The sequence below is a fragment of the Megalobrama amblycephala genome, linkage group LG14 (genome assembly GCF_018812025.1).
Source record: "Megalobrama amblycephala isolate DHTTF-2021 linkage group LG14, ASM1881202v1, whole genome shotgun sequence".
NCBI classification, from domain to species: domain Eukaryota; kingdom Metazoa; phylum Chordata; class Actinopteri; order Cypriniformes; family Xenocyprididae; genus Megalobrama; species Megalobrama amblycephala.
In genome coordinates, this window is record NC_063057.1 from 49,426,341 (window position 1) to 49,671,613 (window position 245,273).

General features: G+C 38.5%; 2 protein-coding genes and 1 long non-coding RNA gene across 5 annotated transcripts; 1 reads left to right on the forward strand and 2 right to left on the reverse strand.

Annotated features, from left to right (window-relative positions):
- Positions 1–1,205: 1,205 nt before the first annotated feature.
- iqsec3a (IQ motif and Sec7 domain ArfGEF 3a) lies at positions 1,206–206,450 on the forward strand. Of its 3 annotated transcripts, none has more exons than XM_048155563.1 (14): positions 1,206–1,843; positions 43,385–43,462; positions 92,124–92,583; positions 106,100–107,316; positions 129,032–129,193; positions 153,786–153,908; positions 157,357–157,523; positions 170,529–170,668; positions 177,577–177,702; positions 181,012–181,111; positions 184,243–184,404; positions 192,873–192,965; positions 196,013–196,059; positions 201,967–206,450. In XM_048155563.1, the coding sequence occupies exons 1-14, from the start codon at positions 1,341–1,343 to the stop codon at positions 202,432–202,434; spliced, it is 3,846 nt and encodes a 1,281-aa protein (XP_048011520.1). In that variant the 5' UTR covers positions 1,206–1,340; the 3' UTR covers positions 202,435–206,450. The 3 variants fall into 3 exon arrangements, with proteins under 3 accessions (XP_048011520.1, XP_048011521.1, XP_048011522.1); XM_048155564.1 differs by having other exon boundaries at positions 201,984–202,167; XM_048155565.1 differs by lacking the exon at positions 92,124–92,583 and having other exon boundaries at positions 1,812–1,843.
- LOC125245108 lies at positions 186,746–194,126 on the reverse strand. The gene is made up of 3 exons (XR_007179435.1): positions 193,818–194,126; positions 192,908–192,968; positions 186,746–187,341 (listed from the first exon to the last, which is right to left on the reverse strand). It is a non-coding gene; the product is annotated as an uncharacterized LOC125245108 (long non-coding RNA).
- Positions 206,451–209,457: 3,007 nt separating the features above from the next.
- slc6a1l (solute carrier family 6 member 1, like) lies at positions 209,458–236,780 on the reverse strand. Its single transcript, XM_048156404.1, has 15 exons — positions 236,315–236,780; positions 232,768–233,152; positions 230,455–230,586; positions 228,731–228,831; positions 226,461–226,570; positions 225,345–225,477; positions 224,326–224,460; positions 220,028–220,131; positions 219,776–219,900; positions 217,958–218,070; positions 216,361–216,492; positions 216,145–216,247; positions 215,362–215,462; positions 214,790–214,957; positions 209,458–211,753 (listed from the first exon to the last, which is right to left on the reverse strand). The coding sequence occupies exons 2-15, from the start codon at positions 233,003–233,005 to the stop codon at positions 211,649–211,651; spliced, it is 1,800 nt and encodes a 599-aa protein (XP_048012361.1). The 5' UTR covers positions 233,006–233,152; positions 236,315–236,780; the 3' UTR covers positions 209,458–211,648.
- Between the last annotated feature and the right edge of the window lie 8,493 nt (positions 236,781–245,273).

The window sequence follows — 245,273 nt, forward strand, 5'->3', positions numbered from 1 at the left end:
CAAGGGTTAATTAAAGGTGCAATATGTAATATTTTCTGTCCGCTACAGGTCGCTAGAGGCCTATTCAAAACAAAGGCGTAGCTTGATGATGGCAAGTTTGACATGTGGTCTTCACCTCAACGGCCGGTGGAAAAGAATTGAGATAGGACTCAGGAAGAAATCATGTTCAATGGATGTGATTATTAACGTTACTGTAGTATGAAGCAGAGCAGGAGGGAGTGTTGTAGGAGCTGAACGAGGCCGCTGGAGCGATTTCACAACACACACCTCACGAGCAGCAAAACATTTATTATGCCACAGTCGCCGGTGCCGCTTCCGTTTTTCCAGTCATGAGTATGAGGTAACACAGCTCTGTTTATCATATTAGATACATTTGAGTTTGTTGAACATGATGTTATAACGTTACTCTTTGCATTCGCTCGGTGGCTTCTGTGAGACACTGTTGCACACTGCAGTAAGATAGATCGATATTAGAATATTATATTAATAAATCCTGAATGGCTTGTGTTGATAAGCATGCAATTAATTTTAAAACGTATTGTATGATGGAGAAAATGCTGTATTACTGTTACTAAAAATAAAGATGCATCTGATTATGCTATGTTAGCTACTTCGCAAAATTGTGTTTTTCTCTGAGGCATGGTAAAGCATGGTACTCAAGAAAATTAGATTTAAACAATAAGACTAAACGTGTTGAGATATATAACAATAATACGTTTTCTGTCTATAAATATATCAAAACAGTTGTTCCCTTGCCTATTAAAACATGTAAATATTAAAGCGTCTTTGGTGTTTCCATGGTTTCTACAAAACCGGAAACCGAGGATAACGCGGGTATGACGCAACTGACAAGCGACTCCTCACACGTCCCGGAGCCTTAATTGGTTAAAATTGCAATTTTCTCACAATTTACAAATAGTTGCAAACACTTGGGATATTGTAAGTACTCAAGAGAACAAAATATATAACACTGGCCTAGTGGTTTTTGGATATTTTACTGCAAAATTCTTACATATTGCACCTTTAAGGTAAATATAATGGGGCATGAAAATGCACTGCATAAGAGGCAAGGCCCAGGTATAAAACTTTTAAGGTGGAAAAACTTTCTTAGTGAATTAATGTCACTATTGGCAAATGTGTACTGCATGCAAACACACATCTCCGTGATTGGTCGAAGCGCTGACCTCATCATCCTCCGCAGCTCCTCCCCCATTCTCTCCTGCTTCAGGACCATCACTCGCATCCTTAGAGCGTCAGCACGCCACAGCACATTCTCTGCATCCAGAAGACTCCAGCTCCATCCTGATACAGCAGAAGCTTGAAGCTTTGACATTACAGTAATGGAGAGCTTGCTGGATAACCCAATGAAAGCCGTGCTTTATCTCAAAGAACTGACCACTATTGTACAAAACCAGCAGAGTCTGATTCAAACCCAGCGGCAGCGGATCGACGAGCTGGAGAGGAAGGTTGAGGATCTGATCGGCGAGAATCGTCAGCTGAGAGATCCGCATCAATACCACCACCATCATCCGCACCACCACCACCACCCACCCCCGCGGACCAGCAGCCCTCAGCCGGCCGCTCACCCGCACCAGCATTCGGCGACTCTCGGTCAAGCCCAGCCGCAGCAGCATCCTTCCAAACAGCCGCAGCATCCTCCGGCAGCTCCCATCCATCACCCGCAGCATTTGCAGCTGGTTCCAACCTCCCCACCGACTCTCAAAGCAACCCAGTCCAGCCCGGAGTCCGCGGAGGACGAGAAGAGAAGCCCGTCCTGCAAGTCTCTTGTTCCGCAGACACCTTCGACACTGTGCCGGTCCGTTGGACTCGCCAGGAAACCTGAGTGAGTAAAAATCACACAGTACATCACACACTCTATTACCCTGTGATTATGCGGCATTTGTAAGCTTTCAGTGTCTACGCCAAAAAGGGAATGAAACGATATCCCTTTGAAAAGTAGCCTATGTGTATATAGGCTATAAAGATTAACAATGACTTATTATTAATAATAATATAACTATAACCACAGTTTCATGGATACACGCTAGAAAATGATGTTATAAATAATAATAATTTCGTTTAATTTTATCCTTTTTTAAACATCAAATGCAGCTCAAAATTTTTCAGATATTAGAAAATAAAAAGTATAAACATTAAAATTAAAAACTGTTTTAATAAAAAACTAATTACAATAGGCTACTACAGTATTAAGAATAACATCATAAATACCTTTATAAAGCATTATATACAGACTTCATGTATTGAAAAAAAGGTCAGTTGCCAGTTTAAGGAGATATTTTTTTTTTACCTGATCTGTCTTTTTGTTGAACATGCTAATTCAATAAGCAAAATGTATAGATATTACCATATGAAGCATTAGCATCAGCTATAGGCCTACCTGACAAACATTTGTAGTGTGGAAATGTTAGCAAAATGTACCGAATAGGAATAGGAATCCATCGGAACATTCTTTCAATCACTATTATGATGAATTTATAGGAATTTAACATAACGCCAGGCAAAACTAGAATTTTTAGAACTAATATGACGATTATGATGACAAACATGCTGCAGAACATCAAATGAAATTGTAATCTTAAATTATTCCATCTTAATATTTAAAACTTACATCTAAAACATACCTGTGATTTCCTGTAGCAACTTTCTAATGCTAGTAGGGTTTTAAAGATTACTCCTAAATTCCTACAGGATTTATATAGATGACATAACAGTAACAATGTGTCATTATAAAGCCTTCTACAAAATAATCACATTTTAAGTACATTGTGCTCATTATTATTCGGTATTTATGTGCAATTACACAGTCAGAGGGACACTTTAATGTACCCTAGAACAAAGACCTTGAAATCTTTCATTTGATTTGATTGCTTTATAAGCTTCTGCAGAATGATTAATATTAATGATACACAGATAATCAACTGGACGCGAGTGTACTCTATAGATTTTCTGGATCTTTGAGCACACTGACTGGCTGTTGTCAACCCAGCTCACAGAAAACCAACTCATGCTGATTGCCTCAGCAAATCCTCTTTAATATCAAAGGCTTATTTTTGGACTCTTTCTACGAAATCTGCTGAACAAATAATATCCGGCTTTATCCTGCTGTGGTGTTGTGGTGTAACTGGACTGATGACACTTAAAATCTGAAAGTGAGACAGTAAAATAATTGTCTTTAGGTATTAATGCGCAACCTGATTAAGATAAAATCTAGGACGAAAGTAAATACTGTAGAAAGTTATTAAACCAAATCAGTTGAGTAATAAAAGATATTAAAGGGAGTTCAGTATAAGCTGACAGCACTTGTTGCTGCATAATGTTAATTACCACAATAATTAATTTGAACTTGTAGCTCCTTTTCTTAAATAAGGGGTCATATCATGAAAATCTGACTTTTCCCATGTTTAAGTGCTATAATCGGGTCTCTAGTGCATCTACCAGCACGGAAAATGTGAAAAAGGACAACCTAGTAACTTTGTTTTGGTAAGCCTTTTTCTAGAAGCATGTGAAAAATCGAGCCGTTCTGATTTCACTCCCCTTGTGACGTAGGAAGGGGATCTTATTATAATATTACCGCCCCCTGAATCTGTATGTTTCCACCCACGGCGCTGCCATTGTTTTTGCAAGGGACTAGTAACACCGGTCCTGGAGTGCAACAGCAACAGTGCTACAACCCTGATCAGACACACTTAAATGTCTTCAGGATTACTAAAGCTAAGTAAAGGAAGGAGAGTTGAAAGAAAACTCTGAAGGACGACCGTCCCTGAGCTTGTGATATGTCTCAGCTATGTAAACATTATCACTGATCTGTTAACGGCTATAATAGCAAACATACGAATCTCCATAAGCTCCTGGCATCTGAGCCACTAGGACACAGTGGTGTCATTTTATTTATGAAGGGAATGTGTCCACATAAATTCATATATGAGTATGTGTAAGTCATTAACACTAGAATGCTTCACACGATCGTCAGTAAAACACAGAATTTGCACAGAAATTGATTCTCAAAGATGGATCGATACCAACTGATCCAATTTCATATATATTTATTTCATAATGTTTGCAAATGTGTTTAGTTAGCAAGTTGCTAATGTACTGTTAAATGTGGCTAAAGTTAACAATTCACAGAGACCAGAGCCATGTCATTATTTTCGTTTTTAACCAAAAAACGCATGTAGTCTGTATAATTCATAAACGCATAGTTCTTATTGAGTCTCTCCAACAGTGTGTAGCTTTAGTCACGTTAGCCATGCATCACACTATCAAATCATTCAGAATTATGATTAATTTTGCTCACACCCAAATCGGGGCAAATTTGACAAGCTATAATAAATGATCTGTGGGATATTTTGAGCTGAAACTTCACAGACACATTCTGGGGACACCAGAGAATTATATTACGTCTTGTCATAAGGGGCATAATAGGTCAGCTTTAAAAATATCCAAGCACAAATCTGGTGTGAATGAGGCCATTCCATAAACTGTAAAATACTTAGTTTCAATAGTATAGCCACAAGATTTAAACAATATGCATCGCAACGTGCAACAAAATCGCTTACTTATTTATTCCATGTTATATCCATTACAACTTTGTTGCCATGACAACATAATACTAAAAATTAAATAAAATTATCTTAAAAATGATTACGAACTACGGAGCCCTGTACATGAATTGCTAGAATAAAAATATGTTTATCCTGGCCATCCTTAATACAATTTTACTGCTTACTACTTTGCCAATACTTTTACTAATTCCTTCCCTCAATTTAAGTAAATCTTGTGAGGAAATTTGTTTCCTCAATATACTAAATCATGGCCATGTTGTACTTATTCATTCTCTTGTTTTAGTTAAATAAAAAATCGTGGAAACAAATTCTTAATTCGTGGCCACAATATCCATTTTTTTCCCGCAAATCACATGTGGGGCTTTGTAGTACGAAACATAAGAGCTTTTATAAAATTATAAGATTCACATTTTTGCTTTTTTCCTCAAAAAATTGTCCCCTTCTATTCAAAATAGGCTCATTGGACTTTTTTTTTGTTGTTTGCAAAAATACAAAGTTCTGTCATGAATCTCTAGATGGTGCAGGCTGATAGGTCCTTAACTCAATTTGAGCCCAACAGTTGATTTGTTCCTGTTGTATCAGTAACCAATGAGCTCGCTGCTCAACCTGCTGTAGCAGTTGCAGCGTGCTTTCAGAAACCCTTGACCTTCCCCAGCTCCACCTGTATAGATCCGCTACAGGTAATTCATGTATGCTAAATTGTACAGCAGCAGCATGTCTTACTTGCTCAAAGCAGTGTGTCGTCTATGTATATTGGCAGTAGCAAGTCTTGTACTTGATCTGCAGCAGCAGTGTAGCAGATTTATTCCACCAAGACCAAACATACAGTATCAACACTGTCATATCCATTACCATGCCAAACACTCCGAGAGTTGTCATGACAGAACTCTAAAAAAAGCACATAAATAAAACTCACCCCAGTTTCCAGCTAAAATGACCATTAGTGGCAATAAAACACCAACAACTTTTATTTCTTTTTACACAAATTATGTTTACAGGATGAATACAAACTTAGAGTCACAATAAAAGAGTTCAAAGACCTGTAAAAGCAAGCTTAAATGTCATGGTTGCTTCAGCAAATGCTTTTTTATCTTCACATTTACTTATTGGTAAAGTTTAGTGTAGGGGGTATGTTATTTTCAAACACAATGGAGCATTAACATTTTAGCACCGCTCACGGGCATTTTACCTTGTACATGTACCCCGACCTGTGTAATAAAACCATGACAGATTCATGTTCATCTATTTCGGATGAAATTGAACTCACTTTTAGTTCCACTCACTGGACATTCTACATCGAAAGTGTCGCAAAACGTCCAAGAAATGTCGCCACAGGCAAGTTTTTCCAATGAGGGTTGTCCATCACCGCTAACATGGTTGTTGTTGTTGTTTTTTAAGGAATATTGCTCTAAGATGGTTTGCATTTGTGTTATGTCTTTTGGAATATATCGCTTATTTGTGACTTCTGATGCAGTGTATGCTGACAAACACAATTTTGCTCTTTCAGCAGCAGGGAGAATGCAACACATACTTGCATTGCATTATGATTTGCGGTTTGACTGACACATTTGAGTTTATTTGAGTTAGGCTCTATCTCTGATTTGAGCCTTTATCTCCTTAAAAACCATCCACTTAAGAAGGATATGGAATAAATTTGCATATACCAGATGACACAGTGAGTCACCACAGCTGGGATCTGAAAGGGCACAGGTCAGATGAACCTGCGTGCTGTGGAATTAATGTGCAGGCTAAGATTAATGGCAGTCATAAATCACACTTGAAGGTTAAAATGGAAGGATTAAATAAATAATTCACTAGAATGTTGGTTAGAATATTGGTTTCCAGGGAACTGACTTTTGCACAACCTGTTTATATATACATCTTAGGCCCCGTTTACACCAGTGCGTTTTTGTTTTAAAAACCACGTTTTAAAATGAAAACGATGCTCGTCTACACTGACGTTTCCACAGTATTTCAGAAACAATCTCCATCTACGCTACACGGCCAAAAACGGGTGTCACATGACCATTCATGCACACTGGGCATGCGCGTAAAAAGTGTAAATAGTTGCTTCTTGTGCATGTAGATAGTTGCAGTATTAAAAAAAATGCAGCGTTTAACTGCACAATGGCTGCTAAAAATGACAACAGAGCCAGCAAACATTGCATTTCAATCTCCATGGTATTGTTTACACGGTCGTCAAGGATACGCAGTGCGAATGTGGGCAGCCATGGCATCGTCTCCATTTTGGTCCGTTTATACTGAAACACAACACCGCCATTTTCAAACTAAAACGGGCTCTGCAGCGTTTTCGAAAGTCTCCATTTTCAAGGTTCGAAAACGCAGGCGTAATGTAAATGGCAGGCGTAACCGTAGCAAAACGTATGCGTTTTAAAACGAAAACGCGGGGCCTTAATTGTACAGTTTCACTAATGGAAAGTACTACTGTATGGAATTGTTAATTTTATGACGTCATAATAAAGAAAAAATCTCATTAAAATAATTACATGTTTGAAATGAAAACCTTGTTGAAAAAGCGATATATATACAAAATGGTGTCAAGGTCAACAAGTCTCTTAAAACATCAGATCATTTGACCTTTTTATGACAAGTCATGGTTAGTTTAGGTAATTTTGTGCGTCTCCTCAAAAACATAATGACATATATGAATTAATCATTTATGATATTTAAAAAGAAATTATTTATTTAAATAATTCCCTGTTTAAGTAAAAATTAAGATGTGTACCCTCACATATATTTTCCTCTTGTTTGTTTTGATTAGAAAATCTTCAAAGTCTTCAAGAAACTTGCTTGTCAAGATTTACTTGCATTTTGGCATCCATCGTCAACATAAATCAGTTTTAATGAGATGGCCAAACTAATCCTCAATTTCTACCATAATTTTTGGCATCACCAGCTTTTTTCATGACAAGTTAGACCTATTGAAGGCCAAAACTGTTTAAGATCTCATTGAGAGTCTGGCGTAACTGCTGGGCAGATGTGATTTCCATGCACTACACAGTAAATGACAGATGGCATACTTCAGAAGGATGTGATTTTTCTGAATAAATGTCCAAAAAAACTAATATCCATATGTTGTTTTACATATCTTGGCCATAGTACCTTTTTATACGACAGTGTTCTTTTTATTTTTTTATCATATTGATTGTAATAGAGGTGTTTAGAGGACTTGGATTAGATGAATACTTAATTTGAATAATGCATATGTTAATTGTTAAAAAAACAAAACAATTTGAGGCCTACATATCTGTAGGCCAATATTTTCAGCTCAGCGGCTTAATGTATTTCTCAGCTGATGTCACAGACCTCGAAGCACACACACGCTCAGGTTTGAACGCCATCTGTTGTATTTGGCATCTGTGCTCGCTGAAATATCCAGAAACACAGAATGATTGGAATGCTAAGAATATGCTGCTAAGATTTTTGCCATTGAATACCATGAAATTGAACCTAAAATCAGTAACTGTTTTAAACAGACAACTTCTGTGGCTATAATGCATTTTCTTGAAACACCTGTTGTCCAAAATAAGCACCACAAATGTATCATTTATGTATCTATGCAACCAGAGAAGACACTGTAATTTCCTGTTATTAAACTGGTGATTTGAGATTGTTGTTCCAAACCCACATGGCTTTCTTTCTTCTGCGAAATAGAAAATATGTTACCCTTGGGAAAAAGATCACATAGCATATTTTTTTAAATAAACTTACTTATTATGGAAATAATATACTTTAAAAGAATTTACATAAGTGTGAACTGAATGCAATGTTTTCAGACACTTACTTGCATGTTAATTGTAATTAAATTAATATGTATTATAGTTTTAAATCGAAATTAAATGCAATTAGCTGATTCAATTATAGCTGATTCTGACATCTTAATATGTAATTTCATAATTACTTCTGTTGTCTTTGAAATATGATTAAAGTGTACTGCTGAATGTGCTGACAAGCATTTACAGTGAAATGCACTTTAAAGGGTTAGTTCACCCAAAAATGAAAATTCTGTCATTTATTACTCACCCTCTGTACCCATAAGACCTTCGTTCATATTCGGAACACAAATTAAGATATTTTTGATAAAATCCGATGGCTCAGTGAAGCCTCTATTGACAGCAAGTTAATTTACACTTTTAAACGCCCAGAAAGGTACTAAAGACATATTTAAAACAGTTCATGTGACTACAGTGGTTCAACCTTAATGTTATAAAGTGACGAGAATACTTTGTGTGCCAAAAAAAAAAAAGATTTTATTTAACAATATCTAGTAATGGGCGATTTCAAAACACTGCTTCATGAAGCTTTGAAGCTTTATGAATCTTTTGTTTCGAATCAGTGGTTCGAAGCGTATATCAAACTGCCAATGTCACATGAACCATTGGAATTTCGAAACACTCATGACATAACGAAGCCTTGTTTACTGAAATCACGTGACTTTGGGAGTTTGATACGTGCTCCGAACCACTGATTCGAAGCAAAAGATTCGTAAAGCTTCGAAGCTTAAAGAAGCAGTGTTCTATTACAAAGTGAACTTTTCAAAAGTGAATTTAAGTGTGTTAAGAAACATGTAGCCATGAAAATACACTTAAAGGTGCAATATGTAATATTTTCTAAAGGCCTATTCAAAACAAAGGCGTAGCTTAATGATGCCAAGTTTGAGCGCAGAAACTTGGGACATGTGGTCTTCACCTCAACGGCCAGTGGAAAAGAATTGGGATAGGACTCAGGAACAAAATGATGCGAATATTAACGTTACTGTAGTATGAAGCAGAGCAGGAGGGAGTTTTGTGGGAGCTGAACGAGGCCGCTGGAGCGATTGCGCAACACACGCCTCACAAGCAGCGAAACATTTATTATGCCACAGTCTCCGGTGCCGCTTCCGTTTTTCCAGTCATGAGTATGAGGTAACACAGCTCTGTTTATCATATTAGATACATTTGAGTGTGTTGAAAATGATGTTATAACGTTACTCTTTGCGTTCGCTCGGTGGCTGCTGTGAGACACTGTTGCACACTGCAGTAAGTTAGATCGATATTAATAAATGCTGGATGGTTTGTGTTGATAAGCATGCAATTAATTTTAAAATGTATTGTATGATGGAGAAAATGCTGTATTACTGTTACTAAAAATAAAGCTGCATCTGATTATGCTATGTTAGCTACTTCACAAAATAGTGTTTTTCTCTGAGGCATGGCAAAGCATGGTACTCGCAAAAAATCAAGAAAATTAGATTTAAACAATAAGACTAAACGTGTTGAGATATACTGCCAGTTCATAACATTCAGAAAACCTTTTTGTCATTCTTTCTTATACTTATGGTCTTATAGTCATTATTTTTGCCATTTTGTTTGGTGTCACTAGTGGTGCAGGAATTACTCTTCACCTAAATGTTTATATGGGTTTAAAAAAAAAAGCACATTCACTTCCAGATTCTCCTCACTGAATATTTAAAGATGTCCTCAAAGTTTGTTCCCTTCTCTTTACGAGTGGCATCGGAGAGTACAAGCTTTGAAAGCTGCATTTGAATCAACTCCAGACAGGATCTTGTCTTTGCTTTCTTCCAGGGACACAGGGTCACAAGTCCACTTTTAAGTTTGCCTCAAAGAAGGACAAGTTGTTCGTCTAATTTGGCTGCACTGCTCAGAACACATGTCCCTGCAGGGAGGGAGGAAAGGTTTCTACTTGAAATGGGATTGATGTGATGGCATGAGGGAAGGTGGAGGATGCCTGGTTTCAGAAATGTTCCTGACCAGTGATGATAGCCAGGAGATGAAAGTTTGTACTAATTTGACTTAATTTAATCATTGGTGTGGTAATTTGATTTTATGGGATTCATTTCATTTTTACCCAGTTTTTTAATGCAAAACTATTGGGAAGAAAGAATTGGATAAAAACATGGTAAAGGTCGGGATCAAACCTTCATCGTCCACATGAACAGTTACTGTTTTTTAAACATATAACATTGGTTATGAACATTTAAGGGATAAAGTACAGTTATTACATGGCTTTTCTCCACATAAATAATTATGGGGACAAGAGAAATCTTACCTGTTTATTATCTTATAATACAAAACAATCATTCTGGCAAGAAGATGAACACAGCAAAAATATTACAGTGCTATTAATACTAAAGTCATCCAATTTCATTTTCAATTTAATTAATAAATATGACTGGATAGACAGTATGTTATTCAGTGTTGCAAGTGTTGCGGGGAATAACACATCTAGTAATGTCTATCTGACCAATCAGAATCAAGCATTCCAGAGAGGAGTAATCAAATGATTTATTGTACCTGAGCCAACATGAGCTGTTGTACAACAATGAACAGCTGTATTTTTAATAACTAACATTAACAAAGATGAATAATAAATATATATATATATATATATATATATATATATATATATATTTATATGTTGTAACATAGCCTATTAAGTCAAGAAAAGAATACTGGATCTAAATGCAAATAAAAGACGTGACTCCAACACAGAACAATCCACGACTTGACAATGGTCATCATCACTTGAAACATAGTCCTTAGAAATAGTTACATAAACCATGACCCTCCGAAGAAGGAGGCAAGCAAACATACATGCAATAATCCACCCAGGCCAAGGATAGACACAAGGTTAAATAGCTAACTGAAACAAAGATAACAAGGAACACCTGGAGCTAATTACAAAGAGCAAAAGAACTACAAAGGCCATGGACAGAGCTACAAATGAATATGAACACATGAATGGCAAATTTCAAAATAAAAGACATGAAAGCATGAACAAAACCATCAACAGACATGACATATATTATTTATATCACATTTTTATTTATATCACATTATATTATTATGGAAGCTTGTTTCCACCACTGAATAAAAAATAAAAAAGGTAATTGCAACATTTTATCTCACAATTCTGACTTTTTTCTCACTATTATAAAGTTATAAAGTCAGAATTGCATGATATAAAGTTGCATATAAAGTCAGAATTGTGAGATATAAATTTGCAATTTTTAGTTTTTTTCTCAGAATTCCGAGTTTATATCTTGCAATTCAGACTTTTTTCTCAGAATTGTGAGTTTATATCTTGCAATTGTGTGAAAAAACAAGCTTATGATATAATAAAAAAATAATATGGTAATGCAAAATATCCTAATAATCCAAAAAATAAACTTGTCCTGGCCAGAGGAGAACTGGCCCCCCGACTGAACCTGGTTTCTCCCAAGGTTTTATTTCTCCTTTTTTGTCACCTGTTGGAGTTTGGGTTCCTTGCCGCTGTTGCCTTTTGGCTTGCTTAGTTGGGGACACTTGATATTCAACAAAGGTTTTGATTTGCCTGCATTGACATCATTGTATGCGAACTGAACTGACATCATGGACGATGACATCACTGTTTTCTTCAGAGCCGATGTATAGATGAAATTAATAACTATTGATTTTTACAAAGGAATGAATCAATACTGAATTTACTTAAGCTGGACAATGACACTATTTTCTTTTAGAGCTGCTGTACAGCTAAAATTATTTGCCGGTTATCACTGTAAAGCTGCTTTGACACAATCTTCATTGTAAAAAGCACTATATAAAAGGTGACTTGACTTGACTTGGGCTATTCCATTTTGTAGATATACATTTGTAGATTTGTGAATTTTGTAAATTTGTAAAGTTCAGCAGTTTTTTTTTCAATTTGCCATTTCTGTCACTGCTTCCCATTCTAATTACCGTTTGATTGTGTGTGTGTGTGTGTAGAGTTGGCTCTTGTGGGACAGCTTGCTTTTGGGCATCCCTCTGGCTCTGAGGTGAGAGTTGGTGAAGTTGTGGGCCGCACCTGAGGCAGTTCTTCAATTAGAACACGCAGGTGTTCGCCCAAGTGATCTGACTTACACTTATGAGCACACACATTGACATCTACTGCAAACACACACACATATTCACGTATTCTGCCTGGCATACACTAACTCCCTGTCTGCTCCTTGGCTCCTATGTGGCTCCCCGTTTCTCTCCATATTTGTCCGCAGCTGAGAAGCTCCAGGATAGCAGTGTGTGTCGTGGCCTGTGAGGCTAGATGGAAATGTAAAGAAAAGATGTAGCTGATTGATTCAGATTCAACTTAACAATTCCAGTAACAATTCTTTAAGTACTTTTGAGGAAACACCAGATAATTGATCCTAACCATATTCACTCTAAAAAATGCTGCGTTAAATATGGACCAACCCAAGGATTGGGATATTTTCACCCAGCCATTTTTTTAAACCAATTTTGGATTTATTTTTTTAGCCAGCAATATAGTAATATGGTAAATGGCATGTTTTTGCTCACCCCTAAATAGGGGCAAATTTGTGGGGTATTTTAAGCTGAAACTTGACCAGACCAGAGACTTATATTACATCTTGTGAAAGAGGGCATAATAGGTGCCCTTTAACCCAACCTGCTGGGTTTGTCCATATTTAACCCAACTTGGGTTGTTTTTAACCCATCATTTTTTAGAGTGTTATACCATGTACGCACTATACTGAATTAATGTTCATTATAAACAATACTACTAAACAAAAACACCATTGTTTTGTAACAAATATTTTATACAGTACATTATTATAGATTTATTAAATATCATATATATGATTACATAGTACTTTCATGGAAGCACTTATTTTAGTACTTTTGAGGAAGCATCAGATAATTGTCCCCAACTATATTTTACAATGTACTAAATTGAATTTATTACTATACAAAAAACACTTGTATTTTATATGTTATTATATATTTTTTAAATATCGTATACATTATTTATTACATTGTACTTTTGAGGAAATACCAGATAATTGATTTTAACTACATTATACTATGTACTTGTAACGAAGCGGGACTCAGGGTAGGATCCTTTTGCAAGCTTTTATTAAACAGTGTTTGTTTAATAAAGCAACAGCAGACAGGTATGGAGACCCACCCACATGTTCCCCACCCACAGGTATATGTCTCCCCCCCAGCCATCTTGTCTGTAGACACTGGCGGAGCGGCCATGTTGTCCATAGACACTGGCGATGCGGCCATCTTGTCCGTAGACACTGGCGAGGCCGCCATCTTGTCCGTAGACACTGGCGAAGCCGCCATCTTGTTCGTAGACACTAGCGAACTTTAGTACGTAGTAACCGGCGGACTGGAGTGCGTGGCAACCGGCGGGCTTGAGTGCGTGGCAACCGGCGGGCTTGAGTGCGTGGCAACCGGCGGGCTTGAGTGCGTGGCAACCGGCGGGCTTGAGTGCATAGAGGCCGGCAGAGGCTTCGGAATGCCAGCTACTCGTGCTGAAGTCAACGGTGGATCGTTCACACTGGACAACAACCCTCTCCGCTCTCTGACAGGTCCAGAGACGTGACGTAACTCTAGAAGATCTGCAGAGATGTGGCGTGGGTCTGGAAGATCAGAGGAGACATGACGTTGCTCTGGAAGATCAGCGGAGACGTGACATGGCTCTGGAGGATCAGCGGAGACGTGACGTTGTTCTGGAAGATCAGCGGGGACGTGACATGGTGTTGTTGTGGTAGCCGCCATCTTGTGAGTGTCCTCTGGCGTGGCAGCCATTACATGAATAGATGAAGTGTCGCATTCCTCCGCGACACCCACAGTAAATGGAGAGCCCACAGTCCATAATGCAAACTCCCGAAAACGACTAAGACTAAGGGAGGAACGGGGTCCCTCACAAATCAATTGTGATTCAAGTGGCTGATTAACGCCCTCACAGAAAAAGTCTATCAGCACACAGACCGGCAGATCTGAACAATATGCAACGTCCAAATATTCTCTGATATATTCCTCCAACGATCATGTGCCCTGCTTGAGCCATAATTGTCACGGTTGCACACAGAAACAAGATGGTAAGATCCAAGTGCAGCAGTTTAATAAAAGGGAAATCCAAAATCATACATCCAGCACAGGCATGGGTCAAAATCCAGAGTGACAGTCCACAGAAAACAAAAGCCAGCGGTACAAAATGTGCACATAACAGAATATAACAAACCACAACCAAGGACAGAAACAACTGAGACTAAATAGACAGACACTGATAATGAAACACAAAACAGCTGAGTGCAATGATGAATGGTGATTAGTCCAGGGAGTGTGTATGGGAAATGTAGTCCATGAAATGGGTGAACAGAGAGTCCGGGATGGAGTGCCCTCTAGTGGCTGAAAGGGCACTCTCACTGGTGATCATGACATTACCCCCCCTCAAAGGAGCGGCTACCAGACGCTCCACCAGACAAAACACAAACACACAAAAACTCAGGAGGGAGGTGGACAGGAGGAGGATCAGGGGGAGGGATGGTGGGCCAGATCCAGGGTGCCCAACTGATAGCCAGGGCGGTGCTGGAGGAACTGACCAGGCTGGTTCCAGCGGTTCTGGAGTCCTGGCTGAGTGCCAGGGCGGCGCTGGAGGAACTGACCAGGCGGGCACTGGCAGGTCTGGATTCCTGGCTGAGTGCCAGGGCGGTGCTGGAGGAACTGACCAGGCTGGTTCCAGCTGTTCTGGAGTCCTGGCTGAGTGCCAGGGCGGCGCTGGAGGAACTGACCAGGCGGGCACTGGCAGGTCTGGATTCCTGGCTGAGTGCCAGGGCGGTGCTGGAGGAACTGACCAGGCGGGCACTGGCAGGTCTGGATTCCTGGCTGAGTGCCAGGGCGGTGCTGGAGGAACAGACCAGGCGGGTCTCAACGGTTCTGGCAGCCTGGGCAGAGGCGGCAGGGCAGAAGGCTTGGACGGCGGCGGCGGCAGGGCAGAAGGCTTGGACGGCGGCGGCAGGGCAGAAGGCTTGGACGGCGGGAGCAGGACAGAAGGCTTGGACGGCGGCGGCAGGACTAGCCAAGGGTGCTTCGAGGCCATATCAGGGCGAGCGGGCAGCTCGGTAACGGCCTCCGTGGCCGTATCAGGGAGAGCGGGCAGCTCGGTGACGGCCTCCGTGGCCGTATCAGGGAGAGCGGCCAGCTCGGTGACGGCCTCCATGGCCGTATCAGGGAGCTCGGGCTGCTCTGGGACGGCAGCGGGCTCGGGCTGCTCTGAGACGGCAGCGGGCTCGGGCTGCTCTGGGACGGCAGCGGGCTCGGGCTGCTCTGGGACGGCAGCGGGCTCGGGCTGCTCTGGGACGGCAGCGGGCTCGGGCTGCCCTGAGTCCATCACAGGACTGACAGGGAGAGCATGCGGAGCTGGAGCGGACTCACTGGCTGGAATGGACTCACTGGCTGGAGCGGGCTCTGGAGTGGACTCACTGAGTGGAGCGGGCTCTGGAGCGGACTCACTGGCTGGAGCGGGCTCTGGAAGGGACTCACTGGCTGGAGCGGGTTCTGGAGCGGACTCACTGGCTGGAGCGGGCTCGGGCTGTTCTGAGTGCATCCTCCAGGCACGCAAGACAGCCAAAATATAAAAAGTGAAGACAGCCCTCCTAGCCATCACGGGACTGACAGGGAGAGCATGCAGTACTGGAGTGGACTCACTGGCTAGAGCGGGCTCTGGAGTGGACTCACTGGCTGGAGCGAGCACTGGAGTAGACTCACTGGCTGGAGCAGACTCACTGGCTGGAGCGGACTCACTGGCTGGAGCGGACTCACTGGCTGGAGCGGACTCACTGGCTGGAGCGGGCTCTGTAGTGGGCTCACTGGCTGGAGCGGACTCACTGACTGGAGCGGGCTCTGTAGTAGACTCACTGGCTGGAGCGGGCTCTGTAGTGGGCTCACTGGCTGGAGCGGACTCACTGACTGGAGCGGGCTCTGTAGTAGACTCACTGGCTGGAGCGGGCTCTGTAGTAGACTCACTGACTGGAGCGGGCTCTGTAGTAGACTCACTGGCTGGAGCGGGCTCTGTAGTAGACTCACTGACTGGAGCGGGCTCTGTAGTAGACTCACTGACTGGAGCGGACTCACTGACTGGAGCGGACTCACTGACTGGAGCGGACTCACTGGCTGGAGCGGACTCACTGGCTGGAGCGGACTCACTGGCAGGAGCGGACTCACTGGCTGGAGCGGGCTCTGAAGCGGATTCACTGGCTGGTTGTCTAGGTGAGGCCCACTCTATCCGATGGCAGAGATATGCGGCAAACTTCCAAAAGTTTAAGCTCTGTAGCCCTTCCATCTCACAATGAGACAACGGCTCGTCAAGGCAACCATTAAACAGGTCTTTCAAAGCCGCGTCATTGTAATCCAGCCCCACCGCCATCGCCCAAAAGACCTTTGCAAAGCACCCTACCTCCCATCCTTCTTGCCGTAGGGCTCTCAATGTCCGAACTTGAGCCATCCGTTCTGTAATGCGGGCCGGGAAAGGGATCCGGAAATCCATGCTGCTGGATCAATATAGTGGTGGTTTGTTCTGTCACGGTTGCACACAGAAACAAGATGGTAAGATCCAAGTGCAGCAGTTTAATAAAAGGGAAATCCAAAATCATACATCCAGCACAGGCATGGGTCAAAATCCAGAGTGACAGTCCACAGAAAACAAAAGCCAGCGGTACAAAATGTGCACATAACAGAATATAACAAACCACAACCAAGGACAGAAACAACTGAGACTAAATAGACAGACACTGATAATGAAACACAAAACAGCTGAGTGCAATGATGAATGGTGATTAGTCCAGGGAGTGTGTATGGGAAATGTAGTCCATGAAATGGGTGAACAGAGAGTCCGGGATGGAGTGCCCTCTAGTGGCTGAAAGGGCACTCTCACTGGTGATCATGACAATAATAGTATTTGTGCAATGTTCATACCGGGCCAGTGTTCTCCAGGAAAGCCACTGGATCCATGTGTTGGCGAGGTCTTCTGTAACGAAGCAGGACTCAGGGTAGGATCCATTTGCAAGCTTTTATTAAACAGTGTTCGTAGTAGACAGGCAATGGTAGAGCAACAGCAGACAGGTATGGCAGAGAGCAGGCAGAATCGTAGTCAGAGAACAGGCAATAGGTCAGGGCGGGCAGGTAACAATCATAAGTTCAAGACAGAGAAAATAATCCAAAGGGCAGGCAGCAGAGAATCGTATACGGGGAACAAACAGGGTCAACAACAGGCAGGTAAACAAGATAACAGATGCTCAGAAATGTAACCGTAGTAAACAAGACCTCACAATGTATGTGAGGATGTGAATGGCTTAAATAGTCCAGATAATGTGCTGCATCTGGGTGTGGTGATTACTGATTGGTGGAGTGAGTGCAGGTGATGGCCAGGGAGGATTATGGGAAATGAAGTCCGGGAATGACTGGAAGCATGACAGTACTATATTAAATATGTTTATTATAAACACTAATACTAAACAAAAGAACTATTATTTTTGCAACATTTAAATGTTTACATTATTAAATATTTTATACATTCAGTATGGATGCACTTTATTTTAAGGTGTCCTTTTTACAGTGTAATTATACATTTAAGTACTGAGTAATATTGATTAACTACATGTACTTAGTATAGGATTCGGGTTTGGTTTAGGGCTTGTTGCTTGTAATTATGCTAAATTTATAGTTATTACTATAGTAAATACATGCAACATGTGTAACAAGGACACTGTAAAATAAAGTGTTACCTTTAAATATTTATTTAAAGGATTAGTCCAGTTTCAAATAAAAATTTCCTGATAATTTATTCACCCCCATGTCATCCAAGATGTCCATGTCCTTCTTTCTTCAGTTGAAAGGTCAAAGTTTGAACTAATTATTATATACTTGCACTAGCATATTGTATATGACAATTTAATTCAAACTTTGACCTGTGGAGGGCAATAATACACTTAGCAGCATCTACACTGCCAGAATTCTAATAGAGAAGAAGAAGAAGAGAGCTAGTTCAAGACGAGCGTCTATGGTTAAAGCTGCAGTCCGCCATTTTTCCTCTTTGTCGCCATCTCTGTTTGAAACATGCGATTGCAGTCATATGCGGAATAGTTATTGTTGCGTGGGTTGTGCATCGGCACAGCTCAGTGTGGATGAATCTCATGTTTGCTGTCAATCACTACACCGGTGTGGAAACTGCACTTCAGAATCACAGATTCTATGTCTTGAAAGTATGACCAATATAAGAATTTTCACTTGAAAATATAAGCTGAACAAGTAAGTAACTAGTAAGTATTACTGTTATACTTTGTTATTAAATTGTTAATGTTAACAACATCAGCATTGCGTGACTATCCCTGCGTCACAGTCAGCTCCCTAGCTCCCAGGTAGTGAATCAGTATATCATGTAAATGAATGTGGCCGATTCCCTGATCAGTGCCCTAACTACTGAACTACTGCCCTAGTTCAGCTCCCTACTGAACTAGGGAGCTGATTGAGACGCACGCTATGTGTATTTAGTGTATATTAGTGTTACTTGTAGATTTCAATTCCTGTAGCCACTCCACAGTTCAAAGTTCACAGTTCACTCCACACGTCTTTTGCTTTTTGACTACGAGTGAATCTCCAGTTGTCACTGATGATTGTCAGTGTCAGACTGACATTTAATTATTTCAGCTGCTGTGAGAACAGACTATAAATGATCCGCTACAAGCAGCATCCTCACATGATAAAACCGACTTGCCTGGACTCCTTTTTTCTGTTTACGGACGTGACGTAATGACGCACAGACAAACTGCTGCATGCTCGAATTTCCCACGGAAATCCACCAGGCCGCTCTTATTTTAAAACATTATTACAAGCTTACCGTTGTGAATCGGGCTAAGATAAGGAGATAGTTTTGAACACTGGCTGGTTATGTACTTGCTCAAATATAGATTTTTTTACCAAAAAAAGTTACAGACTGCATCTTTAAAACGTATATAATTTTTTATTTTTTGTAGAAAATGACCGATCGTTTCGCTAGATAAGACCCTTATTCCTCGTCTGGTATCGTTTAAAGCCCTTTGAAACTGTACATTTTGACCTTCAACCATTTGGGGCCAACTGAAGTCCACTATAAGGAGAATAATCCTGGAATGTTTTCATCAAAAACCTTAATTTCTTTTTAAATGAAGAAAGAAGGACATGAACAGCTTGGATGACATGGGGGTGAGTAAATTATCAGGAAATTTTTATTTGAAACTGGACTATACATTATTATATATATATATATATATTTTAAATTATTACACCTAAACGTCATATGAACAACCAGACAGTTATTAAATCTCTCACAAATTTTTACAGTTTTTGGATTATTTTGACTCACATATGGTCAGAAGTAAGTCTTCATTGAGTGAGTCACATGGTAATTCAGTAACTGCTCAGACTGATTCAGTGAGTGATTAATTTGTTATTCTTATTCTTATTGACTGGTTTGTTTGTGACACATTGCAATAGGAAGATGCAGTGTTTTTTGTTTTGTTGTTGTATTGTTTCTCTCTCATCACGTGTAATTCAGACTGCAAGTTCACTAAGATAAAACATGATTCATTTTGCCGAGGTGATGAACGTAAAGTTTTCTATACCACTATAGGTGTCAGAGTGTTTTAGTATAGTGTTGTGTTCACACCAGCGAAAAAAAAAAAAAAAAAAACGCAGATGCTCAAGAACCAAATGTCATGAAAATCATTAGGTTTCAGTATTTTTACCTCAAAATGGAACTGGTTCTGAATAAGAATTGGTTCTCTAATCTCAATCCTGGCCATGGTTCTAGAATTTTCTCAGTGTGGATGCTAGGCACGTCTGTGTGGTTATGACAGGGTGACTGCCTCTGCCTTTTTGCATGGCAGAAACCCAAATCATGAATATCACATTTTCTATTGAGTGCTTTTAGATTGCTTCATTTTTCTTTTTCCTTTTTTTTCTGTGTCTGTGCAGTCAGCATCAGCAGCATCTGAAAAAAAGCCTTGCACATCATTAGTCAGAGCCGTACGTGCTCAGAGACGGGAATGTAGGGGGAAGGGTGTGAAAAGGTGACTATGCAAAGGTGACTTTCAAACATGTGCAGCACTCCCTGCTGCACCCAATGGACAGAGAGAGATGGCGATTGGGAAAGGTCGCACAGCATTGGAATTCTAAAAAGCAGTGAGGTCAGATGTTTGTACATAGTGACCACACTCTCTCACTCACACATAAGAAGGCTCATGCTACATTGTGTGCTTCTTCCATTTGATTTTTTTTTTTTTAATCAAATAATCCCACGTTAAACCTACCATGCAATATTAATAATTTACTATTTGGATGTTATTTCTTTGTTGTCAGTGGTCTTACATAGAATTATATCTTAGTGAGAAACGGCAATTTATATGACATTAACGTTACTGACAGCTACACCACTGACACCAATCAAAGACAAAATTATTATGGGAATACTGGACTCTAAACAACAAAGAAATGCCACAATTTGAATTTATCAAGACCTCAAAGCAGATAGGAGGGAGAAACACCCAGAAACACCTCATACATGGCCGCTCCCAAGTATAAGGGGCTATCCTTGCCATAAATGCTTGGAAAACATGCCTACATCTCTTTTGATTAAAAATAATGGCTAGTGCAGTGGCTGGGATATATACGTAAACCTACCAATATCCGTCTCCAGGATTTTTTGAATGACTTATCACAAGAGGAAAAAAAACGCTTTAGTCACATAATATTGGTTAATGGAAACAGCATCATTTCGCAGTAGTTTTTAATCAATATTTAGAAAATATCGCAAAGATTTGCGCAAATCTGTAATGGAAATGTGGCTACTGACAGCGGCTTCAAGCTACACTACTGAGAGTAGAATAACAGTATTGACAGCAATACTACTTAAACAGTAACCCAATACAACCGACAGCAATGCCACTGACCATAACGCTACTGACAGCTACAGCCTAAGCCCCAATGTGCATTTGCTATTTAAACAACGTGGCGCAGGACGTGAAAACGATAACTGCGTCGGGGTGAAACTAGCAAAATACACATGCGTCACACCTGATGCTGCATTGCGCCGGGTGTATGATAGGGCCCACTGCGTCAGATTATGCGATTTTGACTCCTAAATTCTTGTCGTAATGTGGACAAGAAACATGTCATACTTCCTGACCAATCATCACTTGCTGTTTTTAATGATGTGCGTGATGTCATAGAGAAGGCGGAACTAGCGAATGACATCTGGAAACAAGAGCGTAAACAAGTTACTGAAGTGGCGTGTTAGCTTAATGCTAATTCCAGTTCTCACTGGGTTGCTGAAGCACCTCTGCTATCGTTTGTCAGCATTTATCTTTTTTCACTCTGTCATGGTAGTCACTTAAGGAAATTTCATAAAGGCAGGAGTATTGTTGCCATAGAACCACAAACCTTTCCTCCATTGCATAATTCCACCCAGCAGCGCCAATACCATAGTCTCTCTCTCTTGTTTCGCCATGTTTGAAAGCTGTGTGCGCTCTTATTGGTCAACTAGATGTGACGGAACCCATCGTGGAAGACCGAAAAAAAAAGATTAAACATGCCTTCACAATGTTTTTCTGTCATGACATTGTGAAGCATCACAGATGCAGCATCGGTTGTCATCCACTATGATACACTATACGAGATCAAACGATTGATTCTTGCGAATCTGGTCAAATGGATCTTGCCAAAATCAGGCTGATATTGTGTAGTCTGAACCCGACATAGTTTATTCTTTAAGACAAGTCATTTCATTTGGCGGCCATCTTTGAAACACCTCTCGGGCATCTCTTTGAATGGGGAAACATCAAAGGTGCCCTAGAATCAAAAATTGAATTTACCATGGCGTAGTTGAATAACAAGAGTTCAGTACATGGAAATGACATACAGTGAGTCTCAAACACCATTGTTTCCTTCTTCTTGTGTAAATCTCATTTGTTTAAAAGACCTCCAAAGAACAGGCGAATCTCAACATAACACCGACTGTTACGTAACAGTCGGGATCATTAATATGTATGACCCCAATATTTGCATATGCCAGCCTATGTTCAAGGCATTAGACAAGGGCAGCCAGTATTAACGTCTGGATCTGTGCACAGCTGAATCATCAGACTAGGTAAGCAAGCAAGAACAATAGCGAAAAATGCCAGATGGAGCGATAATAACTGACATGATCCATGATTACATGATATTTTTAGTGATATTTTTAAATTGTCTTTATAAATGTTTTGTTAGCATGTTGCTAATGTACTGTTAAATGTGGTTAAAGTTACCATAGTTTCTTACTGTATTCACGAAGACAAGAGAGCCGTCGCTATTTTTATTTTTAAACACTTGCAGTCTGTATAATACATACACACAACTTCATTCTTTATAAATCTCTCCAACAGTGTGTAATGTTAGCTTTAACCATGAAGCACAGCCTCAAACTCATTCAGAATCAAATGTAAACATCCAAATAAATACTATACTCACATGATCTGACGCATGCATGCAGTATGCATGATGAACATCTTGTAAAAATCCATTTGAGGGTTATATTAGCTGTGTGAACTTTGTAAATGGGGGGGGGGGGGAAGTGCGATTTAAAGGGGCCGCAGCCTGAATCGGTGCATAGTTAATGATGCCCCAAAATATGCAGTTAAAAAAATTAATTAAAAAAAAGTCTATGGGGTATTTTGAGCTGAAACTTCACAGACACATTCAGGGGACACTTTAGACTTATATTACATCTTGTAATAGGGCACCTTCAAATTCTCCAAAGCTGTTTGCCAAGCTTTCGATTAAATTATATATTTTAAATCACCAATGAAATCTGACAACTTAAATTTTGATTCTAAACACTAAAATCATGGCAAAAAAAAATAATTTCAGGCTGGATCAAGCTAATGCGCATGTGCAGTCCTAAGTGCGCGGCTCTATAAATGTTTCAATAGGAACCGGAGCTTCTAACGCCTGCTGCAGTGACGTGATGACTTTACCAATCGGCGACTAGCTCTTATTTAGAAAGCGGGACTTATTCCGCCATATTGCGTGTTGCACTTTCTCCCATTCAAAACACTTGTGACACTTCTTGTGGTATTCTATAGTCTTTGCTTAATCATAATAAGACAGTCGACTGCCTTTCAAAAAATGTTAATGGTTGTGTTTTCTTTGAGAAAAATATAATTTCGTAACATTAACTCCTTTAATTTTATCTTATTAGAATGGAAATTAGTTTCGAGAAAAAAATCTCTTCATTAAAGCAAAACATCTCTGTTGATGTCTGAGAGCAACCGCAGCTGTGGACTGCATGCACATGTGGTCAGTGCTGCAGTGCAGTTGTGCAGTGCTAATCGCTCTCAGCGCACTGACCTTACAGAACTCTTTTTTGTTACATCATCAGTTCATGTGGTGATGACTCAGGACTTAAACTGCAACGGTGCATGTCTGAACATGTCCTTTCTGTAAAACACAAATAATTAGCTTTATTGGAATGTTGTTTTAACGAGCCTGCAGTCATTTGAAGAAATTATCACAGTTCCCAGAATCACAACTTATTAATATTATGAAGGTGCCTACTGGATCTGTTAGTTATATAATTTGACACACTCATAGGGGAAAGGCTCACCTTATATTATGGTAATTTTGGGCTCTTTATTTCAAGCCCTATAGTTCAAATTTCACGTGTGTTTTAGCTTATAACTTTTGAACTGTGTGGCGTTGAAGCAAAACATTTCCCCATTTTTTTCCTGATTCCTTTTGTTGTTTTAAATCCCTATTTATTAATATTCCCTTTAAATTTCGACATTATTCCACCTTTTTGAATTTGGTCAACTTCAGGTTCTAGATTTTTCCACCATTTTTTAAAAGTTTTTTATTTATTTTTATCTATTTTTAAAAATTATTATTATTATTTATTTATTGTCTTTTTTTTTTTTTTTTTGCTGAAACATGCTTTTTCACACTTGTCCTACAGTGTTCATCAAATCTTCTCCAAATTTTTGGCAGGTATAATCTTGAGATCATGATGGTGAAAAAGTTAACAATTTTTTATATAAATCAAATAATTTACATGTAACTTATCAGCTTGACAGTGTTGTTAATCAATTCTTTGTGCATTTTTCTTTTTCTAAAACATTGTTGGTGGAATTATTCAACTTAAAGGTTTAGTTCATCCAAAAATGAAAATTTTGTCATTAATTACTCACCCTCATGTTGTCATCTTCGGAACACAAATTAAGATATTTTTAATAAAATCCGATGGCTCAGTGAGGCCTCCATTGACAGCAAGTTAATTTACATTTTCAATGCCCAGAAAGCTACTAAAGTTATATTTAAAACAGTTCATGTGACTGCAGTGGTTCAACTTTAATGTTATGAAGCGACGAGAATACTTTTTGTCTGCCAAAAAACAAAATAACGACTATTGATGGGCGATTTCAAAATACTGCTTCATGAAGCTTTGAAGCTTTACAAATCTTTTGTTTCGAATCAGTGGTTTGAAGCGTGTATCAAACTGCCAGTCACGCCCCCCAGTGGTGAACCATTGAAATTTTGAAACACTTATGATGTAACGAAGCCTCGTTTACTGAAATTACGTGACTTTCAATACACGCTCCGAACTACTGATTCGAAACAGAAGATTCGTAAAGCTTCGAAGCTTCATGAAGCAGTGTTTTGAAATCGCCTATCACTAGATATTGTTGAATAAAGTCGGTATTTTGTTTTTGCTGCACAAAAAGTTTTCTTGTCGCTTCATAACATAAAGGTTGAACCACTGTAGTCACATGAACTGTTTTAAATATGTATTTAGTAGCTTTCTGGGCATCTGAAAGTGTTAAAGGGTTACTTCAGGATTTAGCATTAAGCTTTGTATTAGTAGAATACCACTAGTATTTTCGAATTACCGTGCTTTCCCCTTTCTTATCAGCCCGAGATGAGAGATTTATGCATTTTTATTCTGTAAAAAAGCCTCCGATGACGCAAAAATCGTCAGAGGCATAAAACTACAGCCAGTAATAGCAGGTAGTTCCGCATTTTTTCACCACGCCCATACATATGCACTTTTGAGGTTACTCATGGACATAGATCAAAGATTTTATCAAAAGTGGGTGTCAATTATATTTTTAAGCTTACCATATTTTGTTATAGTCTGCACTACATCAGTGGTTCATCTCGCAAATTTATCGGTCTCTGCAGTCATCTCAACCAATACAGCAACAGGCTTTTGTGGTAACGTTAGCATAAATAGATAAATAGACTAACTCAGTTTTACAGAACAGTGGCTTTACTTTGATAACAGTCAACTTATATGTAATTGTCTATCTAACGTTACTTTGCTAAGTTTGCAGTTTTACTGCTACCTACAACACTACATATAGGCTACTGTGTTATCAGTCTAGTATCAGCGAGTCTTACCTCTAGGCAAATACGCTTAGTACCAGATGCCCAGGCTGTTCGTCCTCTGGGAAAGTGAATATTGATCGCGGTGTCCTTCAGAATGGTTCTCTTCATTGCAAGGATATTTGGTTCGTAGTCCTCGTGCTTGAAATGGAGACTACATATTCTGCGGTTTTTTAGGTTTTCTATAATGGTGTCATCTCCAAACTTTGGGTGTTTGATGGCCCGCGGCCACTGTTTACATCGCTCCAAATCTTTAACTTAATCGGAAAATGATGGAAACTTACCTTTCCTGCTTTTGGGTGTACATCCAGGTACAAAGCAATTTAGCACCATTTCGCTGTAAATGTATGAACTAACTCACGATTTATAGAATTAATATGTAACAAAGCAAGCCTAGTTGTTTGAATTTTCCTGGTAATTCCGCCTGTAACTGATAGGCGTGGTTTGGGCGTGGCCTCGCAGGGGCAGCAAAACAAGTGCATTCTGGGAGTTGTTGTCTTTCATCCACATTAGTCAAAAATACATTTTCTGCCTTTTCTCAGTCTAGAAAGCTCCAAATTCAAAAATAATTTCACATTTCTACTACATAAATGACCAATTTTAAATACACATTCATCTTTCCAGGGGTGAAGTACCACTTTAATTATCTTTCTGGCAATGGAGGCCTCACTGAGCCATCGGATTTTATCAAAAATATCTTAATTTGTGTTCTGAAGATGAACGAAGGTCTTATGGGTGTGGAACAACATGAAGGTGAGTAATTAATGACAGAATTTTCATTGTTGGGTGAACTAACCCTTTAATATGGGTTAATTAAAAAATATATAAATTTTTCATCACAATACATCATTTTACGTTTAAAGTTGTTGATGAAATAAAAAACAAACAAACAAACAAACAAAAAACCCTTTGTCAACAACAATTTTCATTAGCGTTTATCTTGTTAACACAATGTTCCATCTCCAACCTCTCTTGGCTGAAAGTTGTTGTCATTTTGCACCAGAAAAGGTTGAATTCTGCTGTCTCACAGCTGTTAGCAGGAAAAAATAGAAGCGGCAGACAAACGTAATGAGCTGTGTGCATCCTGCATGCTTGAGAGAAGGATGAACCAGTGGCATCAATAGGAAACCCACGCATCTACAACCATAACATCATAATTTGCCTTGTGTTGATATTGCGTGTGGTTGGTCTCAGTCTATGTGGGTGTTCTGGTCTTTTGTGAATGTAGTGCTTAGAGCTTACAGTTATTTTGCCAAGTAGGACATGTGCATGGATCAACATCTTTGTGGGTCCTGGCACAACATGCCTATCAACCGATCAGCTTAGTTTTAGGGATGAAGCTCAAACAAACATTCTTAAAAAGTATTAAATATTTACAAACAATCCCAAACTTTGTCAGTCGGTGCTTATTCTTGCACAATAATCAGCAGTCAACTTTGGAGTGTGTGAGCATGTGATACTGCATTAGAAAGTTGTTTTTGCATTGTAAAGATGCCAGTAGTAGTAGATCTAGTAGTAGATCTCGAGTATGAAAGAGTTAAGATAGGGAGGGTCTCTACTCTACTTGTTGTAACACTTTATTTTATTTTATTTTATTTTATTTTATTTTATTTTATTTTATTTTTGTTAAAATTTGCATTAAAAGTCTAAATTTTTTTCCTTAAACCTCTTATTTACCTTCTGATTTTAGTGGTAGAGTTGGGTTTAGAGTTAGGGCCTATGTTTAGTCGACAGGAATGCTGTTTTAAAAGCAACAAAATATGATCTAGAAACATCCAGGAAGTGTTTATATGTTCACCTTAAGAAGATGTTTCCAAACTGTGCTTAGAAAACGTACGTCACGGCACAGTGGTGTAAAGGCGCAAACTTTTGGTTTGCTACTTAAACCATCTCCTGAATTCTTAAGGTATTAACGTCCCAACTCTTTCCGTTCCTTTCTCACTCCTGCCCTGTTTTGCTTGTGTTGTGGGGAGAATGCAGAAACTTGCGAGACTGCTCTTGCCTTCCTGCTGATGCAAACCTTTCAAGGAGGCTTAGTGCTTTAATACTGAATGAGTGTATGTATTTGTACGTTTGTGAATTTGAGAGATGGGACTAAGTCTATTTTTAAAAGCTGATCCCCACAGGACTATCCACATGCTATTCTTGTCTATTTTTAACGATTAATCCACCTTATGGACAGGGTAACATGATTTATGCATCATATTCTGTTCAACAGGACAAATTCAGCTGAGAATGTGAGCCGCGGCAGATGGTACTTTAAGAACGCTTTCATGCTAGATTCTGACGTCTATTTGTTCTAGTTTGGGTTGTTTGTTTAGTTGGGCTGTTTTTCGTGTGAAATCCAGTGGGTCACAAGTAGTATGCATCTAACAAATAGACTATACAGTATGTTATAAGAACATTTTGCATTCTCATCAAAGTCACCATGTTATTAAAACTGACTATTGTTATTTATTTTACAGAATGTTACAGAACATTAGCCAAAACTGATCTGTGCAGTGAAGCCATCTGTAATTGTATCTTTATCTGTTACAGTGAAAAATTATCTTTATCTATATTTGGATAAACCAGATGCTCACTAAAACTAACTGATAATTATAACTCTATTTTATTTATAGGTTCCATATAGCAAATTTGTCTTGTATAATTTGTTCAATTTATTCTCAGTTTTTTATTTCCGTATGTAAAAAGTAGATAAAAAAATCGAAAAAAGTATAATGTAATATATATATATAAAATAGTATAAAATATAATGACGACAGCATGACTATCACAACAAGCTGTGCTTTTTCTTTACAAGTTACTGTGTTTGCTCTGTTTTAGTAATAACTTCAGTGAGTGAGATCCCAAAACATATTATTGTATATTAGGGGTGGGACGGTTCAGATTTCTCATGATTCGGTTTGTATCACGGTTTTAGTGTCACGGTTTCGGTACAGTTTGGTATGTGCTATGGTCAGTAAAAATAGGATAATTGTGAAATAAGGGTTAGGAAATAAAAACAAACAATCTAACTACAAGAAACAGCACAAATAAATACATGAGAGCTAAGATACAAATAAAATAAATGCTTTACAGATTTTTCAGGTATGTAACAGCTTTCAGGTACAGAAACTGAATAAAGTAATCAAATATAAAAGAACACTGCAACTTCTTTGAATAGTTAAAGGTGCCCTAGAATCAAAAATTGAATTTACCTCGGCATAGTTGAATAACAAGAGTTCAGTACATGGAAAAGACATACATTGAGTTTCAAACTCCATTGCTTCCTCCTTCTTATGTAAATCTCATTTGTTTAAAAGACCTCCGGAAAACAGGCGAATCTCAACATAACACCGACTGTTACATAACAGTCGGGATCATTAATATGTACGCCCCCAATATTTGCATATGCCAGCTCATGTTCAAGGCATTAGACAAGGGCAGCCAGTATTAACGTCTGGATCTGTGCACAGCTGAATCATCAGACTAGGTAAGCAAGCAAGAACAATAGCGAAAAATGCCAGATGGAGCAATAATAACTGACATGATCCATGATTACATGATATTTTTAGTGATATTTGTAAATTGTCTTTCTAAATGTTTCGTTAGCATGTTGCTAATGTACTGTTAAATGTGGTTAAAGTTACCATAGTTTCTTACTGTATTCACGGAGACAAGAGAGCCGTCGCTATTTTCATTTTTAAACACTTGCAGTTTGTATAATTCATAAACACAACTTCATTCTTTATAAATCTCTCCAACAGTGTGTAATGTTAGCTTTAGCCATGGAGCACAGCCTCAAACTCATTCAGAATCAAATGTAAACATCCAAATAAATACTATACTCACACGATCCTGTTACAGTACGCTGTAGTTGTAGAGACAAGACGTAAACGGATATCCAAAGTTAAGGTATTTAATGTAGAAACGTGGGAGATAACACACAGGAGTATTCAAACCACAACATAACATAGCATAAACAACATCAAGATCCGACAGGGAGTGAAAGGAGTGAGTCCATAATATGGGGAGTGCTGACGAGGGAGTCCAGGTGACGATGATCTGTGATGATGGGGAGATGACGAGGGAAGTGAGTGCAGGTGTGGAGAACAGGAGGATCATGGGAATTGGAGTTCTGGAGACAAGGGATCTGTGACAGTACCTCCCCCTCCCGGTAGGCGTGACCTCACGCCGTAGATGGAACACCGGGGAGGGGGGGTGGGCGCCCTGGAGACCTCATGCCGGTGCAGGGCGGGTCCATGAGCCATGGCGGGTCAGGTGCAGTGGGCAGCCACGGCGGGTCAGGTGCAGTGGGCAGCCACGGCGGGTCAGGTGCAGCGGGCAGCCACGGCGGGTCAGGTGCAGCGGGCAGCCACGGCGGGTCAGCTGCAGCGGGCTGCCATGGCGGGTCAGGTGCAGCGGGCAGCCATGGCGGGTCAGGAACCTTGGGCGGCCATGGCAAAGCCCCACCCACATGTGTGTCCCCCACATGTCCCCCACCCACGGGTACTTGGCCCCCCCCCAAAAAATACTTGGGGAGGTTTAGGATCATCTTGAGGGGTCCCAGAAATATCGTGGAAATGTGGGTGGAGGAGCATGGAGCTGGCTTGGCGGCACATGGGGCGGCTGATTCGGCTGCGGCGCGTAGGGCGGCTGATTCGGCTGTGGCACGTGGGGTGGCTGATTCGGCTGCAGCGCGTGGAACGGTTGGCTCGGCTGGCTGAGACTGGAGCGGCTGGCTCGGCGGCTGAGACTGGAGCGGCTGGCTCGGCGGCTGAGACTGGAGGGGCTGGCTCGGCGGCTGAGACTGAAGCGGCGGGCTTGGCGGCTGAGGCTGGAGCGGAGGGCTCGGCGGCTGCGGCTGGAGCTGAGGGCTCGGCGGCGGCGGCTGGAGCTGAGTGAAGAGGGGTCCAGTCCATCCCCTCATAAACAATAAGAAGCCCCACTGGTACAGGAGCTGGCTCGGCAGAGACTGCAGCTGCTTGCTCGGAGGAGACTGGAGCCGCTTGCTCGGCGGAGCATGAGCAAGATGAGTTGGCGATGCCCGATGAGTTTCTGATGGGGCTGGACAAGGAACACGAGGATTCTCTAAATCAACTTCGAAATTGGAACCATTTAAAAGGAGAATCAAATTTATGGAATCGGCTAGGGAGAGATCACAGGCAGGTTCGCAATAGCGAATCATGTCCTTGTCCAGACCCATCAGAAAAACTGCATTGAGGCAAGCATCAGTCCAACTCACCAGAAAAGCAACATCCAGAAACTCCTCCACATACCTCTCCAACGATCCGCCATTTTGCCGCAAACAGCATAGCCTGTCCGTTGCCTGGAGAGACTGTGGAGATTCGGGGATCAGGAAAATACCCATTGTAGCACTTATGGATATCCAGCGTTGTGGTCGGATCTTCTGTTACAGTACGCTGTAGTTGTAGAGACAAGACGTAAACGGATATCCAAAGTTAAGGTATTTAATGTAGAAACGTGGGAGATAACACACAGGAGTATTCAAACCACAACATAACATAGCATAAACAACATCAAGATCCGACAGGGAGTGAAAGGAGTGAGTCCATAATATGGGGAGTGCTGACGAGGGAGTCCAGGTGACGATGATCTGTGATGATGGGGAGATGACGAGGGAAGTGAGTGCAGGTGTGGAGAACAGGAGGATCATGGGAATTGGAGTTCTGGAGACAAGGGATCTGTGACAGATCCGAAGCATGCATGCAGCATGCATGACGAACATCTTGTAAAAATCCATTTGAGGGTTAAATTAGCTGTGTGAACTTTGTTTATGCACCGTTTTATAGTCGCGAGCTCGGGGGGCCAGGGAGTGCGAGATTTAAAGGGGCCGCAGCCTGAATCGGTGCATAGTTAATGATGCCCCAAAATAGGCAGTTAAAAAATTTATTAAAAAAAATCTATGGGGTATTTTGAGCTGAAACTTCACAGACACATTCAGGGGACACTTTAGACTTATATTACATCTTGTGAAAGAACGTTCTAGGGCACCTTTAAATAAAGATGAAACATTATTGAAGTTACAAAAGCTATTCAGTCAAGAGTGATTTCTTCTTGCTTTGTCTTTCGATTAACATTAAAACACAGGAATATTAGACTGCTGTCCCTTTAAGACATAATTCAAAGACCCAGTACACTGATACTGATACACATGCATTGTCTGTCTCGTTTTTCTCTTAAGACATATCTTACTATGGATACTCATTAAGATGGGCATGTTGACATAATTTTTGTGTGAAAGAATTTGTGCGCTGTGACGTGGCTTTCCTTGTATGTGCTTCGGATGAGCACACACACACATACATACACGCAAATCTTCTCACAATGCGCGCGAGTTCTCTTTCGCGTCTTACGGATGAATGTTTAAATTGGCAAGGTTTAAATGTCTTTAGTTTAAACACAGATAGCAACGTGAGATGTTCAGGTCGCTTCGCATGCTACAGCACCCGGGTGATGACAGCGTAAATGACTGGTCATAGAGTTTTCGGCACGTCATTGAACAATCGTTTACAACGAGTGACTGTTTTGTCCAGGTTCTTTTGATCATCGCTGTTGTAACGTATTGGGAAGCTAGTATGCATATCTGTCCACTGAAACATACATTAGCCGAATCCGTCTGTTTGTTTTACACATGGTTGCAAACCATATTATAGATGCGTCGTTAGATTTGGGATGAACTGCGGTGCAAGCACGTGCCGAACCGTGGGTGGAGAACCGTACGGTTCGATTTTTTTTACAGCGAACTGTCCCACCCCTATTGTATATCTCGCTAGCATAGACATTTGAAAAATATTTAGGTTATACTGTAATATCTTTGTTTAAGGTTACACTTAACATAGTCTCAGCCTCAGACGTCACGCCCACGGACCGTTGGCTGAACGTCTGATGCAAATGGCACATTTATCTGGAAACACTACAGGATGTCCGGATGTGTCACGTAAGTTATCGGTCCACCTGGAAACAAATGCTGTGCGCCAAACCCCCTCATAGAATAAGAACGGCATCATGTTTACAACTGTGACGAGTGCTTACCAGGATCAAATTAACGCTGGATTTTCAAAGTTCGCAGCTCCATTGTTGCAGTAAACTTGCACAACTTTCTTGAATTAATAATTTGTTAGGTGCACAAATAGTGGACATAGTCTGTTATTGTAGGGACATCAACTTTACATTTTCATGCACCAAAATCTGACGCGGAACAAAACGAACTGTGATTGGTTACGTTACATGTCAGTCAAACATTCGCTTGGGTGGTCCTTGGCCAATGAAAGCTGCAATAGAGTCCGGACCTTCTGCCATAAGACTGAAGGTCTGGTTACATGAGACTACTCTTAACATTAAGACTACTCTTAATGTTAACTCTTAACATTTTCATTTGTGAAGTTCACACTTTAGTCATATTGGCTTCAGAGATTTCCCTTTGTACTGTAATTTTAGATAAGTTCATTAAAAGTATTGTTTGTTTTTAAGTATAAGTTTGTTTTGAAGTCATTATCCAAGTTTTTGTCTTCAAAATCTCATTGGTACAAAATCCTTTGTGTTCCATATCAAATATATTCTTATTGGCTTGTCAACGTGTCTAGCCGCACAGCTGTTCCGTTTTCATTGTGGAGAGACAAATTACTTGTCACATTGTGTCTGGTTAGGACACAGTTTAAATGTCATCTTGATAGGTCTGGCTTCTTTGTTGTTCTGAAGAAACTTATGGCATAGTTTAATAATTGGATTCCTATTACAGTCAAAAGTGATGCAAAGAAAGAGATTTTTCCACAACAGTGGAGCTTGATTTGATACAAGTGGCCTTTATAAGATAACTCTGTGATTTTCGATACTTGACCTGTAGTCACTATGCAAAATACTCAACCAGTTTGTAAGAGCCATGCAAATGCATAATAAACTACCAACGTTAACAGGAACAAGAGATAAAGGCCAAAGCTAATTCAACACAATCTGACTCTCTCTCTCACTTTCTTTTATTTCAAATACATTAATTACATATGATTCAATGGGGACAATCATTCCTTTCCATTTTATTTAGGTTTTGCAAACTATCTGTTAACTGCATATTGACCCATTGGTCTAGTTAACCTTTTAACAGCATTTTTCTCCATTGATAATTCATTCAAAACAGTCGGTTCCAAATAGGACATATTTAGATATAATGATATTTTATGATGCTGTTCCAATTGACAATTTTTGTCTCTACAAGGATAGCTAATGGATAGGTATTATGGACCTCTTTTTGTTTTGGCAACGTTATTCAAAATGGGCATCTATTGTAAATAAAATTGCAACAACTGGTTGTTTACTAGTACTGGAAAGACTAAATCATTGCTGCATTGGATCATTTTGAAAATTTTGTTTTAACTAGCCTAACAAAAAAAGAAAATTAGTTACACAATTATGTTATTACAAGGTTACAATTATGTTATTACAGTGTCATTACAAGACATTCTGAGACATTTCACATGTTGTTAAGATTTTTAATTATCATTTACAGAGACAAATAGCTGCCAATATAACATTGGCTAAATCATCTGTATATTAATGAATGGTTTTGGGATAATTTTGAGCTGGACGTCGAGAACCAATCTCACTGCATCAGTCTGATTTGTGAACAAAGTCCACTTTATACCCTAGTTCACCTGGTTCATTGAAAAGAACCAACTCAAAAGAATGATTCGTCAGCAAAGAATACACGAAGACATGCCATATGGAGCTGTGGAAAGATTAAGGCTCTGAAGAATTTGTACTAACCAGCTGGAGCTTTATACATTTATTATGTGAGGAATTAGATGTTTAACCTTGGAAGGTGGGGCAGATCGTTTTGGAGATCAGATATTGTGCTCTCTGTGTACTAACCTGGAATACTAATGCTTGCCTGCATGGTCATTAGGTCTGCTGTATTCTGATGAGCTCACAGGGTGATGACCTCATCACAGACATGCTTATGTCGAAAAGAAGCTTTTAGAGTGAAAGCCTTTAAAACAGATATAAGAGAATATATTATAGAAGTAATTTGGGTGCTTTTAGTGTATGACATCACCAAATGACTAATAATGAGTTGTATATTAATGCACTTTTATATTTTTAGATTGCTAGTGCAAAACTGGGTGGGTGTTGTCAGGGCATTGCAATGCAGTTGCTAAGGTGTTCAGTATTTTTAGCATGTTGCCATGTGGTTGTTTCGGTGTTCCTGGTGTTTTGGGCATTGCTTAGCATTTCCCTTACAAAAAAGAATTATACTTAAAATTCAAGGGCCAGAATTACTAACAGCTCTTTTGCGTCCCTCTTTTGCGTTAAAAACACTACTGTCAGGATTTACACGCAAGACATGCAGTGAAGAATTAGCTCTGAAAATGCGTGAATGGTTATTTTTGCGGCTGACCGTATTTCATATGCATTTGTAGGAGTTTCCCTTTCAGATGCAAAACTTATGGGAGGAGAGTATTTAAATAAACCATGCTAGGTGATTTAATAAGGTTTGCACTTGTCAATTTACTGGTATTTGCGGCATTATTTACCACCCCAAAAAAACATGTCTTAAACTAGACGCTAATTTGCGCTGCTTTTGGTAGATTGCGTTGGTCATTATGGAAATGATCCAGCTGCGTCTGTGTTCTTTCATTTGCGTGTCATCACTAGATCACCCACAGAACTTTACACTCCCATTGGTGCTTTTATGGGATTGCTCTCTCACGCTAATTTGCTCTGTTTAGCAAATCTGTCCCCAAGTATATTATCCAATACTTATACAGCAAGTATACTAAAATCAATGTACTAGTAGTATACAGGATTTAAATACTTCTTGTGACTATATTGGTCCACTTTTTTAGTTTTATAAAAGTAGGCTACTTTATAAGTGTACTTTAAGTGTACACTCAGTAGTAGACCTTGAGTATGCAACTAGTTTACTTCTATTTTTTTCTTTTCTATTGCACCTATACTGTGAACTTACAGGTATACTATTAATTTACTAGCTACAGTAGCTTAGACAAAGTTCATTTCCACCCATGTATTATTTACTTTAAGCTATTCCACCCCAAAACTGACTTTTTACTCTAACATGTAAGTTTATCAGAAAGTGTTTAAAAACATATGCAAACTCCCTTAAAGAGGCCAATATACGTGAAAAAGTATATAGTAGGCTACTCTATCACATGATACTCTCTATCAAGAGCAAACACAATTACAAGCCAAGAATACTTAGAATACTAAATTATACTTTTCTTAAGTATCTCAATCACAAGAATAAGTATAATTATAGGCCAAATATACTTGCTATCCAGTGCTGTGTGGTGAATTTCTGAAATGAGGAAGAAAAGCCTCTATTCTGTATTTGGGATTTTTAGTCCAATGTGAATTCATGGTACAGTTACATTTGATGTTTACATGGTCCACAGACCACAATGCCTTTTGTTGTGTGTATTTTTTAAAGTAATTTTTAGACATTTTGTAGTTAGTCACTCAGACCATTATTTTAATGGACATGCTATCATCAAAACAATAATAATTTAGTCTTCAAACTATTAACCCAAATGATTTACCCAAATGACCACTTTATTTAAAAGTGTGTGTGTGTGTGTGTGTGTGTGTGTGTGTGTGTGTGTGTGTGTGTGTGTGTGTGTGTGTGTGTTTTTGAAATATGAAAACATATTGCATTTTGCTCAAAAACACAATTTAAACTTTAAAGTGTGCAAACTTGGATCTAATGTTGTGTTTATGCATTTTAAAATGATACATTTCTTCCACTGCTGTCAGAAACATGACTTTCATCTTTTCAAAAGCCCTTGGGCAGCCTATGAGTAGAGGGTCTTTTGAAATATATAATTTTATTCTGAATCAGATTACAGCGCTCTTGATCAATTCAAGCATATCTTTTTTTTTTTTTTTAAACAGAATCATCCTGTCAAAAGTTAATGTTTATTTCTTTCAAGCATACCTTGGCTATCCTTTTGAATTTTAATATTTACTTTGGATTGTTAAATAACAGCCAGGTGTGTTTTTCAAGGTCATTGATTTTAATACTTGCCTAAGGGTCATTTGCATAGCTGTTAATTCACTGAGCATATTGACCAAATCCACATTTTATGTCACCTCTATTCAAAAAGTCATTATCCGTGTCAACAGCAGTAAATCTTTCTTTAGTAATCTGCTCCCTTTTGAGGCCTATAGTGCATAACCAATTAACAATCCAGTGTCACACCCGTTAACAAAAACACAATTAGTAGGACCATTAACATTAGTAATTATTTAGCTACCACATTTTCATCTCCAACGCCACTTGGTAACAATTGTGCTAAAGTTATTGTAATAATCATGCTGAATTAACAGATTAAATTGACAGCCTTTTTTACATTATGCTTTTTCTTTGTACCCATAACCTTATAATGTATCAACATGAAAGGCACTGTATAGGGGAATGTTACTTCCCAAGCTACAATCTCATAATGTTAGTGTTGGATTATGAAATTTGGTTGTTATAAACCCAGGTGGCTGGAGCAAGATGTCCTGTTTTTTTGCATTGCCATTCATAATAAAAGTTGCTCAGTTAGCATAGCAAGTAGGCCTATGTGATCTATAGTTTTCTTTAAGTCAACCCCATGAGTTGAAAATGTCATGTGACTAATTACATATACAGAAAGATTATGTTCCAACAATGCAATTGGCTTTTTGAATAGCAACGACTACTGTATGAAGATTCCTCATTTTGGGACACCAACTATCAAAATGGTGGAGAAAGAGGGATGGTCGGGGGCTTTTGTTGTATCAGAGCTTGCACAGAGTGAGTGGCACCATGTACCAGAAACACTTGCAAAGCAATTTTCAGTAACATTTCTGGCATAGTTGGTCCGGAGTTAATCTTGCAGCAAGACAATGACCCAAAACATACCTCCAGGCTATGGCAGAACTACATCAGAAGACATGAAGGCCTCAAATCATGCAATGGACAGTAGAGTCTTCAGACTTAAACCCCATGGAGCTGGATGAACTGGATAGAAGGGTAAATGCAAAGCAAGTGCAAACATTTGTGAGAACTTCTGGAATAGGAATAAGTTTGATTTAAAGAAATTGGATTACGTTTTGTTGAACAGTGATTGCCTGATTCCTTGAATTTTGCCGGTTGTTTATTTGTTCTTTGCTCTTATTTCAAAGTACATTGAGATATTAAACATAAATTTCAACAGAAACTGGAAAATTTGACTTGTTCCAAATATTTCCCTTTGGGATAATAAGGGAACACTTTATTTCTGTCACGGTTCTGTTTAGTTTGTTTCATTTTCATGGACTTTTATTTTGTTATTTTCAGTCATGTGTGTTTACTTTGTCTAGTTTCCCACCACTTATGAGTTGTCATGGTTACTGATATGACTAGACCTGTTAGTTCAGCAGTGTCTCATTAATTAGCCTTGTTTGTACCACTACTTAAATTCCTTTTGTTCCTCAGTTCATTGTCGGTTGTTATTTGTGGACAGTACACTGTTTCTGTTTGTTTATTTCTTTGTTTATTCTTGTAACCTGCCTTCGTCTCTTGTCAGCTCTGGATCAGTATTACAGAACAACCTGACCAAAGAGATGGAATATGCTGCTAAATTTGCTACTATTGCTCATGAGAGCCTGGATTTGTTTAGCTTCACCGAAGGATTCTGTTGTTTTGCAGTAACATGCCTCAATGAAGTCGAGACCCTCAAATCGCTGTTCTGGATCAGGGCAAACTACCACTACCATGTAGACCTCCCAGACACCTCAGGACTTAACTGTAGGGAAGCCATCATCAGGTGTCTGGGGAGCGTCTGGCCCCAGATCCCAGCCCACTACCACCCTCTACCACGGAGTCTTCGTGAGATGGAGAGCGACCACCTGCTGTGATGCATGATCCAGAACCCGAAGAGGAAGGGACAGTGCCGACCGTCACCCCAGAGCCGATGTCCCAGGGTGCGTCTGACCAGGGGTGTGAGCCTGCAATAGCAGCAACAGAGGGCATACTGGTGGAAGTGGACTCGGAGGACTGGCTGATGAATTTTGACATGGAGGGTCTGCCTCCCACCCTATCCCTCCCGGTATTATCTGTCTGTTCCCAGTCATCACTGTTTCAACACAACACTAAACACTGTATGGACTGTGATCTATTAGTTTATTCTGAAACATCGCTGTTTCTAGACAACACAGAGACTGTTTTACTAACCTGTTGGGAATCGGATTTACCGGCATTGATCTTGTCAAACTTACCTCAGTCACCATCATTGCAGATCTTAGTCAGTCTTCCAACTTTGCCTCTGCTGGATGCTTGCTGCCCTTCACTCTATCGAGGAATGCCTTGCTGTGACGTTGAGCCTCAGGTTGCCTCGAGCAACCACCATCAGCGCCTGAGCGACTGGATCTTGTGGCTCTGCCTCCACCCTCTGATCACCTCACTCCGTCTCAGCCTGTCGACCCGTTGGCTCCACCTTGGCTCCTCCCACCTTCAGCTCCACCAGACACCCTCGGCCTTGTGGCTCCACCAGGTTACCTCATCCCACTGGCTCCCCCTTGGTCAGTCGTCTCTCTGCTTCCACCATGGATTTTGCGAGCCGTCCGCTACGCTCCGTCTCTCCACTCCTATGGCTGCAGCGGGTTCCTTCTTCCCTTCAGCTTCACCTCTGTCCTCAGTCACACTGGCTCCGGCTCTGCCTCATTATTTGGGCTGACTCCGCCTCAGACGCTCATCGCCGCGGCATCGCCTAGGCCTCCTGTGCCAGTAATGTTGCTTAGCTCCATCAGCTCTCAATTGATCTTGTCTCCGTCAGTCATCCCCCAGATGTCATCAGCTACAATATCATCATGGCTGCTCCCTCCTTCGACTCCTTCGATGTGTGCTGCCTGCTCTTACCAGCCCTTCCCCTACCCTTCTCACTAGCCCTTTGCCAACTCCTTGTTCGCCTCCCAAGCCCCCACCATCCATCTCTTCAGTTATGGTGCGAGGTTGTGCCTTCTGGTAGGGGGCGTTATGTCACAGTTCTGTTTAGTTAGTTTCTTTTTCATGGACATTTAGTTTGTTATTTTCAGACACATGTGTTTCCTTTGTCTAGTTTCCCACCACTTATGAGTTGTCATGGTTACTGATATGATTAGTTCTCTTAGTTCAGCTGTATCTCATTAATTAAACTTGTTTGTAAAACTACTTAAGTTACATTGGCTCCTCAGTTAATTGTCAGTTGTTATTTGAGCACAGCACACTATTTCTTATTATTGGAGTTTCTTGTTAAATAAATCCTATTATTCTTGTAACCTGCCTTCATCTTCATCACGTTTGGATCAGTGTTACAATTTTACAGTATGCTTGTTACATGTTACATGTAGTTACTATAGTATTAACTATAAATTATGCAGAATTACATGCAGATAACCCTACAGCAAACCCTAATTCTAACCCTAATCCCATCCTTAATCCCACAGTAAGTACATGTAGTTAATTACTCAGTACTTAAATATATAATTACACTGTAACAAGGACACCCTGAAACAAAGTGTAACCTATAATAAAATGGAACTGAATTGATAATCACAGAGTGATTAACATGAGAAAAAAAAAAAAAAAAAAAAAAAAAGGCACTTAATTCCAAAATGGTTTTCTGGCCTCTAGTCTAGTAGGTAGTTTAATTCCCTGATGACCTCCTGCTACTATGTCCTTGAGTTGACACTAAATCCAGTAGTACTTCTCCAACAGGGACAAGAATGAATCACTCTGAATTACTCTTCAAGTAATTGCAGAGAAGAGTTAAAGGGTTGAAATAGAGGTTGAAGGAGAAAGAGAGATGATCTGTCTTAGCAAATGGGATTTCTGCTCCCTACATGTCTAAAGTCCGTACAGCTAAAATAACAGCATAACTTTTATTAACTCAGCCATATGACATCTTGAGTAATACTGCTTACCCTCTTTGTGCCAAATCCTCTTTTATCTGCTCTGACTGACTGGAAGACCAGCAGCGTTGAAGGGGGCAGTGGATGAGGTGGTGTTTATGGACATGTTGTTTATGATGGCTCCCTCTTATCTGGAGATGAAAGCAGTAAGCAGTCTGAGTGGCAGACGCTTTGTGTTTTGTATTAGGAAGAGAAAAGAGGGCATGAGGTGGTGTTTAAATTGACATGGCCAATTGTCTTTCGTGAGAGGGTCAGCTGGTCTGGTGTCCTGCTTAGACGGTTTTGAGGTGGGAGTTGCAAAGGTAACATCGCTCTTTCAGAATGACTGTGCCTAAATTCTCTCTCTCTCTCTCTCTCTCTCTCTCTCTCTCTCTCTCTCTCTAGTAGCAGATTTTCCTTATGCTGTCCATCTGCATGACTTCATGTACCATTTTGCATTGTAGGGTGAACAGCTTTTGTCCTGTGAGTGGATCATTCACAAGAAGACTTGTAAGCAAATAAAAATGTAAAAATAAAAATGATAATCTCTAATTTACACATCAAATATGACACTGTGATTTTTGCTCACATAATGGTGAAATTACATCTACATCTAATTTCAAGACCAGCCAAACTCTTACTCCTTGAATACTACTTTACTACTCATATAATAGTTTTGGCTCAGTGTTATGGTCGAGACCAGCTCACCTGAGTTCAGGCCGAGACCTGAATTGAGTCCATGGTAAGACCAAGTCCATGAAAATACTTTGACTTGAGACCTGACTTGTGTTATTAATCTCAAATTATTTCAAAATGATCTTGACAATTTTCTTTTAAAAGTCCATTTTTTGAAACATGACTTGGATAAGGACATGACGCAAGCCAGGCTCAAACACAAATTTTCAGCATAAGCACTAGGGCACAGATGTAGGCATGCAAACTTCTAAGCCAAGCCACCAACTCTTTTTTTTTTCTTACTTTTTTAAAAGCAACTTCTCTACAATGATCTCAGATATCATTTAAGAAATCAATAATCAAAATAATAAGTATAGAGTGAACACACAGTTCATAAAATACCCATATTCACCCACCATCAAAACTGTAAACTCCTATTTTAACTACAGTAATGCAACTTATACTTGTCATGGCTGCAATATTTGGTTAAATTATGACATTGCAAAATTAAAGAGTTAAAAAACTGGTAAAAAATTTTTCGTTTTGTAGAATAGTCAATTAGTTCATAGACAAGTTTAAATAGTAATTTCAGTCAGGTTTCAAAATCACCGCTTTGCTATTGTGATTTTATAGACCCTCTCCACTATTATTTTGCTGCATTATTGCATCTGTGTTTGCTCATTAAACTTCTTTGTTGCCCGTGATGTTTTATTGTAAAGATTCTCTTGTGTGAGTAATTCAGGAAGATTAGTCGAACAGTTAATACATTATCGGAGAACCAGACATAAGTTGAAGACTGTCATTTTGGGCAGAGCAACACATAATAATGATAATAATAATTACTGCACATTTACAGGTTAATTTAATATAGCACAATAAAATCTTATAAAAGACCTATTATGATGTCTTCTATGAAGCCAAATATGTTGCCTTAAACATTAGCTTTTATTTAACACTACACAGTAAACAGGATAGTCAACTGTGACAGTGTGAAGCCAGATGCACATGTATCCGTGTGTGGAAAGCTCTTCTAGGTCAGCTTCAAGCCTATTTGTGTCACAGTAGCAGACCACTATGTATAGTCTGTAATCAGATGATTGCATTGTGTTTCATTTTCTAAAACTTCAGAATATGATCATTTTGCATTAAGTATTTTACTTAAGTAGTTAAAATTATTTTAAAATTAACTAGAGCCTCCAATCATGTGTATCAGTTATGTGCATCTTAGGGACAAAGTGACACAAAATAGACAATGACATTTTAATTTTTGCAAAGCCCTGGCCTAAACATAACTTATAGTGTTAACAAAAGCAAAAGTGAGAATTGGTTGAAGCAACTATGCCATTTTAGCTTCTCTTTTATTGTGACTCATTTCCAATCTCTCTGCACCACAATTGCAATGCTGTCCCAGATGATCCATACATATGGAGCTGATCATGTGATGCAAATGTGAAAATGCATTAGTTTACACAACCACTACGATAAAAGTGTTTAAATGTCATAACATAGCATTGTGCAAGGAACAAATAAGCCAAAATAAGTCTTTAATAATTAATAATCTGCCTATGTAATCAAAATGAAATGGAATAAAAGTTGTTGGTGTTTTTCTGCCACTGGTGTTTAATTCATCTGGAAAGTGCAGCGAATTGTATGTTTTTGGAGTTTTGCAAAAAAAAAAAAAAGTATAGACATAGGAGCAAGCCTATGTTGGTTCAAACGTTATGTTGGCCCACTTGAATTAGCATAACTAGCAGCTAAAGTATGATATTTATTGCTTATAACTTTCAGCACCTTGACAATATATCACATTTTCCATGTTTGACAGGATTTTCACATTGTTTTCTTGTTGTGGATTGAGGTATTGGCAAACGTTCTGGCAGTTCAGTTCCTCACTGATTCTGTAATGACCCACTTTCATTCTACTTTATAATGAACAAGAGCTAGTTTGGGAAAAAGCCTTTACTCTTTAGCGTGACCATTTTCCTATCTCTTTTCTTTCAGGAACCAGACAGTTCTGCACCAGTTCTGCTGTCCTGCTCCGGAAGCCTCCGAGTCTGACTCTCAGGCCTGTGTACCCAGGTAGGTGGGTTTGTTGGTGCCTCCTGACCATTGCCACAGTAAAGACTGTGTTTCTGATGGTGCTAGGCAACACATCTGCCCTAGTTATACCCGTCCTGAAGTGGTTGTGAGTCTTTTCATGCCTTGTCTCCCTACAGTAAATTCAGCCCCTATCATCACAGTTAGCTGTGACCTTGACAGAGCAACACTGATATGATTTCCCTCTAAATCAGGCCAAAAGAAAAACATGTGTATCTAATATATAACTGCCATGTTTGTCAGGAGGCATAAGTTCCGCTCAGATGGCTTAGCTAGAGGCTAAAAAAAACTTGGTCAGTATAATTTCCCCATTCTGTTAGCATATCCCCGTTTACACAAGTATCACGATAAGTATCTTGCTTTGTGATGATTGCCTAAATAAATCAACTGAAGATCCCATCTCTGGCCTCTTTAGTCACTTAAAGTGTTTAAGGCAACAAACAAAACATGATATTTAGGACAAAAACAAGTATAGTAAAACAAGTATTGGTGTTGTCTAGTATGAAACATTATTATGCATTCAACATTGATTCTCTACAACAGGTTTAAGTATTAAAACCATTGTCAGATTAATCAACATTATTATCTCATTATCTTGTAATATAGCCCATTCTGTTTTTTTACATAAAATATTATACCCCCCAAATTCCTGTTGTTGTGCAGCTTTGTAAATTGTCTTGAATTGGTGGGAAGGCATTAATAGCAAAGTCCCATTTAAGACAAGTCATTTCACTCGGCGGCCATCTTTGAAACGCCTCTCGGCATCCTGGGCATCATGCAATCTCTTTGAATGGGGAAACATCAAATTCTCCCAAACTGTTCGCCAACCTTACGATAAAATTTCATATTTGAAATCACCAATGAAATCTAACAACAACTGGCTCATAAATTTAGTTTCTAAATGCTCGAATCATGACAAAAAAAATGTATTTTTCAGGCTGGATCAAGCTAATGCGCATGCGCAGACCTAAATGCGCGTCTCTTCGGAGGCGCGCGTCTGACTGTTTCTATAGAAACCGGTGATTCTAACGGCCGCTGAAGTGACGCGATGACTTTATCAGTCGGCGATTGGCTCTTATTTAAAAGGCGGGACTTATTCCACCATATTGCGCGTTACACTTTCTCCCATTCAAAACAATACGAGTGAAACGTCTTGTGTTATTCTATAGTCTTTGTTAATAGTCATTAAGGAAAGCACTCCATATTCTGTAGATCTTGAGTGTTAGGAAAGCTTCTTTAGAAAGGGAAGGATCAAAAAGGGGATGAGCACAGCAACTAAAGCAAACTGGTATTGATGACGACCTTTCTCTCCTGTAGCACTGGCCATTGTTAGTTTGGTTGGAACAGAGCAGTTGCCCACTGAGACACCTGTAAATCACACTGTAAACGCCACAGAGGGCACAAGTTATTGAATTAGAACTAGAAAGATTGCCAGAATGGAGGACAGAAGAAAAATGCAATTGCACATCTCCCTTAGGTTTGTCTTGACAGTTTGTACTGCAGAGTTAGAAATAACATAGCATTTTGAAAATAATAATAATAAAATTGTAGCTAGCCCCAATTACTGAATGTTAATATTACATTTCAAAATAATAATAATAATAAAAAAAATGTTTTTGCAATATAAGAATGCTGAATGTCCAAAAACAAGAGCTCGCAGGTATAAGCAAACCACTTCAGACAGGGCACTGACGGCAGTCCTTGAGTTGCTGGTTGCTTTGAGAGAAAATTAGTTCTTGTTTTCTGTTGTCTGTCACTTTTGACTGTTTGTCAGTGAGTCAGTGTTCATGTTTCTCTCCTCATCACACCGCTGCGTCGACAAGCACCAAATCATTCATGTCATGTTCTGCTTACTCATAGTTCACCGATTCACCATGATGTTATTACAAAGTAATAACAGCACTATTGTATGATATTAAACAGAATAACTCAGAACTCTCTCCCAAGGATCATTCTGATACAGCTTGTTAAACCTCAAGGGTGATGATAGATAGATAGATAGATAGATAGATAGATAGATAGATAGATAGATAGATAGATAGATAGATAGATAGATAGATAGATAGATAGATAGATAGATAGATAGATAGATAGATAGATCTGGAAAAACAAACAAACAAACAAAAAAACTTAATAACCTGAAATGTTAGAATAATAGCATATTGGCATAAAACATCATTCACCATTGAAGTCATTTTACACATCACAATATCATGTTTCATCATTCATAGTCAGCTTTGAGGGGAAACCAGCTATGGTGTTGCTGCATGTTAATGGTGTAGAATAGCGGCTCCTTGTTGTGTTTGTGTGTCTGCTTTTTATACACACTCTTGAAATTGTAATTTGCTACACATTCTAGCAAATAATCACGAACAAATAGGGCTGCACGATAATGGTTAAACGAATTGATAATCACGATTATTTTGCTCAAAAACTATAGGTGTGCCTGTAGGTGGCACATGGACTTTATTTAACCAACTATGATAGCTTCATCACATGGGAAATCAATACATTTTTTATTATTAATATTGATTATAATTGTATTGATAAGAGTAAACTGAACGATACTTACCATTAATATGACTTATAATGGTAATGCATGGTTTTGGTGAGTGCTTTGTAATTTGTCTTCACATTAGATATTTTATGAGAAGCAATTGAGTTGCAAATGAGACAAACCACAGATTCAGATTGCTCCACAAATGCAAATTCGTACAGAAAGACCACAATGAACGAGCAAACAGACAGTGGCTATGTAGTTTTCAACTGCTTTACATTATGAAAACTAGTAAAACCTTAAGAAACTTCTCTCAAAAGCTAAACCGTGAAAAAGTGAAATTCCTAATATTCAAATAATTCCAAATTGTTACATTTTTACTTTGTATTGTACAATAGAAGAAGCATGGACTGAATTTATTGACCAACCATGATGGCAAATAATATGGTCAAGAATCATGTTTGGATTTATGACAGTTCGCCATAGAGAAGTTTCACATGGCTTTCACTTGGAGATTTGGTAGCAGCAAATCACATGGCTTTGTAAAGGAACAGACTGGCTGTGTGACAATTTCATTCGGGCAGAATTTCACAATGAACATCGCTAAACTCCCTCCAACATACATGTTTGTCATGTTGTCAGATCATCCATGCTTTTTTACAGTGCAGAGAGAGAGAGAGCGTGTGAGCATGGTTGCCAAATTGAGAAGATTATGTAAAACACTGTGCAGAAAATGTATCCTTTTAAGAGAAAAGCTCAATTTTGGGGATTTATTTTCCTGACATCTGGCAAACCCAAAGCGGGAAAGACAGTGGAGGCTTGTTACCAATGCAAGATAACAGAAATGTCTAAAAAAAAATAAAAATAAAAAAAATTAACGTTTTTAAGACAAATAATTAGTGGGGCATTATTTTTAACTAATCGAGAGAAGCAGAAACCATGATTATCATGATTAAAATATGATTAATCGTGCAGCCCTACCAACAATTGTGCATTTTATTTAACATGAAGAAGAAAGGAATGTCTCATTAAAGTGAATTTGGGGTTTGCTTGGTGGGGAGGTTGTGTTTATACGGTAATCATAATGTTGAAAACGTGCTTCTAATTTGTCTTTAAAGACCTCATTATGGTACCTTACTTTTTTTTATTTTTATTTTTTTTAAATCTCATTGCAATCTTTATTTGGGATGTGTATTGCAACAGTGTTATTTTATCTTTAAAGTGTAAATCAAGGACGAATCATAAGTGTTACAAAATCTTCTGCTTTGCACTCTATGTAAAAATGTTTTGTTTGTGTATATAATGTTCTTCTCACTGCTGCATCTGAGATACTGTCTGCAGCTTTTCCCTTTGGCCTGGGATTGCTGGGAGAGGTATTGTTAGTTTTTTAGTTTAATGTCTGCCAGGACCAGGAAGAAGGGAATCACAAATAGAAAACTGCTTCAAGAAAATGCACCACAATAAGCAGCAGCTGCGGCCCTCCTATAAATACACAGCCATTTTATTTAGAGTCACTAGTGGCTTTTGTCTTTAAGATGACAAATCTTAAAGAGAGGGAGATGTTAACACTATTTAACTATTTGATGTATTAATACTTGAGATGCACCAATGTACCGGCCAACAATGGGTATCGGCAGATAAAAGCTATTATTATCTCTATCGACCATCGGCCGATTGTTTAAAAACTGCATATGATCAGGGCCGATTATATCCTGTCAATCACAAAGGTGCGGAAAGACGTGTTCAGACTGCAACTCATACATACTGTGTGTGAAGAAATTCACTCTTGTGCTGAATTAACGCATTAACAGTTAACAAATAGTGACGTTAAAGCCGGCTCTTTTTGACCCTATGAATCACCCGTAGTTCAAGCCAGGGTTGCCAGGTTTTTTTCCTACATCAAATATTATTTGTATCGCCTCCCATCCAATAATCGCAAAAAGCTTTGTGCTTTATTACTTCTGACAAGAATAAAAGTTGCAGTTTTCAAATTCTGTCCATTTTAAAATGAAACTCAAAGAATAAATGGAGTTTTGACGCTCTTAAATGTTCAGGCGGCAGCGCGGAGCGCGAGGCTTTTCTTTCTTTTCAATACAAGTTATATCTTGAAAAACATGAATGAACATCAAAGGTATGTTGAAAGATATAGTACAACTTACCGGAATGTATCATGCCTCATGTAATCACTTTATTTGTGTTTCAACCCCGGAAAGACTTCAATAAAACAGCTTGTGAACAAAATGTCACATCATGTCACATTTACCTCAGGAATGTTTTCCAATGTGCACAGTTCCTTAGCTATCTATCGTTATATATAAAAAACATTAGAGATGAGCTTATTTACTGTTAATTATTTGTTTGTGTAAATTTGCCAAAGTGCTTATGAAAACTATCTTATGTGATACTAAGTTTTATACATTTCAGTTTTTATTTGAGTGTAATTATTATATCTGAAAATAAACAGCAGCTAAATATAATACCTCTGTTGTTAATTGTAACCTCTAATATTGTACCGTACCAAATGAGAGGGTTCCCTGTATAGTTTGCAACATTATTTGGGAGAGATTTTTTATTTTTTTTTCTTAAGAAAAACCAAACTATCAGCGTCGGTATTGGCCGATATCATTTTGAATAATCGGCTATCAGTATCGGCAGAGAAATTTAGTATCGGTGCATCTCTAATTAAAGGGATAGTTCACCCAAAAATGAAAATTTGATGTTTATCTGCTTACCCCCAGCGCATCCAAGATGTAGGTTACTTTTATTCTTCAGTAGAACACAAATGATGATTTTTAACTCCAACCGTTGCCGTCTGTCAGCCGAATAATGGGAGTGAATGGGAACTTGGATCAATAATAAGAGTCCAAAAAATCTTGCATAGACAAATCCAAATTAAACCCTGCGGCTCGTGACGACACATTGATGTCCTAAGACATGAAACGATCGGTTTGTGTGAGAAACCAAACAGTATTTATATCATTTTTTACCTCTAAAACACCACTATGTCCAACTGTATTCAGCATTCGCTTAGTGAGGTCTGATCGCGCTCTGACAACGGCAGTGATGTCTCGCTCTCATTGAAGTATATGCGCGAGACATCACTGCCGTTGTCAGAGCGCGATCAGACCTCACTAAGCGAATGCTGAACGCAGTTGGACATAGTGGTGTTTTAGAGGTAAAAAATGATATAAATACTGTTCGGTTTCTTGCACAAACTGATCATTTCGTGTCTTAGGACATCAATGTGTCGTCACGAGCCGCAGGGTTTAATTTGGATGTGTCTTTGCAAGGTTTTTCGACACTTATTGATCCAAGTGCCCATTCACTCCCATTATTCGACTGACAGACGGCAGCGGTTGTAGTTAAAAATCATCATTTGTGTTCTACTGAAGAAACAAAGTCACCTACATCTTGGATGCGCTGGGGGTAAGCAGATAAAAATCTAATTTTCATTTTTGGGTGAACTATCCTATTAATACCCCACTTGCAAACAAAGCACACATTAACCCAAGCAGGCCTTGATCTAAAACAACAATGTGATCTCATTAACAGTCCCAGAAGGAATCTGCAGATTTTTTTTCTCTAAATTTGGGTGAAAGATTCAAACATGGTCAAATGTATATAAGTAAACCAACAGCAGTGTTCTCTTAAAGGGGACATATTATACAACATTCATTTTTGCCTGGTGTTTGGACATAAATGTGTGTTGGCAGTGTGTGTACACAGCCACCCTATAGTGATAAAAATCCACCCATTCCTTTTTTTTAATCCCCATAAATCACAAGTTCCAGATCCCTGACAGTGTAACGTCACAAAAGCCACAGGCCCCGCCCACAGTGTTGACTGACACTTAAGTTTGAACACATAGAACCGCCCTGAGCGCGTTCACAGCTAGTCTGCCATTGCTTCACTGACGAGAATGTCTCCCAAGCGTTTTAGGTGTTCTGTAGCTGGATGGATTAATCCACGTAGCTCTCTCCATTTACTCCCTAAATCTGAACTGCTGAAGACGAGGTGGATTAACTTGGTTTTCCAGGAAAATGCTCCCTCAGTTCTGTAGAAATTTGTTTATATCTGCGCGAATCATTTCACACCAGACTGCTTCATGAACGAATATCAATACAAAGAGACAATACTAAACAGAGACTGTGCTAAAAATGTGTTACTCAAGGAGGATATACAAGTAAAAACTGTTCGTGATCCAGCTTACAGTCTCCAGAATGATACTAAATACGGCAGTAATGAAGGTGAGGGCACTTTATTACAGTTCATCTGAGTTTATTTACGGGTATAAAGTTTATTAAGCACCACCCGAAAGGCATATGGTCTTTATATATTTGTTTACTGTTAGTTGTAATGAGTGTTTCTGTGTAATTCGCAATGTTTGTTGGTGATAATACAAGGGAGAGAGAGAGAGAGTTTATGGATAATATTTTAATGCACACTTGCAGTGTTTTATTAAGCTCTTAAGGTGATTTTCTGGAGTGAAAACAGATGCTTCATCTTTTGTGTGAAGTACAATAAACGTCATAAAACTCATCTGTATAGTTTTAGCCATCATTCGGACGGTATAACAGGTCTGTACGAATAAAGTAGATTAAAAACAAGAAGGCAATATAAGTTATAACCGTAAATGAACTAAACTATACCTGTTCTATCTCCATGCAGCATATATTCGCAGTTTCTGACATTACTGTGTGTCCTGACTGAATCCTGACAAGGGAGAGAATCAGTTCGTAAAGCTCCGCCCTCTTAGGCCGAGCGCAGCAGCTCATTTGCATATAAAGGGACCACACTGAAACGGCTCGTTTTTGCTAAACCACTAAAAGTAGCAATTTTAACATGCTATAAAAATGATCTGTGGGGTATTTTGAGCTAAAACTTCACATACACACTCTGGGAACATCAGAGACTAATTTTACATCTTGTTAAATAGGGCATAATAGGTCCCCTTTAAAAGTAACTAAATGCATCAGAAAATTAGCCAAACAAACTGAAGGAATGTGTAGAGAGTGAGGATCTCAGTTATGATGGAATCATTAAACCTCTGAGCAATTTACACTAAAAACAACAAATAAACCTCAAAACAGCATAATTCAAGTTTAATTTTAACAAACAACAGCATTTCACTAAATATTGTGCCATAAAGAATAAAATTATGCACAGGGACAGTTTGTGTGCTAGAATACACTTTATTTAAAGGACTGGAACTACCTATAAATATTAGGTAGGCCTATTCATAAGATCATGTTTAAAATTTAAAATGTATTGCTTTTCAATTTGTAAATTAGGTACAAGTTCTTTATGGAACTTCATTACTGTTGAAAAGCATGACTGTATTCATAGTCTTGACTTTCTCAATTGAAAACCACTTCCTCTCGGCACTTAGGCACGCTTTAATGAGATGTAGTATGCTAATTAGTTTGCACATTCTAGCATAATGATCCAAGTAACTGAACAGATAATCAGTCATTCAACTCTCACTAACATCAGTGAATATTAAGAACAGGTGACAACAATAATACAAAATAGGACTATTGAATATAGTCATTGATTATAAAAATAAAATGCAATATGTTTCAATTTTATCTAAAAATAATCTAATTTATACAAATAAATAATTGCAAAAATCATTCACAATGCAAAAAAAGTAGGAAGACACCGCTAAGCTCTTGTTTATTGTTCCCATGGATTCATCTGATTTAGTCTATTTTAAAAAATAAGCCAGAATCACGCATTTCAACAGATCTTTTCCTTTGCCAGTGTGCCTCTGTTTTAGCACCATTAATGGCAGAAGAAACTCATTAGAATTAGTGATTCACATCGTCAAATGCTCCTGGTTTTAGCACAGAGTGATTATAATCCCAAAACATTTGTTCCTGCTGTCTATGACAGTTGGTTCACTTAATGTGCTGGGTTTGCAGTGTGTTATTAATTAATGAAATTAACAACTCATTAAGTAGTATAACCATGCTGGGTGCTAAAAAATTAAACTACTTTGCACAGAATTTACACTATTTTGGTTACAAAAGTTATGTGTTTGCAACACAGATCTTTAACACCTACACTACGTAGACAAAATTATACCAGGAAGAAGTGTATTTAAGTCCCCATGAAATGCTTTGACAAGTGCTGTTTTCTTTCCTGTGTTAATGTACTTCCTGTTGAAACAGTTGAGGAGGTACATACTGTATCAAAGAGAGTATTTGTCAACATTTAGCATATAAATCAGTGGTTAATTAGTGGGTTGTGACTAAGGTCCTGTTTTCACCTAGTATTAAAGCGGAACTCAGTAAGATTTGCGAAGCTTCCCCTACAGTTTCCTTCAGTGAATCACACTGTCATAAATACTCCAAGCGCAGCTCTGGACTACAACAACTACAACGCTCACCAGCGCAGTAGTTTTGCAAATACAGTACAAGAAATCTCGACGGAGGTGGGTAATTTTCGAAATTGTCTTATAAAGTCATAATATACATCGTTTTTGAATTACCATAAAGCATTTTGTCACTCTCGCGTGAACGTGAACATGAGGCGAGATTGTTTCGGGTCGGTGCAGCTCAAGTTGCAAGTGCTGTATTCTGGCGTAGACGTGCCAGAGGGGGTTAGTGCTCGCCTCAAACACACCACTACAAGTCAATTAACCATCGTAAGGACTTAGAAAACTATTTATGAAGGTAAAAAAAGTTACTTAGTTCTGCTTTAAGATGTGTTTAGGTCGATCGGTTAGATCGATAGACGAGGTAGAAATATACCTGTTTACACCTTCTCTTTTGTCCACTTTCAACCACTTCTGTCCTGATAAGTGAGGGTCTATGGGCAGGTAAACATATGGGCTTTTTCAGATCTTTCAATCTAAAGGACAAAATAAGTTCAAACAATTGACATATTATGAATGCGACCGGAGAGACCGGAGAATGCTCTCATAGCCGCGAGACAGGACCCCTCCAAATGTGGTGAGTGCATGTTAGAAATCAGGAATGGTGTGAGAACATTGTGCTTGGTATGTTTTTTTTGTCTTTTTTTTTTTTTTTTTTGAAACTTGTGGCTTCTGCCGACACAATGTTTACGCATCAGGTTAGTAGGTGGAGAGTATACTGTCTTTTGTGGCTGTTTGAATGCATCCGACCACACGAGTGTCTACACTACAAAAGCAATTTGGTCTAATGGATTTTCGATGACCTTTTTTAAGATTAAGTGCTTGAAAAGTGGACGAGGTCAAAACTTTTTAGACCCAGTTTAAAAGATAGTTCTCCCAAAAATAAAATGTGATGTTTATCTGCTTACCCCCAGGGCATCCAAGATGTAGGTGACTTTGTTTCTTCAGTAGAATACAAATTATGCTTTTTAACTCCAACCATTGCAGTCTGTCAGTCGTATAATGCATGTCAATGGTAACAAAATCTGTGAGAGTAAAAAAGACATGCACAGACAAATCCAAATTAAACCCTCCGGCTCGTGACGACACATTGATGTCCTAAGACACGAAACGATCGGTTTGTGCGAGAAGCAGTATTTATATAATTTTTTACCTCTAATACACCACTATGTCCAACTTCCTTGAGCGCACGCATGGCATCTGGTGCGTGAGGTGCGTACGCGCTCTGGCGTAGTTTACGCAAACACCAGAAGTGATCTCTCGCATGTATACGTCACTCATTGTTTACGCAGTGCACAAACATTGTAGATATGACGGCTAATCAAAATGGTACTTACTTGCGCTTATCTGGATTGTTCAAACCGACTTGAAACTAAAAGATTACGTTCTCTCATGCGAACTCATTCGGGAGTGGTGACTTTCCACTTATTCCCAACTTCTGAGCCTGCTCGCCTGAAGTTATGGTTGATTGCTCTTCGGCTGGAGATCAACACCCATTAATGTACTAAAGTTGTTGAGGGTCTGCAGCGATCATTTTTCCCCTGATGATTTTACATACCCAGGAGAGGATAACGTACGAAACCATCAGCTGTGCCTATGGTTTTTCCACATCCAACTGAGGTATGTGAACAAGATCTTTGTATGTGTCCTTATTATTTGTAAAGCTGCCCTTATGAAAAGTAACAAAATAAAATGAAGTTTTGATGTAACAAATCCATGTTTTTTAGTGGTTTACTTCCATTTGTATAACAACTGTTGTACTACAGGCACCATGTTTAAACTGCGCCAGAGCGAGTAAACACCTCACACACCGGATGCCGTGTGCGCGCTCAAGGCAGTTGGACATAGTGGTGTATTAGTGGTAAAAATGATATAAATACTGTTTGGTTTCTCGCACAAACCGATCGTTTCGTGTCTTAGGACATCAATGTGTCGTCATGAGCCACAGGGTTTAATTTGGATTTGTCTGTGCATGTTTTTTTTACTCTCATAGATTGTGTTACAATTGACATGCATTATATGACTGACAGACTGCAATGCTAGGAGTTAAAAATCATCATTTGTGTTCTACTGAAGAAACAAAGTCACCTACATCTCGGATGCCCTGGGGGTAAGCAGATAAACATCAAATTTTCATTTCTGGGTGAACTATTCCTTTAAACCAGTATTAGCGTTGTCCACTTGTGATCCGATCGAACAAAATGCATCTTAATAAGATGTAAGCAGGGCCTATGTTTGGGAACTGAGAAATGGTTCTTATTTACAAATTTGACAAATTAATCTTTTGGAAAAAAAACAAACAAACAAAAAAAAAATATGACACTACTAGCATATATGATTCACAAACAAATAACTCTTATGAGCTGGTTAAAAGAATAAATGAATGAAATGTGTTGCCACTTTTTTTTTTAAAGCATTTTTATGTAATATACAAATATGTCCAGTTCTTATACTGTATTTATGCCGCCGGTAAAACAGTTAAGAGTTAATTGTTGTTAATTGTTACTGTTAAAGAACATTCTTGAGAATAAATTTCTTTGTAACTGCTGTTTTATTTTTTATTTTCTAACTGAATAATACTTTGTGTTTGCAAAAACATTTCTTAAGACTGTTCTTGACTTTTTTATTAAGATTGTTCTAAAGTAAAACTTAAGAAGAAACTGAGTTCCTGGTTCCTGAGAAGAATGTCATACAATCAGAAAAAGCCTGTTAAGATCTTTTTTTCTTAGGAAGAAAATAGATCTTAAGTTCTTAAGAAAATGTTTGAGAACTTCTTATAAATTTTTCAATAATTGCACTTCTTAGAATTCATATTAAGAATTTTCTTAACTTTCTTCACTTCATTAAAAAAAAAAAAATGGAACATAAAAGAAAATCCAAAAGAAACATGCAAAATTAAAACGCAAAATAAATAATGTCATGTAAATAATTGTGCAGATTGTTGGACCAATGGGCCAATGCAATCCATAGTAATAATACATTTATACAGACATCTAACCATTCAGTTGCTAATGCATTCTGACAAGACCATCTAAAATTAAAACAGTTTGTCTTTCGTAATGATATGGTCAGTTGTTCGACTGAAACAGAGCAATTACACAGAGTTAAAGGTCATCTTTCAGGTGCTGTGAAATGCCCACTCAAGACATAGAGGTTAATGAACACACAAATGCACTAGTAATTAGAACCCCACGTTAATTTTTCTTAATCACTGTTTTTTTTTAAACTTTAATTTCTCTATCGACCTTCTTTTCATTTGACACATAGTCTCAAAATGATTTCATTTCTTGCCACTACCTGTGACCTTGCTGGCTTGTCGTGCTGTTGTCATGGGAACAGAGGCCACAGCAGGAAGATGTGCAGACATGCCCGCTTTCACAGGCAGGCTTTAAAAAGAAAAGACAATCTCAGGTGTAAGTGTGGCTAAATGTGTTTAGAAAGTGAGAAAAAGACTTCCTGAGTCATGCTTCGAAATGTGAAAACATCTGCCCACTTATTCCTGGTTCAAGAGTCACCACAACCTCTTTATAAATGATTTGTCTTTCCACCTTGTTCTCGTGTATTGAAAACACACACACATACATGTTTGTTTTTGTGAATTGTAGGGACATTCCATAGGCGTAATGGTTTTTATACTGTACAAACCGTATTTTCTATCCCCCTACACCAACTCTACCCCTAAAACTACCCATCACAGAAAACTGTGCACATTTTTACTTTCTCAAAAAAACTAATTCTGTATGATTTATAAGCCTTTTGAAAAATGGGGACATGGGGTAATGTCCTCATAAGTCACCCTCTCTTTGTAATACCTATGTCATACCTATGTCATTAAATAAATTTGTGTCCTGATATGTCACAAAAACGCACGTGCACACACACACATATATATGCACAAAGATTCATAAAAATATATACAATACAGAATGATTTATTCAAGGGCGAGATTTCAGTCAAAACAGCCAGCAGCCAAAATAGAGTTATTTTGAGCTGGCTAGTGAGGAGTTTATTATCTGTTTAAAATCAGATCCGACTGAGCTTGATCCAAATTGAATTTCATTCTGATTGAAAGGTGAAAGGGGTGGTGTAGATCTTAATCTGTTAAACAGGAAATACAAATCCAAAATATAAATGTGATCTTAAAGGGCTAGTTCACCCAAAAATGAAATTTCTGTCATTAATTACTCACCCTCATGTCATTCTACACTCATAAAACCTTCGCTCATCTTCAGAACACAAATTAAGATATTTTTGATGAAATCTGATGGCTCATGAGGCCTGCATTGAGAGCAAGTTAATTTAGACTTTCAAATGCCCAGAAAACTACTAAAGACATATTTAAAACTGTTCATATGACTACAGTGGTTCAACCTTAAAGGAAACACTCCACTTTTTTTGAAAATAGGCTCATTTTCCAACTCCCCTAGAGTTAAACAGTTTTATTGTTTTCGAATCCATTCAGCCGATCTCCCGGTCTGGCGATACTACTTTTAGCATAGCTTAGCATAGTTCATTGAATCTGATGAGACCAATAGCATCTTGCTCAAAAAAATGACCAAAGAGTTTCAATAAAGAGTTTCGCAGCGCCTCTCACAAATGTCTCCATGGTTGCTAGGCACACACCCTGTGCAAACGGGGTCACAGCCGCTGCGTAATTTCATTGCGCCTGCTGCACCTATGGTACAGCAGCAAAGTTCCTTGATTATTATGCCGGAATGAGAGTATAGTTCCTAGCCATATTGGCCTAGAAAATTGCAACTTTTCATTTTCTGTCAGTCTTAGTACATGATGTAACTACAGAAGAGTCAAGATTTAAATAGGAAAAATATCGAAGTGAGATGCTTTTGGTCTCATCAGATTCAATGGACTATGCTAAGCTATGCTAAAAGTGGTACCGCCAGACCCGGAGATCAGCTGAATGGATTCGAAAACGGTAAAACTCAACTGTTTAACTCTAGGGGAGTTGGAAAATGAGCCTATTTTCAAAAAAAGTGGAGTGTTCCTTTAATGTTATGAAGTGAAGAGAATACTTTTTGTGCGCCAAAAAAACAAAATAACGACTTTATTCAACAATATATAGTGATGAGCGATTTCAAAACACTGCTTCATGAAGTTTCGAAGCTCTCAACCACAAATCAGTGGTTCAGAGCATGTATCAGACGATCTCAAAGTGCCAAAGTCACGTGATTTCAGTAAATGAGGGTTCGTTACATCATGTTTTGATATTTCAATGGTTCACGTGACTTTGGCAGTGCTCCGAACCACTAATTCGAAACAAAAGATTTGTAAAGCTTCGAAGCTTCATGAAAAGCAGTGTGTTCAGGCGCATTGTTGACATGTTACTATTTTGAAGCAACTGAAATAGATTGCGCCATTGACCAACTGAAACCTGGTCTAAAGTCAATGACGTAATATTTTTTTTGTTTTTTAAAGAGCGTGTTAGTAAAATGCGACCATGCGCTTAGATCGTTAAAATAGGGCCCAAAGAGTGTATGCAGATAAACAATTATCATCTTGAATTTGAGAACATGCTAGAACATAATCTATCTAATCTTAAAAAAAATAATGCATATGTTTGTGCAACCTCACTGACTTTCATTATATGGGCGAAAATAAAAATATAAAATATATTTATTGTATTCAGCAGAATAAATAAAGTCATACAGGTTTGGAATGACATGAGGGTAAGTACATTTCATGAGAACACACTCCCATGAAAATGCGTAACTATTTTAGGTTTTGGTGAATTGGTATAAATTGAATTGATGAATTGAATACTTGCGTTTTCTCATGACATCGGGTTGGTAAATGATGACACAGTTTTCATTTTTGGGTGAACTATCCCTTGATTCACACTTGAAATAAATAAATAATATTTAAGACAGATCATTATATACTACAAAAGTCCATAAAGACTTGACATGTTGACTTGGCAAAGCACTGAAATAACCCTAAAAATTGCCTTACAGTACTAGTGTACTATGCAAAGTTTAGTAGATGCAGCTTGAAAATGAGATCCACTCAGAAATGTTGTCTTTTGTGGTTTCTCATCATGCTATCATATTAGTTTGATGTGTTATTAGACGACTCCCTGAAACACACATATGGGCCAGGTTGTATGAAAAAGAAAGTTAGTTTACCAACATACTTGTCTGATGTGGTGAACCAATCCATATTAATGCTATTCATAAGCTTTCACTGATGGAAGAATGCACCTAGGAAGCAATAGCCATTTCTACTGAATAAATCTTTCATTCACATAGTGTCTAGAGATTTGGAAGCCAATTGAAAAGTGAATGACTTGTTAAATAGAGAGAGGGCAGATGCTCACCTGCAATGCAGTGCAGTGTTTGGAATCACTTCAACTGCCTTTTTGATGCAGATGTTGTGTACAAAAGTATAAGTGTTTATTGCAGCTAATGCGGCACATTCAAGATCACTTACTGGCACACCTCCAAATCTCGAGATCTGGCTCAAAATACAAAATAAAGACTGACCTGAAATCATAATAAAAAATGTATATAATTAAATTATGATGATATCATTATATTACGTTTTTAAATTATAGATTAATTCATAGATCCATTTTTTTTTTTTTTTTCAAAAGAAAAATTTTTGTAGTTTGGAGTAATGGTTAAATAAAGAATATATTGTTGAGCCAGACAAAGTTACAAAATAAATCAAACTAATAGTTCGAACACTGTGTAGAGAATAAAAAAAACTGGATTTACTTTTTGATGCAACTGACCTGAGTTCGAATCCATCCTTTTCCAGTCCCATTTTTTTCTCCCTTTTCTCATCACATATCAGCTCAGAGAATTGATTCTTTTAAAGCTGCAGTCTGTAAGTTTTGGCTCTTTTTCACCATCTCTGTTTGAAACCTGCAATTGCAGGCTCCTCAGCGCGGATGAATCTAATGTTTGCTGTCAGTCACGACATCGGTGTGGATACTGTATTTCAGAATCACAGATTGTACATCTTGGAAGTATGACCAAAATAAGAATTTTCACCGGAAAATGTCATTTGAAGGAGTAACAAATCTGCCACTTTTGTTCTGACCAACTGAGAAAAAAGCATAATTAGCGCTGCCAATGCTTATTAAATCTAATGATCGCTTAGCTTGGATCATGTCAAACTGTGCAAATGATTATTATATCTCAAATTGTTAATGTTAACAACATCAGCATTGCGTGACTATGTGTATTTAGTGTGTATTAGCATTACCTGTAGATTTCAATTTCAGTAGCCACTCTGCAGTCCGAAGTCTTTTGCTTTTGACTATGGGTGAATCCTGTCATTGATGATTGTCATTTGGACCTTCCTGGATTACAATCCACCATCAAAATGATATGTATAATTATTCCAGATACTGTGAGAAAATGCTATAAATGATCTGCTACCATATAACCTACTAGCTGGGACTCGTTCTTTCTGTTTACAGACATGACGTAATGACACAAAGACGAATGGCTACATGCTTGAATTTCCCGCGGAAACCCACCAGTACCAATTTTATTATAAAACATTATTTCAAGCTTACCGTTGTGAATCGGGCTAAGCTAAGGCGATAGTTTTGAACACTGGCTCAAAAATTGATTTTGGTTCATTTTTAACCAAAAAAAGTTACGGACAGCTGCTTTAAATAAAAATGAAGAATATATCCGAAAATAACAATCTCGTGGCAATTCGTAACTGGTTAGGTTTTGGTGAATTGGTGGATAATTTGTATGAATTTGTATGATCTTATTTGTACATTTCTGTTTACACTTTAGTGGCTGTTATGTTTAAGTGTGAGGATAGGGGTGGACCTTTTTGCCACCTGGTAACATTTCCCCATAAGATCGAGTTCCGATAAGCATCCATTCATGATTTTAATATATACAGTGAATTAGTTGTTATTATTGCACACTGTTTTATAATGTACTGCAACACCCTGAGGTGTAAATTGTATCTGTCAATATTTACAATAAGTAGCATGTAACCCCTCTCCATTTCTTCAGCCTGGATACTGTCTGGCTGGGCTATTTTAGCACTGAGCTATTTTTAGCTAAATTACTGTGGTATTTAAGTGGTACTTTGTAACAAGTCCAGATAGCTGATAAATAGTGGTGAGAAATGAGAAAGAATGAGGCAGACAGAAAAAGAAATATTTAAAAAAGAGAGATGTCCTAAAATCTTGCCATTTCTCTGTCTCAAATTGGGCCCCTGAGAATTCTCATGAGGGAAAGTGAAGATAATGAGCAGGGCACTTTTACCGCAGTGAAGTGTCCTCCAAATAAAGCTCAATCTCCCCAGTCACCAAGCTGCTTGATTCAACTCCAGGTTTACACTTTATCTGTTACACTTCCTTCTTTCCTACTAATGGCCTGTTGTGAGATAGCTCATGGCTAAAGGAGCAGAGAGGAAGCTGTGAGTCAATAAACCATCCCACTGCTGAGTCTAATGGTTAATGTTGAACACTGAAGAGAGCAGTGGTGGTTTCAACCCTCTGTGACCAAGCGCCTCACCAAGACTGTATCAATATGAACTTAATGAAGACTGATTTGGTCGCTGATTTGGATGAAGCTGATTTTGCAAGTGGTAGCAGGGCTGAATGTAACTGGCCAGAGGAAAAATATATTGGACAGGGGTTGTTGTTTTGCAGTTCCTTTAAAGGGTTAGTTCACCCAAAAATGAAAAATTTGTCATTAATTACTCACCCATGTCATTCCAAACCATAAGACCTTTGTTCATCTTCAGAACACAAATTAAGATATTTTTGATGATGAAATCTGAGAGGTATCTGACTCCTCCATAGACAGCAATTTAATAAATTTCTAGTCGCGTCATAGAATTAAAGGATTAGTTCACTTTCAAATTAAAATTTCCTGATAATTTACTCCCCATTTAATTTACCCCCATGTCACACAGGATGTTCATGTCTTTCTTCAGTTTTTCTAAAATAAATTAAAGTTTGAAGTAATTCTTATATACTTGCACTAGCATATAGTATAAGAATTTAGTTCAAACTTTGACCTGTGGAGGGCAGTAATACACTTAGCAGCATCTACACTACTGGAATTCTACAACAAGAAGAAGAGAGCTAGTGCAAGACAAGCAGTTGTGGTAAACACACACACACACACACACACACACATATATATATATATATATAAAACTGAAATATATATATATATATATATATATATATATATATATATATATATATATATATATATATATATATATATATTTTTATTTTTTTTTAAAAAATGACCAATCATTTCACTAGATATGACATTTCACCTTATTACTCATCTGGGATCATGTAGAGCCATTTGAAGCTGCATTGAAACTGAAGTCCACCATATGGACAAAAATCCTGGGATGTTTTCCTCAAAAACCTTAATTTATTTTCGACTGAAAAAGACATGAACATCTTGGATGACGTGGGGGTGAGTAAATTATCAGGAAATTTTAATTTGAAAGTGAACTAATCATTTAAGTTTGAACAACTGCAGTCACATGGACTATTTTAACAATGTCTTTAGTACCTTTCTGGACCTTGAAAGTCGTCATTAAATTGTTTTACTAACCCTTTAAGATGAAAGAGCTGGTTGCTCCAGCAAATTAGTTTTTATATCACCTTCTTTATATCAGCTTTTGTTAACACAGTAGGTTTGATAACTTTTGTTATCAGTAGGGGTTAGTGTAACATTCTTAACTGCTGCAATATATACACAATAAAATAAAATGTTGCCAGATTCACATTAATCTGTTTTGGATAAAACTGAATATGCTTTTAGCGCCACACAATGGACATTTCATTTTGAAAGTGTCACAAAACATGCAAGAAGCAATGTAATATAATATATTTGCAGAAATGTGACCACAAGCACGTTTTTCTGATGAGCCTGATTTGGGTGTTTTATATTGCTGCATTATAGGCTATTGCTTGTTGCAGCCTCTCAACTGCGAATGGCATATGTTAATCACAATTTGTCAGGCATGTTTGCCACCTGCCCCACAGTATGTGTGGCACATTTGCAAGCTCTTTGGAGTAGTGCAGTGGTCCTTGCCCTTGTGTTTGCCAACTCAAGCCAGATTGTGCCATGCTAATACATGAGAGATGGATTCACTTGGTCTTGTCTGCACATTTCCTGTTAGGACGGGATCCAGAAACAGGCAGTGAATGATAATTAAAATCCTCAAAGTCTCTGCAAACAACAGACGTCTATAATCCAGCAGCAAGTATTGTGGAACCCTATGCAAATTCAAATTTAAAAAGAAATGAGAAAGTATCCTCAGAGGAAAAACTGATAGACAAGGAAGTAGAGCTGACATGGATAGTGTGTAAATGTGTCAGTCAAGAGCTGCTATGGTACCATCAATCAAAAAGAGAAGGGGAAATGACATAAGATACACTTCACCACACTGGAGTACAATTGAAAAAGTGTTCTGCATGGCTGCAGTCTGCTTCATGTAACTCTTTATTTTCATGTTCTGACAGAGTCAACCAAGGAGCTATATTAGGAGAGAGCAATTCCCATTAATTTCAATGTCAGTTGCTTGGTTGATGCAGGACTCTCTGTATGTGATCTGCCTGCTTATGGGCACAAATTCCTTCTGGACATGGATGGTTTTAATCCAGTAAATGCCATGTGACTAATCTTTCTGGAGTCACAGAAAAATTATGTCATGACAATGTAACGGATGTAGGCTGGTAAGAGCTGTGCGTGTAAACCTCACTCCCCTGATCTCAAGAGGCGCGAATGACGCTAGAGACTGCGGTCTTTAGCCTCCTTGTTAGAGCACCCACCTCCCATGCGGACAGGCCCGGGTTTGTGTCCCGCTTGGAGCGGGCGGTGCGAACTGGAGGGGTTACATTGGTGCCGTGACCCGGATGGGAGTGAGGTTTAGGGGAGAGGGCGGTGCGAACTGGAGGGGCTACAACAGCATTAACTGACTGTTAGCACCACAAGAACATGGACAGAGACAGAGAAAACCAATCAGGCTCACAAGAAAAAAATGGTATAATTTCTGCAAAATTACATTACATTGCTTTTTACACATTTCACAGCACTTTCAAAGTGAAATGTCTAGTAAGTTGTGCTGAAAGCACGTTCAATTTTCTCTGAAACAGATGAGCATGGCATCACATGTTGGTAGTTCTATGTATCGCAGCAGTCCATAAATGAACTGTTCTGTGAGTCCCGCTAAAAGGAAATGCTGCATTAGCTACAACAGTATAGCCAAACATATTCGTTAATGGGTATTTGGCTATTAGTTAACTCTATTTTACCTTTCCCACCATAGCTGATATCAGCTTATTAATCAGTTACTATATTTCGCTAAAAGACTACAAAAACAACTTTTTTCTTGTCATGTTTTTCATGCACACACACACACACACACACACACACACACAAAAATGTGTATTGAGAAAATAGAAAAGGGGTTCATCTATACATTCAAAAATCTGTTTTATGTTGGCAGTCTTGGGAGTCGCACTTTTATACAACCAATTGTTTTGCAGTAATTATGTCTAAAAAGGTCATGTGTATTCAACACTTTTGTCTAGTGCAATTTCACCATCTCATCAAATTCTATTATAACTGCTTATTTTTGGGTTAATATGATATATCCAAAATTAAGCAACTGCCATTGAAATTAATAAATCGGAATGCTTACTGACAGTAGTGCTGGACGGTATACCGGTTCATACCGAATACCGGTATTTATTTTTGTTATGATATGAATTTTGATGATACCGCAATACCGGTATGTGTTGCTTAACCAACGTTTGGAACGCGGCGCAGCATCACTGTTTGAGAGCGTCCCGTTTCACTGTTGCACTATAGTGACAGCACAGCTGAGATCGCATCACAGCCTATGGTAAGTCCGAAATCACCCCCTAAAGCCTCATTCACTATTCCCTACGTTATCCACTTATATTGTTCACTTGAAAGAGTGAATGAAAACGAGTGAGTGAATTCAGACAGCCGTTGTGTGTACATCGGCTGTACACTCGTTATTGCGGTGCAATGTGAGATTGAATGAGTGCACTCAATAACGTGCACTGTGGTTTCGGACACCACTACAAATGGCTGTCGCTTCAAATAATGCCCTATTTGAGGTTATAGGGGGCGATTTCGGATTCAGCCCTTGATTACAGCGGAGAATTCAAACTACACGCGGTGCGCGAGATAGAGCGGTTTCTGCGCGGAGCGCCATGATGACATTAACAACATTCTACACATGGATTATATATATCAGATATAAACAAGCTCGCTCCGGTCTAAGTTTTTTTTATGGACCTATTTCATATATTCTAGTGCTCTAAACATGAACCAGCAGTGTGTATGCGCACATATTTCATCACGTCTTCTTCAAATGAAATGTAACGTTATGCAAAGGACACTGAACTGTACGTCTGATCACGACCGCGATGACACAATGGGTTGTTCTGCTGCACAGAAGACGATGTAAGTTAATAAATAGACTGACAATTCAAAGAAGAATGGAAAAATTTAACTGCTTTATTCTTTCTGTGTTAAACTGACGTGTGTTGCAACTCTTTTTTTTTTTTTTTTGTATCTCCATGGTCATATTTTAATATTCATCTGTAATAGTGTCTGTAATGAGTGTGTTGCAGGTCTGTGTTTTATTGGTTGTTGTCTCCCCACAGCATCATTTTGTGGGGCTTTGTAAACCTGTATTAACTCTAGTGTGGAATTTTTCTACAATATTCACTCATCATGACAGTAAAACAGGGCATTCTAGTCAATATACTGCAGTATTTCCTCTCTCAATCAGTAGAAAATGTGGTTAACGCCTGGTCATGCATAGGGGAAAAAAAATGTCGTCATATACCGTGAAACCGATATAATTTTGAAAAATACCGTGATATAAATTTTTGGTCATACCGCCCAGCACTAACTGACAGCTCTCTCCAGGTACCTCCTTGGTTGTAAAGATGCACATTTGAAATGTGTAATATACCTGTGAATTTGGCAGTGCCAGGCTAGGGTATATCATCTCTATACTGTACATTCAAATATATTTTAGATAGAGACAACAGCTATGCTAATGATACTGTGAGTCACTGTACTGCTTTTTATGGTCGCTCAGCTCTCACAGATTTTGCATGCCTTTTTTTCCCCAGTATGACACACCAATTGCATTTGAAACCCACTAATAAATTGTTGAGTCACAGTCTGCCAAATGCATCTGCTTCACTAGACACAGAGAGCAGCTGATTGTCAACTAAATCATGATTCAGTCTTCATCAAAGATGTTCCAACATGTGCTGATGTGATGTCACTTTCTCACTGGGCCATGCCTTGGTTGGATATTCATGTCAGTTGTTTAAACATGTCACTTCCTGTCCTGTCACAAGGAGATGGTTGTCAAGATGTGACAAGACTGAATACGGCAGCTGAGAGACTTGAAATGTGTTTTTTATATTGTAGGAGTGTTTGTTCAGAAAATAGCTCTGAATGCCTGTAAGTAGGAAGACTGAATTAAGTAATTTACAGTAATGAAATTTAGTTTTTCAAGATGTTTTTCACTAGCTAGGGATTTCATTTCACTTGGGTTCTTTGGTTTTTAAACACATTCTGGCTAAGTATGCATGTAATTATTTTCTTTAAAATAATTTTGCCTTTAAAAAAACCCAAAAAACAGTAAATAGGAAAATGCAGAAAATCATCTGTGACAAAAACGAAGTTTTTATTCCAGCAAAATTTAATTACTTAGATAAATGTATAGTCTATTTGTATTATCATGCAGAACGGGGGGCCACGTGCCCATTATTTTGTTCTTGTGAGATTATTGCAAGTTGAAAGTGTAAAATGCAATGTTTGGTTTCCATGTTTTATTGGGATATTCCATAGACATAATGATTTTATACTGTACAAACTGTATATTCTATCCTCTAACCATAACCCTTACCTTACCCCTAAACCTATCCATCACAAAAAACATTCTGCATTTTTATATTTTCAAAATACATAATTTTATGTTTATTTATAAGCTGTTTTCCTCATGGAGACCAAAAATGTCCTCACAAGGACAAGGATTTCGGATATTGCCATCTTTGTGGGGACATTTTGTCCCCATAACGTAGGGTTTACCAGGACCATTTTTTTCTAATGCTTTTAACGTCACTGTTTGTAGCTTCCCTAATTCCCAGCTCTTTGCACTCGCTATGGCTTTTTTTACTCAGTATAACATCATCTCTTGCGGTTTCTTTCTCCTTTTCCCACTGACCCCACATGACTGATCTCACCGTGATTTGTGGTTTGCAGCGATAGAGTCAGAGCTGATTGGATTGTGTTTTATGTGCTCTCAGTTGAGTGTACCACCTGTGTGTCTGTGGAACGTGCTACCTGCCAGTGTATTTACTATGACAGCAGACAGTACAAACTGGAATTGTGATGTAAAAAGCAATAATTGGACCTTGAAACTACAAATAAATAAATAAATAAACACTGAGAATAAATGGTGTTGAATACACCCTTTTCCATGCATGAAAAATGTCAGATAAAGTTACAACAGACCCCCTAAAGCATACGGTGGGTTTTGTGGGGGGTAATTGAGAATACCACGTGAGAGGAGGCAATGTCTCCATCACGTTATGATTGGATATGATTGGTTTATGCAATAAATCCCACCTCTTGTTTACGTGAGCATTCCGTGCTGCAGTCTGAATGAACAAAATGATGGTGTCATTGGGAAGACTAATTGAAAAGTAAGTAAACAGCTCAGCCACTTAGATATCACCACTTTGTCACGTCAAAATCAAACTTTGATCAAAACATGATGATTGTTGTTTTTTTTTGTAAGAAATCAGCTTGGTGAAATTAAACATCTTCATGTCTGTGACAGTAGTGTTGTTTTTGGCGGCCTGTTTTAATTTTAGTTTTAGTCTAGTCTTTGTGTCAAGCGGTCATTTTAGTTTTTATTAATTTTAGTCACATTCATACTCTTTTTAGTCTAGTCAAGTTTCAGTCGACTAAAAGTCTAAGCATTTTAGTCTTATTTTAGTCAGAATTATCCATGACTATTTTAGTCTAGTTTTAGTCGACGAAAACTGATGACATTTAGTCTAATTTTAGTCTATAAAGATTGTATTTTAGTCTCTTTTTAGTAACGCAATTCTATTTAACCCAGTAAATATAGTATAAGTACCTAGTAGTATAGACGAAACCAAAATGTTCTTTTAGCCAAACCCATTTCAAGCAAGGTTATCTTATTATATTGCTACCTCATAGAAAACACCTTATAATGCCTTGAGATGTCTCTTAACCCTTTAAGACCTGAAGGGTTTTTTAGAGTTTTTTTTTTCTTTTTCTGAGCGACAAACACAAAAGTAAAGACTCATAACGTCTCGGGTTACGAGTGTAACCCCTGTTCCCTGAGTAAGGGAACGAGACGCTACGTCAATGACGTGATGGGAACCCTCTGCATTTTGTGTTCGTGAAGCACCTCTGTATCCAACCAATGAGAAGATGTGACGTCAGAGGCGGGTGACGTCACGGACCAGGAAACTATAAAGCATACCCAGAAACAGAGAACGCCAGCTTCTGGAATATGTCTGAAGCAAAGCGCTCCAGGTAAGAAGGAGGTACGGCAACGCGACGTAGCGTCTCGTTCCCTTACTCAGGGAACAGGGGTTACACTCGTAACCCGAGACGTTCCCTTTCGTGGGAACTATCGACGCTACGTCAATGACGTGATGGGAACGCTGTCCCAACTACGCCGTATCTTCAAGTGCCTGGCTGCTATCTTGCAAGACCAAGGAACCTGGAGTAGAACTTATATTAAGATTATAAAATCTGATGAAAGTGTGCTGGGATGACCATCCAGCTGCACCACATATGTCGTCCAGAGACACTCCTGACAAAAGAGCTTTAGAAGCGGCCATACCTCTTGTAGAATGAGCTCTAACGGCTAAGGGACATGGCTGTCCCACTGCTTTATATGCGAGTGAGATGGCCTCGACCACCCACTTGCTCATCCTCTGCTTGGATGCTGGGCCCCCCCTTCTAGGGGACCCGTAACATACAAATAATTGATCTGTTTTTCTCCACAGGGCAGCTCTGTGGGTGTAGGCATCCAGCGCCCTCACAGGGCAAAGCAGATTACGTTTTTCCTGATCCTGATTTTCAAATGGAGGAGGGCAGAAAGCCTCCAGTACAATGGGACCTGGGACTCTAGTGGGGACCTTTGGCACGTAGCCCGGTCTAGTATGTAAGAAAGCCTTGATCATACCAGGCGCAAATTCTAAGCATGATGGAGCAACTGACAGTGCTTGCAAATCACCAATCCTTTTCAAGGAAGAAATTGCCAACAGAAAGACTGTTTTTAGTGTTAGAAATTTATCTGACACTTCTTCTATTGGCTCGAAGGGAGCCTCAGCTAACCCTTGGAGCACAATAGATAAGTCCCAGGTCGGAGTTTTTGTGCGCACCGCAGGCCTCAACCTCAGTGCACCACGGAGGAAGCGTATGACTAGGGGGTCTCGACCCACCGAGGAGCCCCCTACAGGATTATGATAAGCCGAGATGGCTGCGATATATACCTTCAATGTTGAAGGGGTTAAGCCTTCTGAAAATTTTTCCTGAAGGAATTGTAGCACACAGCTAATAGGAGAGTGGACGGGGTCCATATTACGCTGGCCACACCATGTGGCGAACAGTTTCCATTTGTACATATACAGCTTCCTCGTGGAGGGAGCTCTGGATTGAAGGATGGTCTCCACAACCTCGGTTGGGAGACCAGATTCTATGAGCCTTGCCCCCTCAGAGGCCAGGCCCATAGCTTCCACATTTCTGGGCGGGGATGGAGAATCGTGCCGCCTGCTTGAGACAGGAGGTCCTGTCTGAGAGGAAGCTCCATTGGAGAGCCGTGAAGGAGAGATATTAGGTCCGCAAACCATATTCTTGTCGGCCAGTAAGGAGCCACCAGTATTATGTCGGCCCTTTCCTGGCGAACCTTGTCCAGAACTCCCGGGAGCAATGAGACTGGGGGGAATGCGTACAGACGTAGCCTCGGCCACGTCTGTAGCATAGCATCCAGCCCTAGGGGTGCTGGGTGCTCCAGAGAGTACCACAGAGGGCACTGAGTTGACTCCTCTGTGGCAAATAGATCGACTTGAGCTCGTCCGTAGACTTTCCATATCAACTCCGCCACCTCGGTGTGGAGTTTCCATTCCCCCGGCCTCGCGCCCTGCCTCGACAGGGCGTCTGCTCCCACATTCAACCGCCCGGGAATATATGCCGCTTTCAGTGAAAGGAGTTTCCCCTGGGCCCACAGGAGGATGCGGCTGACCAAATTGCATAGCAGGCGAGACCGCAAGCCCCCCTGGTGGTTGATATATGAGACCACCGTAGTGTTGTCCGTGCGGACCAACACATGGTGTCCCCTCAGGTCTGGGAGGAAGTGTTTTAGAGCTAGAAACACCGCCATCATCTCCAGCCGATTTATGTGCCAGGAGAGCTGATGGTCCTCCCAGAGACCCTGAGCTGAGCGACCACTCATGATCGCCCCCCAGCCCGTGAGGGAAGCATCTGTCGTTAGCATTACGCGACGACGAGGAGTTCCCAACACGGGTCCTTGGGACAGGAACCAAGGCTTTTTCCACATGACCAGAGCACGAAGGCATCGCCGCGTGACTTTGATCATGCGAAAAGGATTTCCCCTCGGGGAAAACCCCTTGGTCCTGAGCCACCACTGTAAGGGTCTCATGTGCAGAAGGCCAATAGTAATAACGTTGGACGCAGCTGCCATCAGACCCAGCAGTCTCTGAAACTGTTTTACAGTGAGTGACTGGCCTAATTTCACCCCATTCACGGCCCCGAGAATGGCATTCACACGAGCAGGAGTTAATTGCGCCTGCATCGTGGTGGAATCCCAGATTACAGATTGCAACCTGACTCGGGACCAGCACACTCTTTTTGGCATTGAGTCTCAACCCAAGCTTCTTCATGTGTGACAGAACAACATCTCGATGTTGAACTGCTAGTCGTTCTGTTTGAGCTAGTATCAACCAATCGTCGATATAGTTCAGTACGCGGATGCCCTGGAGTCTCAGCGGAGCCAGCGCTGCATCCACGCACTTCGTGAACGTGCGGGGTGATAGAGATAGGCCGAAAGGAAGGACCCTGTATTGGTAAGCTTCGCCCCTGAAAGCGAACCTGAGGAACTTCCTGTGAGAAGGATGGATGGATACATGGAAATAGGCGTCTTTCAGATCTATTGCCACAAACCAGTCCTCGGACCTGATCTGTGGGATAATCTGTTTGAGTGTGAGCATTTTGAACTTCAACTTTTTTACAGATCGATTTAACACACGTAAATCTATGATCGGACGCAACCCTCCATCCTTCTTTGGAACAATGAAGTAGCGGCTGTAAAAGCCTGACATTTTGCTGGGAGGAGGAACCCTCTCTATAGCTCCTTTTTGCAAAAGCGTCGTAACTTCTTGTTCCATCACCAGAGACTGCTCTGGGGCTACCACTGTGTGGAGAACCCCATTGAACTTGGGCGGTCGAGAACCGAACTGAATTCTGTAACCCTGCTGTATCATGAGCAGCACCCATTTCGAAATGTTCGGGAGACGTTTCCATTCTTCCATATATTCTACTAAGGGAACCAGTCTCTCGAGACTGGTCTCTGGTGTTTTTTGAGCACTTGGCTCGTTCATCTGACGCGGCGCACCGGCAGACAAACGAATCGAGCGCTGACCGATCCCCCTCGGAGGATCGGTGGAGACCGCTGCGCCCTGACGCACACTGGGTGGCAGGGTTGGCAGGACGGCCCCCTGAGGGCACCGGGGTAGAACGGGCGCCCGAGATGATAATTGAATTACCCCGGAGGGGACTGCCCTCAAAGGTCCCAAATGACTGGCGTCAGGACCTTTTCTTGGAAGCCTTCCGGGAGATAATGACGGTCCTCAGATCCGCCCTACCCCCGGAAGGCTTCGCCTGTGCTGACCGCCCCGGTCCCCAAGCTTTCTGCGGGGGAGCCCGGGTGGCCACACTGGCTTTCTGCTGCGCCCTGTGCGCCGAGGAGCTGGCTATCGGCCGAGACTGCTCCCGCCCAGCAGTCTCGGGGGGATGAGAGCGACGGGGGAGAAGCTTTTGGAACGCCGCTGACTGTTTGCGTGTCTCCTGGAACCTGTCGACGACAGATGTCACTGCGTCGCCGAACAGGCCAGCAGGAGACAGCGGCGCATCCATCAGGACGTTTTTATCCTTTTCTTTTATATCAGATAAATTAAGCCATAGATGCCTCTCCGTGGCCACCAGGGCTGCCATAGAGCGGCCGATTGATTTGGCCGTCTCCTTGGTGGCCCGGAGAGCTAGATCTGTCGCCTTTCTGAGTTCGTGAATGGCTTCAAATGATGCTTCCCCGCTCTCATCTATTTCCCCCAGCAGGTCGGCTTGGTATGCCTGCAAGATAGACATTGTATGCAGGCATGCCGCCGCTTGACCTGCCGCCGAATAAGCCTTGCCCACTAAGCTGGAGGTTGTTTTTAATGGCTTAGTGGGCAACGTCGGGGTCTTAAGGGACGACGCAGACTCGGGAGAGAGATAGCTTGCGAGCGTCTCTTCCACCCGTAGTCGTGGTGTTTCAGCCCCATGATGTTACTGTATAATGACGTTTGGGGGCTGTAAACACGATATTGAACTGGTCTCTTCCACGACCTCGACACCTCGGTGTGGAGGTCGGGAAAGAACGGCAGACCCCGGCGCTGGGGTAGTGACCGCGCTGGAAGAAATCTTTCATCAAGTTTGCTTTTAGGTTGATTTTCACCTTTTTCTACGGGCCAGTCTATGCTTAACTTTTCAACTGCCCTGGTCACTACCTCCAAAAGCTCCTCGTGCGCTGGAGATGAGGATGGCGGTCCCTCATCTCCTTCTTCGGCACCCTCCACATCAACCTCCTCGGAGGAAGACATGTTGAGTGCCGGTGTCTCTCTCCGGGGGGAAGAAACCGCAGCGCGTGCTTCCGCCACCAGAGGAGAGACACTGGGTTCAGCAGGTAAGGGGAGCGATAGGGCAGGACCCGTCTCTCCCCCCTCTGCTAAATCCATTTGTGAACCCCACGAGCGCAGCCTTCGCTGTGCCTCAGCAGCAGCGGGACCGGACCCGCGGGGAACAAAGAGCGCCCGGCGTGAACGCAGCACTCTGAGAGTGAGCCGCTCGCAGTGCACACAGACAGCTCCCTCGAGAGCTGCCTGTGCGTGCTCAACTCCCAGGCATTTTACACACATATCGTGTGTATCCCCGTCCGTAATGAAGCGCGGACAGGGAGGAACACACTTCGTGAACTTTTGCTGCTTTTCCGCCATTTATATATATATTTTTGTCTTATTTTGTGACTGTGAAACTCTTGTCCTCAGACGAAGAGATGAGTGTATGCAATGTGCAGGGACAAACAACAGTAAATAAGACAGACAAGATACAGATAGCGCTTGCTGAAGACAACAGAAGCTGGCGTTCTCTGTTTCTGGGTATGCTTTATAGTTTCCTGGTCCGTGACGTCACCCGCCTCTGACGTCACATCTTCTCATTGGTTGGATACAGAGGTGCTTCACGAACACAAAATGCAGAGGGTTCCCATCACGTCATTGACGTAGCGTCGATAGTTCCCACGAAAGGGAACTCCAAAACTATAGCAAGGAGAGTCAAAAGGTACAGTAGGTATCATTTGATAGAACACTTTTTAATGTTCTAGAAAATATAAATTACATTACATTTAGACATTTTCATGCTGAAAAAACGCTGATAAAAGACTATATATATATATATATATATATATATATATATATATATATATATATTTTTTTTTTTTTTTTTTTTTATATGGAATAACTCAGGAAGGCAATAAGGTCAGAGAAAAAATCTTTTTTGGTGATGCTCTCCTACATGTGAGCTGCATCTTTTTAAAATTTTGTGGCGATAAAGTGTTATTCATTTTTTCGCAGCCAGGTGGCACCCACGGGCGGTAAACTCCGGTTTAGAGGCACTTCTCAGCACTCGTTAGGAGTTTTTTAAAATGATTCAATGCATTAAAACGATGAGATTCTAAGCTTTAAGATGATACCTATTTTGTGTTATTCCATGTTGGAAAACAAACATGGATGGGTCCGGGAACATTGGATACACACTGCATCCCGGAAAGATGTTTTTAGCCAAGTATGTTAAATCATTCTCTGAGTAATATCTTGTGATCAACGCAATATATTATGTTGATTTTGGATTCATTTTAATCGTGAGAATCTGCTTTATGATGTGCATTTTCTATGATCAGTGGATTTTGTCATGAAGTTATGAGCATGTGAAATCTACATATTTCCCTACATATCGGTCCCTTTCTCTGTGTCAGAGGAAGTGACGTCGCCTGCGTCTACGCAGTGCGACCTGATGCAGCCCCTGAAGTGAGACAAAATAATAATTGCAAAATAACAATAATAACAACAAGACAAAATAACATTATAACATTTTGTATCGTCTCGTTTTGGTTAACGAAAATGAAGAGACATTTTAGCATAGTTTTTATTTTGTAAACCACATTTAGTCTCATTTTTATTCGTCAACAATATTGCGTTATACATTTAATTATAGTCATCATCACATGACCAGCATTTACGTTGCGTCTCATCTCGTTTTCGTCACATGATAAAGGTTTGTTGATGACGATATTTAGTCATAATTTTCGTTGACGAAAGCATAGGCGCCGATTCCGAGCACCCACGGAAAATACGAGATATTCTCCATTGATTGTAACCAATAAAAAAAATCGATTGGAGCTTTCAGACACAATCTTCAGCCTTTTTTATAGTTTATTTAAGGCCGTTTCTATGGCGATATTTTAATGGCAAATGTTGAGAGCGCATCCAAGTGGGGATGAGGGGGTGATGTGGGGCACTGGGCACCCACTGGCAGAAACATAAATCGGCGCCTATGGATGAAAGCAACACTATGTGACAGACAGTGTTTACTGAACATGACTGATGATCCGAAATAGCCTAAGTTGACTATTAAAAAGAACAGCTGAACATCAATACATAAAAAAAAAAATAATATTGTTTAAATTGTTACTGCCTTTAGTTATTAAAAAATTGACAACGGACATGAATTTACATTTCATTTATAAATAAATGAATAAGGACTTTGCCTCATTTCAGAACACCACTGCACGTCACTGCACAGATGAATGTGAATCTGGCAAAAACAAGATAAAAATGCATTTGCTGAAGCAATCATACAATACTCGTGTTTTACAGGACTCCCACATCACAAGTGTAGCGTTGTACCAGGTGAGCTACTAAGCAAGTTTACTACATCAGAAAATCCATACATACATGTATGGAGCTGGTTATGTGATGCAAACATCAAAATATATTATTTTGGGGTCAAAACATAATATTGTGTAAGGAGCCATGCAAAAATAAGTCTTTATTAATCAATCATCTGCCCCTTTAAAGGATTAGTTCACTTTCAAAAAAATATTTTCCAGATAATTTACTCACCCCCATGTCATCCAAGATGTTCATGTCTTTCTTTCAAAATTACAGTTTCAGTGCAGCTTCAAAGGGCTTTAAACGATACCAGACGAGGAATAAGGGTCTTATCTAGCGAAACGATCGGTCATGTAAAAAAATAAATAAATAAATGTATATGCTTTATATAAACAAATGATCGCCTTGCACATGATTCCGCCAAAACATGTGCAAGGCGATCATTTGTTTATATAAAGCATATACATTTATATATTTTTTTCGAAAATGACTGATCGTTTTGCTAGAGAAGACCCTTATTCCTCGTCTGGTATCGTTTAAAGCCCTTTGAAGCTGCACTGAAACTGTAATTTTGACCTTCAACCATTTGGAGGCCGTTGAAGTCCACCATAAGGTGAATAATCCTGGAATGTTTTCATCAAAAACCTTAATTTCTTTTCGACTGAAGAAAGAAAGACATGAACATCTTAGATAACATGGAGGTGAGTAAATTATCAGGAAAATTTTATTTGAAAGTGGACTAATCCTTTAAAGATAATTTATGTGAAAAATAACAAAAGTTAGTATTTCATTCCTACTAGTGTTCATTTTAGCTGGACAGTACAGTGAATTTTGTGTGTTGGTAAACTGTAGGTAAAATGAAAATTCAGTGTGTTCCTTGCCATTTCTTTTTAATTTTGTGAAATTTGCTAACCCATTCCGAGTGAAAATTGTTACACCATTTTTCCCCCACAATTTTCTGTACATTTTTGGAGATTGCTAAAATGTAGTTAGAGGCAAGTTTTTCCAATGAGCACGTTAAATATATCTGAGGTATGTACTGATGCTTTTCCTCCTTCCTTTCTTCCTGACTTATAATCAGACTGTCAAATCACGATTCCTGTCTTTTGCTCTCCCCCGCAGAAGCAGCCAATTCCCTCCCTTAGTGTGTGGAAAAGCATGAAATAAAAAAATAGCCAAGTGCAGTTGTGTTTACTGAGATTTGAATTAACAAAGGCTGATTAATAATGTCTCTTCTTGAGTACTGATAGTTTCAAAACAAAGCTCAATCTCTGTAATGCGATTAGTGATCGTTCACCCAAATATGAAAATTTTGTCATAATTTACTTGCAATTTACTCAATCAAGTATTGATGGCTTTCAGTTCTCAGTAAACTCAATAGTAGAGGTTGCACTTTTTTTTTTTTTTTTTTTTTTTTTGATCATTTATTATATTTTAGCTCACAACCCAGAAATGGCCCCTTTAGCTACATGCACATCTTGTGTTATTTACAAATGGGCATTGAGCCTGGACTGCACCTGCTTTGGCTCAACTCAACCTCCATTGTGCCAAGACTGGCCGAATCTGTCCAAAAACCAAACAGTTATGGCTTATGGTGGCTTAATGTGTTGTTTAAATGTGTTGGGTGTATTTTTTTCTATTAAAATATTTTCTTTTATCCCATCTTTAAATGCAGATCATAAGTACATCTACATAAGCCATTCATAGTGCTGTTGAAACATTACTGATTGTTTGAGCATCCCGAAAAGGGGTGCGCCTCCCATACAATGTCCTAACTTGAGAGCTGTTGTTCCATCCACACAACTTTGTGATGCTGTATGGGAATGTTCGTTGGAACTATGGTTTCAGGAAACACAAACTCGTTGAACTATGATGATAACGATGGAACTTGCGACCATAGTTGGCTAACATTCCTTTTGCTAAACGCACCGCAGCCTGACATAGCAACACTGGCTCAACAAAACTACTTAAATTTTTAATTTTTAATTTATTTTTTTTAACCAGTGGGCTGGTTGCTATTGAATCTTAAAAGGCACGGTCACCATCGTCACACATGGCATCATTCCTGTTGTATTTTATCAAATAAAAACATACTCCATATGGTTTGGAGTGACATCAGGGTGAGTAAATTGACAGAATTTTCATTTTTGGACTGGACATTTGTCCATCACTCTAAAAAATAATGTGCTGGCTCAACAAAACAACAACAACAACAACAAAAACCCATTAATGCATCAGTTTGCATCAATTTTTTCGAGTTATGACAACTTTGAGTGAATTTGCTTTCAAGCAATAAGCTACATTGAGTTAGAGAAACTTAATCATTTGTAGCATTACACAAATTTTTCAGTTGATTACTCAATAAATTAAGTTGCTCCAACTACCAGAGTTGTAGCCCTGGAATCAATTAATCATATCTATTTCAGTTCAAATCAACAGCTAGCACATGCTAACATAACTTTTTTTAACATGTATATTTAATGAACAAGTAAGATCTTACTTGTCACTGGCATTTGCGCAGTCATTGCTTATAGAGTCAGTGAGTCAGTGTTTACCTCTATGTATCTACTCTTCAGCAATGGTATCCACAAAAACTTCAACATTACAGACACTCTTTTAAATGACAAACATAACAGCATTAAACACTTACAGGTCTTTTCCTTCACTAAAAACAAATACATTAACATTTATTTTTAACATTTATTCTCATTTTCTAGCCCTATGCAAAGCATGCTGGAAACTAAAAATCCGCTGCCTAATTTCTGAAGTTATCAAGACAATTTCATTAATTTACTACAATCTGATTTAATAACGTAGAATTTTGAGTTTAAATTACACATGATATTAAATTGATGTAATGATCAAAATTATTATGTCAACATAACTCTACACAATAATGTTTGCAACTTAAAAGGTTTAATTAAAACAATAAATTAAACTTTTTAACTTGCAACCATGCATTTATTTAAGTTGTGGCAACAGGTCCCCTGAATTACTTTTTAGGGTATTTCCCTGGCTCCAACCCCAAACGCTGAGATTTGGAAAAATGTATATTCCTTTAAAGGTACCGTTCTTCGTGATCCCATGTTTCAAACTTTAGTTAGTGTGTAATGTTGTTGTTAGAGTATAAATAAAATCTGTAAAATTTTAAAGCTCAAAGTTCAATGCCAAGCGAGATATTTTATTTAACAGAAGTCGCCTATATCGAACGGCCAGTTTGGAATACATCCCTCTACCTCCTTCTTTTCTACTTCCGTTTTTTGACTAACCTCCGCCCACAGGAATACACAACAGTTGCGTTTGTAGAGTGTTTTTGTCGCCATGTCGTCGAAACACTGTTATTTTCATCCCACAGTCCAATCACCGGGTCTGATTCCGGCTCAAATTGATAGGGTAAGATTAAAGACATGTTTACAATAACACTGAGCGCGTGCATCTCCACGTTATGGTAAGAAGTGTGACCTTTCCGGGCACGGTGCGCTCAGAGCTGTCGAATCACAACACAGGAACCGCTGGCACAATCAGAACTCGTTACGTATTTCTGAAGGAGGGACTTCATAGAACAAGGAAGTCATCAGCCCGTTTTTATGACAGTGGAAACAGCAGTATACAGATAAGTAAATTATGTGAAAAATACTGTGTTTTTTTACACGCGAAACATGAACACATGTTATATTGCACACTATAAACACAATCAAAGCTTCAAAAAAACACGAAAAACGGGACCTTTAATATGGGACCTGAAAAGTATTTCTTGATTGACTGATTGATTGATATTTTAATGAATTATTTTTGTATTTTGAAATATTGTATGAAAGAAAATTCTATTGAAAATTGAATGTACCTTGAATACAATGTTACTGTGTGTTCACACTGCCGGCGGCGAGAGCGTCAAAGTGACGCTAGTCATTCATTTTCAATGAGAGCTGGCGGCGAGCTCCGGCGAGAGCGGCGCGGCGCGTCTTGGACGGTGAGAGCGTCGAGGAGAGTTGAAATCAGGTTAACTTTATGGTAATGAGTTATGACGCGGTTCGGCGGCAACCAATTGGAATGTAGAGGTCCTCGCTTGAGAGGCTTCCGATTGGTTGACGCGACTTGTCATTTACTTTGACCCTCCCGTCGACGGCGGTTTGAACGAACAGTACAGCGTTGTTGGCAGGGCGGCCAAGGCGACTGTTGACGCTCTCGCCGGCGGCGGTGTGAACGCACGGTAAGTCGCTTTGGATAAAAGCATCTGCTAACTGCATAAATGTAAACGTAAAATCTGAATGTAAAATATTGTCTGTATTATATATTTGTTTGTGAAATTGCTTGTTTTTCCTCATTTGTGGTTGCTTTGAATGCTTTGCCATCAATTCACCCATAAAAAATAAATTATTGTATAAATAAATTAATCGTATATGCCTAATATTAAAACTGGGCTTTTCAGGAGTACTGGATACAGACTATTGATGTGAAATAAAGCAGTGCTATATTTATAAGAGAGCAGAAGTGGCTATAAAAAGAAGAAAAAATTAGACTTGCAGCATTGCTCCATTTGTGTCAAAAATTGTGGAGCCCAATGCTTTTGGATGAGAGCGCTGATGTGAAGTATTGTATGAGCTTAATTATACTTTGTCACTTCAAGAATATTTTTATATGAATATACTGTATGTAATGTGTCTGCAAATACGTATGTGTGTGTGGAACATAAATAATGTGTAATGTACTCCAGTGAAATGTCACTAGTCTGTAAATAACAGCGTCCTGGTCTTGCTTTTATGAAGAGAGGTTATTTATTTCCTTCTCCGCAATCCTTTATTTGCTCTTTTTGGCCCTGGCAGCCTGCCGTACCTATCCATTACCATAGTGCTGATACCCACACTTCAGCATGCTCATTACTGATGCAGTTCTTCGCATCAGTCAGGTCAAGGGCTTGATCCCCATCCATCAATGCTGTTTCTTTTTTTTATTTCTCTTTTACACATATGGGACATTATGCTATCTGATGCTATATAAAGGTGAAGGCATTTGTCTTGTCTTTGACTATTAGCATCACATTGAGAGTTTAACAGTTTTGTGCTTTATAACTTTTATAAAAGTGGAAATGTGTGATGAAATATTGAAAAAACTTAAACATAAAGTTTTAGTATTTTCAAATGTTGCGTTTTACACTTTAGAGAAAGTTCAGGCAGCCTAGCCAGAAATTGTACGCTATGTTCAGGTAATGTTTTCAGTGGCAGGTTTTATTTTTGTTCCCAGAATGTTCTCCTAAAATGTAGGAAACATTCTCTAAAAAATATTCTAAAAATGTTTAGTGATACCATTGTTAGAACATTATCCCCTAACATACTTATGAAGTTTTTAGCAGGAAGTTTCAGTGGGCACTGGAAGTTGACTCCAACGTTGCTCAGACATCAAATTTAGATCGTAAATGAAAATCGAGTTGTCTAAACACAACGTTTGTTTGGGTCAAGCTCCAATGTCATTAACTCCAAAAACAGCATTACCAGCTTCACTTATTATAAACCAGATTGGCTTTATTTATTTATTCATACATGTATGAAAGTTCCTTTGGGGATTACAGAGGTTTAGATGTTGATGTTTTATTTAAAATAATAGTTTGGGTTTAAATCACTATTATGGTGGTCTTTAGTTGGCCAGTTTGACTCTTGACTTTTTAATGTTAGTTTTTCTCTGTCTGCTGTAACTGTTTGTTATGGCAAGAACAACACGAGTAAATGTGATCAGAGGATGTTGGCTACTCGTTGATGATAAAGATATTATCATCATGTAGTGGTCTGATTATCTGATTTCATCCACATTCTAATCTATGGTATTAATTTCATATTACTGATTATAGCAACCCTGTGATTCTACAGCATGAGATCCAGCATTGTTTTAAAGGTGCAATATGTAATATTTTTGCAGTAAAATATCCAAAAATCACTAGGTCAGTGTTATATATTTTGTTCACTTGAGTACTTACAATATCCCAAATGTTTCCAACTATTTGTAAATCGTGAGAAAATTGCAATTTTAACCAAGGCTCCGGGACGTGTGAGGAGTCGCCTGTCAATTGCGTCATACCCGCGTTATCCTCGGTTACCGTTTTTATTTTGTAGAAACCATGGAAACACCAAAGACGCTTTTATATTTACATGTTTTAATAGACAAGGGAACATCTGTTTTGATATATTTATAGATAGAAAATGAACTCTTGTTATATAACTCAACACGTTTAGTCTTGCGAGTACCATGCTTTACCATGCCTCAGAGAAAAACACTATTTTGTGAAGTAGTTAACATAGCATATTCAGATGCAGCTTTATTTTTATTAACAGTAATACATAATTTTCTCCATCATACAATACGTTTTAAAATGAATTGCATGTCATTTATCAACACAAGACATCCAATGTTTAATATGATATTCTAAAATCGATCTAACTTATTGCAGTGTGTAACAAGTGTCTCACAGCAGCCACTGTGCGAACGCACAGAGTAACGTTATAACATTTTCAACACTCAAATGTATCTAATATGATAAACAGTGCTGCGTTACCTCATACTCATGACTGAAAAAGTGGAAGCAGCGCTGGCAACTGTGTCACAATAAAAAGTTACGCTGCTCGTGAGGCGTGTGTTGTAATGTTAATAATCTCATCCATGAACATGACTTCTTCCCAACTCCAATCCCTATTCTTTTGCATCGTCTGTTGAGATGGAGACAACATTTCCCAAGATTCCTCTCTAAAACTTGGCATCATCAAGCTACGCCTTTGTTTTGAATAGGCTTCTAGTGACCTCTAGCGGACAAAATTATTACATATTGTACCTTTAATCAGATAATCTGAATAATTAAAATAACACTATGCACATAAAGTTTTAAACTCCACCGCCATTAAGACACACACAAACATCAAGAATCAGCATATGAATCTCAACAATGGTGACATGCATTCGTGCATGGGTGCATCGTACAAAACTCATCCATGGCTCCCAGAATGCATTGCGGCATGAATAATGTCACCATTGTTGATTCAAGTCAAACATTGATTCTTGATGTCTGTGTGTGTCTTAGGATCCAGTAGTTCAAAATATTTAATGTGCAATTTTTTTTGAAAATCCCACTGCTGGATTTCATGCTGTAGAAACACATTAGTATAATCAATTATATAAAATTATTAATAACATAAACTCTGGATGAGATCAATTGATCATTACATCTTTATTTTCATTATGTAGCCAACATAATTTTTTCTTGGCATAAAAAACAGTTACAGCAGCCAGAGAAAAAACTAACATTAAAAATTCAAGAGTCAAACTGCCCAACTAAATCAAACACTGATCATCACAATGGACATCAAACCAAACAATTATTTTCAATATATCATCCACAATCAAACTGAATTTAATTGTTCAATTGTTCATTGCAATGGCATGTTTCACTGTACTCAAGCACTTTCAGCAACATCTAATCCATGAAATATTTTAAAGCAGAGCATGTACACTACAAATATATTTTACCACACAATCTCATGGCAATTCATAACCATTTAACATTTTGACGAAATTCATACATTTTTGCTTACACCCCACTGAAGGTTAGTTTTAGGGGTGGTTTTAGTGGAAAACCTTCATGATCACTTTTTTTTTTATTGTAAGTTTTCACAGAAATAACATTGTACAAATTTATATGAATTGGCCACCTCTTAAAATAGTTACATTTTCTTATGAGATCGGGTTGTATATTATTAAATATTATACTTGACATAGTGACTTAGAAATCAGTAAACTCTCATATATTTAGCTGACTTTTCACAACTTTTAGGAGTAAGAACACATATATTCAGTCTGTCTGGAAACTAAATTGGATTTACTAGCAGGCGGGATGATACGATGAGTACTATTGAGGATGAAATAATCAATGAATTTGAGTTTGCAAGGTTAGCAACATCAAATATTTGAAATATTTTTCAGGGTTTTGTTTAAGAATCACACAGCATTATTTAAATTAAGTTTTTCAGTTTTAATGAGGTCTAGTATGTCTCAGAAAAAACGACACATATAAGAGCTATACAAACTGTGACTGATTGCTTTCCATCAGATGACTCTTCCTGTCTTTGTGGGTCAGAATAAGCTCCAGTATGTACCAGAATTTGCAGTCTAGTCAAAAGTCTGGTTATTTTATATTTTATCACATAGACAGAATTCACTTTGTTGATGGGATTATCAAACATGAGCGACTGCAGAGGTATTATAACAGAGATGTCAGATCTTCAGTCATGTCGACTTGTTCATAGAATTAGAGAATTACAGAGAATTACAAATATTGTGATGGTTTGCCAATGTGTTGCATAATAAAGAATAAACACATAAAAAAACACATTCCACATTCACATTTCAACAGATTTCCCTCAGGGATGGTGAATGAATTCACTTTGAGCCATGTTATCGCTTAGTCAATATTCATCCCATTGGATCATGGCTTTAAAAAATGTATCTATTGCCTACATGTAATTAATGATGTTCAAAAGTAATCTATCTAAAAGATAAATTGCTGATGACGTCAACCCTTTTCACTAACAACAGCACTGAGAAACTGAAATGAATGCCACTTCTGTCCTTTTGCAGTCTCATGACCTCTAGCCATTTTCTTTGTTTATTTATGTTTTAAGGTTATAGAAATTATATTGTGAATTTGTGACACCACACCACTACCAATGTCACTTTAAATATATACACTATAGTAACTAAAGGATGTATGCAGGATTACATAATACTTGGTTTTATCTAACAATTAAAAATAAACATTAAAAATGACATTCAAACATGCAGTGACTTGAATGCACCTACAATGCTTTTTATTGTTATTTATTTATTTATTTTTTATTTATAAAATTAATAAAATTATTATATTATATTATATTATATTATATTATATTATATTATATTATATTATATTATATTATATTATATTATATTATATTATATTATTTATATTTATTCTTAAGTCGTTTGGCATAATCTTAGAGGAAAAAAATAACAAACTGCTTATTAATTTTAGAAAAAAAAAAAGAAAAAAAAATTGGTAACACTTTACCTAAAGAACAATAAATAATTGTTCAAAGTTAAAATGCATTATACTGTTTGCAGATTCAGAAATTGGTTGTTTGCCATTGTGTTTTAATACATGTACTTTCTGAAGGTGTGTTCAATGATTAAACAAGTATTATAATGTATTATAACTTAGGTTACAATTATTAATGAGACCATACAATGCATTATAAGGTGCATTACAAAGCATAATTAACGCATTAAAAATACTTTTATTATGCATTATACATAAAGGCTTTAAGTAAAGTGTTACCAAACGTTTGTCTACAATCTTAAAGGTATACTATGAGACCAACATGCAGCATAGAAAACAAACAAACAGGAAATAAGTTTTTTTTAATTATTATTATTATTGGTATAAAAGTTTTTCAAAACAATTTGAAACCAACATGAATATAAAGAGAATTTGACATTCATTTACACTATTTTTTTTTCTCCATCATGGACACTCTTATTTGCCATTGCTTCTATTACCAACACTTGATTGATTGATTGATTGATTGATTGATTGATTGATTGATTGATTGATTGATTGATTGATTGATTGATTGCAATTGACTTTGTCACAAGAACTAAAACAAATCATGTGGACAACATTTGTTACTCAATTTGGTGCATAAATATGTGCTAGCAAATGGTCCCAGCAGTTTTAGGGTGCTTATTGGCACTCATTCAGCAAACCCAAACTTGTGGTAGTGCATCCTAAAATAGTTTGACTACATTTCACATAGTAGCAGTTCTTGGCCCAAATAAGCTGCAGACTTTTGGCTGCTAATCAATGAGGATGACTAGAGAGAAAGATGAGAAAGATGCACAAGGTCATGCACGTTTGGAGAGAAATAAGTAAGTTATAGTAATGACAGGGAATTAGGGGAAGTAATATGAGAAAAATGATTTTGGAATATCCCAAACAAACAATAACAGCATAAGAAATAAAAATAAATAAAATAAAATTATTAATTTATTTATTGTGAGGTTGTCATTAATTCAATTTAACTATAAGTGGCAGTGCACTATGAAAAGCCACTATTATTTCTTACCACAAGAGTCTCTTTTGCAGTTTAATAATCACACAAGGCCGTATCACAATTTTGCAATGCAGTGCAAACATGTAACCTTTGTGCAATTATTTGGGCCTTCATAGAATTTACATCTCTGTAAAGGGTGATGTTAAAGACAGTTGATGTTAAAAGGCCCTTGTTATTGGCACCCTGGAGTATAGGCCCCTCCATACATAATGTTGAGACAAAAAAAAAAAAAAAGGATCAGAGGTTCTATTTGATTCATATGTGATCATGAAAAACCAATTGCTGTTTTATGTGCTGTTCCAGAAGTGAAGGTTGTAACTCAAAGATAGGACCCTCCATTCTGGGCCTCAAGGGCCCCCAGAAATCATTCCTACCTTTCCCTCCTTAACAACGCTTCTGCTCTAGATAAAACAAATAGAGGGTGGTTTCAAGCCATGTGCCACAAATTGCAACATTTTCAGAAATATTTGAGGCTGATAACTGTGTTGAGCAGTTTTTAATATAAATTTAAAGCTGTTGAAAGTGAAAAAATATTTCCCTCCTTCAGGAACAAACACCCGCTGACAACTGCAACAAAAACCTTAAATATATAGTTCACCTAACGTAATAATTTAAAAAATATATGATAATTTACTCACCCAACATGATAATTTACTCATGTTGTTCTAAACTAAGAGATAGGGCCCTCCATTCCGGTAGTACTTGGGGCCCTGGGAATTCTGGGCCCCAGGCCATGGGCCATAAATTGCAACATTTTTGGAAACATAATGGGGCCAATAACTGTTTTTAGGAATAAACTGTGTCATTTACATGTTACAAATTGTCTCCCAAAATTACACCTGAACTCTTTTGTGTGGATTTGTAAGAAATTACAAACAAGATGAGTTGGTGCCTATTTAGGATAATAAAAACAACACCCTAAGTCTCATAATATTTTATTTTAAGGCTGCCAAGAGTGCAGATGTAGTTGGAGTCATACATATTGTGGGTGGATAGGGGATTGTTAAAAAAAAAAAAAAAGGATCTTTCTCTCCGCAGGCACTTGAGCTGATTCTGTGACAGTGCGGGGGCAGGAGCAGCAGGGAGTCACATACGCGCAGAAACACACACACAAGCAAAACACACGCTCACCCCTCAGAACTACAGGAGCACGGATTCATCCCCCACATGCTCACTAATGCTTGCACTGTCGCAGTAGTAAAGCCAGCAGTAGTTGGTGCAGTATGCACAATTCATATCTATCAGAGTGGTGAGTCGCTGCTACAGCCTCTGCCGTGTTCCGAGCAAACAGAGGAAATTCTGGGTGCTTTGACAATTTTAAGCCTCAGTTTGTGTATCTCCTCAAAGTTAATCTGCTCTGTTGATATTCTCAGGAAATGGTGCCATTTCAGCTAGAAAATTTCACACACACACACAATTTTTTTTTAAAGGTGCCATAGATTCAAAAATTGAATTTACCTTGGCATAGTTAAATAACAAGAGTTCAGTACATGGAAAAGACATACAGTGAGTCTCAAACCCCATTGTTTCCTCCTTTTTATATAAATCTCATTTGTTTAAACGACCTCCAAAGAACAGGCGAATCTCAACATAACACCGACTGTTGCGTAACAGTTGGGGTGTACGCCCCAATATTTGCATAATGCCAGCCCATGTTCCCAACATTATGAAAGGGATTACACAAGGGCAGCCAGTTAATGTCTGGAGCTGCACACAGCCGAATCATCAGACTAGGTAAGCAAGAACAACAGCGAAAAATGGCAGATGGAGCAATAATAACTGACATAATCCATGATAGCATGATATTTTTACTGATATTTGTAAATTGTCTTTCTAAATGTTTCGTTAGCATGTTGCTAATGTACTGTTAAATGAGGTTAAAGTTACCATCGTTTCTTACTGTATTCACAGAGAGAAGAGCCGTCGCTATTTTCATTTTTTAAACACTTGCAGTCTGTATAATGCATAAACACAACTTCTTTCTTTATAAATCTCTCCAACAGTGTAGCATTAGCCGTTAGCCACGGAGAACAGCCTCAAATTCACTCAGAATAAAACTTTAACATCCAAATAAATACTTTACTCACATAATTCGAAGCATGAGTACAGCATGCATAACGAACATCTTGTAAAGATCCATTTGAGGGTTGTATTAGCTGTGTGAACTTTGTAAATGCGCTATAATATAGTCGACAGCTCATGTGGCAAAGAGCACGCGATTTAAGGGGGCGGCGCCGAGTGTAAATCAGTGCATTGTTAATGATGCCCCAAAATAGGCAGTTAAAAAAATTAATTAAAAAAAAATCTATGGGGTATTTTGAGCTGAAACTTCACAGACACATTCAGGAGACACCTTAGACTTATATTACATCTTGTGAAAAAGCATTCTTGGGCACCTTTAATACTTAAAATTATTGTACCTATTTTTATTTGTATACTTTTATAATTATATTTTATTATTTATTTTTAATCATTTATTATTCATTTTGAAAATGGTTACTCAACTTTCATGAAATCATATTTCCTCTCCTAAGGATCAAAATACCAGCTATCAGCGGCAACAAACGAAGAAAGAAAAAAAAAAAGACACTTGTCTCAAGGAGAGAGAGAGTTCATCTAAGGTTACCCAAAGCTATAAACTTAAAGCAATAAGCTCCAAGAAGCCGTGGTTTACGGCTCAACCAAGCTGTACTGTTTTATAAATATAAATAGACATTACTTCACTTGCTTTTACTACCACTGTACACACAAACTCACATACACATTGTCTATAGCATTGTATGTGTGTTCGTGGATGTTTGGCATGGCAACCAGTCTTTCTGTATGGTCTCACTTGGACTGTATGTTTGTGTGTTGCGTAGTTTACACACTTTGTGTTTTGTTGTCCCTATGACTCCTCACCTCTGTATACCTGCATATACATCCTCTCACCCCTTCATTTTGTTTGCTCTCAGTCTGTCCTTAAGAGAATTCAATGAATTAAGAAAGAAAGAAAGAAAGAAAGAAAGAAAGAAAGAAAGAAAGAAAGAAAGAAAGAAAGAAAGAAAAAGATTATTAACCAATTACTCAGGTTGGTCTATTTACAAGTTGCAAACATAAAACCATCAAGGAAAAAAGAAAAAGAAAAACAGACATTTTTATCAGACAATGAGCACTCCGTGTTTTTAGCACTGTCTATTTTTGTTCCCTAGCTGTGCCACCTGCTGAGAGGAAGCTTTATTTCAACATCTATTATTCACAGCTTCCACTTCTTAGGAACTTTCAGATAGAATAGATTCAACTTATATAATTCTTCTTCAGTCCACTGGACTGACTCTAAGTGCCTATGAATCGTGAAATATGGAGCACTTTCTCTTTAAACATTAAGGGTGAGTTCACACTTGGCAGGTTTGGTTCGATTAAAATGAATTCTGGTGTGATTGCTCTGTTAGTGTAGTTCAATTGAATAAGTGTGAACACTGCCATCCAAATCCTGGTGCGCACCAAACAAGCAGATCGAGACCCCCGAAAAGGTTTGGAACCCACTTCCAAACGAACTCTGGTGCAGTTTGACTGAAATTTGAATATAAAACGGAACAAAGACATCTAAACAAACCAACAACAGGACGTGATGCCACAAGATATCACCCTAAAGAGATCGAAATGCTCAGGCATACCCTGTTTTTCTCGTCATTGGAGTTACATTGCTCATTAAAGATTGGTACAGGTGTCCAAATTGCCGTTTCCTTGCAGCAGATCTGCATCTGTGTGACGGAGGAATTCCTGGCACTTTTTTGACTCTTTTGCACATTTTAAAACTATTTGCGAGTTCTCAGCTGGTACCATATGTACGCACATACAACGAGAACATTTCGCCCAGTTAACAGCATGGTTTTGTATGTTTGTTAAGTTTCGTCACAAAATATACATCATAAAAGCCCTTTTTGTGTGTGTGTGTGTGTGTGTGTGTGTGTGTGTCTTTAGGTTCTGTGTTAAAAATGACAGTGTGAACACTAACCGAACCAGGGCTAAATTTATCATTTTCTTTTTTGGTCAGAACCAAAAGAACCAAGAGAACAGAACTACAAGTGTGAACACCCTAAGTGTGTTTCTGTGCCTCTTGTGGAACGAAACAGAATTGCAGAAATGTCATTGGTTGGACAAACATGTTGCCCTGCCCCAAATTTATGGCATTAATTGAGATAATATTAGTGTGTTTGGCTGGTTGGGATGCTCAAACAAACAAAACAATCTTTTAAAAAGTACCACAGTGTTTATACTTTTTGCAGAACTCAACGTACAAATAGCATACTTATAGTCTCTGCAAATGAATCTTGGATAAGATAGAAAACCACATAGTTCTGCTTTTCCACAGTTTACAAATTACATTAAATTAACCTATTTTTTTCTTAATAAATGTCTGAGTATATGTTTTACACGTTGTACTAACCCAATAAAATGACAAGCAAAAAATCCTGTGTCCTCCATGTCAGTCTAAGATTTTGTCTTAAATAAGATAACGAGAAGCAACACTCTACAGATAATTTGTTGGTCACTTTTGTATTTCTGTTGCACGGAGTATCCCCACCTGCATTAAAATCGTATTGGTCCAGGATGGAACACAAATTTTCCGCATAGGGCAACCAATCATCCAGCAGTGCCTCTTGTTGTTGTCTATCTTCTTTATAGTTAAAAAATGGAGAAACATTTGTGCTGTGTATTAAGCCTATGTCTTCTATGTTACTTATATGAAGAATTATCCATGGCTGAGCCTGAACAAGTGGTTTTTTCCCCATATTTAGAGGATGAATGGATTAGCAGTATTTTCCCCCTGAACAAGCTCTCCGCTTTTCACTTTTATTCCTCCAATCCTTTTCCCCCTTGGGGATATCCTGTGTGTGTGTGTGCCACGCTGCATACGCTGCCTGTAATGTTCTGATTTCGTGCTCACTGACTCCAGTCTTATCGCCTTAGCCATTTCTGGAAGGAGTTGATCTTTATCGCTCCTTTCAATCCCGCCAGCGATGCCGCAAACGCATGTTGAAATAAGATACAGGCACTATACTCCTCAAACCATTATGGTCCGCAGACATATGTCTTGTGAGTCTTATTTTCACAGTATTTTTAGGCTGATTCCTGGATAAAAGCTTTTAAACACCTGTCATGTTTGAATATGTTGGTTTATTAGTTAGAGGGAGGTTTTAGTTTGGATTCTCTTATATTGAAAATGCATTGGTGTCCACCAGACCAGCAAGAAAATGTATCATATTTTGAAATAGTGACAACTCAGTTCTGTTTTCGAAACCCATCTCTGCTCTAAAACCTAGTTAACTGCCTTGGTATCTACAGTACTGCCTACATAGGCAGCTACTTTTGAAGTCAATGGAACCTAATAAGTTTTCAAACACTCTACTTGGCAACATCTCTGGGCATCAGACAAATAGTCAAGATAATACCATGTCTCCAATGCTTTGTGCTTCAAATGAGGAGTGAACAAGCATGGGAGACAAGCTAGCATCTTGACTCTAATAACAACACTGTAATAAGCTTAAAAATGCATGCTACCCACAAATATTGGTTAAAATGGTCATTTTTGGTTCATTAAATATTTGTTTGGCATCAAATGGCAAAGGGTAAGTTTTCTCTCAAGGGTAGATTTCTCTCAAGTTTACGCCAATTTGGAACAACCCCCCAGTGCTCATTGCAATACATTCTGGGATTGGCCTATCATACATGCAGTGCTGCCTTAGATGTTGGCCAAACAGAAGTATCTTAGAAGAACCTACCATTTGGCCTTTATGTTAGGTGCATGATGCCTTAAAATGTTGTCTAGGTATGCAGGCATCTCGCTAGGTTTTGGAGTTATTTCCATTTTTCTTTGTCCACTAACTCATACTAAATTCTTTTCAGTTTCTCTCCCTTCCAAACTTTGTGGGGGGCACATATCCCCCTCTTTAAATCTATGTGCCATTCTTGCTTGCTGTTCTTTAGGAAGGTATTGCCTATCAAACATCTAATTCAATTACATTTACAATCAGCAGCTTTTTTGCATTGTCGCCCCCATTGCCGTGTCATGGATGGAAAGATAATTGAGTTTTGCTGCTTCATGCATACATTGATGCCAGCAGAGCCTTTTAAAAGCCTGTCTGTGTGCAGAACTCTGACTATGACCTGTCCTGGACCACTAGCACTCTGTGATATTAGACTGTGCTTAGACAAATGCATACAGGCCCTGAGTGCTCCTAATGCCTCTCTGTGCTTCACACACCACACATACGCAGTCACACTCGCTCATGCTAAAAGAAAGAACCATGTGAGGGCGCAAGGGACTGAAAGGGTAGAACTCAGAAAGAAAAACAGGGGTGAATATAAATGGAGAGAGTGATCTAATGTGACATGGAGAAAGGGGGGAGTTAAAACAGAGAGGGCGATGAAAGGCGAGAGATCTATGGTGGTCCCACTTCAAAAGCAAAATAAAAGCCCCTACTTTCATCTACATCCTCATAGATTCAACCAAATGGCTTGTAGAGACTTAACCAGGACTTTAGGTAGGCCACTGACATGCGGGACAAGCTCACATCACTTAATGGGAGAACGAGCCCATTAAATTCTGGTAAAATTTGTCATCTTTACACTGCAAAGGAAGCTACATCTTAACTAGCTTGACACCACACAAAGGGGCACTTAGACTTTTTAATGCATTTACAGTATCTACAATAACATGCAGCCTAATCATTTGAAAGCTTTCTTGGCATTTTTTTTTTTTTTTAGATATGCTAGAAAGGCAAATGCGACAATTATGAGGTGTCATGCTGAGTTTCCTAACATCTGTAGTCAGCTGACTGTTGTTTTCACTGACAGGACCATTCAGAGGACTCAAAAGCTTCTCACTGTCATTGTAAAGTTGACACTAAATTGACTCTAGTTTGTGGGTGGGGCTCCCACTCCATGGGAGTCCAGAAGATTTGTGGGGTGCCACTGAGTTAGCCTGAAAAATTCCATAGCTACAACAGGTCACAGAACAACACCACAGAAGAGCAGTAAATGTACCGCACTGATAGCTGCATGACTGTGTCTGTCATGTCTGTGTGTGTCATGTTGGGTGTTGCAAAGTCACTGTGTGTCCCATCCTCCCCCTCTGGTTGTCTGGTAACTCTCGTGTCCATCCTGGAATGGACAGTAGGGGCTACAACCCCGAGACAATCGCTTCATCTCTCTTTCTCTTTGCCCCAAAGGGCACAGTTGATGAGAGAAAAGGGAGGGAGAGATTGACATTGACCCATCCAGGCCACGCCCCCCTGAGCTGGAGGACAAGGTCAAATGGTGCCTGGGCTGCAGGCTGACTCTTCGTTTTCTCCTCCTTTCCGCAGTGAAGAGCCACCCTCCCCTTCTCCCACTGCAACACCATCACCTGCCACATCACCATCACCTGGGGTGACCATCACCAGTGCCTCCCAGCCCGAGGTCCAGGTGGCACCTCAGGTTGCAGGGAGCACTGTGACATCTGTCGATGAAGGAGGGGGAGATGGGGATCGAGATGGAGGTGAACCACAAGAGAGAGGGAGTGCAGAAGTGGAGAAGGAAGAGGTGAGGGCACAAGAGATAGAGCAGGAGGAAGAAAAACCCCAGGCGCAACCCCAACAACCAATACAGGAGGAGCTGAAAAAGGAGACAGAGGAGCAGGAGAGGGAAGCAGCAAGTACGGGAGGCACAGGAAGGAGGCCAAGCTTGCATCACACTGCTTCACCAATCAGAGTACAGAGGAATGGAGCATGCAGCCACTCCACCACCTCCGACTATGAACTCTCACTCGACCTCAAAAACAAGCAGGTAGGGAGCAAGGCACTGTGGGATTTCAGTCTTGAGGACGTGTGAATGTATGCTTCAGGCTCTTGAGGATTGGCTGTTGTGCATCCGATGGTTGCTTTTAGTGGCTGAGTGTGTTGGAGTGTGTTGAAGTTGGTACAGGGTGCCAGGCCTTATTGGAGTTGGATGTTTACAGGTTGATCATCCATCCTCATCTCATACACATCCATTACTATCTCCATCAGCTTTCTAACTTATCTCAAAGCCCACATGGAATCTGCATTGAATTATGTAGTTGTATGGTAAAATGTGTTAAACGGAACTGAAGAGTATTGGAGGCCATTCACTCAGTATGTGTTCTTGCATTATAAACTGCTAAACGAAATTGAACAGAAGATAGACACATTAACCACCATACACCTTTAAAAGAATCCAATACATTTGTGCCCGGTTTCACAGACAAGTCTCAAGCATAGTCCCAGACTAAAATGCTAGTCTTAACTGAAAGCAACTTGCACTGGCATATCTTAAAATATGTCAGTGCCATTGTTTTGTCTCAAGATGCACACCAGTAATGTTTTTTTCTAAGGCACATTTATAAAAGCTACTTAAATGTCCTAATTAAACTAAGGCTTAATTCTGGTTTAATCGAAGACTTCTCTGTGAAAACAGGCCAAAAGGTTATTAAAACTAGTAAGTATTTAAACTACTTTTAATTTGACACAGCAATTTAGAAGGACAATACTCATGATCAAACAATTACATTTAGCGCATGTTTACATAAGTCAACAATGAAAAAAAGAAGAAAAAAAAAAAACAGCACAAATGGAATGCAAGAACACATTCTTTGTAAATGGCTCCATACACTTCAAATTAGCTAAAAATATTTTATAAACGCAAGTGACAAGAGACTTCTGTGGGGCTTTCTGCAAGATTCACAGATTCTGTGCAGACCTACCTGTCATTCTTATTGTATTGTTTGGGGACAGAGTAGACGCACCATCTCTAGTTCTGTTCCAAAACCCAGTGAACTGCCTGCCTACACAGTATTTTAAGAAATCATAAGTGCACACAAGATGCAACAGCTGTTCCACAAGGTAGGCAGCATTATTATGCTCGTATTATGATAACCTCATTTGGCTGAATACCAAAAATTCATTGCAAAAAGCTCAGTGAAAAATCCATTTCAAGATGGTGGATGAGTCAAGTTAAATGTTGATTACAAATCTTTCTAATTCAGTAATCAAAAATAGTTTGATCTAATAAAATATTTACTATTTCCCCCAGTTTTTATGTGGTTTTTTTATGCTTATTAGAGTATCACATTGTTAGCTTAGCGGCATGCTAATGTTAAACTTTATTGGAATCAATTGCGAGTTGATTCTCCTATGTGATTACATAGGAATAGATGTGTGAAATTGCTGCCTATGTACAATGTTCCAAATTACACACTTGTGATGTTCCAGGATGGTTAGGATACATCCTATGTAGACAGTAGACTGCATAGCAGCTCACTATGTTTTGGAACAGAGTTATACCTATATTGCGCTTAATTAGAGCACAGACATGTACTTTGACTGAACAGAAAACACCAAGGCAGCCTCATTCAGGGACTATCAGAGGTTCCTGGAATGGTTCATGGGAGAGAAGTAGATTGAGATGACAGAGATAGAGAGAGCAAAAGCGACAGCAAGGGAGATGGATGGGAGGAGAGGCTGAGAAGGTTGTGTTGTCATGGTAACACAGAGGTGCCCTTAAAAACCCCATCCCTCATTTGTTGTCATTTTCTTGCTGAGTGTTCATATTACGAATTGCATTCCCCATCCCCCATTGTTTTTCCTGAGAATGATCTAATCGAATTATGTTTGCATTACAAAATGACTGACAGTGATTCATTCTGATTTTAATATTAGTACAAAATCAAATCATATTTAAATAAAAATAAATTATAAAAGGGTAGTGTTACAGTTAATTTAGCATAACAATAAACTTGATTACATGTAGCTGATGCTGGGGCTAATTGTCACACTAGAAGTCACAAGAGATATATCTCAGTATTGCTAAGGTTTTGAGGCAGAAGTCCTTTTACAATGAAGTGCTAGTTTTCTTCAGCAGTTGTTTTAGTCGAAACACCAAGTTTCAAAATAATCTTAAATTAGAATCATTTCTAATATACAAACATGTATTTTTATAATAGTTATGTTATTAATAAAATGTTATTTTTTATTTTTTAAAATGTTGTGTAATGGCAGGGTTAACCCATGCAGTGTGACAACATACCCAGCTAATGGATGCAAAAACTGTTTTGTAATTGGGCAGGTTTTATTTATCTATTTTTTCAGCAGACACCTCAGCCTACCTGAAAAATACATTCGCCTCTTTTTTTTTAAGTTGTTGAAGTGCTCAGACACTGTGTTGGAACATAGCAATATCCAATATAAAATTGGTTAGCACAATCCACACAACATCCATTGCTTTCTAAACCCTCATCTAAGCAACACAAATTAGCTTATGCTTATATATTTTCAAGTTGTTGTTGTTGTTGTTATAACCTAGAAGCTAGTGAATGTCTTCTTTTAGTATACGATGTCAAAAGTGTACACTGCAAATTGCACTGTCATATATAGCACATAAAGATTTCTATGTATGTTATTAAATTAAATAATTTGGATTCTAAATATCTCACTGATGCATTATTTAATGTGTATCAACATGTTATTGATGTATAGTTAAAATTTGGGCATTATACACATCATTATATTATATATTGTAAGTCATAGGTTCAAATCTGAATCATGTAAGATCAAGATCAGGTAAAACATCACAGAGACACAGCTGGCTTTGTCTGTTGAGTGAGACAATCACAAACTACAACAGTCTACGGTTGTGTATCAGTAGCCATGGTAATGCAATGATGCAATTCTTTGTCATGGCAGTAAGCTGATCATAATTATAAGTAAAGTAAGCTGATTATAAGTAAAATGATTATACAATTTCATGTAATAGCATAAAGGGCTCGGCAATATAGTCATAATGAGTGGCATGTGAATGTACTGAAATCAATGTGTTGATATGAATGTGGCTGCAGTGTTATGTACTGACTTGTGTGTGTACCAGCATTTGTGCTTGAGAAGTTGAGTATATGCATTCACTTGTACGGCTCTTTGTGTGTCTGCATTGATCTTCTGTCTGTAGAGGTGTGAAATCTCTCTTGAAGGCAGATAACAGTGCAGAGTCTGACACTGCGGATTAGTACTAGAGGATACTAGTATCTCTCTCACACTCTGAGACACACACACACGTACAACACAGATTTATCTGTAACTTAAATGCACCTTTATCTTGCTTAATGTCAGCAGTGCTTGCAGGAATGAAGAGTTGAGGCAGGACCTAAGCACAGCAGTAACTTTTAATAACAAAAATCAAAACACTGAACAACTAACTAGAATAGATGAACAACTGAAAGTGAGGACTATATATACACAGGATAACTAAGGAATCAAACAATGAGTAACAATGACAACAAATGAAAACATACTTTGAAACTATGACAACCTAAGAAACAGATAGGAAAAACAGGAAGAAACAAACTAAAAGTCCATGAAAATGAAAATAAAACAATGGCCGTTTCTCGATATGCGTTCTTAAGCGATCATGCATTCTTGTGTTCTCGCACTACGTTATCATCAACCGTCGAAGTCCAATGCCAATATCAAGAATTAAGTACATAGGATGCGTGAAAGTACTCAGATGTGTTACTGATATCGAGGATGCATCGAATTCAGACTTACAGAATCGAACCATTTGAAATCCCAGAAGACGCTGCGGGAGGAAGACGTACGTAAGCCTGTAAGCTTTAAACTTCTCATTCTCACTTAAGAGATTCCCACTGCAAGCTCACAAATATGTGACGGATTGCGAAAGTAAACATTTGCCGTTTTATTTTGCTTAATTTTAATAAAGACCTGGAGAAAGCCTACAGTATTTTTACTGGCATATTAAAAAGACTGACATTACACAATTCTAACGTTGACAAAGCTTGAGTAACGTTTACACTTTAGACACTCTACTAACTATAAGTAACTTTGCAACTACATGTCAGCTAACTCTCATTCATTTGCAACTACATATCAACTGACTCTCAGAGTATTAGTAGAGTGTTCGTTTAGGGTTCGGGTTCCTAGAATAAGTTGACATACTTGCAAAGATACTTATAATCAGTAGAATGTCTGTAGGGGGAGCATCAAAATAAAGTGTTAGCAGATATTATGCAGACAGTCGGTCCCACTTTATATTAAGTGGCCTTAACTACTATGTACTTACATCAAAAAATAAGTACAATGTACTTATTGGGTTAATATTGAATTGCAAAACACTTTTGCTGCTATTGAGGTGGGATACGGGTAAGGTTAGGGAAAGCTTTGGTGGTATGGGTAGGTTTAAAGGTAGGGGTAAGGTGTAAGGGATGGGTCAACAGTGTAATTATAAATGTAAGTACAGAAATTAATTACAGATGCTATTACATGCAGGTGTTTTTAAAATATAAGTACAATGTAAAAACATGTATGTACACAATAAGTGCATTGTATCAAATGATTAATTTAAATGTAAGTACATAGTAGCTAAGGCCACTTAATATAAAGTGGGACCAGACAGTCTACTAATACTCTAACTGCTATTTGACATGTAGTTGCAAAGTTGCTTATCATTAGTAGAATATCTAAAGTGGACTATCAAAATAAAGTGTTACCAGTGAATTTTAAACCATATTGTGAAAATTGGAGTCAGAAAGCTACAGCTGTGCTTAATACATTGCTATTCACACTTCTTCTCCACCAATATGTCATTTGGGAGAAATTACCTATCCAGCAGAATCAGCTTGGATATTCTCAATCTTTTTGACATTAGACTTGTATCAGAGTGTCCTATGCTTGAACATGCTCAAAATGTTAATGTTATAGCTTTGTTCACACATAAAATTCCCAACTCCCAGCACTGACAAATTATCAGAGCTGAGGCTGCTGGCATTTTGACGCATATGCTTGTAGAGATATATACAGAAAAATTCTGAAAAAAATGACTGAAAGTAGTATTGTTTAGTTAGTGATTATATGTATTACCATCAAATGTCATTTACAAATACAGTCAGCTGGCTGTTGAACAAATGTAGTCAGTTGAGTCCTTTACTCCAGGTGTTCATTGACACACATTAATCAGCTTGAACTTCATTTCATGTCCAGTGCCACTCAGGATTAGGACATTACTTCTGGAGAATTCCTGTGTTCTCTTAGAGTAATTGTTTTTCACAAGTGCTCCAGAGACTTCCATGAATGCACCCAACCAACCCCCCCCCCCCCCCCCCCCCCACCCCACCCCCACACACACACTATTGCAGATAATCGTTAGCATGTGATGCATTAGATTGAACTTCCTCTTACTATAATCACTCAGAGAAACCAAGGCTAATGAAAAATGGGTATTCATGAGAAATAGGTCCATATCTCAGCCTACTGTTTTATAAATAGAACTAATCTGAATCCCCTCTGCAAAACTCTCTGACAGACTTTCAAAGCAGCGACACAGAAAAGATTGAGGTGTTTACTTGCAGTCTTGTCGCTGAACTGCTGATGTTTGAAAAAAATAAAAATAAAAAGGTGGATTAGCAAATTTGATGACATGGGTGCTGAGAACAGTGAAAATAGATATTGTCCTGTGTTCCCTCTCCTATCTTGGTTACAGTGTTTTCTGACTTTTTTTTTAACCAGTCTGAGGTTAATATTTTGAGAAGGGGGCACAGTAAAGCTCTTTATTAATTTTTGGTATGTGTATCATTTTCACATTCAAGTAGAATTTTCATGCCATCTAAAGCTATTACATTTTGTCCCCTCAGGTCTACACACAAAACAGACTAATAGATGAAGTCTGTTATTAGATGAAAATTTCAGCCTTTATTTCTGAAAAAATAAATAATATTAAAAAAAAAAACAATAATTAACAATACAATACAAAACAAAACAATAAAAAACAATAAAATAAGTAATTCTTCAGTAGTATATTTAATGACATAAAAATCTAGTTATGTATTTCACATTCTACAATATATATATATATATATATATATATATATATATATATATATATATATATATATATATAGGGCTGTCAATAGATTATTATTTTTCAATAGCGATTAATCGTACACCCTTAAAGGGTTAGTTCACCCAAAAATGAAAATTATGTCACCCTCATGTCGTTCCAAACCCGTAAGACCTCCATTCATCTTCGGAACACAGTTTAAGATATTTTAGATTTAGTCCGAGAGCTTTCTGTCTCTCCATGTCCAGAAAGGTAATAAAAACATCATTAAATTAGTCAATGTGACATCAGTGGGTTAGTTAGAAGCATCTAAAATACATTTTGGTCCAAAAATAACAAAAACTATGACTTTATTCAGCATTGTCTTCTCTTCCGGTGTACGCTGTATTTAAGCTATTCTACATTGTTTGTATTTTGGTATTGCTATATTTTTTAAAATGGTGCGTAGGTGTGCATGTCGCGGATGTCCTAATCGCGTCACTGTCCGGAGCAGAAGGGGCGCGGTAATGGGGGCGGTAAAGCTGGATGCCAACCGCCGTAAAACAGGAAAGAAGAAGAAGAAGCAGTGTCACTGTGGAGTGAAAGCGGATATATACAACAGACCCGGAAGTGAAGACAATGCTGAATAAAGTCGTAGTTTTTGTTATTTTTGGACCAAAATGTATTTTAGATGCTTCAAAAACTTCTAACTAACCCACTGATGTCACATGGGCTACTTTGATGATGTTTTTATTACCTTTCTGGACATGGACAGTGCACCGTACATACATTTTCAATGGAGGGACAGAAAGCTCTCGGACTAAATCTAAAATATCTTAAACTGTGTTCCGAAGATGAACGGAGGTCTTACGGGTTTGGAATGACAATGTGGGTGAGTCATTAATGACATAATTTTCATTTTTGGGTGAACTAACCCTTTAATCGCGATTAATCACACACTTATTGTGAAATTAAGCATACACCATTTATCTTGTTTAACACGTCCATTTTGCCATCATTGCCTATATCCAGCAAAGTAAATCATCAGATTGAAGTGTGATTTTCACAAAACTGTATTTTTCAGCTTTTTCAAGGTAAATTTAGATGTCTTTCCAAAAAAGGACACCAAATAACCAAATGATATGATTTCATATAATTCATACATTTATGTACACCAAAGCACCCATAAAAAAAAAATAACAGCAAAATACATTTCAGAATTCACAGTGTATATTATGTGCAACAGCAAAGAGCTTGTTTACATTTTAAATAAGTCAAGTTGCGATACTGAACAGCACCACATGGAGATGGCAAATAAAAAAAAAACCTAAACCAACCTCCTTGACCTGCATATATACTAAAGTACACAGCAATATACACAGGACAACTCCAAACATCCTGAATGTGTGTGAAAACAACGTAAATGTACTGAAATGTGTCTGTGCATAAATACAATGTGCAATCAGTGCGTCGAGTGCGCTCATACATGATTTGTTTGCACATCAATATAACGGACTCGCGTGCTTAAAACTTCTATAGCAAGACGCTGGTTTGCTTTATCCAGCCGAGAAACAGTTTTCATATCATCTGGCTATACAGCGGTGAGATGTTTTGATGTTCCGTTCAAACAGGAACAGCTCGATGCAGGAGGGCTTGCGCTCTTCAGATACAATGACACAATATGACATAGAGTTCGTGTTTTAAAGCAAATCAGACCTCAGAAAAACGTCATGCTTCCTGCTGCTGACCAACTTTATGGAGATGCAGGTTTCATTTTCCAACAGGACTTGGCACCTGCACACAGTGCCAAAGCTACCAGTACCTGGTTTAAGGACCATGGTATCCCTGACCTAAATTGGCCAGTAAACTCGCCTGACCTTAACCCCATAGAAAATCTATGGGGTATTGTGAAGAGGAAGATGCGATATGCCAGACCCAACAATGCAGAAGAGCTGAAGGCCACTATCAGAGCAACCTGGGCTCTCATAACACCTGAGCAGTGCCACAGACTGATCGACTCCATGCCGCTCCACATTGCTGCAGTAATTTAGGCAAAAGGAGCCCCAACTAAGTATTGAGTGCTGTACATGCTCATACTTTTCATGTTCATACTTTTCAGTTGGCCAAGATTTCTAAAAATCCTTTCTTTGTATTGGTCTTAAGTAACATTCTAATTTTCGAAGATACTAAATTTGGGATTTTCCTTAGTTGTCACTTATAATCATCAAAATTAAAAGAAATAAACATTTGAAATATATCAGTCTGTGTGTAATGAATGAATATAATATACAAGTTTCACTTTTTGAATGGAATTAGTGAAATAAATCAACTTTTTGATGATATTCTAATTATATGACCAGCACCTGTATATATGTAGTCACATTTTTGTCATCTCTCACAATGATTTGAGAGTTGTCATCCTTATTGCTTTTATAAAAAGGTGGTAATAGCAATATAGTAAATATACATCTTTTAACACAATATAATTATTACTTAATAAAAGGAATTTTTAATTATCTGAATCAAATAATTCTGTTCAATAGCCTTTTTCAACTCATGCTAGGATTGTTGTTATGACATGATGACTCTCCAAAAATTCGAAGTTTACAAATTGTGCTTACAAATTCTGCGAAAACATGGTCAGTGTTGGGGAAGGATACTTTTAAAAGTAATGCATTACAATATTGCATTACTCCCTAAAAAAGTAACTAATTGTGTTAGTTTATTTTTTATGAAAATTAATGCTTTACATTACTTTTGCATTACTTTTTCTTACCTGGACTGGGCTTGCTTGATTGTTTTTTTTACAAACAACAAAAAAGCTCTATCATTGGCAAATGTTAGGGCCCTTTCACACCAAAAGTGAAATGAATAAGCCCCAGGCTGAAGGAAATGCATCGGTAACACTTTAGAATAACTCACGCTATGAAGCATTAGTTAAGCATTAGTAAATAGTTAATTCATCATTTATAAAACATTAATAGACATTAGTAAGCCATTTATAAATACAGCTATAAATGCTTTGTTCTTGATTTATAAGCATATCTATAATGAGTTTAATAATTGTATTTTCATACTTTATTAATGATCAATTTATCATTTCTAAATTATGTATTACATTATTCACAAACCAGTAATTTAGGAGTTGTCAGTGGTTCATTAGATCATTTAGGAAGTGTAAGGAAATGATTAATAAAATATTTAAATGTACATTTATGCATCTTATTATTTAGACATATAGTATTAGTTACTCAGTGTGTTAATAAATGCTTTATTAACATATTCCTAGTGTCAAAACTACCTCGGTACTAACTTTAAAACATTAGAGAACAGCAGTGCAGAAGATCACTGAACCTTTAAATCTCATTTATAAAAGCTTTACAAAGCATAAATAGTCCTCACTTTAGATGAGCTCACAAAAATAGTTAACTGACTACTTCTAAATGTTTTATAACTACCTGAATTACTCATGAATTGCAGTAGGAATATGTGTTAATAAAACATTTACTAACACACTAAGTAACTATTACTATGTGTCTAAATAATAAGATGTATAAATGAATGTTTAAATAGTTTATTAATCATTTACTTACACTTACTAAATGAACTACTGACAACTCCTAAATAACTGGTTTGTAAATAATGTAATACTTAATTTAGAAATGATAAATTGATTATTAATAAAGTATGAAAATACAATTATTAAACACATTATAGATATGCTTATAAATCAAGAATAAGGCAATTATAGCTGTATTTATAAACTACTTACTAATGTCTATTAATGCTTTATAAGTGATGAAATAACTATTAACTAATGCTTAACTAATGCTTCATAGTGTGCAGTTATTATAAAGTGTTACCAATGCATCTTTACGGCTGTACAGTAGAGGGCACAGCTCAAACAAACCTTTCAGATATGCTGCCATTCTGGATTAAAGAAGAATAGGATATAGGAGAAAGAACACTCTTATTTCTAAATCTATTCTAAAGTAATTTTTGCTTATTATTATTGCTGAATTAGATAATTGAAGGTCAGCAGCAAAGACATTGGTTAATAAAGTGAGATTAAATACATAAAGTATATTTGTGTAATTTAATATATTTAATTATTACAGGTTTGTGTTCAATTCATGAGATTGCATTTCACTGTTTTTATTCATTTTGAGGAATGCTGAATGTTTTTGTGCAAGTGAGATGAGTAAATACATGTTCACATTTAGTCTAGAACTACAATAATCATCATGTCACACAGCACACACAACACCTCTTTATAAAAATAAAGATTTCTCTCAACATGCATGGGGACAGGAGAGCTGTCAAGCTATAAATGTGAAAAAAGTAACTTGCGTTACTTATTTGAAAAAGTAACTTAGATATTTTGTTGTAAATTGAAAAAGTAATGCATTACTTTACTAGTTACCTGAAAAAGTAACCTGAAAACATAACTCAAGTTGCTTGTAATGCATTACACCCAAAACTGGACATGGATGCTTATAAAAAAACAAAAAACTTGTAATTATGGTAATGCTAACAACCTATGTAGGAACATCTATTAGGAATTCCAATGATGTGCTGTCACAGGTGTGCATATATAGCTATTTTACAATGGCTTTCTATCTTTTAAGAACTATCCTGACTGACAAGGCTGAAATGCTAAGTTAAATGCTTTGAGCCATGATCCACTGTCAGCAAAGTCAGCTCCTTCAGAGGATGTCTGAGTGCTGATAATCTGGCTTTAGTGACTCTAGACACGATCTCTCAGAGGCTGATGATTCCATAGATAACTACTACAGCACCTCTTCTGTGTGATTGCCTCTTTATGCTAATGAAGGTATGCCTAACCTCCCAATGAGACCTTTGATTATCCTGTCTTATGCTGATGGCCTCATAAATATACATGTATCCTTGAGACACAAATCAATGCAAATGAGAGACTAATGTCAAGCACCAAAATATGAACAGATATGTGACAGAAAGCAGCTAAGACCAATTGATCCTTTTCAGCGGTTGCCCTTTAATATTAAATTATCAAGATCTTGCATAGTGTATGCTAGCTTATCTTGCTAACTTAGCCGGCTTACTAATTGTAAGCTATAATCAAAACAAATTGACAAAATGTTTAATTTCACACATTTTGTAGCATTGATGAATTATTGGTATATTTCTGGGATTTCTAATTAGAAAACAAATTGAATACCATCAAAAGTTCTTTCAACCAGGGGATCGCATAGGGGTCTAGTTGGGGTAGGATTTTAATGTTATCATAGGATTTCTGCTTAACACCCGCCTCTATCACCTTTCTTGTGTAGTTTATGTAGGCCTGTCTTGTTTGGATATGTATGATATGTCATTTTCTGCTGGGATGGTGAAGAAGTGAGCTTGGACAGAGTGCTGATCCAGCTGTCAAGTCTGATTTGCCTGGTCTGAGTTGATAGGGAGCAGTGTCATTGCTATACCCCCTTCCATTACGGCCACAGTGGTTCCGGAATGATCTCTCTCCCCGGCGCCGCTTAGTGAAGTGATTGGTAACGGACCTGACAGCTGGCTAATGGGTGGATTTGCAGCAGGACTGCATTCGTTACACGCCTTCTTGTCTCTTTGTCTTTTGCTCACACCCTCTTTCATGCCCCTGCTCTTTCATGCCCCTGCTCTGTTACAGACTTGTTTTTCCATGGTGTTCTTACCACACCTTAGGGTTATGGCGATCATTTTTTTTTTTTTTTTTTTTTTGTGATCCCAGCAACCGAATTTGTCTCTGTTTCCTCTCTCTCTCTCTCTCTCTCTCTCTCTCTCTCTCTCTCTCTTTGTCATCTCATTGTATTTCAACAATTCTGTCATCTCTTTCACTTTCCTTTCCAAGAGTTCTAAAAAATTAATAGCATTGAATGTCAGAGATATCTGCTCTGTGAAAAACTGGTGCTATCCTTGATTTATTCACCATCATATTTCAAAGCACATGCAGCATATGAAAATAAAAAAGACATCCTTGGCAATGGTGGCATTCTTTTTAAAAACCCATCTTGTGTCCAAGGCCACAACTGCTATTTCATCTCCAAAGTTCCAGATGTGAGGCTTTGTGCTCAAGTACAGCCTGATTTGTTGCAGCAAGTCTTTGTTTTAAGGTTGAAATTTACTCATGAAGAGAGAGTCCATTGTTGTACATTTGCACTATGAACTACCTGGGGAGGGGTGGGGGTAATGGAGAGTACTCGAAGGCAGTAGCATTCCCAGCTCATAGCTTTTAATAGATAAGAAACTCTGTAGCTCAGAGCCCAGGCCCTATTCAGAACTTAATATTCCCCAGACATATGTCTCCTTTCTAACCTAGTCTAAGACAAATGTAGATTGCTAAGATAAGATGGCTTTCTGGTGTTATTCAAACTCTCAGGGAGTTTGAATCCGTAACAATGACTGATTGCATCAGCTCACTCTGTCTTATCAGACCATTTTGAAATGGCAGGACTTGAATGACCTCTAATCTGAGCTCACCCAGGAAAGGACAAGACCACTGACAGCTGATGGAAGCACAAAAGGAGACTAGCAGGTGAAATGCAGCTTTAGAAATCAGTTAGGGTCTTGAATTCACTTTCCAGCCATTCTAGAAAGAATCTATGATTACTGGAACAAATGAATACTCTTAACTTCAGCTTGGAAAGTAATGTTGGGGCTACAAATGGAATCAGTAATGCCCTAATCTTGCTGTAATGAACAAATGTGAAATTTGTATCTACTTTAGCAGATCTAAAGTTCCAAACTCAATTTTACTTTTCATCTTGTCACTTTTAAGGATATATTACTCCCCTTCTGAAACATTTAAATTGAAATCTATGTGTGTGTGTGTGTGTGTGTGTGTGTGTGTGTGTGTGTGTGTGTGTGTGTGTGTGTGTGTGTGACAAATAAGATCATTTAATTTCTTCTCAAAATAAGGTCATGTATCATCTTATTTGTAACTGAAATATGCTTTAGATACCATAGTCTATTAGACAACAATGCGTGCTACACTCTGTCATTTAAGCTTAATAATCCCTGTGATGGACTGGCCACTGCCTATGGTGTTTGTAATCACAGTTTGACTGTCTTGACTACCTTTTCACCTTCACAAATTATTTAATCAACAGTTTATTTAAAAATTAATGTTTGGAGTGAGTGAAGCAGTTTTTAATGCCCAAACCATATAACATAGTCGAATTAGTCCAACTGGAAATGCACAGCTTTAAGATCTTAATTCACGGTGAGGTAATTGCTTTGTTTGTTGTATATAGTGTATTGGCATATATTGGCAAATTTTAAGAGTTTTTGCATAAAAGGCAAGTCGTAGACTAGAAAATTGGTTTGTCTCAGTATGACATGATATTCAGCAATCTGTCTTGTTATTGATTTCATTTCATGCTGTTATCTCTTACTGTAGATATTTTTCTGTGATTGTCTTATCTGACATAATTTATCATCTATTTCTTTTCAGATCGAAATGTTAGAGCACAAATATGGGGGCCACCTCATCTCACGGCGTGCCGCTTGCAAGATTCAGACGGCCTTTCGCCAGTATCAGCTCAGCAAAAACTTTGAAAAGATCCGAAACTCCCTCCTTGAAAGTCGTTTGCCACGCCGTATCTCCCTGCGAAAAGTGCGGGTGCAAAATACAGAGGGTATCTCAGCTGAACGGGCACTGGCTGAAGGCTGCAATCTAGCAAGTATCCCCCTCGTCCGGTCCCCGTCCCTGCCCACCACAGTAGGTGGCACCCTCACTGACCTTGAAGATTCTTTCAATGAACAAGTCCAGTCTCTTGCCAAATCCATTGATGATGCACTTAGCAACTGGAGCATGAAGACCATGTGTTCACTCCAAGAAAGTGGCACCTACCAGTTTAGCTCAGAGGCATTTAGTACAGCTGGTGACAAATCTGGATTGGCAGGGACAGTCAGAGAAGGTGGCCCCATGGACCCTGCCACATTCCATAGCGGAACCGGACAAGTAGACTCTGAGAATGTGGCCCGGAGTGCCAGCAAGCTGATGATGGCTTTCCGGGATGTGACTGTTCAAATTGATAGCCAGAACTTCCGCATGTCCTCTTCCGTTATGGAGTCATCCACTTCTGTTTCTCTTGGTAATTGTGTCCAGCAGGGGGCCATAGTTACTGAGAGCCCACAGCAACCTCCAGTTAATGATGCAAATGAACAACCTCAGCAAGGACAGCCACCACCATCTCCCCAGGATCCAGCTCCTCCACCCTTAGAGCTGGATACTGAGGAAATACCAGATGGCGACTTCCCAGCCCCTCCACCAAGTGAGGAGGAACTTGGGGAGGATCTACCACCTCTGGTGCTGGACAAACAGGAAGTTCCAGAACCAGCAATTCCAGCACAGACAGCAATAACCTCTGAAACCTTGTCTCCACCAGAGGTTGCAGAGACACCAGTCACCCCAATTGTAGAAGTTTTGGAAGCTAAACGTATTGAGTCAGATACAGCGGACAACAGCTCAGAGCAGATGAGTAGCAGCAGTACATCCACATCGGCTCGGTCGACTTCAGAGGTCTCTTCCAAAGAAGCTTTACAGGCCATGATTCTTAGCTTGCCCCGATACCACTGCGAAAACCCAACCAGTTGCAAATCTCCTACCCTCTCTACTGACGTCATGCGAAAACGCCTATATCGTATTGGTCTCAACCTCTTCAACATGTGAGTACCCTGAAAACCTTTTATCTCCAATCATAAGGGCCCTTGAGTGTTGGGTAAGAGTTGATTGTTATGGTGACAGAACTCTTTACATCACACTTGCTTAAAGTGACTAATGCCAGATACTTTAGGCTGTAAAACCATTTTCTCTCTCAATATATCAAGCTGTCCTCTCCTGTCACTAATATAGCTGCTCTTCAAAACATCACTACATCCCAGTCTCTCTCTGTCTCACTTCCCTGCCTCACTCCTGTCATCCAGTTCTCTCTCCAGCTGTGGCTAACACCCCCTCCCTGATGCCTGTCACCTTGGGTTTGTCTGACCCTATTAATAGCACCCCATTTATTCAAAGTGCTGTCTCACTCCCTTTACCCTAATCTCATCTCACTCCATTGAAAACATGAAGACATTTTAAAAGTTAGACTTTGTCTAATCATTTTATAGCACAATAGAATAATGAGACTATGTTTATCTGAGTTGTTTTTTGTGTGCACAAGGAAGCAAGAGATATATAAGGAAAATGAAGAGCAAATGTGAAGGGGAAAAAAAATTAGCGGCCAAGCACTGTAGGTGTAGGCACATATATTGTATCTGTAAGTTCTGTCAGAACCACTATCGTCAAAGATGATTGACAATTAGCATACAGTTTGTATTGGTGGTATGGTTCTGTTCTGGGCAAGAAATATTTTGCCTTTTGGTGTTCAACATCACTCTTCAGATATACCTTAATAAAGTCATAGGCGTAAACACCATCTCAACAATGTTTTAGCATACTGACACTAAACTTTATAGCAGTGCCTTCCAAACCTTTCCTGGAGGCCCCAATTTGGGTGTCATCCTTTTCAGATGAGCTCAGTTTAGGTCTTGTACTCTTTTCTAATGAGTTGATGAGTTGAATCAGATGTGTCAGAAGAGGGGGACAAAAATGTATAGTGTTGAGGGTCCTCAAGTACAAGAATACCACATACAGTCATGTGAAAAAGAAAGTACATCTGGTTGAGGTCTGGACTTTGACTGGGCCAGTGATTATTTTCTTTTTCAGCCATTCTCTTGTAGATTTGCTTGTGTGGTTGGGATCATTGTCCTGTTGCATGACCCAATTTTGGCCAAGCTTTAGCTGTTGGACAAATAGCCTCACATTTGACTCTAGAATACTTTGGTATACAAAGGAGTTCATGGCTGACGCAATTACTGCAAGGTTCCCAGGTCCTGTGGCTGTAAAACAAGCCCAAATCATCACCCCTCCACCACCGTGCTTAACAGTTGGTATGAGGTGTTTGTGCTAATATGCTGTGTTAGGTTTTCGCCAAACGTGGCACTATGCATTTTGGCCAAACAGAAGTTTAGTGGTTTGTTCAGATGCAACTTTATCAAACTTAAGCCGTGCTCCCATGATCTTTTTAGAGAGAAGAAGTTTTCTCCTGGCAACCCTTCCAAACAAGCCATACTTGTTCAGTGTTTTTTAATTGTCATGAACTTTAACATTTAACGTGCTAACTGAGGCCTGTAAAGTCTGAGATATAGCTCTTGGGTTTTTTGCAGTTTCTGTGAACAGTGCACGGTCTAACCTTGGGGCAAATTTTCTGGGATGTCCACTCCTGGGAAGATTGTCAACTGTCTTGAATGTTTTCCACTTGTCAATAATATTCCTCACTGTAGAATGATTGACTTCAAATAGTTTTTTCCTCCTTGACATTGTGTTAACACACACCTGAATGCTCCATACCAACAAACTGCAAAAACTTCTGCTTTTATAGAGTTGGTCATGCTTGCTGATGATCAGTTAATCAAAGGAATTTGATTAGCAGCACCTGACTGCTACTTACCCTCTCAAACACAGAAGCAGTAAGGGTGTGAAGCACTTAGGCTGCATTTACACTGGCACAAAAATCAGATTTTTTGCTCTTATCTAACACAGATCGGAATTTGTTGCACACGTGTAAACACAAAAGATCCAATTTTTTCGCATCCAATCTGAGCCAATTCCAAATGTGGTTTTAAATCTGATACATATCCGATCTCTGGACATGCGACCTACGTCTAAACACGCATATCCGATTCCCATTGGAATTCCAAGCCACCACAAGGCGAGGGCGACACGTTTGCTCACTAAAAGGTAGCTTTTTATGTTGTATTATGAAGCAGACGTGCCTGTATGCACTTGCACTGAAAATTCACAACTTTATTATTGAGGTAGGAACTTTATATGTCTATATATTTTTCCTAGAAAGAAATTGAGGGCACACACACACATTTAGCAGCTGAATATCAACTTGAATATCAAGAGACCACCATGTTTTTTTTTTTTGTTTTTTGTTTTTATAAGCCAAAAGCTTTACTGGGTAGGCTACTCTCTCTCTCTCTCTCTCTCTCTCTCTCTCTCTCTCCCACACTTGCTCGAATTCATTCAAATAAATATAATCTTACCTGCTACTTTATTTCGCAGCAGAATTCTAAAACTAACGACTGTAGATAAAATACAAACGCAAATTTTAGATTTCACGCTTTAATAGCACGGCCATTCAAAACCCGAGGGTCTACCATGTGCATGTAAAACTATCAATGACAATCATTTTGGGGCGGGAAGTAATGTAAACACAGATATCGGAACTGCTCTAGTTCATCCCAAAGGTGTTATATCTGGTTGAGGTCAGGACTGTCAAGGACTGTGCAGGCCAGTCAAGTTCCTCCACACCAAACTTGCTAATCCATGTCTTTATGGACCTTGCTTTGTGCACTGGTGTGCAGTTATGTTGGAACTGGAAGGGGCCATCCCCAAACTGTTCCCACAAAGTTGGGAGCATGAAATTATCCAAAATGTCTTGGTATGTTGAAGCATTAAGTGTTCCTTTCACTGGAACTAAGGGGCCAAGCCCAACCCCTGAAAAACAACCCCACACCATGATTCCCCCCTCCAACAAACTTTACACTTGGCACATTGCAGTCAGGCAAGTACCTTTCTCCTGGCAACCGCCAAACCCAGACTTGTCCATCGTATTGCCAGGCAGAGAAGCGTGATTCATCACATGAGTCCAGTGGTGGTGTGCTTTACACCACTGCATCTGACTCTTTGCATTGCACTTGGTGATGTAAGGCTTGGATGCAGCTGCTCCGCCAATGGAAACCTATTCCATGAAGCTCTCTGAGCACTGTTCTTGAGCTAATCTGAAGGCCACACAAAGTTTGGAGGTCTGTAGCTATTGACTTTGCAGAAAGTTGGCGACTTCTGCTCACTGTGAGCTCAGCATGTGCTGACCCCGCTCTGTGATTTTACGTGGCCTACCACTTCGTGGCTGTGTTGCTGTTGTTCCCAATTGCTTCCACTTTGTTATGATACCACTAACAGTTGACTGTGAAATATTTAGTAGTGAGGAAATTTCACGAATGGACTTATTGCACAGATGGCAATCTATCACAGTACCATGCTTGAATTCACTGAGCTCCTGAGAGCGACCCATCCTTTCACAAATGTTTGTAGAAGGAGTCTGCATGCCTAGGTGCTTGATTTTATACACCTGTGGCCATGGAAGTGATTGGAACACCTGAATTCAATGATATGGAGGGGTGTCCCAATACTTTTGGCAATATAGTGTATATGAATTCTCTCCACTGTGTATGTATTTTTTGATCCACATAACTTCTGGCTAATTTCCTCAAGCTCATTTCACCAAAACCTAATTTTAACATGTTTTGTTCAGATTTTATTTTTTAATACAGGACCAGTTTGTTCTTTTATTCATACATAATGGATTTTATAAGGCTTAGATAACATCAAGATTATGTTGGTTTACTAGCAAGGAACATAATTTCTGAAAATCATGCATGACTGCAATATGGCAATCTCCCTGAAGGCATTCAAATGTTATTTTGCTGCAGTCCCAGAAATCAGATGCTACAATAAGTAGTTTCTGATTAGAAATTATAAAGCTTGTGTAACTTAAGTATAGAGTAAATTTAAATAAAATGGCACAGTTTATAAATGAATGTGATATGTAAACACAAATATATATTTTTAAATATTTTCACAACAATTCTTATAAAAATATAAATTAATTTAATGTGTATTTAATAGTTGAGTTTTTGATTAGTTTTATAGCTTTTTTTCTATTTACCTCTTATATTAATTTCAGTTATGTTGACATGCCGAGGAACTGTCCGCTCTTGTAACTGTCATATCATCCACATACACCTTTCCAACAATCTTTTATTTAAAGCTGGAGAAATGCAGCTCCACTTTACAAATCCTATTGGCTTTATTTCTGCAGTGTCATATCGCTGCCAATTAAAATTCTGCTCCCGCATGTGTATTCTCTATGTTCAGCCAAGAGTGACTGAGGCAGAGTTTGATAAGAGCTCTCTGTACGCAAAACATCACAGAGGTGCATGATGGGAAAGGTTGAATCAGGACTGTGCTGGACTGTGTGCCATAAATGTAAAACATTAAGGTCAGAAACGTATTCTACGCAAATGCAGATGTGAATGCTGTAAGCATCTGGTCAGTTTGTACATAGTTGGCAGCAAACTTCATCACTCAAGGATTCATAGAGGTACTTTCAAGTGTTTGTGTTCACACATAGCTACAGCTAAACATGTTGACATTTTATAGGAATGTGATTCAGGTTATTCTCTGTTGCTCCATTATGATAGTAATTTCCTGAAAGATAACTGACTATTTCACAAAATAGCACCCATTGTGGCGATGCTGAGAATGCAAAATGTTGAATTGTGTTTTGACACATATACTACCCAAGTAATAGGGGATTTTCTCGCGACCTTGCATGTTCCCTAAAAGTTCACAGAAGAACATTACAAAGAGGACATTTGAGATGTTAACAGAACATTCCCACATGGTCCTCTTTTAGTCATATAATAACGTTGCTGATATGACTTGTGGTGGATGTTCCATATTGGTTATTCTGTGGTCACATAGCAACGTTACAAAGAGGACATTTAGGACGTTAACAGAACATTCCCACATGGTCCTCTGTTGGTCATATAATAACATTCCTGTTATGGCTTTAGGGGGACGTTCCATATTGGTTATTCTATGGTTAATAGAACGTTCCCATACAGTTAGTCATTCCCTGTTAGTCAGATGGGGACATTTCATTCAGGACAGATCCGATTCTCCGAACTGCGGTGACAGCACCCATCGCATGTTATAGATCAATTGACATGATTTAAAACAATATTTGACAATAGGTGCCGATTTATGTTTCTGTCAGTTGGTGCCCACACTCCATAACTGAGCACGCACACGTAATATCTGAGCCAAAGTAGAGCCATGAGGACACTATATTTGAGAATGCGCGAGTTTTGTGGAGACATTCGTGCTGCACATTACATTGATGCGCTCTTGCGTTAATGTTTTACATTGATGCCCACTCGACATGCATCATTAAAAAATGCCTTAGTAGCTGTCTCAAGTGAACTATAAAAATGAAAAGAACGTCATGTCTGAAAGCTGCAGTCGTTTTTATTGGTTCTGTCAGGACCACTATCATCAAATATGATTGATAATTGTATAGAGATTGTATTGGTGGTATGGTTCTGTTCTGGGCAAGAACTCCCTGCACATCCATGCAGCCTAGCATGGATAAGAACAGGGAGAGCAGCAATAACCCCCCTAGGGTAAACAGAACAGAACCAACATATGCAGGTAAAATTAATGTCAATAATTTAACGTACACATATTTTAAGAATTAGTTTGATTCAGGGGAATCATAAGGCCAATCCTAACTGAAGTGAGGAGGAGCTGGGGATGGAGGAGGGTAATTAGCTCCTGAGAATGCAATAGCTGCTGATAATACTGAGGAGCATATATATGGATGCTGTGTTAGGCGTTGTATTCCTATAGGTAGACATGAGTCACCTGGGAGACAGCTGATGCGAGCTTGACTGATGTCACCTGCCAGAACTGACGCTAACTCTTGATATTAATTGCATTCTTTAGATTAATTTACATGTTGGCACATAGTGGTTAAAGGCACTTAATATAAAGTGGGTTCACTGTTCTGCCTCCTCTTTTCATTTACCATCTATTTTAAAAGAAAATTGAAGATCCCTCTCCAATAACTGAAGAAATGAATGACTTTTACCCTTACTTCAGCATTTATTACCCAATGACCTTGCAGTGGCACTTCAGTGTCAATTGTAGTTCCTTTAAAGCATAGCCATAATCTGAAGATAGAGGGCCTAATTAAAAGTTCTTCATCAGCTTTAAAAAGTCACTGGGGGAATGTGGCTTTTAAAAGTTAAAATCTTATTCAGATGAAGCAGTGCTTTTCTGTAGTACATTAAACCATCCAAGATCTCCGTGCTTTCCCTTTCATTGCTGCCTCAGCATCCAAGGTGAAATGCATTGTTCCTACCTTTTCATGAATGCATTTTGTACTGAAAGTAATTGTGTGCATGTAATAGCACAGGCAAATAAAGAAGTACATACAAGAATGTCTTGAGTGATGAGGTTAATGAGTGAATATTTGAAAAAAAAAATCTTTAAAATGACATTTCCAGACAGCATCTAACAGTGTGTTCCTGATGTGGTAACTTACATAACCAACAAATAGGCTTGCATCTACGCACAGTGGCTCTGTATCCATCTTGTGAAAGGAAAGGGGCATAATCTACTCATTTATTCTCTACCTTCACCATGTGAAACCTTCTTTGCCCTGCATGATGGTGACAATATTCACAGTAAAAAGTAACAGAAGGGATTCATCTGCTTTATGGGTGAGCGTATGTATGTGTGCACTTGATTATAAATCAGCTGGGAGGGCTACATATAGTGCCAAGTTGAGTGGGAGGCTGTTTATTTTCCACCCGCTCATCAGATTTCTTTTAAATAAAGGAAAGTACAGTGATAATTTTGAACATATGGCTAAATCCCTAAAATAATTCAGCTTCATCTGTCATTCAAGGATTAGTTCGCACCAAAAAAAAAAAAAAAGTGTCATCATTTACTCTCATGTTGTCATTTATCTACCCTTCTGTTCGTGAAAACCCATATAATTTCTTTGGAACAGTTTTGTCAATGAATAATAAATGTTTTATGTTTTCAGTTATTTTTTTAGTCAATTTTGAATAATAATTTGTTGAAAAAAAAGTGTTCATTTGAGGGTTTACACAACAACGATGTACTAAAAACAAAAAAGTTTTGAAAAGTTAAGCATACAGGCATCAATGTTGTCAAAACAATCCCCGTTCACATGGATCTTAAAAAAACTAATAAAAACACTGCAATATTTATGCTAGGCCAGTACTTGCTGGTGTCACTTAAAGAAACACTGCGCTCCTATTGACTGAACACATTATATGCATGCGCATGATGTCACAGTTTTCACAGATTCACATTTTTGTAGCTTACACGGAGGCGATAACATCGTTTAACATTGTAATAATGGTTTTCAAAAACTTGCACTTTCAAACCCGTTTTCAAAAGTTTGCTCTTTCAGGCACCCAAAATGCTGTTGTCATGTAAATGACAGGCCAAAACTCATTAAAAAATGTAGTTCCCTTTCGTGGGAACTATCGACGCTACGTCGGATGACGTGATGGGAACCCTCTGTATTTTGTGTTCGTGAAGCACCTCTGTATCCAACCAATGAAAAGACGCGACGTCAGAGGCGGGTGATGTCACGGATCAGGAAGCTATAAAGCACACCTGAACACAAAGCACGCCAGCTTCTGTTGTCTTCAGCAAGCGCTCTCTGTATCTTGTTTGTCTTATTTATTGTTGTCTGTCTGATATATTCACACAGTGATCTCTTCGTCCAAGGACAAGAGTTTCAAGCACAATATATATAAGACACAGTTAATATGGCGGAAAAGCAGCAATTCAGAAAGTGTGCTCCTCCTTGCCCACGCTTTATGGTGGCTGGGGATACACACGATATGTGCGTTAGATGCCTGGGGGTTGAGCATGCACAGGCGGCTCTCGAGGGAGGGTGCACTGTGAGCGGCTCACCCTCAGAGTGCTGCGATCGCGTCGAGCGCTCTTCGAGGAGAGCGCCGAGGCGAGTGTTCCCCGCGGGTCCGGTCCCGCTGCTGCCGAGGCACAGCGCAGGCTGCACTCGTGGGGTTCACAGATGGATCTAGCGGAGGGGGAAGAGACGGGCTCTGCCTTATCGCTTCCCTTACCCGCTAGACCCAGTGTCTCTCCTTTGGCGGCGGAAGCACGCGTAGCGGTTTCTTCCTCCCGAAGGGAGACACCGATGCTCAATATATCTTCCTCCGAGGCGGTTGATGTAGAGGGCGTCGATGATGAACCACCATCAGCTTCACCAGCTTATGAGAAGCTTTTAGAGGTGGTGACCAGGGCTGTTGAAAAGTTGAATATCGAATGGCCTGCGGAGAAAGCTGAGTCCAGAGTTAAAAGTAAACTGGACGAACGCTTTCTTCCCCCTTGGTCACTGCCTCAGCGCCGGGGTCTGCCGTTCTTTCCCGACATCCATGCCGAGGTGTCGAGGTCGTGGAAGAGACCTGTGCAGTATCGGCTGTACAGCCCGCAGACATCGCTGTACAGCAATATTGTCGGTCTTAAACATCACGGCTATGGGGCGATGCCTCGGGTAGAGGAGACGCTTGCGAGCTATCTCTCGCCCGAGACCGCGTCGTCCCTTAAGACCCCGGCGCTGCCCACCAAGCTGGATGTAGTTTTGAGAGGCAAGGCTTATTCGGCGGCAGGTCAGGCGGCGGCATGCCTTCACACCATGTCGATCCTCCAGGCTTACCAAGCCGACCTGCTGGGGGAAATTGACCAGAGCGGGGAAGCGTCCTTCGAGGCGATTCATGAGCTTCGTAAAGCCACAGATTTAGCTCTCCGGGCCACTAAGGAAACGGCCAAATCCATCGGCCGTTCTATGGCAGCCCTGGTGGCCACGGAGAGGCACCTGTGGTTAAATTTGTCAGATATTAAAGAGCGTGACAAAAACATGCTCATGGACGCGCCACTGTCTCCTGGTGGCCTGTTCGGCGACGCAATGTCAACGGTCATCGACAGGTTCCAGGAGTCACGCAAACAAGCGGCAGCATTTTCCAAAATTATTCCCCACCGCTCTCATCCCCCCGAGGCTGCTGGGCGGGAACAGCCTCGGCCGACAGCCAGCTCCTCAGCAACATCCGCGCACAGAGCGCAACAAAAGGCCAGTGTCGCCTCCCGTACTCCCCCACGCAGTGCCTGGGGACCGGGACGGGCGGCACAGGCGAAGCCTTCCGGAGGTAGGGCGGATCTGAGGACCGTCATTATCTCTCGGAAGGCTTCAAAGAAGAGGTCCTGACGTTAGTGGCGCAGGATCTCTCGAGGGCAGCCCCCTCCGGGGGGATTCGGATATCGGGTCCTCCTCGGTGCCCTCAGGGGACTGTTCTGTTAACCCTGCCACCCAGCGTGCGTCAGGGCACAGCGGTCTCCGCCGATCCTCCGTGGAGGGTCGGCCAGCACGTGATTCGCCTGTCTGCCGGTGCGCCGCGTCAGATGGACGAGCCAAGTGCTCAAAAAAACACCAGAGACCAGTCTCGAGAGACTGGTTCCCTTAGTAGAATATTTGTAAGAGTGGAAAAATCTCCCGAATGTTTCGAAGTGGGTGCTGCTCATGGTAGAACAGGGCTACAGAATTCAGTTCGGTTCACGACCACCCAAGTTCAACGGGGTGCTTCCTACGGTGGTAACCCCAGAGCAGTCTCTGGGTAATGGAGCAAGAAGTAACGATGCTTTTGCAAAAAGGGGCTATAGAAAGGGTTTCCCCTCCCAGCAAAATGTCGGGCTTTTACAGCCGCTACTTCATTGTTCCAAAGAAGGATGGAGGGTTGCGTCCGATCATAGATTTACGTGTGTTAAATCGATCAGTAAGGAAGTTGAAGTTCAAAATGCTTACACTCAGACAGATCATACCTCAGATCAGGTCCGAGGACTGGTTTGTAGCGATAGATCTGAAAGACGCATACTTTCATGTATCCATCCATCCTTCACACAGGAAGTTCCTCAGGTTTGCTTTTGGGGGCGAAGCTTACCAATACAGGGTTCTTCTGTTCGGCCTATCTCTCTCACCCCGCACGTTCACGAAGTGCGTGGATGCAGCGCTGGCTCCGCTGAGACTCCAGGGCATCTGCGTGCTGAACTATATCGACGATTGGTCGATACTAGCTCAAACAGAACAATTGGCAGTTCAACATCGAGATGTTGTTCTGTCGCACATGAAGAGGCTTGGGCTGAGGCTCAACGCCAAAAAGAGTGTGCTGGTCCCGAGTCAGGTTGCAAACTACTTAGGTGTAATCTGGGATTCCACCACGAGACCGGGGGAATGGAAACTCCACACCGAGGTGGTGGAGTTGATATGGAAAACTTTCGGTCGAGCTCAAGTCGATCTATTTGCCACAGAGGAGTCAGCTCAGTGCCCTCTGTGGTACTCACTTCAGCACCCAGCACCTCTAGGGCTGTGTAACGAATGTAGCGGTTATTAATCAATGTATGGATGAAATATGAATATAATAATTCATAAGGTTATGAATAAATTATGATTCATATATCGACCCAACGGGGAATTAAACATATATTGTGAATCAATTACAACGAATTATAATCAATTACATATATGATTAGTTCTGGTTTAATAATTATTTAGAGAAACTGTTCGTTTGTCCAGCAAACTAAGTCCCTCACAGAATATTATAAACGGAGTTATTCTCTGGCCATGAAAATAACTTGCTGTTAGCATAAAGCGATCGAAAAACGTTAAAGTGACTTGGTCTTCAGTTGAAAGAACAACAGAACAATCGAGCATGAATTAAGTGTTTAATATATGCAGCTACGACTACAGAGATTATACGTCTAAAATATATACAGAAGTATATACATATATATATACACAAGAGTGAAAATGAAGAAAAGACATGGAAAGAAAGATGATCAAAGGATGGCAAATTACACAGTTAAACATTTTTGGGAGAGAGCCAGCACAGAAATCAGTTTAGACAAATTCAGATAAATGATAATACTTGCTTATTGGTTCAAGTCCGTGTGTAGCAGTTTCAATGCGCCTGGCTGGGTTGGTCCTTTCAGAGAGGGTTTCTCCGGCGGGGTTTTCAAAAGAGGTTTAAACTGAAGAGTAACTTAGCGAAGAGAGAGAGAGTCTAAGGAAGTGGTCCTCCCGAGCTGCGCGCGTGGTTGGGAAGCGCGGTCACCTGAGGCGTCCGGAGAGACGTGCACGAGACGATCGGGAGAACACCGGGAGAACATAGGAGAAGGTGTGTGTCATTGTTTTTATGGAAACCCAAGCTAACACACCTCCTGAATTGTAGCGGCCAATAGAGGCGCAGCACTATTTGGCGGGCAAAGTTCCTTGGTTTGGTCTCCTAGATGAATTTGCATACTTAATGGCTATCAGCCCGGATTTCAAGATCGAGTGCTTTCTTCACATTATCATTAAACACATAGAAAAATGCATATGTCAGCCATGTGACCCACCTCAGTGAATAGCTCGAGTCCGGAGCTTTACGGAGAGATCAAACTCGACAGATCAGAAAGGCATAGGCAAGAAGTTATGGTTTACAGACAGGATTCCCCTATTAAAATGCACACTAGCACAAATACACTCATTTAAACACTAGGAAACATGCATAGGCTCTAAAATATATCATGTATATATTCCAGCATAGTGGTAGTTCACATATACAGTTAAAAATGTATGATTGTGTGTTTCTGTATGTGTCTGTGTGTGTGTTTTTGTGTGTCCCTGTGTGTGCGGGGTGTTGGAATGTGGATCTGGTCAGTCTCTGGGGGGGGGGTGCTCCTTTTGAAGTCACCAAAGTGAGGAAGTTGCACTTTCTGTTTACCCTCGCAGGTCCACAAAAGTGTCAAGTGGGCTCATCTTTGGCAGATCTGTTCAGAGCCAGGATGGTTTTACAACCCAGTCCAGCATGCTAAAAGCGTTCTGAACATTCCAAAGTTTATTGATTATCCTGATACGTGTGCATACGCTACAGCTGGATGCCATGCTGCAGACGTGGCCGAGGCTGCGTCTGTATGCGTTCCCCCCAGTCTCAATGCTCCCTGGAGTTCTGGAGAAGTTTCGCCAGGAGAAGGTCGACCTAATATTGGTGGCCCCTTACTGGCCGACCAGAATATGGTTTTCGGACATAATGTCGCTACTTCACGGCTCTCCCTTAGAGCTTCCTCTCAGGCAGGATCTCCTGTCCCAAGCGGGCGGCACGATTCTCCATCCCCGCCCAGAAATGTGGAAACTGTGGGCCTGGCCCCTGAGGGGGCAAGGCTCATAGGAACTGGTCTCCCAACCGAGGTTGTGGAGACCATCCTTCACTCCAGAGCTCCTTCCACGAGGAAGTTGTACTTATACAAATGGAAATTGTTCTCTGTGTGGTGCGAACAGCATAATTTGGACCCAGTCCATTCTTCAGTCCCAGACGTGCTTCGGTTCCTTCAGGAAAAATTCTCGGAAGGTTTAACCCCTTCCACGCTGAAAGTATATGTGGCCGCTATTTTGGCTCATCATATTCCTGTAGGGGGCTCCTCGCTGGGTCGAGACCCCCTAGTAGTACGCTTCCTCCGTGGTGCACTCAGGTTGAGACCTGTGGTGCGCACGAAAACTCCGACCTGGGACCTCACTATTGTGCTCCAAGGGCTGGCTGAGGCTCCCTTCGAGCCAATAGAGGAGGTGTCAGACAAGTTCTTGACACTTAAGACCATTTTTCTTCTGGCCGTCTCTTCTCTGAAGAGAATCGGTGATTTACAAGCGCTGTCAGTCGCTCCATCTTGTCTTGAATTTGCACCTGGTAGGGTAAAAGCCTTCCTGCATACCAGACCAGGCTATGTTCCAAAGGTTCCAACGAGGGTCCCAGGTCCCATTGTACTCGAGGCTTTCTGCCCGCCTCCTTTTGCAAATTTGCCCTGCCCTGTAAGAGCATTAGATGCGTACGTTCACAGAGCTGCCCTGTGGAGAAAAACAGAACAATTGTTTGTATGTTACGGGTCCCCTAAGAGGGGGGGCCCAGCATCTAAACAGCGGATGAGCAAGTGGGTGGTCGAGGCCATCTCACTTGCGTATGAGACGGTGGGGCGCCCGTGTCCTCTGATGGTGCGGGCTCACTCCACGAGAGGTATGGCTGCGTCCAGAGCTCTTCTATCTGGTGTCTCTATGGACGACATTTGTGGTGTGGCTGGATGGTCATCCCAGCACACCTTTATTAGATTTTACAATCTTCACCTCAACATCACTCCGGGGGCCAGGGTGCTACAAGATAGCAGCCAGGCACTCGGAGATACGGCGTAGTTGGGATTGCGTTCCCATCACATCATCCGACGTAGCGTCGATAGTTCCCATGAAAGGGAACGTCTCGGGTTACGAGTGTAACCCCTGTTCCCTGAGTAAGGGAACGAGACGCTACGTCACGTGGCTGTATCTCCGGCATACCTGGTGCGCTTGCTTCAGACAACCTGCAGAAGCTGGCGTGCTTTGTGTTCAGGTGTGCTTTATAGCTTCCTGATCCGTGACGTCACCCGCCTCTGACGTCGCGTCTTTTCATTGGTTGGATACAGAGGTGCTTCACGAACACAAAATACAGAGGGTTCCCATCACGTCATCCGACGTAGCGTCTCGTTCCCTTACTCAGGGAACAGGGGTTACACTCGTAACCCGAGACGTTTTTAGTTGAAAATGGTGTTGTGAAAACAGCCCCTAAAATGAAGCTAAGTTTTACTTTTGAATCTGTTCAGATTTGTCCACTGACCATTTCACCAGGTTGCATCTTTAGGCCAGTAGTTTGTGACAACTAACTTATAGAGTCATTTGAATTATTCACTTAACCAAAAAAAAAACAAAAAAAAAAAACTTAATTCATGACCAAACCAAGTCTTTATACAATTTAATAAAATTTGTGTATATACAAATCTACTCAGAGACTCCAAATAAAGTGTTTAAGCATCCTGCAAAAAACAAACAAATAAAAAAGTTTAGTTCAAAAACAAGACACTATTACTGCATGCAGCCTGCAGAAACAGTATCATACAGTATATCTCGCTCAGAAGCTTTACAACATTAATATAGACATTTTATACATGTATGATATAGTATCTAAGTTTAAAATTATTCTACTTTGGATTTCTGAGATGTGCACAATACAATACTCAGCAAATACTGATAAATGTGATTTATTTGATTAATTTATTTCCAGTTTATGCAATTAATTTGATTAAATCTGTTCGACAGCGTTACTTTTAACACTCAGAGATATCAAACATATCAAAGAAAACAAAAATAAAAATAAACCAGTCTCTCCCTTACCCACACGTCATCACTTCAAACACCCTGACAGATAAGGATAAGCCAATTTTTAATCAAATGGAGGTTTTGCTCCAAGAGAGTGAATGAAAAGAGAGAGGGGTTGTCATTAGTTCCAGCAGTTCATTTTCTGCAGGGTAGCCTAATACCTGTGACAGCTCAGACTGAATCTAAAGCAGGTAGGTGTGTGTGCTCTGGGACGAGATGCTGAAATCGGAGTTTGGATTAACAGAGAGATTTGGGGACTGGAATGTGCTTTCCCCTAAACAGATAATTAAGAAAGGAGAAGGATTATAAGTTGTGTATATGTTGGAAAGAACATATAAAGGACATATAGAGGACGTTTAAATGTGAACAAGGGACGTTATTAAGCAGAGTATACTGCTATAAATGAGTTTTCACTTGCCTCGTGAACAGAATGGGAACATTTCTATTTCTCAAAAGAGAGGAAAACAGCAGGAGAGAAGAGAAAGGAAAATGAGGAGTGTGTGGGTTTAAACAGTTGTTTGATTCTGTTTATATGTGTTTGTGTCTAAAGAAAGGAGACTGTCCATGATCAACTCAAAAAGCTGTGCTCTTTCTATCTTGTAAGTGTCATGTTTTATGCAGGGCTTGTCCCTACAGTTCACCTGCAACCTTTTTTCTTAAAATACCAGAATAGAATCAGAGAACAGATAGGTGAATGTAGCTAATGTAGCTACATGTAGCTAAAGCTCTTTCTGTCTCTCTGGACGTGAAGATATGTAGTTCCCTTTTGAAGGAACTCGCTCTGTGTCATAGTAGCGACACTGTGGGAACACCTCTGTGTGATTGCGTCTTGAAGCATGTGTGAAATCAGTCCAATGGAATGGTGGGACATCACAGGCAGGGTGACGTCTCCTTGTCTATTTACTGTTGTCTGTCCAAGCACTATATATATATGTATATACAGTGCTCAATGTAAATGAGTACACCCCCTTTGAAAAGTAACATTTTAAACAATATCTCAATACTCAATAAACACAAAAACAATTTCCAAAATGTTGACAAGACTAAGTTTAATATAACATCTGTTTAACTTCTAACATCAAAGTAAGGTTAATAATATAACTTAGAGAACAAATTTTTCAGTTTTACTCAAATTAGGGTGATGCAAAAATGAGTACACCCCACTGAAAGTCTCTGGAGCAAAGTTAAATTTAACTACAAATGTCTAATTTAACAAGAATTCAACCAGAGGTGAGTCTAATTATTCATTACACAGGTGTCCAGCAGACAATTGACTATAAAAGGGTGTTAAAACCCCTTCCCATTTCATGCTGTCAGCAATGGCACCACATGGAAGAGAAATGTCACAAGACCTGAGAAAGAAAATAATTTCTTTACACCAGAAAGGTGAAGGCTACAAGAAGATCAGCAAAGCTTTACTTCTCAGTCAGAATACTGTAGCAAAAATACAAAAATGTTAAAAAGATGGAACTGCAACCATCACACAGACGTCCAGGTCATCCACGGACGTTAACACCTCGATACGAGCATACGAGAAGGGTTGAAGAAAATTGGCATGCAAGTTCACTGCAGTTATCTAAAGAAGTAGAAAGCCAAACTGGGGTGACTATTCCCCATGACACAGTACGGCATATACTGCAGAGGAATGGCATGCATGGGTACCGTCCACGAAAGAAGCCTCTCCTAAAGCCCAGGCACAAAAAAGCCCGCCTAGAGTTTGCCAGGGCCCATGCTGACAAAGATGAAAACTACTGGGACTCTATACTCTAGAGTGATGAGACCAAGATAAATGTTTTTGAAACTGATGGCTTCAAAACTGTATGGCGTCGCAAAGGTGAAGAATACAAAGAGAAATGCATGGTGCCTACAGTGAAACATGGTGGTGGCAGTGTCCTTATGTGGGGCTGCATGAGTGCTGCTGCTGTCAGGGAGCTGCATTTCATTGATGGCATCACAGATGTACTGCTCTATACTGAAAGAGAAGATGTTACCATCACTCTGTGCCCTTGGTCGTCGTGCACTTTTCCAACATGACAATGACAATGCCAACATGACAATCCTAAACACACATCTAAGGCCACTGTTGGATTTCTGAAGAAGAACAGGGTGAAAGTGATTCAGTGGCTCCTGATCTGAACCCAATCGAACACCTATAGGGAAGTCTGAAGAGACAAGTTGAGCATCACTCTCCATCCAGTCTCTAAAAGAGGTCATTCTTGAAGAATGGAAAAAGATAAATGTTGCAAAATGTCGCCAACTTGGTCATTCCATGCCTAGAAGACTTGGTGCTGTCATTAAAAAACATGGAGGCCATACAAAGTACTAGATGTACAGGTAGTAGTTTTTGTTGTAGGGTGTACTAATTTTTGCATCACCCTAATTTGAGTAAAACTAAAAAATGTGTAATCTAAGTTATATTATTAACCCCTTACTTTCATATTATAAGTTAAACAGATGTTATATTAAACTTAGTCTTATCAACATTTTGGAAATTGTTTTTGTGTTCATTGAGATATTGTTTAAAATGTTACTTTTTAAAGGGGGTGTACTCATTTACGCTGAGAACTATATATATATATATATATATATATATATATATATATATATATATGAGAATGAGGAGCAAACAATGTTTGTTTCTCCCTGCACTCACTACATCACAGGTGGGAATGCACATGATTTTTGCATTGTTTGTTTGTGAGTGGCTGTCGCTGCGTTCTCTATGCTTGCGGCCCCCGTAGTTTGGGGTCTGCTGTTGCTGAGGCACAGCAGCAGCTCAGATCGTGGGAATCGCAAGTGGATCTAGTGGAGGTGTTGGAGACACATGCTGCGGTTTCTTCCCCCCAGAGTGAGAGCCCAGTGCTGCAGCTATCCAGCTCTGAGGAGTTGGATGTGCTCAGTATCGATGCAGGAGAAGTTGAGGATTAGCCACCTCACTCTCCTGCCTAAAAGGAGGTTGTTGAGGTTATAACTCGTGCCATGGCCAAGTTAAATATTGACTGGCTGGCCGAGAGGCAGGACGTTTGTCCCAAAAGCAAACTGGATGAAAGCTTCCTGCCAGTAAAATCTCAATCTCCACATCGGGAGGTTACCATTTTTTCCCGATCTCCACACTGAGGTGTCGAGATCATGGAAGAAACCCTTCTCAGCCCGGCTTTACAGCCCCAGTTATTCTAACATAAGGAGACTGAAAGAGTACAGGTATGGGGCAATGCCTAAAGTTGAACAGACGCTTACAAGCTATCTCTCTCCTAATACTGCATCATCCCTCAAGACCCCGACATTACTTACTAAGCCATGCAGAACAACTTCGGCTTTGGTGAGTAAAGCTTATAAGACAGCAGGTCAGACCAGTGCGCCTCTGCACAGTATGTCACTTTCTTTTTTTTTTGCAGGCATACAAGGCCGACCTGCTTCGAGACCTGGATGAAGGCAAGGGGTGGAACAGGATGCAGTTCATGTGATGCTTATGACAGATGCATCTCTCACAGCTGGGGAGCGATCATGAGTGGTCGCTTAGCAAGTCTATGGAGGGACTATCATCTTTTGTGGCACTTAAACTTGTTGATGGCTGTTTGTTTTATAGCTTTGAAATGCTTCCTCCCAGACCTACGAGGCCGTCATGTGCTTGTCCGTACAGACAACATATCGGTGGTCTTGTATATAAATCATCTATTAATCATCTGTGGTCACACCCACTTTACAAACTGGCACACCAGATCCTCCTGTGGGCTCAGGGAAAGATGAGAGCACTCTACATCCCTGGGCACCAAAACCTGGGACATCCTGTCGAGACGGGGTCTGAGGCCCAAGAGATGGAGGCTCCACCCCGAGGTGGTGGAGCAGATATGGAGGGAGTTTGGCTAGGCAGAGGTGGACCTATTTGCATCCCAAGAAATGACACACTGTCCGCTCTGGTTCTCCCTCACACATCCAACTCCTCTGGGGCTCGATGCCATGGTGCAGATGGGGCCTGGGGCCCGTTCTGGCCGTCCGAGTTTGGTTCTCGGACCTTATGTCCCTCCTTGATATTTTTGCGAGATTCTGATCAGGAGGGACCTTCTATCCCGGGGGTGGGGGGTTGGTGGACAGAATGTCTTTCACCCCCTGCCCAGAGTTGTAAAAGCTGTGGGTTTGGCCTATCAGGGGGCACAACTCATAGACTCGCATCTCTCAACTGAGGTTGTGGAGACCATACTTCACTCCAGAGCTCCCTACATGAGGAAACTTTATGATCTGAAGTGGAGAGTATTCACTTTGTGGTGCCAGAATCGTCAGCTGGACTCAGTTAACTGCCAGGTTGGTACAGTGCTAGATTTCCTGTAGGAAGTTCTCCAAAGGGCTATCCCACTCAATAAAGAAAGCCCACCTAACGGTTGCCCTGTTGTGCTTAGAATTTGCACCAGGAATGGTGAAAGCATTCTTACACACAAGACCGGGTTATATGCCTAAAGTGCCAACTAATGTGCCACGGCCCATAGTTTTGCAGGGTCTCTGTCCTCCTCCCTTTTCAAACTCAGATCAGGAAAAGCTAAATTTAGCATGTCTAGTTAGGACACTTGACACTTATGTCCACATAGCTGCTCTGTGGAGAAAGTCAGATCAGTTATTTGTATGCTTTGGTTCGCCTAAGAAAGGTTTTCCCATGACCAAGCAGACTCTGAGCAAGTGGATAGTCAAGGTTATTTCACTTGCTTACGAGGCTTCTGGACAACCTTCACCAATGACTGATAGAGCTCATTTGACTAGAAGTGTGGCGGCTTCTAAAGCTTTATTGCCAAGATTCCTTTCAAGATGTGTGTGATGCGGCGGGTTGGTTCTCTCCACTCACATTTTTAAGGTTTTATGATGTGAACTTGGGCTCTGCAACAGGTTCCCAGGTGTTTATGTCTTAGTTGTGCTTGTGGATTCACACTAGACAGGCACTTGCCAGTACGGCAAAGTGGGTATTAGCATCTGTAGTATTAAACAGCGTGAGTTCCCTTGAAAGGAAATGTCTAGATTACAACTGTAACCATTGTTCCATGAGAAGGGAGCGAGATGCTGTGTCGCCCTGCCATAGTTCCTGCACGCCTGTGATTGACTTGATTTGGCCTGTCAGAAACTGACATTGTTTGGTTTGGGTGCTCTTTGACGTCCCCCCCCCACCCTTTAGGTTTATTGAAAAACAAACTGAACAGAACCACCAGGTATTAACAGAGAACTGACAAAGGAACTGAACAAACATAGGGCTTAAATACACAGTGAACAGAAGATCTAAACGAGACTAACTAACAAGACACAGCTGAACTCAAACACTAATCAAATCAGGAACCATGACAACAAACAAGTGGCAGGAAACTGAGAACCAAAGAAAAACACTCTAAACATGAACTAAACAGAACAAAACTCAACTCAAACCGTGACAGGATGTTTTGTTGAAAGCAGTGGAGGATCCTGGTATGGGCAACTTCAACCTCCACATAATGTTCTCAGATGTGCTCTTCATTATTCTGTCACTCATTTGCAGCAGTTTTAATGTATTGCACCACTTCTTGAAAAATAATGTTGTCCTAGAGTCCTGTAACTTTTTCTGCATAGCTCCTTGCACTGCACTTCCCTTCCCTTTGATTTCTGCTGCCCATAAGGAAAGTTTCCTCACCCGCTAGAAGCCAGAAGTGAAAAAGGGATGAATGTTATTATTAATAGCACCGTATAACAAAGGTCAGGTTAATCAAGTCAATGAAATTGTAAATTAAAATGACATTAAATTATTAAATTATTTCACGTCTGGTCTGTGTTTGTGTTTTGCTTCAGTTTGACTTTGAGATAGTTTTGTACTATTCTCAGTTCAGTTTTCCTGTTCATGCTTATCTGTTGCCATAGTTGTTTTTACTATATAAATAAACGATATAGTAAAAAAAAAAAAATAAAAAAAAAACATATACTGTACTTTGACCTTCTGTAATGACCACGTCTAGAAAACACATGTTCCCACTTCTGTAATAAATATGTAGATGTTAGTCCCGTCTGAATTGGTATATGAAATCACAGACGTCAGGTGATAATAATTGTTACTCAAAATATGTTGCAATCGCCACTGACACTTTATTAAAAAAAAAAAAAGAATCATCAGCGATAAACACAGGACACTACTTCTCAATGGAAGGAGCTAAACTTTCTAAATAAAATTTACATGCATCTAATCAAATATAATTTTAACATACAGTTAACTAATTAAGTTTTTGCTGTAGCATTTGTATAATAGTTTTCTATTACAACCATTTTTACTTAATAGAAAGCTGAGATAAACAGACACACACTAGAGATGTATGGGCCATTTAACTTGTTTAATGAATCACCAGAGCTCTTTTTTTCACTGGTTTTTCCATCACAATAAACAGACAAATAAAAACAGCAAACTCCTTCCAGAATCACATATTATTCAATTGCATATCATTTCAGTGCCCTTAAAATAAAACACTGACAGGCTTTTTATTGTAACTGACAAACAGGCTGTCCATAAACTACATCATGTTCCCCTCAGTAAAGCTAGACTGTGTCGGAAAGGGTCGTACATTTATTATGAGGAGTAAATCTTTATAATGAATAAGGAAGAAGAGTGAAATAGGGAGATTGTAGAATGCAGTGTGGATGAATGAAAGTTTTCTGGACCCTCTATAAATCCATGTACTATTTTTTTCCCAGGGCAAAGACTTAGCGATGAGAATGCTGACCAAAGGAATAAAGCAACTCAATAAAGTACAGCCGAGAAGCTTCTCTCTGTTCCTCGTTGTCACTTTTACTGTTTGAAGGCAGGGAAGCGTTGACATTCTGGTTATTGATAAGCCACTGAATGAAAAAATAAAGGTTATTAATGCTCACTTGGCTTCTGTTGAATGGGAAGGTGTCTGAGGAATTGCATGAGATTGTAAGTCCTTTCAAGAGTGCTTCACAAACCTGCTTTATCATGGCATGTACATGTATCTACATCTACATAAAAATAATTAAACATTTTATATTTCTTTATCAAATTGTTCACAAAAAAAATAAAACAAATACAAAGTTTTACCAAATTGTACAAATTGTTTAAAAATTATAAAATAAGCTAGATTTATAACCTCTGACCTCTGGTCACAATGCATGGAGTTCTGGGTGGTTGCGAAAGCATTTCTGGTTGCTAAGGTATTCTGAGTGGCTGCTATGTAGTTGCTTATGGTTTCTATGGTATTTTGGGTGGTTGTGAAGTGGTTTCCATTTTTTGGTCCATTTAGAAAAGCAATGTTGTAATTTTGTACTATTAATGTTGGAAGTTAAGTCATTGGATGTCCTTTCATTTCACTATGATGGTTATGTTAACGGTCCTAATGTTCTCTCTCTCTCTCTCTCTCTCTCTCTCTCTCTCTTTTGTCCCCTTAACTCCCTTCCACTATCTACATCTTTATCTGTGAATCAAACAGAAATCCAGACAAGGGCCTCCAGTTTCTCATCTCTCGTGGTTTCATTCCGGATACGCCTATAGGTGTGGCGCACTTCCTGCTCCAGAGGAAGGGGCTGAGCCGACAGATGATTGGCGAGTTTCTTGGCAACAGCAAGAAGCCGTTTAACAGAGATGTGTTAGAGTGAGTATATGAAAATCCTACCATAATCCATAGCTCAAAAAAAGATAAATGAGAATCTGCAGAAATATCGTAAAAGAGAGAATATTTACACTTTTAAATGGAAGCATTTGTTTTTTCTCTGTGGATTTGGAGAGTTGTGGCAATTTTTAATGAGATCTCCCTTGGCTGCTGAGCTCCACAGTCAAACTGCAGAGCTTTGCACTTGGAAAATATGCACTCTTGAGACCTCTTAGCAGATTCAGTCTCTCTCTCTCTCTCTCTCTCTCTCTCTCTGTCTGTGTGTGTGTGTGTGTGTGTGTGTGTGTAGTACATGTGAGGTTTCTGAAGTGATTCATCTTCTAACCCTAAATGAGTAAATGTATCTACTCTGTATGAGTAAATGTATCTACCCTGTGTAAACTTTAAGGTAACTTTAAGGAAATCTTAAAGGTAAGTCTTTAAAGTGTTGGCTTTTAAAGTCTGGAAAGCAGACAAAACACAATAAACAAAGAAACAAACTTAATTTAATCACAGACTATTACTAATATATGCTTTCTTTTGGTACATATGCATACATTGTTGTTATTGTTAACAATTATAAATTACTTTTCGTCATTTGAAATAAAATTAAATATGAGTATTAGATGAAAAAGCTTAAACTTATAAAGTTTAAGTTTAAGTACTAAAATGACTAAAACTAAAACGAAAATAAATATAAGATAAAGCTAAAAATAAATATTATAGAGAAAATTTAAATGAATACTAAAATACATACATAAAAATTATTTAAATAATAATTAATAAATGATTAATAAATACTATTTTAGCATATAAATAATACTAAATCACTGACCATTGAAAGACTTATAATGAAAAATACTAGATTATCATTTTCTGTTGAATACAAGAAGTCAAGAAGAATGTTTGCAGTTCAGAGAAAAAAGGGGGACAAAAAGAAAGAGAGAGAGAGAGAGAGACCAAAAGCATGCAAAGGTCTTCCATCTTTGGAAGTGAGGAATGAACTTCACATTGATAGATTTTTTGGAGCATTTGGGAGCTTTATTATTTTCCCGTAGAACCCTGGAAAGGTCTTTTTCAAATACTCCCCAGAAAGCTTTGCAATGCTCTGGTAATCCATCAGTCCCTGGTGCTTATCTTTTTTTTTTTTTTTTTTTCTGCTGCGCCCAACATCTGCACAAAAGCTTGCATTTTTTTTTGCAAAGGTCAAGGTGTAGGCTTAGTAGTAAAATGTCAGAAGAAAAGAGTTTTTAAAGTTATTTGAGCAGTGATGATCAAAGAGAGAGAGGGGAAAAAAAGAGTTACACTATATTGCTTATTATTTTTTATTTATATATATAGGCTGTATAAATGAGTATTACCACACATTCATTTGGTATACCTCACTGGTTTCATAGCTGAATAGTGCATACTCCACCAAAAACCTACACTAATTACATTTTTTTTAATGAATTTCCTCATTTTGGCAAGTGGGGCATAAATAACATACCCAAAATAAAAAGGTTGCTTCTCATAAGTCATTCTGGATAGACGCCTAATCAACATATTTAGAAAGCTGACACTTGAGAGTTAACAGTTTAAGACTCAGAATTATTCAGACTGTTATTAATATGGAAATATATAAGCTCAAACATAAAAACAAAGAATATAATTTTAAGTATACAAAAATATTATATAAATGTGGTATAACAACTTATAACCACAATTAAAGTGAAGCCACAAGTGAGGTCATGCTTCATTTCAAATCTGAGGATTATATCTCTAAAACTATGCATGTTATTAATCATTTCCTGAGATCATGCCATGTGTGTGTTTTTAGAGAAGGCTAATAAAAATGCTAATTAAATTATTTATGGCCCCTGTAACTCCCATGCACTCTAATGTCTGAAGCGGAGAACTGTCCATTCACGACCCTATTGTCTTCCTTCGACGAATGTTAGCACCTCTGCTGTTATGAGACTTAATCTTCATTATTCTTTTATCATTATTCTTTTGTTTTCATTCAGCCATTATTAGCCTTTATTCTGGCATTATATGGACTGCCCATCAACACCACTTTCATTAATCTACCTATTACCTGAAGTCTAAAAATATATTCTTAGGACCTTATTGTCATGAATCAGGTTTAATTGCTCCTTATTTTCTCCTTTCTTCCTATCGTTTCTTTAGTTAATTTCACCTGCAGCTCATTTCTTCTCAGCGTTCGTGCTGATTGTTCACACACCTGTTGCGTTTCTTCTCTGGGTCCTATTTCCCCCTGACAGAGTAATCCGACCAGCTATGGACCCGGCGAGGGAAGGGCTGATTCGTTCGGCGGTGGAGATGCAGGGAGTCATGCTCGGGAGACATGAGGAGGAGCTTTCCGCTGCAAGACAGGCTGTAGAGAGTCTCGCTGGCCAGGTTACTGATCTTAATCACCGCTTTCAGTTTCTCTGCGCCGAGCGGTCTGGGAGGCAGAGGCTGAGTGCTGCAAGCTCTTTTCCCATTTCAAGGAGGAGATGACGAAAGTCTTCGATCGCTCTGTCAGCGGGCGCGAGGCGTCTCATCAGCTAGCTGTGCTTCGCCAGGGCAGAAGGTCAGTCTCCGACTATTCCATTGGGTTTCGTACTCTCTCGGCAACCAGTGAGTGGAACGAGCCTTCACTGACTCGGATTCTGGAAGGTTTGTGCTCAGAAATTAAAGATGAGATTTATGCGCATGTTGGCCATCAGATTGGAGAAGCAAGCTGAGCTGCGATGCCATGCCCGAGTGCCCTGTGCCACCTATTTCACCTCCTGCTTCCGCTCCTGTGTCGTTCGAGGCTGCTCAGATTCCTGAGCCTATACAGGTGTCTGGGATACGGATCATCAGCGCCACATCCTGCATCGGCTGTGCATGTACTGCGGAGGTTCTGGTCATCTGGTAGCGGTCTGTCCATTAAAAGGATGCGCTCATCAGAAGAACGGGGAGTACTGACGGGTGCAGCTGCGAGATCCCCTTCGGAGAGAACACGCACCATCTTCCCGGTCACACTACACTGGTCTGGAGTCATTGCCTTGTGTCAAGCCTTTATCGATTCTGGCTGCGAAGGAAATTTCATGGACGAAGCGTGGGCTTTGGAGCATAACATCCCTCTTCACAATCTTGACAAGCCTACTCCTTTGTTTGCTCTGGATGGAAGTCAGCTGCCGTGTACCCGTCTCGCCACCGCTCCGGTGAGTCTCACCATCTCGGGAAATCACCAAGAGACAATTTCATTTTTTATTTTTTGTTCCTCCATCTTCCCTATAGTCTTGGGTCACCCCTGGCTAGTCCAACATAACCCTCAGATTATGGGGACCATCATGTCATGGAAATTGTCGTGTCCGCTGTTCCTTCTCTCTCTTTTGTTTTTCAGGAGGAACCTGCGGATTTGTCAGGAGTGCCGGAGGAGTATCTCGATTTGCGAGCTGTGTTAAGCCGTTCCTGGGCCGCTTCTCTCCCTCCTCACCGCCCCTACGATTGTAGCATTGACCTTCTTCCCGGTACCACCCCCCCTCGTGGGCGCTTGTATTCGCTTTTCGCTCCCGAACGCGAGGCTCTTGAGAAATATTTGACTGAGAGTCTCGTGGCCGGGACCATCGTTCCCTCTACCTCGCCCGCCGGTGCGGGGTTTGTCTTTGTCAAGAAAAAAGACGGATCGCTGTGACCTTGCATAGATTATCGAGGCCTTAACGACATAACAGTTAAGAACCACTATCCCTTGCCTCTTATGTCGTCAGCTTTTGAGATCTTGCAGGGGGCCAAGATTTTCACTAAACTCGACTTCCGTAATGCCTACCACTTAGTCCGGATCAAAGAGGGAGATGAGTGGAAGACAGCGTTTAATACTCCCCTTGGGTACTTCGAATATCAGGTTTTACCGTTCGGCCTTGTCAACGCTCCGGCTGTGTTCCAAGCTCTTGTCAATGACGTCCTATGTGACATGCTCAACGTCTTCGTCTTTGTTTACCTCGATGACATTTTGATTTTCTCGCCCTCTCTGCGAGTGCACATCCAGCACGTTCGTCACGTATTGCAGCGCCTTCTGGAGAACCGTCTCTTCGTGAAGGCTGAGAAGTGCGCTTTTCATGTCTCTTCCGTTACGTTCCTTGGCTCGGTAGTGTCTGCTGATGGCATCAGCATGGACCCAGCCAAGGTGCATGCGGTGGTTGAGTGGCCCGTCCCTGACTCTCAAGTTGCGCTGCAGCGTTTCCTTGGATTCGCAAACTTTTACAGTCGCTTTATTTCCAATTTCAGTCGAGTGGCTGCTCTGTTAACAGCCCTTACGTTGCTTTGTTTGGTCTGAGCCTGCGCAATCTGTGTTTGGCAGATTAAAGAAGCTGTTTTCCATGGCCCCTATTTTGGTCACCCCTGACACCGCACGACAATTTATCATCGAGGTGGATGCCTCTGATGTGGCCGTTGGTTCCGTTCTTTCGCAACGTTCACCGCAGCATGAGAGGGTTTATCCTTGTGCATATTTCTCCCGTCGGCTTTCGCCTGCGGAGCATAATTATGATATAGGAAATCGTGAACTCCTTGCAGTTTGGTTAGCTCTCGAAGAGTGGCATCATTGGCTTGAGGGTACCTCAATTCCGCTTGTTGTGTGGACAGACCACAAGAATTTAGAGTACATTCGGACGGCTAAGAGACTTAATGCGTGTCAGGCTAGTTGGGCTTTATTTTTTGGGCGTTTTAATTTCTCTATCTCCTTCCAAGCCAGACGCTCTCTCTCGCCAGTTTGGTACCTTGGACAGCGCTGCCACTCCGAGACCATTTTGCCTGATGGTTGCGTGGTTGGAGGCGCGGTCTGGGGAATAGAGAGACAGGTCAAATCAGCGTTGACTAATATAACTGTTCCTCCCAATTGCCCCCGCATCGTTCTGTTCATCCCTATCTCCATTCGTCCCAAAGTACTACGGTGGGACCACTCGTCTAAGTTAATGATTCATCCTGGGATAAGAGGTACGCTTGCAGCAATAAGTCAGCAATTCTGGTGGCCCGCTCTCTCTCTCCAGACGTTCGTAAATTTCACTACTTGTGCCATTTGCGCCCAGACCAAGTCTAGTAACTCTCCTCCCGCGGGGCTACTCCACCCAGTTCTTATTCCGTCCCGACCTTGGTCTCACATTGCAATAGATTTTGTGACAGGCCTTCCTTCGTTGGCCGAGAATACTGTCATTTTGACTATTGTTGACCGATTTTCTAAGGCTCACTTTGTTCTGCTCTCCAAACTGCCCTCCGTGAAGGAGACGGCCCAATTGATGATCGAACATGTTTTTCGTTTGCATGGTCTCCCCACTGATATTGTTTCCGATAGGGGTCCCCAATTTGCGTCTATGTTCTGGAAGGAGTTCTGTCATCAGATTGGTGCCTCGGCCAGTTTGTCATCTGGTTTTCACCCCCAGACCAATGGATAGGCTGAGCGCACCAATCAGATTTTAGGACGTTTGCTCCATACCCTGGCCTTCCGTAATCCCGCATCGTGGTGTGAACAATTGCCGTGGGTGGAATATGCACACAACTTCTGCCACAGGTTTTTCCCCCTTCCAGTCTTGCCTGGGGTACCAACCGCCTCTCTTTTCTTCCCAGGAGTCGGAGGCCTCGGTTCCCTCGGTCATTTGTTCATTGGTATCAGCGTACTTGGAAGACTGTCAGAGCCGCTTTGTGTTGTAACAGAGAACGTACTCGCCGCTCTGCAAATTGCCGTCGCGTCAAAGCTCCGAGGTATGTCTGTGGGCAGAAAGTGTGGCTTTCCACACAAGACTTGCCATTACAACACACCTCTCGTAAATTAGCTATGCGTTTCATTGGTCCTTTTTCCATTTCCAAGATTCTTAGTCCCATTGCTGTTAGACTCAAATTGCCTCCCAACTTACAATGCGTACACCCCGTTTTCCATGTGTCATGTATTAAACCAGTTATTCGCGCTCCCGCCCAGCCCTCCCGTTGTGCTGTCCTTGTTGATGGTTCTCCCATTTATAGGGTGAGGAAGTTGCTGCACGTGCGTCGCCGTGGGCGTGGACATCAGTACCTGGTCGATTGGGAGGGTTATGGTCCCGAGGAGAGAAGCTGGGGCCAGGGGGCGCTCCTCGGGGGAGGGGTACTGTCATGAATCAGGTTTAATTGCTCCTTATTTTCTCCTTTCTTCCTATCGTTTCTTTAGTTAATTTCACCTGCAGCTCATTTCTTCACAGCGTTCGCGTTGATTGTTCACACACCTGTTGCGTTTCTTCTCTAATTATTCCCCCTTCTTTGCTTTGCTGCTAGCCGCGCTTCATTGTCGGATTATTCCTTTCCCACGCTGGTGTTTGCTCCTCGCTTTCTTAAAGAAACCTTTCTGACCTGTTATATTGTGTGTGCCTCAGCCTCAGCCTTAGCCCCAGTCCCTGTCACAGACACCTTCTCAGGATCTCACCATCTGTAACTTCGGTTCCCTCTGCCTGGTCTCTCCATCTGCCGGCCATGGGTTTTCCCATCTCCAGCCTGAAGTTACCCTGGTCTGTGACGGCTCTGCGGCTCCCCTTGATTCTTGTTATTGACTGTTTATTTTGATACCAGCTGCGAGTGTGTGTGTGTCTCCGCACTTGGCAGTCTGCCTACGTTTATATTTTTGAAGGACAGTTAAAGCTGTGTTCATTGCACTCTTTTGCCTCTGGGTCCTGTTTCCCCCTGACACTTATGTGAATTCTTGTAACAAAATAGATCTTAAAATACATATAGCACCTGGTGTGACAGGAGCATTAGAGCTACAATTAGTAACAAGCTACATAACAATTTAAAGGATTAATATTACACTTTTACACAAAACTCACTTTAAACTACATATGAATGTTTGTAGAAAGTCAAGTCAATTCACCTTTATATAGCGCTTTTTACAATGCAGATTGTGTCAAAGCAGCTTTACAGTGATAACTGGTATATAATTTTGTCTGCACAGCAGCTCTTAAAGGAAATGGTGTCAATGCAGGCAGATCAAAGCACTGTTGAATATCAAATGTCAAGTAAAATGTCAAGTGTCCCCAACTAAGCGACAGCAGCAAGGAACCCAAACTCTAACAGGTGAGATCAGGTGGCAAACAAGTGTTAAAATTAAGAAAAAAAACCTTGGGAGAAACCAGGCTTAGTCGGGGGACCAGGTCTCCTCTGACGAACAGTGCTTTGTTACGATTCAGGTAGCTATCATAAGTCCGATGGGATCGCAACATTCAAAGTATTTATTCCAGTTCCATCCAGTTGAGGATCGTATTCATCATGCCGGTATGGACGGTTTGTTGAGGAACTGTACCACTGGCTGTTGTGTAGATGAGGCCTTCACAGTGGATGGTCTAGTTGACTCAATCTCTGCTGACACTTCAGGGCTGCGTTGTGGTCACGTCAAGGCGCAGGTCCTCGATCTCACCTGGATACGACCCGGATCCGGTTGACTACGGTAAACCTCGGGATAAACAGAGAGACTAATTTTGGTGTAGATGCCATTCTTCTTCTGATGTAACGAGTACATCTAGTGTTATAGGAAGTGTTCCCAGTTCCGGCTGACCTAATTCATGCAGCCTAACAATCCTTTAACGAATTTAAAAATATAAATTGATAATGTGTTATGTGCATGCCAGGTTAAAGAGATGCGTTTTTAGTCTAGATTTAAACTGACAGAGTGTGTCTGTTTCCCGAATAATTCTAGGAAGATTGTTTCAGAGTTTAGGTGCCAAATAGGAGAAGGATCTACTGCCTGCGGTTGATTTTGATATTCTAGGTATTATCAGCTGGCCTGAATTCTGAGATCGCAATAGACGTGAAGGACTATAATGCTTTAACACTCTGAGGTCTGAAGGTATCGCCGGCGATACCACCGTGGTTTTTTTCTTATCAGTGTGAAAGAGACTCAAAATACTCCGTCAATGTTGCACATACAATTAAGAGTTATACACCATTTTAATCTGTGGAATATCTTCTTTTATTTGTGTACACTCAGAGTAAAAACAAAATGTTGTGCTTTTTGTAAAATAAAGAAAAAAACATGATGCGTGATCTCTCCTCTCCCTCTGAACGAACTCCAATCTGATAGTTCTTAGAAAATGAACTGTAACTTAGTGAATACTAATGACAAAAAAATTACACTTATGTCTAAAAAAACTTTAAGATGTCAGGTTTTAAAACATATAAGTCAAATCGAAAACAAACCTTCTGTGTTTATGTAATCTGTATGAAAAGACAGCCATGTCAGAAGTCCGTGATTCAGCTCATTATCCGCTAATGCGGCCACACCCACGGAGCCAGCGCTATTCAGACGCAAATTCAGAGGCAATACATGCATTCATCGTCTCAATCGTGTATTTATTGTCTTCAAAAGTGTTTTGAATAGCCATATTTAGCGATCTCTTGCCTCTGTTAGTTCCTTGATTGTCACATGATTTGCCTCTTCTTTTACTGAGGCATTTGTGGACAAAAGGGGCAGAGCACCCTCCAGGCTGCAAGTATGAATTAAACACAGCATCCAGCGCTCATAATGATGACAATAAATATAGAATAATAAATATTACTCCTCTGTATAGAAAATTGATATAAACATATGAGAATCCATCAATATTTCTCCAAATGTGTATGCTTTTAAGCATATTAAGAAATTATGGTCAATATAAGATTTTAAGAGTCAAAATGTGAAGCTTGAGTCTTAGATCTTTTTAATGATGTATAGTTTGTCAACTGCACATCAACATTTAGGCTATATAATATAACAAATATAGGAGCCTATATGAAATGCCCTAGAGGTAGGAATGTTCAGACGCTTTGCATAACAGAAATACATTATATTTTAAAGTATATTAAAATAGAAAACCATTATTTGGTTAGAGACTTGAGACTTCTTTTAAAAACATTATAATGGCAATATGTTCAATCTTTTGACTGGTAGTGTAATTTAACATAGGCCTATACAAAATTTTCTTCATATCATGTGCAATAATACGTGCATGCATGAGATCACAAAAATCATGTTTTTTTTTGTCCTGAGTGGACTTTAATCCTGTTATCAGCATGATCACAGAGAGTTTTTTCACAGCCTACCTGACTGAAAGGCCTCATTAATATGCAAGTCATTTCAGGTCATTATTATTCAATTCTTTTGTCTTCTCAGGTGAGAATCACCCATTATACATGAGGATTCACGCCTCCATGCATACTGTGTTTCTTGACCAAAAGTGTCTTAGAAAATTTAAATCTCTCTATTGTTTTATATGAAGGAGTAGGAAGGATAATTTTTTACTTCATTCTGAAGCAAAAACTCTAGTCTACAACCTCCAATACCCAGAATCCTTGTGAACACAGTTTTAATATATTTTTTTGGCCTTATTTCAGTGACTTAAGTTTTTTGTTTTTTCAATAACCACGCATAAACGTTATTCCTTCAAAAACACAAACATGTACATACATGTTCCTCACATATTATTGTAGCCTAGTTTGTGCTGAATACAGTGTAATGACACATTTACCATTAATATGTTTATGAACAACTGAAAAAAGCACAAATGTCAGGGCATGTCAAAACTTCTCCAGGGCCCCAAAAATCCTCAGACCCCTGAGGGTTAAGAGCTCACTCAGGTACTGGGGAGCTAAACCATTTAGTGCTTTGTAAGTAATTAGCAAGATTTTTAAATCTATACGATGTTTAACAGGAAGCCAATGCAGAGTTGACAGAACTGGGCTAATATGGTCATAATTCCTAGTTCTAGTAAGAACTCTAGTTGCTGCATTTTGTACAAGCTGTAGTTTATTTATCAAGCGAGTGTAATGAACGCATAAACTAACTGTTCTGCATTTTTCATTGAGAGCATATGTCGTAGTTTAGATATATTTTTGAGATGGAAGAATGTGGTTTTACAGATGCTAGAAACATGGCCTTCAAATGAAAGATTGGTATCAAAGAGCACACCCAGGTTCCTAACTGACGACGAAGACTTAACAGAGCAGCCATCAAGTGTTAGACAATATTCTAGGTTATTACGTGAAGAAGTTTTTGGTCCAAAAATTAGAATCTCTGTTTTTTTCATCCAATTTTTGTATATCAGCTATGCATTCCATTAATTTCGTGAATTGGTAAGTTTCGTAAGGGCGTGAAGAAATATAGAGCTGAGTATCATCAGCGTAACAGTGAAAACTAACGCCATGCTTCCTAATGATATCTCCCAAGGGTAGAATGTACAGCGTGAAAAGCAATTGCCCTAGTACTGAGCCTTGCGGTACTCCATATTGAACTTGTGGTTGATATGACATCTCTTCGTTTACTACTACAAACTGAGAACGGTCAGATAAGTATGATTTGAACTATGACAATGTAATTCCTCTAATGTCAGCATAGTTTTCGAGTCTATTTAAAAGAATGTTGTGATCGATAGTGTCAAATGCAATAACACTAATAGGGAGATACAACCACGATCTGGCCTGTATACAGTAGCCAGCACAAATGTAAACTTACATAATGTTACATAAAGTACCATCACTTTGAAGGAATTATATTTAAAAGACTTTTGACTAATACTGTAAATATTACTATAAATTACAGCAACACCTCCCCTTTTGCCTTTCTGACGAGGATTGCGTCGATAATCATAACCTTGAGGGCTAGACTCATTTAAAGTAATGTAATCATCCGGTTTTAGCCAAGTTTCTGTCAAACACAGCAAATCTAGATTATTGTCTGTGAGAATATAATTTACAATAAGTGCTTTTGAAGAAGTGGATATTTAACAACCCAAGCTTTATCATTTGTTTATCAGTATTATCTCTATTTTTTATTTGTTGAACATCAATTAAATTTTTACCCTTAAATGGGTTTGGAAGTTTTTTGTTTTTACTAATTCGGGGTACAGACACAGTCTCTATGTGATAATATCTAGGTGAAAGAGTTTCTATGTGTTGAGAATTATCACATAGAATAACTCCCGTTCCAAATGTGATCTAATATAGATTTTTGTCATATGTTTTTGAAATCTGTTATTTAGCATTTTATATGGAGGTAAGCGCTATACCTGCTTAGCATGTATACTGTAAACATTACTTATTCATATGAATATGAATGAAAATCACAGACAAACCATTCACTATCATAATCTTGTGTTTATTCTCTTCGTTTTTGATGTGTAGAAATGTTTCTTTGGCTTTGATTTTCACAGCGCTCATAACGAGGAAGTGTACAGGACAGCGTCATCCAGAAGGGCAGGATTTATGGTCACGTTGACTCACGTAAGATGATTGATAGCTGTACGCCGAATGAGAGAGATAATAGCTGATGCAAACCAGAAACAGGAGACACGAAGTGCACTTTGAATGCTCTTTTAGCTCTTTCAGCTCTTCAGATAGCATAATTCAGTGAAGAAATGAATAGAAATGGTTTTCTGTATGACGAAATATTTTGCAACCATGTACGAATTGATCAATATTTCTCTAAATATGCACACTTTTGGACTAAGAGCCCTAACAGACACTGTTCAGTGAAGCTATGTGAACACAAATAAACCAGAGCAGACGTAAAAGAATATGAATGAACTAAATTATTCCATTCAAAATAGCAACAATTGATACAGATTGATTATTAATACAGATTGATTATTTTGCACTCCTGACATAAATTAAAATAATGTCACTGGAACTTAGTTTTATCATAATCAGTGGTCAAATATTGAAGCTGGAGTCTTTAGTTTGTCCAGATTAAGTAAGAGTGTGATGTTTTAACATGTAGTGAATGTTGAGCAACAATAATCTGGGACCGTTGGCGAACGTAAAGGGGTTACGTGTAATACATTCCAACTCACTCTCCATTTAGACATACTGTAAGTATCCCAGGACGTATACGTAGAAAAACAGGGTGTTAGAAAAATACACCGGTGTTAAAAAAAACAGCAGAGAAAAAGCCAGATCCATGTCAGCACTTATTTTAAATTGTCTCTTGTAGACTAGTGTTTTATCTTGACAGTTTTTGTTCCTTGTCTAATTGCCGTTATATATTTCTTTAACCTATGTTTTTGCTGTGACAGCAGTTTCAGGCTGCTTTCATTATGTGTGTTTTATACAAACTCCATCAGGTCTCCCTAATTCTCCAGCAGTCTTTCTCTTTGTTTCATCTAAAAATGCATTTATCACCTTGAGTAGGCTGCAATAAAAATTGACAAAAGTGCAGGCTAATTATAACTTTCATGCACAGCAACTACTTTTCTGGAGTTTAGTCTAAAATCAAACTTATGCTGTTTTACTAACTAATATTGAGTAAAACAAAAGGGAGCATTTGGTATTTACTAATTCTCACTCACCAGAGAGCTTTATATATACTGCATATATATTATATATACCAATGTAAAATTGGTAATTAGGGAGTATTAACAACAATACTACCAATAAAACTAATAAAACATGCACTGCCCTTGGCTGGACAACATTAGTATCTTTAATAAGCCATTTCAACCAAACATTAATGTTAAGTTAGGCACTTAAAAAGTAATGGTTTAGCTCATTTTAATTACAGACCTACTATGCCGCTTTAAAATATGAGATATGACATGCAGCACAACAAATTAAAGACTTCTGCTATAGCCAAACAGAATATGATGAATATTTCGTGCTGATATAATGAATGGACTTTCATATTTTCATTTCCCTAAAGTTCATATGATTTCACGGGACTCAGTCAAGTGCAAGCTTATTGAAAGTTCTGCACAGGAGCTGTTGTGGTGCTTGTTTATGTTGAAGGCAGGCTTCCGTTGCATATTAAAACAAATGCCATTGCTATTAAAATTGATCCAGAACACATATAAAAGGGAAAGAAAGAAAAACACCTAATGCTTGAGCATGAAAAAAGCATGAAATAAACCATCAATTTGGATTCCTTCTTGGGATCTCCTGACTGACCTGTCCTTTAACCCCTACCGTTTTCCATCAGACAAGCTTTGTTCTTCAGTGGCTTGCTCTTTATTTGGACAGGCAGAGCAATTATTCACAATATCCCCACATTGAAACAGAGCAATCACTCCATGCTTGTATGAACTTCTCTCCAGATGGAGAGAAACAATATTGAGGGTAGATGCCGTAGCTCCTTGACAAGGTCATCCAAAGCAAGGCATGAAATTCTTTTTATTACTACAGTAAGTCATTCATGAAAAGACCAAGAGAGTTGTGCACAATAAAAAAATAAAAATAATTTTAAAAAAAGTTAAAAATTGAAACTTTGAGCTTTGAAAAATTGAGCATTTGAGTTTGGCGCAGAGGTCTCCGATATAAACCATGTGTATGCCAGGTGTGAGATTTAAACTAGTTTGAAGTCAGATGAAACAGCCCTGTAACAACACCACTGGAAAACAGGAGAAACTTTGTGTGACAACAGTCCTGTTACTTGTCAATCCACAAATCACCAACATTTACCATGGATTTACTGAAGTAACACTAACTGTAACGGTGGTATTGTGGCAGAAATGTGGGATAATCAGATCGATAATCATATAGAATTATATTATATTATAATGTATACATGTATTATATGTATTAAAGGAGTAATGAAATATATGATATATAAATATTTATATAATACAGGAGAAGGATCTGGCGCCCAGATGTGTCCACAACATCAAATCTGGCCCCCTTTAAAAAAATAAAAAAATAAATAAAAATTGGAGACACTGATGTATACAATAAGTCAATCATTATCAAACGATTAATTTAAATTTTAGTACATAATAGTTAAAGACACTTAAAATAAAATGGGACGGGCATGATTTTCACAGTGCTCTTGTATGTAGTTCTGTTCTACATGTATGTTATGTGCTATATACTTACTATAATAACTAGGAGTTACAGTATTAACCCTGAACCTAACCCTAAACTTAACCTTAACCCATATTGTCCAAGTAGCTCCTTATATTATGCATTCTTGTGAAAGTACGCTGTAATTACTTAATTGCACATTCTGTAAAAAAAAGTGTATAGTGTATGGTGATCAGGGGGTGAAACTACAAAAATGGCAAAAAGTACCAAGTATCACGAAACTAAATATTCAAGTAAAAAGATAAAGAGACCCCCCAAAAAAAAAAAAGTCTGGGGATTGAGAGAAGGAAAAGAGTTAGAAATTATTCTCTACTGATTATAAGTTTGCCTTAGCAGCAATGTGATTTCCTTCTGCAAGCTCCCCAAGTTTTTTTTTTTTTTTTTTTTTTTACAAGTATATTGTTGTGTTATATATATATATATATATATATATATATATATATATATATATATATATATATATATAAACACTTAGTTTTTAGATGTACCCTTTCTTGCTTTTTCTGGACTTTGGAATAATTGTTTTGCAGGAAAGGATTTCCCTCTCATTTGTTTACACACCCACTAACTTATTGACCTTAAACTTATTGAGTATACGGGAAGGTGAACTGTAATTAAGTACAGTACAAATAGAAACATACAGACCTATTTTAACATAACTGTTGGTAAGGTCAATAGCTTAATGTAATGTGTGCTTTTCAAGTAGGTTTTAAGTAATATTGTGTACTTCCTAGAAAGATAGTTCCCAGAAATACACCTGAAGCAGTTGACAGATTTCATATACCTGTCCAAAAAAAAGCTCTAGCAAGAGCAGCAAGACAATTTATGATTGTTGACTGAAGTCTGTTGTGGCCGGCCTTAAGATGTAATTTGTGGATGGTTAATATTGATACTGTGATCATAATGTAAAGAAAACACTAAATACCAAGATATGTATGCTGCATACTAAAGTTTCTAAAGTGCCTGTAAGCTTCAGGAATTGGTCCCATTGGCCCAGGCCATAATGCATTCTTAGTAACATGCTGTGATATAAAATTCAGCAGAATATCATGCAGGAGATGCGCATTGGTAGTACCACATTATAGTAATGCCGTACAGGAAAACTTGGACAAGCATAATGAGGTGAAACATTCCCCTATCACCATAAGGTTTAGTGTGCTGGAAAGGAATTTCTCTTGCTGCTCAAATCCGCTTCCACTTTAAATGGTGTGGCACAGGAGCTAAAACTCAGGAGCGAGTCTGTAAGGAGCTAGCCATGATTTGCAGTATTCCCTTAGTACCCTTGAACAAGGCATTTAACCCAAGGTTGCTCCAATTGTATTGTCTCTCTAATAAGTGCATGCTGCAGGCATGGCTCCAGAGTCTTTTGTAATCGGCCATAGGGAGCTCAGAAATTGTGCTAACCAGCTCTTTGGGGATGTTCACCACCTCTTCTCTCTCTCACCAAGCCTGATGATCCATTAGCTCTGCTAAATCTGTTGCAGTTGTTGTACCAAAGAAAGGGCAGCACAGCACCCGTAAGGACCATAAAACAGTTTCTCACTTAATGAAGACCTTTGGGAAGTTGTTCCTTATCAATTAGACAAGTGTTTCCCAACCTTGATCTTGGAGTACCCCCAACAGTACAGTGTTTCCCTTATCAGACATACCCATTTCAGGTATTGAAATCTCGACTAACTAGCTCAAGAGTTGAACCAGTCATTCACTATTCTCTGCATTAGTCTACTTATATAGTCCACTTGAATGAGTGTCTGAAAATGAGTGAGAGAATTTCAGACAGATTCCATTTTCTGCTAAGATATGGGAATTAATTTTGAGTGACCCTCACAGTGCTTGGACATTCTCTCGCTGAATGTACATTGGTTGTACACTCATAAATTTGATCGTCGTCCACTATGGTTTTGGACACCACTACAACTTGTAGTCCCATCAAATAGTGCACTATATAAGGGTTTAGGAGGCTATTTCGGGCACAGCCATACACAGTGTTGGGGGGCTCTAGGACCAGTGTTTGAAAACACTGTTAAGGCCTGTTCACACCAAGTATGATAACTATAACAATAACTATATTTGCATCCACACCAACAAATGATAACAGTCGGTTTATTTTGAGCTCAAGAGCTGCTGTTTCAAAGTGTGTACAGCATGTTTTTGCTATTCTTGTTGCATTTACACAGCTTTAACCAGCAGTCCTTAGGATGATATGTTTTGAGCGAATAGCTAGATTAATAGATCTAATCTAACAGTGAATATAGGTGACGTAAGTCAATATAGTGGAATAAAAACAACGCCTAGTCTTTTTCACTGCAACTTCAAAGGAAGCTAGACAATGTTGTCGAAACTAGCGCTGGATACCTGAGGTAATTTTATATTACACTGTTTGCTAGCCTGTCATAATGATCTCATCATTAATACGTCTCACCATTTATTCCGAGGGTATGACTGATTGTTTTCCATATATCCATTTTCTTTAAAGTATCCTTGAAAAGGGTGTTTGACTTGTCAAACAGTGGTGGCTTTTTCTGGATCTCAGCGAATTACTTCTTCGCAATGTCATCTGCCATTTTAAATGTACGAGCCCTTAAATTAGAATGGATTCTGGTTGGCTGCCAGTGTTTTATTGTTCAATGGCTTTAGGAAAAAAAAAAAAAAAAACGCTTTGAAAGTGAACCCAACGGTATTGTTTCTCTGTATCATTATAGCTGTGTTGTGGACTCTGCTATTATTTTACATTTAGAATGATTTTTAGAACTATATCTTTATTGATTTCTTTATAGCTATCGTTCTTGGTGTGAACGGGCCTCAAGACCAACTGGGTCCCCTGTAAACCAGGCATTGAACTATCAGGCAATGATCTATCAGGTATATGCATAGATGTGGATGGCATCTACTTTCAAGCTTGACAGTTCCTACTCCCAGCTGGAGAAGTTATGCTTCAGATTTGAGACTTTGTTCTTAACAAGCTCATAGGTCTCCTAAATCATGCACTTACAGGTTGCAGTTCACTGGGTTTCCTGAGGAACCTGGATTTGTTCCCTCTCTATTCAAACTTTAACCTGTAGATGTCAAATGCTACTTCATGGTAGCAATTGAATAGCTATCCAGAAACACAGTCGACTAGTAGGCATGTCTGTGCAGCTTTAGTGGTCTTAGCTGTTTCTAATAAATTCAGCACTGTGTTGACAGAGAATACAACAGTAATGAGGATGTTTACGCAGCTGGAGATGATGCAGAAAAGACACAAATGCATCTTGCCATAAATGGTGAAAAAACAGTGATGTTCTAGATCCTTACAGTTTATAAAGTTCTCTGGGCATCACTTGATTGGTGATGTTTGCATTAATTTTGTATGTGAACACTCCACATGAAAGTAGACCATCTTAGATGTCTTTAGCTCCACGTTCAGCAAGTGACTAATCGGTTAATCCAAAGGGTTTTAAAACTCTGGTACCACAGTACTACTATGACAATTTACAATACAATGGCTCAGTGGGTAGCACTGTTGCCTCATGAAAGAAGGTCCCTGTTTCGAGTCCTGGCTGAGCTATGAGGCCTTTTGGCTCCTCCTAGGCATGCAGGTTAGGTGAAATATAGCTACTAAACATTGCTTGTAGGTGTAAATGAATTTGTGTGTTAACCATGTAATGAACTCGCCATCCATCCATGGTGTTTCCTTTTTGGCCTAAGACACTGGGATATGCTCCATTATCCCCACAACCCTACATAGGACAGCAGTTTGGAAAATGGATGGATGTCTGATCTCTGTACAATAATAATATGTCTGTACATTTATACTTCTACAATGTGATATCCATGTACATTTTGACCATTCTGAAGCTGCATGCTGAAAAGAAGGGGAAAAAAATGAGATTAGCAAAAATGCACTATATATTTTTTTCCTCTTTGCCCTGAAAGTAAGTATCTGTATGCTTGTCTTCCTGAAAATAAGCTTTAAGGAGTGTTCTGCTTTTGATGCAGAAACAGTAGATTCTGGTTTCAATTTCTATTTCTACAATGCCCAGACAGATGGGAGAAGATCAAATTAGTATTAATGTTCAGTGCAGTCTTTATTATTCAAAGCATCATTGTAAAAAGGCTTTTAGAGATTTTCCAGTGTGTTTCTGCTAGTAATTTTTCATGATTTTTTTTCTACTCTTGGGTCTTCTAGAGCAACAACACCAGCTCAAGTGAGACCAAGCACTTGAACAAACCAATGAAGCTGACTGCCTCTATCACTAGACTGAATGGGAACAATATATTTTTCCCAATAGGTTTTTCACAGATTTCGCTGTAGTGGAGAACTACTTTTCAGTGATTTTTTTTTTTTTTTTTTTTTTTTAATCAAATATGGTAGTCGATGGGAAGATTTTCTTGATCTGAGTCCCATCAGTGGAAAGATAACAGGTCAGATGGGATGGACATCACTTTTAAGCCTTTCTTTCCTGTTCTTAGTTTTTCCATCACTCTCTGAGGGTAAATATAAGGAACACCTGGCCTTTGAGTGGAAAACTATTGAAAAGCGTTTAGATTTTTTTTTTCTTTTTGCGTGTATGTGTGTGTATTTTCTTGTTAAACAGCATTTATGCTTTCTTATTAGGGGCCAAGCACCGAAGGTGCGGAGGCACCTATTGTATCTGTTGCCGTTCTTTTTATTTTTTTTCTTCACTATTATTATTCTTCTTCTTCGGCTCTGGGAGTCTATGGCAGCCCATAGAACGGCTTGCGGGAAAGTTGTGAAATTTGGCACACAGTTAGAGGACAGTCTGACCTTTGTCCATAGCAAATTGGAGCCTCTAACTTAATCCCTCTAGCATCACCAGCTGTCCAAAGTTGCACTTATGTTTACAGTACAGTCCAAAAGTTTGGAACCACTAAGATTTTTAATGTTTTTAAAAGAAGTTTCGTCTGCTCACCAAGGCTACATTTATTTAATTAAAAATACAGTAAAAAAATGAAATATTATTACAATTTAAAATAACTGTGTACTATTTAAATATATTTGACAAAGTAATTTATTCCTGTGATGCAAAGCTGAATTTTCAGCATCGTTACTCCAGTCTTCAGTGTCACATGATCCTTCAGAAATCATTCTAATATGCTGATTTGCTGCTCAATAAACATTTATGATTATTTTCAATGTTGAAAACAGTTGTGTACTTTTTTTCAGGATTCCTTGATGAATAGAAAGTTCAAAAGAATGAAAAAAAGAATTTATCTGAAATACAAAGCTTCTGTAGCATTATACACTACCGTTCAAAAGTTTGGGGTCAGTAAGAATTTTTATTTTTATTTTTTTGAAAAGAAATGAAAGAAATGAATACTTTTATTCGGCAAGGATGCATTAAATCAATCAAAAGTGGCAGTAAAGACATTTATAATGTTACAAAAGATTAGATTTCAGATGTTCTTTTGAACTTTCTATTCATCAAATAATGCTGAAAAAAAAAATTGTACACAAATATTTTGTACAATTGTACACATTAAATGTTTCTTGAGCAGCAGATCAGCATATTAGAATGATTTCTGAAGGATCATGTGACACTGAAGACTGGAGTAATGATGCTGAAAATTCAGCATTGCCATCACAGGAATAAATTACTTTGTGAAATATATTCAAATAGAAAACAGTTATTTTTAGGATTTTACACAATCATTGGTGAGCAGACGAAACTTCTTTTAAAAACATTAAAAATCTTAGTGGTTCCAAACTTTTGGACTGTACTGTATGTTAATAACTTTTGAACTGTAAGGGTTATATTTATATTTATATTTATATTTATATTTATATTTATATTTATATTTATATTTATATTTATATTTATATTTATATTTATATTTATATTTATATTTATTCATTTGGCAGACGCTTTTATCCAAAGCGACTTACAAGTGAGGAATACAACAAGCGAGTTGTCATGACGAGGCAAATAGACAAGAAGTGCTCATAATACAAGTTATAGGCAGTGCTCAGATTATCCTAAGCTACAATAGAGAGGGATTAGAGGAAGTGAAAGGATAGGAATAAGAAGGTTTTTTTTTTTTTTTTTTTTAAAATGAGGTTAAGTGCTCACGAAAGAGATGGGTTTTCAGCTGTCTTTTGAATATTGCCAGGGATTCCGCATTCCGGATGGAGGCAGGGAGATCGTTCCACCAGCAAGGAACAGTGAACGAGAACGTTTTGGAAAGTGATTTTGTGCCTCTCTGTGATGGTACCACAAGCCTTCGCTCCTTTAGTGAGTGCAGGTTTCTGGTAGGAGTGTAGACTCGTAAGAGTGAGTGGAAGTAGGAGGGTGCTGAGCCTGTGGCAGATCTGTAAGCAAGCGTCAACGCCTTGAATTTGATGCGAGCAGCAAGTGGTAGCCAGTGAAGAGAGATGAAGAGAGGCGTGACGTGGGCTCTTTTGGGCTCGTTGAAGACGAGACGTGCTGCTGCGTTCTGAATCATTTGTAGAGGCTTGATTGTGCATGATGGCAGTCCAGCCAGAAGAGCATTGCAGTAATCAAGCCTGGAAATGACCAGGGCCTGGACCAGAAGTTGTGTTGCATGTTCTGTTAGAAAGGGCCTGATTTTCCTGATGTTGTATAGTGCAAATCTGCATGACCGAGCTGTCTTTGCAATGTGGTCTTTGAAGGACAGTTGGTCATCAAGGATTACTCCAAGATTTCTGGCCGAATTTGACGGGGTAATTGAGGATGTACCTAGCTGGATGCTGAAATCGTGATTTAGAGTCGGATTGGCAGGGAAGACGAGAAGCTCAGTCTTAGCCAGGTTGAGCTGTAGATGATGTTCTTTCATCCATGCCGAGATGCCCGCCAGACAGCTTGAGATTCGTGCAGCTACTGTAGGATCATCTGGTTGGAATGAAAGGAAGAGTTGTGTGTCATCAGCATAGCAATGGTAGGAGAAACCATGTGCCTGAATGATGGGACCAAGTGATGTAGTGTAAATGGAGAAGAGGAGGGGTCCAAGAACTGAACCCTGAGGAACACCCGTGGTCAGTTGATGAGCTTTGGATACCTCCCCTCTCCAGGCAACCCTGAAAGACCTTCCTGTGAGATAGGATTCAAACCAGAGAAGCGGAGTACCTGTGATCCCCAGTGATGAGAGGGTGGACAGGAGGATCTGATGATTCACCGTGTCAAAGGCAGCAGATAGATCGAGCAGAATGAGAACTGATGATTTGGAATCAGCCTTTGCAATCCGCAGGGATTCAGTGACCGACAGCAGTGCAGTCTCAGTCGAGTGGCCACTCTTGAAACCGGATTGATTGACATCCAATTGGTTGCTCTGTGAGAGGAAATATGACACCTGGTTGAAAACAACTCGTTCAAGTGTTTTTCCTATGAATGGTAGGAGAGAAACAGGTCTGTAGCTGTCTACAAGAGACGTGTTTAATGTGGGTTTCTTAAGCAGTGGGGTTACCCGAGCCTGCTTGAATGTGTTAGGGACAAAGGTTAGAAACAAAGTTCTTTTTTCTTCTGATTCCTTGGGTCAAGATGAATCGATTGACGTCATTTTCCGTCATGAAAATTTTTCCGCCATTTTGAATTTTCAGAAAAACCTACTTTTTCGAACTCCTCCTAGGGCCATTACTCCGATTTTCACGAAAATTGAACCAGATCATCTTCAGACCATGACGACAAAAAAATATGGAATTCAAGTCGATTCCTCAAACCGTTTTTGTAAAACACGCGAACGAATTGTATGTAGTGCTTGCGAAAGTAGACGTAAGGCTGTATCTCCGCAACGCTTTATCGTATTCAGACCAAAGTTGGTACATGTCATCACAAGCATGACCTGAGGCATCATGCAGTGTTTCGGCACAGCGCCACCTACTGGTGCGGAGATATGAAAAATTTATATTTTTGCATATAACTTCTGATATGTTTGTCCAAAAATCATAAATTTGGTCTCGTTGGATTCGGGCCATCATGGCAAGTCGAATGATGTCCAATTTTCCCATATCGGACATGTCCTGTCCGCCATATTGTTTTTCTTTAAAAACCTACTTTTTCGAACTCCTCCTAAACCGTTGCTCCGATTTTCACCAAAATTGAACCGTATCATCTTCAGACCATGCCGACAAAAAGTTATGAATTTCAAGTTGATAAGTCAAACCATTTTTGTATACCAGAGCAAAGAATTTGAGGTATGATGCAAAAATGACTGACAGTAAAACATCAAAACTGTTCTTTACATAATTTCTATTTGTTAAATAATTCTAAAAAAAATAGAAAATGGATGTTTCAACAAAAATATTAAACATCACAACTGTTTTCAATGTTGATAATAATAAGAAATGTTTCTTGAGCACCAAATTAGAATATTAGAATTATTTAATTATTAACGACTTGAGATACTGAAATGGCTGCTGAAAATTCACTCAACCTTGCATACATTTGTTTACATCTGTTCGGTGCTGAGGGAACTGACTAGCAGGATAAAATTAGTTTTTCTTCACAAAGTAGAGTGGACTAAAGTAAAAAAAAAAAAAAAAAAGTGACTTTTGCACAAATGCACAAATGATATTTTGACTACATGCACAAATTATGGACTAAAGTAGAAATACAAGTAGGCAAATAATGACATGTACCTGTGTAAAATGTTTATGCTTGTATGTTGTGTGATCTTTGTGTATGTAAATTGTACACTATTGTCCATTCCATTATTCAGCTTTGTTTCTCATTTGGAAAGGATGCTCTTCAGCAACATTACCAAAAGAGAGAGAGAGAAACAGATTGTCCCACTGTTCTTGGATATTTATTTCCCTGTAGAAAAGTCTTACTCTCTCTCTCTCTCTCTCTCTCTCTCTCTCTCTCTCTCTCTCTCTCTCTCCCCCTGTGCACCTGCTCTATGTACTGTACAGATTGACAGCCGTTTCTCTTTCTGAAACCTCCAGCTGGCAGCTCAGCATAATAAACACGAATTAGTCAATGTAGAGTGAGGCTTCAGTTGTAGTTCTGAGGCTGGGAACTGAAACAGCTTTGCCATTAAATGTAAATTTTAAACCCCAAAAAATAAACATTTTGTCATAATTTACTATCATTTAATGTTATTGCAAACCTGTATGAAACAGAAATACCAATACCAAAAGCAGACCTGGCTTTTACGCGATTGACATGGGTTTAATGCCTTTTGCCGAGCTTGCATTTATTTTCAATAAAAATGAAAATAATGTTCTAAAATTGGAAATAAACTGTGAACGAGTGTTTAATAATATTAAAAGTGTTTAAACGGTAGGGTTAGGGGAAGGTGTAGGGAGGGTTTTTATTCTTCCCAAAAGGCAGCATCCATTTAATAATTTAGTCATGTTTTTAGTCACATTTATTTAATGCAGTTTACTCATCTACTTAAAGGTGCTAAAGAGGATCTTTTCGTCGACTGAGAAACCAAAGACTTTTAGTGAGTGTAACAATGTTCGTAGGTAAGGAGGAAAGAGGACAGGGTCGGCAGGTGACTACTGGCTGTTTTATTGACACCAAAATAATAAAGTCACAAAAACAGCGTGCAAACAGGCACAAAACAATCAACTTAATCGTCAGACTTTCACTCCATCCAACAGACATCCAGGAGTGGGGGAACAGCCAGTAGTCCTTCTCTCTCTCGCAGGCTCCTGTTTCTCCTGGCGTTAAATACTCTCTCCACGCCAATTACTGAAACAAGAGACAGGTGTTTAATATTTGTGTCTAATCCACTCAGACACCGCGCGTCTCCTCCCTCTCTCTCCCGCTGCAGACTCCGCTGAACCACACCCCCCCTGCCACAGTGAGTTTTTGAAATGAGCGGATGCGTAAGAACTTTTTTTAAATTGTTTAACTATTTTGTAATTTTCAATTTGTTTGTTGTAAAAAATAAAAATAAAAAAGGCGTTTTCTCCTATGCAGCGACTGACAATACAACCATAGGATACACCAAAGCACAACATAAATTCGCAAATCACATCAATTTTATTTCTTTGCTGTACTCCAAATCTTCAGAATCCATATGTTTGCAAGGAAATTATCAAAATTTAGCCCTTTATCCGGCGATCTTGATCTTCATTCTCAGCAGTGACCGTCACGGTCAAAGCCCGCACTCGTTATGATACAAATTTGAAATTCCCCCCTTCGAGAAGAATTACGACATGGTTTATGGCATGATATCGAATGCTCATTGGCTCTTACCTGCTTCATCACAAATTCCGACATACCGTGTTTGAGTATATTGACATTTGAAATGAGTGCGCACTTTTACCAATGTTGGTATATCATGAAAACTGCGGACTTGGGCTACTTTTACACTGTTGCCGTGGGTTGTTTTTCTTGTCCGTGGGTTGAAGCGACCCCAAATAAGTTTACGTCCCTTAAATTTAGCCCCTGGTATCTGAATTTTGCCAGGGGAACCCCGCCAAAAATGTGTATTTTATCCCTCGGAAAGCGATTTTTACCGTGGGATAGCGAGTGTTTTAAACATTGTCTTACCCAGTAAGATATCACAGTTTTCATAAAAACATTAACCCATAAAAACCGATAGAAAACACTGATAGTGAGAAATGTTACTTGAGCACCAAATAAACAAATTATTATTATTATTATTTAATTTTTTTTTTAATATTTTTTTTTTTTTATAATTTTAGTATGTTATGTATTCACCCCATAGACATACTAAGAGGTCTGGGCTAAGCCTCTGGCCGTAGAGTCGCCCCTTGTCTAGGGTCCAAGTAAGCTTTCATATGTCTGCTTAATACCTTGTTTTTACTTACACTATCTCTCTCACACACAGTTTCTGTCTGTTCCTTCATTTTTGATAGTTGTGTGGTGGATGAGATGGATTTCTCTGGGATGGAGTTGGATGAGGCTCTGAGGAAGTTTCAGGCTCATATCCGTGTCCAGGGTGAAGCACAGAAAGTGGAGAGACTGATAGAGGCATTCAGGTGAGACTCCAGACACTGTTACACACACATAAATGCTCTAGCCACCTTCATGTGTGAGGGAAAGATAAGAGCAGAGGGTGATGGGATACCTGTGCTTATGATTTTTTTTCATTGCTGTAGTACTGAAGGATAAAAATGCAAGCTGAATGCGCTCAATAAATCAGTCGCATTCTCAAGGAATATGGCACTGTGTTACATTAAAGCTGCAGTCTGTAAGTTTTGCCTCTTTGTCGCCATCTCTGTTTGAAACGTGCAATTGCAGTTATTTGCGGAATTATTGACTTTATGTGGGCTGTGCATCGGCACGGCTCCTCAGCGTGGATGATTCTAATGTTTGCTGTCAGTCACCACATCGGTGTGGATACTGTACTTCAGAGTCACAGATACTGCATCTTGGAAGTATGACCAAAATAAGAATTTTCACCGGAAAATGTCATCTGAACAAGTAAGTAACATGTCTGCCACTTTTGTTCTGACCAACTGAGAAAAAAGCATTTCAATAAATCGTGCTTACATTGTTGATTATCTAGCAATCGCTTAGCTCAGATCACATCAAACCATGCAAATTATAATTATTGTTATACTTTGTTCTTAAATTTTTAATGTTAACAACATCAGCATTGCGTGACTATAATTTAATTATTCCAGCTGCTGTGAGAAAAGGCTATAAATGATCCGTCACAGCATCATCCACATGCCATAAAGCCTTCTAGCTGGGACTCCTTCTTTTATGTAAACAGATGTGACGTAATGACGTTAAGGCGAACGGCTGCATGCTCGAATTTCCTGTGGAAACCTACCAGTACCATTTGAATTAGAACACATTATTACAAGCTTACCGTTGTGAATCAGGCGAAGGTAAGGAGATAGTTTTGAACATTGGCTGGTTATGTACTAGCTCAAAAATTGATTTTGAAACTTTTTTTGAAAAAACAAAAAAGTTACAGACTGCTGCTTTAAAGTAAAAACTCTGTACTGCTGCAATAGTTACTTTCTGTTTAGATTCGAAAAAAAATTGAGTAGTTGGCATGAAACATTTTTGGGAAGTTTATATGCAGTCAGTTTTAAATAACATTTTGCTAATTCTAAAAGTATTAACATTAAAACACTTTAATTATATACATTTCTCTTAAAGATGAATATAATTCACCTTAACCCATATTTCAAATTAGCTTTCATTTTAATGTTAGTTTAATTTTACTTTAGTTTTAGTCATTTTGCATTATGTGCTTTTGCCATTTTTACTAGTTTCTATTTAGCTTTAATTTATTTTTTGGTTTTAATAATTTTATTATTTTGATTTAAACATTTTATTTCAGTAAGTTGCCATGGCAACATTTTAAATTTTCATTTTTCATCTAATAAATATATTTTATTTCAATTAAAACAACTTTTAATAGTTTTAGTTGTAGTTAATAATAATATATAAGTGATATCACTCTGATTTGTGCAAGTGCAGAATGTTTCTCCTTTACCACAGATGGTAGCGCGAGTTTCCTTGACAATGATGATCTGATAATCCAAATAATCATCTTGCTAGAACAATTACTTTCCATTCATATGCAGCAGAGGCTCTTATTGCAATTTTGAATCATATTGCAGTTGCAGCTATCAACGCTTCTGGGGTGATAGCCAAATATGCTTTTGTTTTCAGCACTGGAAATAACAAGTCTGCTGATGATCCTTATGCTTATGTGTGTGTGAGAGTGTTGCACACGTCTGCATCTGTCTGCGAGACACTGGTTTATAAATAACTGTGGTTGCATAACACAATCCAGCCTGTTCCCGGCTGTCTCTCCTGCATTGCCTTTGATATTTCCCAAATCTAAAAGAAGAATGAGAGAAGGAATAAATGGATGTGAAAAATAACATTTATAAAGAACAATACCACTTTTTAATGAATAAAAGGAATCCCTCATTACTATAGTTCACTATTACAAATAAGTATCACTATTACTATTGCTAACTCTTATTAAAACCATTGAACAAATGTGCTTCTAACTAAATTTTTTACAAAACTTGTGCAAAAACGTACCTACACTGTTGTTCAAAAGTTTGGGATCATTATGATTTTTAATGTTTTTAGAAGAAGTCTCTTATGCTCACTAAGGCTGCATTTATTTGATTAAAAAAATACTGTATACATATATATATATATATATATATATATATATATATATATATATATATATATATATATATATATATATATATATATAAAATAACTGTTTTGTGTGAATATATTTTAAAATGTAATTTATTCCTGTGATGGAAAAGCTGAATTTTCAGCATCATTACTCCTGTCTTCAGTGGCACAAGATCCTTCAGAAATCATTCTAATAAGCTGATTTGCTTCTAAAGAAACATTTAATATTATTATCAATGTTGAAAACAGTTGTGTACTTTTTTTTCAGGATTCATTGATGAATTGAATGTTCAAAATAACAGCATTTATTTGAAATAGAATCTTTAGTAATATTATAAATGTCTTTACTGTCACTTTTTATTAATTTAATGCATCCTTGCTAAATAAAAGTATTAATTTCTTTAATTTCTTAAAAAAACAACAACAACGAAAACATACTGACCCCAAATTTTTGAACGGTAGTGTATTATGTTAGAAAAGCCGGTCCCACTTTATATTAAGTGACCTTAACTACTATGTACTTACATCAAAAAATAAGTACAGTGTACTTATTGGGTTCATATTGAATTGCAAAACACTTTTGCTGCTATTGAGGTGGGATATGGGTAAGGTTAGGGACAGGTTTGGTGGTATGGGTAGGTTTAAGGGTAGGGGTAAGGTGTAAGGGATGGTCAGCAGTGTAATTATAAATGTAATTACAGAAATTAATTACAGATGTAATTGAATGCAGGTGTTTTTAAAATATAAGTACAATGTAAAAACATGTATGTACACAATAAGTGCATTGTATCAAATGATTAATTAAAATGTAAGTACATAGTAGTTAAGGCCACTTAATATAAAGTGGGACCGAAAAGCCTTCTATTTAAAATAAATGCTGTTCTTTTGAACTTTCTATTCATCTAATGACTGTGTATTTGACCATTTTAATTAAATTTTTTTTTTTAAATTACACTTTTTTTTCTTTTTTCTTTTTTTTGCTGCAGAGCCATGTGTGATTTCTTTACAACATCTATTTCAGTATTATCTGTTTTGCATGGGCTTTTTCAAGTTTTATTTACTTCCAAAAGTACTTTTGGAAGTACTTTTTTAAATTTTGTATGTTAAAATACATTGAACAAATCAATAAATAAAAATAGCATGCAATATAGCACTTTTAATAACCTGTTGTTACACAAGGACAATCACAGATACAAAAGATTCATGACTATGAAAGCTAAGCAGCAGAAGGGTCGATTTACAAACGTGTTTAAAATAAACTTAGCTGTTGTTTGTCTCTTTATTGTTTCATGTTGTTCTCAGTCAGCGTTACTGTATGTGTAACCCAGACGTGGTGCAGCAGTTCCACAATCCTGACACGATCTTCATCCTTGCATTTGCTATCATCCTCCTGAACACGGACATGTACAGTCCCAACATCAAACCTGACCGTAAGATGATGCTGGAAGACTTCATCCGCAACCTACGAGGTGAGACAGGAGGAGATAGAAAAGGAAGATGACTTAAAATGAGCAAATTCATTAAAATTGATCAAAGGTCAACCAAACAAATAGATAGAAAAAAGATATTTGTGTTCCCTTGCGAAACTTTTGCGTTCTCTCGTAAAGCTATTTCCGGTCTCCCACAAAACCTGTTGTAAGATCTGACAAACACTTCCTGTTTAATTCCCCGCTGGCAGTCGTTCAGACAGCTTGCGTTCACAATGCAGCAGTTCATTTTATTTTGAACCTGGACTCAAATATAAAGAAATACTTTAAAATAGAGATCACTGTTCTTCCACAATTCTCAAAACAAAACATTATAGAACAAAATAACATATAATTTACTTGAGGGTTCTGTCAAAATGTTCTATTTAATGTTATAAATGTCATTTTAAAAATATCTAAATGGTTATAAATGCGTCTATATTTTAAAAAGTATATTTATTTAAATTTAAATTAATGAATTCATTATGTTAAAGAAATTAATTGTTGAAAATAATTAATCAAATACATTTTAACAGCCTCTGGTCCCACCTACTGGTGTAATATAATGTAATAGATACAATCTTTTTTTGAAGCATAACATTAGTTTCAAATGTTATTTACTCATTTTGATTGCGGCTGCCGCAACATCAGTGGTTATATCCGAACTTTAAACTTTATCCCCACACTTTTGTTACTATTTGATTTTTGCAACACAGAAATAACAATACTGTGAGGTTGAAAACACTGGGTTTGAAGCTGTTTTAGACATAGCCTGCTGCACTCTCTGGATCAGAGGCAGCGCAAGTTTAAATATCCCAGTTTGATCAAAATTTTAGGTAAAATCATTGTCATGTAGGAATAAGATTGTGTATGTGTTTGAATCAAGATCACAATCATGTAATGATTAATTGTGCATACATATGGGTCTATTGCCTATGTATTTTTGTTTGTCATATCTGTACCAGCCCTCAAAAGTAACCCGATGAACCTGATGATATGCAAAAGATGCGCTAATCGCTATTTGGACATTTATTGGGAGTGTTTTTATCCAGCATTTATTTCCAGTTCTGATTTTAGTCAGATTTAATTTAATTTATTTTTTTTTTTTTTACTTTTTCATGAAAACGTCTCGGTTACAAAGGTAACCCTCGTTCCCTGAAGGAGGGAACGGAGACGTACGTCGGACAGACCGACGAATAGGAATCTCGCTAGAGAGGCCAATCTACTTCGAGTGTAACTAAAACGAGCCAATGCACATTGGCATGCAATCATATGCATCAGCTGCTCGCCTCGCAGCGCGGGTATATAATGAGCAGCAAGTGCGTTGCATCTTCAGGTTTTCGCTGAGGAGCCGAACCGGATAGGCGGCAGCATCAGCGGGGTACAGCGACTGTGGCGACGGGACGTACGTCTCCGTTCCCTCCTTCAGGGAACGAGGGTTACCTTTGTAACCAAGACGTTCCCATTCAGTCGGTCATGTTCGACGTACGTCGGACAGACCGACGAATAGGAATCCCTACCAAAGCGCCACAGGAGCTGCCCCCTTCCAGCGCTCTGTTGTAAGCCACCTGAACCCCCTTGCCTGAGGATGGTGGGACAGGGCTAACACAGAGAGAGTCGACCACTGCTGTTCCCCAAAACCCATTCAGTGAGACTATTGGATAACGCTGGGAAAGCATACCCTTTCGCTGGGAAAGGAACGCTGCGGAAGCCACATCCTTCCCCGAAGGAGTTATGTGGAGAAGTACATATGGACTAACCCTGTAGGGCTGTGCTACATATGGAAGAGCTGGGGTGACTCCAACCCGATGAAGGGTAGGTTCTCCCAGAGGGAAAGACACGGGCTTCGTTTAGGAGCAACCGTGGAACCAACCATATGGGATCCCCGTAGGGTCACACATATGGAACCCAGCCTAAACCCGGTTCTCAAGGATACAACGGAGTATAGGCCTGGCACCAGACGCTCCGCCACGTCGGCTGCCGAAGGGATATCGGAGGACTCGACAGGGTCTGCCTTGTAGGGACTCTCTGGAGAAAAGAAGTGCATGTAGCGCAGCAAGCCGACACTAAGCCGGGGCCTCTCCGTGCCTCTGACCTGTGGCGAGAACACGGGAGGAGACCGGCTCGACACGAAGGCTATAGTATCTAGCGAACGTGTTAGGTGTCGCCCAGCCCGCAGCTCTACAAATGTCTGTCAGCGAGGTGCCACGAGCCAGTGCCCAGGAGGATGCGACACCTCTCGTGGAGTGAGCATGCAACCTGAGCGGGCAGGGCACGCCCTGAGATTGGTAAGCCAGGGCGATGGCATCCACTATCCAGTGGGCCATCCTCTGCTTGGAGACAGCCTTTCCCTTCTGCTGGCCTCCATAACAGACAAAGAGCTGGTCTGAGGTCCTGAGGCTTTGGGTTCTGTCTATGTACAGTCGCAAAGCACGAACTGGACAGAGTAAAGCCAGGGCTGGGTCTGCCTCTCCGAGGGCAGCGCTTGCAGGCTCACCACCTGGTCCCTGAAGGGAGTGGTAGGAACCTTGGGCACATAGCCAGGCCGGGGTCTTAGTACCACGTGGCTATCACCCGGCCTGAACTCCAGGCACGATTCGTCGACCGAAAATGACTGCAGGTCCCCTACCCTCTTGATGGAGGCCAATGCAACCAGCAGCAAAGTCTTCATAGACAGAATCTTTAAGTCTGCCGATTGAAAAGGCTCAAAGGGAGCAATCTGAAGTGCTCTTAGCACCAGAGCGAAGTCCCAAGAGGGTATGGAGGGGGGACGAGGAGGATTTAACCGTCTCGCCCCCCTAAGGAACCTGACGACCAGGTCGTGCTGACCAACAGATTTGCCATTTTTGTGGTCTTGGTAGGATAGCAGCAGTATGGACTTTGAGGGTGGAGGGGGACAGCCTACGCTCCAACCCTTGCTGCAAGAAGGAAAGCACGACTCCGATCGAGCATCTTCGGGGGTCTTCTCTGCGAGAAGAGCACCACTCGACGGACAGGTTCCACTTCGAGGCGCAAGCACGTCTCGTATACAGTGCACGTGCCGAAGTGATGGTGTTAAGTACCTCAGGGGGTAAGTCACCTAGAACCTCCGTGTCCTGTCCAGGGACCAGACATGGAGTTTCCAGAGGTCTGGACGTGGGTGCCAAAGAGTGCCCCGTCTCTGAGAAAGCAGGTCCTTCCTCAGAGGAATGGGCCAGGGAGGGGCTGTCATGAGGAGTGAGAGTTCTGGGAACCAGGTCCGGTTGGGCCAGTAGGGCGCAACTAAGAGGATCTGCTCCTCGTCCTCCCTGACTTTGCACAGGGTCTGTGCAAGGAGGCTCACTGGGGGAAACGCATATTTGCGAAGGCCCCGGGGCCAGCTGAGTGCCAGTGCGTCTGTCTCGAGTGTTCCCTCGGACAGGGGGTAAAACAACTGGCAGTGGGAGGTTTCCGGTGAGGCAAACAGGTCTACCTGAGCCTCTCCGAACTCTCTCCAGATCAGCTGGACCACCTGGGGGTGGAGTCGCCACTCTCCTGGCAGCTCAGCTCGTGATAGCTCGTCGGCCACATGGCTGAGCACACCAGGGACAAGAATGGCACGAAGCGAGCTCAGACGCTTCTGACTCCAGAGGAGGAGATGGCGGGCGAGTTGCGACATGCGACGGGAGCGTAGACCACCTTGACGGTTGATGTACGCAACGGTCGCAGTGTTGTCCGTACGGACCAGTACATGCTTGCCCCGTAGCGGCCCTTTGAGGCAGCTCAGAGCAAGACGTAGTGCTAGCAACTCGAGGCAATTGATGTGCCAATGCAGATGGGGTCCCGTCCAAACCCCTGACACTGCATGCCCGTTGTACGTGGCACCCCAGCCGGTGGCAGAAGCATCTGTGAATACCACAGCATGCCGGGACACTTGTTCTAGGGGCACTCCTGCCCGGAGAAACAAAGGGTCCGACCACGGACTGAAGGCTTGGCGGCACTTCTGAGTGATTGGCACCCGGAACGTGCCGCGTTGCCACGCCCATCTCGGGACTCGGCCGTAAAGCCAGTGTTGAAGCAGTCTCATATGAAGCAGACCGAGCGGGGTTACTGCCGCCGCGGCCGCCATATGCCCCAGGAGCCTCTGAAAGAATTTCAGTGGGACCGCTGTCCTGCCATTGAACGTATTCAGGCAGTTCAACACCGACTGAGCACGTCCCTCTGTGAGGCATGCTATCTGTTCGACCGAATCCAGCTCCATACCGAGAAAAGAGATCCTCTGCACAGGGGAGAGTTTGCTCTTTTCCCAGTTGACCTGAAGACCCAACTGGCTGAGGTGACTGAGCACCAAGTCCCTGTGTTCGCACAACCGATCCCGAGACTGTGCTAGAAAGAGCCAGTCGTCTAGATAGTTGAGAATGCGAACACCCTGTTCTCTCATGGGAACGAGGGCTCCCTCCACGACTTTCGTGAAGATGCGGGGATACAGGGCCAGCCCGAAGGGTAGGACTCTGTACTGATATGCTCGACCTTCAAACGCGAATCTCAGGAATGGCCTGTGTCGCGGAAGAATCGAAACGTGGAAGTACGCGTCCTTCAGGTCGATCGCTGCAAACCAATCTCGGGGACGGATGCACTCGAAAATGCGTTTCTGCGTGAGCATTTTGAACGGTAGCTTGTGGAGGCTCCGATTCAAAACTCGCAGGTCCAAGATCGGTCGTAACCCGCCGCTTTTCTTGGGTACAATGAAGTAGGGGCTGTAGAACCCCGACCTCAAATCGGCTGGAGGGACCGGCTCTATCGCGTCCTCCGCCAGTAGGACTGCGATCTCCGCACGCAAGACAGGGGCAACGACATCTTTCACTGTAGTGAAGAGGACGTCCCTGAACTTGGGGGGATGCCGGGCGAACTGAATCGCATAGCCGAGCCTGATGGTCCAAAGGAGCCAGCGAGACGGACTGGGGAGCGCTAACCAGGCTCGCAGAGACCGTACAAGTGGGACCAAAGGGACCAGCGGCGTACCCGCAGCAGAGCAGCGAGGTGGAACACAGGGACGCGGCTCGTGGGGCTCTCTTTGTGAGGCGGCCCGAAGCGGCGTCACAGTGTGCTAGGCAACACTTCCTGGTTCCACGGATGGACAGAGGGAGCAGTCGAGGCTTTGGCTGCCCGCTGCTCGCTGCTGTCCGCTGGTGACAGAAGAGGGGGATGAGAGTGGTGAGGTTTTTCTCCTCCCACTGCTCTCCAACCCTCTTCAGACCTGGAAATGGAGGAACTGCTCTTTTAAATTTGGGTACCGCTGCCTCTTGGGTCAGTGGCGGAACAGAAACAAACCCAATAAAAGGATTTACCACCCGGCCCTCCTCCAGGGGTGGAAGAGCAGCCCCACCCATCTCTGGGTCGCCCGTCTCAGGGGTGATTCTCACCAACCACTTAAACAGCTGCAGAGACGGGAGGCGTCATCTACCCGCAATGGACACAGCAGAGCCTGCTGGGCCGGAGTTTCTTGCAGGGGACGACACCCTTGGCGACGAGCAGACTGAGGGGCGGCCCAAGAGGAACTCAATGGTTTGTCATGGGAAGCTCCCCGATCCGCTACTAACTGAGGAGAACCGCTGGGCTCAGTCCTCGACAGTGTCACCGAAAAGGCCACCTCGTAAGATGGGAGCATTGAGAAAGCATTTAGCTTGACAACCTCTCGCACCTCACAAGGTAAGCCAGGGGGCACTTCTGGACCACTGAGGTGGACATCGTCTGGCTGAGGGCCTGCGCCGTGACTTTGATCACGGTTAGTCAACAAGCGCAGCTCAACCCCAGCACAGAACTACCCTCATGCAAAAAGAGTGCCTTGGCCTCACATGCAGGGTGGGTGTGGTCTGTGTACAGCCACCCCATCCAAGAGGGTAGTGAGAGAGGAAAAACTTATGCAGATTTTGGCACTTTTGGCATTCCATATTTATGGCACCAATATACCCCCATACTGCCAAGTTTTCCATGCACATCTAGAAGACCCAGGAAAGCATGGCTGTAAACTCCGAATCTGAGTCAGCATAAGCACACACCATTAAAAATGGTGAAAAAACTCGGAAAAAAGAGAAGTTCAACCAAAAAGCTTGACTCGATATATATATATATATATATATATCAAAAAAGTACACAAAACGTATGACCACATGAACTTTAAGATATGAATACTCTGATGAAAAAGCACATACTGTGCAAATGCTAGCACGATGCACGGAGCTAAAATCTATCCCGAGAACACATAGCCCTATTAAGTGAGAGAACATAACAGTTTTTTTTTTTTTTCCTAGAAAATGCAATTTTTTTTGCGAGGGAATGCAAATATCTTTGCGAGAGAGTGCAAAAGTTTTGTGAGGGAAGGCAAATATCTTTGCAATTTTGATTGGTCATCTTTCTTTCATATCTGCATTGAGAATTGTGATTTTTTATTACCTTTACATTTTACACACTAAAGATGGTGTTGCCATGATGATGTTTTGTTACTTTATATAAAAAGTGCATAATTGTATTGTATGTGCTGTGCACTTGTAGTCTAGTCTTAAAAGTATATAAAAACTGCACTTGCAGATATTATACAGTTTTTCTCAGTCGCTTTGGTGCATTTCTCACATCACTATTTACATTTGCACAACAGTTAACGCAGTTCTCAAAACAATTAGTACAAACTGCAAAACCTAGTTGATAACCTGCAAAAGCGTGTCACTTGCTCAAAATGGATAGGTCATTCCTCAAAAGCAAGTATTCGTGTCAATGAAAATGCTCAAGACAACACTATATACTATTTGCACAGCCATTTGAAAAATACAGTAAAGTTACACATTACTGTATTTAGTGAGGTAACTGAGTACAAGACACTGAACATGTATGTTTCACATTTTTACTGCATATGCTCTTTGCAATTCTAATTTGTTCACAGCATTGTGCAAAAGAAAAAATACACCCTTATTTGCAACAAACATAAACTCCCTTTGGGTAGAGCTGTGCACAACTGTAAACAATATTGCAGTACATATGGCAAATCTTTACTGTAACACTACTGTACACTACAATACACTAAATGTGTGATGCAGTAAAGCTGTACGTCTAATTTTAAAATGTACAATGACAAGTTCTTGTCCCACTGCAAGCTTCATGTATGACACGATGACAGTAGTGCAGTGCAGATTGTTTAGTACTGAATTACTGTCCATTTATACACACCTGTTCTCCAAACGAAATGTTTGAATAATTGAATTTACAGTGGTTCTCCCAACATTTGGCTGCACCCTTCGACCAGCCTCAGCCATTGTGAGGCCGTGATTGACAACATGATCCACAATTGTAGCCCTGATTTCATCAGGGATCTGCCTATGTACTTGGCCTCTTCTTCCTCTTCCCCTGTTTTGTCCCCTTCCCCTTCTTCCCCGCACCCTTACCCCTCTTCCACGAGGCTGACCTTCCATTTCTGTGTCACAGTATTGTAGAAATGGTACACACTATGTCCTGCTTGGTTCGTATATGCTTGTAAAGTGGGGGTTTATGGGATTCAGCTCTGACAGTGATTGTGGAGAAGTAGCTTATCATTGGTTGCAACTAATGCTTCACACACCCCTTCTCATCAGTGAAAGTTGAGATTCACTTGAGAGAAATTATTCAATTTAGGAGACATTTTCAGGAAAAAAAGATTTTAAAAAATGTGTAAAATTTGCTTGACAGATTTTGACAACTAGTTCAACATTTTTGTATGTAATGACTCAAGCAATGAAATGAGGACTATTAGTTTTATATGGAATGACTATTCAGCATTCACAAGTATAGTTAATTTTGACTGACATGACATAAGCAAATGATAATGTTATAAAACAGCAGAGAGTTGTATGAAAGCAATTGATGCATGTCCAAAAGCATTTGCAATTTGTTCGAAGGAATGAGAAACTGCTACTATGATGTGCACAAATGACTAAATGTTGTGGAGGTTGAACTAACTGTTGTGCAAATGTAAATAGTGATGTGAGAAATGCACCAAAGCGACTGAGAAAAACTGTAATATTAAAGTGGACCTATAATACCCCTTTTACTAGATGTAATAAAAGTCTCTGGGGTCCCCAGAATGTGTCTGTGAAGTTTCAGCTTGAAATGTACCACAGATCATTTATTATAGCTTGTCAAATTTGCCCCTGTTTGGGTGTGAGCAAGAACACGCCGTTTTTGTGTGTGTGTGCCTTTAAATGCAAATATGCTGCTACTTCCAGCCCGCTTTCCAAAAGAGGGCGGAGCTTTAACAACTTGCACTTTGGTGGAGCGGCATTTAATGGAGCGGCATTTAATAGGCATTTAATATTGCGTGGCTTGTCAGTGATCTATGGCTCTGTCTATTAAATGCCGCTCCATTTGAAAGCAGGAGATGGCGATTTAGCGGTAATCAGGGAACCGGCTTTACTGACGAAATGCGCGTGACAATCGCATGCGATATATCGGTCAGCCCTAATGTACATGTTTGTATTTTTGAAGGAATAACGTTTATTTAAGTTTTTTATGACTTAAAAACTTTAGTCACTGAAATAAGGCCAAAAATATAATATTATATATGTGTTCACAAGACTTCTGGGTATTGGAGATTATAGACTAGAGTTTTTGCTTCAAAATGATGTAAAAATTATCCTGTCTACTCGTTCATATAAAACAATAGAGAGACACTCTATTTTGTAAGACACTTTTTGTCAAGAAACACAGTATGCGTGGAGGCGTGAATCATCATGAATAATCCTGTAATTCACACCTGAGAAGGCAAAAGAATTGCATAATGAGCTGTAATGACCTACATATTAATGAGGCCTTTTCAGTCAGGTAGCCTGTGAAAAAAACCCTCTGTGATCATGTCTCAAGCTCATCATGGTGTATATCAAACATACAGAAAAAACATCAATACTGTGAAATATTATTATAATAATATAATAAATAATGGTATTCTATTATATACTTTAAAATATAATGTATTTCTGTGATGCAAAGTGTCTGAACACTTATGTTACCTCTATGGAATTTCATATAGGCTTTTAGCTTAAAAGCATGCACATTTGGAGAAATATTGATGGATTCTCATATGTTTATGTACATTTTCTATACAGAGGAGTAATATTTATTCAGTATTTATTGTCATTACTATGAGCGCTGGATATTGTGTTTTCAATTCATATTCATACAACAGCCGGAGGGTGCTCTGTACACATTTAGTCCACAAATGCGTCCTAAAGAAGAATAGGCCATGTGACAATCCAGGAACAAACTGAGCTAACAGAGGCTTCCAGAGATCGCTAACTATGGCTATGCAAAACACTTTTCAAGACAATAAATACACGATTGAGACGATGTATACATGTATTGCTTCAGAATTTGTGTCTGAATAGCACTGGCTCCGTGGGCGTGGCCACATTAGTGGATAATGAGCTCAATCATGGACTTCTGACATGGCTCTCTTTTCATACAGATTACACGATTTAAAACCTGACATTTTCACGTTTTTTTAGACATAAGTCTCATTTTTGTGTCATTTTTGTCTCATTTTTGTGTCGCCAGCGATACCTCAGACTCCAGAGTGTTAAAGCATCCCAACATGGCCTCGCCATGTTTGTTGCGTGTTCTCGGGGGCAGGGTTTATGTAAATTTTAGGGTTAGTGATGTCACTAACCTAGGAAGAAGCTCGTTGTAGTCCTTATCAGCTGTTTATTGTAGTCCTTACACAGCAAATTCTTTAAAAGAAAATATCTCCCTTTGCATTAAACTTTGAGCGTCATAACTTTGCAAATGTTGTTTATGCTGTAACAGCAACATTACACTCTAACTAAAGTTAAAAAAGTGAAATCATAATCAACCACCACTTTAATAAAGGCCACTTAAAGGATTAGTTCACTTTCAAATGAAAATTACCCCAAGCTTTACTCACCCTAAAGCTATTCTAGATGTATATGACTTTCCTCTTTGATGAACACAATCAGAGAAATATGTATAAATATCCTGACGCATCCGAGCTTTATAATGGCAGTGAGTGAGGATCAACGAGTATGAGCTGAAGAAAGTGTCTCCATCCACATCCATCTATCATAAACATACTCCACACTGCTCCGGGGGGTTAATAAAGGCCTTCTGAAGCGAAGCGATGCATTTGTTAAAAAAAAAATCCATATTTAACAAGTTATGGAGTAAAATATCTTGCTTCTGCCAGACCACTTTCCGTATTCAGGTTACGAAGAAAGTGTAAACTGGCGTCACGTCAGTTAAGCTTTTTCTGTAAGTTGAATAGGGAAGGCATAGGACGTGGTGTAAGTGTTTTGAACTGTGAGAGTTTTAAACTTTCTTTGTAAGTAGAATATGGAAGGTGGTATGGCGGAAGCTAGATATTTTACTTCATAACTTGTTCTGAGTCATCTGTGTTGGATTGCACCATAATGGTGACAGAAGAACCCACCCTCACAACGAGTATTGTAAAATGGATTGCCCATTCCAGAAAGGATGAACTCTGCAGGAGTATGCAGAGGAGATCCTAGACTTCATGAGGCTTGCTGGGATGACAAGGCTCTCAAGTTCAGCTTTTGGAGTGGGATGGATGACATCTTAGGCCAGATGCTGCTTGTGGAGGAGGACCACCCTCAACTTCAATGGGAGTTGTTGAGGAAGACACCATCAACTTCAACCCCCAAGAGCCTGTAGCATTGCCAGCAGCCATCTTCCTGCCTGGTCCACACTGGAACAAACGGAAGATCTTCCGCCAAGGATCCAGTGGCAACACCTGAGCCTGCCACGGAACCAGAGATTGAGCCAGCGCCCGCCATGAACCACAAGCTTGAGCCACAGAGCCAGCCACTGCATCCAACCCAGAGCCCAGGGCCACATCCTTCCCGAGGCTGGAGGCCACCATTAGGTGCAGCCCAGAGTCCGCGGCATTGGGACAATCCACACCTAAGCCAGTGGTTATTGACTTTGAGACAGAGCCAGCTCCCACCCCATCCCCACTCCTAAACTCGATATTCCTCAGCCTTCCCCTAATAATTTTGTGCATGACCTTGTCCCACCCTGTAACTTCTCCACCCCTTTGTTCCCATTCTCCTCGCTGGCTACTTCCATTCATCTGGACTCACCTGCACCTTTAGACTGTGAGGACACGCCTGGAATACTGTCAGATTTATGTTCTGTGTTGCGGCGGGAAATTCATTTCTGGTTTTGACTGCTAAGTGGTGCTATAACCATAGGTTTTCACATATACTCTGTTTAGTTCAGTCTTTTGACAGTTCTCGTCAGTGTTAGATGCATGTATATGTTTTCTCCAAGGATTCTTCTGAGTATTTTGGTTTTGAGGATTAAAGACTATATATAGTGTCATTCTGAGTCGTTCCTGTTGGATTGCACCATAACAGTGACACTTAAGTATATTCTTTTAAAGTAGTCCTATATTAATTCCACAATAATTATTTTTTAAAAGTATGCTAAAGTGTAATTTTTCACAAGTGCTTTGCATTGCAAACCTAAAAACTAAATAAAAAAATTTCACTATTCTTTATTTTTTTCATTACCTTTAGTAAATGCAAATATAGTTTTCCAATTGGTATAAAGCACATATGCTTCCACTTCCTCTTCATCATAAGTTGGGTCAGGATCATTTCACATGACTAAATGAGTGGGCGAAACCTAATTAAGCATCAAAATATAATGCTATTGAAAGTGCCCCACGGCACATTAATTTAATGAAAATAGCCCAGTGACATCAGCACTATGTTAATCTTGTAGCGTAAACTTTAATTTTCCATTACTCTGTGACACAAAAACTCTCTGTACATTAGCAGTTCTCACTTTTTTTCCTCTATTGTAAAAATGAGCACCGACAGGAGAAAAGTAACATGCTATATAAAAAAAAAAATAAATAAAAAATAAAATAAACAGTATTATGCTAACACTTTACAATAATGTTCTGTTTGTTAACAATGGTTAGCTACATTAGTTAACATGAACTAACAATGAAAAAATACTTCTGAAGTATTTATTAATCTTAGTTCATATTAATTTCAACATTTACTAATACATTGTTCCAAAGTGTATCTGTTGTTAATGGACCTGAGCTTACATGGCTAACAGTGAACAGTTATATTTTTATTAACTAATGTTATACTCTAACAGATGTATTGTTCATTTTTAGTTATGGTAGTTAATGCATTAACTAATGTTAACTAAAGGGACCTTATTGAAAAGTGCAACCAATATTACAACATTTTGATACCTTCTAAACTTAATTTTCTGGCTGCAGCTCTGCATATTTTGTCTTTCATTTGCATAAAGGCAAGCAGGTTTCAACTTTTTGACACTATTACCACTTTCTCTACTCTGCTGCCTTCTCCCGTAGGGTAAGGGAAAAAATGTACATTTCAAATTCAACTTCTTCATCTATCTCATCTGATTTTGCATTATATCCCCTGATGGTTTCGTGACTGCTCGAGTCTCCCTATTATTTCATTAGGCGTAATCTGTTTTGCTGTATATCATGTTCATAATGCAGATAGCCTTATTAGATAAACCATTTTCTCTTCAGACAAATTCATAAAATGGAAAATAGCAACACAGTTTTACACAGTTTGTAAAAACCTTGACTATTCCTTTAGACTCAGTGTAAACAAATCAATACTTATTTATAAAAGCATATCTTGTTGAAGTTTAATAGAACTTAAACTTTGTTGACAGAAAATGCAGCACATAATGCAGATAAGTTGAAAACACAGAAATGTTGTGGACAAAGAACTGTGGAATTATATTTGTTTGCTTGTTTGTTTTCTTGCTTGCTTGTGGAAATGGTATATGAAATAGAAATACAATTAAATATCCCTAAAAGATGTGTTCATTTTGTTGTGTTAAAGGTTGTTGCCTAATGGCAGTATATATTATATAATGTATAAAAAAATAAAAAAAATTAAAAAAAAATCTATCTATATTATTCCGAATTTATACTATTCCATATTTTTTGCATTTTATAATCTTTTTTTATATAATTTGTGTGTTTTTACTCAGGGGTTGATGATGGTGCAGATATTCCACGGGACATGGTAGTGGGAATATATGAGCGTATTCAGCTGAGGGAATTACGATCGAATGAAGACCATGTCACTTATGTCACCAAAGTTGAGCAAAGCATTGTGGGAATGAAAACGGTAAGTTTTCAATTTGGGATTTTCTTTGCAGGTAATATCCATATCAGACTGCATCCAAATATATTCTACATGACTCTTGAATTTTCACAATTAGCTAAACAGTCACAGTTGTGGAAATTTTTCACCATTCCTCTGTCATAACTGAATATTACAAGCTATTATTTTAATACGCACACAGTATATCACTCTGGGACCATTTTAAAATACAAATTTATCTTTATACCATAGGTGTCCTGCCGTTTCACCTCTACCATCTCTAAATACTGCATGCATGGAGTGGCATAATATAATAATTCATTGGGCAGTTGGTGATTCATTGCAGCTCATGCCTGTAGCATTGCTGCCATTCCTCATTACTGCAACAGAAGAACTGTGGCATTGAATAACCTCCCAGTTTTTTTCATTACCTTACTTCAGATTTACCCTTCGCTGTAAGCTGTTTCCCAACACCATAACTATGCTACACTAATTTTATCTCTCTTTTTTTGCCAGTAAATCATCTTAAGCTAAGTTTATTTGCGAATGGAAATTTCCTATTAAGATTATACAGCATATTTCTATATTTTAGAGTATATTATTTGCCACTTTTTTTTCTAAAATGTGTTAGATTTATGCTTAAAAATATGAATTTAAAAGAATACATTATTTGCCAGTGGGGTAAGAACTAAAAATGAACTATTCTCAGAAAACACTTAATACCTCATAGAACGTTGCCCCTCAAGTTTATGTAAGTTGTTTAAGGATGTTTAGATCATTGCTTTTTTCATTGCAATCCCCCTCCCCCCTCAACATAATAGTCACAGGGTAAACAGGACAGAACCTCCCAGGGGAGGGAGGAGCCAGGGTGGAGACGAAGGCTAGAGTAGCCAGGACGGAGACATAGGCAGGAGTAACCAGGGCGGAGACAAAGGCAGGAGGAGCCAGGGAGTATCCCGGAGTCAAGGGAGGGAGGAGCCATGGTGGGACCAGGCGGGACCAGGGGGTGTTGTTGGAGCCGGAGAGACCAGGCAACATCGAAGAATCTGGAAAGCAGGGCGCAGCCGTAGCAACAAGCAGCCAAGGTGGAGCCAGGGTGCTGGAGGACTGAGGTGGAGCCAGAATGACCAAGGACTGAGGTGAAGCCAGAGCGAAGGATGAGCCCATCAGAGCCACAGGGATGACAGTCCCAGGCAGATCCAAGGAGGCGATGAGCGAAGGTGGAGCCAAGTGGTCAACAAGGCGATGTGGATTGACAGGTTCAGAGGTTCTAAGCAGAGCCAGAGGGTCGACACTCCAGGGCCAAGCTGGAAGCCCCAGGCGTATCCTGGATACTAGGTACAGACAGATTAGGAGGAGCCAAAGGGCTGGAAGGAGCAAGCGAAGACGGGGCTAAAGAACTGGGAAGCACAGGCAGGGGTTTACAAAACAACATCCTTGGCCAATACAGGGCAGGCAGAGTGTTCCAAAACAGCCTCCTTGTCTGACATGGAACAGATAGAGGAGGTGGGAGTGGGAGGCAGGGTGGGGACATCACAGACAGGTGATAAAACAGGCATGATGCTGGGTGACAAAACAGGCATGGTGTTTATCCTTGCAAACTTCTCACTAAAAGGGTTCCAAGTCAGCACACTCATGTCAGCCATGGCAAGAAGGGGCTGGGCTGCACTTGTATTTTACCAGAATTCCCTCATATTCCACCAACATGCCTACTGCAATGAATATTGATGCTGGCTCACGCACCTGGTCAGACAGGTTTTCGGGCTCATGCTCCGGGACTGTTATGGGCTCAGGCATCGCCCCTGCACTGGCATCATGGCCAGCTCAGGCTCTGTGTCTGCGGTGGGCTCAGGCTTAAATTCCACTGGGGCGTGGTTGAAGGCGCGATGGGTGCAGCGTCCTCCTCTATCTCATCTATGGTAAAGGAGGATCTGCAATTAAACAGGACCCAGTCTGCTTACTCCATGAATGTCCCACGAGGGCCATCTCCCAGGCATGCTTTAGTCCGTGGATTCAAACCTGCCCAGAAAAACATGCAGAGGCTGGTGTCATCATTGTGGACAATAGGGCTGGGACAATACATTGAATCCTGATTCACGATACGAAAAATCTGGAGCTGTTCTGATATTTTCTGATGTATCGCCATTCTCTCTCGAATCGATTCTGAGCTTAGTTTTTAAACAGCAGATGGCACTACTATACGTGATTTAGAAACACTTGTGCACTGCCTGCTTCCAGTTCCTTTACACACACCTAAAATAATCATTTATAAAGTTCGAATAGGTTGAAGCGAATTACAACTCTTGCATCATAAAAGCATTCTGAGCCAAGTATATTTAACCACTTTCATGACTCAACCGAACACACGAGCATTGTCCAGCAGTCTTTTTTGTAAACGCTTGAGAGTGTGGTTAAAAACTAGCCTAGAGCGCCATCTGCTGTTAAACCTAAGCTCAGAATCGATTAGCAAGAGAAAATATCAGGATCGATCCAGATTCATTGTATCGATCGATAATCAATGTATCGTCCTAGCCCTAGTGGATGAGTTGTTGCAGATCCAAAAACCTATGTGTTCCTCGATGGACAAATCTCCATGTGAGAGGAGGAGGATCTTAATTGCCGCTAGATCCATTGTGCTGGGTCTGTTCTTCTGTCACACTCACGGTTGATACAAAGAAATAACAGAGCTAGATCTAATTGCAGGCAGTTGATCTTATTAAACTCAAACTCAGAATACTAAGACTGGCAAAACATGAACAGAACAACTGGTATACACTTGCGAGAACAGACAATGAACTGAAAGAAACACAGGGCAAACAAGCTAATCAACGAAACGATCAACAAGTGTCCAACATAATCAATCAAATGAAAATAAACAATAATGAAAATAAACTCAACCACATGAAACTGAACCAAAACACATGCTAAACCCACCCAAAACAAACACAAGAACAGATCACCCATGACAATCATCATCATCATCATTTCATCAGTACTGTCTTAATGAAACAAAGTTATTTCTCTATAGGTCATTTAAATCACTCTATGCCTCTGTTCAGATTTATCTTTCTTTTTTTTTCTTTTTCTTTTTTTTGTCACAGATTTATGAGAACATCTGCCGCTGTCATTAAAAAGCATTTTAATGTCTCTATTGTTTTGTTCTCATAACGTCTGGTAGAGGACAATGCTTTAATCCAGAAATTGGTGCAGTAATGCTTTTTGTGTGTGTGTGTGTGTGTGTGTGTGTGTGTGTGTGTGTGTGTGTGTGTGTGTGTGTGTGTGTGTGTGTGTGTGTGTGTGTGTGTGTGTGTGTGTTTTAGACACTTCCTGTGTCCTCATAAACCAAATGGCTTAAAAAAAAACATACTAAATGGTTTAATAGGTTAGGTTTAGGGGTAGGGGTAGTGTAGGGGGTAGAATACACAGTTTGTACAGTATAAAAACCATTACACCTAATCCCCGTGTGTGTAGTAAGATTAAGTGATCAACTACAATGAGGATTTTGTTCTCAGAAAACTTAAAAATGCTGTAACTCTAGATCTTTCTCTTTGTTTTGAATCAGGTTATGTATTTCAGTTACATGTACGGCCCTTAACCACATGTGTGTTTTAAAGATGTTTAAATATTTACTGGGTTTGCTGCTGATACTGTGGTTCCCAAAAGCATTGTAAGCCTAAGTAGATTGTAAAGACCTTAGGTTCTGGACCATTGGTTTTCCAAAATGCAGTGAGCAGCTTACTAGGGGGTCGTTTACACAACACCGTTTTCAACTAAAAATGTAATACTTTTAATGCGTTTTGGCCATTCACAACAACACCGTTTTGGGTGCCTGAAAACGCAAACTTTTGAAAAAGGGTTTCAAAGTGCAAGGTTTTGAAAACGGTCTCTGTGTAAACAACAAAAACACGAATCTGTGGAAACGATGACGTCATGCACATGCGTATTACATGCTCAGTCTATAGTGTTTCATCGCCATCTAATGGCCTGGCAGTAGAATACAGCGTTTTTAGTCGTTTTCACGGATTCGTATGAATGGGGATCGTTTTGACAGTGGTATCGTCTGTAAGCAGAAAACTCAACTTTTATGTTTTAAGCATATCGTTGTCGTGTAAACATACCCTGAATGTCTATTTTAGGCATCATGCATGTCATTGTGACAAAAAAAAAATCAACATGATGGCTGCTTGAGAGAAATGTTGACTATAAAATACTTTTAAACTATGCTCTGTTTTACAAACTGTATTGAAATCGATTGCAAATCGTGCTCTAATACTCATAATTGTAGTCATTGTACGGCAACTGATCATTTGAAACCCTTTTACTAGATACATTATTTTTTCTGGCAAACATATTCCTGTAGTATATAAGAAAAGTCAATACTGTTTCTAGTCAGTCTCCCTCAAGGTTCTGCTGCTGAAGATGGTCTCTATTTGCTGCAATGCAGTCTTTTTTTCTAGTGCTTAGCAACTTAGCAATCATAGAAATCAAGGACTTTGATTTATTGAAATCATTTCACATTCACCTCCAGCACAACTTACCTGGCTTACAAAAATGTTTCAGTCTCTCATATATTGCAGTCATATTTATTTACCTTACACTGAAAAGCAAACATAAAACAAAACTGATTTAAATAGGACATTTTTATTTCCTAGACATAAATGGATTATAAGAATAAATTTGGTAGTATAATTTTTGGTAGTAATCATGCAGCTCTCCAAGAAATTGGGAATAATTAAATTGCCACCATCAGCTTTTATTACTATTTATAATCAACTCTAGGTAATAATTTGTAGCATTTAACAAAATAATGTTGTTGTTATTATTATTATTATTATTATTATTATTATTCCATTTATAATATGGGATCTAAAGTGAAAGTATCAGTATCCATGAAGTATTCATATAAAATACAAGAAAATGTATTCTTAATAAAATTTCAATGTCTTGAATATGAAACCTTTGCATTTTCATTAAACTTGCGGCCCACACTTTGGTAAATGTAATAAAAGTCTCCTCACACTTTCTATTAACTTTGCAGTATCATGTTCTTACAAGTGTGATTTCTGTATCAAATAGTTTGTCATAAACGTCTAATATGTCATATTTTTTTATACTTCACTAGATTTTTTTATTGTATTGTCATAGCTAATTTGATTTCTGCGTGGTTTGTGCAGGATTCAACTGACCCAAATTAAGTGTGGAAATCGAGTTCTGTCTGTAATCATACCCTTACTACTAACTCGTTGAGTTGATGTTGCTAACACTCTCTGGGGTCTCTTTTCCCCTCACATCCTATTCATCACCTCTCTCTTCTTTTCCCAACTTCTCCATGGTTGGGCTTTTCTGGTTTTGCTGCCATTGGGGTTTTTGCAGGTCATGTCCCAAGTTTGCAGAAGGGCAAATGTGAGGCATACCTGCTGATTCAGATGTTGTCCCAGAACTTTTTTGCTTGCTAGGGTGTGAAAATGCATCAAATGAAATGTGAGTGTTTTCATCAGAAGGTCCTTAATAACATTTATATAATATTCATGATTAATGTGTTCCACATTTCCACAGAATAACAAACTCTGTTCAAAAAAACCCTGCCTACAAAAGCATCACTGGCACATTCCCCACTATTCCAAAAAGTTGCAAAAAACTAAATTATGTTTTTTTCTAAGATATTCTATTTTTATTATTATTATTATTATTATTATTTATTTTACCCAGTGTCTATTTGATATTTCATTTTATGTTTATTAGAAAATTTGAATCAATAACTTTTAATGCATCTATTGAGATCAATGCAAACTTTTGCATGCTGTTAATGCAACATTTTTTTCTTGCTAATCTCTTTTCCATTGATTAGCTTAGCAACATGCAAACTCCTCTTGAAAATCGAGCCTCCCACTTAAGGTGTCAAAAAATAATCTTAAAAGTAATTTTTTTTTTTTTTTTCAGACTTTAGGCACTGCCATGTAGCAAGATAGTAAGGCAACTCATTGGAACACAGTTATTGGAAAACAGCTAATATACATGTTTGCTAAAATACAAAGTTCTGTCATTAAACACTAGATGGTGCAGGCTAGGTCCTTAACTCGATCTGCTTGCAATCACATCATTCTCTATAGGGCACAACTGATTGGTTCCTGCTGTATCAGTAGCCAATGAGCTTGCTGTTCAGTCTTCAAATACTTGTTCAGCATTTGCTGTAGAAATTGCAGCATGCTTTCAGAAACCCTCCACCTCCAGATCTGCTACGGGTAATTCATGTATGCTATGCATGAGGGATTTCTATAGCTCTTTCCTATGTACTACTGTACACACAAAAGGCTTTACAATCATATCAGGGGGTCTCTCCTCAACCACCACCAGTGTGCAGCATCCACTTGGATGATGCTACGGCAACCACAGTACAACGGTGCCAGTGTTCTCACCACACACCAGTTATATTGTACAGCAGCAGCATGTCTTACTTGCTCACAGCAATGTGTTGTGTATGTACTGGCATTAGCAAGTCCTGTATTTGCTCTACAGCAGCAGCGTAATAGATCTATTCTGCCAATACCAAACATATCAACATTGTCATATCCATTACCATGCCAAACACTCCGAGAGTTGTCATGAAAGAAATACAATTAACTAAAGAATGTACTATGACTGTTCATAAAACATCATTAAAATATTGTCTGCTAAGAAATAGATTTCAGCATTATTTAATATCAGTCATTCTCAATGAGGGAAACACTAGGGGGGCTTCAGAATGATTTAGGAGTATTTGAATTAATACATTATTATTAATTATTTTAAAAAGATATCTTGAGTCTTTGATTAAAAAAGGCTGAGATTAAGAACCACAGTTTCAGATGTAATTTGATATAACAAATAAAGAAATGTCACTCAAGGTATATATTTTCTTTTAGTGAAGTCATTTTACATGTGTCCACCCTCAGGTCCTGTCAGTGCCTCACAGGAGGCTGGTGTGCTGCAGTCGGCTGTTTGAAGTGACTGACATCAACAAAGCCCAGAAGCAAGCTGCTCACCAGAGAGAGGTCTTCCTCTTCAACGACCTACTTGTGGTAAAAGATACATTTAATTATGTAGAATTTTTCATTTTGTCATTTCTTGTCCTTTACTGACATTGATTGTTGTTAATGATGACAAGGAAAAAGAGATGACAAGTTCAAGGCATTTCAGTCAAAAAACAGAAATATATGGAAAAATATAACATACTGCCAAACTACTAATTTTCCATATGCATTTTCCATATCTTTACTGTCTACTACATTTGCATTCACAATTACAGTGGAATTCTATATGCAATGCACTCAACTTGATCTTCCATTTCCAATTTTGCACTACAGATATGTGTAAAAGCAAATCTAATAAAAAAAAAAAAAGTCCTCTCTCTCACAACTACTCAAATAATTTGGCCAAAGCCACAAAGTACAGCCCTTGAAATTAATCAAAGATTAAATGTCTGTTATAATTAATGGAGGGCATTAGACTGACTGAAAGGATGTCACAGCAATGTATTAAACTGTTCGCATAATTACAAAAGCTCATTTTAATCTGGCCATAAAAAAAGGGAAGAGAAAACCACAAAACACATTTTTCCCATAACAATCATAGGTGAAACTGGGTGAATTCAGGAATTTTCTAAAATACAGACGACACTTGTGATCTCTCTATACATTGTATTTCAAATGGAAAACTGAGAAATATAAAAGGAGATTTATAAAATCCAAATATCCAGTCAATATCAGGCCATCAAACATTATTAAGCTTTGTGGCAATATTGATTTTCATAACTGCTTTTCTAACTTCACTCAGAGAAGTTTTGGCATTAATTGTGTTGAGATGTGAGTTGGCTCAGTGATTATTCTTCTTCTTCAAGAGGGTCTCCTGTCACCCGTAGATTTGTGGCAGAATGAAATATGGGTTCAATATTGTGTTATTGTGAGTAAACCAGTAGGGAGTCTGGTAAGTAGACTCTCAACACTAATCTGTGTGGCCTTCTATTTCTCACGTACACTCAAACACTTACAATCTAACACTGACAGACAGATAGATAGCAGAGTTATTGACTATTTAGAATTTAATTGGATTTAATTCCTGGATTCAAATTTAATTTGAATTAAGCTAGTAAATATGAATAATTGCAATTTTAATGTAATGAAGTAGAAATAAAATGAGCTAAAAATTCATATAACTAATTTTAACTAGACAAATGTGTTTGACTTGAGGAGTGCTATTTGTGTGGCATTTTGCTTATATAGTGCGTTCTAAAGCACGTATGAGGTACATTTCAGTTAAAGGTGCCCTAGAATTAAATATTGAATTAACCTTGGCATAGTTGAATAACAAGAGTTCAGTACATGGAAAAGACATACACTGAGTTTCAAACTCCATTGTTTCCTCCTCCTTATATCTCATTTGTTTAAAGGTGCCCTCGAATGAAAAATTGAATTTATCTTGGCATTGTTAAATAACAAGAGTTCAGTACATGGAAATGACATACAGTGAGTCTCAAACTCCATTGTTTCCTCCTTTTTATATAAATCTCATTTGTTTAAAAGACCTCCGAAGAACAGGCGAATCTCAACATAACACCGACTGTTACGTAACAGTCGGGGTGTACGCCCCCAATATTTGCATATGCCAGCCCACGTTTCCAACATTATAAAAGGCATTAGACAAGGGCAGCCAGTATTAACGTCTGGATCTGCACAACCAAATCATCAGACTAGGTAAGCAAGCAAGAACAATAGCGAAAAATGGCAGATGGAGCAATAATAACTGACATGATCCATGATAACATGATATTTTTAGTGATATTTGTAAACTGTCTTTCTAAATGTTTCGTTAGCATGTTGCTAATGTACTGTTAAATGTTGTTAAAGTTACCATCGTTTCTTACTGTATTCACGGAGACAAGACAGCCGTCGCTATTTTCATTTTTAAACACTTGCAGTCTGTATAATGCATAAACACAACTTCATTCTTTATAAATCTCTCCAACAGAGTAGCATTAGCCGTTAGCCACGGAGCACTATCAAACTCATTCAAAATCAGAAGTAAACAATATAACAGTATACAATACTCACATAATCCGACGCATGCATGCCGCATGCATGAAGAACACTTTGTAAAGATCCATTTTGAGGGTTATATTAGCTGTGTAAACTTTGTTAAGGCACTGTTCAAGGCAAGCGCGAGCTCTGTGGGCGTGGACCACGGGATTTAAAGGGGCCGCAGCATAAAATCGGCACGTTTATAATTATGCCCCAAAATAGGCAGTTAAAAAAATTAATAAAAAAAAAATCTATGGGGTATTTTGATCTGAAACTTCACAGATACATTCAGGGGACACCTTAGACTTATATTACATCTTTTAAAAACATAATCTAGGGCACCTTTAAAAGACCCCTGAAGAACAGGCGAATCTCAACATAACACCGACTGTTACGTAACAGTCTGGGTGTACACCCCCAATATTTGCATATGCCAGCTCATGTTCAAGCCATTAGACACTGGCAGCACGTCTGGATGTGCACAGCTGAATCATCAGACTAGGTAAGCAAGCAAGAACAATAGCGAAAAATGGCAGATGGAGCAATAATAACTGACATGATCCATGATATGATATTTTTAGTGATATTTGTGAATTGTCTTTCTAAATGTTTCGTTAGCATGTTGCTAATGTACTGTTAAATGTGGTTAAAGTTACCATCGTTTATTACTGTATTCACGGAGACAAGAGCCGTCACTATTTTCATTTTTAAACACTTGCAGTCTGTATAATTCATAAACACAACTTCATTCTTTATAAATCTCTCCAACAGTGTGTAATGTTAGCTTTAGCCACGGAGCACTAACAAACTCATTCAGAATCAAATGTAAACATCCAAATAAATACAATACTCACATGATCCAATGTATGCATGCAGCATGCATGATGAACATCTTGTAAAGATCCATTTTGAGGATTATATTAGCTGTGTGAACTGTGTTTATGCTGTTCAAGGCAAGCATGAGCTCCGGGGGAGGGGGAGGGGGAGCACGAGAATTAAAGGGGCCGCAACCTATATATCGGTGCATAGTGATGCCCCAAAATAGGCAGTTAAAAAAAATGGATAAAAAAAAATCTATGGGGTATTTTGAGCTAAAAGTTTACAGACACATTCAGGGGACACCTTAGACTTATATTACATCTTTTAAAAAGAAGTTCTAGGGCACCTTTAACAAACTGCCTTAGAAGGTATATATGTCGATAGTAGCAAGGCAGCTCACTAGGTTTTGGAATAAAGCTTGTATTTACCATTCTTACTCTTTTGGTAGTTTGTGATAGTTAACCTAATTATCATCTCTACCTCTTCCCTTCATAGATTTTAAAATTGTGTCCAAAGAAGAAGAGTTCTGCTGCCTATACCTTCTGCAAGGCCATGGGGCTACTGGGCATGCAGTTCCACCTGTTTGAGAATGAATGTAAGATCCTGCAACTCATGTGGTAAATCCAGCCAGGCTCATTGGTAAAACGTGCCTCTACCTGCACCTTTGCAAAACTCCAAAAACGTGCTTATGCATACAATTGACCCTTCGCCGGGAATTTGATTGACAAATGATCTAACCAATCATAACGCCAAATCCATCATTTTTTCCAACAAAGCAGTCAGGAGTTAGAAGATTATCCTCGGTGGACTTGAACTTGAAAAATGGTGTGTACTGATGTCTTTCCGCGTTTGAAACAACATTCCTTCTCATGTTCATTCATGTTTATTTGATGCTATTGATTAACTAGTAAGAAGAGATGATTGTTCACGAGCCGCTTGAGCTGAGACGCTACAGCGATCTGTCACGACACATTAAAGAGCCACAAAACAGTTTTTATTGTTCGAATTTCTTACAAAATTACACAATTTGAAAGCTGGGACTTTGTTTAATATAATAAGTAACCTGCTCTGTCTTGTCTGTCGACGTGTTGTCAGTGTCCTCTTTGCTCCGTGATGTATTTTTCACTCTGTGTGGCGTGACAGCGCCATGGCTTGTTGGACAAAGCAACAGTAACTAAGGGAGGCGAAGGGTCATTTCAACACAGTTTCCAGCTGAAATGAACACTAGTGACAGTAAAACTCCAACTTTTATTCCTTTTACTGAAATTGTGATTACAGGGCAGATTATTTATTAATTAAGACTTATTTTCATGTGGTTCCCACAATACTATGCTATGACTTCTAAACACTTTTACACTTTTGCATGATTTGTAAACGAATATATTCTGACATTTTCATCACATAACCAGCTCCACACAGTATGTATGACTTTTCTGATGTAGTAAACTTGCTCGAAAGCTGGTACAGCATTGCTCTTACAAAGCAGAGTGCTTGGGTACAAGTCCCATTAAACACAAATCACAATAAAACAGCTCAAAGACGTGCTAAAAGCCATTGTTGCTTCAGCAAATTTGCTCTTGGTAACACTAACGATTAGGTTGAGGGTAGGGTTTAAATGTACGTGGTACGCTAATTTCAAATGCTATAGAGCATAAATCTTTTAGTGTCACTCATACATTTCATTTCCGAACTGCCATGATACGTATAGCAACCAACATAATAACACATTGCCAGATTAACATTCTTCTGTTTCGGATAAAGCTAAATGCGCCTTTAGTGCCACTCATTGGACATTTCCTTTTCAAAATGTTGTGAAACTTGCAAGAAGCAGAGTAAAATTATTTTGCAAAAATGTTGCCACAGGCATGTTTTTCCAATGAGCCTGGGTTGGGTAAATCACAGAGAGAGAGTAACTCACCTGTATATCATGTACAGTAGGGTCCAAAGTTCTGAGAGCCAGTATTCTCTCTAAGATTCATAGATACACTGCCACACACTTCTGATGTTGCAAATGTTTGTGAACCTGATTATTCATGTTATTCAGAATGAGTTTAGAATGTTTAAAAGAGCATCTTGTGTGCGTCAGTAAGGATAAATGACCTTTTGTAGAAAATAATTGGTTGATGTCGCAAATTTGTCTTTCATTAGTGACCTAGAATTCTTGCAGAATTTTAAATGTTTCTTTTTCATCATACTGGATAACATGGATTGTTGGGTTTAGCATAAACTTGTGAAAAATATGCTAATTCAAGTTCTGCTGTCATTAAAGAAAAAAAGAAAGAAAAATACAAAAATATTATAATATAGAAGAAATTCTAAAAATTTAATTCGGTCAAATTATTTTAATTCAACTGTCACTCACAGTGTTACACTAATAACACAATGTATTATATTATGTAATATGTAGTAAGTAAATCAAAATAAATGAAAAACATGCAAAATAGGATAATGACTTTTGGACCCCATCGTACTGTCATGCAATTGCAGTAACTCGTAGTCTCCTTGGATTTAGGTTTGACTCAACTATATTCAGATTCAGAGAAAATGGACTGTTATTGTTAAGAGATCAAAATTTTAAACATTTAAAAGCAATTTTTCTCAGTTTTAGAATTGTGTAGTACTGTGTTTTACCAGTGTAAGTAACCTGGTCACTATGGAGTGAAGAATAGCTTAATGCGAGATCCAGACAATTATGTGCCTTTCAAATGCCTACTTCACTGATTTACTTCCAACAAAAAGAATGCCACATGATAAATGAGGATGACAGGCACCCTCTCATTTTCCAATTAAGGTGGCCACAAGCATTTCTGTCTTCCTCCCACTCTTTCGCTTTCACACACACTCAAACATTCATGGCAGCTGGCCTATAATTAAATGAGATGAGAGTGTTAAGGCTCACGCTCATATTTCGCCCCTTTCGAATCTGTAATGATTGACTGAACAGACTGGACACGATAGGAAAGACACAAATTAGTAAATCAACAAATAAACAAACATGTTTCCAGCCACAACCAGACAATAAAAGACATGGAATGATTGCTGAGTGGCCAGTCACTGTAGTGATGGAGTTTAAGGTTTATAAATGGTAATAGTGCAAGAAATGAGAAGTTGTATTATAAATGTGTTATAAAGGTATTATAAATGCATTATAAAGGTATTTCTTAACCTGTAATGATATAAGATGTTTCCAAGCCAGTCAGAACATAGTTGGTGTTTAATAAAACATCATCCTGGCATCTTTAATCAACTGACAGTTATGATTAATCATCTTTAATTAACTGATGGTTACGTTAACATCACTTAGGCTGTATGGGCTATTGGTCAATATTATCTAACAGCCAAATAACTGTGAATTTTAAGTTACTGTTGTGGGTAATTCTTTCTAAAATCTTGCCAATTTCATGATGAAGGTTATGGAAATTATTATAATAACCAATAACAACTGACTTTAAAGGGAAGCATTACCCCTGGAATATGTTGAGTTAAGGGTAAACGTGACCAGCCTCAAGTCCTGAATAAGGTCAATCATGTACATTATTATTCTCACTGAATATCCTGTTTTACTTGGGGAAAAATGTAACATTAAAAAGTAATATACAGTAGGTTAGATGTGAAACTGTTCTAGATAGGTCGAACTGTGTTCTACCTTTAGCAGGGAATAAGACTGTCAGTGAATAACAACCTACATTTTTGCTAATATAATGCCTCTTTTTTCCTTTGTTTCAGATTATCCTCACGCCATCAGTATTGTGTCTCCGTGTTCGGGCTCTGATAAGAAGCAGGTGTTGAATTTCTGTGCTCAGAGCGCAGAGGAGCTCCTCAAGTTCGTAGAGGACCTGAAGGAGTCCATCGCCGAGGTCTTAGAAATGGAACAGATACGTATTGAATGTGAGTGGGCTGTGTGTCAAAATATCAAGTGCATGTGTGTGAGAGATTTTTAGTGTGTACCACATTTCACATAATTTGTGCTTGTTTAGTTTCTAAGCAAATGGTTCCCGTCTGACTGACAAAACCCTTTTCTTTATAGAAAGATTTACCTTGAAGGAAGGACCTGAGCCATATAGGGACTAGAGTATCATAGACTTGCGGGTGGGCTCTTTTGACTGGTGCTATTAATCAGTCAAGTGAATAGATACTTTTTTCATTTTTTCTTGCTTCGTGATGTGAATCAGCAGTCTTCTCTTGAATACTGGACAGTGTTTCCATGGTAACACTGGATAATGCTGTCCATTTACTGGGTTTACAGAAGTAACCCAGTTGTTTGCAGTAGCATTGAAACAGATGCTGAGAAACTTATGATTAAAGGTGCCCTCGAATGAAAAATTGAATTTATCTTGGCATAGTTAAATAACAAGATTTTAGTACATGGAAATGACATACATTGAGTCTCAAACTCCATTGTTTCCTCCTTCTTATATAAATCTCATTTGTTTAAAAGACCTCCGAAGAACAGGCAAATCTCAACATAACAAATCTCAACGGGGTGTACGCCCCCAATATTTGCATATGCCAGCCCATGTTCCCAACATTATGAAAGGCTTTACACAAGGGCAGCCAGTATTAACGTCTGGAGCAGCACAGCCGAATCATCAGACTAGGTAAGCAAACAAGAACAAAAGCGAAAAATGGCAGATGGAGCAATAATAACTGACATGATCCATGATATCATGATATTTTTAAACTGTCTTTCTAAATGTTTCGTTAGCATGTTGCTAATGTACTGTTAAATGTGGTTAAAGTTACCATCGTTTCTTACTGTATTCACGGAGACAAGAGCCGTCGCTATTTTCATTTTAAACACTTGCAGTCTGTATAATTCATAAACACAACTTCATTCTTTATAAATCTCTCCAACAGTGTAGCATTAGCCGTTAGCCACGGATTACAGCCTCAAATTCATTCAGAATCAAATGTAAACAATATAACAGTATACAATACTCACATAATCCGACACATGCATGCGGCATGCCTTTACAAACACTTTGTAAAGATCCATTTGAGGGTTATATTAGCTGTGTAAACTTTGTTTAGGCACTGTTTAAGGCAAGCGCGAGCTCCGTGGGCAGGGAGCGTCAGCATTTAAAGGGGCCGCACAGCATAAATCGGCTCATATTTAATGATGCCCCAAAATAGGCAGTTAAAAAAAATTAATTTAAAAAAATCTATGGGGTATTTTGAGCTGAAACTTCACAGACACATTCAGGGGACACCTTAGACTTATATTACATCTTATAAAAAAACGTTCGATGGCACCTTTAATAAAACGAAATTTTCATATATCCTGAAGAAAATGTGAGTTGCTCTTACAAATCTCACCACCACAATGTCAGTGCATTTGCATGGAATTTACATGAATTTTTTATACATTTGTCATACCCTTTTATCTACAGCAACTTTGCAACAATGCATTTAAGGCATACAGTTCATGCATTCCCTGGGAATCGAACCCATGACCTTCATGATGCTAATGCCATGCACTACTGTTAGCTAGCTACAGGAAAGTTGCTAAGAGTGCAACATCAATGGGCACTAAGTCACAATTTATGCACTTCTAAAAATTTTAGCATTGCACCAGTAAACTTGAAATTAACTAAATATTACATTAAGGAGCTCGTTTTTTTTTACCTTACAAACTTTAGTCATTTAAACATACTGCAAAATGATGTTTATATACTCGTTTACATTTTAAGAGAAAATTATACAGCACAACAGAAAAACACAAAAAAATAAATTGTATATTTAAATTATTATTTAAATTATTTTCTTTTATAAATACTATTCTTTATTAATTTTACATATAGTTCCTTAATAAATATTTACATACTACCATTCAAAGTTTGAGGTCAGTAATTTATTTTATTATTTTTTAATAAATCAATACTTTTATTCAGCAAGAATGAATTAAATTGATCAAAAGTGGTAGACATTTACACTGTTACCAAACAAAATCTATTAAAAAAAAAGTTATTTTTGAACTTTCAATTCATTAAAGAATCCTAAAAAAATTATCAGTTTCCACAAAAATACTGAGCAGCACAACTGTTTTCAACATTGATAATAAAATATTTATTAAGCTCCAAATCAGCATATTAGAATGATTTCTGAAGTGACATTAAAGACTAAAGTACATTTAAACATATATCAAAATGAAAAACTTAAAATATTTAAAATGTTGATAATATTTCTCAATATTACCGTTTTACTGTATTTCTGACCAAATAAATGCAGTCTTGGTGAGCATAAGAAACTTCTTTCAAAAACATTAAAAAATTACGTTTGAACAGTAGTGTACTTATTATTTAATTTAATAAATATTTATATAAATATTTCTGTGTACAAATGTGAAGGCTGCTAATTGGACTAAATTTCTGTGTGATATCATCTGCAGCAAGTGTGTTTATTTGTATATATTTTTTCTTCATTTTGCAGTCTTAGCTCTTCTACTGTTTATTTACACTACATTTTTGTAAATATGGTGTGTAAATTTGCTTTCCCTGTGCATTTGTCCTTTAGGACTCTCACCGAGCTGTTTTGATGTTCTATTATAAATGAAATGTTTCATTTATATAGTGCAGTCAGGCTTTCAAATATCCTCAGAAGGAATTGAGAAGGAAAGATAGGGAAGCAGGAACAGAGAAAATGTCTTTTGGTTTCCATGAGGGAAAGAGACAAAAAGAGAGTGAGAAAGAGAAAGGGTTGAGTGCTAGTGGACATCAAAGCATGTATTCTGCTGAGGCCGGTTGGTTTTCATTACATCCTGTGCCAGTGAGAGCAAGGGTCCATGGGAAGTCTTGTGCCGTTTGTGTATCTGTGTCAGCAGTTTCACTGGGAACAGAGAGATAAGCACCTTTACTCTCTTTCAGGAATATAGCTGTAGTTGAATTGAAAGCTGTCATCTACACAGCTACACATCTTTTCTTTTCTACATAAAGAAACTTCTCTTTACAACCCAAGCATGAATAAATGCACTTGTGCATTGATACTTTTACTTGCATTTCATGTCTTTGTGTTTATTTTAGCATAGCAATAAAGACAACCTTTATTTGCAGTTAATTTGTGGTGAATTGAGGCAAATAATCTACTGTCCTGTTATTCAAAGGGGCTTCATTCTAGAGCTCTTGCTATACAATAGCTTCTCTCAATCTTACTATCAGGGACGTGCACAGGGGGGTTGCTCAGGTTGCCCGGGCAACTGCCCATATGCCCTTCTCGACTCACGTTGCCCTTCCGAGGTGGAAAAAAATAAATAAAAAAAATAGTACAATGGATGCAGAATTTCACTTAGGCCTAGATTAAAAAAAAAAAAAAAAAAAAAAAAAAAAAAAAAAAAAAAAAAAAAAAAAAAAAAAAATCGCAAAGCCTCATTCACTTCCATATTCGGGCACCCGTCCGAAAGTGAAAGTCAGTAGGGGAAGGGCAAACTCTGTTTACGTGGCTGCAGCGCTGCACGCGACCGGCACCTGAGCTGAGCCTGCATGAGCGGCACTAGAAGGAGATTGTCGCGGTTGTCGGGTGAGACGACTTAACGTTGTCGGAAAGGTGAGTAAGGTTATAATCGTTAACGAAAACGAACGAAAAAAAACGAAAACTAGGTGGGAAAAAACATCGTCGTTAACTGAAATAAAAATAAAAACGAGGCATTAGACAAAAAAACGATAACTAACCAAAACTGTAATTTGTGTTTGGCTAAACTAACTAAAATAAAATAAAATTATAGATTAAATGTCCTTAGTTTTCATCTTTGTCAATGTCTTTCATAGAGCAAACGTTCAGCTGTATTTCATTTCCCTGCGTCTCTCACTCGCGCGTCTCTCTCACATACTCGCGCGCACACCGCGCCTCCATGAGAACGAGTGTTGGAAGCAAGTTCGCGAAAGGTTGGTATCTCGTGAAAACCTTTACACAATCACACATTAAAAAGTGGTATTAAAATTATTTTTAATTCTGAATATAATTTTGTCAGAGTGCCCTTTTTTTTAGGTCAGAGCAACTGCCCCTCAAAATTCCTGTGCACGTCCCTGCTTACTATTATGAAATGACAGAAAAATAGACTGAGGTTTCAAGGAGAATATTTCAAAGAATTGTAAGGGAATAAATTGCTTTTAATAAATAACTTGGAGATAAACCACACAAACCATGGTTTACTTGATACTCTTTTTCAACTAAAAACGGGAAACATTTTATGTGTTTTGGCTGTTCGTTTACACAAAAACAGTGTTTTGGCGGCCTGAGAACGTAAACTTTAGAAACTCTTGAAAACGGCTAATGATAGAGTTTCAGAGTAGGTTTGGGGTTGACAAATTCAGATAAATCCAACCTGGTTTAGATCAAGATCAACTGTTGCACAACGCCTGGTATAAACTTTCTCTGTCAACTCAGGTTTAATCCAGAGTTTGCAAAGCACGTGCACCTGAAAGTGTGACACGTGTGGCAAACAGCCAATCACACGGAACAAGGAGAATGTCAGTTTGATTCACTTTTCGCGAGAGAGCCGCGCCAATTCATGTCTCTTCTGAAGACTAAGATCATTATGAAAAATATGAAATTAAACGCATTTACAAAGCAGGAATACACGCTGCTGCGGTGAAAGTTTGAGAAGGCAGCTGAAAGAAAATATCTGACTATATCAATGCATGTGAATCAAACAAATAGGCCAAATAATTAATATAGTTTCACAAAGAGCTCAAAAGAATACATGTAAGCTTAATCTGTTTAAAAGCTATAATATATTATGCATGTATTATATTTATTTTAATTTAAAAGCAAAGTTTAATATTGTCAATTAATAAATTAGGCCTAATTATATGAATGTCATGAATTATTCATAATTTGTTTAATATAAATGTAATGAATAATTAGCAGGAAATGTTGGGCAATTTTGTCTCCAAAATGTTTTCACTATAAACTGATTTAATTTGGAGTGAGAGATACAGGGGGAGTGGCTTTATTGCATTAGATACATATCAGTTTACTCACAGCTGATTGGTCGAGTTTGGGTTTGTGATCACTAAATCAGAATAAAACCTGAGGCCTGTACCATGATGGTAGTTGAACAAACTCAGGGTTATAGGATTAGTTTAGAGTTGACAAAACCAAACCTCTCCAATCTGGCTTTGTTGGTACCATGATGCTGATCATCAACTTTCTCTGTCAACTCAGGCTTTGATCCTGAGTTTGTGGAGCGTGTGCACATGAATCCGTGACATCAGTGGCAAACAGCCAATCACATGCCTTGCAACATGTGATTCAGAGCCAGCGCGATTCAAGACTCTTTCACTGAAAATGAAGAATTTAAACGCATTTACACTAATGGAAAACACTTGTCTGTGAAAGAGGACAAATAAAAGAAATGATCTTTCTCTATCATTGCAAGAAAGTTGTGAAGTTAGATTATATAGTTGATAACATATAGCGATATAGACTTAAACATACAAGGTCACATGTAGTCATATTATTTATTATTTATATTACATATGATCTGTATATATTAATATTCATTGAAACTAAATGCTTAATAACAACTGTTAAACTAAACATGCATGTGTGTAATGGATTAATAAAAATATAGATCATATAATTATACAAATCATATATAAATCATATTATTAAAACCAGACAATTTCTAACCCAGAACATAACCTGCCCCGGAGCAGGTTAGACGTTGAGCGTAAGTTACCATGGCGATGAACACTGCTAAAAGTCAAGTTACTTTCATGGTACCTAAAACCCAGGATTGGCGCAAACTAATCTGAAACTTACCTGGCTAGCCAGCTAATCCGGCTTCATGGTACAGGCCCCTGCTCCTCTCATCTGATTAGACCAATCAGATGAGAGCAAAGTGATAGTGACACATCCAACACAGTAAAGTCACTCTCCCAGTTTCACTTCCTCCAAATTAAAGGTCACTATATAGTAAAAACAAATATTTAAAGATGAAATTGTCTGGCTTTAATGATAATTAGGATTATTTTATGATTTATATAATTAGTATATGATCTATACTATTATTAATCCATTACACACAAGCAATTTTAGTTTAACAGTTATTATTAAGCATTTAGTTTAAATTAATATTAATATCTACAATAATATGTATATAAATCAGCTGTATATAAACTTTAAAGGTGCCCTAGAATTAAATATTGAATTTACCTTGGCATAGTTGAATAACAAGAGTTCAGTACATGGAAAAGACATACACTGAGTTTCAAACTCTGTTGTTTCCTCCTTCTTATATAAATCTCATTTGTTTAAAAGACCTCAGAAGAACAGGCGAATCTCAACATAACACCGACTGTTATGCAACAGTCGGGGTGTACGCCCCCAATATTTGCATATGCCAGCTCATGTTCAAGCCATTAGACAAGGGCAGGATGTCTGGATGTGCACAGCTGAATCATCAGACTAGGTAAGCAAGCAAGGATAATAGCGAAAAATGGCAGATGGAGCAATAATAACTGACATGATCCATGATATCATGATATTTTTAGTGATATTTGTGAATTGTCTTTCTAAATGTTTCTAATGTTTCATTAGCATGTTGCTAATGTACTGTTAAATGTGGTTAAAGTTACCATCGTTTATTACTGTATTCACGGAGACAAGAGCCGTCGCTATTTTCATTTTTAAACACTTGCAGTCTGTATAATTCATAAACACAACTTCATTCTTTATAAATCTCTCCAACAGCGTGTAACGTTAGCCTGTTAGCCACAGAGCACTATCAAACTCATTCAGAACCAAATGTAAACATCCAAATAAATACTATACTCACATGATCCGATGTATGCATGCAGCATGCATGACAAACGTCTTGTAAAGATCCATTTTGAGGGTTATATTAGCTGTGTGAACTGTGTTTATGCTGTTCAAGGCAAGCACGAGCTCTGGGGGCAGGGGAGCACGAGAATTAAAGGGGCCGCAACCTATATATCGGTGCATAGTAAATGATGCCCCAAAATAGGCAGTTAAAAAAATGAATTAAAAAAAATCTATGGGGTATTTTGAGCTGAAACTTCACAGACACATTCAGGGGACACCTTAGACTTATATTACATCTTTTAAAAAGAAGTTCTAGGGCACCTTTAAATATGACTACATGTGACCACATGTCTCTATCACTATATATTATCGACTAAATAAACTAACTTCACAAGTTTCACTTGCACTGATAGAGCAAGATAATTTCTTTTATTTTCTTCAGTGTAAATTATTTTAAATTCTTCATTTTCTTCAATCTCTTAATCTTCAGCAAAAGTGTTTTGAATCGCGCTGGCTCTCTCGCGAGAAGTGAATCATTGTTCATCTCTGTTGCAAGGCATTTGATTGGCTGTTTGCCACTGATGTCACGCAATAACTTGCATGCGCTCCACAAACTCAGGATCAAAGCCTGAGTTGACAGAGAAAGTTGATGATCAGCATCATGGTACCAACAAAGCTGGATTGGAGTGTTTTGGTTTTGTCAACTCGAAACTAATCCTATAACCCTGAGTTTGTTCAACTACCATCATGGTACAGGCCCCAGGTTAGCCATGTAGCGCAAGTTACCATAGCAATGAACCCCACTAAAAACCAATCCACCTTCATGAGCCAGAAAAACCAGAGTTTGCTCAAACTAATCTTGAACTTACCTGGGTAGCAACTGAAACCGGCTTTGTGCAACAGGCCACCGAATGAGATGAGAACAAAACTGAACATAACCCCTGACAGTTAAATTGACAGACCTGATATAATTACATTTGACTTAGTTGAAAATGGTCTAATGCTCTTTTTTCAAAAACACATAAATCAATATGAAAACACAACTAAAACTAGATTTCGATTTTTTTACATTTTTCATTATTACTATTATTTGTCATATACAGTATTTTCTTTCAGTTGTTGTCTGCATACCTTCTCTATTCTCAGTTATTTCTCTATTCTCCTTTTATCCTTCAACTTACTGTAATAAATATGTTTAATTAGGTAGCATACTCTGTTTTAGTATCCAGATGATTGGTTGTCAGCTATTCTTTGTGCACTCACAGGTTTTATCAAGGCTTATTCCTTTCTAATGACTTCATTAAATCAGAAGGCATATTTCCCCTAAAAAAGTCCTAATGTAGAGCCAGAGCTTTCTTACAGTTCTGTCGGAGAAGGGAAAATCTCTTTTGTTGCCTGATTAGAAATGACAGGCAATTATCATCAAGCCCTGGGTGCAAGTATGGTGAATTGGAGCTCTGCTGTTCAGGGCTGGACGAGGTTTAGAGCATGTAAGCATGCAGTTGTATGTGTGTAGCTGTTTTGTGCCTCAGTATTTATGTGTTTGTGGCATAGACCTACAACTCTCCTTTTCTCTTATTTTAATGTCTTTTTAGGGGAGTTGGAGAAACAACAGGGAGCCAAAACTCACTCCATCAAGAACAATGGGACTCAGCTTGAGTTGAGGGGTAGACAAGGTTCTCCTCCAGGTACTAAAAAAAAAAAAAAATAAGTTCAGTACCTGACAATAGAGAATTTGAGTAAAGTTGCTTGAAATCATATTCCCCCAAAAATCAAAGAGAACAAAATCATATGTATTCTCTGTGGATAAAGCAATCCCAGAAACCACTGTGATAAGATAGCCGATAAAATCATTAAATATGCATGAAGGATTAAATGAATATACTTGCATTTCATCCCAAACTAAAAAGCATGAACATAAAATAGCTCAGACGTTGAATATTTTACAAAAAAATTTTGTGCACTGTTTTATATGCTTAGCCTAGCAACTTGCTGACACCGAACTTTTCTTGTGCACACACTATTTGTTTGCTGTACAAAGTTGCTATCTGTCTACAGTGTTTCAGATTAAAAAGTTCCATTGGTTGGCATACTGCTTTAGCAGTATAACTAGCTAGCTTACCTAGATTACCTAGACACAGGCCCGGTGCCACGAGGGACCAAATGAAGGGCATTGCCCCCTCAGTTTCAATTTCCCTGGTATGCAATGACCCCTCAAGAATTATGAAGCACAATGACACAGTGACACTTCTTTTAGAGCTGCTGTATAGCCGAAATGAACCATTTGCATCAATGAATCGTTTCTGTTATCACTGTAAAGCTGCTTTGAAACAATCTGTATTGTTTAAAGTGCTACATAAATAAAGGTGACTTGACTTATATATATATATAAAGAAAGAAAAATGAAAAACAAGCCTATATTTTGGACAATGAAGCACTTTCCCCATTTTACTTTTTCTGTTTTTTCCCCCCATTACATTCAAAATTACTGTAATGTGATTTAAATAGAGATATTTAAATTGTAAAGTACTTATACCTACCTAGTAGTGTCACAATGTATGCAGGTAACCGAAGAAGACAGAAAATCAGGTTACAAAAACTCAAAAAGGTTTAATTCCAACTTAAATAGGAGGCAAACAGGTCGTACAAACACATAACAGTGACTAGACAAAGAGTGCAGGCAAGGGTGCAACTTAAATAGGAAACGGAAACAATATAATAGATTAAACACAGCTGAAAGTAATGACATAATCATGGGAATAAATGAGTGGCGGGAAACTGAACAAAGGAACACAGGAACTGATTAAACAAGCAATAAACAAACTGAAAATGTGACAAGTAGCATTTGTTTAATTTATGTTTAACTAATTGTATTTTTGTTATTTTTTAATTGCATTACAATAATGAGAATCATATTTTAGAATAATAAGAATAAAACAAAACAAATAAAAAGTAAAGTAAAATGTCCAGACACAATAATATTTTGGGGTGGAATATGTACAGTACAGTCCAAAAGTTTGGAACCACTAAGATTTTTAATGTTTTTAAAAGAAGTTTCGTCTGCTCACCAAGGCTACATTTATTTAATTAAAAATACAGTAAAAAAACAGTAATATTGTGAAATATTATTACAATTTAAAATAACTGTTTTCTATTTGAATATATTTCACAAAGTAATTTATTCCTGTGATGGCAAAGCTGAATTTTCAGCATCATTACTCCAGTCTTCAGTGTCACATGATCCTTCAGAAATCATTCTAATATGCTGATCTGCTGCTCAAGAAACATTTAATGTGTACAATTGTACAAAATATTTGTGTACAATATTTTTTTTCAGGATTATTTGATGAATAGAAAGTTCAAAAGAACAGTGTTTATCTGAAATCTAATCTTTTGTAACATTATAAATGTCTTTACTGCCACTTTTGATTGATTTAATGCATCCTTGCTGAATAAAAGTATTCATTTCTTTAATTTCTTTTCAAAAAAATAAAAATAAAAATTCTTACTGACCCCAAACTTTTGAACGGTAGTGTATAATGCTACAGAAGCTTTGTATTTCAGATAAATGCTGTTCTTTTGAACTTTCTATTCATCAAGGAATCCTGTAAAAAAAAAGTACACAACTGTTTTCAACATTGAAAATAATCATAAATGTTTATTGAGCAGCAAATCAGCATATTAGAATGATTTCTGAAGGATCATGTGACACTGAAGACTGGAGTAACGATGCTGAAAATTCAGCTTTGCATCACAGGAATAAATTACTTTGTCAAATATATTTAAATAGTACGCAGTTATTTTAAGTTGTAATAATATTTCACAATATTACTGTTTTTTACTGTATTTTTAATTAAATAAATGTAGCCTTGGTGAGCAGACGAAACTTCTTTTAAAAACATTAAAAATCTTAGTGGTTCCAAACTTTTGGACTGTACTGTACTTAAGTGGCAAAAAATACAGTGTTAAAATTCTGTCATATAATATAATATAATATATATATAATATAATATAATATAATATAATATAATATAATATAATATAATATAATATAATATAATATAATATAATATAATACTATATTTAATTTAATTTAATTTAATTTAATTTAATTTAATTTTAATAAGTATCCCCAAAAGATAATAATTTGAAGTCATTATTGTGTAAAGCATCAAATAGACATTACAAAAAATAGATTCAGAAAGAAATATTTTATTTGATTCAACATAGAATTTATTACACAAACTTTTGGACCATGAGGCTGAGTAAATGATGACTGAATTTTAATTATTGAGTGAACTACATCTTGATTTTTTTTTTTTAATTGATTTTGTTTTTATCAATATGGAAATATGAAATTGAAAGTAAACATATGGTCAACTTATGTTTTATGAATCATTATATATATACTGTCTATATATTACTGTCATGCAAAATTACTGTACTATGATTTAAACTTCTATTTATACTTATATATTTTTTATACTTATACATGCTAGAATTATTTGTTTAATTTTTGCTGATTTAAATAATAATTTTATCCATTTTTACAATTGTATTACAGTAATTGGAATCAGATTAGAATCACATTTTAGAATAAGTCAAATGTCCAGACGAACATTTTGTTGTAGCGATTAGACCTAATTTCAAGCATATTTACACAAATTATCATCCTGTACAGTATATATTCAACCATTCTTTAATATTTAGTCTGATCTGGATCCTTTTCTTACAGGCAAACAGGAAATGAACACATCACAGAGTGGACACAATGCAGTAGAGGTAAGAGCTCAGTGTTCTCGCAGGTAAGTCCCTACAGACCCCTAGAAGCATCCGTCAAACAACGTCAGTAGCATAGAACACATTAAGTTAGTGGACAGGAATTAACAAGCTACAACAGCCATATGTTCCTGCTGGAGTGAAAATGCAGTGTCCTCAACCAGACGACCTTCCACTTCCCCTCAAGCCATTTTAAATGTTATCGCCGCCAAACCCAAAGTCAACAGCAGCACCCTGGAGGTAAAACTCATCTGTGCACTGCTGCCCCCTCCTGTTAAATTAACACTGCAGTGTGGAGGAGAATTTAAAGAGCATTTCCAACAGAGTCACAGCTTTATACACGTATGAAGAAAATAGTTCAGCAGAACCAAATTGTTCTGGAGAAAATGGATAGAAGAGAGTGTTTCAATGCACGTTATACAAGTTTCCATCATTGTGGTAGCGCTTAGAAAGGGACTGTTATTTGAATGAAGTAAAACTACGCAAACAGCCAACTAAACTCTCACTCAAACATAACTGTATGTCTGTGTGAATGCATGTAAAAAATGAGTTACTTTAAGTTAAAATTTTATTGTTTGATAAAATCAATTTGTGACAATTGTTAGTCTATGTACATACAATAATAATAATAATAAAAAAAAAAAAACTATACAAAAATCTATTTAAAATGCATGTATTTCATACTAAGTATACTTAAAATCCATTAACATATTTATTGACATATCACTTAAGACTTACTGATATAAAATTTTAATTAAACGTTATTTGGTGTATTTCTTTATTGCACAATGCAAATTTTTTAATATTATGCCTAAAAAGTGTTTTAAAATCACTAATATAAGGATTGTATGATCTTTGTATAATATCAGTCTTTAAATTCAAGATATTTAAAGTGTACTTAAAGTATACTTCTAAAAGTTCCACTTTAGCACAATCAAATATACTTAAAGGGTTAGTTCACCCAAAAATGAAAATTATGTCATTAAATACTCACCCTTATGTCGTTCCACACCCATAAGACCTTCGTTCATCTTCGAAACACAAATTAAGATATTTTTGATAAAATCCGATGACTCAGTAAGGCCTGCATCACTAGCAATAACACTTCCTTTTTCAATGCCCAGAAAGCTACTAAAAACATATTTAAAAATCTTTTGTTTCGAAACAGTGGTTCGGAGCGTTTGCCGCTCTGAATCACTGATTCGAAACAAATGATTCGTAAAGCTTCGAAGCTTCATGAAGCAGTGTTTTGAAATCACCCATCACTAGATATTGTGGAATAAAGTGACTTTTTTGGTATTTTTGGCACACAAAAAGTTCTCGTCGCTTTATAATATTAAAATTGAACCACTGTAGTCACATGAACTGTTTTAAATATGTTTTTAGTAGCTTTCTGGTCATTGAAAAAGGGAGTGTTATTGCTGGCGATGCAGGCCTCACTGAGCCATCAGATTTTATCAAAAATATCTTAATTTGTGTTCCGAAGATGAATAAAGGTCTTACAGGTGTAGAACGACATGAGGGTGAGTAATTAATGACAGAATTTTCATTTTTGGGTGAACTAACCCTTTAAGTATATCTTTAGTTGCATTTCAAATACATTTTAGTATATATGTTTTTTTTTTTGTTTTTTTTGTTTTTACTAGGGTATGCTTGCTGTGCTGTGAGTGGCATGTTTTTAAGTCACCATATTAAGTTTAAAAATAGTTAAAAAAATATGTCTTGAAACTCCCTCTGTCATGAATATTCAGTTGTTTTTCCCTAGTGTTGTTTTCATGGACTTTCAGTTTGTTTTCATTCAGCACATGTGTTCCTTTTTTCGATTTTCCTGCCACTCATCAGTAACCATGGACACTAATCATCATCACAGCTGCTCATCATTCAGTTCATCACTGTTCACTCAGTGTTTGTCGGTCAATGTTTGTGTATGATAGTGTTTTGCTGCACACTGTTACGCCTATCTACCTTTTGTTGAAATAAACCACGTTGATATTTTGATCCTGTTCATCTTGTGACAGATCACCCTGTCCTTTTTCCTCGCTGTTCCTAGACAGCACCATAAACTGTATGAACTCTCTTCCTGTTTCCTCTGCGTGACCTGCGTGGACTATGTACCATTACTTTTAATCCTTTCAATCTCCATCTGCCTCTGTCACCGCCCTTCTCAGCCAGTCCTCCAGCCCCTTCTGTGCTGGAAGTTTGCAGCTCCTCGCCATCTCCTGCAATAACATGCTGTGACGTCGAGCCACAGGTCAAGCAACAACCATCAGCGCCTGAGCGAGTGGATCTTGTGGCTCCGCATTCAGCCTCTGATCATCTCACTCCATCTCGGCCCGTCGACCTGTCCACTCCACCTTGGCTCCTTCCACCTTTGGCTCCAACAGATACCCTCGACCTTTCGACTCTACCGGGTTCCCTCAACCCATTGGCTCCCCCTTGGTCAGTCATCACACCACCTCTGCCACAGATTTGCAGATCTTCCGCTACGCTCTGTTCCTCCACTTCTATGGCAGCAGCTGGCTCCTCCTTCCCTTCGGCTATGCCTCGGTCCTCCATCACACTGGCATCGCCTCAGTCCTCGGATAATCTGGCTTCTCCTCAGATGCTCATCACCGCAGCATCATCCAGGCCTCCTGTGCCAGCGATGTCGGTCATCTGCATCGGCTCTCTGTCTGCGCCCTGGGATCCATCGACTCCGTCTCTGTCGGTCGTCCCCCAGTTGACATCAGCCTCCACGCCAGCTTAGCCTCTCCCTCTCTCGTCTCCACCATGGGCTGTCATTTCTGTGCTCTGGGTCTGTGCCATCTGATATACACTATCATCTCCACTGGGGTCTCATCGTCCGTCTGTCACATCCCCCCATGCGCTATCACCATCCCTTCGCCTGCTCCTGTCATCATCCCTTCACCATCTTCTGTCGCCATCTCCACGCCCTCCTCCTAAGCCTCCTTCACCTCACGAAGTCGCACCTTCCAGGAGGGGGCATTCTGTCACGAATATTCAGTTGTTTTTCCCTAGGTTTGTTTTCATGGACTTTCAGTTTGTTTTCATTTACCACACATGTTCCTTTGTTTTTTCCTGCCACTCATCAGTAACCATAGACACTAATCATCATCATAGACACTGCTCATCATTCAGTTCATCACCACCATGTATATAGTTCCTCCCTGTTCACTCAGTGTTTGTCGGTCGATGTTTGTGTATTCTAGTGTTTTGCTGCACTCTGTTACACCTTTCTACCTTTTGTTTAAATAAACCACGTTGATATTTTGATCCTGTCTTCAGTCCTTCATCCTCATTTTTTTGACACCTGCATTATATAAAATAAAATATTCTGTCCAACTTTATATTAGGTGGCCTTAACTACTATATTCTTACATTTCAATTAGTTTGATACAATGCACTTATTGTTTACATGCATGTTTTTACATTGTACTGATATTTAAAAAAAAAAAACCTGCATGTGATTACATCTGCAATTATTTTCTGTAATTACATTTATAATTACACTGTTGACACATCCCTTAAACCTTAACCCACCCTTAAACCTACCCATACCACCAAACCTGTCTGTAACTTTACCCGTATCCCACCTCAACAGCAGCAAATGTGTTATGCAATACAATATGAACACAAAAAGTACATTGTACTTATTTTTATTTATTTTATTTTTTTTTCATGTAAGTACTTAGTAGTTAAGGCCACCTAATATAAAGTGGGACCAGATATTCTAAAACGCTACAGTGGTATTACTAAAATCATACTAATTTTTTGATTTATTTATGTAAATACAGTATCCATACCTCATTTTGCTGACATAATCTGAATTATTTCAGAGTGAAACAGATTTGCATTATTTAAAATGCACTATAAAGTACTTTCTTCATTCCAGGCAGCTCCAGTTGTTATAAAAATATTCACGCATTGAAATGCTCATATAAGATGACATAAAATTAGAACAACCTTCTGTCTGCCATCTTGGCTTCTTTGCTCGCTTTTATTGTCATGCACTCTAAGCTAAACAGCCAGAGTTCTCGCTCACACCGACGGTGCCGGTGGATGGCGATTCAACATGCTCAATCATCCAACGGGGTTCGACTGCTGCCGATGGTGTGGAACACACCACAAAATCTGGGATGGCTGACACTCATCAACAGTCGACTATCGGCTTAGTATGTCAAGGCCTTTAAGTAATCAGATTCAGTTTTTAATCACAAACTCGCACTCAATGCAAACCAGGTAGCAGAGGTTCAACATTTCCACTGTGGCAACCTTACAAACAAGCCCCAGTTAACACTAACATTGATCTGATGTAGCATCCTGAACTCTCTGCAGGGTTATTAAAGACACTGTGGCAGACAAACTCTGCATGTTTTGTTTAGCAGTCATGTTTCCATTTCTGCTACCATTAGATGTAGCATATTAGTGGGCTGCTATTAGCCTGAACATGATCAGAGTGGCAGCAACTTCCTGTCTGGCACTGAAAACCCTCGCCTTAATCATGCCACATGTAAATGTCAGCACCCCGCGAACCTCTGAAGGGCACCGGCTGTCAGAACACATCGCAGGCAGCAGAGGGGTCAGAGGAAACGCCAGCCATGTCCTGGAGGAGAGAGGGAAAGAGAAAAAGAGAGAAACAAGGTGTCCAACCACTATAGACTAGTTGAGCCATCTGCCAATTTAGATATGGCAGTACTGCCATAATACATTTTAAAACATGCTCTAGTTGTTATGGATGGCAGTGATTGACACATGATAGCTGGACAGGTATGTAAGGCCAAGACATGACCTGAAAAGTGTGCTAAGATGGACACAAACACTTGAGAAGAGAGGCAAAAATGGAAGCTGAAGTGTGTTGGAGGGTTGCTGAGATTTAGCAAAGTCACATTTATACAGACTGCATTAATATTTCATAATTTAACAGCAGTTTGCAGCATGACATTTTTTTGCACTTCAAAGTCATTTTGGAATATGCAGATTTGAAATAAAATTCAAATCCATTTAACTAAAATAATAGTATTAAAATGCCATCAAACACTTTTTAGTGCATATTTTAGTGCAGACCTTTGGCAGCCTTAACATACTAATTCTAAAATACCTAAAACTAGCTAAAACCTACTAATCATCATACTAGAATCGTCTGTTCACCGACACGGTTTTTACCTAAACTGAAATCCCCCACACTCTCTGTTCTCAGACAAAGTGGTGCAGTGTCAACCAGTTGGTGCCCTAACTCCAAAAGTCAAGAAGACTTCTTTCACAAGATGAGACCAAGCTAGACAAACTCACTTTTTAAACTGTGAACTATGTTCATCACTCCTCAAAGTCATCAATCCCACAGGCATGTCTGTATCCCACAGACAATTGTGGAGACATGTCATTATTAGAGCACAGGAGATCATTAGAAAGAGAGAGAGAGAGAGAGAGAGAGAGAGAGAGAGTTGTTTACAAGTCTGGGCAAACTTGTGTTTAAGTCCTGAACCTTAAAGTGTAAGAAATAGTGATGGCATGCGTTCAGATGTGTGTCGTCTGTAGTTGTCCAATTACACCCTTCCCATTGTTTAACCTGTCCCACTCTTTCGTGTCCCCCTTCTTCCCTGAATCGTTCTTCATTCTCTATTCCTAAAATGCTCAAGTGGTTTCCAAGGGAGACACCGGGGCCCTCAGTGTCCTCTTAATAACCACCATGCACCTTAGAGACACAAACACACGGCCCCCAAAACCCTCCACATCTGCATCCCCGATTCCAGCTTCCCACCCTCTGTCCGAGTTGCAAGACACCGAGCAAACCCCTTGTGCCCGCAACACTTTACGCATGTCTTTTGTGATGTGTGTTCACCGGAGGGCTGATGGCAGTAGGAGAACAGTCTTATAACATATGATGCTATCTCTGACTGTTTTCTAAACTAGGTGTCAATTCACAACAGGCTTCAGACGTACCAGCTCAACGCGGCACCGCCGAGCCCTGAGAGCGCTGCCCTTCTCAACCACCAGAGGGAGCTCTTCCAGCAGCCTCCATTGCAACGCGCCAGCCCCACACCTTCGCACTCCTACCAGCCCGTGGCCCTGACCGAGATACGACCCGACACGCTCATCCAGTGCCAGCAAATCGTCAAGGTCATCGTCTTGGACAAAGGCGCACACGGCCGCATGGAGGCGTTCCTCAGCCAGAGCCCCACTCATCACCAGCTCATCCAGTCTGTGGTCTCCACACCAGTGCGTTCACCCGACAGCGGAGGCAACCAGGGGGGGAACGATGGCTCACAACCTCCATTGCCTCCACCACCACCACCATATAACCACCCTCACCAGTATATACCCCCAGATCCCCGCCTTGCACTGCAGAGGACCCCAAGTGGCTCACATAGTCTAATGTAGAGTTCAAACCAACAAAACTGCAGGCACACTTTTACAGTATTTATCTACATATGTATATACATGAAAGAAATATAATGAAAAAAGCTATCTATATACATATATTTAAGGTAACAGACATGATGATATGAAGACTTTATTGACTTTGCAGATATGTGAAACAACTAATAAGAAAATATGATTTACTTAATTGCTGTGTATTTTGAAACGTTATGTAGTTTGAACAAATTTCTTAACGGTTTTCGTCTTTCTGGACACTCTCTGAGATTATATTGTTGAGTACTTGTCCTTGACAGGATTTCTCTGGTGCATTTTGTTATAGACAAAATGATTTCACGAAAAAATGTGATACCCAACAATATTTGTTTCAATTCCACTGACACTTGCTTTTGTGTGGGAGCTGGTTTTACCTGTAAAATCACCCTTTTGGCTTTTATTATCCTACTGATGTGTCTATTTATTGTGCGTGTATGTTTTTGACTGGAAAATGATAAACGTGCCAAAATGAGGACACCCTCCACCGTGGACTTTTTGCACTCTTGAACGCTTAGGGCTAGAGTAAACATTTGTGCTTATATCGATCATTTAGATTCCCTCCAGGTACACTTTTTTTTACATTTAAGTGGTAACCACAAACTGTTTCTTCCCCCAGTTATGTGGCCGTGTTATATTCCTGTAAAATGTGATTTACTTCCTTATCACCTGTCTTTGAAATTTATTTTATGTCACTCCTTTTAACTGATATATGTGTAAATTAAGAATGTAGGAAGTATTAAGGCTCTTTCACATGACTCGCACCATTGTTCCCCAATGTGTTGGCGTACACGACTCAAAATTAAGACGATTTCAACTTTGACCACATTTTCTGCTGATCTTTTGAAATATAACCAACAATTACCAGACAATTTCCATGACTTAGTATCATGTGAACAAACAAGATGAGATCAGAGAAGTTGTACGCTACAACAGCAAAAACATATCTTCAATATTCAAGGGGAATTCACTAATGAATTGCATCAGCCTATATCACCATTAATTTGCATGTTCTTGTTTTAGCACCTGATATGCAAATCTTGGCACAAACATTGCCAAAAATAATATAAAACACAATTTTCATGTTACAAACCCAACGAACTACCACAATCTGATATGCTTTACTAGGACAGTACAGCATTGCTCCAATGGACTGAACAAGTATTTATGGCCATTTATGACACTCGTCTCCATTGTTTGATCATCATTTGATGAATTATAGCTGCCATGATCTCTAAAAATATGTACAATTGCAAGCAAATAGCATGAACCTTTAGTTGAATTACTTCCTATAATCAGTCTTATTTGGATAAAAAAAAAGAGACAAAAATAACTACATTGAATTCATTTAAAATTTAAAAGCACATGGTGCAGCGCTATAGCAGCTCATACAGTGCTTTTAAACTGGATTGTGTATGGTTAGTGAATAAGATGCAGGTTTTTAGGCTGAAATATTAGTGTTGGACTTTTTTCCTGTTTTAAGCTCAAATACATGTTACCTCTTCCATTGGCTTTCACTATGTTCACCGTTTACTACCTAGCAACTTCATAAAATTGCCTTTGTGAGCGTCAAAGCATGCAGAGGGCTATGTTAAAGCCCGAGTCATGTGAAAGGGCTTTTGGTGTATGGCAATGTATCCCGGCTCAAAGATGAAAAAAAAAAAAAGAGCCAATCACAGCCAGCGAACCCTGTTTGCAACGGCTATAGTTCTCACGCTCAGGAATTTCAGAGAGTACCTGAAAGAAGACTGAGATCTTTTAATGCTTGTACTTGAACTTTATGTAGCAACTTGGAACGTATAAGGCCCTTGTGAAAAGGCCATTCAATCCCAGCAACCATCTTTGGACACGTTTTATGTTTGTCTGACATTCTGTGAAAAGACGACAGAATTCTGCATCACTGTTGTCACATGACTCAGACAATGTAACATGGTTTCATTGTGATATTCCTTCATCAATACTCACAACTACATAAAACGCCCAAGAGACACACCATCAGCACTATCTATATCTGCTGTTTGACTCCTAAAACTCTTGTTTGAAGATTTTCGAGAGCCAAGTGACACTTGAAACATCAAATGAGATGCACATTGTTGGCACAGAACACTTTAACCTAAATGTTTGTCTGGTTTGATCTGATTTTATCAGCTAAATGGAAAACAGTCCAATGGTTTATTTTTGTTTTGCTTGTATGTAGCTATCATATATCAGTATATAAAGCAGCAAAGAATTAGCTATGATAAATGTTAACTACCCACAGTCCAACCATTTCTGATAAAAGCTGTCATTATAACATAAAGTCAACATGAAACTGAATGCACCACCTTTTTTGCTTCCACAGTGTAATGTGTTAATGATGTGTGAAGTGATACGTGATATTTAGATAAAATTTTGATTGGACCATGAAAAGTGGGTGTTTCCATAATAGAGCCAGACATAAATTTATGTTAAGGAACGTGGAGGCTAAAGGCCTTTGCACACTGAGTCCGAAATTTTCGAATGCGTTTTTTCGTATTCATGATCCACAGAGACCTTTGACACTGAGCCCGATGCATATTAATGAATCCGTTGCGAAAAAATTCGCAAAACAATACAAAATGGAGTCTTCGAGCAGTGAGCGTGATTTAGTTGTCCTCTCTCTTCTTAAAAAGAGAAAAAGAAAGAGGAAATATTGGGTCCATCCAATCCAGAGATTGTGTAGAGAGGAAGGAGAGTTCCACCTCATCAAGGAGCTTCATGATTATCCCGAGCATTTCAAAGTTTACTTCAGGATGTCAGTGGCTCAGTTTGATGCTTTGCTAGCGATACTGGCACAATCTGTCTTTATATTCTGTCTCTTTTTATTTCGCACTTTGTTATACAGTGCTACTGCTTTGTGCTGTAGACAACGTGAATCAACTTGTCAGATGGCATTCAGGATTTTGGCGTTTACTTGTACGGTGGCTCTGAATTGTCAAAACGTCTCTCAAAATGCATGCCACGGATGCGAACAAGCAGAAAATGTAACCTGATCTGGATTTTTTTTATGACGGATGAAAGTTTCGGGGGCAGTGTGTAAACGTGATTGACACAACGTGAGGTCGTATTTATTTTTTAACGTGCGGAAATTTCGGACGCGAATTTCAGACTAAAAAGTGCGCAAAAAGACCTTAAAGGAGAAATTCATGCTCAATAGCCCCTGTTGGTGAATCTTTTTCTTTTTCTTTTTTTCAAATTTGACGTTAAATGCTCTGCTGAAAACACCTAGCTGTGAGTGCTTGAGAGCTTGTAGAGTACTTGCTATGTATGTTCGGAGACCTGCAATGTTAATTTTTCATCCATTTTGTTTCGTTCTCTGCTTGTTGATGTCGTTGTACAGCAAGAAAGTTGTGACAGTAGGCCGTGTTGTATTTGTTCTGCCCCTCCTCCACTCTGATTGGACGGCTGGCTAAAAAGTGACAGTGATGAACCAGTGCAGTAAAAAATGAAAGTTGAACATTCTTCAACTCGAGGCAACTAGTAAAAAACACTGATCGCTCAGCACTTGAGTGTGAAAAAGACGCTCAGCGCCTCGTTACGCTCCTGCCGTTTAAAAAATGTGGTGCTCCCGTTGAAAACAATTGGAAAAGTATGCTAGCCGCTGAAAAAATTAAAAAAATAAAAATAAAAATAAAAATAAAATATATATATATATATATATATATATATATATATATATATATATATATATATATATATATATATATATATATATATACTGTAAACATTGCCTAAATAGCTATTTGGCTATTTGCAATATCACCTGAGAAAAACAAAGTTGTTTCAGAGGCATAAAAGCCAGGAATGTGTATTAATTTGATTTCATGTTGACTTTAAGCTTTAGTATTCGTAATCGTAACACCATTGATGTGTCATAGGTAGCTGTGTGTCCTTTTTTCTCTGTTTTCTTATATGATTGGGCATTTGTTTCATAATTATATTGCTGCTGTTTGGAGCTCCCAATCGTATCTTTGTTTCCTCTTCTCATTGTGTCTTTATTTCCATGTACAGTGATGATTTGTGATGATGAACACCAGGTGCTTCATACAGTATATATTGGTGAGAAACTCAACACATGAGTTTTTTGTATAACCTGGACATCAGCAAATTGTCTATCCCTCTCTTCTTAACCTTCATTAATGAACGCTGCATCCTTTGTTTTTCACACATTTAAATAATAGAAATTCTGTCATTATTTAATCTTCTTCATATCAAAGCCTGTTGTTGTGTCAGAGTTTTAAAAGATAAATAAATAAATAAAATAAAAAGGTAATTGTGACTTTATGTCACAGAATTATGACTTCTTATCTCACAACTGCAATAATTGTGACTTTATTACTGCTTTCATCAACTCAGACTCATTGGAAAAACATGCATGGGGTGATATTTCTGCAAAATTATATCATGTTGCTTCTTGCACATTGAGGCACTATGAAAATGAAATGTTCAGTGGGTGGCACTAAAAGCGCATACCATTTTTTTTTTTTTTAATCAATGTACATGAATGTGGCAAAATGTTATTACTTTGGTTGTTGCACATATTTCTGCAGTTTGGAAATTAAATGTGAGTGTCAATAAAAGATTAATGCTTTATTGCATTTGAAAATAATGTACCACCTACATTAAATCATACCCTAAACCTAACCGATTGTGTTAATAGAAGCAAAAGTGAGATAAAAATGCATTTCTTGAAAGAATCCATTGCCATTTTATGTTGCTTCTACAATTCCTTGAGCTCTTTTATTGAGTGTCATGACTTGTGTTTCACACATCGCAAGTGCAATTCTGTACCTGCTGAGCAACCAAGCAAGTTTTTGAGAAAAGGAATAAAAGTTATTGGTGTTTTATTGCCACTAGTGGTAATTTCAGCTAGAAACTGCAGTGCATTTTATGTTTAGTTATGTTTTTGGAGTTTTGCTAAATTGTAGGTAGAAGCATATTTTTCCAATGAGCCTTTGTTCACCCTAAAAAATGCTGGGTTAAAAACAACCCAAGTTGGGTTGAAAATGGACAAACTCAGCAATTGGGTTGTTTTAACTCAGCAGTTGGGTTGAATGTTTACCCAACCTAACTCAACTATTGTTTAAAATCACTGTATTGCTTGCTTAAAATGAACTCAAAGTATGTTGGAAATTAACTTTTATTAATATGTTTAATAAATGAACATTTATTAATATTTAATGAATAATTAAACCAAAATTTATTAAATTGCTTATTAATAAATGGTTCACCTTTTGATTATTATTGTTGCCTCTTGTAATCATGTGTCTGATTTTTAATTTAAGCAAGCCATAGTAGTTTTTAAACAATAGTTGGGTTAAATAAAACAAACATTTAACCCAAGCACTGGGTTAAAACAACCCAAATAGCTGGGTATGTCCATTTTCAACCCAACTTGGGTTGGTGTTAACTCAGCATTTTTTAGAGTGTTGGATTCATAGATGTCACTATTGTATCAAAAAAAAAAAGCAGTGTGAATATTCTTCAAAATATTCACTGCATACAAAATAATAACATACAAGTTTGGAAAAACATGAGGGTATGTAAATAATGACAGAATACTTTACATCCCAGCCTCAGAGTAACAGACAGCATTCTCAAAGAGTTGATCAAACATTTCAACAGCAGCTTAGTCTGGAAAATAAGTTCATAGGAGAATTGCACAACCTGCTTGAAAAATGGAGAAAGAGTCAGTCGTAGTTTAATTTCTAAGAAATACTGAGTGACAGGAGTTCACTTTTTGTCTTTCTCTTTTCGTAGCCTTGCATTTGGCCCCTGAGGGAGTTGGCGTGGAGGTGATGGAAATGGGGAGCCAGATGAATTGTGCATGACCCTGGTTTTGAGGAGTTTATTATGCTTGAGTGAATGTGCCCTGGCTAGCAAATAAGATGTGATCTAACCCAACAGATGAGTGTTGAATTAAATCCTTCACACAACCAAAGGCTATGATGCTAATGCTAACCTTGGTTTTGCCTGCAGAAGGGCTATTGCACTGGTGTGCTATGCAGCCTTCAAGTCATATCAGAATGAGAGTATTTATGAGATGAATGCACATGAGCAACACCATGATGTCGTAATCATCATTAGCTTGTATGTTAAACTATTTAGCATATTGTTGATGAAATTCCTCTCATTTAGCTGTTTTTTTGAGGTGACACTCTTGTGTGATAAAACCATGTTTCTCATCATTCTTGGTGGCAGCACAAGAATTATAAAATACATAGACTTGGTATTAATTATACACTAATGTGCATCCTTTCTCCTTTGTTTTGTAGCAGTAGAGCTAAAAAGCTTACTGTCTTTGTTCGGAAGTGAAGACAGGAAGAAAAAATTGCTTAAAGCACACATTTTATTCCAAACAAAATCACTTGAACGCACATCATGTTGTACTGATGATTTTACAACTCATTAAAACATCCCAGGGGAACTTGAAGGCAGCATAGCATAAATGTTTATTAGCACTAATTTTGACAGCAAGTTATTGTGTGTTAGCAAGTTATTTAAGAGTGTGTTTGAAAGGCGTCCCATTATACAATTGTGTGTTTTACTCTGTCTATATGATAGATTTACACTCTATTAAATATGTTTTCTGTCTATTCCAGGCCTACATGTGGTCTGGTTATTTCTTTACTGTCCTTTTCAGACTGACATGAGTGGTTTGTTGTATCAGCAAATGATGGCGCCTTTTTGCAACTGTAATGCAGAGGCATGGATCAGCACAGGTCAACGGTTACTAACAGAGGTCAGCTAACTAATAATGTTTATTTTTTCTGTCAGAGCTGCTGCTAAAATGGAAGGCAGTAATAAAATATCACTGTGCATATTGCTTTTGGCATTTATACTGCTGATGTGCTCTACTGGATTGTTAATGTATGTATGCGAGAATAAAGTAAGACAATAGTTCCCTCTCAAGACATTCTTACTGTTTAATTACTGATGTTGTTTTGTTTTGTTTTTTTTAATCACTAACTTCAGTTCTGTTTTTGCCTTTATTGAATTTGAAATTAATCAGCAAATGACAATAAAAACAAATACAGTCATCACAATAAAAGTTCTCTTTGTACCTTTGGTAACACTTCACATAGACCTCAGATCAGAACAGATGCTGTATTTAATTTGACGAAAAATGAAAAAGAGACAGTATTGAATAAATTCAATATCCTGTACAGTGTTAAAGACTTCAAATGAAAATGAAATCAGTGTTTTATTCATGTCTATGAAAGCTATGAGCCCTTCGATATGTCCCGCCCAAACTTCGGGTTTCAACAGGAAAAACATCAAGCCATTTCATGGAGGCTTTAAGGTCATGCTTCTGTTACACTCACCCCCCTAAAACCGCACTCCAGTCCGGGTCATGGCACCAAAGGAACTGGTCCAACTCGACCCACTCTGAGCAGGATTTGAGCCGGTGTCTCCAGCATGGGAGGCGGGTGCGCTAACAAGGATGCTAAAGACTGCAAGACTTTAGTTGCTAGTGTGCCTTATGTGGCCAGGGGAGTGAGGTTTACCCACACAGCTATTACTAGCTTCTGTTACACATATATTATATGACGATTTTACTTGTTTTCACGGATCCGTGTTAACAGGGATCATTTTGACTTTGTCCCCTGTACATGAAAAATGCAAAGGAAAAACGTTTCTGTTTTTAGTACATCGCTGTCGTGTTAACGTACCCTAAATGATTGACAGTTGAATGGATTGTACAGATTGTTCTATTTCTCTTAGCCTTGTTTTCATTTTTTCAAATTAAATATGTTTTCTACTCCAGCATATTGTCTATTACAGTGTATGCTACACATATTATATGTAAATACAATTAATTACAATAGTAATAATACTAACAACATGTATTTACAAGCATGCTCAAAAAAAGTTATAAGTATGTTCATTAGCATCACTTAGTACTTACTACACTGTAACATGAATGCTGTAATGGAAATGGTGAACTTAGCTTTAATGTAACAAAAAGATTGCGCAAGCCATGCATTGTTTTCCTTTTGTTTTTCATTTGATTAAAACAATAATGCCATCTCACAACTGATGCACAAAACCCAGCAAATCTTCAAGGTTCACACAAAAGACATTTTATGATGTAAAACCTGTTGAAGGAGCAGTTTTAAGAATGAATCAGATGAGAAAATTACCTTTTACATGAACAAATCATAATGTTGCGAACAAAACTCTAACTTATTTTTGAGTTAAGTTTTTCAAACTAATTTAATTAGCTGTCAATTAATACATTTTCAGTCTATTTTACTGTATATCTCAAATAGGTTTCATTAGACCTTAACCTTAAATAGTTTTGTAAAGTTGACATATCTTGGCAGTATGGCATACAACTCTCCATCTGAATCCATTTTAAACAGAAGCTAATACTTTTCTAATTATTATGCATGCAGCCTTTATCACGTGATATTAACTGAGGGACTAGGTTTACTGCAAAATTTGCCACACAGCAACACCGTATAAAATGAGCTTGTAAAGGTAAAAGGTTATCAAAATGGTGAAAAAATGAATGGTGGACAGTTACGGGGCCTGAGATAAACACTCTCCCTTATACATTCATATAAATTTGAACCTAAAATCTTAATGTTGATAAAAAAAAAAAGTTAGTGTATATTTGTTATGTTTCAACTACTTTGTATCATTTTCATTCTGTTATTCCACTTCTTTCAAAAATACAAATGGATCTCCTGTAGTTAATATAGTTCAATACATTGTGACAAGGATAATCATACATAGCCTTCAAAATGAGTATAATATTACAATATATGCTGAAACCAAGAGAAACAGAACACTAAACACTTGCATTCACTCGTCAACTTGAGGTAAATACTGTGAGAAATTGAACTGTAAATAACAGGAATGCAATGGTTACGTAGGCCTTTTCAATGGCCTACAAACTGCCTGGATTATTTCTAGTTTTATACTGATAGTCACTGAAATTGCTTTCTCCACTGAAGACAGACTGCAGCCTCCTCATATTACATGATACAAGAGAGGGATGTAGAGAAAGAAATCGAAGAAAAACAGATGAACATGTGTGTAGTCCGTTTCAATCTGTTGTAGTTTCTCCAACAGAAACAAACAAAAAAAAAAATGTAATGGAGGAATAGTTATTTTGCCATAGGTTTAATGACCATTGTACAGGAAAGAGGAAATGATGTCAGACTGAAGCTTCATCCATACTTCCTGTATGTGAGGATTGTTGTGTGAGATCATTTGTGTCCGAGATTGTAAGCTCTGTTGGTTTAGTCATCTTGTGCCAGCGCTGAGAAGGGGAAAAAAAAAAAATAATTATTGTGCTTTGCTAAAGAAAAATAAAATAGTTGAATTTGTAGAAAGGAAGGATTTTTATTTATTTATTTTTTTATTTTTTTTTTATTTTTTTTTGAGGTTCAGAGGAAAGATATTAAAGGTGCCCTAGAACTTTTTTTTAAAAAGATGTAATATAAGTCTAAGGTGTCCAAAGAATGTGTCTGTGAAGTTTCAGCTCAAAATACCCCATAGATTTTTTTTTTAATTCATTTTTTTAACTGCCTATTTTGGGGCATAATTAGAAATGAGCCGATTCAGCGTGTGTGGCCCTTTAAATCTGGTGCTCCACACCCCAAGAGCTCACGCTTGCCTTAAACAACATAAAAAAAAAGTTCAAACAGCTAATATAACCCTCAAAATGGATCTTTACAAAGTGTTCGTCATGCAGCATGTCTAATCGCGTAAGTACAGTGTTTATTTTGATGTTTACATAGATTCTGAATGAGTTTGAGGCTATGCTCCGTGGCTAACGGCTAATGCTACACTGTTGGAGAGATTTATAAAGAATGAAGTTGTGTTTATGAATTATACAGACTGCAAGTGTTTAAAAATGAAAATAGCGACAGCTCTTGTCTCTGTGAATACAGTAAGAAACGATGGTAACTTTAACCACATTTAACAGTACATTAGCAACATGCTAACAAAACATTTGGAAAGACAATTTACAGATATCACTAAAAATATAATGTAATCATGGATCATGTCAGTTATTATTGCTCCATCTGCCATTTTTTGCTATTGTCCTTGCTTGCTTACCTAGTCTGTTGATTCAGCTGTGCACATCCAGACGCCCTTGTCTAATGCCTTTCATAATGTTGGGAACATGGGCTGGCATATGCAAATATTGGGGGCGTACACCCCGACTGTTATGTAACAGTCAGTGTTATGTTGAGATTCGCCTGTTCTTCAGAGGTCTTTTAAACAAATGAGATTTATATAAGAAGGAGGAAACAATGGAGTTTGAGACTCACTGTATGTCTTTGCCATGTACTGAACTCTTGTTATTTAACTATGCCAAGGTAAATTCAATTTTTGAATCTAGGGCACCTTTAAAGTTCAGAGTGAAGTAAGCTAGTTAGCAAGTTAGGGTCCAGGGTAGGGTTGCACCAGCTGTTCGTAAGTTCTTTCTTAAATTGGAATGTAAAGTCCACACTAGTAGCTTAGTAACTACTAGCTAGTTTGTAACTAACTCTGTACTTTATTCGGTTGCACCATTTGTTCTTAAGGCAGAACGTAGCTAGTAGCTCGTAAGGTCTCCGTAAAGTAATGCATAGTCGCATAATATGACGTTTACCCTCAGTGATCCTTCAAATACAGGAGCAGAAGTTGTTGAAATTCTGTGAATTTCAGTTTATCCTTCATTCTGACTTATTTTGCCTCACGTAGCTAACAGTAAAAATAAGTTCCCATTAAATATAATACCCTACTACTTAATCATAAATGTTTTTATATGTAAATAGCATTCAGAAACTGTATTTGAAACGAAATTAATAAGGATCAATTAATAAATACTGAAACAACAACAACACACACAAAAAAAAAAAAACATAAGAAATGACATTTATTGATTATGACTGATTTTATTTGACCCAACATGGAGTGATAGGACTGATGCACACAGCGGCGCACTGTTTAACGCGTTCGTGTTGAAGAGTGGCTAACAAAGTAATCTTTTCACATGATATTCTCTCTCTTACAATGTAAGAGAATGTAAATGTCAGCAGCATCATATATGTGTAAAGAATGAAGTCTGTCAGGTAAAACAAGAGCTTACTGATGCAGTTCAGTCAGTCTGCTATTTTATTCCAACCGTTACTCCTGATAGGAGGCTTCCGTAAATATTTAGTGTATACGTAGAGTTACGCTTCAACTAAGTTTAATGGTGCAACACAAAAATATTTAGTAGTTGTAACTTAGTGCCCATTTACGTCAAAACTAGTCTACGTTGTAACTTGCGCACAGCTGGTGCAACCGGCCCCAGTTCTCACTATTAAGTAGTTGCTTATTAGCATGCATATTACTAGGATATTGGCTCTTTATTATTACTTATAATGCACATATAATTAATGTCTTATTCTGCATGACCATATTCTACATCCCTTAATCCTACTTAATGCCTAAACTTAACAACTACCTTACTAACTATTAATAAGCTGTAATTAGGAGTTTATTTAGGCAAAAGTTGTAGTTAATGGTGAGAATTGGACTTAAACTATAAGTGTGACCGCAAGTTTGTTTGGAAAGACAAGAAAGAACAGAGGAAAGAAGTTTAGTGGAAAGGAAGTTCATTTGGGAGTATATTTGGAAGTTCTGAAGTTTGTTTGGAAGATCAGAAGGAAAAAAGACAGGAACTCTGCGAGTTTGAAGGGAAAGATTTGACTGCAAATTTATTCTGAAGGAAGTAGGAAAGAAGGAAGGAAGTTTAGGAAGAAGTATGTCTTTTTAATTATGCAGAAGTTTGTTTGCTTGGAAGTAAGGAAGTTTTGAAGGAAGTAGGGAAGGGGGTCGATAAAAAAGAAAATGCATTTGGAAGTTCAGAAGTTGCCTGTTTGGAAGGAAGTTTGTAAGATCAAAAGCTTTGAATTCAGACGGAAGCAGGAAAGGAAGGGGAAGGAAGTACATTTGGAAGCTGTTGGCAAAGAAGGCCACTATAAATTGAACACTACTAAATAAATAAATAATGTACCTTTAGGGGTACAACATATTCTCACTGGGGCAGTACAACTTTGTACCTTATCAACCCCTAAAAGGTGATGTAGTAGTAATACTGTATGTAGCCTTAACCTGTTAGCTTTCCACTGTACCGACTGCAGGACGCATACGCAAAATGGTTCAAGGACAGAATGCAACTTACTTTGGGTAAGAGGCACTTCAGTAAACTTTTATGGCTAAATAAGGTACAAAGTTTTCCCTAATAAACTGTACTCCAAAACATACAAGTTTTATACATTTTTATCTGAGAGTGCACTAAATCCATCAGAGTTCTTGCCTGTCGGATGCTGCCTTTGGTCGTGAAGAACATATAGATGATATATCCGGGTACCAGAATCATGGAGGAAAGGGACATTAGCCAGCCGATGCCCTGTCCCCAGGCTGGGTACACATACTTCCCTAATGTCAGAGGAGTCATTTCTATGGCACTAAATGTGAAAACACCCTACAATCACGAAACACAGAAGTCAAATTAATCCTCAGTTCATTAAGGACATGAGCATTTAACTGGATAATAAAGGTACTCAATTCATCATAAAGTTTAATGAAAAGATAAAATTAGGGTGTGTGTTCACACTTGGCATGTTTGGTTTGAAAACATAAAAGCGTTTTTTTGTTTGTTTGTTTTTTGGTATCTTTAAGCTCGGTGTTAAAAATAACAGTGTGAACGCTAAGCAAACCAGGACTAAATTCTTTTATTCTTTTTTTTTTTTTTTTTGGTCCAGACCAAAAGAACCAAGAGAACCAAATAACAAGTGTGAACACACCATCTTTCAGTTGCAACCATGTCTAGTTTAAAGTAGTTCAACTTTGAAATCATATCAGAGATGTTGCAAGTGAAGTACTTACCAAACAAATTATTGGAGTAAAGTAAATCCAGCATTGTTTCCAAAAGCCGCAAGGCCGATAACCAATCATTTCTTCAATATTTTTATAAAATTTATCTGCTCCTAAAGAGAGAGAAGAGATGCATATATGTATGTATAAGGGTTCAGGGACCTATAGCCTATAAACTTTCATATATGACTCCCTCCTGTTCCCAGGTACTGTCAAGGATTCTCAAGTCATTTTAGCTTGCATCTTAAGTTTATAAATTTAAAGAGTATTTGCAATAATGCACTTGCAATGGAAATCAATACATCAAAAGATATAACTTCATACAGAAAATTTTAACAATTATTGTACACATATGTAAAGACTACTCCTTTTTATTCCAAACTGAAGGTGTAGTCATATTAGCAGAATTTTGGTGAAAATTTGCAAGCAAAAAGGGTCAATCAATAGTGCTATGATGTATGAAGCACTGCTTACACAAAAGCCACTTTCAAATCAAGCAGCTTTCTGGTGGTCAGTGTGGCAAATCTGCATGATCAACTTGAATCCATTGCAAAATCTACTTTGGGAAATCTGTCGCCCTCATGTGAAATTCCCAATCGCAATTGAAATGCCCATGAAAAGTCACCAAACAATGATAAATGTGACCGCACCTTGAGCTTAGACTCTATTTAACCCAGAATATCCTTTTAACATATTGTACAGAGGTTAGCTTGAACTGTTCATTTTTAAGAAACTTTCCATCACTTATGACTAAAACTGTCTCAATCCTGTGCAGTCTGTTTATAGGAGATGTACCGTAAAACCAAGAAATGGAGATTGTCTCAAAGAAGACCAAGAACAGAAGACACATTCCACTGGCCGAATAGTAGTCAAACAATTTGAACACGTATAAGCCACCCTAAAAAAGAACACACTCATTACTATAAGAGCCAAACTTACAGTTGGGTGCTGAAGAGAACAGTCAGTTATAAAACAGTAATAAAACAGAAGTTTTCGGGCGTTCATCTGTACCTGGGTGATGTTGGAGAAGCCGATGATAAAGGATACAATGCAGACAATGAGGATGAAGAGTTTCTTTCTCTTCCTCAGGACTGTGGGATATTCATCCATTAGAGCTGTTATGAAGCCTTCCACTGTACAAAACTATCACAGACAAGTGTGCATGTACACATTATTTCACTCATGTCATGCACTGAAACAGTGCTTTAATGATGGTTGACAGTTGATTATAAGAAACTTTTATAAATAGTATTGGAAACCATTTTTGAGCAGTTTCACTTCATAAATTACATATTATACATCTAGATTATAAATTAAATTATTAGTATTTTTTAGTAATAAGTTAGTTCAGAACTTGGAAATAAAAACATGTATATCTTATGGACTGAATTTCTGCAGCAAAGCTTTTAGAGTAACTTTAAACTTACTTATAACTTTATTTACAAGTAAACATGAAAATATAATTGTTGCTATATTTTATGTTTCTATATGTTATCTAACAATATAGCTAAAATGGCTATGTGAAGAGACTCATTTTCATGTGCTGAATTCTCTTGTGATCTTCTTTGGCATAACTTTCACACACCTAACACAACAAAACTAAAGTAACACCACATGAATAATTTATAAATTGTTTAGTTTTAATCATTAAAAAAATCATTAAAGGATTAGTTCACTTTCAAATCAAATTTTCCTGATAATTTACTCACCCCCATGTCATCCAAGATGTCCATGTCCTTTTTTCTTCAGTCGAAAAGAAATTAAGGTTTTATTTTATTTTTTATTATTTTTTAAATTAAGGGAAAAAATGGAACTGGGTCTGCGTTTGTTCCGTAAGTAGAATAGGGAAGGCGGAGGACATTCAGCGGAAGTTTTTTGAAGAATACAAAAGTGCGGTTTTGGCGGAACCACTTGGAAGGCGATCATTTGTTTATATAAAGCATGTACATTTATATTTTTTGACCGATCGTTGACCGATCATATCACTAGATAAGACCCTTAAAAGCCTTTTGAAGCTGCACTGAAACTGTAATTTTGACCTTCAGTGAAAGTGAACAAATCCTTTAAGCTCTGAAATCTATGGAAGAATAATGGTGCAATGCTGCTAAATGTAGTATTGTGGGTTTAATACACCTTAAGCTCCAGCGAAAGTGTCTGTGGAATAATGTCAACTACTACAAATAATAAATTATTTAAATTCATCAAATAGATTGTAAAATAATAATAACTCAAATCACATTTTCTCAGCTGATTTTCTCAAATAAGAATCACCTATATCGTGTGTGTGTGTGTGTGTCTGTGTGTGTGTGTGTGTGTGTGTGTGTGTGTGTGTGTGTGTGTTCTTGTTTATATTACATCGTGGGGACCAAATGGCCCCACGATGTAATAAAAACCTGAGATCACCTACATTGTGGGGTCCAGCCAGCGGTCCCCACGAGGGAAATGGATTAATAAACATACTAAAAGATGTTTTTTTGAAAATGTAAAAATGCAGAATGTTTCCTGTGATGGTTAGGTTTAGGGATAGGGGTAGGGTATAAAAACCATTACGCCTATGGAGAGACCCCACTAAGATAGCAAAACAAACTTGTGTGTGTGTGTGTGGTACCTGACTGTCCAATCCCAGCATCATGAGCATTGAGAAGAAGAGAATAGCCCAGAGTGAAGACATGGGAAGCTGTGTGACGGCTTGTGGATAGGCCAGAAATGCCAAACCAGGACCTGATGTTGAACCACAAACCATGCATCAAACAGCATAAGTGTAATGATGAGGCCAATTTCACCATTTCAAACTTAACAAAAAAAACCCCTCCAAAAATCAAGCGTTAGCATCAGTTCTGGCAGGTCACTTCAGTCAAGCTCGCATCAGCTGACTCCCAGGTGACTCATGTCTACCTATAGGTATACAACGCCAATATCACAGCATCCACATATAAGCTCCTCAGTATTATCAGCAGCTATTGCATTCTCAGGAGCTAATTACCCTCCTCCATCACCAGCTCCTCCTCTCTTCAGTCAGGATTGGCCTTATGATTCCCCTGAATCAGACTAATTCTTGAAATATGTGTTAAATTACTGATATTAATTATATGTTGGTTCTGCTCTATTTACCCTAGGGGGGTTATTGCTGCTTTTATCCATGCTAGGCTGCATGGATGCACAGGGAGTTCTTGCCCAGAACAGAACCATACCCCCAATACAAAATCTATGCAATTATCAATCATATTTAGATGATAGTGGTCCTGACAGAAGTCATGTTACTGCAGTAGCTCATTTTGTAAAAAAAAAAAATAATAATAAAAAAAAAAAAAAATTCATTGTATGTGCACTTGTACTTCAAGTCTTAAAAGGATATTTTACAAAAATGTACTTGTAGATAATATATTAATGAAATATTGTATAATTGTCAGGGTTTGCTTGTATAAAGATCCAAAAGAAGTTGCATGATGCAGAATGAACAAAGATATACTACTTTTAATAAACACGTAGAGAACTCAGGCAATAAAACACAATTCATAAATGTTAACACAAGAACATAAACTGAAGAAGACTGAAAGCTTAAATATACAAAGGAATGATTTGCCGTTAGACTCTGTAAATACTTCTGTAAATAGTCCTCTAAATACTTAAGGGATGTAGGGGTTTTGACGGCAATTTATTTGTATCTTGTTTTCACTTTGTTTATGGTTAAGGGAGGTAGGTAAGTTACGCTGTATTTTGTTTTCTTTATTTTATGTTGAGGTAATTTTGTTTATAAAAGATTGTTTTGTTTGTTGTTTTGGCCTGGTCTGCCCCTGTTGTTAAACCCTGGAGGTCAATCTGGTATTGAGACTCGCTTCCTTCTTTCTGTTTTTGTCTGACTAACATACTAAACCACATGTAAATGTTTACTTGATTATAATTTTAACTGCAGTGTTATTTAATATTACATTTAAAGTTAATATATGTTTTAAATATAAACCTAATCCTAACTTCAATTTGCAGCTTCATAATTACAAATGTGTAATTACAAATATATGTAAATGCATGACATACAAGTGTTAACAGAAATGACAAGTATATTTTAATGTACCAGAAATGTTTGTCATCCTATTTTAAATACAATAGAATTTGGAATTTGGAAATTACATATACTGTAAATATGTACTTAAATGGTAAAAATAAAAAAAATTAAAATAAATAAATCACTGTAAATTTTAGCTAATTGCATTAATTATAAATTTAAACTACATACTTTTAATTTAATTGCAATCAACATACAATTAAGTTACCCGAAAAAATTACATTCAATTCCCACTTAAGTGTATTTTTTTTTTACAGTTTCAACACTTTTAAACAACTCTATTTAAAAAGAATGCTAAAGTGTATGTTTTTTTCACAAAGGTTTGCAATAATTTAATTGAAAATGTATAAGAGACATAATGACCTGAAGCAGCCAGTTCTTCAATGGGTCTCTTTGTGATGTGTGACATAAAGCCCACAATGGAAAATATGACAATCCCCGCAAACATACTGGTGCAGGAGTTTATACAGCACACAATGATAGAATCTCTATAGAAGGAACAAAAGTCAGGTAAAAAAGAAAAGGCAATTCTGCACATCAGATTGTGTGACAAGTACACACCATTCAGTATGTAAATAATTTCTGTACATTTGGACAGAGACTAATAGTTCTTACTTGTAGACATTATTGTTGAAGGAGTTGTAACTGCCCAGAGCAATGAGAGAACCTAAACCCAGACCATAAGAGAAGAAGATCTGAGTGGCAGCATCTAACCACACCTGAGAAGAAATTAAAATTGAGAAAATATTAATAGTATCAGAACTGTTAATGCATATTACTATTTTTGTTAGTAACATGCATTTTCTAATCATTTAGCAAAACAGCATATTTCTGTAAACTGCACTTAAATACACTTATTTCTTTAAATACAGTTAAAGTGTAACTTGTCAAGTAACAAGTAACAATATATATATACAAATGGCGAATAAGCAGCAATTCAGAGTGTGTGTGCATCCCAGCCCTCATTACATCACGGGTGGGGACACACACAATCTGTGTGTGTGCTGTCTGGGAGTGGAGCATGCACATTCAGCTCTTGAGGGAGCTGGCTGTATACAGTGTGAGGCGCTCCCTCTCAGAACGCCCCACTCTCGCCTGGCCGTGTTTGAAGAGAGTAGCCAGGCTCACATTCCCCATGGATCGGTCCCGCTTCTGCCGAGGCAGAGCGGCAGCTTCCTTCGATGGGTTTGCAGATGGAACTAGTGGAGGGGTTTGAAATGGCTGCAGCCCCTTCTCAGCCCTCACCCCCTGGTTCCTTTTCTCAAGCTCGGGATACGGAAGCCCGCTCTGCAGCTTCTTCTGCCCCAAGTGAGAGCATTATTTTGGGATTGTCTAGTTCTGAGGAGCTAGATGTTCCAAGCATTGATGCGGGTGATATTGGTGATTCACCAGCCATATACCCGTGGTACGAGGAGCTCATGGAGGTTGTTTCTCATGCTGTGTCCAAATTAAATATTGAATGGCCAGCCGAGAGGAAAATGTTTAGGAAAAGTAAGCTGGATGAGCACTTCCTGCAGTCACAGCCACAACCTATATGTCGGCGCTTACCATTTCTTTCTGATCTCCACACTGAGGTGTGGAGATCATGGAAGAAGCCATTCTCCTCCTGCCTATCTAGTCCCACGGTCCATCATTATTCTTTGATCGTGGAGCTTAAGGAGAATGGCTATGGGACAATGCCAATGGTTGAAGAGTCACTTGCTGCTTACCTCTCCCCTGATGCTGCATCGTCCCATAAAGACACAACGTTGCCCATCAAGCCTTGTCGCATGACTTTTTCACTGGTTAGCAAGGCGTACATGGCAGCAGGTCATGGTTGTTTACATACCAATGCATTTTACAAGCATTCCAGGCTGACCTTACGTCGGTGATCTCTTATATCAACCATCAAGTGGGTCTGAGGTCTCGCCCTCTATGCAAACTGGCACATCAGGAAAAACTGTTGTCTCTCAGAGCACTGTACATTCCTGGGCACCTGAATTTGGGAGCAAACGTACTGTTGAGGCAGGGGCTGAGGCCCGAGGAATGGAGACTCCGCCCCGAGATGGTGGAGTTAATTTGGAGGAGGTTCAGTCTCGAGAGACGACTCATTGTCTGCTGTGGTTCTCCCTTACTTATCCTGCTCCTCTGGGGCTGGATGCTATGGTACTGACATGGCCGAGGCTATGTCTGTATGCTTTTCCCCCAATCGCTCTGCTCCCGGGAGTTCTAGAAAGAGTGCGCCAGGACAAGTGTAACTTCTTTTGGTAGCCCCGTTCTGGCCAGCCCGTTATGGTTTTCAGACTTGTCAGGCCTATTAGATGGTCTCCCTTGGGAAATTCCAGTCAGTAGGGACCTTCTAACACAGGCCGGGGGCACAATATTTCACCCCTGGACAGAGATGTGGAAGCTGTGGATCTGGCCTCTGAAGGGGATCAGTTCCGAAATGCAGCAAATCTCCACCGAGGTGGTAGAGACCATTTTCAATTCTAGAGCTCCATCCATGAGGAAACTATATACACTGCTCAAAAGGAACACTTTGAAAACACATCAGATCTCAATGGGGAAAAATATCATGCTGGATATCATGATCATGCTATACTCATATGAACTGGGTAATGTGTTTGGAACGAAAGGATTCCACATCGTTTGATGGAAATGAAAATTATCAACCTACAGAGAGGACTGAATTCAAAGACACCCTGTAAATCAAAGTGAAAAAAATATGCAGCAGTCTAGTCCATTTCGCTGAAATTTCACTACAGCAACTCAAAATGGTACTCAGTAGTTTGTATGGCCCCCACATGCTTGTATGCATGCCTGACAACGTCGAGGCATGCTCCTAATGAGATGACGGATGGTATCCTGGGGTATTTCTGGGGTATTTCAGATCTGGACCAGGGCATCACTGAGCTCCTGGACAATCTAAGGTGCAACCTGGTGGCGTCGGATGGACCGAAACATAATGTCCCAGAGGTGTTCTATTGGATTTAGGTCAGGCGAGAGTGGGGCCATTTAATGGTATCAATTCCTTCATCCTCCAGGAACTGCCTGCATACTCTCACCACATGAGGCGAGCATTGCCGTGCACCAGGAGGATCCCAGGACCCACTGCACCAGCGTAGAGTCTGACAATGGGTTCAGAGATTTCATCCTGATACCTAATGGCAGTCAGGGTGCCATTGTCTAGCCTGTAGAGGTCTGTGCATCCTTCCATGGATATGCCCACTGACCCACCACCAAACCGGTCATGCTGAATGATGTTACAGGCAGCATAACGTTCTTCACGGCTTCTCCAGACCCTTTCATGTCTGTCACTTGCTCAGGGTGAACATGCTCTCATCTGTGAAAAGCACAAGGCGCCAGTGGCGGACCTGCCAATTCTGGTGTTTAATGGCAAATGCCAATCGAGCTCCACAGTGCCGGGCAGTGAGCACAAGGCCCACTTAGAGGACGTCGGGCCCTCAGGCCACCAGAGACATTCACACCAGTGGCCTGCTGGAGGTCATTTTGTAGGGCTCTGGCAATGCTCATCCTGTTCCTCCTTGCACAAAGGAGCAGATACCGATCCTGCTGATGGGTTAAGGACCTTCTACGGCCCTGTCCAGCTCTCCTAGAGTAACTGCCTGTCTCTTGGAATCTCTTCCATGCTCTTGAGACTGTGCTTTGGAGCTTTATGAATCAGCATGTCGAATCATGATTCGGATCACATGTCAAACCACCAGACTGCTGAAATCATGTGACTTTGGCGCTCCGAACCGCTGATTTGACATGCTGATTCATAACGCTCCGAAGCTTCCTGAAGCAGTGTTTTGAAATCAGCCATCACTATATAAGTCGTTATTTTGTTTTTTTGGCGCACCAAAAATATTCTCGTCACTTGATAATATTAATATTGAACCACTGTACTCAAAAGAACTGATTTAAATATGTTTTTAGTACCTTTATGGCTATGCAGGCCTCACTGAGCCATCGGATTTCAACAAAATAAATTTATTTTGCATTCTGAAGATGAACGAAGGTCTTACGGATGTGGAACGGCATAAGGGTGAGTAATAAATGACATAATTTTTGGGTGAACTAACCCTTTAAGTTGTACTCTCACATACATTCTCGTATACGTTTACGTGTTTCTCTGCCCTGTTTTGGATTATTGCCTGCTTGGATTAAATTTTGTATTGGAAAAATTTTTATCCGTCTAAATATCCATCTGTTTGTCAGCCTGTAACGTACACCTCTTATTGGGAGGTTATACACAAGCTGTGTATAAGTTATAAGTTATACACAAGTTCAATAGTAATAACATTATACTTTTTAATTTATAATTCCATAAATGCTTGTCAGTACATTTGGCAGAACACTGTTTAACTATATTTCAAAGACTATGGACATAATTATGAAATTCCATATAATAAGTCCTACTTAAGTCCTATTTAATTGGGTCAAAAAGCACTCTAAAGTTCACCTAATTGCATTTAATATAAATTTAAAATACAATATATTTTCATTTAATTACAATGAACATATAATTAAGTGAAGTGTACCCGAAAACACTACATTCAGTTATTTTAAATGTAATTCTCTTCTCTGTTATGTCATATAATTTCCATAACAATTCATTTTATTATAGTAATTAAAAGTCTTTTTCCCACGGGTGTTATAACATAAAGGGGTTTATGTCTTAGATCACCATAATTTGTCAGTATTGTTCAATTTAGTATCTATCCTTATTGAAAAATGTGAATATATGAATATGAACATGGTCTTGTGAAATCAGCTACTGTCAAGCTGCTGAAAAAAATGTTATTCCCCAGCACTTTTAAACATGAATGTTCTGAAATGATGTACATATGTTTTAAGTACTCAAATTCAAGATTTCATAATTTAATATATCAAATATCATTTCAAATATAAAATACATTTCAGAATTTTACCTCAGATTTTAAAAGCTTGTTGAAGTCCGGGGTGATATAAAAGCGAACACCATCTATCGCCCCAGGGAGAGTGACTCCACGGAAAAACAGAATAAAGAGCATGAAGTAGGGATATGTGGCTGAGAAATACACCACCTAAGGAGGACGAGAGATAAATAGGGAGAGAGAGAGAGAGCGAGAGCGTTGTAGAGTGAATAATTTAAAGTAGGTGTAGAGGACAACATTATTAACTTATTAGTGTAATGCTTTCGCTGGCTTCTGTTTGATGATGGGTAAAGAACAAGTTTTTGCTGTGTAGGATAATGATTGTCCTTAATTAGTGATGTCCATCAAGGTTATAGCATGCCGGAAAATGTATTTCTTCTTCCCCAGAGCAGAGATCACATTAAAATTCAATTATCCTCAGAGAAAGGGCAGATAAAGAAAGCAATTTTCCCTTCTCTCCAGGAAACAAAATAAATAATAATAATTAAAATTGCTTACAATTTGATGTCAAGACATGTCCTTTGGCTACTCATCATAGTGCTTAAATTGTGCAATTTCTGCTACACTTATGTTACAAAATGGACATGCAACAAGAATGTATAATATGCAAAATAAAGACATCTTTTAGAAAGTAATGAGATCAAACTGAGTTCCCTCATTGGAGATTCCTGCTTCTTTTTCCTGAGGAAAGTCTGCAATTAATAGTCAGAGATCTGAACTCAAAGATTTCTCATCAAATGCTTCCAAGACTTTTTTTTAGTTCTCCTATAGATCTGTAGAAATAAATAACAAAATGACATAAAACAAATTTAAAACTCCATGAAGTCTACTGGGCTTTGAGAAAAAATCTTTGATCAATTAAGCTTTCATATGAGATTGCCCTGAAATTGAAGAAAAAGAAGAAACCAAAAGCAAGCATATGAATAAATGGGATGAAAGGGAAGGCAAGTATGTACAAAGGGGGTGAGGATAGGTAAGAGGCAGGAAATACAACATTCTGGGTTGTTTTATGAGGAATAGAAAGAATATCACACCTTCCCCGTCCACTCCACGCCTTTCCAGATTGAGAAATAGACAAGAATCCAAGACAACGCCAAAGTTCCAACCAACGGCCAGCGCAATTCCCCTGGTTCCTCCAAACCATTTGTTAACTGGTGCATGTTCCTCCTATAACAAATATCTGTTAGTTAGTTTGATTATGCTTTTGTCGGTCAATGTCTTGAGCAGAAAAGAAATAAGTAGTTAAAGAAACAGTTTAAAAATTGCACACATTCAAACATACACTTCAGGGTTTAATGTCAATGATTCCAAACTTCAACTCATTCTTGGGCATGACATATAGTAACCAATCAAATTTGTGTATAGGCCTACTTGTACAAGACCAAACATAAGATTATAAGTGCTGTGGAGGAGATCAAGACTTCTTCATAATGTAGAAAAGATCAGTGTGATTGTGAATATTAATCTACTTATTGTGTTCCACAGATGAAAGTCATATAGGTTTAGGTCAAGTAAATGATACCAAAGTCCCTTTAAGGCAAGTCATTTCACTCGGCGGCCATTTTTGAAACGCCTCTCTCTCGGGCATCATGCAGCTCCAAAGCTGTTTGCCAAGCTTTCGATTAAATTTCATATTTGAAATCACCAATGAAATCTGACAACAACTGTCTCATAATTTTTTTTTTCCAAACGCTCGAATCATGACAAAAACCCTGTATTTTTATGCTGGATCAAGCTAATGCGCATATGCAGACCTACATGCGCGTCTCTTGTGCCTCATTTCGGAGGCGCGCGTCTGACTGTTTCTATAGAAACCGGTGCTTCTAACGGCCGCTGCAGTGACGTGATGACTTTACCAGTCGGCGATTGGCTCTTATTTAGAAGGCGGGACTTATTCCGCCATATTGCGCTTTACGCGTCAAAACAATACGAGTGACACGTCTTGTGTTATTCTATGGTCTTTGATGATACCAAAACAAGTAAATGATTCTCGATCAGAAAAAGTCTGATACAAACTCTCCACACACCCAAGCACATACTAACCACTAAGCACAGCTCGACAGGAAAATAATTATTTGATCAGATAACTTACAATACAACTTCATTAAACTTTTTACAAACGTGTTAATATCACTACTGTGTTGACTCACTCCCAGAACTCAGTGACGGCACTGGTCAGGTTGGTGGTGTCCAACAGACTGTAGTTAGAAAAGCAGCGATCAGTGTTCCAAGGGTTATCACAAGTTTGCCATGGTAACTCCTAAAGAGAGAGAGTTTTAAAATGGTTATTAAGAACCCATGGGTATTAAGAGAGTATTCAAAATATAATATTAATTAAATAAATGACCACTTAAGCATACTTAATTTTTAAAATGTACACTAATAATGGCATACTAAAAGTATACCATAAATTCTATAGAAACCGGTGCTTCTAACGGCCGCTGCAGTGACGTGATGACTTTACCAGTCGGCGATTGGCTCTTATTTAGAAGGCGGGACTTATTCCGCCATATTGCGCTTTACGCGTCAAAACAATACGAGTGACACGTCTTGTGTTATTCTATGGTCTTTGATGATACCAATGTAATAAAATTTTACATTTTACCAATAAAATGTACACTAATAATGGCATACTAAAAGTATACCATAAATTCTTGTCAGTACATTTGATATCACTTTAACTGTATTTCAAGACAATAGAATTATGAAATTACATGTAAAAATGTACTTAGTTAACTTAAGTGGTTCAGCTAACTGTATTTAATATAAAACGATAAATAAATGATAATAAATTTTTATTTAGTTGCAGTTAACATGAAAATAACTGTCTGAAAACATTACATTGAGTTTGCACTTAAGTATAATCTTTTAAAGTAGCCTATATTATTTAGTAAGATAAGAATAAGTTCCAATAAGATAATAATCTTTTTAAAAGTATGCTAAGTAAGCGTTCTTCTTTTTCACAATGATAGTCCGTGAAAATAGAATTTTACAGTTTCGAAAGAAAATGTGACTGGTCTTTGCCTGTGCAAAACTCTTTCACAATGCTAAGGTTTTCTTGGTGGTTACCAAACCATTGCTATAGTATGTAGTTGCTATGGTAATCTGAGTGGTGTATGTTGTTATGTATTTGCTAAGAAGTTGTTTTTCATTTGGTTACTATGTGGTTGCTAGGGTTTAAGGTGGTTACCAGGGCGTTGTTATGCTATTGCTCAGGGGTGCGTTTCCCAAAGCAAACTATGGTCGCAAGTTCCATTGTTACCAGTAGAGTTTAATGGGACTTGCAACCATAGTTGACTAACGATGCTTTCAGGAAACGCACTCCAGAGTAGTTTATTAACGCCACATGCCATTTTGGTCTCTTAGGTGTTCTTGGTTGTTGCTAGGTGAATTTCAATGTGGTTATGGGTCACTCCTCCTATGTAAGCCTACTGGATTTTTTCCACCCATTTCAGTCCACCAGACATTATTATTATTATTATTATTACTACTACTATTTGTATTTGTATTTGTATTTGTATTTGTATTTGAGGTTTGTTCAAGTATCCAAGTATGAGCAGTAGTAGCTTTGGCAAACATTACTATACCAGTTAAAGAATAAAGCAAAACGAGTAAAGCAATAAATGACAAATGAAAAAAAAATAGCACAATGCATTCAGAAAACAAAGGCCTGTTTTTTCCCCATTCGCACTGCTTTAGAGACAAGCTCTTATTCCCATGGCAGAAACTGCACTTCGATTTCCACAAAACAGAGGCAGTTATTATTTCTGTGGAGCCTTTAAAACACTCTCTAGAGCAAAGACAGAGCCACTGAGAGCTTAAGGGGGTCAAGGAGGCGGAGAGAGATACAGAGAAAAGGGAGGAAGAGAGAACTTGAAAGAAGGAACAATTCTGAGAAGTCTGTGAAAATTCAAGACAAGTGTAGCTGAATTCACAGGGGCAGATAAAGACACGGATGGTGAAAATTAACACCACAAAAACTTTTAATCCAATGACTGCAATGAAGAAATCTTTGTGATAGCCTATTTCATTAAGTGTTCAAGTTATAATTTAGAGATCAAAGGATATCATAAAACAAATATGATTCTTATGCAAATTGTTGATGAACCATTTTTAAGGCTGAGTTATTGTAGGACAATACAAATTACAGTCAGTCATTCTGTAAACACCACACAATATTAAGCATGGCACATATTCATAATATGAATCACTAATGAAATCATTTGACAAATTGTTATTACTTACTTTTTATTATTCTATATTTTATACATTCCGATGCAATGAACTGATTGAACATGTTGTTGGAGCATTTTGAATGGTTTTTAAAGAACAGAGAGAGAGAGAGAGAGAGAGAGAGAGAGAGAGAAAGAGAGTATGAGAATGCATATTGGTGTATTTGTGCTTTTTGATAGTCACTCACTGCTTTGAAAGAGCTGAAGAGGTAGTAGAGAGCCCAGGCAATGATGATGATATAATAGATGTTGAGCCAAAAAGACAAAACCACAGCAGCCAGACCCACACCTGACACAAGAGGAGCTTATTAGTGAAACCTCAGATAATAAACCACAAATACCAAAAAAAAAAAAAAAAAATTCATGCCAAGACACATTGGGTCAGATTTACTTACAGTTTACACCAGCGCAAACCCTCTTTTGGCATTACAAAATTACTGTGAAGATTTACTAAAGCCACACAGTAAAAAATTAGTGCTGAAAAGGTGTGGACAGGGTTATTTTTGCGGCTGACCTTTTTGCATAAGCATTTGAAGGATAGGATTCGTAATTTAACGAATTTGTTCTCGTAATTTAACAACATTTTTCTTATAATTTAATTACTTTATTCTCAACATTTTATCTCGACTTTTTTCTCGAAATTTAACGACATTTTTCTCATAATTTAACAAATTTGTTCTCGTAATTTAACGACTTTTTTATCGTAATTTAACGAGTTTATTCTCAACATTTTATCTTGACTTTTTTCTCGAAATTTTACGAGTTTTTTCTCGAAATTTAACAACTTTAATCTCGAGATGGTTTTATTTTTTTATTATTGCTTGGCCCTAATCCTCTTCCGTAGTAGGCCTATGAACGTTGCGTGTGACTTTCCGAGAAACATAGACACGTCATCTAGACACAACCAACAACAGCAGCCACTATCTTTAGCCGCGTTTCCACTGAAATTACCCGGAACAATTTGTCCCAGGAACTTTTTTCCCAGTCCATTGGTCGTATGTTTTAAACTCCATTGTTGATTCGAATAGCAAACAACTCTGCATGCACCACAACAGACTTTAAAAAAACAATGGTTGAAATGAAATGCTGCATGGAGTCAACCAATCAAAATGCTGCGTGAACTCAACCAATCAGCATGTTCAGCGCTCTAGCCCCACCCCCGGGAAGTTCCAGAACTTTGAAAAAGAACTACCTAGCAAGCAAGTACTTTCAGAGGGGGAATTTTTTACCCAGAACTTCATTTAGACCTTGGTTCCTGTGGTCGAAACACACCAAGTTCCTAGTTCCCGGGGAAAATTCCTGCAGTGGAAACGTGGCTTTTAAATTAAATAACACTGCTGTTTGCAGAAATAGTAAGATTAGTATGCAATTCGAAATTTAGCCAGTGGCAATTTCTCAATATGCGTTCTTGTAAATCTTACAAGTTCATGCATTCCTAGAATTGATAACAGTTTTGGCAACAATTGACAACTTTTTCGGAAGGAGGGGCTTCCTAGAGACCAGAACTAAACAGAGCGTTACAGTCAGACTGGAAAGAGAGGTGCTGCAATGATGTAAAATATGTTAAAAATAATGTTCTTTGAATATTAAAGCATGAAAACTTATTCTAGTAGACCCAAAAAACAAAATCAAGGCTGAAAAAGTTCATAATAGGTCCCCTCTGTATTTTTAGAGACACCAAATAGAACTACAAATTTAGTGACTAAAAAAGTTTCAAACACACCCCAATGGTTGAACAAACAGGTGGTTCCACCTTAAACTCACGCCACTGGTCATTGGTTTGATGTTATGTAAAACACAGTTAGGCTGCTCAAACAGATTGTAATTTGATGACAGTACAAAACTTACAGTGAGGCAATATTACTCAGTAACAACTCCCCAAATAGCTAGTGTGTATGTAAATATTTCTTACCTTTCATCATGGGTATTAATTTCCATACTCCCAGCCCCCCTACTGATGTGTATTGTCCTAATGCCGTCTCTAGCAGAAACAGCGGGATACCAGCAAACACCAGAGTAGTAAAGTAGGGGATGAGAAAAGCTCCTAAAGACAAAGTAATACAAAATTCACTTTCAAAGATTTTTCTTTCTTTTTTTTCTTTTTCTTTTTTTCAGACTTGACTTCTCCGTAGTCTTGAAATTGCAAAACATCTGCATTAAGATCTAAGCAAAATTTGATATGGTCTCCCACCACCTCTTCTACTGAATTCTGAGATTGCTCACATTAGACATATGAACAGTCTCATCAGAGCCTCCAAGGCAAAGCACATTTTTTAATGGAAAAGAATGGAGGAGAGGTTTCAGTATGCTGGATAAACTGCTTTTGAGAGGAAACAGCATATCACATACTGAATCGACAGTCTGTCTGCTAATCTTCAACATATTTGCCATTAAACATTCATTTTGGATTGATCTATATTTTCCCTTTTAAAACATAGCGCCTAGAATCCTAATGCTGCAAATCTCTTAATCGCATCAAATGTATCCTCACTAGAGTTTCTAGATTAGCATTTAGAAGAAAATAAAAAAATTCTGGAGGACAATTCTATGTGCCATTCGGTCAATCATCTTTTGTATACTGAAATGTATTTTGGTGTTGGTACAGTAGTCATTGGGATATATCCTCTACTGTTTGAAATCATTTCTCTTAATTATATGTCCTAGAATGTCATGACCTTAAAGCTAGTTGACTTGCTGGTCAAGCTAGTAAAAAATCTGGTGAGAACCAAGGCACACCAACATCCCAATGTAAGGACCAGCACATAAATGTAACATATGCTAGTGATCATCCCTGCAGAGATGCGTTTCCCATACAACAAAATAACTCACTGTTAGCTATCATGATCCATGGAGAAATTAACTAACCTGTTTCCCGAAAATGGGACTGTTTCCCATTTTTCAAACCACACTGGTTTAACAATATAGAACTGGCATTAATAACAATGACACACAGGCAGTGAAGTAATAACTTCTGCAACTTTATCTTTTTGAAATCGAGTTGATGTCAAATTATTGCTGTAAATATCAAACTTGGCATTTGGGGACTATTCCTACAACAGATTTTTTCTATTTTTGTTCTCAGTTGTTTTGCTTAATTTCCAGATGTTTGATTCAATTGTGGGCTTATACTTACTTCAGATTTCCCCGGGGTACTAAAGCGAATGTGTACTCTTCAAAAACACTACTTTCATTTGACAAATAAAATATGTAAAATGAAAAATTTGTATATACAGAATGAAAGATACAATTTGAACTGCATATTAGCTTGCTTACTTTGGCATAACCTGATATTGCTGAGTTCAACATGTTCCTGGGTCAACATTTTTGTTGATCCTGGAACAACATTCAAATCAACCAATCAGATTTAAGGGACAAGTTTACAGATTATGTCAAGTTTAGGCTTAAAATCATGAATTGGTGCTTCTACATCAGTGTTATTCATCTATCATTTCCCTCTGATTTTTGGGATAACTTATGAGTAGGGTTAGGTTTAGGGGTTGGGAATAGGGTTAAGACTAAATTTTCAGACTAGAATGTTGTTCCAGGATCAACAAAATATGTTGACCCAGGAACGCATCTAACTCAGCAATATCAGGGCGTGCCTTACTTTGCTCAAGAGTATAATCTCCACGCCATACTAACAAGAAACTATGTTTATAACCAATTTGTTTGTTGGAACTATGATTTCAGGAAACACATTGAACTAACAACGAAACTTGCAGCCATAGTTGAACAACATTATGAACAACATTTTCTCTATGAACAACATTTCTTGCTTTTGGGAAACACACTGCATGGTCTTTTCAGTAGTGATGACTGAGTTGATATTCTACAATGTAAATTACACATGCCCATCTAGTTTCTGCAACTCTCACTCAAACTGTTTCTGGGTCATGGCATCAATGTCTTGAGCTTTTATTTACCAAGTAGGACATGTTTCTCTATGAACAACATATCTTGGTCCTGGCACAATATTCTTGTCAAACTTAGTCTTATTCCTATCCCACACTTAAACTAACCATTATGTACATCAGAGGCAAATTACTGTTATTGATTCATTGGCAAGAATGTTGTTCAAACCAACCCCAGTCCTAAACCTACTCCTAAAATTTAATTGATTGAAAGGAATGTTGCCAGGATTATTTCCTTCATGGCAAAAATCTGATCTAACCAGGCATATCTTCTCAGCAGCCTAACAGTAATATCTTTGTCAGTCTTCTCTTACCTCCACCATTCTTTCCGCAAAGATATGGGAACCTCCACACATTTCCCAGCCCAATGGCGTATCCAACACAGGACAGCAGAAAGTCAAATTTTCCCTTCCACGTTCCTCTGTCTGGTACTTTATTCTCCTTCTCCTCTTCTACGGGAACACTGTTGTGAGGAAGGTCCTCAAATGGGACTGCCTGCTTCACGTCTGAGGGTGAGTTGAGGTCCACCGTGCTCTGGCCAGTCTTCCCCATCACAAGAACACCGTCACACCACAATCAGGTAATACTCCACCTCAGTATTGTATTATCGAGTTGTCGAGTTCAGGGCTATTGACTCTGAACGTTTGCTTGTTCAAACACAACACTTCAAATGGGATTTCTGGGAAAAATTATGTTACACTGTAAAAAAAAAAAAAAAAAAGTCAAGATTTTAAAATATTTAACTGTAATACACAGTGTGCATAATTATTAGGCAAGTTGATTTTCTGATCATATTTTTTTCCAAGCACATTTTACCAATTTTAAATCACATCAATCTTAATAATTACTATTAATTTTGTATTTAATCATTTATCATTCAAGTGATATATAATTGTTCATGAATGCTGGAAATGAAAAACGCCTTATATTCAGGTGTGCATAATTATTAGGCAGGTTTTCTTTTACAGGCAAAATGAGCCAAAAAAGAGATTTAACTCAGACTGAAAAGTCAAAAATTATTAAATGCTCATGAGGAGAATGCAATACTAATCAATACTAGGAATTGCAAAGTTAAGGTATGACCAATGGACAGCAAAATGCTCATTGGGTCAGCCAGGTCAGACAAAAACGCATGTTAACTGCAAAAGAATTAAGAATTAAGGTGAAGAATTAAGTGTGGCAGTAAGTTTGGAAGATCATTTTTATTCTATATCTGCAAGACAGACTTTTCAGGGTAGGAGATGGACTAAAAATGAACTCCCACACCTTACTGCCAGATTCTGGAAGATACATTTTTCTAACAGTGGTACAAGAAGATGTGGTGCTGGTCCTTCAAGAGTCACTCTCAATCTGTCTGCCTATAAAGCCTATAAGAAACAAGTATTCATGGTTTTTTGCTTGTGATTCTTCTAACCGCCTGAAACCTGGTCTCATGGAAAGACGTACATGTGGGAACGTTTTCATGAGTCGCAAAAATCCGTACCAATACATACATATCACTGCAGTTTCCAACAGAAAAGAACACTAGAGGCAGTAAAACAGCAAGCGCTTTTAATCGTTTCAATATAGGCTACAGTTATGATTACAGGTCAGATTATGGATTAATAAAAACTTGTTTTCATGTTTCCTTGCACAATATTATGTTATGACTTCAAAACGCTTTTTACCAAAGTGCATGATTTGTAAACGTATATATTTTTGACTTTGCATTGCTTAACCAGCTCCATATGTTTCGCTTTTCTGACATAATAAGCATGCTCGGTAGCTCAGCCGGTACGGAGTTGAACTTAGAACGAGGAAGCCTTGGGTACAAATCCGGTGAAAAACAAGCTAAAACGACACGATTATGGATGCTTTTTATGTCACATTTGCTTTTGTTAACACTATCGAGTAGGTTTAGGTGTAGTGTTAGTGGTATGTTATTTTAAAACGTATTGGAGCGTTACACTTTTAACGTCACTCACCAGACAAATTTCAAATCAGAACTGCGGTGATACGTATAAAACCAACGTCATAAAAATGTACCATATAGCGCCACTCAGTGGACATTTCATATTGAAACTGCAGTGATATGTACGTATTGGTACGTATTTTGCAATTAGTGAAAACGTTCCCACTGGTATTTTTTTTCTAATGAGACCAGGCTCGATTCTTCAGCTTGTGGGGTCACTTTTTAGGATTCTTTACCCAACCTAAGTCTCCTGACACCTTGCACTTCTGGAGACTCCAGGTAGGTTGCTGTTCTGAAAAATGGTGGCGCTGGAGAATAAAGGGTTCCTGATGGTTTCACGTTTAATTCTTCACCTTAATTCTTAATTCTTTCACAGTTAACATGTGTCTTTTCCTCTCCACCTGTTTTTGTCTGACCTTGTTGACCCAATGAGCATTTTGCTGTCCATTGGTCATGCCTTAACTTTGCAATTTCTAGTATTGCATTAGTAATAGAATCCTTCTCATGAACATTTAATCATTTTTGACTTTACAGTCTGAGTTAAATCTCTTTTTTTGGATCATTTTGCCTGTAATACAAAAACTGCCTAATAATTCTGCACACCTGAATATAAGGCGTTTTTCATTTACAGCCTTCATGAAAAATTATATATCACTTATAAATGATTACATACAAAATTAATATAAGTTATTAAGATTGATGTGGTTTGGAATTGGTAAATTGCGCTTGGAAATAAAATATGATCAGAAAATCAACTTGCCTAATAATTCTGCACACGGTGTACTGCATTCAGAATTTTACTGTGAAATCAATGCAGAATAGATCTTTTTTTCCTGCAGTAAACCATTGATCAGAAATGCAAGTCATAATGTTGTAGGACATTATAGTTCAGAAATATTATATGTTTTATATATATAAAAAAATGGGGTTATAACATAGTTATGCTATCACACTATTAAAGATAATGTGTAAATATATTAGATAATTGCGATGAAGACGTGGATAATCATTGTGATTCCACAGCACAGTGGTGCTTCATCAATCATGTCTTGCTATTCTTCACTGTGATGACAGTTGTCAAAAATTACAATTGTAAAAGTATAGGAAATATTACTTACAAATATACTGTAAATTCACAATTTGTATAGTGTAGAATAATAGTCTATGTATGTTTTCATGTACACAGTAAAATAAAGGCTCATAGTTTTGTACAAGGATTACATAGGAGTGTATAGGTTGATTAGGTTAATATTTACAATTTCATATACTGGCAACACGACTTTTTTGCGATCAATACAAGATATAGAAATAAAAACTACATGTTTTGTATGTCTGCTTTTTTGTATATATAGCCACTGTATAAAATGCCCTTGTTCTAGTCAGCATTGTAATTTCACTTTAAAGCCAATTAAACCACGTTCCTTCTACAGAGAAAGGGCAGTTCAAGAGAATCATTAACTTTTCTGACAGACGTGCTGATTATCAGATTGACTTAATGGAGATACTTATTCTTATCCATGTCCTACTAATGTGTTGAATTCATCAACTTTATTTGTGATTAACTGCCTTGAAAGTCTCCAACCTGCATGCCAATGCATAACAAAACCACCCTCAGATGCCTCATTGTTTTCATTTAAAGAAAAGTCATCATGCATTTGGAAACAGTATCATTAAACCGTGGTAATTCACAGTAAGCAATTCAATGTGAGTCAAGTTTGCTTCAGGCTCTCAGAATATTTGAAATATCTACAACATTTCCTCTGCATCCTTCAGCAGCTTTTAAGTGGCTACAAGCTACAGAGGAAATTGAATACAGACTTATTGCACAAGGTTTGCATCAATAGACAACAGAGTTCCCAGCTCATTAAATTTGTACCACACTATAACAGAAGGAAAAAAAAAAACTGTACCTCTGAGATGTCTTTATTCTGCAGTCAGGTGAGTGGAGATGCCACCAGCTAGAGGTGAACTCAAACGTATCCACAAGTCTTAACAGTTAGGCTATGCCAACTATCCAGTGCATTCATTGACAAAAGAACCAAAAGAAACTGACCCAATGTCCCGGCTAGGGCAAAAAGTTTCCCTTTCTCTCTCTCTCTCTATGTATCTGGAGGGGCCTTCTATGCCCTGGTGTTCCTGTGGCTGGTATTGAACTGCAGATAATAAACTTCGACCTGTTGTTTGATAGGATTATCGCTTTACCACCCTGAGAGCCCGAGGCTACCAAATAAGAGTTGATTGCCGTGTTCCAGTATTTTGTGCGTGTGTGTGTGTGTATTAGTTGTGTGTCAGTGTGTGCTTTTTTGTGTGCAACGATTCTTGTGCCAGTTTGGTTGCCATGGGATATCCTCTTAGAAAAGTGCTCCGTTCTAACATTGAAAGAGCTTGTAAGGATTTGAAAATGAAGCAGGCATAGTGCCTAAAATACAGACAGCATGATGTCTCCAAAAAAATGACCTCAAAGGCATGACTTTATCAGTTAAGGCTGATATATGACTGATACATTTATAGTTGTCTTGTAAAAGATATTAAGGTGAATAAAATAGATTTGAAAATAAATAAATGTTTGATAGGCCTATAATGTAATGCAACAGTTAAACTGCATGACCATATCATGTGTGGTTTACAAACACTTATTAGATGAGGATACATTTGCTTAAATATGTTAAATAAAATATTAAGACAATAATGTAAAATTCTGTTGCCAAGATGTTATGTACTGTTGTAGTAATAACATAGTAATTACATAGCAATACATTATGTAATAAGTAAGTAATATGCATCTACATCTACTGGGTCTCACATTATCAAACAATAATACTGATAATGAACTCTTTTATTTTAAAGTAAGATGATGAGTCTTTTGAGTAATGTGTAAAAGTATAATTTGCAGTAGCAACACATCTGTCCCAATTAGTCTCTTTTTATAGGACACTTAAACAGTAGAGAATACTCTGAAGGAGCGTTATAAGAAATATGTACAATGCATTTCGAGGGTTTGGAAAGTGCCATGTCAGTTTGAAATCAAGGAGAAATTGGATTTTCTAAATGAAAACTGCCACCATGTCTGAAATTCTCATTGATCAACAGATGCCCAAGTCAGAGTGCTTTGCTCTTGGTCGCATGACATTGAGTGGCACTTAAACAAACCTTGAGTTTTCCTCTACATCCTTGTGATGCACAATCCCCTGTTGTGGCATTGTTTCTTTTGATTGTTTCAGAGGAGGAGTGCCCAATCCTGTTCCTGAAGGCTCAAAGATCACGGCCAAGAATATGCGGATATCCAGACACCACACTTTTATATACTTGTTTCACATTTAATTATAAAATCATGGACATTAATATAAAGTTTGTCCTCCCTATGCTGCCACAACAGCTTCCACCACTCTTCTGAGAAGACTTTCCACTACAGTAGTTGGTGGAACATGGCTGCAGGGATTTGATCCCATTCAGACACAAGCGCATCAGTGAGGTCATGCACTAATGTTGGGTGATGGGCAAAAAAAAAAAAAAAAAAAAAAAAAAAATCCCACAGACATGATAGCACAAAGGGGGTAAGATGAGTTACCACCAAAGCTTAAGTCTAGGATTAAAGTTTTGTTGAGCAATAGTCTTATTTGAAATGTGGGAAAATCTGGGGAAACTGTGACTCTGTCCAGAACTGTCAGTCCATATCTGATCCATATCTAGCAAGAGAGGTCATAATACCCTATATAGCAACTCTGCCAAGCTGAAATATGACAGTGTGTGAGATGCACACCTCATAAATCTGGAAACTCCCAGTTGGAGTTTGCCCGAAGCCATGTTAGACACCTAACAATCGTGTCTGGTGGATTCTGTTGTGTTGTCTGATAAACAAGAATTGCTAAGCATCAGGTCCAAACCTTAGAGCATCTCTCAATGGGAACATCGGGGTAATGTATGGCAATGATAGCTTTATGCTTTGGGAATATTGCTTTCTATTAGTGTATTTTGTATAAGAGAATTATGTAATTTTTTAATCAAAACTTACAGCAGATGAGAATTTTCAACAATTTTAAAATACTTTTATATTCTGATCCTCTTAACCCTATTCTTCACTCTAAAAACTAATTCAGGGGACCTTTAGTCATCACTTAAATATATATTGTTGTGAAATAAAAAACCAAGTTCTGAAATGCTGTTAGACTTTTTACTTGTAATTGTTATTTTATTGAGCTTGGATGACACACAAATTATGCCTATTGATTCGATAGGCTATACTATCATGACTTGTCATAGTTTAACATTTTCAGTTAATCAAAAATTTATTTAATTTTAAGTTCTGTTAATGTAAAATACAATCTGATGACGTGTAAACGTGTTTCATTGTTTTGAGTTGTATGAACACTTCTTTTAATTTAGACAAACTTAAGTTAAGTGAAACTGGGCTGGGATTTATATTTCCCATCATGCTTTGCCCATGGCACTTGAAAGGGAGAGTAAATCCTAAAATTAAGTGTTACATAATGTTTTTTGCACAAGATTAATGGTAAGGGAGATTTAGCAGTAATTAGTGTTTTGTTATGCTAATTTAGAAGAGTTTCTGTTAATGTGGGTTTTTGGAGATTTACCATCATGGTGACAAGCGGTGCTTGGTAAGTTCATGTTTCATAGAAATGCGTTTTATTGTGTCCAAAAAGCGTCTTCTCCTTACTTAAAACATTATGTTGGATCGACTTAAATAGTTGCATTCATGTTGACAATTATTAAGTTCATGTTACTTAGAAATGTGTTTTTATTGTGGGAAAAAAAAAAATGTCTTCACCTTACTTAAAACATTATGTTGGATCAACTCAAAATATTGCTTTGAATTAATGTAATTCTCCCAATTGGCTTAAGTTAAAAATTCTAGTGGAAAACGTTAACATATTTTTTTTTGTTGAACCAATGTTTTATTTTTTAGAGTGTTAGCCTTACTCCCTACAGACATTGCGTGCATCTCAATCAGCAACTTAGTTCAGTAGTCAGGGCACTGATCAGGGAGTCAGCCATATTCATTTACACAATATACTGATTCACAACCTAGGAAGTTAGGGAGCTGACTGAGACACAGGGAATATCATTTATACACTGTACAAAATATTTTCATGATTTGTTATCAGAACATTTTTTCTTTTGTCAAATCAACTTAGATAATTAATGTGGTTGAGATAACATCATATTTTGAGTTTTTGTTGATTAAACCAATCGCCTTCATCTTTAATCAAATTTTAAAATTCAATGAACTCAAAAAAGTAAGGTACCTGGTTGCCTTAAAAAGGTTAAGTTAAACCAAAAATTATTTTTTACAGTGAAAATTCTCCCAAAAAATCACTAGCTGTGTTCCCATCCATATATTTTTATGCAAATTTTGGTATATAAAACCTATCCGCTCAGTTGATGGGAATTTATGTTATCTTATAAGAAGACATGCCCATAAACTACGTTGGAAACAAACATTTGGATGTGACTGCCTGATCATGTGAATGGATAATTGTTTTAGAAAAAACGCTCAGAAAAATGATTTTGCTGGTGCCAAATGTTTTCCCCACAACTCATTTGGCTCATGTGGCTAACTTATACAGTGCAATGGCAATACATTTTTCTGCCAGAACTGGGGGATGGTGGAACGGCATAACTGGACTAACCAGCGGATCAATCTTTTTGCACACCATCTCAAATGTTGTTTTAGTCATTATGAAATGCCTGAACCAAAGTTTGTAATCAAAATGATTTGGTAAAATTACCCATTCCCAAACATCAGGCATCTGCCTCCAAACACTGTCATATTGCATTTCATGTGTGTGCTCTGAAGCGCAAGTAATTTATAATGTAGGAATAAAGAGCCAAAGTGGTTTCCCTGGTTGCAGCAACCTCCATTTTTATTATCGATACTTTGCGGCAGTTTCCCAGGAAGCAACTTTTTTCTCTCTCTCTTGAACACATGGGATGAAAACGGTGATTTATTCACACATATTTTATGTTGCATGCAATTTTTTAATTGCAATTTAAATTTGCAACAAAACATTGATTTGTTTGTTTGAGCAAATAACCTGACACAGCAACATTAGCTCAACCAACAATTTTGCAGTATGCAGGACTATCTGTTCTCTTTCCAGTCTCAATCTAATGCTGAGTGAGTAACCTCGGAATTCCATGTGTCCTGTTAACAGAATTGGACAGCTCTCATAAAAGAAGTTAGCTTCACAAAAGCACCTCTTCTATGAGTAATAACTGGGAAACTAACCAAGAACCCCAGCCACTTCATTTGTGTCTATGTTGTGTGAAGCACAACCCTCTACAATCACTCACTGGGCAAATGGCATTTTGGAATGTGCAAAAATGTGTTCCATTTTTTTAGGTCATGACAGTAAAAAAAGGCACATACAGTTGATGGATTAAAGGCCAAGTGCTTTTCATCAAATTAACCATTAAAATGAGAAGGTAATGTGTGTTTTGAACTTTAAAAGAACTGCATGAGTCAATCTGAAATCTTTTGGTGTGGGATTTTTTTTTTCTATTAGTCCATTATTGCATTATTAGTATATTAGTTTAAATTATATAATATAATATTATATATATATATATATATATATATATATATATATATATATATATATATATATATATATATATATATATATATATTGCTAACCATACGATTTTATGTCAAACTGCCTGCATATGAACATAAAATCTTTACAGGTTAAAGAGGTTCTTCTGGTTGTCTTAAAAATGGGAGCATTATGCATTATGTGAGGACAGGGAAAAGCTATCAAGACTGTTACATCAATGTATTTGTAATTGAATATTCATATATCATAGAGCTAGCCAAGACACTGAGTTACTTCAAGGGCATATTTTAGTAGTTTCTATAATGGCTGCCAAGACAAGCATGACTTAGGAAATTTCCTTGCCAGCAGATGATTTAACAAAGCAAATGCGAGTGGCAATAGATATTTTGGATGACGCACTGTTTGTCAGTTTTCTTGGGAATGAAAAGACTTATATCCAAATGCAGCCACAATGTCAACAGTAAATCAGAGGTTATTCACATTAGGTTTGTCATTGCCTGCAATCGTTAAGCGACAGGCACAGAATTGGAGTTGTCAGAGTTGGTTTTCATCACTTTGTTGTATGCTGCCCTCAAATCAATAAAGGCTAATTACACCCCACAATGAACCGGCGTGGCTCATGGTGACGACAAAACAGGAAACTTTACTAACATATATGGTACACTACCCATTCAGTTTGCTAGTTCATTTCTTGTAATGCATGAAACTGCCTATTCTATTTGCTTCTTTATGTGTTACAATTGTGATATTTAAAGTGCATTCGCACTTTAAACTCGTTTTGTTCTGTTCACCATGAGAATAAAGAGAGAGACGCTGATCTCTGACTCTGATTTGTGGTACAGAAAGACTTCTGACAAATAGGGGATCTAAACGGCACAGCTTGACCTCTTGGCTCAAGTACTTATTTGGTATGAAAGGTTTGAGAAGTACAAAGATGAACTTTTTTTTTTCCCCACACAGAACTCATGTGTTACATTGCAGTGTGGAAAGCCATAGATATGTATATGTAGAATCCACATCCAACCGCTCCAGACATGTCAGAGCGCCCGCCATCTTAAAACGATCAGCCTGTCGTTACTCACAGTAAGAATCAATGATGCCACAACATTGCACCACTTCTGGTTGTGAAACTGCTGAGATTTAAATTCCTAAAGAAATGGGATAACCTTTCACAGGTAAGGATGTGTTTTTATAAGTATTAACTTAATATTACAGGTTTTTACTATAGTACTTTTTAACATTTTTTCATTTACTATGGTAACTTTTTAATATGATGTTTGCTGATGCCTTTGTCTTGTTGTATTGTGTTAGTTTACAAAATCATCTGCCAAAGTCTATGGCAGATATAGATATTCATACATGCATCTCACAATATGGTTGCAGACGCTCAGTCAACTAGTTCTCAAATGTTCACAGACCAGCTTTGGCCATTCCAATATGGCAGACCGTTTACGTTTGATCATAGAAAAAGCCACTAATGAGGCATCTATGTATATCTATATCTATGTGGAAAGCAACATGCATGAACAAGGAATACTCTAGTTTTAATTATATACCCAAGAACACAGATCACTAGGAGAACACAAGATAGAAACCCCCTTGTTGGATTTTGTTGTAAAAGCATCTGAACATCTTTAAAACAAGATTCATTTTACTAGAGAAATAAAACTGTACAAGATATTTACACCATACTGTATTTTTATACTGGGATGTATGTATGTTGGGGTGAACTAAAAAAAAACAACAGCACTTGATGTTTATACTTAAAGTGAAAAAATCTATGCAGTAAGAACAAATACACTTTTATTAAAGATGCATTCTCTGAAAACAGAGAATGTTGGAATATTAAGTTTCTTCTTGCAGGTTGCACAAAACCTTCAAAGTGAAATGCCCATTGAGTGGCCCTAAAAGTGTGTTAAGGTTTATCTGATGTAGATGAATGTGAAATCATGAGAGTTCAGAAATGAAATGTCCAGTGATTAACACAAAAATGTTAATGCTCTATAGCATTTGAAATTAATGTACATACACCAAACCCTGCCCTAAACCTAACAGATGGTGTGAACAAAAGCAACCATGCTATTTCAGCTTGCTTCTACAAGTCTTTGAGCTTTTTTTTCCCCAAGTCTTTGAGAACAGGCTGGTCAGAGATGAAACAGCTCCAAACACAACTGCAGCAAGGCAGTGGCTCAAGGACCCAGATGTTTGGATGAGGTTGGGAGATGTAACTGAAGAACCAGAGTAGGCTGCCAGGTCAGGAGCGCAAGCTATCATGGAGGACACAGGGAGCAGGGCAGGAACCAACAAGACAAAACTAGACAGACTCGAGACAAGACAAGAGATAACAGAAACAAAAGCACAAAAAAAAAAAAAAAAAAAAAAAAAAAAAAAAAAAACAATAAAAAAAAAGTAAACTAACTCTATAACTGCAATAGAAAAGGAAACAGAAGAAATGAAAGACAAAGAAATTCAAAAAAGTAACCTTGACTAGTAAACGACAGACGAGCAAAATAAATAAATTCTAGGAATAAATGACAAGACCTAAAACAAAAGAATATAAAACTATCAAGAGAATAAATTCAAAACTAGGCTTGGCAAAACACAACGCACGCAAAGAACACATGCTGCACAGCATGGCTGCACAGCATCTCTTAAAGAAAATGGTGTCATTGTTTAGCTTAAATTCAGTATTGATTCATTCCGTTGTAAAATTCAATAGATTAATTTAGGTAATTTAATATATAATACATAATTAACATGAATGATACATAATGTATAATTCATTTTAAAGTAAAGGCCTTGGTAACCCACTAGTAGTGACTGAAGTATTACTAAATACTTAAGAAGGAATTACTAATTATTTGGATCAGTATTCTAAAGTGAAAAACATGATAACTCTCTAGTAACTACTGAAGCCTTTGTAAACTTTTGATGTTTTTGTACAGTAATTCCTTATGAATATTTGGTAACACTTAAGTAATTACTAGTGGGTTACCATGATCTTCACTTTAGAATACTGATCCAAATAAGTAGTAGTTACTTTAGAGTTATATAGTAACTCTTGACTTATTACTCCAATACTTTACGAAAACCTCAAAAGTTTACAATGGCTACAGTAGTTACTAGAGAGTTATCATGCTTTTCACTTTAGAATACTGATCCAAATAATTAGTAATTCCTTCTTAAGTATCTGGTAATATTTCAGTCATTACTAGTGGGTTACCAAGGCCTTTACTCTAGAATTAATTATACATTATTGATTATTCACATTAATTACGAACATGTATATTGTAGTTCTTAGTAGTTCTCTGGGAGGTATGAAAAAAACAGTAGTTACTGATTAGCTAATAGTGAACAACCACCTTTAACTGAGCACTATTACTTTCTAATTTATTCATCAGAGTTACTTGTTAGTTAATAGTAGTTACTAGAGTGTTAATAATGCATTACTTATTTGTTCCTGTGTAATTATACATTAATGAAGGATCAGTATTCTAAAGTGTTACCGAAACATTAAACAAGGACAAAACTGACAATACTGTCAGGGCAGGATCCTGACAACAGAGGTCTCCAAACTCGGTCGTGAAGGTCCACTGTCCTGCAAAGTTTAGCTCCAACAACAATTTAACACAATTAAACATTTTGCATGTCTCCTTAATCAAACACACCTTATCCAGGTCTTCAGCTCATTAGTAGAGACTCCAAGACCTGAAAAGAGTGTGTCAGAGAAAGGAGACAGGACCAGGACTGGGAACCACTGCACTAGAAGAAACATTCAAGCAGGTGTGCTGGAGCTGGTTGGAGCTAAACTCTGCAGGACAGTGGCTTTCCAGGACCGAGTTTGGGGACCTCTGCTGTACCAGATGAGCTATACTGAGCAAGTTTAGTATGTAAGAAAAAACATATGGAGCTGATTATGTGATGTAAACATAAAAATGTATATTATTTCACAAATTCTATGGTAAAAGTGTTTTGAGGTTAAAACTGTCAGATTTATGTTCAGTTTGCTTGTGTTTTAGTTTTGGTTTTCCCTCCCCTGGTTTCACAGACAAGGTGTTTTAACTGAAAGTAACTTGCATTGACATATCTTAAAATATGGCAAGAGTCATTGTTTTGTCTCAAGATGCATACCAAAAATGTTTTTTTCTAGGGTATGTTTAAATACCCTAATTGAAATAAGGCTTAATCCTGGCTTAATCTAAGCCCTGTCTGTGAAACCGGGCCTCTGTCTGTTTACCTGTCTGTATTCCCTTGTTAGTTCCCTTGGTTACTGATTAGAAAGTACTGAGTAGTA

Coding starts and splice junctions, on each gene's coding strand:
- slc6a1l (XM_048156404.1), bottom strand. CDS start 233,005: ATGGGGAAGACTGGCCAGAGCACGGTGGACCTCAACTCACCCTCAGAC. Junction 228,832..230,454: donor ATTAATACCCATGATGAAAG/GTAAGAAATATT, acceptor CTCTTGTGTCAG/GTGTGGGTCTGGCTGCTGTG. Junction 219,901..220,027: donor TTCAACAATAATGTCTACAA/GTAAGAACTATT, acceptor TTCCTTCTATAG/AGATTCTATCATTGTGTGCT.
- iqsec3a (XM_048155563.1), top strand. CDS start 1,341: ATGGAGAGCTTGCTGGATAACCCAATGAAAGCCGTGCTTTATCTCAAA. Junction 1,844..43,384: donor GGACTCGCCAGGAAACCTGA/GTGAGTAAAAAT, acceptor CTTTTCTTTCAG/GAACCAGACAGTTCTGCACC. Junction 196,060..201,966: donor GTGGACACAATGCAGTAGAG/GTAAGAGCTCAG, acceptor TTTCTAAACTAG/GTGTCAATTCACAACAGGCT.